The 288,358-nt window shown below is 42.3% G+C and overlaps 5 protein-coding genes and 1 long non-coding RNA gene across 17 annotated transcripts; 4 read left to right on the top strand and 2 right to left on the bottom strand.

The window, feature by feature from the left end:
* Positions 1–5,572: 5,572 nt before the first annotated feature.
* On the top strand, positions 5,573–62,071 carry PKN2 (protein kinase N2). 2 transcript variants are annotated; one of them, XM_084851985.1, is made up of 22 exons: positions 5,573–6,007; positions 30,838–31,138; positions 37,912–38,063; positions 39,526–39,643; positions 42,265–42,410; positions 42,500–42,713; positions 44,392–44,577; positions 45,663–45,772; positions 48,406–48,549; positions 48,648–48,723; positions 49,005–49,179; positions 49,369–49,498; positions 51,300–51,430; positions 51,524–51,599; positions 51,975–52,066; positions 53,173–53,349; positions 54,363–54,425; positions 54,603–54,679; positions 58,710–58,852; positions 59,073–59,180; positions 60,132–60,212; positions 60,290–62,071. In XM_084851985.1, exons 1-22 carry the CDS (start codon positions 5,957–5,959, stop codon positions 60,491–60,493), a joined length of 2,955 nt encoding a protein of 984 aa, XP_084708111.1. In that variant the 5' UTR covers positions 5,573–5,956; the 3' UTR covers positions 60,494–62,071. The 2 variants fall into 2 exon arrangements, with proteins under 2 accessions (XP_084708111.1, XP_084708110.1); XM_084851984.1 differs by having other exon boundaries at positions 51,273–51,430.
* Positions 62,072–67,829: 5,758 nt separating this feature from the next.
* GTF2B (general transcription factor IIB) lies at positions 67,830–96,948 on the bottom strand. Of its 4 annotated transcripts, XM_084851998.1 has the most exons (10): positions 96,765–96,809; positions 89,917–90,023; positions 84,291–84,453; positions 81,754–81,859; positions 74,269–74,465; positions 73,650–73,783; positions 72,562–72,708; positions 72,296–72,425; positions 70,584–70,865; positions 67,830–68,050 (listed from the first exon to the last, which is right to left on the bottom strand). In XM_084851998.1, the coding sequence occupies exons 5-10, from the start codon at positions 74,432–74,434 to the stop codon at positions 67,917–67,919; spliced, it is 993 nt and encodes a 330-aa protein (XP_084708124.1). In that variant the 5' UTR covers positions 74,435–74,465; positions 81,754–81,859; positions 84,291–84,453; positions 89,917–90,023; positions 96,765–96,809; the 3' UTR covers positions 67,830–67,916. The 4 variants fall into 4 exon arrangements, with proteins under 4 accessions (XP_084708124.1, XP_084708125.1, XP_084708122.1 ...); XM_084851999.1 differs by lacking the exon at positions 84,291–84,453; XM_084851996.1 differs by lacking the exons at positions 81,754–81,859; positions 84,291–84,453 and having other exon boundaries at positions 96,765–96,948.
* Positions 96,949–99,841: 2,893 nt separating this feature from the next.
* On the bottom strand, positions 99,842–133,753 carry KYAT3 (kynurenine aminotransferase 3). 7 transcript variants are annotated; one of them, XM_084851994.1, is made up of 15 exons: positions 133,614–133,753; positions 127,859–127,959; positions 125,984–126,094; positions 124,700–124,758; positions 120,526–120,670; positions 118,431–118,580; positions 117,192–117,278; positions 116,077–116,202; positions 115,858–115,978; positions 111,773–111,849; positions 108,785–108,874; positions 107,663–107,849; positions 107,071–107,144; positions 106,310–106,396; positions 99,941–101,603 (listed from the first exon to the last, which is right to left on the bottom strand). In XM_084851994.1, the coding sequence occupies exons 4-15, from the start codon at positions 124,753–124,755 to the stop codon at positions 101,547–101,549; spliced, it is 1,257 nt and encodes a 418-aa protein (XP_084708120.1). In that variant the 5' UTR covers positions 124,756–124,758; positions 125,984–126,094; positions 127,859–127,959; positions 133,614–133,753; the 3' UTR covers positions 99,941–101,546. The 7 variants fall into 7 exon arrangements, with proteins under 7 accessions (XP_084708114.1, XP_084708116.1, XP_084708115.1 ...); XM_084851991.1 differs by lacking the exon at positions 133,614–133,753 and adding an exon at positions 133,497–133,555; XM_084851988.1 differs by lacking the exons at positions 125,984–126,094; positions 133,614–133,753 and adding an exon at positions 133,497–133,555 and having other exon boundaries at positions 99,842–101,603.
* Positions 126,184–127,813, top strand: LOC146347960 (uncharacterized). The gene is made up of 2 exons (XR_014790485.1): positions 126,184–126,251; positions 126,742–127,813. It is a non-coding gene; the product is annotated as an uncharacterized LOC146347960 (long non-coding RNA).
* On the top strand, positions 133,714–192,884 carry LRRC8B (leucine rich repeat containing 8 VRAC subunit B). 2 transcript variants are annotated; one of them, XM_084851986.1, is made up of 5 exons: positions 133,714–133,758; positions 172,175–172,221; positions 180,922–181,024; positions 182,150–184,309; positions 188,670–192,884. In XM_084851986.1, the coding sequence occupies exons 4-5, from the start codon at positions 182,174–182,176 to the stop codon at positions 188,940–188,942; spliced, it is 2,409 nt and encodes an 802-aa protein (XP_084708112.1). In that variant the 5' UTR covers positions 133,714–133,758; positions 172,175–172,221; positions 180,922–181,024; positions 182,150–182,173; the 3' UTR covers positions 188,943–192,884. The 2 variants fall into 2 exon arrangements, with proteins under 2 accessions (XP_084708112.1, XP_084708113.1); XM_084851987.1 differs by lacking the exon at positions 133,714–133,758 and adding an exon at positions 147,352–147,569.
* Positions 192,885–206,585: 13,701 nt separating this feature from the next.
* LRRC8C (leucine rich repeat containing 8 VRAC subunit C) lies at positions 206,586–254,135 on the top strand. The gene is made up of 3 exons (XM_084851983.1): positions 206,586–206,836; positions 236,930–237,071; positions 245,706–254,135. The coding sequence occupies exons 2-3, from the start codon at positions 236,934–236,936 to the stop codon at positions 247,974–247,976; spliced, it is 2,409 nt and encodes an 802-aa protein (XP_084708109.1). The 5' UTR covers positions 206,586–206,836; positions 236,930–236,933; the 3' UTR covers positions 247,977–254,135.
* Positions 254,136–288,358: the final 34,223 nt, after the last annotated feature.

Raw genomic sequence — 288,358 nt, 5'->3', positions numbered from 1 at the left:
ACAGAATAGCTCTCTTGATTCTGAAGGAGCTTCCTACATAGCTCAAGACATTGATTCCTGATTTCAAATCCCTCCTCTCAGTCCACTTCTTCAGAAATATCTAAAACAGGAATAGAATTAGATCATTCTTCTCTTTTTTACACAACAGGACCTAAATTTTATTATACCATTTAACTGTACCGTTTCAGTGTTTCTCCCTAAATAGAATTGCCTTTAAAGTGCATTCAAAACAGTCTTAATACCACATCACTTGTGGAAAATTAGTGAATACTGAGAACTTAAGAGAAAATAGCCTCCTTTTAAAATATTTCCACATCGACATTTGCCTCAGACTCTCCTTAAACTAAGTTAAATTAAGAAGGGGGAAAAAGCTGAGGAAAAAAATATGGTGCTGAGTCAACATTCTCCACCCTGTTTTCCACCCCTAGTGAGCATGCTCCAACTGACTGGTTTTAAACTCAGGCTCTATAACACGGTCAGCTCCTAAGGAAGACCATGGGAGTAAAGGCTGCGGAGGGGAACCTTTTGAATCAAAGGACCTCAAGAAGGAATAAACACTTAATTTATCTAAATGTAAAGGTAAATGTTCTTCTTCACTAGATAAAGTGTTAGTAGTTGTTGCTTTTCCTTTTAAAAATCCTGCTATCGAAGTAATTCTTTTTTTCTGAATCAGTTATTTCATCAACATTTAAGAAATCACCAAAATTGTGAAGGGGGTGGTGGTGGTGGTGCTTTTCTGGAATGATCAAGAATAGTTAGGCTTTCTAACATTTAGCCCCCTCTTACCTATTCCCCTCAAAAGAGAACATGCTGTAACTTTGGACTGGCTGGCACATCCAGGAAAAGAATCTGCAGTCCACAGGGCCAAGAGGAATCCACCAAAACTAACAGAAACAGTGTGTTATAAAAACTCCTAAGGCCTTAGTAAGCCAAATTTATACCTGAACATAATGGGACAGTCTTGTTTATATTTCTAGGGAGAATCCAACATAAAACTCAAGATCACCCTTCCCATTCAAATATCTGTATATTCCTATAATGAAACATACAAAGTTAGTCAATACAGAAGATGAAATTTTCCTTTCACGTTATATCTATTCAGGCATAGCGCATCCTGGTTATCTGTTTGCATATTTTAAAACATTAAACTTGAGTATATGTATTCTGAAACAAGATGCATCCCACCATTACCACCAAAATATAACCTGAGACAAATTTTAGTAGCTGTGCCCACTCAGATTAAACACCTCCAGCTCCTGGCACATAACACCTATTTTGTAACAGCTGCAATGGCTTCCAATTAGTTTCCAGTTACAATTCAAGGTGCTGGTCATTATCTTTAAAGCCTTAAGGACTTTTTTCCCTGTCTAAACATGCCTGGGATTGTGCCTTAAATAGCTTGGGCACAGGATACCTAAAAGACCATGGTGTTCCATATGAATCTGCCTGTTCCTTAAGAATGGCAGGGGAAATTCTTTTCCATGCCCCAAATGTAGGAGGCACTACTGGTTGGGATGTGGGAGCAGGCCTTCTCTGTGGCCAAATCTAGGTCATGGAATTTCCTTTGTTGGGAGGCCCTAGCTTTCTGATATGTAAACACATTTTTATTATGACAGGCCTGCTAGGTTGAGGAACTGTAATGGACTAATCCCTTTGTTTTAAGCACTCTTCTTATTTGCTGTGCCTGTCTTCAGTTTTATTGTGGTGGTTTAGTACTTTTGTGGATGGGTTTGTGGTTGTTTTTAACCTGTTGTAAGCTACTTTGAGCACTGTGTTTACACTGGGAGGGTGATATAAATCCTCTTAAATACAGTGTCTTGGAAGTATTGGCCTACAACAGTATGGAAATGTTTTGCTCTATCAGATCATGCACAAAACTTTACTCAATAAGCCTGACTCATTGGACTTAATAAATCTGACTCATTGGGGATGGATCTATGGACTGAAACACAAGAGTTACAATTTAGCCCTGCTTCTTAACTGCTGGGTTGGACTGAGAGGAAGAGAGCTGAAAATGGTATTCAAATAATAACTTGACCTGAAGACTGGATACAATCTTCAGATGGGCTGAGCCAGTGGCCCCATCTTTCACAGGAGTAGTGTGCTTCAGTAGGACTAATGAACAAAAGATGGGTAGGAGGCCTAGACAGGACACTCACCATCGACATCACTGACTGATTTAAGCCCTTCTAAGATCCTAAGAAAAAATAAAATAAAAACCTTGGTCAAAATCATCTTGTTAATGAATGATGGATAGGTGCCAAATAGTTATGGCCATACTGTTTGTATGCACCAGCCTTTCCCAACCTGGGAAGCTGGGGGATTATGGGAGTTGTAGTCCAACGCATCAGGAAGGCACCAGGTTGGGAAAGGCTGGTGTACATCAAATGCCATGTTGTGATGTTTTTTGACCAGCCAACAGTTTAAACAAAAGGTAACAGTGATTCTTAAGGGTTGTTTTCAGTAGACTTTGCAGCAGTGCGCACAATACCAATTCTAAGTTTATCTTTTATCTTATGAAAATGTTGTTCCAAGTATGAAAGCCTACTTTTGACTTTCCTCCCCAAATATGTATAACATTACTGAAAGCATTAAAAAGCATATTAAGGCTGCAATCCTATACACAGTTACCTGGGAGTAAGTCTAATTGAATTCAGTAGGACTTCTGAGTAGTCATGCATAGGACTGCACAGTAAGAGAAATGGTTATAAAAACACTTGAAGTTAAAAAAAAATCCAAAGAGCAAAATTTGCTTTATATTTTCTTATATTTTAAAGTAAAAAAAACCTAGTTTGGATGGGCCAAGGAAACGTGTTGCATTCATGTGCTCTCCTCTCTCGTGCTGCAGTGCAAAGCATCTGCAGTTTGTTAAATCATAGTTTTCCATTGCACCCAAACTGGGAAACTGACTAAGGGTAGAATCCTATGCAGGTTTAGACAGAAAAAAGTGCTACAACTCCCAGCATTCCCCAGCCAGTCAAGTTGTAGGACTTTTTTCCTGTCTAAACATGCATAGGATTGTGCCCTTAGATAAATTTCAGTCTAAATGGCAACCATTTATCAGTTACAGGATTCTTTATTTCTCAGCATTGTAATATTTTCGTAGGGTTAAACTTAAGTAACAAAATTTTCCAGCAATTAATATTCATGTTCTGTACCAGAAAACAGGGTATATTAGTACTAATATACCCTGTTTTCTGGTACTGAAAACTGCAGTATTGTTTTTCCCTCTATGTAAAAATAAAATGTTACATATTATAGCCAACTGCAATGACCAAATTACACTACTTTATCACTGTTTTGCTACCCACCCTTGCATTTTAATTTGAGATTTAAATTAATGATCTAGTAGTTGATGTGCTTTATAAATAATAAATATTAAAATAACAAAGTTGTACCTGCATAATTAGTATAAAACCTTTGGTTGCAGTAACTAATAAGTTAGATTTAGGGTGCAATCGTATGGGGATAGGTGGCTGCCTCCAAACTCGGAGGCAACCGCCTATCCAATTCAGGGCAGAAGAAGCACGGAGGGGATCATTCCCTCTATGCTTCTCCTGACCTGCATTTGCAAAGCAAGGGGCCGAAGAGGGGGGAAGGTCAGTTCCTGGAAACCCACATATCCTATGGCCATCTAGCCACTGATTAGTGGCCATAGGATTACTTGCTTAAAGACGTTCTTTCTGACCCTACCATCTAAAAGCCCCAAACTAGTCAGTTTAATTAGAATGGCCCTTTCCCACATGTATGTTTTTTATCTGTTGTATTTATATCCCTCCCCGTTTTCCTCCAAGAAGCCCAAGACAGTGTACATGATCCTCCTCCTCTCCATTTTATCCTCACAGCAACCCTGTGAGGTTGGTTAGGCTGAGAGTGAGTGACTGGCCCAAAGTCACCCAGTGAGCTTTATGGCTGAGTGGGGACTAGAACCTGGATCTCCCCAGTCCTAGTCCAACACTCTAACTGCTACACCACACCAGCTCTATTCAATGCAATCATTCTTCACTAGTACTTCGTAAATGAAATGTCCTGCATTCTGTGTAACCATTCCTTCTGTGTAACCATTCCTCCTTGATCTCTTCCAGTATGAAATAGCCTGTGCTTAGGTCTGGTTTTTCTCCCATAGCTCCACACATATGCAAAAGGATTGTCCCTATCTTTGTCCTTTGGACTAGGCTAGGAACCAGAACCAGCCCCAGGTCTGAGTGGGCCCTGGGTAAAGTGCCCTCCGGTGAGCCCCCTCCTCCATTTGTAGCCCTGGTGGGCTTCCCTGGTGGTGGTGGTGCCAGACAATAGTGATCAGCAGCTCATGCTTATCTGGCGATTATCAATTAAGGGAGCACTCCTATGGCTGCTAGTCAGCGGCTAAATGGCCAAAGGATATCTGGTTTTCTGGGAACCGACCTTGGAGCCCACATTCCGAGGTCAGTTCCTGGAGAACTGACCTTCCCCCGCTTCTGCGCTGTCTTGCAGGCAGCGTGGAACAGCCCCATGCTCCATGCTCAGAAGAGGAGCACAGAGCGGCCAAAACGGGGTATTCCAGGATGGGGAAGGCGGAAATGCCAGTACGACATGTCCTACGTGTCGTCCAGCAACCTCCTCCCCTGCTCCGCCTTCCCGCGGCTAGACAGCCAAAATTGGCTAACTAGCTGCAAATGCAGGGCAGGAAAAGCACAGAGGGAACGATCCCCTCCATGCTTCTCCTGCCCTGCATTGGATAGGCAGTCACCTCCGAGTTCGGAGCCTATCCCCATAGGATTGTGCCCTAAATGGTATAAAGCATGTTCTGCATGCAGAAACTCCCATACTGAATCCTCTGCATCTCCAGTGAGCTCTGGGAAAGACTTCTGGCAGAAACCCTGAAAAGCTGCCGCTGCCAGAGCAGGCTTCCTCAACCTGGTGTCCACCAGACATGTTGGACTACAAATCCAATGGCTGTAGGGATATTGGGACTTGTAGTCCAACACATCTGAGATTGGGGAAGGCTTCCCCAGGTTGGAGAAGGCTGGTTTAGACAATACCATGGCAGGGCAATAGTACACCTACCTTAAGATCCAAGTCAGCTTCCTAAAGCAGTTTGGGTGCCACGTTTGATTGTTTTTCTGACTATGGATGTTTAGCCAGAAAAAAATCCTGCAACTCCCATGCTCGCGGGCGTGTGCTGGGAATGTTAGGGCTTTCCCCCCGTGTCTAAATATGCATAGGATTGTGCCCTTAAGGTGCCACAAGCCCCTTTTTTGAATTAGGCTCCATTCACGTTGACTACCAGGGCTGTTAGCAACGGATCTGGAAACGCTGCTGTGGGACAACTCCATCCTCCACTCTCCAGTGTCGGGGCGAGGGAGGAAGGGTGTGTGTGTGTGTGTGAGGGAGAGAAAGTCGAACTTTCCTCTCTCCTCCAAGCGCGTATGCCTTTGTAAGCAATCTTATGACCCTGGGCTGGGCTTCCCCTCCCCGACCCTCCTGCCTCCAGGTGCTGCCCAGGGAAGCGCCTCTTCCAAGCTCTCCCTCAGCACCCGCTCCGCCTCCTCCCTGCCTAGTCACATGCTCCGAAAAGCCGCAAAGCAGCCCTGCTTTTGCGACAGGGTGACAGCCAAAGGGAGCGACAAGGAGCGGCGGCGGCGGAGGAGGAGGTGCCCGAGCGGAGAAGGCGGAGGAGGCGGAACCGCGCAGGGTGGCGGGCTGGGTGGGAAAAACGGGAGGCAGGCAGGCGCGCGCGCGCGCGCGGGCGGTGGGCGGGAGCGAGCGCGACGCCCGTCCGTGCCGACGCGAAGCCCCCTCCCTCATGTGAATGCGAGAAGAGGGGGTTCACTCCCCCCTCGCTTTCTCTCCGCCTCTTTCTCATCCTCCTCCCGCCGCCGCCGCCGCCTGAGCGGTGAGAGCGAGAGCCCCCTCGGCCCAGACCCGCCTTCCCACCGGCGGCGGCGCCCAGGTGCGGAGTCCAGACCCGGCAGCAATGGCGTCCAACGCGGCGGAGAGAGAGATTTTCCTCACAGACCTGCAGCAGGTAAAAAAGAAAACATTGGGGGAAAAATTGGTGGCCGCTTCCTTCCCATCCTCCCCCCCCCCAATCCCCACGGCCAGGAGAGCCCCTTCCTTCCTTCCTTCCCTCCCCATCCCGCCGCCACCCTTCCTTCCCATCCCCTTCAGCCTCTGGCCTCCTTGCTGCGGAGGTGGAGCCGCCCCCCTCCAGGCCCCCTTCCTCGCCTGGCTGGCGCACACTCTGCCCTCGAGTTTAATCTCCTTTGCTGGAGCTGCTTCTCTCTCTCTGGATTAAGCTGCCGGAGGTGGGTGGACCCCAGGAGTTTTCCTTTCCGCCTTCCTTTTCCCGGTTCTTTAGCTGAAAGTAAAATTTAGCTTATAAAAGACAGCCCCCACCCCGTTTCCGAGCTTGGCTGTGGCTGGAAGGAACCTCTCGATGGGAGTTGTGAAAAATCTGCCCCCGAATTAACTTTGCATGGAGGAATGGCTCTTCTTGCAGGTGCCCACAAATCTGTTTCTTTCTCATCCTGACTATTTTTTTTTCTTTTTTCTTTTAAAAAGCCTGTTGCACATAGACCAAGTTGTACTCACTGCGTGGAGAAAGAAACAAATGTCTAATACCTGGGCAGTGGAGAGGATGTGTGAGGAAAGCGGTTTCCTTCCTCATGCGCCTTTTGGATCTCAGCTTTCAGCCTGATTCTGTGCAGAGTTAAAAGTTGAAATCGGTGGGCTTAGCCATGCCTGACTGTGTGTAGTACTAGGTTTAGTCAGAGAGAATCTCCTATCCTTCGTTATCCATAAAGTTAGGAACAGAGGAACTTGCCTTATCCTGAGTGAGACTACTGGTCTGTCAAGCCCGTATTGTCGATGCTGCCTGGCAGCCGCTCTCCAGGGTTTCAGGCAGGAATTTTTCCATCCCTACCTGGACATGCCAGGGATCAAACCTTGGAGTTTCTACATACAAAGTATGTGCTCTAACACTGAGCTGTGGTCCTTCTGAAGTGGCAGAAGTTAATTTCTGCCAATCACTTCGTGACACCCCCCCACCCCCCCATATAAGGCCTTAAGATACATAATCCCTACAGGGACATGTAACAACAGAAACTTCTGTATTGGAATGATAACTGCCACCAAGTTCCATAAACCAACAGCATGTACTCGGAACTTGTGAAGTGCCCAGAGAGCTTCTGCTATTGGGTTAGGTGAATAAGTTTTCTGTTCAAAGCAAAATTCTGACTTGGGAAGCTTATTTTTTAATCAGATTGTAAGGGTAGACAGTATTACATACTTTGTCCTAACACTTTTGAACTACTCTTCAAATTCAACAGTAGGACACTATGTATCACAATAAAGATAAACATTTTAAAATCCTATGGCCCACATGTAAATGAAATGAAAAGAAATTTCAATAAGTAAAAATGGTATCACCATCTTAAGTATTTATATAAAACACTGTAACTTAATTGCTGTGGTTGTAAATGTATCCCTATTTTTACCACTAACTGTCAACTTGGGTATATAATGGTGGATGTGAAGTGTTCCTCCATTCTTAAACATATTGTATAATGGGAAAGTGACCGCTGGGCAAAGCCTAGCCTGAAAACTTGTGTAATCACTGCCATAGGCTGTGAAGAAACATTATGTGTTCTTTGTAAACTGTCAACCAATTTTAAACCAGTGTAGGATGTTGTTATATAGTTATAGTACTTGTGGTTAAATGGTGTTAGTAATATTACATTCTTCCATTGGGGTGTAATTGGCAGTTTATTCCAAGATATAAAGTACATATCCACATCTTATGACAGATAATAACCTTTTATTTGTATCTAGTTGGTATTGCTTTCATAGTTTTGTCTGTTTTGTTTTTGTCCTGTTGAAAACGTCAAAATATTTGGTGTGAAATTCTTGTGCCAATTTTCTTGATACCACATGGTGTTGCAAAATGAAGCATACTGTGTATTTTTCATATATTCTTTCCAGAATTTGATAGTGCACAGAAAGTAGAAAGGGAAGCAACAAAACCCTGCATGCATATGGTTACCCAGGCTCCCAGGATTCTGAAATAGCTTTCCAGCACTGACCAAGAGAGAAAGAGAGCAGTACTTCTGTAATTATCCTTAATTTTAAAAAAGGGAATTAAATGCTCTCAGAAAATTTAGCACTGATCATTAAGATAATAAAAGTTATATAAATTTCACAGAAGATAAAAAGTACAGTAAGGGTCAACACTATTCATGCCAGCTGAGGGCTGGTAGAGGAGAAAAGGGATCCATTATGCCCTTACAGAACTCGCTTTCCATACACAGTAGATGTGTGTATCTTTCACCTTAGTAGTAAAACAGAAATCCCATGCAATATATATTGGAGGAATAGTGAGTGATACTACGTCTGAATAGATGTCCGGTCAATTGTTCTGTTAACATTCGGCAAACTAATTACATAACGTTATGGTATACCCCTTCTAGCAGTTCCTGAATTGGTGGTTACATGTTTTGTTTTTTTGTTTGATGTCAGATTTTGGTTAAATCAAAACATGTTATCTTTTCAAAGTTGGTATTATTTTTAAAGCGTATTAACAATGGTGAGAATATATATTGGACGCAGCATATCTCAAGCCACTTAGGTGACGCAGCAGATGTAACATAGGCTTATCCCCTAACTGTATTTTGGAGACAGGGAGAACCCTATGGGCATATGCATTACTCTTTTACCCCTTACCCTCTGTGCAGTCAATCTTCTTCCAGTTTTGGAACTAACTAAATGTACATATTGGGAGAGTTTGCATGTAACACTAAACCATCGTTTAGCATTACAAGGACGAGTTGCAGCGAGCCTGAGACTCACGCACTCCTCCTCTGGTGAGGCTGCAAGGAGATCAGAAGCTTCTGCTTCAGTTTTACATTAATCACTGCTTGTGCAAACCCTAAACTGTGGTTAATTTTAACTATGGTTAGTGGAAATAAGCCAGCTTAGTAAACCATGGGTTGAAGTTGGCTTGTTTCCACTGACTATAATTAAGATTAACCACAGTTTGTTGGGTAAGATTCTAAACTGTTAGAATCACATGACTAGCCATACTTAATAAAAAATGGAAGTGAAAGCTTCTAGACTTCTCATGACCGTGCTGGAGGGGGAGTGTTTGAGCCCATGGCTTACTCATCTTCACAACACTAAGCTAGGTTTAGTATTACGTGCAAACCAGTCCAATGTGTATTTCCAGGATTAGTTATGGATGTATTATGTAAAGATTGTAGAGGAGCTTTCTGAAATCAAGCCCATATAATGCTATGAAAAAGTTATATTTCACATACTTGATAAATAGAGCTTATGGAAAAACTACAGAGAAATGAAATAGAACCTACTTGGTTTCTGAATGGGCACTATAAATTATCTGTATCTCAGGGCAATAGAGTTCAGCTGTAAGTAGAGTGTTGCCTTCAGTGTAGCTCTAGGAAACTCCCTGAAGAATTGGGTTACTGCTGGGGCAGTAATTGCCTGAGGGGGAGTTGCTAGGTAGATTAACTTAACTATATTACATACCCATAATTTTAACTCTTGGATGGGGTAGGTTGTTCTTCATAGCTCTACTTATACTGTCCCATGTAGTGTAATTAAGTGCTCCAAAAGGAAGGGGAGGTGTTTTCATTGGCAATGGTACTGACTCCAAAACATGGACATTTGAGATAATTTTCCTATTTTAAATAGGCCAAGCTGTATAGGGTTGCACAGTTCTGATTTTAACATGTAGGTACTAGATGGCCTGATTTAGGTGTTTGCCTCTCAGTAACAGCTACATTTGATGGTGTTTATAGTTCATCTGAAGTTTTTGCTTTTGTTCCTCATTTTGAAAAGGACAGTCACTGAAAATTGCACACACAGCCATATGCACAGATGCACACATCTCATATGACTATTTATTTAAAGATTGTTAAGTCGCCATTCAGAGCCATGCACTCACATTGCACTCCCAACATATAAAACACAATACATCATCAAAATCAAAATGCCATAAAATAGTAAAGTCCGACAAGAAAATTATCAGTAACAATAGCATGCAAGCATAATCACATTTAAAATAGTTCAAAACTGTGTAAAAACCAGTTTAAGGTCTCAGTGCCCATATCTGTCTAAGTGTCACTTGAAACAAAAGGATCTTTAAAGCCAGTTTGAAGGCCTGAATTGATGGGGCCAAATGTATCTCAGTTAGTATAGACTTCCACAAACATGGGGCCACAGCTGAAAAGGCCCTGACCCCCTCTAGGTGTGAAAGCAGGCAGTATACAATCCCAACGCCCACTATGCTACATGTAGGGTGTTAAACCAATGTAGTAGATAGATAAATTTATTATGATCATAGATCAGCACATAAAATGTGCAATACTTAGATAATTATACAGAGACACAAAAAGACTAACATGACCTTGGAGTGTTAGCTAGTTGAAACAGTACCATTTTATTAAAAGTTTAAGGTAAGCACTAGCAGCTGCACAAAACCTGGCCACCTTGCCTGTAATCTGGGGATCCTGATCAGAAAGAAGAACAGAAAGATAAAATTGATTTGATCTGCCTGGCATTTTTGTAAATTAGGTATAAAAGCACAGCAAATGTCTCGATAAAAAGAACAATATAATAGAACATGCCCAACAGTTTCCACTTCATTTCCATCACAGAGGCATGTACATTCATGGTATAGAACTTTTTGATAGCTTCCTTCTAAAAGCATTGATGGTAAAACATTAAATCGAGCTAATGTAAAGTCTTTTCTAAATTTGAAGATTGTTTTAAATTAGTCATATCATTTGTAAGCTCAAAGTACCTTATTTCCTTGTTTGTTCAGTCGTTAAGTCGCGTCCGACTCTTCGTGACCCCATGGACCATAGCACACCAGGCCTTCCTGTCCTCCGCTCTCTCCCAGAGTGTGCTCACGTTCATATTCATTGCATTGGTGATGCTATCTAGCCATCTCATCCTCTGCCGTCCCCTTCTCCTTTTGCCTTCAATCGTTCCCAGCATCAGGGTCTTTTTCAGTGACTTTTCTCTTCGCATTAGGTGGCCAAAATATTTGAGCTTCAGCTTCAGGATCTGTCCTTCCAATGAGCACTCAGGGTTGATTTCCTTTAGGATTGACTGATTTGACTTCCTTGCAGTCCAGGGGACTCGTAAGAGTCTTCTCCAGCACCACAGTTCAAAAGCATCAATTCTTTGGCGCTCAGCCTTCCTTATAGTCCAGCTCTCACAGCCATATGTTGCTACTGGGAAAACCATAGCTTTGATTATACAGACCTTTGTCAGCAAGGTGATGTCTCTGCTTCTTACTATGCTGTCTAGGTTTGCCATAGCTTTCCTCCCAAGGAGGAAGCGTCTTTTAATTTCATGGCTACAGTCACTGTCTGTGGTGATCTTGGAGCCCAAGAAAATAAAATCTGTCACTGCTTCCATTTCTTCCCCTTCTATATGCCAGGAAGTGATGGGGCCAGATGACATGATCTTCGTTTTTTTAATGTTGAGTTTCAAACCAGCTTTTGCACTTTCCACTTTCATGCTCAACAAGAGGCTCTTTAGATCCTCTTCGCTTTCTGCCATTAGGGTGGTATCGTCTGCGTATCTGAGGTTGTTGATAATTCTCCCAGCAATCTTAATTCCGACCTGTGATTCATCCAACCCGGCGTTTCTCATGATGTACTCTGCATATAAGTTAAATAAGCAGGGTGACAATATGCAGCCTTGTCGTACTCCTTTTCCAATTTTGAACCAATCGGTTGTTCCATGTCCGGTTCTTACTGTTGCTTCTTGACCCTCATACAGGTTTCTCAGGAGACAGGTAAGGTGGTCTGGTACTCCCATCTCTTCAAGAATTTGCCACAGTTTGTTGTGATCCACACAATCAAAGGCTTTAGTGTAGTCAATGAAGCAGAAATAGACATTTTTCTGGAATTCTCTTGCTTTCTCCATGATCCAGTGAATGCTGGCGATTTGATCTCTAGTTCCTCTGCCTCTTTGAAACCCAGCTTGTACTTCCGGTAGTTCTTGGTTCACATACTGCTGAAGCCTAGCTTGTAGGATTTTGAGCATCACCTTGCTGGCATGTGAAATGAGCGCAATTGTACGGTAGTCTGAACACTCTTTGGCATTGCCCTTCTTTGGAATTGGAATGTAAACTGACCTTTTCCAGTCTTGTGGCCACTGTTGAATGTTCCAAATTTGTTGGCATATTGAGTGCAGCACTTTAACAGCATCATCTTTTAGGATTTTAAATAGCTCAGCTGGAATACTGTCATCTCCGCTAGCTTTGTTGTTAGTAATGCTTCCTAAGGCCCACTTGACTTCACTCTCTAGGATGTCTGTCAAGTTCAGTGACCGCACTGTCATGGCTATCAGGGACATACAGATCTTTCCTGTATAGTTCTTCTGTGTATTCTTTCCACCTCTTCTTAGTCTCATCTGCTTCTGTTAGGTCCCTGCCTTCTTTGTTCTTTATCATGCCTGTCTTTGCACAAAATGTTCCCTTGAGATCTCCGATTTTCTTGAAGAGATCTCTAGTCTTTCCCATTCTGTTGTTTTCCTCGATTTCTTTGCATTGTTCATTTAAGAAGGCCTTCTTGACTCTCCTTGCTGTTCTCTGAAACTCTGCATTCAGTTGGATATATCTTCCCCTTTCTCCCTTGCTTTTCGCTTCCCTTCTTTCCTCAGCTACTTGTAAAGCCTCATCAGACATCCACTTGGCTTTCTTGCATTTCTTTTTCTTTGGGATGGATTTCGTTGCTTCCTCCTGAACAACGTTACGGACCTCCGTCCATCGTTCCTCAGGCACTCTGTCTATCAGGTCTAATCCCTGAAATCTATTCCTCACCTCCACTGTATATTCATAAGGGATATGATTTAGGTCATACCTGAATGGTGTAGTGGTTTTCCCTACGTTCTTCAATTTACGCCGAAATTTTGCAACAAGAAACTCATGATCTGAGCCACAGTCAGCTCCAGGTCTTGTTTTTACTGACTGTATAGAGCTTCTCCATCTTTGGCTGCAAAGGACATAATCAATCTGATTTCGATATTGGCCATCTGGTGATGTCCATGTGTAGAGTCGCCTCTTGTGCTGTTGGAAAAGAGTGTTTGCTATGAGCAGCATGTTCTCTTGGCAAAACTCTATTAGCCTTTGTCCTGCTTCATTTTGTACACCAAGGCCATGCTTGCCTGTTATCCCGGTGATTTCTTGACTTCCTACTTTAGCATTCCAATCGCCTATGATGAAGAGGACGTCTTTTTTTGGTGTTAGTTCTAGAAGGTGTTGTAGGTCTTCATAGAACCGATCAACCTCAGCTTCTTCGGCCTCAGTGGTTGGGGCATAGACTTGAATTACTGTGATGTTGAATGGTTTGCCTTGGATTCGTACTGAGATCATTCTATCGTTTTTGAGATTGTACCCCAGTACTGCTTTTGCCATCCTTTTATTGGCTATGAGTGCTACTCCATTTCTTCTCAGGGATTCTTGCCCACAGTAGTAGATATGATGGTCACCTGAATTAAATTCGCCCATGCCTGTCCATCTTAGTTCACTGATTCCCAAGATGTCGATGTTCAATCTTTCCATCTCATGTTTGACCACCTCCAGCTTACCTTGATTCATTGATCTTACATTCCAGGTTCCTAAACAATATTGTTCTTTACAGCATCGGACTTTCTTTTCACCACCAGACACATCCACAGCTGAGAGTCCTTTCGGCTTTGGCCCAGCCACTTCACTCTTTCTGGTGCTACTTGGAAATTCCCTCTGCTTCAGGACACCTTCCAACCTGAGGGGCTCATCTTCCGGCGTCATCTCTTTTAGCCTTGTGATACATTCCATGGGGTTTTCTTGGCAAGAATACTGAAGTGGGTTGCCATTTCCTTCTCCAGTGGACCACGTTTTGTCAGAACTCTCCGTCGTGACCTGTCTGTCTTGAGTGGCCCTGCACGGCATAGCTTATGGCTTCACTGAGTTACGCAAGCCCCTTCACCACAACAAGGCAGTGATCCATGAAGGGTACCTTATTTCCAGGGAAGGGCTATTTTGTGACTGTACTTAAATAGTTCTGTAGCTTTGTGTTCCATATTCGTTGTTTAATAGTTTCACTTTAAAATATCCAAGGATTATTAAACTGCCAATTGTAAACCTGTAAGTCAGTGGTTTCTCTTGTCACCAGGTTGATTGAAAAGCATTTATTAGGGTCAGTGGGGCCAATCCTGTAGGGAAAAAGGCAAGTTTGAGCCAAAAGTTTATCAAACAAATATGTGCACAGGAACCAATATCTGAACTGGTCTTTTTTGTGTCTTTTGGGGCAAAATCTCTAGCCACCAGTCAGTGGCTAGACGGCAATAGGATAGGTCGGTTCTCTGAGAACTGACCTCCACCACCTCCCACACTGCCTCGTAGGCAGCGCGGATCGGCCCCGTGCTCTGCACTTGGAAGAGGAACTTGGAGTGGTGAAAATGGGGCGTTCCTGGGGGCGGGGAGGGCGGATGTGCTGTTCCCATGCTTCCTATGTGTCGTCCGACGTCCACCCCCCCCACCTGCTCTGACTTCCCATGTCTAGACAGCTGGAATCAACTGTCTGGCTGCAAATGCAGGGCAGCTGAAGTGCAGAGGGGATGATCCCCTCCACGCTGCTCCTGCCGTGCATTGGATAGGCAGTTGCCTCTGAGTTCGGAGGCAGCCGCCTATCTTGATAGGATTGCGCCCTTAAGCACTTGCAAGTTTTACTTGGTGGATGAGGATGAATTCCAGGCAGGCGGACTGATGGAAAAGAACTGGTTAGGCAGTGATGTTTTTTTCTCACTGTTGTGAATGCCGCTGCCACTGTCTGGCAAGCATGGTGAGCAACCAGCCTTCCTTTAAATCTTGGAACTGCAGAAGTGGTCAGGGATCATCCTAGCAGTTGCATGGTGATCCCAGTTTCTTCCCTAGTTCCAAGGCTGAGAAGAAGGCTGCAGGTTGTTAGTCTCTGTGATTGATTCAGCTCCACAAAATCTGAATTCCTGTCCAGCTCCAAGCTGGAGAGGGGATGCAAAGGCATGTCATGGCTCTACACCGGCCTGATAATTCTCTCCCATCTCCACCCCAAAACAGAAGGGATGGCTTGCCTTGGTATTGTGTGGGATTTCCCACACCCTCTGCAGCTCCCAGATGGATGGTCATTTTCTAGCCTCTTAAAGGACAGCATCAAAAATTTTGAGACTGAGAGTACAGTAAAAAATTTAGAACTTTGGACAAGATTTGTATATTGAAACCTACAGTTATACACCTGTGTACCACGTGCTTCTGCTTTATCTAACACTTTTGCATTCTTCTTCCAAAAGCAGTTCCCTGTGCTGCATTTGGGGGTGCGGGGGCTGTGGCTCAGTGGTAGAACACCTGCTTTGTACGCAGAAAGCCCTGAGTTTAATCCCCAGCATCTCCAGGTGGGGTTACAAAAACTTCTGCTTGAAACCCTGGAGAACCACTGCCAGTCAGTCTAAACAATCTGGGATGGAAGGACCAGTGGTCTGACTCAGTATAAGGCAGCTCCCTATGTTCTTGTTCAGTCTCATTTCTTTTTTTCTTTTTCTTTTTAAATACTTTTTCTTTTATTTTGTTTGTTCAGTCTCATTTCTGAAACCCCCCTATGTTTGGGTGGTTGGCTTGTTGAGTGTTGTGGTGGGCTGCTTTGGGAAGGATATGATTCAGAGGTCCTACATGTATAAAGTTTGCCTCGTGTCTCTTCGAATTAGGACCTTCGGTATTCAGTGCAAGAGTGAAATATTAATCTAGAACAGGGGTGGGCAACTTGTGCCCTCCAGATGTTTTGGCCTAAAACTTCCATCATCCTTTACCATTGGCTATGTGGCATAGGCTGATGGGAGTTGTAGGCCAAAATATCTAGAGGGCCACAAGCAGGCCACCCCTCCTCTAGAGTGTATTACAGCATTGAGAAAATATGCACTTGCTCTTCAGCAATAGCAGCAGCTGACCAATAAACTGGGAAGTTAGCTGACTTCAGGTAGAGTAGAGAACAGGACGTGGATCCCTCATGTCTGGAATCCTTCCCACATTGAGATTAGTCATAGTTCTGTCCCCTGCACTGAGGGCATCACATTTTAGCATAGGTACTATCTCTCTCTCTGTCTTTTTGTTGCTTAGGGGTTTTATTTTTAAAGAGAATGGAATGTGAAATAGAGGAAAATAGAGACTAACAGGTATATACAGTAAAACATTAATTAACATAAGGCACATTATAGAAGGGCTGGAGAGGTAGAGAACAATTCATACACATATAATTTAGGCAGTTTTGTAACTAATTTTAATTCATGACAAGTTCTTCTAGAATTAACTGGTATTTTAAAACTTGCATTGGCTTTTGATATGTTCTAAAGTTAGCAGCAGTACTGGAAAAGTAAGAGTAGTGTAAATCAGACATGCCTAACTACTGCTGTAGCATTCTTGAACTGTTGCCCATGTAGAGCTCTGTAATCTCCTTTAATGGAGACATGTTTTTTTTGATAGCGAAGTTTGTTTGTTTGATAGGCTGAATTTTAGCCCCAAGATGGCAATTGTCTCTTCTAATTTTGTGATTTGAAAATTACCAACCTTGAGAAAAAAATGTATCAGTTGTACTTCTCATTTACTGTTCTTAATAGTAGGATTTCATATACTTTAATTCATTTATTATACTGAATATTTTAAATCAAGAAGTGCTGCTGAGCTATTTTAAGCACACAGATTGTGAATGAGCATTAATAGGAACAGCTTCCCAGGACACATTTACTGTAAATTCTTGAAGGCCTCATTGGAGAAGTCTGTAAATGTAATCCTATGGCTTGGATCCTAATTAATACTCCATTGGCTGAAAACATCCCTTCAGTGGAGTTCTGTTCATGGAATGCTTTTGCTAGCAACAGAGGAGGGAGGCAGTTTTTATCTGTATCCTTTTCCCCCTGCTGACCCTTGCATCCACAAAAATCTGCTTCAGGGGTTTGGAGGACCATATGGAATAGTGGGTGGGTGGTTCAGGGAGCTGCAGCAAAGAGAGAAATTGGCAAAAATTGTCTCCTATCCCTCTTCCAGCAGAAGCTTCAACTGGATTGAATTCCCTCCTGTGAACAGAAGGAGATCTTTGGTCTGCAGAAGAGATCCAACCCTGTGATTGGTCATTACTGTCTAGCAGGTGGTATCAGTCCTGAATAAGCCAAAAAAGATTGCCACCTTTTAATAGCTCACATTAATTGGATCTCTGAATTAAAAAGCACTCTAAGCCCTAATTGTGATGGAACTTTAAATTTGTCACATTCCACTCTTCAAATAATGCTTTTACAAATGGTAGAGGTACTAGTAAAAATGAATTTTAGTGGTATTTCACTAAACTAGCTGGATATTTGAAATAAGCTTTCCTATCTTTCAATCTTTAGTGGCTGTGGCTTACTATCGTAAATACTGTTAAGCCAAACGGATGCTTTTCTGCCAATTAAGAAAGTATATAAAGTGGCTAAAGTTAACTAACTACTCAGAATTAACTGTTGGAATTTTCACTTTCTTTTGTGTGTGTGTATGCTATTATTGCATAGTTTCTTCTGTCAAAAGAGAAATGTTCCTCCCTGAATGGGTGAGATCCAAAGATCGAGGAGTAGGTTTTCCTGGCAGTACAGCCCCTCCCCCCAAAGCTGCTTCTGAGGGTTGAGAGACTCTGGAATGGCACATGATGGGGGCACAGGAGGCTGTACCCGGACAGAAAGATAGAATTAGGTGGGACTGCCTTGCACAAATGGAAATGCCTTTCTGCTTGTGCAAGATATTTCTGAATCCAAGCCATTGTCTTTATTTTTATTATTCTATTATTGGATATCATTAGAGTAAGTATTTGTATGCATACAGGTGCCTGAATTGGCAGTGAGTAAGAGATGATTATCCATACCAAATCTATGTCATTTTATACATCAATAAATATATTCCCAAGTGGATGATCAGTTATATACTTCAGACTCCATTTTTGTTTAGTCTGTGGAAAAGTGTTTAAAGGGACAATCAAGAAGCCAAAACTTGCCATGATTTTCTCAGTCATGAAGCTTTTGAGGCTGAGGGTAGTCAAGGTAACCTCCCTCATACATAAGGATAAATATAGGATAATTAATTATAACCCACTTTGGAACAAACTAGGAAAGAAATCTGAATGAAATAACTTTCTTGTCTCTGTGAGAATACCTAAAGGTATATTCTCTTTGTAGATTTCTTGAACATTCCCTGGGTATGTTGAAATGTTGAATTTACATTCAACATAGATCAAATGTTTTCTTGTATCCTTTCCCCCTAAACCTGAGTGAGGTGAAACACTTCACTAAACCGACTTCTATGGACATATTACTGACAACTTGTCATGAATCAGGAACCATAAGAATTCCTGTTGTGGTGAGGTTGCAAGTGTGCTAGCATTAGAGCCCATTAATGAGCTGCATGGAGCATATTTTACAGTGATAAGGAGCATATGAGGAAGTAATTTCATGCATAACCAACTGGCTATGTGCCCATCTGTCACTGCAAGAGACTTGTGTATGATAAGGTGGCCAGAAGAGGTGGAGTAACGGATGTAACTCCTTCTTGCTGTGGCTAAAAAAATTGAGAAGAAGCAGTAGGGATGAATTCTGTGATGAATTTTGAAGGAGGATTAGGTCTATGCCAGACAGTTTGCCCTAAGGTAATCTTGACTGTCTTCCAACCTACTGACATATCTGAAGATGTGGGGACTTAAGAGTATGACATTTGTGGCTATTACTCTAGGCACCCCAATCTTCCTGCACCATAGTAAACTTCTTCTCCTGATCTATAAGTATGGCATTGGAATAGTCTGCCTTGAATTTCATTGATGCAGGAGTTACTTGAATTACAAGACCTTTTTACTTGTTTCCTGGTTCCGTAGGACATGGTGGTGCATTTAGTTCATAAACATGCTTTATTTTGCCTCCTGTGAAAATAACAAATTGCACTGTTTGTGCACTTAAACAAGTACAATGGGGAAAACGGATTCTTGTCCAGCCGGTTTGGACATCTATTCTTTTTGACCACAGTGACCAGAGACAGAGAGATCACTTAAAATGTATCCAGTTTGTTAAATAATTCTGAAGCAGAGCTGAAAATATCCCAGCTGACCACACCTAAATGCTTGGTGCTGGCATATAGAAATTGGAACTGTTTTTTTCCTGTCCTGGTTTGAAGCATTCAAAAATGCTTTAAAATAAAAATAAGTAGTATTCAAAAGAATTCATGGCTATTTCTTCTTATTTCTGTGGTGGTAAGGGGAAGTTAAAATCTAAAACTATTACATTAATTTATTGAAATCAATCAGTCATTAGTCCCTTTTACCCAATTTTAAATAAGAATCTCATTCTTCAACACTGGTTTATATGGAATCTATGGAGAAAACAAAACATCTCCACTTTCCCACTCTGTCTCACCAGATTGCTTAAATGTGATACAAGATAATATTTTATGACATTATGAAGTATTTCTTTGGAAATGATTTTTTTTCTGATGAGATTGTCTTGTGTTTTCACTTCCTTCCAATATTTGGCAGAATTCAATGAATGGATGGATCAATTTTGTGTTGGGGGGTTATTTTGTTTCAACTAGGCCTATAGCAGGGGTAGGTAACTTTGGAAGGACTGGGGGCCAATGTCTGACCCCTGGAACCCATCAGGGGCTGCATACATGCACACACACCCTGCTGCTCCTGGATTTCCACTGAATTTTGCTGGCACTTCAGCAGTAGGGGGGAAAGCTGCATCTTTGCTCCCCGCACACCTTGTTTTAAAGTGAAAATGTAACTTTTCTGTTGCTGCCATGCACAACTGATCTAGGGGCATCAGTCTGTAAAAATGTATGGGGGGTGCATGTGGCCTATAGACTGCATTTTGCACACTCCTGGCTTATGGGCACCTTTTAAATATTTTTTTCTGGTTATCACATGTATATTTTGGATGATGTATGCTTATCTGCTTGGAGGGTACGTATATAGACATGGAGATTCAGAAGGGGGAGATGAGCTAGAATTCTTGTTAGGCTTCTCAAGCTTTCTCCCCATCTGTCACTTAATATTCTAACCCAGGTGGTATCGGCTTCACCTCTTTTCCTGTCCCACATCCCTTATATATGGCCTAAGCTGAAGAAGCATTTGGTGAGAACTTCTTTTACTTTCATGGAAGTTTTCTTTTATTTGTAATATTTTATTTTAGCAGTTTTTTTATCCTATCATTCCAACTTGTTGTTCAACTCATGCCTAAGTTGGCTAACAATTCAAATTAAAAGAACAATTACAAAATCAAAGCCACTTTGATTTTTTTTTTATCATTAAAAAAGAATTAAACGGGATGGCAGATAATTTTTTTCTAAAGGACAAAACTATCCAAATGTTTTTGTTTTCCTTCTGTCTTCCTATGTAAATCTTGGTGTGTGAAGGTGCTTGATTTGGAAGACCTACAAACAGTAATGTTATGCCTGTCACTATTCTTTAAAATATATTCTTAATTTTTCTTTGGCTTACACAAACATGTATGTATGCCTGATACGGTATATTAACTCTGCCACATGTTGCTTGCCATCTTTGTCATTTCTTCCATTAAGGTATCTATACTGCTGAAGTCTTATTTCTATATTTTCTGTGGTACTTGTAGTGGCGTAAATATCAGTCTGAGTCATGCATACTTCCATTGAAACTTGCTTAACCAGCTGTACCACTATTTTAAATAATACTTCCTCCATATATGCTTTTGCTGGTTCTCTTGTGCACTATAATTTTTCTTCTAAAGACTTCTACATAAGATGTACAAAGTAAGAAAAGGTCTGCACCAGACATTGACCTTTACTTCAGAATACTTTGACTCTCCCCAGTTTGAGAAGGTCCCATTGATCAGCACTCTTTGAGTCCAATTCTGTAGCCAACTGTGGATCCACCGGATCGTTGTTTCATCTAGCCCACTTTGAGCTAGTTTGCTCATCAGGATATCATGGGGCACTTTGTCGAAAGCTTTGCTGAAGTTGAGGAATATGATGTCTACAGCATTCCCACGGTCTACAAGGGAGGTTACTTGATCAAAAAATGAGATCAGATTTGTCTGGCAGGACTTGTTTTTGACAAATCCATGTTGGCTTCGAGTAATCACTGCATTGTTGTCAAGGAGCTTCCAGATGGATCCCTTTATAATCTGCTCCAGAATTTTCCCAGGGACTGATGTCAGACTGACTGGTCTGTAGTTCCCAGGTTCCTCCTTCTTACCCTTTTTGAAGATAGGGACAACGTTAGCCCTCCTCCAGTCATCTGGCACTTCCCCTGTCCTCCCTGATTTCTCAAAGAGAATAGACAGCGGTTCTGAGAGTTCTTCTGCCAGTTCCTTTATGACTCTAGGATGCAGTTCATCTGGCCCTGGAGATATGAACCCATTCAAAGTAATTAGGTGTTCCTTGACCATATGCCTGTCGATCTCAAGCTGCAATCCTGCCCCTTCAGCCTGTACTTCGCCTTTGCCAGGGGGGTCATAGACCCTCTTTTGGGGAGAAGACTGAGCCAAAGTAGGAATTAAGCACCTCTGCCTTTTCTTTGCCATCTGTTATCGTTTTGCCATCCTTATTTAATACCTGAACCATCATTTCTTTCCTTTGCCTTTTACTATGCACGTAGCTGAAGAAAGCCTTTTTGTTGTTTTTAGCATCCCTTGCTAACCTCAGCTCATTCTCAGTTTTAGCCTTCCTGACGCCATCCCTGCAATTCTGTGCTATCTGCCTGTGCTCTTCCTTTGTTACTTGGCCTTCTTTCCACTTCCTATATGTGTCCTTTTTTGTTTTCAGGTCATCCCTAAGCTTTTTGTGAAGCCACATTGGCTTCTTCTGTTGTCTTCCACCTTTTCTTCTTGTTGGAATTGTTTGTGATTGTGCCTTGAGAATTTCCTTTTTTAAAAGCTCCCACCCATCTTGGACTCCTTTTCTCGTTAGCGTCGCTTGCCATGGGACCTTACTGATCATTGTTCTGAGTTTATGAATATCAGCTTTCCTAAAATCCAGGGTACGCGTTTGACTACACTCAGCTTTTGCTTCCCGTAGAACCAAGAACTCAAGTACAACATGGTCGCTTTCCCCCAGAGTTCGTGTAACTTCTACTTTATCCACTAAGTCATCTCTGTTGGTTAGGATCAAGTCAAGGATAGCCGATCCTCTAGTTCCTTCCTCTACTTTCTGTAGGAGGAAGTTATCCGCCACACAAGTCAGGAATTTCCTGGAGGGGCCATGTTTTGCAGAATTTGTCTCCCAACAAATATCGGGGAAATTGAAGTCCCCCATTACTACTGTATCATGCTTCCTTAAAACATTGGCTATTTGCTTTTCAAAAGTTTCATCCTTGTCTTCTCCTTGATTGGGTGGCCGGTAGTAGACTCTGACCACCAGGTTCCTTTTATTCTTTGCTCCATTTATTTCAACCCAGATGCTCTCGATAGGGCTACCAAGCTCCTCCTCCTGTATTTCTGTGCAGAGATATGTATTTTTCACATACAGTGCAACCCCACCTCCCTTTCTGTTCCTCCTGTTCTTTTTGAACAAGTTATATCCTTCAATTGCTGTATTCCAGTCATGAGAGTCATCCCACCAAGTGTCAGTTATGCCTATCAGGTCATAATTTCCCTCCTGTATTAAGAGTTCAAGTTTGTTCTGTTTGTTTCCCATACTCTGGGCATTAGTATATAGACATCGAAGACCACGTGCTTCATAGTCTGGCTTTCTTCCTACATGTGTCTGAAGACTATTATTGGGCGCTATCAGAGCTGTTCTCTCCATTGCAGTGCATGGGCCTACGTCCATTGTTACCCCCAACATTACATCTCCCTTCCCCGTAGGATTCAGTTTAAAGCCCTCCTGATGAAGTTCTTCATGCTGTGGCCAAACACATTCTTCCCATCCTTTGTGAGGTGCAACCCATCCCTAGCCAACAGCCCATCTTCCAGGAAGTATAGCCCGTGGTCCCAGAATCCAAATCTCTCTTGTCGGCACCACCTTTGTAGCCAGTCATTCACCCAGAGTATTTTTCGTTCCCTTTCTATCCCGCTTCTAACTACTGGAAGGATGGATGAGAAAACTATCTGGGCCCCAAAGTTCTTGAGTTTCCTTCCCAAAGCTTCAAAGTCTGATGTGATCTCTTCGTAGCTCCGCTTGGCAGTATCATTTGTTCCCACATGGATGAGAAGAAAGGGATACCTGTCAGTGGGCTTTATGAGTGCAGGCAACCTTTCAGTCATGTCTCTAATCTGTCCTCCCGGTAGACAACATACCTGGCGAGTCCACCGGTCTTCGCGACATACTTGGGTCTCGATCCCACGCAGCAAGGAGTCTCCCACTACTACCACTCTTCTCTTTTTCTTCTTGTAGGCCTGGGTTTCATCGCCTCTGTTTGACTGACCTTCAGCCTCTTGCTCACTCTCATGCAGGTTCCCCTGTGATTCTTCCTTTGCAGGCTGTCCTCCAGTCTCATCCGCAAGTACCTGGAATCGGTTCCACAGCTCCACTGGTGTAGAGTGGCGTCTAGTTCTTCTTCTCCTAACTGTCACCCTTTTCCAAGGAGTATCCTCTACTGCATTTTTCTTCACCTCAGCATTTCCCACTGCCTCATCTTGCTGTTGCTCTTCAAGCTTCTGGTCTTCCCTTTGCTGCTGTAGTTCCCCCATTCTGTCCAAAAACTGTTCGTGTTCTCTTATTCTCCGGAGTTTCGACAGTCGCTGCTCCAGTCCACTTACTTTTTCTTCCAGCGGCGAGATCAACTTGCACTTGTTGCAGGTGTAGGCCATGTTGTTCTCAGGCAAGAAAACAAACATTGCACACACCTTGCAGGTCACCACCACTGGAGAGGCTTGTCCTTCCATAGCCTCTTTTCCCTTTTTGTGTCTAGCTTTGTGATTGTTCTAGACTAGCCTGTGCCTGCTCCTCTACTCAGTAGAGGTTAAAAGCAGAGTCCCACTGGTGTGAAAGTGTGTGTTACAAGACAAATAAATGGGAAAAAGTTAGTTAAAAATAAAAATTATGTTAGGGGCCTCCCCCTTGACCTCTCCTGCCGAACTCCCCTGGCCAACTCCTGTTTGCTCCCCCTGCCCGCTCGCTCTCTGGGAGCTTGCCTGCTTCTGTAGTCCCTGGACCAGCTGGAGCAGCTTGCTCTGCTCTGCTCAGCTGGGAGGTGGGAAACAGACTGAAGCTTCCCGCCCAGTCAGCTGCTGGGAGTACTCAGGCCACACCCCTCCAATTCGGTTGGAGCTCTCAGAAGCACCTGGTGAGCTCACAGCCAATCAGAAGGATAAAGGGCAAGCCCCCTGGGCTTCCTGCAGCCCACTTACCTCTTAGCCTCTGTCTCCTTTGTCTTTTCAACCACTGCAACTCCCCTGGCCAACTCCTGTTTGCTCCCCCTGTTCGCTCGCTCTCTGGGAGCTTGCCTGCTTCTGTAGTCCCTGGAGCAGCTTGCTCTGCTCTGCTCAACTGGGAGGCGGGAAACAATGGCAGACTGCAGTTAGTTTTGTTAACAGTTTTTATTCAGGGAAATAGATATTTCCAAAACTAGGAATAGTCCATTCTGTTGCTTTAATACTTGTTGCTGTGGGATTAGTAGAATTGTTCCTGAATTTCTAACAGCTTTTATAGCACGGGCGGCGATCCATTTGTTTCTGCATAATCTGCGGGGCCACATATCAAAGGTGGGTGTGGCGAAAGTGGATGTGGACAAAGTAACATGTTCTCTTTGTCCTTCTCTTTCTTTCCTTGTGTCTATTCTCCATTCTCTCTCTCTCTCTCTCTCTCTCCCCCCCCCCTTCCCTCCTCCCTTGGTTTTCCTCTCTGTGGATGAAAAAAGGGACTACCCTTTTCTCCACATACAGAGAGACATGCAGGCATTCTGGTCATGGGGAAAGAAATCTTGTCTTTCCCTCCATGGCCAGATTGCTCAGTTTTTCTCTTGGTACATAAAGAGGCAACAGGTGATGTGGCCAGGGAGATGGCAGGATGGTGGGCCAGATGGGGAGTCCTGGAGGCCAGTTGTCAGGGATGATGGGATTTGTGGTCTAACACCATCTGAAGAGTCATAGGTTCCTCATCCCTACTTTAGACCCTTGTTGTTCAATGTTGAGTGGATTTCTCTCCCTTCCCCTGCCAGCACTCCCACAGTCCTTTAAAGTACACTTAGGATATTTTTGTAAACATCCACTGACTGTGGAGCAAGTGATGATGAATATTTTTGATAGCCTATTAAATTCTAAATCATTAGCTGGTTCAAGTTGTCTCTCTCCCCTTCCTCTGTAGTAATCAAGACTTTTTCTTAAGATTAGGATAGCATTCAAAGTCTTTGTGGTATCTTACACTATGAGGTAGAAAATATATTTCTATTTTTGTAGCCTTACTTGCAGATTTCAAAGAGATCCTTTAAAATACAAGATTTTCTTTTGAGGGATATTTTCAAACAGAAGAGCAATGCTGTTTCTTAAACTTACCAGGATTCACTCAATGATTAAGATTAAAATTCTTTTTGGATGCTGTGAGAATCCAATCTAAGTTAATAGAAGCTGTTGGTTTCAACTACTATTAAAGCTTTTTTTTCCTTTTTTTTTTTTTAGTAATTGCCTCCCCATTGAGTATTTTTAAGGAGGCAGGTGCTCTTGATTGGTAGTCAGGCTGGTGGTTTGCTTGGTAGTCTTGAAAAATGTGTTAACTTTCTTTTGAGATCTTCTCTTCATGCCTTCCATGTTTTGTGGCCAGAAATTATATATGTCTGCTGTTAATTTTATAATGTATTTGTATTTTATAGGTGTTTATTATACTATAATGTTTTGATGTATGTCACCCAGAGAACCCTGAGAACTACTATAAATAAATATTTAGGGAATATGAGGTTGGTGACCTCTTATGTTTGGTTCCATATATACTACTGTTCCTGCGATTTTTCAAAATTATTTTGACCAAATAAAAGTTAACAGTGTCTCCTTGAAGTACTATCAGAATGAATGTGGTAAAAAGAGCAATTAAAGAGACTCCACCTAAAGTAATGTGACCACCATCCAGAGAGATACTTGAGGCACTTCAACTTTATTACCTGTGCTTAGTGGGAATTTTTACTTGGTTTTTCAGCACGAGACCTTCACCCCCCTCCCCTTTGTATCCATGAGTTTTGAAGGTAGTTTTCAATGTGATGGGAGAAAAAAGGGCTCCTCTTCAAGAAATTCCAACCCAAAGCCCTGCTTAATGTATGGAGCTAGTCATGCAGTGCTCCTCTTTCTCAAATTTCTTGGTTCTGTAGCAAGGGCATTGCTTATGCAGACAGAAATCTGCAAATGTAAGTATATTTGGATAGCTTTCTTAATAGAATATTCATCTGAATTTGAAGTTTTCATTATTCCCATTTTTCACAGTAGATACCATAAAACATAAAGTTTCTCTGCTAGGTTGTTCCTTGTGATGAATAAATTAGATAAACAGGTCAGATAAAATAGTGATCTAAGCAGTCACTCTGCTGCATTCTCTAGGATCAATCTCGGACTGCAGGTTTTGCATAGTCTTGCTAGCAGGTGGAAATTTGAGACTCTTATTTTAAATGGAGATTGGTTCAGTTTAGTGCTGCAGTTTTGGAATGCTTTCAACTCTGTGGTAATCTTTCTCCAGCAGGGGAGGTACCACAAATTTTGACCCCACCTACCCCCAGTCATTTTACACTGCATATTAGCAGTTGGTGGATGATCTCTTTATGCGGTTCAGAAAAAACTGACAGAGGAGCATGAGTTTGCAGATATTTTCAACACTGTCTTTGTATAGGCAGTATCAGATATTTGGAAGAGCTACAGAATGCTAGATTTCTAGCAAGTTGCCAAGTGTTCAATTTTACTTCCTGAGTATATGAATCACAGTTCATTCTGAACTTGACAGTGGTTTTGGACAGTAGCATAGACTTCACCATAAAACCAGGCGCTACGGTGCCAGGTGCCAAGAATTGATCAGATTATTGGTTGACAAATATGACTTAAGGACAAACCTGGTACCTTACTGTAAATGAAAGCTGTTTTGTGAGCCAGGACTTCAGCCAGCACTGACATTTGGATGATTATATCTCAGATTAATAAGCTGAGATACGAATGAGCCTCATGGCCCCATATTCAGCCATGAGGCTCGTGCGCTCGGAAAAAGGCCGGAAGGCAGTTCATATATCATGGGAAGTCAGATATGCTGAGAAGTCCAGCTTACTGTGAAAAAGGAAGCATGCTGGTGCATGCTGCTCAGTCACTCCTGGTCAGGTGGGAGTGGCTAAACAAACCAGGGAATCTCTGTCTTTGGTTTGTTTAGTATTACGTCCGAACCAGGATCTCTGGCTTTTTGCTCTCCTTTCAAGCCACAATCATAAGTCAAGAACAAACCCTCAGAATTCTCAGCAATTCTGGTTTACCGTGATGTGTGAACCGGCCCAGAACTTCTTCAAGTAACTTTAGTATCCTGTTAAAGTCTGAACTGGAAAAAATGGTTAATGGCTTGTGTACAAGCCTGAATATTAAGCCAACTTTAAACTATGGCTTAATACCCTGGCTTGTTGAGAAGCTGTTAACCATAGCTTCCTGGTTCGGACATAACAGGAAATTCTAGTTTAACTAAGACGTCCTGGCTTATTCACTCACTTGCGTGCAGGCAGGAGTAAAGCAGCTGTGTTCAGGCCATGAAGCCCATTCATATCTCATCTTATTAAGCTTGCCTTCCCCAATGTAGCCCCTCTAGATGTTTTGGACTACAACCCCCACCATTTCTGACCATTGGCAAAGTTGGCTGTGACTGGGAACTGAAGTAAAAAATATCTGGAAGGCACCCAGTTGGGGAAGACTGCATTAAGCTTGAGATTAATACACAGACTGTGTATTGCTATTATGGTAATTGCCTTCACTTTTTAGTCTGAATTTCGGACTCCCCCTAGAAGCTTGGATTGCCTGCCTGGTTGTTATTAACCTGCCCGTTCAAATCTGCTCGTTCAAATCTGTACGACAGGCCCTCTTGAGGACACCATTACCCACAGAGACTCATTTGCCAGGATGTGTGAAAATGCTTTCTTCTGTGTTGCTCTCAAACAAGAAGAAGTATTTGAGTCGCTGGGCTCGTTCAGACGATCAGCGGGGGCGACAACACAGCGTCAGTTGTTTTCCCCCCACCCACGCACATGCCGGTTGCAGGACTGGGATTACCCTAATTACCCGCACTGCATCGTCCAAACCCGGTGTGTGGCATGAGAGTAATACATTTTCACCCACCCTACAACCTGTAGCTTGCCGAATGGGTTGTACCGTGAGTGAAAACGCACTACGCCCACACTGCACGCCAGGTTCGAACAACATGGCAACCCGCGGCGTTGCGCCTGTAATTAGGATAACCGCAGTCACACAACTGGCATGGGCAGGGGAAACAACTGATGCTGTGTTTCCCCCCGCCCCGCTCATCATCAGAAACTCGACGCTGTCTGCCAAATTGTTAAACTAAGATACCACTTCTAAGTTATTTAATTAATAATAATCAGACTGTATAGGAGTTGGGAAAACTAGTGTTCAAAACAGTGCATAGCAAATTTATTTTACACTCAGGATAACTGAGCAAGAGAGAGTTGTGGGTAAGCATTTGGTTGATGTTTGATATGTAAATGCTTCTCAGTTGCTTTGACTCATTTGGGAAAATTCTTGGAATTTTGGAAGAGGGGAAAGGGAAAATTCAATTGTCAAGATGATGATTGAAGATCAGTATTCACAGGGGTAAGATCTGTGTTTGCATTAGTAAATGCACTTTTGATGTGAGTGCTTTATGAGGAACAAAAGTTAACTAAGTGTAATGGCTCAATTCAAGCATCACACTGAACCATGGACACCTACAAGTAAAATTGCCTGTGTATCAGGCGGCTCAGTTTTTACAGAGCATATACAATTTTCTCAAAGTTACATTTAAAGATACAAATTTAATGTAAGTACGTTTTCACCAACTTTGAATCAAAGGCATTTGAAATAATAATTCTGAATGCACTTTTGTTCTTGGCAATGCTATGCTAAGTTAACTTTTGTTTTTCATTTTTTTGTGATTGCTATGCAAACTATATATCACTTACTTAGAAGGATTACATTTACCTTTCCTTGACATCTTCAGGGTTTCCCCCCCCACACTATGTTCATCCATTGATATTAAGAAAATATCTTCATATTAGCAATCGAGTTATTATTGCAATTTATCAACAAAACATTTGGCATAAAAAACCTGATATTATCAATCTTACTTGCATATTAGGAACAGAAAAAAATTTCATGTGCCTTATTGACTGGGCACCAAAACATTTTACCTCCCCCTAAATTATTGCAATATCCAAGCCTTCTCTCTACTTGTCTTATCAGGATAAAAACTGTTTTGCTAATTCATAATAGCCAGCATACAGAATGTGACAAACCAACAAAAAGTGGTTTCGTTATACCCTTCCATATGGATTTTGATATTTTTCTTAAGGCCAACATGGCTACCTGTGCTTTTTGTGTTACGTTTTCCTAGTAATCAAAGCAGTAATTGGTTTGTAGGCCCTACAGTGTAAGACCTAGAATAGTACAAGATTACATAAGTTATTTTTACTTAATCAGACTTTCTCACTCAGTAGTAGCCATGTTATGCTTTTATTTATTTTTTATTCAAGTTGGATTTGGACTGTTGCTTTTAGCTTAATACCTGATTGTGTATATGAAGTGTTTTGAGCATTAAGGGGAAAACACTATTAAGTGGATAGCATCTATAAATATCACATCTGTAAAGATGGCAGCATTCATCTATGGACACAATGGTAATACTGGACTATCACCTCCTCAACACTCTACAAATTTCATTTGTGTGTGTGTTCAGTTGAAATAAGTTGAAAGAGAGAAGGAATCTCTGGAAAAATGGCTGGGGGATTTCTGTCATCCTAGTGATGTATAGCAGGGATATCATTTCTAATATACATAAGTGGTGAGGGACTGAAGTTGTCTGCAAAAACAGGTAATGGCTGAACATAACAAGATAGTGAGTGTATATGATATCTTATGGTATGGTGACTGAAACACTTCGGGATTCAGCAGACCTTGCTGGTTCAAGTACCTTGGAAATCAGCAATACCTGCTTGTTCAAGACAATAACCTGAGTTGAAAAATTGGACACACCCAACTGTGTACTCTAAGCCTAAATCTGTGAAAATGAAGCTTTCTTATCTTTCAGTGTGTTGAAGTTTCATCCTCGTAAACATCTGCTAAATGTGCAGAACATCACTGCTTGCTGAATTACATAATTTCATCTGCCCAGAGCACTGCTTATTGGATGGATTAAATATATAATAAATAAATCATAATAGATCAGATTCTCTTTCCAATAAGTGTAAACAACAAATGTGGATTCAACATGCACTCCTATACACACTTAACTGGGAGTTAGAGCGCAATCCGTTTTTTCTGTCGAAGCGTGTGTAGCATTGTACCCTTAGTCTCACCGAACTCAGTGGGAAATTGCTTCTGATAGGACTGCTCTATTAGGCTATTAGATCTCAGGCATATCAGTGCAGAGCCTCATGTGTTGAAAATCCAATGGAGCTTAAATCTCTTGCTTTTAAAAATAGTCACAGCAAAGGCGTTACTAAACTTAAACCTGTTACTTGTAAGCGTTGTCAGTCAGCCTATGATGTTCTGTATCTCATTGCTGGCACAGAAAGTCTGCATGTAAATGGTCAGTGGAAGGTCTTTCCAAATGTTTTAGTTTTATAGACTATTATGGACAAAATCATCTATTAACCATTGTGCTTTTCCTCCTCTCTCTAGGGAGATGTGCGAAATATCATAGTCTCTGAGAATGTGAGCATTGGACAAAAATTGGACTATTCGGACACGATGGTACAGCAGAAGTTGGATGAAGTAAAAGACCAAATTAAACGGGAAATAAGGAAGGAACTTAAAATTAAAGAAGGAGCGGAAAACCTCAGGAAGGTCACTACAGATAAAAAAAACTTAGCTTATGTAGACAATATTTTGAAAAAATCAAACAAGAAACTAGAAGAATTGCACCATAAATTACAGGAATTAAATGCTCATATTGTTGTAGCAGAAACTGAAGATGTTACAGGTATGTGATATTTATTATTATCTTTAAATAAGGGTACTTAAAAACTTCCCAAACAATTACCTGATAAGCAGCTGCAGTGTTTTAATTTTTGAAAGAATAATTCACATGTTTTTAATAACAGGATGTTATATCAGAATTCACAAACTTCTACCTGCAGACATTCATGTGTATAAAGAGCAACCATCTTCACTTTTGTTTGCTAACGTGGAAAAGAACACATGTGGTCTGTTCATTCATAATTATATTGCCTGTGCAGCTTATGCTACATTGTACAATAATGTGGAAATCAAGTAAACTATAGCCACTGATCATAGAAAATATGCTTAGCTGTGACATTGCACAGTTGAAAATATTAGGTGAAGAAAGAAAAAATTCCTGTTATGTTGTATGAATTGCAATTTTCTTCTACACCTTATTATCAAATATAAGCTGTGCAAGTTAATGGCTCGAATGGCGTGTGGAGAGTTCCATCCTCATTCCAACCCAGGTTCTCCTTGTTATGTGACATGATGACATCCCACAGTAGTAGCTCTTCCTCCTATGGGAAAGGAGAAAAAGGGATGCCTGGATTAGACTTACCTTTCAGAGCTTACCTTTCACTCTCTAGTGATTTTCCAGAGAGAGGAAATCTTAGTCCTACAGGAGCAGCCCTTTGGCTGAGCGAAAGGAAATGGAATTTCCTGCTTAATGGGCTGGAAGATGGGAAGGTTAGAAAAAGTTTATTTCTGCTAGATTGTAATGCAGACAGCATGCTGCTACTTAATTGCTCTGAGGAAATATAATTCATACTCCCTTTAGCCTCTGGTTAGCTAGTGTCTTGGGGAAAATCAAGCAAAGATGAACTATGGGTATATGCAGAGAGTAGTTCAGGGACATGGAGCTTCAGCAAGGAACAAACATGGTCTTTCATAGACTGAAAGCTCAGATTTGCAGCATTCCTATTTTGTGGAGATGCAACATCTTTTGCCACCCTGATAAGATAGGCCAGTTTACTGGGGCAGGAGATCCTGTGGCAGTTTTTTTTTCTACTTCCCTGTGGCCTTGGGTGGTGATGGTGGTGGTGGTGGGGCCCTTACCACCTACCATCATTGTCTCATCCTTTATCCTTCCTGCCTCTCTTTCCTGCTAGAACAGAGCAGCAGGGGATTTTTCCTTGGCTTTCTAGGCTTAAATGGTCTGGAATTAGGAGTGAGCAGGGAAGTGGCCAAATTTGCAGATGACACCAAATTGTTTAGGGTGGTTAAAACAAAACTGGATTGTGAGGAACTCCAGAAGGATTTCTTCAAACTGGGAGAATGGGCATCCAAATGGCAAGTGCGGTTCAATGTAAACAAGTCTAAAATTATGCATGTTGGGGCAAAACAACCCAACATCAAGTATAGCCTGATGGGATCTGATCTAGCGGTGACCAACCATGAAAGGGATCTTGGGGTTAGGGTGGACAGCTTGCTGAAAAGGTCAACCCAGTGTGGGGCCACTGTCAAAAAGGCAAACTCCATGTTAGGCGTAATTAGAAAAGGAATTGAGAATAAAACTGCCAATATCATACTGCCTTTGTACCAATCTATGGTGAGACCATGTTTAGAATACTGTGTACAATTCTGATCACCACACCTAAAAAAACATACTGTAGAGCTGGAAAAAGTGCAGAAAAGGGCAACTAAAATGATCAAGGGACGGGAGCATCTCCCCTATGAGGGAAGGTTTACCACAGCTGGGATTGTTCAGCTTGGAAAAAAGGAGGGTAAGGGGAGACAGGATAGAGGTGTACAAAATTATGCATGGTGTTGGACAATGTGGATAGGGAGGCATTTTTCTCCCTCTCTCATAATAGAACCCAGTGTCATCCCATGAAGCTGATTGGTGGACAGATAAAAGGAAGTACTTCTTCACACAGCGCATAGTTAAATTATGGAATTCACTACCGCATGTTGTAGTGATGGCCACCAACTTGGATGGCTTTAAAAGGGGGTTAGGCAAATTCCTAGAGGAGAAGTCTATCAATTACTACTAGTCTTGATAGCTATCTGCAACCTCCAGTACCAGAGGCAGTGAGCCAGTTGCTCAGAAACATGGAAGGGAGGGCGCTGTTGCACTTGTGTCCTGCTTGTGGGTTCCTGGTAGACAGCTGGTTGGCCACTGTATGAACAAAATGCTAGACTAGATGGACCCTAGGTCTGATCCAGCATGGTGTTTCTTATGTTCTTATGTTTTATAAGCAATCTCTGGGCCTCAGTTCTGTCCTAGGCCCTCTGAGAAGACTTGCCCTTTTGGGAGCCCAAGAAGGATGCCTGGTGTTTCCTCAATCCCAACAGCTGCATTACGAGTTGGGTGTGCATTGCCCTGGACATGGACCCATTGTACACCTCTGTGTGTCAGAGGTGAGAGGATGGCTGTCAGTTTCCTAAGCAACCATATCACGCTCACCTCACTCTAATGCTGTTCCCCTTGTATCAGAGCCAGTTCCCTACCTACGTTATAGGACTCTGAGAAAGGTTCTGCCTATTATTGACAAGGCAAGAACGCTGTTGTTTTCCCCGTGAGGAGAGACTGCATTAGCAGCCAGTATTGTGATTTTTTGTTTAGTTTGTGAAATTCACAAGCACCAGTTTGTGGGGTCTTTGGTTATTTGGGGGTATATTGTCCTGATTCTGAACTTTAAAATGTCATGATTTTCTTGGCTGGGAATCCCTTGAAGTCTGCTGCTGAATAGTAATAAGCACCATACACCTTATGGGGAGAACAAACTTTGGCAAGTCAGTAGTTTATTGGCTAGGGTTGTCCACCTTTAAGGTGAATGTTAAGGTAATGGACTAGTAAGATGTTGTGATCCTCCTACTGGCTAAGACAACTCATGGCTTCTGTGCTTTACACCAGTTCAGCTTGTTTCATAACACAGTAGCTACATCTGTGTCCTATATTATATTCTGTGATGAGGAAAGCAAGGACTACGTCCCCAAACCTACCCAACATCTGCGTGTCCAGAACACCTGTAGACGATGCTAACATTTGTTAACAGTACAACTCTGTACTGTTGTCTGAGCCATACAGACTGCTAGAAAAACAATATTGATACTGGTAATGACTGAAGTGCATTGGTAATGATGTAGGGAAACGCACAATTTTAGAGAGTGCCTAGAAGTTGAAGAAATCTAAAAACTTGTTACCTTATTCTGGTCTTTCACCTGTACCAATATCAGTTTGAGAAATCCTATTTTGTAATGTGATAAATTTATCCCTTCCTGATTTGCTAGTGTTGTGGATCATAGGGTCAGGCTTCCAGCTCTTCAGAACACCCAGATCAGAAAGTTATAGAGAATGTAATATTTGCCAGCACCTAATGAAGTATTTTACTTTCATTGCAATTTTGTCCTAATATCATAGGAAACTATTTCAGCAGCTATTTCAAGAGGAAAATTAGATGAGGGATTGGCATTAAAGTCTCAGTCATGAGGTAGTTTGGCCAAAAGTGGCAATGCTGAATTGTCCATTAGGTTCAAGAATTTTCTGTGGAGATTGAAATTCAACAACATGAAATAAGCTTATTTTCCATTATAGGATTGCCCATGATTTTAGATTAGTATTTAGAACTCAGATTTTTTTTTTACCCAGCTCTCTATGTAAGATTCAGTTGGACAAATAAAGTGTATTTTGTAAATGGTACATGAACATTTTTTAAAAGGAAAATTATATTGACAGAAAATAGAAGGGTTGTAACAGGATTTCTGGCCACTATAATGTCTGGCCCTTATTAGTTAAAATATATGTTGTTTTTTCATTTTTCATTTTATGTTGTATGTTTAATATCATTCCTCAAGTACATGTAGCCATGCTTCCTAAGAGAGATTTATATTTGTATTGGGCTTCTGTTGATCAGTGAAGCAAAAGAGCAATAGTATGCATTCGAAGAAAAATAATTTGCTTCATACCTTGTCACCTAATCGACATTTTGTATTACTTTTATCTGTCTGTGTATTTCTATGATACACACACACACGCACATAAACTGGTAAAATTCTGATGAAAAGAAAAATGGAAGAAAGGTTGAAAGGTGTCACCACAAAATAAGGTCTAACGTTAAGAAAATGAGTTTTTAGTGAAAAAGAGAGTAAAGTGACAAAGCATGGGGGAAAGTGAACCAAGACAATAATTTTAAAACATTTTTCTTGCATATTAGAAGAACTATGCTATTTTAAAGAAGGAAAATGCAAGAAATTTTGTTTTTAAGGACAGCATTGGCAAAATCTGAGCTAGCTTTCTGATGCCTACATTTTGTTAGCTGTTACTAGTAGGTTTGAGTGTCTGAGGTAATAGGCTTTGTAAAATGACTTTGGCATCTGCGCACTACTCAGAATTTAGAAAAAGTAAACTGGTATTTAGATTTAAGGGCAGAAGCGTTTGGGAAAACACAAACATATGTGCGTGCGTGCCTGCACCCCCCCCCCCCCAAGACTTGCATATATAGTCCATTCTTCTTGAACATATTTTTTCAGGATGTGACAACATTTTCTGTAATAAAGGCCTTAAGGAGAAATTTTTGAAGAAGCTTAAAGTATGTTTTCCAGGAGCTTCTGTTGGGCATAACATGCAGGCAGCTAAATACGGTTAAATAATTATAAATAAGATTCAAATTAACTAATTAGCAAAGGGTGCCTGCTGCTAATTGAAAAGCTTTGTATCATGCTGTCCTTCCATCTGTGAACCAAAATTCAGAAACTAACCTGAGTGTTCCCAACTTTTCTTTACCCTATTGAAAAAGTAAAACTCTCGGCTTCGACCTAAAGACGTATGTAGGCCAGTGACCACTATTCTGAGGGAGAATTGTCAGCAATTGAGAGTGTCCACAGATGACTTTGTGAACTATTCCCTTGAGGCCTCAAAATGAGACAATATTGAGATGGTTATGAGTTATATCCAATAATTTTGTTGCATTTGTTCTGCTAACAGAACTGGTGGAATGATTCCCCCCCCCCCATTCCTGCATACTCTTGAAATTTGGTTTGGAAGGCCGGGAAATCGTCTGGACAGCACAGAGAGGGGGAGGGGAGGGGAGGGGGCGGGGCAGAGAGGGAGAAAGTCCCATCACGCTAGCTGATAGGGATGCATTTAACCCTGTCACTTCTGGCCCTTGGGCAGAAATTTAGTACCTTGCAGACTTAGGAAAAGAATATCTTTACCGCACAGAGGGAGCAAAGTTGTTTATGTTATTCACTTGAAGTGTGTGGGGTGCTATTCCTGTGGACAGGCAACTATGGTGATACCTGCCTACTGCCCTGCACCAGGTGTTCTGGAAGCAGCTTTACAACACTTTCAGATGTGGATGGGGTGAAGTGAAATGCTTGAGTGGATATCTGGAAGGTATGCCTGAAAGTTCATCAATATCTTAATTACTTTACCCCATTCAAAGAACAGTACATTCTCAAACAGATTGTTTTTATGTAGCGGTAGAAACACATCAAGTTTCATTATCTTTGAGAGAAGCATTCCACTACATATTGATAGTATCTCTAGGTGTGTGGCAACTTTTAAGGTGTTCTTTGTAGTGGGTGTAATGATAAAAAGTTAATGGGTTTTTTCTTTTTCTTTTTTCTTTTTTTTGCTGGAATGGAAACTAGTTAATGACCAGTGCATAACTAAACATTATAAAATGAAGCAAATTTATCCCTGACACCAATATCTTTGTGAAGATAGGAGACAGGCCATTGACATGCCCATGGATGGTATTATATTTTAGTTTGCAAAAGCCACAGCTAGTTCTGCTATTGATTGCTCAAAAGTAGCAAGGTCTCTAAGTTAGTTATTTTTGCTAACCAACAAGAACAAGGTTGTTGTTTTTAAAAATCAGTGTGTGTATAGCTTTTCCTTAATAGTTACTTAAAAGTAAAACCAGTACTTTCTTCCTATCCTACCTCTAATGTTCCTGGCATATATGAATGACTTTAGCATTAGACTTGTGATCTACAGCAAATAATTACTAGTGCTTACCCATAGTATGTGTGCAGAACACAAAAGAAGTACACTGAATTAACGTTCTGTAGAGAGAGAAGCTTGTGCTTCCAGAAGTGGAAGGGCTCCTAATCATGTAAGGGTCTTGGATCCAGAAGATGCTACCATTGCTCAAATGGGGAAATGGCAACATCCTCCTCCCTGCAGCTCCCAGAGCCATCTCTGACACTGTTCCAGAGGTTCCCCCAGCCCCCCAGAGCAGTTTTTCAGGAGGCTGCAAGGGGAAGTGAGGAAATCAGTGATGATCAAGTTTCCACCAGCAGGAGCAGTCTGCGAGCAAAACTCCACTCACAGCTTTCTGGGTCCAAGTCATTATTTACTGCAGTTTAGCTTATTGAAAGCTTTTATCTGCAATAGCTTGTCTGTATATTATATTTGTTAAGAGCTTTTAGGGCTATTATTAGTGAATGCTTTAGCTGTCCATAGATTGTCAGTTTTAGGTCACCAAAAAATATGTTGATTCGCATACTATCTTTGAGGTGACAAAGCACCGCCTCATTTTTACATGGATACCAGTTTGTGCAAAATAGTTGCATTTGAAAAATGGGAAGTTAACTACATCAGATGGTAGAAATCAAGTGTGATCTTGGACAAAGTGTTAAAGATTTCTTAAACTATTATTGCATGCTTAGCAATCATTGGCTAATGAAAGGAATTTATATTGGTCTTAATACTTTGGCTTTTTGTGATGTTATTAAAGAATAGATATATTTAGAAAATTGGTTGTTGACTTGTCATCACGTAGTTGATCTGCTTGTAATTTACAGATTGTCCCAGAACCCCCGATACACCAAACAGTGATCCTCGTTTTCCAACTAACAACAGGTTGATGGCCTTAAAAAAACAGTTGGATATAGAATTGAAAGTAAAACAAGGAGCAGAGAATATGATTCATATGTATTCTAATGGTTCATCAAAGGTAAGACTTTATGAGGCCAATTAAATGTTCCATCTTTGCAGCTTGCATACAGATGACAAGTTTTTCAGTTAAGGAATTAAAACATCTTTAGCATGATGGACAGTGTACAATATAGACACACACCTCTGCAAAGAATAGCATCTCACTTAATGTGGTCATTAAGAGTAATTCATGTTTGATCCCAATAGGATGTCATATCATGTTAAAATAAATCAACTGAGAGTCTGTGTGTTACGTTTTGAATACCTGCTATTATAAGATGGTGATCTGGATAATGTGGCAAAGAGCCTTGTATGAATATAGTATGAGAATTGATGATATACTACATTAAAACATTTCTGGGTGTTCATGGACATTTTGTTGCCAAACAAGGCACGGGAGTACCTATTTATTTTGATGGGCTGTGCCAGCTGAAGTTCATCTAAGGTTATAGTGTAATCTTTTTTAAACGCTCTTCTCCCATCCCAACACTGCCCTCTAAAAGTCATACTGTGGAATCTCTTTGGATTCCTAGCCCAGGGATAATGCTTATCAGCAACCATAACTTGGAACCTTCATGTTGGCATGTGGAGAAAGAACTAAAGGAATGCAGATTGCTACAAGAGAACTGAATGGATTGCAGAGACTTGAGAGCTGGCAGTTCGAATTGCTTCCTGATGGCTCACTGACCTTTTTGAAACTCAATTTGTAGTTTTCCAGGCACTGTTTCAGTTTATACACGTTAAATTACACTGTTAATCTTACTATAGCACTTCTAACATGGAAGGAAGCTGTTTCCTCTAAGCTCCTTTCTATTACCTTCAAATATTAAAAGGACATCTTTTCCCTATAAACTGTGCTGATACGTGCGTGAATCGTTTTTCAGTATGTTTTGCTTATAAAAACATCTTCAATGTTCTTCATTGCGAACAAACACAAATGACATACTGGTGCAAATCCTGTTGTGACTTATTTCTGGAATCATTGAATGCCTATAACAATTTACAGGAATTGTAATCATGAGTTTATATGTTCCACATGTCATCAAAATCAGCACAATAGTGTAACATTTTAGTTTTGCTTTTGGTATGGACTTTGATATTATTTTTTGCAACACAGCATCTTGAGAGCTTACACTATGAGTATTAGATTGTTGGGTTGTGCTTTTCCCTTACATATATAAATGCTCCTCTATCTTCTGGAAATGTTCTTGATAGGTTAAAATACAAATTAAAAATTAAAGGTTAAAGAAGCAGAAATGTATTCGATACAGAGTTCTGAAAATGGGATAAAAACCTACATTGAGGGGGAAATAAAGTGGAGGGAGGAAACATCAGCATGTACTGCATGGTAGTTACAAAATTATTCTGATTTCTGAAGCCCCTTGACTTTGTCAAAAGTCATGTTCAAAAAGGTGGTACTAACTGCTGCTACTAGGATGTCACTTGGGAATTTAAGAACTCCTCACTCTTCTCTTTTTCAGGATAGAAAGCTACTTGCAACAGCTCAACAGATGCTTCAAGACAGCAAGACAAAAATTGAAGTGATCAGAATGCAGATTCTTCAGGCAGTCCAAACTAACGAATTGGCTTTTGATAATGGTGAAGCATTAGAAAGAAGAACTACCTCTAAACTGCTGCTTGAGTCTTGCATGTTTTCCAACTCAAACATCCATCGAGCTTTAAAGAAAGACATTAGGTCCTGGGCCCCTGCCACAAAGCCAGATCATATGCTCTGGCAGCCCCCATCCCTTTCTCTGGGTACCCTATTTATTTGTACTACAATGTGGCATAAACAACGAGATATTCTTAAAAGGCTGATTATCCAGGTTCCTGTACTCTTCTCCTATAATAGGCCTATATGCACACAAGCCGCTTGTGGTCCCCCCCCCCCTTACTATTTTTACTCTCTGTGAGTAATACTAAATCAACAAAGCTGGCAGCCCAGTGCCACTTTGTGAGAATGACTCTGGCCTGCCCACGACCATCAAATGTGGACATGGGAGAATGCCTGCTTCGTTAAATCTGCATTGAGAAAAGCTTGATTGATACAGGACACATGTCACAGGGAAAGCCCCTTCCAGTGTAAGCTTTGCCCATGTCCTAGTCACAATTTCAGATGCTGTAACCACTTGTGCTGGCCCATTCATCAGTATTGTTAGAATGCTGGCAATCACCTGTCTGGCTGTACTGTTAGCATCTATTGTTTCATGCAGATGGGTTAATGTATGTGGTAAGTGCATTTAAAATGTTACCAGACATGCATGAAAAGATTACACTGGGCTTTCTGCATGGCCTGTGTCCTTTTTCTAAAAGGTACATGGTGGTATTAGCACCAGTACATGGTGGTATTAGCACCAGATTTCCCATCTATTGCAGCCAGCTGCTTGGTCCACTGAGTTCAAGACTCTCTCAGTGTGTAATTTGCTGGGGGACTGGACACTAGGCCATGGAAGCTCACTGGGTGACTTTGGGCCAGTCACAGACTCTCAGCCCAACCTACCTCACAGGACTGTTGTTTTGAGGATAAAATGAAGGAGGAGGAGGGGGGGGATTATGAATGCCGCCTTGGGTTCCTTAAGGAGGAAAAAAGGCAGGATATAAATGTAATAAATTAAAAAATAAAACTCTGTGAGGAAGTGTAAATAAAGCTCAGAATAGAAACCACACAATAAAAGGAGGGAGGAGGAGCAAACAAATATAGAGGGAGAAAGGGAATGGAATGGTAGAAGAAACCTGTGCTGGACTAGAGAGAGAGAAGAATGCTGTGGGGTGCAGAGAGAAAATGTAGAGGGTAGTTAAGTGTTGGGGAGCAAAACAGAAAAGAAGGGGAGTGGGTAACTTTTGGTGTGGGTATGCAAACCTGTGGTGGTTCAGACTTTGCACATTATGGGGTACAGAGTGGTTCAGAGGGACTTCTGGTAGTGCAGAAAGTATGCAATAGGACACAGAAGCCACTACAGAAAAATAGAGAGTAATGGAATGGTTGAAAAACAAATACTGGTTTAAGATTTTAACAAAAATGCTTTTTTTCAGTTAATATTGCAATGTGGCCCACTTGAGTTATAAAAATGTAAAAGGCCACAAGAGTGATTTGAGTTGTGCACTCCTGTTCAGTGTGCACTAGTATAATTGTCCCAACACTCTAACGTTTTGTTGGGTGAATTGTGAGCATGAGGAGAAGTGAACAAGAGAAGAAAGTAAAATATAAGAACTCCTTGGAGACTATGTCCAGGTTGAGACTATCAGCGGGGGAAGCAATGCGGCATCAGTTGTTTCCCATGTATGCTGATCACATGACTAGCAGTGCCCGAATTACCCGTGCCGTGGGTTGCTATGTCATACAAACCTGGCGCATGGCATGGGCACAGTGCATTTTCACCCACCCTACAACCCATAGTTTGCAGTATGGTTGTAGGGTGGGTGAAAATGCAGTGCAGCCACCCCATGGACCTGGTTCGGACAACATGGCGCGGGCAATCAAAGTAATCCCGGCCACATGACTGGCAAGTACAGGGGTGGGGGGGAAACAACCAATGCTGCGTTGTTACCCCTTCTGATCGTTTGAACAACTTCCATGTGGGAGGAAGTTAAAGTGTTATCAGTTGAACAGCACTTTAGTAAGATCTCTCAGCACTTAATGAAAATGTAGCTCTAGTCATTGAAGAGAACAACAGTTGTTATAAGAAAATGGATTATGATCTGTGGGCTTCCCTTCTGTAGTGCCATACACTTCTGAAGAGAACTGTGCTGACAGACCTCCTTTCACAGCTCTGGCAACTCAGGCACCCACAAGGTTCAGAGATTGCCCATGGCAATCCACAACCCTCCATTGAGGGACTGGAGTCCTGTGTCACCATTTCCAGCCAAGAATTGCAACTACCCTAATCATTTGCAACTGTGCTAACAATTGTTGCCTGGCAAAGGACCACTAGATTTCAGGACCCCAGGGATGCCTAAAGGTTGCTAGACCTTGGCTACCTGCACTATCATGATACTGAGAATCACACCCACATAATGAGCTTTTGTAGATTGGACCCTGAGAGCTTAACACTTCACTTCAGCTTCTTTAACAAACTGGGTTTGTTTATCAGTTTATTTATTATTCATCTACTACTTTCTCATTCTTGTTCTCATCTGTTTAACATCTCTGAATATTACAAGAATCAAGCTAAATGCATTTGAATGTATACTAAATAATTTTTCTGTGTTTTAATCTGTAGCAAAGCCTGTGATAAGCCCACTTGAGCTTCGCATGGAGGAATTGCGACATCATTTTAGGATAGAATACGCAGTAGCAGAAGGAGCAAAAAACGTTATGAAGTTGCTTGGATCTGGAAAAGTTACTGACAGAAAAGCACTCTCAGAGGTATTTGTAACATAGTAAATAAAATTTGAATTCAGGAAATTTTATATTTTTAGGCATTAACTGTTTGCTTTTCTCTTTTTTTGATCAAGGCTCAAGCAAGATTTAATGAATCAAGCCAGAAGCTTGACCTCTTAAAGTATTCATTAGAACAAAGACTGAATGAACTCCCCAAAAACCATCCCAAAAGCAGTATTATCATAGAAGAACTTTCACTTGTTTCATCACCAACACTAAGTCCACGGCAAAGCATGATATCTACACAGAATCAGTACAGTACACTATCCAAGCCAGCAGCTTTAACAGGTTTGTTGTAATAATATCCATGTCTTTGTTGTTCTTTGGCTTTGCACATTGACATTTTTTTTGCACATTAAAAACATATGGAAATAGTTCAGTCTCTATATGTAGAATATCTTTAGAACATAAAAGACATAAAATCAATACCTCCTGAAATAAATATTATTTCCTTAAAGAGGGCAATCAGTGTTTTTCCTGGAAAAGTTGTTTGTTTTTGTTTGCATTAATTGCATCATTGTAAACATCTCAATTGCTCACTAACCACAAACCTCTAAATGTTGCTTCTACGTAAATTAAGGAGTTTTTTTTTTTCATGGTAGAAGTTCTTAAGAGGAAAGGCTTACTGTTCTAACACAGCACCCCCAAAATATTTTCTTAATGGGATTCAGCAAACAAATCAATATTGGGGACCTCTTGTCCCAACTTCTGATGAGCTAAAGAATTCTATCTATCTTCCCTTGTGCCAAATGCCAGGATGTTCCAGGGCCTCCTATCCACTGGTAGAATCTGTTCCAATATTTTTGGAATAATTGATGTAATAGTTCTAATTTCCAAAATGTTTTGAAAACATTTGCACCTTCATTCCTTACCTTACAGTTCTAGATTAAGTGCATGAGGTTGTGAGCTCTGCCTGGTCAACTGTTGGACAAGTTAATAAAAACAAAGTGTGGTCATAAACCCATGCCACTGAGTTGTGATGAAAATTACGTTTTTCCAAAAGGGAGATCTACAAAACATTAAGACTTTCCTAATTACATGAGTGGAGAATTTCAGATAGCAGCAGTGCATAAAAATGCATCTCCCATTTACTTGTGCTAATGCGTTTTCTAGATTAAAGTAATTAAACATAAGAAATTAAGAGTTGGTATTCCTCAAGAATAAATGTCTGCACAGGGGTTATGAAAGTTGAAGTTGTATAGTCCAGCAGTTCCTCTTGACAGTCTGTGTGTGTGTCTGTAATTGCAGCACTCCATAAAGAAAATAAATTCCAAGATATCTCATATGCTTAATGAAGATCTTAAATATATCCCTGCAGATTTTACTTACTAACTTGAAACAGGTGTTGAATAAAAACTCCATTCCTAATACGTTGTTTACTAAATTATTTAATAAACAACCAAATTAGAAGCACTAGCACAGCTGTTAGCTTGTGTTTCCCAAAATGACTTTAGTTTTTAAACTGAACTTATAACAGAATGAGAGTGTGTGTGTGTGTGTGTGTGTGTGTGTGTGTGTGTATAGAGGATATATAGGATCACATACTGCCATTATTGCAATGTTTGTAGACCTAGAATATGTAAAGTAAGAATGATATAAGTTGATTTCCTTTCATTTTACTGTATGTGTTGAAAACTTAATGTGTAAAAGAAACAAATGTATAATTTGAAAGGCATGAATAGCGTTGTAAAATGTGTGTATGTATGCCAGGGACCACACTTGGTCAGGGTTTCCTACCAGTTCTGTAAGTATCTTTTTAAAATACTCTTTTTAAATAGTATTTAAAGCAGATATCTATAGACTTTGTCTCTAGTTAAAAAAAAGATAAGGCTTGTAAAGGTAAGAGCTTTTATACTATCTCAAGTTCATGAGCTATTGGTGCTGTTACCATTCGTGAGCTATTTGTATTTGCTGAAGTTGATGCTTTGCTAAGAACATGAGTCGAGGCAATCTGATCTCATTTTAGGTACTTTGGAAGTTAGACTCATGGGTTGCCAAGACATTCTGGAGAATGTCCCTGGTCGATCAAAAGCCACATCCATTACATTACCTGGATGGAGTCCAAGTGAAGCCAGATCATCTTTCATGAGCAGAACAAGCAAAAGTAAAAGTGGGAGTAGCCGAAACCTCCTGAAAACAGATGATTTGTCCAGTTTAGTATCTTTTACTTTTTAAAAAAAATCTTCAGACTCTTATGCAACCTCTTAGTACAAATAAATATTGAAAATTTGTTTAATAGTAGTGCCTTTTTATCATGGGTATACTCGAGCACATGAGATCATTCGGGCTGAGAACTTGAGCAAGTCACTTTTTCCAGTATAGAGCTATGAATTTTGCAGTTATTAATCTGTTTGAAAAGTATTTCAAATAATCAGCAACAGTAGTAAGAGGTGTAAAGGGAGTTGGAAATTAGTGTTTGGGATATTGCAATTAATGGTGCACTTGATTAAAAGTGAATTTTTAAAAATAACAAACCAAAAAATGAATTGTATTATTTCCAAGCTGATTCCAGAGTTTGTGCCATGTCAAACTCTCAATGACTGACATAATTAGAAGTGCAAAAGATCTGAGTGGCTCTCCCTCAAGCCCACTACTGCCCCCATCCCTTTCTTGTCCAAACTATCTGGTTGTGGCAAGAGGGGGACGGTGGTTCTAGTGATAAGGAATGCTGGCACTTGAGTCCTAGAATACAGCATTGCCTCAGGACCTGGGAAACTGTATCGCAGGGTCCTAGCACTTATAACACTGCTGCAACAACATTATAGGGCATAATGGAGGCCCCGTGTCAGCCTTCCATCATCTCTGCCAGGTACGTTTGAGAGGAAAGGGGTGGGGGAGGAGGCTGAAGCTGCAGCAGGGAGGGATGATGCCAGTGCTGCAGTGCAGTCCATTATGAGCAGGACCCAGACCTGGGAGGGGGAGCTGGGCTGTGCTCAACATGGGTTTGAAAATTTCTAACTGGGGGACCTAGATTTTTTTGTGGGGAGGGGGAACCATTCCAAAGCTTACCACCACTACTAATTGCTATTAAACAAGGACAAGGTGAACGAAGATGTTAATCAACAGTTTTTAAATAACCATCAAATTAACAGTGGCCATCGATTCTTGTAGCTCATACTGTGTGGACTGGGGTGTCACTACATTCATGTAATCTGCCCTCGCCAGGGCTTTTTGTTGTTGTTATTCCTGGAAAATCCTCTTAAAGTTTTAAGCTGAGTTTGTGTGATTTACTTACAGATGAAATCTGTGCTGTTTTGAAGTTGGACAATACCGTGGTTGATCAAACTAGCTGGAAGCCTATTTCCAATCAGTCATGGGATCAGAAATTTACACTGGAGCTAGACAGAGTAAGGACCACCTTATTGTGTTAACAGTGTTTGCCAACTTGATAACTTGCTTTTACATGACTATATACAAAGAGAGATCCTGGCTTGGATCCTATCTTCGTTTCCTGAATGGAATGATTTCTGTTCACATAATAAAGCTTTCTTGCCTTTGCTTTCTTTCTGCATCCCCCTGTGCCCCCTGAAAATCTGCTCCAAAGGATTGAGGGTTCCTCTGAAATGGGATGGCATGTGTTGCTGGGGGAATAAGTGAGAAAGGGGGGTGGGCACTTGCATGAATAGAAGTGCATTCCACTCTCACAAAAAACACCTTTTAGGATCCTAAGTCAGTGCGGTCTTTTTTTTTTTTGTAATGAAATCCCCTCTGTCGGTGGTTTATTGCCCTTTATCAGTATCAATTTTTGTGACCTTATGTTAAAAATGAATGTAGGCCTCATGGGAAAGAAGTTTCACCTCTCACTGTATAACATAGGCTGCAATTCTGTCTACGCTTATCTGGAAGTAAGTTCCATTGAACACAGTGGAAGTTACTTCTGAGTAAACATGCATAGGATTGAGGTGACGCTCTAGTTAAAACTAGAATACTACAAATTTTGAAAAATTAAGCAAGTGGATAACGTTAAGGCCGTTCTTGGACTGAAGTGGAAGTGTTGCAAAATGCAGATCATATGTTTGGCAGAATTTCACCAAAAAACTTTGCAATGTGTCTACACTGAGTTAATGAATGGAGTGTGCTCAAATACATGGCAATAGAAAACATTTCCTTCTGTTAGATAAATGGATGAAACAGGCCTTCTGAAATCGAGACTGAAAGATCTAGCTCTAAGAGCTAGAAAATAAAGTTTCATATCTTGTCAAGCAAATATTCTTAAAACAAACAACCTCCCTAATTTGCTATTTCCATAGTCTTCCTGTTGGTTTGTATGAGACAGTGAAATGAATGATACTTGACCAATGCACAAGAATTCTTGCAAAGTTAAATATATACCTTATTATTCCAGAAAATTATAATCTGAAATAGGGCTTGTTAATAAATTTGATTTATTTTGTAACAGTGTGAAGTGATTCAAGGTTAATATTCCCACTAATACTTTTATCTCAAAGGAGATTGAAACTAAAATCTCTACTCCAAGAGCATGCATGTGGTGTTCAGTTCAGGGCAAGAGAAATAGACTTAATTTCCTTTGAAATTATTGGAATTTAAACACTGAAGTCCCATTGATTTAGGGAGCAATCCAGTGGGGATAGGCAGGCACCTCCGAACTTGGAGGCGACCACCTATCCAATGCAGGGTGGGCGGTGCATGGAGGGGATCAGTGCTTTGGGGTGGGGGGCCAGCTGGCTGGCCGGCACATAGGAAGCATCGTAATGACACTTCCACTGTCCTCTCCCTGCCCTGGGACTGCACCTTTTCCCCCTGCTCTGCGCTGCTTTTATGAGCGCGGAGCCTGGGATGATCTGCGCCTCTTATGAGGTGGCAGGGGCAGGGAGGTGGGTTTTCTGGGAGCTGACTTTGGAGCACAGGCTCTGGGGTTGGTTCTCGAAAACTGAAAAATCCCATGGCTGTCTAGCTGCTGTCTAGTGACCGTAGGATTGCGCCCTTAATTTTTTAACTTTCTCTGGAATGCATACCTTGTATGGAGAAGGTCTTTCAGCCAGTTCACATGTGCAGGTCAGCTCCCTCCACACACAGAAACAGTGTGAATTAGATTGTCGTCCATCTCCACTTACAATGTGATCATGGGAAATAGCTGTGGGCCCTACACAATGTGACCTAGTGATGGGATGGGAAACTATGGAGGGGAAAATGGAAAGCTGGTTTGTATTTGTGATTTGAAATGGAAGTGTTGCCTGTCTATGTGTCTCTTTGATATAAAAATATATCTTTTTAAAATAAAATATATATTTTATCATTTTATTTGTGTTATAAGATAAACTGTTGAGATTCACACATACTAGTTTACTTCTATCTACCATTAAAACTGCAGATAATAAATTGCTCCGTCCTTCAAGGATTAAACTTTTTGTGGTGTTTGTTCTACCTGTAGGGAGGCTGCTGCAGGTGGTTCTGTAAAGCAGTAGTTTACCTTGTAAAACCATGTACTTTTATGACTCATCTTTAATAAAAATGGGTTGCTTTAAAGTAAATGTTACTGAATCTGTATGTGTGTGTGTGGTTTTTATAGCAGCTGTTTTAAATAGCCAAGGAACATAATCTTTGTACTTGCAAAAGGCCCTGTAAAAACCTCTGTAGATTAGAGTTTTCTGAGCATAAAGTGAATAAAGCCTTTTTCATCTTAACTATGAATAATGAGCTAAATGGAAAGAAAGAGGATCCAGATCAGTTCGTACATTACCGGCAGCTTCCAAGCCAATCCAGTAATGTATGAAATAAGTTAATCATGTGGACTTGATTTCTAGAGCAACCCTTGAAATGAGCCAAAATGCTCATTTCTGGAATGGGACAGGGTTGGGAAATGAGCATTTCAGTTCATTGCCAGTTGTTTTAGGAAGTACTAGCCAGTAGTGGTGGGTTCAGCTGGTGCACAGCAGCTTTGGATACTACCCATTTCCAATTGAGTCTTTAGGAATGTAGCAACTACCCACTTTTAATATTTGCTTATTTCTTCCTTCAGTCACGTGAATTAGAAATTTCTGTTTATTGGCGTGATTGGAGATCTCTGTGTGCAGTGAAATTTTTGAGGCTAGAAGACTTCTTAGATAACCAGCGACATGGAATGTGTCTCTATCTTGAACCCCAGGGTACTCTATTTGCAGAGGTAAGTGCAAATAATTTTTAGAACATTATTAACAGGGTGTGAATAATTTCCAAAATTCACTGTTTTGAAACTTAATGTATCTCTTGTCTGAATTCCAGGTTACATTTTTTAATCCTGTTATTGAAAGAAGACCAAAACTTCAAAGACAAAAGAAAATTTTCTCCAAGCAACAAGGTAACAGGATTTTATGGATTCAGCATTGTGTTATAAAATAACTGAACAGCAAGTTAATGCTAAATGTCAAAATTTCATATACAATTTTTGTTTAGTGTTTGTAGATAGGGCTCTAAACAGTGAAATCTTTTTTTAAAAAAGAATAGTTATGAAAATATGAGATATGACATGTTCAGTTTGTTCATCACAAATAATAAAGTAATTAATATGAATTATCATTTAATTATAGCTTTTGGTGATAAGTAAAAAGATTACTTGTGATCTGTTTTCTTTATCCACAGGCAAAACATTTCTCAGAGCTCCTCAAATGAATATTAATATAGCCACTTGGGGAAGGCTAGTGAGAAGAGCTATTCCTACAGTAAATCATACTGGTACCTTCAGCCCTCAAGCTTCTGTGCCTGCTACAGTGCCAGTTGTTGATAGTCACATTCCTGAATTAGGGTCACCAACTAGGTAAATGGCTGAGATGTATAAGCAAAGTTTGCACATTACCAGAGTTTCACCATAACATTAATGTAAAAGGAGACACACACTTATTTAATCCTTGCTAAACTGAAATTTGTAAACTAGCGTTAAGGATATTTTTATGTTCTCCAAAATTGTCACCATGCTCACCAAGTGAATTGCTTTCTTTCTTTCAAGTGACTCCCCTGTAGCCAAATTGGTATTTGAACTTGAACATGAATCCCCACATACTCCACCACGTGCATCCTCTCTTGGAGAAATAAGCGAACCGTCACCTGACCTGAAGCCTCCATCTATACCCACCCAGGCAAGAGTTCTAATACAGATTTAAAACAATTTCACAACTTACTGTGTCTTAGGCTTTTGAAAAATGTTGCCTCTAAATAGCGTATGTTCTTAAAGATTGTATCTTCGATGCGTTGTTATACAAAGCACTCTGTTGATGAGATTTTCTATGTGTAATTTTCTCAACCAAGGGATGTAATAATTATAGTGTTTGTGGAATCTGGTCATGAAATACAGTTTTTCCTTTAACTGACTGCAGAACTGACCATTTCACACCATGCTTTAAAAAGAAAAGAATAGCATTTGATGTGATCCATTCAAAAAACTCCTTGAGGTTTGAATTTAACTAGGGAAGTTTTTGATTTCTTGTCTTTTGACCAGTAGATCCCCTCCCTCCATGAGATATCATGAAGAGTACTTTTGCAACTTCTCCCAATTTCAAAAGTCTTTTGTGATGTGGCATGGGGGAAGGCTGCTGTTAAGAAACACAAGTCCAAAACATTCTGGGTTGCATAGAACTAATTGAATGGATTTTGGGATCCTAACCTTAATGTTTCAGAGTATTTTCACTCAACCTAGTCAGCACTAAAGCATCAACTGAGTTTTAACCATAACTTATTTAGCTGTTTAAAGAGATGAATATTGCCTTATATACCTTATAAAATATAACTATAATTCGCATCGTGGTAAAACAGTTTAAAAACAACCAGACAGTTAAAAAAGACACCAGCAGCAAGTGTAATTATCAATAATCTTATAGGTTCTGAAAAGCCTGCCAAAGACTTTGTGAAGGTTTCTGAAAACAAGTAGGGATGGACACTGGAACAACATTCCAAAGCATTTGGGCCAGCACTGAGAAGGCTCAGACCCGCTGATTTCCTCCCTTAAAGAGTGGATTCTGAAAAGAGTCCCCAGAGGTCTTGGCATGTGACGTGGGGTAGTTGTGTAGATATTGCGAAAGGCAATCTAGTCTCCTAATAACAATTTTATAGCCCTCCTAAAGCACCTGAAGATGTGTGTGGTCTTAAAACGGGCTGGTAAAGAGCCACATACCAGCTAGCCAATGGCTAGTAAGAATTGCCTCCAGATGGCCAAACAAGGAAACATTCATACATGGGAAAAGAATTCACACTTTTTGTTCCATTTTATTGATGTGACTATCATATGGATATATGTAAAGTTGCGTGCTGGATAATAACTTACATAGACTGCCTTAAACTACAGTTGAGCACATACCTAGACACATGGCTATCTTTCTTTGTTTTTTTAGATGCCTTAAACTAGCTTCTGGATCAGGTTCTTGTATATTAATTTTGTATGTCTTATCACAAGCCATGCAAGAAGTGCAGCCAAAAAATTTTTTTATAGAAAACTCTTAAGCTCAGGCTCTTCTACAAGGTATTTTATTCAACCTGAGATTCTAAATTCCACGATCCTAGGGCATTATCCAATGCTGCACATGTAGCGGGATGCTTTGCTAGTACAGTGGAAAACTAGACTTTATAAAGCAACTGGAAAGAGCAGAAACACTTGTTTCCGGAATGGGGCAGGTCAGTGGAGCAGGCAGAAGGGAGCTCCATTAAGCTGTCCCATTCTGGAGACAAGCACTTCTGCGGTTGCTCTCAGGAGCACTAATTCCTGTTGGTAGGTCCCATGGCTAGCGATGAACTAGCGGAGGTGCCCTGGCAGTATTGGATAGTTCCTCAGAGTTTGAAGATCTCCTATTGTAGCATTATTCTTCTAGATGGAGTGCACTTCTCCAGTTTCTAGCAACTTTCATTTTTTTAAATCTTCAGATTTTTTTTCTTCTACACATTTCACAGGATACAGAAACATTTGATTTTGAAAATGACAGAAATAATTTTGTCCCCAAACTTCAGCCGGAAATTATTTCTGAGACTCAGATTTCAAACTCTGATATAGAGTATACAATACGGGAGCCTGAAGATAGAAGGTAAGCCCTCTTTAATGTTAAAATGGTATATCACCTTAACTCAGTACTGACTAGAAATTTCACATTCTCATTTCTCAATTTGCTGTATTTCAGAATACAACAGAGATTTCAGTTTAGTTTACAAGACTTCCGATGTTGTGCTGTACTAGGTAGAGGACACTTTGGAAAGGTATGTTTGACAGCTAATATTATAGTTTTGTCTCTTTCAACATATTTTTCTTCCTTCCCATTAGCCCACTTCCTTTTGCAACAGTATGCTGCATTGGAGGACTCAGGTTTTTCTTATATGCTCAGTTACTTGTCAATCTGTAGCAGCTTTAAAACATTTTTAAAGTAGTCACAAAACAGTAAGGGCTGTATCCAGATTTAGTCACATTTAGAATAGACCCATTGAACTCAATGAGACTTACTCCAATCATGACCAGTGTAAGTCCCATTGATTTCAGTGGGCCTACTCTAAATATGACTACATTTGGATCCAGTCCTGCGTTTTGATGTAAATACAATGAAAAACATACTAATTGAATTATGCCTTGTGTTTCAGGTCCTGTTGGCAGAGTATAAAAATACAAATGAAATGTTTGCTATTAAAGCCTTAAAGAAAGGAGACATTGTTGCTCGTGATGAGGTGGACAGGTCAGTATGAAGGACAGAAGTAATTAAATCTGAATGTGCCTAAAACTAAACAGCAAAGGTGCAAAGTAATACTTTGGGTGGGGCCAAGGGCTTCTGTTTACCAAGTAGGCTTTTTTAACTTTTTCTTCCTTCAGAAAACAGACTACCATAACACATTGCAAGCTTGCTTTTAAAACTCCCCGTGGTTTCAAAAGTAGTTTTCTATGTGTTGTGTATTGGACATGGGTGCTGCGTGCTGCTATTCACCTCCTTTGCATGTGAAAGTAATTGTGGTTCTTTGTATCTTGCTCATGGGTTGCTGTGAATGTCAGAACTTGAAACCCTGACCCTTAAGCAAACATACATACTTGGAAGCATATGTAATAGAACTGAGTTACAAGTAAATGTAGGATGACAGTGTAGAGTATGCTGCCCTTGTGTCAACAGGAAATGATGCCTAGTCTGTCATTGAGTTATGACTGTTTACCTGTTTTTCTCTGTATTTATGTATGCAAATATGTGCACATATGTATGTTAAAAGTTGTTTGCAGTTCATTGTTAAGCTGGTGTATCTTTTTTAAAGACATTATATAATATTTGTATCTCACCCTTCCAAGACCTCAGGATAGCTTCGTTGTAGTTACAACATATTACCAAGGAAGTCCTGACTGCCCTCTTTAAAAGGCAGCTAATTAGCTGTTTGGGACAGGGAACTAGCTGCTGGATTTAGATCCACCCCTGACTCCGCCTTCTTGCCAAATGACTTACAGGAACAATTACTGCTTTTTTGAAAGAGCCTCCGCATGCTCAACCACAGCTGCTATGTGCACACACACACGGATCGGGGCCAATGTTTTAAATTAGTTGAATTTATATTATTTCGATTTTTAGGTTTTTTGTATTTAATTATGTAAACCACCTGGGAATTTTTGTCGAAGGGTGTTAAAAGAATAATTATAATTTGTTTCTGGGGTGGTTCAAAACCATGTATAGACCTACTGTAGTTCAAAATTGATTTGAAACATTATTGCTGGGCTCTTTTTTTCTTGGAGCTGTTGCTCTAGTGTACTGAAGATAAAGTAGTTTAGGCCACATTATAATTTCTTCTAAAACATTTCTGCTTTCAGCCTCATGTGTGAAAAGCGAATTTTTGAAACTGTGAACAGCGTAAGGCATCCCTTTCTGGTGAACCTCTTTGCCTGTTTTCAAACCAAAGATCATGTGTGCTTTGTAATGGAGTATGCTGCTGGCGGGGATCTCATGATGCATATACACACTGATGTCTTTTCTGAACCAAGAGCAGTGTAAGTATCGAACACTGATATGAACTAAATGGATACTTACCAGCTGCAATGTAAATGGATTGATTTTGATGCGCACTTTATGAGAGAACACTCTGTAAGGGCCAGTGATGACAAAACACTGGTTTCCTACTAACTGCAGTTAGATTGGGAGAAATCTCATCTTTCATAACTTGGCTTTAGGGAAACTGTAGTTAGCCCTAACTTGGATTACTATAAGACACTCTTTAACTGCATGGGAGGAGGGAATTTCCTTCTGTATAGCTGCACCAACATGATGTTTAAGCTTGTGGCATTGGCCAGGCACCACCAACCAGCTTATAATTTGTCAAAGTCTGTGCTACATAGAATGCAGCAGCTGCACACAGTTGCCTAATGCTGGTGGAGTTTGTGTAGAGGCAGAGAAAGCCAGGAAAACCTTAGAATGGATCATTGTCTGACTGAAACAGTTAGTCACTGGCTGTAACTGTCACTGCGTTTCAACTGACAGGCGGCATCCTAACACACACACCAGCCTCATTATGAAAGCTGCTGTAGATGTATCGGTACATGCTGTTTTTGTGCATGTATAGCAACCAGGTAGACACGTGGGATAGGGATGCCAGTATCCTAGTTTTGGAGAACATAAGATGCTACCTTCTAGCTGGTCAGACTATTTGGCCATCTAGCCCAGTATTATCTACTCTGCCAGCAGGGCCTGTCCAGTGTGACAGGCAGAAAATGTTGTTCCCACTTCCTGTTTCCTGGTCCTTGTAACTGGACATATAAAGATTGAACTGGGGATCTTCTGCATGCAAAGCATGTGCTCTGCTGATGAGCTGTGGTTTCTTTCTTTTCTTTGTTTTACTTCAAAGCGACACATTCATATTCAAAAGGAAGTAACAGGAAGAGAGACTTTTCTGGTACTATTATAACTTTTATCTGAGGTTATTCCATTCAGCAGTTCTCCTTTGCAGAAGTATAAAGAAAAAATTGAAACAGATTAGAAGTGACACATTGCATTTCTCTCTAAACAGATTTTATGCTGCATGTGTAGTTCTTGGACTGCAGTATTTACATGAGCACAAGATAGTTTATAGGTAAGTATTCGTAAGATTTGGTTTTCTGTTTTGTTTCACATTCTGTTACCTACATTTGATTGGCTTATGTACTATGGTTGTTCAGATTAATATAAAATGTTTACTTTTTCTTTGCTAGCAGGAAAAGCTTGGCTCAAACTGCAACCATAACGAGTTATTTTTAATTTCTTTTTGTAGAGATTTAAAGCTAGACAATTTGTTGCTGGATACAGAAGGTTTTGTGAAAATAGCTGACTTTGGTCTCTGCAAGGAGGGTAAGCTTTTTCAAAAGTAGTTCTCCATGGCTTATAATAGTAGTCTTTTATGGAAATGGTAGACATCTGCAGTTTACCCTTATCAATTACTGCCTCAGATAAGCAGTAGCCCTCTCCACTCCCACCCCCTTTCCACCTGCCCTTCCCACCAGACTGACTCTGGGAGTGTTGCACAGTGATTGTAGATTACAGCCTCTTCCTTCTGTTCTGTATGTTGCTGTGTGAGGGAAGGTGGTGAGGGTTAGGCATTTTCATAAAGCAACTCCGTGCCAAGCCTCAGGATTCCCAGTGAATGCTGAAGAGCTGAAGGGGAAGCTCTAGCCATGAAATCTCTGGTCACTGATTTTGTCCCATGTGAGAGAGAAGGAATGGTCTCGACTTTGTAGCCAGCCCGTTTTTTCCTACTAGCCAGCAAAATTGGTATCAGTTTTGTCACACTGAAGTTACTTACTAAAGCTATATTTAAGAACACATGAAACAATATTTTACTAGTTCTCCTTTGTGGTCTCTGTGCAATCCCATGTACGGGTTATGTGCCTGCTCAGAGCAACATTCAGAGCCTTCTAGAGTTATGTGCTGAAACATTTCTGAACCTTGCTCTATATAGACTCAGAACCCATATGTGGGGCTGCACAGATGACCACTTGAACTGGAGTTATAGGTAAGCAATCTGTCTTTTTTTCCTTTCTAATTTTTAAGGCTGATCTCCCTCCATATTTTTTTTATTAGTAAAAGCTCAAATATTAAAGTGTGTTTATATTTTCTGGTACAAAATCCAGAATGTGATCGAAGTGTGGATTGTGGCCAGTAAAGGGCCTATTTTAATATCCTGTTGAAAAAGGTTTTATTGCAAAAGTAAGAAAAAATTACAAGTCTTTTAAGAAGTCTGAGTCCTTTGGCACCTTAAAGACTTAGGGCACAATACTATGCATGTTTAGACAGGAAAAAAAATCCTACAACATGACTGGCTGGGGCATGCTGGGGGTTGTAGGACTTTTTCTGTCTAAACATGCATAGGATTGCACCCTGAAACTTTGTGGCATGAGTTTTCATAGGCTAGCTAGAGTCTACTCAGATGCAGTTTTTGAGCTAGATCGTTGAAATTTTCTGTCAAAAGGATTTGGAAAAGCTATACTGTGAGGTTTATTTCTTATTCAAGTCTAATAACAAACCAGAGTTTTGGCATGCGAGGTTCATTTAGGACTCTCAGAATGGCTCAAAAAGGTTTTAATTTTTTTTAAAAAATGAGTAAAGGGGGGAATTTTTGTGTTAAAAAAAGCGGTGAAGACCTCTGTAGTTCAATTATAACTTCCTAACTTCCATCTGTGCTACGAAGACTGTAATCCTATGAATGTTTACAGAGGATTAAGTTCCTTTGAATTCAGTGGGAGTAACACCTACGCCTACATAGGATGCAAAATACATTGATCTGGTTCACTCATAACACCAATTCATGGTGTTTAACCCATGAATTGATGAGGCAGGAGTGAGCGAGCGAGCGCATGACCGCAACCCCCAGCATGACTCCGCTTTGCATCCGGTTTCATTGACAATCTCGTAACACCCCATTCCTGAGTTGTTTGATGCGACATGCGAACCCATAACTCTGGATTGTTGAGGGACAAACAACCTAGAGTTTTTACTCAACAACAAACCATGGATTCAAACTCTGGGTTGTTTTTCCCTCAACAGCCCAGAGTTCCAGGTTTTCAAGTCACATCAGACGACCCAAGAATGGGGAGTGTCTGAGCTGTTCAAGAAAGCTGTGCAAAGCAGAAGTGGCAAGTGGGCAGAAGACAGCATTCTCCTTCACAGGCCCGACAACCCATGGTTTAAACAACCCATAGGTTGCCCTTATGTGTGAACTGGGCCATTGAGTATGCTTAAGAAAGGCTTTCCTGCCAGCTGTAGTGCCTTTGCATTTCTAATGATGGCCTAAATGATTTTAAAAAGCACTGTTCCCATTTCAAAATGCTTGCTTTTTATCTGCTAATGCTTTTACACTGATGGTTTGTGCTAGGAACCCCCTGAAAGGAGATGAGAGAAATATCCAGCCCTGCCCTGCATGATTGTATTTTGTCATATAAATAAAACATCTCTGAGAACAATCCTGTGCCCCCTAGACAACAACTGGGGTGCCATAGGATAGTTCGGATTCCTGGATCTGAGTCGGAGGCAGCGCAACCTCAGACCCAGGAGTCCAAGCTGTTTTTATATATAGTTTTAATTATAACTTTGTTATCTGTATTATTATTAGCTACCTTGAGCACTAATTTGAGTGGAAAGGTGGGATATAAATTTAATGAATAAATAATGAACACACATGCACGTTGGATACATGTTACATCTCCATACTTTAGAATTTTTGGTAATTACTCAACAAACTTTAAAGCATGCCTGAGCCTCATCTTATCAGCTTATTCATTTGAGTGAGAGAGGAGAGAAGGGACAATCACCAGAGCAGGAAGGAGTAGTTGCTATGGCACCCTTGGCGAGTGCTTTTATGGATTTCTGGAGAGAAGGGAAATGATGGCTTCTTGAGTGGTTTCAGCTAAGTGTACCACACAATGGCTTGGATTTATACATACACACACACACACACACCGCTCCCCTCTACCTTACAGTTCTACTTCCTGTGCAGGAGTGGTAGCATTCCCTTAGATCCTGGCCTTTGTGTTTGTAATGTTTCATTGTATCAAAGAATGGCTATGTTTTATCCCTGGGTAGGGATGACAGAGTACATAATGCACAGCCCATCATGTGGAAAGTTGGAGGCACATCCTGTATTTTTAAAATACTTGTAAGCAGAGACTGAGGAGGGATTGGGGCCACATTTCCAAATAATTTAGAGTGATATACGACAAATGTTACATACAAACATTCTTCACACTTGATAGTGTATACATTTTAAGTGTAAATACCAGAGTACAAAATGGTTCCCGATGTCCACAAAGAAAATCAAAGTTGTAGAACTCAGTACAACTTTGCCTGCTGTATTTTTTCACCACTTTTAAAATCATATTCTTCCTACTTCCAACCAAAATAAATTATTTTAGAAATGAGAACTACTACAAATCTCTGTGTAGAAGGCAAAGTTCCTGTGTGCCTCTTGTGCACAATTGGAATACTTTCATACTCACAATCAAGATATTCTTGAATACCTGCTTGTTCTTACCCTTTTGTACAATTTGGCACAGAATGCACATCGCACCCTTATCTGAATAAGGGAGCAATCCTATGGCCACTAGACACTGTCTAGAGGGCCATAGGCTTGTTTGGTTTCTGGGAACCATGCTTTACACAGCTTCCTATCGGGTCTCCAGGCGCCTTCCCTCCCTGAAGCCATGCTGCAGCCACCTTGCATGGGATAGTTGGCAGCCACCAATTTTGGAGGATGGCAACTCTCCAGATAGAATTGTACCCCAAGTTCTGCTAGCAAAAAAATCTGTCTAGCATATGTAAATAGCATTAAACTGTTAGCTTTTTTAGGGGTATTGTATGTATATCTCAATTGCATTGTACTTGAGAACGAAACCTGTTTAAAAAAAATCTGGAAAGTTGTATTTCTTAATTTGGGTCATTTTAGAGGCAAAACTTAATGTCTATTGTTTTCTCATATGACAGTGTTGAATAAGTCCATACTCATCTCGGTAAAGGCGTTACTAATTTCAAATTTCTCATCTTTCTACAAGTTCAGGTTAAAAATAAACACATGATAACTGTGGTAAATAACCAGCTGAGCACCACATATGATGTTGGAAATCATGGCCTAGTCAAGAAAAAAAAAAGTTGTCCAGCCTAATTCAACTTAGGAAATTTTGATGGGGTTGATGAAATGGGAGTTCATAGATATACAGTGTCACATTGTGTTTTGTATTTAAAGTCATAACATCATTAATTGTTCATGTTATTCTAGTTTTAAATAGTCACCTTACAGTGTTAAGAATCTCCAACAAAATCAGCTGTTTACTAGAACATGGAGGTGAAAGAGAGTCATGTTTAGTTTTTAGAATTTGTGTAATTATTGCAGGAATGGGATTTGGAGACAGAACAAGTACATTCTGTGGCACTCCAGAATTCCTTGCTCCAGAAGTGTTGACAGAAACATCCTATACAAGAGCTGTAGACTGGTGGGGTCTTGGTGTGCTCATCTATGAAATGCTGGTTGGTGAGGTAAGCTTTACAAAATGTAAAACTATTTCCTTTATCCATCTATGAAGGGTAAAGAAAAGATCTACATTTGGACAATGCTGCTGGATGCAGGACCCTTCTAAGTTAGTGCCTCACTATATTTTGGCTTCTTATTTCTTTAATTTGAAAAAGTCTTCCAATAAAATATATTAACATTTTAATTTATGTAAATTATTCATAGTTGTGATTCCCCCCCCCCCAGTCTCCCTTCCCAGGAGATGATGAAGAAGAGGTTTTTGACAGTATTGTAAATGATGAAGTAAGATATCCTCGGTTTCTTTCTACAGAAGCTATCTCAATAATGCGAAGGGTAAGACTATATTTATAATGTGCATATTTTACTAGTACTTTAAAGTTTAAAAAACTGTTTATTTCACTTGTACCCCGCCTTTCTACCAAATAATGGCACTCAAGGTGGCTGAGTGCCATTTGATTAAGTATCAAATGAAAGTACGGCTTTTACTCAATAGTAGGACTAGTACCACTTGTGAGCCAGGGGGATTTTTTTTTTTAAATTGGTGCACCAGGGAAAGTTACCACCACTATATAGGGAGCAAGTGCAGCCAGAGCCAGTGACAAAAGGCCAGCGACATGCTACTGACAAAAGGTAATGGCCAAAGATGTCCTTGGGGGGAAACAAAGATAGCGAGGAGTTTCATTTTGTAGTGGAACAGCAGCAGAGATCATGGTACTTTAAATAGACTGGAAAGAAAGATTACTTTTTGGTTCATAGAAGACATATAACTCAAGTTCTTTTCTCCCCTTTGATAAAATGAGACAGTTGGGAGTAACTGTATTTTTTTGTATTGGCTCAGTAAGAGTGGGGGTTGTTTGGGAGATAATATAAGTGGTCCACTGTTGTGCGATTGCGGTTGGACTGTTAGCAATCTCTTGTAGGGTAGATCGAGAGCACTGTGTAATTCTGTGCCTTTTCTGATATTTTGGTTGCTTTGTGTTTTTGGATTTTGGCTGGATTACGTCTGAATATTTTAATTATTGTTTTGATATACTTTTCTGATATACACACCCTCTGATCATGTTTACTTTATAAGTCCTTATTAACTAATTTAAAGTAACCATTTTGTTTTCTAAGTAGGAATCTGATCTGGTTCATCCTTCATATTTATATAGTGCTTTCCCCAAGTTCTCACTGATGTTCAGCTGTTATACTGAATAGCATTAAAGTACTGATGCAGGAAATCATTACAGGGACTTTATTCTCACATATGCTAATTGTCTAAGTTCTTGATACTGTTTTCAGCTTCTGAGGAGAAATCCAGAGCGACGCCTCGGTGCTGGTGAGAAAGATGCTGAAGATGTCAAAAAGCATCACTTTTTCCGGGTGAGTGTCAACCAGAATGTGGGTGCAATCTAGTAACAGCCAAAAGAAGGAAACTTAACTGGTGCTCTCTTTTACAGCTGATTGATTGGAACGCGTTGCTTGCCAAGAAAGTGAAGCCTCCTTTTGTACCGACCATAAGAGGAAGAGAAGATGTCAGCAATTTTGATGATGAATTTACCTCAGAAGCACCTATTCTCACTCCACCTCGGGAGCCTAAGATACTTTCAGAAGATCAACAGGAAATGTTCAGAGACTTTGACTACATTGCTGATTGGTGTTAATCCTAACTTAGACACTGTGAAATCCTAGCAGACTGTGGCTCCTGAGAACAGCATTCTCCCACATCCTCCCTGAGAAGAATACCAGCCTTTGGATTGGTCTCTGTGCTGCCTGTAGCTTCTGATTTTTAAATCATATGAAGATTTTTTTAAAGTACTGTTTTTAATACACTTAAGGTGTGGCCTCCTTTGTATATCTTTTTTTTTAAAAAAAAAATCTTGAGCACTGGAAAGCAATTTTTTGCAGCTCTTTAAGCTGAATTGATGGGTACAGGCTATGTCTCTTATGGGCACACTTGTACTTGTACTGTATCTTTACTCTTCTACAGCAGAAAACGTTGCAAAATACCTGTCTTATGAAGCGGGACAACAACCATATTGAGCTAGACTGATAACCATCTACCCAGGTTTTAATGGAAGAAGGCAAAAGAGAAATTATAATAATCTCCAAAAAATATGTAGACCTAAAGACTGTTAAGCACACTGTTAACTTGAGTTTTAAAAATAATGAGGATTAAGAACTGAATGCCTTGTTTTGTAAACTTTCTATGATATTTATTAGAGGGGAAATGTTTAAAAGCCTTACTCATGTGAAAACAGTATAAGTGCTTCCATTTAAAAAAAAAAAGAGGGAAGGAAGGAGAGAGGACCGGTCCTGAAAAGTTTACCAAAGTCACTTGCCAAACAATGATTGCCTTCTAACTTCTTTAAACACTGTTCATAAATAACCAGCAGATATGAAGAATGTAATGAATAAGAATGTCTCTTCAGTCTTAACCAGGAATACTTCTAGTGTATGCATTTCCCCTAAATGCAATCACTGTTCTGTACTCTTGAAGTCGTATCTTTTCTACACTTAACTCCATGGCCAGAAATTTTTTAGCAAAGAAGTGTATTTAGCTATTGCATACATCTTACATTCGCTGATTTGGTGTTACCATATCATCTTTAAAGTATGAGGATTTTTAGCATATACACACGGTGTACATGTTTATTTGGAAATTATAGTATATTTTTGTTTCAAGCATATAAACTGTACCACTTTCTTTAGATTTTGTCCAGTGGCTATGTGAATGTATTGTTAAATCTGATTTAATGGGGAAAAACATACTTGTATACATTTGAAGGCCACTGAATTCCAGAATCTTCATTGGCAATTACTGAGAATAAGGGTAAAAGCAATATGTTTTAAGAGAATGTATAAATATTTTTGATAAAACTTGTATATTTTAAGCCTCTTCACACTATGCTGTACCTCAAAAGTTAATGTCTTTGACCAGATACTGTGTGTGCTCCTTACAGACTTCTATATAGATCTCCAAATATTCTGTAAAAATATTTTAAGTCTGTTTGTGGAAAATGACATTCCATTTTCCTTAGCATATTAGAATTAGCTTCTGTGATCAGCCTCATATACCCAACTAGTACAAGATCAGTAATTTGTTGTATGAGGTTTAAAGTCATTCAGACTTACTTCTCTTTCCGGAATCTTGTTCCATAAATGATAAATAGCAATCATATAACCATGTTGAATTTGAGTGGAGACAGTGCAACACCAAGGTGCTGCTTTTACAACATGAGCCCCCCCCCCCCCCCCGCTACTATCATTTGGCCTAAATATCTATTAAGACTCTATTGATATTTTTTTTAGAGACCTGCAAAAATACGAGGTGTAATGGGATCACTAGAATAATGTACATGTAAGCTTGTCCATGAGGGGACAGTGGGTAAGATAGTCTAAAAAAAAAAAAATCATGAATATGTCTAGCCTGTAATTCTTTTTAAAATGTGCTATTTTAGCATGTTTTCAGGATGCGAGTTTTGCTATTTTCCACTTCAAATAACTATATCCTAATTAAACACTACACACCTGAGGTACAGTCTGCTAGCCCTTTTTACTTCAAAACTAGAGCTACAGACAGCTGGGTCCCAAATGGGTGCTTCAAATTTAAATCCTAAAGGAATAACTTTTTTGTAAGTACATCTTGTACAGAAATGTTTGTAATCTAAGAATCTCTAAAAAAAACATTAGAGGCAGGGTATGTATGTTCACACAGTTACGCGGAAAGAAAGCACTAATTTCTAAAATATTTAGGCAAATTAAGATTTTAAACTTTAGATTGTAAATATATTTTGCTATACTTGTATGTGGCTGCTGAAGCACTTTGTAAAGAAATTAGGATATTTTAGAATGGTACACTATGCATTAAAATGAAATGTGCCTTTAACAATGTAATACTACAAGCTGTCTTGCAGTTAATTATCACATTAAAGTTTAAATAGTGAAATTTGTATATGAAAACATGATTTACTGATTTGAATCTTATAATCTTGTGGTGTTTGATCTTTCTCTAGATAAAAATGAAGTCTTTGGAACTTTGTTTGAATTAGTTTCTTTCAGGGTGGGTAAAAGTCTACTTTTTAAATCTGTCCATAACTCTTCGTAGTAGTTGCTCAAGTGCCATAGTACATAGAATTGGTAATCATTTAGTAGTTACCTTTGAGGATGGATTTTAGGTTATTTGCTTGAACCTCCTGTGTGGCATACAGAGGTTACATCAGAAGTAGAAATAAACTAAGTTGACATGTTCTGGCACAGTCAACACAGATGATGTGGCCTACCTGGGTGGGGTGTGTGTGACACACACACACACACACACACACACACCATGCTTATCTGCATAGTTCCTAATCCAGTGTGTGGATGGAAGCCTGCTTGCCATGAAATAGGCCATTGGGAGCCCAATGTACTCTTCAATATAGCCCTAAGGGAGTATCCCTCCTTCATCCTACATAACCATCACGCCCAGGGCAAAGGGCTCCTTAGTATCTCTTCTCCCCAGTGTAAAAAGCAACCAAGGTTCTCTAAGAGTTCTCCCCTTATGCACCTCAGCTGCTTGTTTGTGTGCAAGACAAGCAAGTGAAAAAGTGAGCGGCTGACACATACAGAGAGCTTCACCAGACCATATGGTGCTGTCTACAGAGTGGGAAGAACACGCTTGCATGTCAGTGGGCAGAGCTAATCCTCCTGCCCCTCCTCTGTTCAAAATACAGCTCCTTAGAACCCTGCTGGGAAAGTGATATTTAAGTGATAAAGCAAGGTATAATTGATATGGTGGAGGGAGAGCTTGCTGGAGGATCTGTCACCTATGAATAAGGATGTACAAAAGTCATTTACCTTTTCGAAGGGTGACAGTCGCAGTGGGGGGGAGGCACTCCATCCCCCCCCCCCAATTCTCTCCGGCCAGCTCTGCGGAGATTCCACGGAGCCGCTGGCTGGGGCCAGCCACAGCCGGACATCCAGCCACTAGTCAGCCTGCAGGGATGTAAATGGCGGCTGCTGTAGCTGCCGCCATTTGCGTCCCCTTTTGCCGTTTTAGCCTACGTAAATATTTACGTAGGCTAGTACTGCAAAAAGAAAAAAGGGAACGCAAATGGCGACCACTACACCATTTGTGTCCCCTTTTTTCTTTTTGCAGTACTAGCCTACGTAAATATTTACGTAGGTTAAATCGGCAAAAAAAAGAGGACGCAAATGGCGGCCGCCGTAGCCGCCGCCATTTGCGTAGCCTATCACGGCTATAATGAGGAAGCGAATGGCGGCTGCAAATGCGGCCGCCATTCGCACATCAGCTCAGATGGCAGCAGGTAAGTGCTCCATTTCGTGTGCCTTTTGGGAGGGCAGGGGGCTTTGTTCCGCCACGGATTTCGGGGGGCCTAATGCACTGACATTCGGCCTCACCGAGATCCGTGGTGGAATGCTCTGACATCCCTATCTACGAATAACCCATGATAGCACAGGAACATTGCAAAAATGGCCTTAAATGCTTAGGAACATATTTCTGACAACATGCGATACCATAGTGGAATAGGTCATTTTTCATTTGCCACAGGGACACACCATCTGAGCACTGGTTGTTGTGGGTTGAACTTCTCCACCTCTGTTCTACAGCATAGGCTGCTGCTACCAGAGGTAGGGAAAGCCATCTGACAACCCTGATCAGGGAATGAGCACTTGGGCATTATAGCACTAAGAGAGAGGATTTACTATAGAGATGCCATTTTTGGCAACATCCCTGTAGCAAACAATGCAGAATTTGGCTCTGAATCTAGCTAAGGCTGTAAACCAGCCTTCTCATGGTGGATGAAGATTCCAGAAGAATACAGCTGATGTGTTAACATTTAATAAGTTACTGATTTTTTTTAATGTACACTTGTCAGGCTTTATGCTAACCAGATCCAAGATCTAAATAAACTTGAACTTCTTTATAATCGGCTCCTCCCTCATACTATTATGGCTTAAGAATGCTGCTGGAGCAATGAAGGAACAAAAATAGCACCAGACTAAGTTAAGCAGACTGCAAAATTGGGCCGATAGTTCCTAGGGGGAAGGAGGTCCTATTTTTAATTCACATTGGTCAGAAATGTTTTGTAATTCTTAAAAGTGCTGTAGTTTTTATTCTGCATGTTATAGTTCTCTACTTTCCAATAATCTGGAGAGATCAGTTCTGCACTTCTCACGCGCATTTAATAGCCATGTTAATTATAACCTTTTATTGGGCGTTATTGCATATTAAGCCACAGAATCAGTACAGTTAGGAGTGACTTTCTCTACACTTAAATGGTTAGCATTTCAGTAGAAATAAGCATTCCTGGGTTTACTCACAGTACTTGGCAGGAGACAAGTGGTAATGGCAAGTTTTACAACTTTGATGCTTGCCTTTTGAGGCAAGATGCATTAGTATCTTTAAACGCACTATTCAGTTACTACTACTAGCCGTTAAATGCCCCACAAAAATCCATACTAGAAGTGTACTATTTTGCATGATTTAAAATTTTCCTTGTCATCCTCTAAATTGCTGAAAAGCTAGATCCTTCAATCTTAATCGCAGCTCTTAAAGGTAAAATCCTATGCATGTTCAGACAGATAAAAGGTCTACAACTCTCAGCATTGCCCAACCAGCATGGTTGGCTGGAGAATGCTGTGAGTTGTTTAGACAGAAAAAAGGCCTACATGCATAGGATTTGCACCCTAAGAGATTTACATACGTGACTACTGTTCTCAGGGAACGCATCTGAAAACTAGCCGAAGTAGAAGCAACCAAAGGATGTTTTAGAACTCATTCACAAACTAATTATTAACAAGTCATTGGATATAGACCTCATTCATTCAAGAGTTCTTAATATGAAATTTTAAAAAATTTCCAAGATGGTGCTATATAATTTGAATGAGCTCTAGTTTGGAAGAAGGAAAGCCTTCTGGTAGACTTAACTATCCCACATTCTCAGGCATGTCAACATGAAAAAATGCTACCAGAAAGTATTTAGCCCACTTTTTGCAGCTAGCAGGTTGAGAACATCAAAGTTTTCCATCACTCATAGCCAGGTGCTTTCATATGATACCATCTCTTGACTGTGCCTTAGCCTTCTGCCCTTGTTTACAGGGCAGGGGGTAAGAAATCAGATGTGTGAACCAGCATCGTGAGTGGTAAGAAAATTCCTTCTGGCATGGCTCTCTGCCCCAGAAAGAAGGGTACCCTCAGACCTCCCTGTGTTTTCCTTGTAGGGATTTGTTTTGGCAACTGTCAGACCTACACATGCCAGAGGTGAGTATCAAAAGCAGAGAAATCTTTCTGCATGTTCTACATGGACAGAGTAATATTTAAGCTAGATATATCTTACTACATGTCCAAGGAGAATACCCAGTTTCCCCAGCCTTGTCTCCATCCAGTTTACTCTGATCCTCCAGCTTTCCAAGAAAAGAGCTTGATCTAAACTTGATCTGTAAGAGCACTTCAGACGTACTTCTGTAAGACTTCATATTCCCAGTACCTGTTTGTCACATTTGGACTGGAGACTACAGAAGCAGCGAAACCTCTCTAGATCAAGTCACTCACTGTGAAAGCAAAGAAGCACAGATGGGGTGAGTGTGCATGCTTTCATATAACCGACAAGTCAAATCTAGAGCTTTTAACTAGATGGTCTTCATATGAGCTGGGTGGAAAGTGGGGAGGGGGTCTCTCTGTTGTGCCCTGCTTATAGAATTCCCAAGGATGCTCACTCGGCATCAACATGATTGTTGTATTTCCTATTGTTAATTTTTATCTTAAGAAGGCTTACAAACTGAAACAAATCAATTCCTTGATACCTTTACATGGCATTACAGGATTAATGCCATTGCATATGCAGAGGGAGGCACTTCAGAATGGGCAGAGTAGCTTCATGTATCCAGTATAAGTAGTTCTGACTGTCCTTCTGCCTGTGTTCTTTGGTAGTGCAGTAGTGCTATATATAATCCTAAGTCTGGGGTACTGCCAAGGGAATAAGTAGGACAACAATACTGGATTCACTTGCCTACTTAATTGATCTCTACTTGTTTGGCTCTCTTTTGAAGTGTCTTGTTGGTAGGTTTGATAGACTAGTTCTGTTTAAATGGACAATAGTACTCACTCAGTTATTGTTAGGACAAAGTTCCTGGGTTGGGGAAGGGAAGAGATGGTGGTTTTCCTTGTCTTATCCAAGACGAGCCTTCACAAAAACCTGCCTCCTGTGGACCAGTGACCATGAGCATCCAGAGTCTGGACTACCTCAAGTCAAGGTAGGAACAGGAGAGTAAGAGTACATTCCCACTGATGAATGTGTAAAAAGAAAGCTGCTTAATTAGGAAGAATTAAGGCATATCCTTGGAACGGCCATCCATTTGGATGACCAGAAAACAAACAAGCTACGAACTACAAACACTTGAGCTATGTATTGACTATGATGGCCTTACTCAACCTTGTGCCTTCCAGATGTTTTGGACTTCATCCCAGCCAGCATGGCCAATGGTCAGAAATGCTGGGAGTTAAGAGTTTGAAACTTTTGGAGGGCACCAGGTTGGGGAAGGCTGGACTATGTTTTTTCTGGGTTAAAACTTCTCATATATTTTGTTTAATCAAAATAATATTTGTAAGGAAACAATATCAAAATCCTTGGACAGTATCCAGTTAAATAGAAAACTGAACAATTTGAAAAAAAAATATACTCTCCAAATTTATATTTATTTAGAACAAGGTCACACATAGTGAAACTTGCAGGACAGTAAATGTTTTTGGAAAACAGTTTATTCAGGAATTAGAATTTGAAAGTTTTCCAAAATACATTTTACTAGATCTCTACAAAAGAAATCTAAGTACATACAATAGGAAATTAAGCTTGTTGCAATGGTTGTTAAATAGTTACTTTCACTAATATATACATAAAAAATGCCACAAAATTATCTTGTTTACACCTGGAATGCGTGCTCTGATTCCTCAGATAGGCTTTTTCACATCCTTTAACCAGTACTGCAACTTGAAGGCTCAGCAGTACTGCTTTTATTCACCTGTCTTGTAAGTCAACAATCTTGTTTTTTTTTTTGTAGGATCTAGAAGGAGCCTTAGAAATTTCACAGCTGTGGCAGTTTGTCCACTGGGGTGTCAAATTTGAAATCTGCTGGGAAAAGATCTGGAGCCCGTGGATAAATCAGCCTATATGACTGTCTGATTGTAACATCAGCTACACCAGCAATGTCTCCAATTTCTAAAACAAAAGCCAAGACAGACAAGTTAACACATTTGTTTGCAGGAGGTCTTATCCTTAAACTGACAAATATATTTACAACTATGAAATTATTCAAAAACATACCTTAGAATTTACAATATATAGTTTCCCCAGCTCTCTTTTCCTGATGCTCAGCTTCTCACACTGGAGGTGTTCGGACGATCGCAAGGGGGAAAGAAGTCATTGCAGCTTCTCCCCCCGTTGTTTACGTAATTGCCCACACTGTAGTGCGGGTTGGCATGTCATGTGAACCCAGTGCATGGTGCGGCTGACTCCCTCCCCACCCTACAATCCCTCTGGCACACCGTTGGTTGCAGGGTGGCACAAAGCCACCCCTGCCCTGCCCCACGCTGGGTTAGCACGACAAGCCAACCTGCACTGCAGAGCAGGGAATTATGCAAACAATGGGCAGGCGCACAGCACGGGTGTGTGTGTGTGTGTGTGTGTGTGTGTGTGTGAGAGAGAGATGATGGCTTCGTTTCCCCCTCATGATTGTCCAAACTCAGACTCTGTTAAAATTGCTTTATATGACTGGCTACTTTCATGAAATCTCAAATCAGTCCAGGAGCAATGTGGTGCCACAGGAGAGTGACAAGAGGATTTTGTTGGGCTGGCCAATGTGAGCATGCACATGGCACCTGTGCTCAGACATTTGTATTTGTTTCCAATTCCTTCTGGACCCAGTCCAACGTGCTGGCATTAACCTTTAATGCCTTAAACAATCTGGATCCTGGATACTTGAAGGAGCATCTCCCCGCACCATCAATGTCCCTCACTGGGCTTGGAGTTCATCAAATGAGGTTCACACAGCACAGAGTTAAACTTTGCAATTTACTCCTACAGTATATAGTGATGGCCACCAATCTGGATGGCTTTAATGGCGGATTAGACAAGTTCATGGAGGATAAGGCTATCAATGGCTACTAGTCATGATGGCTATATGCTATCTCTAGTATCAGCAGCAATATGGCTATGGACACCACTTGCTGGGGAACATGAGCAGGAGGGTGCTGTTGCACTCCTGTCCTGCTTGTGGGTTTCCCACAGGCAGCTTGTTGGCCACTGTGTGAATACGATGATGGACTAGATAGTCCGATCCAGCATAGCTCTTATGTAGTTGAGGTTCTACTCTAGGTTCCACTGCCTTCAGTGGTAAAATGTCTGGTGGAGCCCTCTACGTGAACTGCTAGCTTTCCTAAAGGGGTTCATGAGGCCACCTTGGAACAGGCATATTTAGGAAGCAGGTCAAAACATGACTGCTCAGGAAAGTTTTTGGTTGACTGACTGAATTGCTCCTCCACTTGTTATTTGTGATCTTATCTTACTGTCTTAATGTCAGTTTTAAAATTGTCTTACTGATTTTTTTTAATGCACTTCAATTATTGCTAGCCGCTGAGAGAGCCTTTGGCTGATTGACGGGGCAGAAATATTTCTTTCAGCCTTTTTCAATACCCAGCTGAGAGGGACCTTCACTCCCCTCAATCTGTGGACAACTTTGGCCTTTCACATGGCTAGATGTGGATCAATCCATAAGGGTATTTCTATCCTTACTACCTAGGAACAGTTCACCATGGGCAACCTTGCTACATGGATCCTGACCCCTTAGTCATGAAGGCAATTCTGGCCAATACCAGACATAATTTTACGGTGAACTTGGAGCACTTAATAAGGTATATTCCGAACATGGCATGGCAATATGTATGTTATGAACACTTTAGGGAAAACTCATTAAGTGTGCATAGCTACTTAAATACATTTATATCCTACCTTTCCTCCAAAAAGTCCAAGGCAACATACATAGCAGTCCCAACCCCCATTTTATCCTCACAACTATCGTGTGAGGTAGATTAGGCTGAGGGATAACTGGCCCAATGGCACCCAGTGAGTTTTATGGCTGAATGGGATCTGAAGCTGCACCTCCACAGTCCTAGTCCAACACTCTTAACTGCTACACCACCCTGAATCTCAAGCCTGGTAAATGCTCAATCTGACATAGTTCTGGCAGCCCAAGGACCTTATCCAGAAGGAAAACAAAAGGAAAAGCAGAAGCTACCCCCAGGCAATGTGTACATTTCAGAGCAAGACAAGAGCTGGATCATTATAGAGTTTCCCTCATCAATGCTGATTCCTTAGCTGTCTTCATCAGGCGATCCCCCTCCCGTGTTGAATGAACGTGTGAGCCAAGGACTGCTCCAGCCCTGCCCTTCTCTATCATCACTTCTGTTGCCCTGTACACACAGAGGGAGACAGTCTGAACAGGGCAGCCTTCTGTATCCGTGGAGGCTCTCCACATGACTAAGAACCCTGGAAAAATCAGAGTTCTACATCTCCTCAGACTGTCACTCTACATGTGTAAAGACAGATGTGATGGGGGGAGCTGAAGTGCTCCTTGCCTCACACGTTCATTCAATATGTGAGGGAAGAATGCCTGAATAGGGCTCTTGTCTTCCCAAAGCAATTACTACTCAAGGCATGAATAAAACTAGACATAATGGAGAGGTGAAAAGGTTACCTTTCTGGGTCCTCTTCTCTGCTGAGGCTTGTGAAGCCATGTAAATGGCTGCAGCTGCAACTGAGATGGGACTCCGCCCAGGTACCAAGTCCAATTCCACAGCTTTACGTGCAATGTGTGTTGCTGCCATCTGGACTTGCTTAGGAAGACCCAGGTTTGAACAAAATCTGGACATAAAATCTCCAGTCGTGATCAAATCCACACTCGTTTCCAAAGCTTTCAAGATGAGCTTAAAACACCGGCCTATTTCTTTTTTGGAAATTCTGGAGACAGCACATATTTCTAAAAGAACAAAAACACCAACCCAAAATATTAAACAAGATCACCATGAATTAAGACTAACTTTCTCAGTTCCCCCCTACTACTCAATTCTTTAATATTCCATGGTCAGTGCTTTACATTTTCACAGCATAAATGTGTATTTCAGTCTATGTAACCAATGAGGTGGTTTCCATTTTAAGAGAAAAATTCCATACAAAGACATTGATGAATTACACTCCAAGTAGCGAGTATCAGTCCAAGAGCAACTGACTCAGCTGTTGGTCTCATGCAGAGCATAGGTTTTAATTTAATAGGGCCTAAACACAATGACGGAAAGTAGAAATAAGCAATATTTTAACAAGCCACGTTTAGTTCTTAGTCATGGGGCGGGGGTGGCAAAAGCAAAGTTTGCCAATGGTTCCCCGACACAGAGGGAATACCTGCAAGTTTTGAACAGCATGGAAGTAAAACTCTCAGTCCTTCCTCATGAATCTTAACTCCCATTCCCTTTACCATCAGTGTCACCCTAGTACTACTATTCCAGCAGGAACAAAAAATATAGAGGCTCCAGAATAATATGCACAATAAAATCACTGTGTTGTTTTGCTTCATGTGTCTAATTATTTCAACCACATGATTTCAGGTTTATTAGGGTGCTGTGCTAGTCAAATTCTACATCACCCTCTTCAACCTTAAACTGCCCACAAGCTTAAAGTGAGAAAAACAAGCACAGCCCATCTTTGATTAATAGAGTTGGGAACCACTTAATAGCAACATAATGCATGGCAGCTGTTAACTGCCTGGAGCAGCGGGCCCCCAAGCACACGGGGAAGAGTAACAGTGGGCTTCCATGCAGCACCAACCGTACACTCAGTTGCTTCTCCATGCAGTTCCAGCTACCGTATAGTCACTCTTTCAACAGTTATGAGGTTCTTGGTTGTTCTTTTCGAGCCACAGACACTCTTTGGAATGGGCTCCATGATGAAGCAGGAAAAGAAGAAGCCCTATTCCTATACTTCACCCCACCTGACCCCCGAAGCCAAATACTCAAAATATTATGCAGAGGGCCCTACTATCAGCAGGGCTGGTGCCAGAATGTGTTGATCACAGTTCATTCTATAAATCCTTTTACATTTTCCCCTGGCTGTAGAATGTTGTATCTTGTAACGAAAATCTCCGATATGGCACAATCACCTCAGCTTCATGCACACCACACAGCAACTTTTTGACACAAACAATGATCATCCAAATGTCACCCTCCCAAGCAATTTACGTCTGATCATTTTAAGATACCCAGAAAAGAATCCACATCAGAAAAAAGGTAAATCAAATACAAAACAAGAGGCCCATTTCAGGAATTAGAAGCTTTGCTTCATTGTTCTTGGAGATTGAAGAACAAGGGGGTAGTTTGCGCTAGTAACAGCAGTTGAAGCACATCACTGAATGCTTACCTTTAAATGTTCTAGGAACACCCTCTTGTCTGCAGGCAATGTAGAGACAAGCAGAGGCAATGGCATCGTTACTTCTTCCCTTCAGGCTCTTCTGCTCATATACTTGCTTGAATAAATTATTTGTTCGATCCTTCAAAGCAAGCAGACAAAATTTAATTAACTCCAGGCCATTTAATTAGCAATAATATCAAAAATTCATGTGCTCATTATATTATGCTAACTAAGTAAACACCAGAACAATTTAAGAAAAAGAGGCATGAACTTACAACTATATTTCGGGGGAGGTTGATTCTGTCTGCCATGCTAGCAATTTCTTTAAATGCATTCATAATTGCACGGTCAGAGCTGCTCATAGTCCTGCGGTTTTGATACTTTGAATTTCCAAATTCATCAAAACTGGCTGCACCTGTGCCCTGCAGAAGAAGGGTTTACAATCCATCAGACATCACTTAGATCCATACTAAATATACATATTTAGAGCCAGTGTAGTGTAGTGGTGAGAGTGACGGACTGGGAGCCGGGAGATCCGGGTTCTAGTCCCCACTTGGCCATGGAAGCTCACTGGGTGACTTTGGGCCAGTCACAGACTCTCAGCCCAACCCACCTCACAGGGTTGTTGTTGTGAGGATACAATGGTGAGGAGGAGGATAATGTAAGCCGCCTTGAGTTCCTTGCGAGAGGGAGAAAGGCGGGGTATAAATGCAATAAATAAATAAATAAATAAATTAAGTACACCTTGGTGAGGGTGTGTGTGTGTGGGGGGGGGAGACAATTCAGTCAGCAATAAGAAGCACCCTTTACACCTTCTTAGTAATGAAGTGATTAAAAACAGATCGCTGTGCACCACTCTTCTGGTAGTTCTTACTGTTTTACCTATTTCCATGTGGACTACAGATTACGGTAATGTTCAAAAACGAACAGGAGGAGAGAGTAGAATATGTCCATACTCTATGTTAACTGAGCATTTTCCCATCTTCCTATATTTCTGTGTGTGTGTGTGTGTGTGTGTGTGTGTGAGAGAGAGAGAGAGAGAGAGAGAGAGAGAGATTGATTGAGATTTTCTTCAATCCTATACCACACAATTTGTTGATTTGGAAATAGGAACACTTCCCCATTACACATCCACAATCCTAACAAGGAAGTTTACTCCATTATATTATCTAGATCTGAAACCACACTGAAACAGAGAATATGATTAACACAAAACAACTGTTATGCACAACTTGTTTCCACCCCACACTGCATTGCCATTTTTAAGGCTAGGTAATTTATGTTTTTGCAGGATCTTCTGTTACTCCAGATATATTTTTGTGTACTAAAACATTAACACATTCTATGATTAAATATATATTACCTTTCCAATCATTGTAGTCAAATCTCCATCACTTAGGAGAGGATTCTGGGTGTCTCCAACTCGGGATGGGTCTTTGGTTGCTTTGTCATTGCTGAACGTCCGCCATTCTGACCCTACATCTATGACTCTATCACCTGAATATGCAAAAACCTTATATTATAGTTTCTTCCTTTGGGAAAAACTCAAGACATTTAGAAATATTATGCATTCGTAATCTTCTCATTGGCAACTGTGGCAAAAATTTAACAATATATATAAAAATTTGGCAAGTATGGGGGAGAGTGCATGAAAAGAACTCCAGTGGGAGAATATGCTAGCAACCCTGATGGCACTTTGACAGCCAGTGTGGTGTAGTGGTTGGACTGCTGCACAGGGACTGGGGAGACCCAGGTTCAAGTCCCCACTCAGCCATGAAGCTCACTGGGTGACTTTGGGCCGGTCGCCAACTCTCAGCCTAACCTCCCTCACAAGACTGCTGTGAGCATAAAATGGAGAGGAAGAGGAGGCTCATGTACACCACCTTGGAGAAGGTTGGATATAAATGTAACAAATACATGACAAATAGGTAGCAAAATCGATAAAAACACTTCCAAGAGTACCCAGTAGCACCAGCTCTCACCCAGGAATGCTATCAGGAAGTGATCAGATCTGACTGGCTTCAGCCTGGGCAACCAACCACAAGCTGCACATACAAAGTTTTGTGTCACTTCAAGACAAGGGAGTGAGCGTCTGTGGGCCCTGCTACGGCATGGAGTCAGACCTACACTCTTGTCTTCTTCTACCATGCTGCACTTCTTTGTTCTTGGGTTCAGTAGACTGGAAGAAACACAAAGGATGGGGAAAGATGTGTGATGGAGAAAAAGGCTGGGGGTAGGTATGTGTGCGCACACACACACACAAAACGCCAGTGTATTATAGGTCTCGTGCCAGCTATGGCAACTTCATCCATGCATGACACCCACATCAATCATAATTTGCAAATTGAAGTTGATATGCAATTCCTACTTTCCAGCACCAACGTGGAACACCATATTTAGCAACTTATCAGTGGTAAGCAAGTTAATTCAGAATTCGGAGACACCTCAGAAATGACCAGTAACACTATAGCTGATTTTTATATTTGAGTTGCATAGAAAGATAAAGTTGGAATACTGTTTCACAAACCTAGCAGGTGCCTAATTACATGTGATGAACTAACTGCTCCGCATTGTAACAATATTCTTACTCTGAAACTGGTACTCCCAAATTGAAGAACTTGAAATCAAAACATTTTACACAGTTGTTCAAAATGAGCACCTGGAAAAACCAATGAATTTGCACTTCAGTTGTTCGATTATATGTCTCTTCTGCCTTCACATCTTTAACCTTTCCTCTGTATTCACAAAAATGATCTTAGAAAGAGAAATATTGGATTCTAAAGATAGTGTGCCGGAAATGTAGGGCCCAGCTGACCCTTTCAACTGTAGCCCATGAGTCCTTCAGGGGGGACAAAGGATTTATGTGCAAGCCTTCAAGGTTATATCATAAAGGCTGCAAACCTAACTCTGCTTCATTGGTGGAACACCTAAAGCCATCTAGATAACTTTGTTGAAGAGCTGGATATTTATTTATTATATTTATAAGATGCCTATAAAACAACTATGAATTAATTTGTGCAGGCCAGTTTTAATTCATAGGACTGAGTTAAGATGGCACTATTTTTTTGAGGATATTTGGGTCATAATGCGAAAAAAATAATACATTCTTCTATCAATTTGCGGTAGCTTTGTTTATTAAATTGTTAGCCTGTGCATCCTTCAATATTTCAAAAATACACTGTAGGATTTTAATAACATGTGAACACATCTAAAACAAACTAAATCTTCCTGCTTACAAATTGCTAACTAACATTCTTGAATCTGTTTATAGTTTTTGTAAGAATATGAAATTCATATTAAAAAATTCAGAATCTGAAGAACTTCCTCTAAGCAAAGATCATTTGGTAAGACTACATTTATAACAACTTTGTTTTAAAAAGTGAACCTTAAGAAGACTTCAAATCAAGCTTAGTTTCAAGGAAATTCTATAACAATACCCTTTCTAAAAGTATTTTAAGCTGTGAAGCTGTGTATGCAAGTGGAGAGAATGCTCTGGCTACACAACAAATTCCCAGTATTAAAAAAATCTACTTAGCATAAACTGTGAAGGCTGATTTGCTGCTAATGAAGTGTACTCAGATATTCAGCTGCTGGCTCATTATCAAGACTGTAGCAAAAGGAAATAATCAGTCATTAGAAAAGAATCCAGATATAGTCATGATTTCATAAGCCACAAATGTGCCAAAGCAACTGGCATTCTTATGTAGCAGCTATTTTCCAAATTATGACTCAGAAAAGGCTTCCCCTAGAAGATGAGACAAGATACTTTGGAAGAACAGCAGCTAGAATAGATCATGCTGGGTGCTATAGTGTCCTTAGGGGCATGGAATATGCGTTGCTTTACAATCTCTGTTCAAGTGAGACTTTTATGTTGTAACCACACTGAACATTATGAAGTGAGCAAGGAGTTCCACTCTTTAATGGTCTTAGACAGCAATTCTTATGCACGTACCCACCCCTGATGGAAGCCATCCATTAAATCTATACAAATGAGAATATTTTTAGGCAAACAGCATGTACAGAATGGTATTAAACTTTTCTCTCAATTGTATAACGTTTAGTTCAGAGGTGCTCAACATAATAGCTACATTTTCAGCTGTAACATTCAGAATGAGTAATGGCCACAAGCACAGCGACAAATACAGGATTGTACCCAATGCCACACTCGTGGGAAAAGTGCAAGAGGCTTTTCACTAGTGGTTGCACAAGTGCTAGCAGAACTAACACGGCTAGTGCAAGCAACACCTAACCTAATGAAGTTGTAATGAGCTGTGCAATGGCTTGCACAAGAACTTGTACTAGCAGAATTGAAGTACCAGGTTTGACACATACGCAGGGATTAAAACGGGCTTTCCACAAGTGATAGAAGCTTTGCGCTAGCAGAACAATAACTGGATAAAACCCATAAACAGCTGTAAAAGGGGATTAAAGGAATGGTTTCTAGGAACTAGGTGGGGGATATCACAACTGTTGATACTTGAGGTGTTCTTTGCTTTTTATTTCTGTGGTTGAATAAAATATATATTTTTAAGAAGCATCAATCAAGAAGAAGATTATCTTTTTAAAGACAGACTATAGTGTGTATGAGCAAGGAGGACAGAGAGCCATTCTTTCCACTGTCCTTGCAAATGTTTATTAAGCGACAGCATGCTCCTCTTCTGGCTCCTGGTCTCCATGTAAATATTTGATTAAGCTTTGTTCCTTCTAAGGTCTAGCAGTGACTTTACTTTGAGACAAACTCGTTACTGTTTACTGCATCTAAAAAAAGCAAAATGTACTTGAAATTCTGGTGTCATATAAATAGCACACTGAGCACAGTAATGATGTAATATTTTTTCCACACCAGTGGGAATGACCTATATGACTCACAAGAGGGAACTGCCCGCTTGTGAATTGTGCACCATTCCTGCTCTAATGACAAGTGTAATTCCATCACTGCCAATTTTGGTTAAAAAAAAAAAAAAAAAAAGTATCCATGAGATGCCAACAGAACAAGTTAAGTAACAAATCTATTCAGTATAATAAACCAAATATACTTAGCCAGCACACCATTTGTTCCATTTTTTATTATCATGCTAATTGAAAATGTTCTGCACAATTCTAAAACATTAAATGCAACAAAAGTATGTGTTCCATCTAAACAAGGGTATTGCCTACAAAATTAACTAAGAGATTACAACTGGTTAATGCCAGAAGTTGTGTTCAGTGAGGGTTCATCAGTTTATTGGGTAAAATGTCCTATTATAAGAAGATAATTATAAAGCTTCCTTCAAACATACACACCAGAAACCTAATTCTTCAAGAATGCAGCAGACTAAAGAAACACAAATAATTAGTTTCTCATAGCCCTTAAAACATAGCAGCTTATGTCATTCCATTTGCTTTTATCATCAGCTGATCCTCCAGCTTTAGATGCAAAAGCCACCAGCTACAAAACTCTCCTTTACTTTGCTAACTTCAGGAAGTATATTTTTGGTTTGAGGATGCACACTATTAAAGTTTGAAAATCGTTTTACTACAATATTAAAGGAAGGTTAAAAGAAAGCACAGTGGGTTGTATCCAATGTCAGTCTAACTTAAGTCCCATTCATTTCAATGGGTCTACTCTAAGTAAGACTCACATTAGATACAACCCAGAGAATTATAATGTAGATGTTTTGACCAACGTGTAAATGAAAATCAAGAAACCAAAGTTTGACTCTAAAGCTAAGCCAAGTACTACTTTAAAACCACATGACTGCACCACCATTTAAGCCTGGATTTTATTTCTCAAGAAAGAACACATAGGCCGAATGTTTTTTGCTCGGCATATCTAAGATTTATAGTTGTAAACTTTAAACAGGTTTATCTAAGATAAAATAGAAGTAGAAGATAAATCTGTTAATTATTTTGAGATTGTGAAAATTTCAAGTGACGGGCCTAGCCGCTCACAAACTTGATGGTGTGTAGAAATGTAAAGTATTTATTCAGAACACAAAAATACAAAGGAGAAGGTTCTCAAAACACAGTCCTTACAGAAAATAAAGAAATCAGTATCTAAACATGTGATGCTGGTTCCTGGAGATCGGAAATACGACAGTGAGAACCTATTCCTTTCCATCACCACCCTTCCTTCCCCTCACAAGGACAGGCAGAATTTGGAGAAAGCTTTCTCCAAGCCCCATCCCTCTTTTTCCATGATCACTTCAATAGCCAAGGGAAGGGAAACTACCTTTGGAAGAAAGGAATTAGGCTGCACAGAGATAGCACAGACAGACTTTATGTGGTGGTGAAGGGAAGGCTCAGCCACTGTCATCCCCCTGCTAATCTGCTGCCTTTTCAGGGGGAAGCTGTGGGTTTGAATCCCCAGCTACTTGTCTGCAAAGGTTGGTGAAGACCACTTCCTAGCCTGCCCTCCCCTTCAATTTGGAACAGTCAAAGCCCTCAAATAAAACATCTGCTTTGCAAATAATTTCCAGAACTACTCAGATCTAGGATGGTATCTTTTTTGAGTGTCATGCTTATTACTTTTTATTTATACTTCAATCTTAATGTTTAAATAAATCAGAAATAAAATAATTCAAGTTGAAACACTGCAGTCGAAATTCACAGTGCTCTAGAAATGAGCTCCTTGGAGTAGGCTTACAATGTAAAACTAGATAAGAGAGGAAAACAACAAGAATTCAATAAAATTGAAAAGACAATTTTAAAAGAAGGACTACATATAAAGACTGGGAGCTAGAGCAGAGCTGCATATTTACCTAAGATGCAATATTACAGAGTAAAGACTGGAGGAAAACAGTAAAGGCAAAGATAAACAACCTATTCTGAATGTTGAGACCACAACAGAAGAAATGTGACCTGGTGGTGGCGGCTATTTCACAATATATTAGTAGCACGTGCTTCAAATGCAATTAGGCTTTCCATGGACATAGTAGATTCTAAAATACAGTTGGCAGACATGTTCAAAACATAATGTGAATTGGGGTTTTTAACTGTTTCTCCAAGGGTAGTATCCTATGCTACTTGTGTGCCAGCGGGAACCACCACCAGTGCAACAGGGACCTTGCAGTTCCCAAAGCAACTGGAAACTATCAGAAATGCTTGTTTCTGGAATAGACAGGTCAGCAAAGCTTGCAGAAGGAAGCTCCACTAACCTGTCCCAATCCAGAAATGAGCATTCCCACTAGTTTCTGGGGTTACTTTAGGAAGCATTAACTCCCCATTGGACTAATGGTGGTTCCTGCTTATGCAACAGAATCAGCAGAAGCACAGCAGCAGTACTGAATATTTCCTCAAATCTAGAATGCAGTTAACTATTAGTTAACTATTAACATATATGAATGTATGGAATCAAACAGCTGGAGACCAATATTTTTGAGGTTACATGTTTACTTTTGTTTCTGATCCTTTTGTCATCAAATTAAGGCATCGCTAGAATATTGTTATTATTGATGGAATTTCTTTTGAAAGGCCTGGAAAAATGGGATTCAAGACCCCAAAGGCTACACAGATTCCTGACAAACTACATACTACCCACAAGCAGTATGATGTCCATCAAAGGAGCATTTTATACCAGTAGTTTTAAGGGAAAGTTTTGAGAGATGAGAGGAAAATGGCTATTTGTTTTAAGTCTAAAGCCTGGATATAGTGAGATAAAACAGAAAAGCAAAGCTAATGAAGAGGTGAGATGGGTGGAAAAGGTTGCATGGGGTTCAAAGGAAAACAAAACTCACTGGAGAGAGCTAATGGCAGTGTCAGACTGTTGTGCAGCAGGCAAGGCAGTAGCCTTGGACAGGAGTAGTTCTGGGCGGGGTGAGGAAATCAAACTGTGATAAAGGAGGCTAGAAAATCGGAAGCAACAATAGTCAAGGCTGAAGAAGAAAACATGAAACAGTGCAATAGATATAAAGGTTGAAAGGACAGATGTTGGCAATTCTGTTAAGTGAGAGGAGTCGCAGTTTGGTAATAAATAAATTCTGCAGGGGAAAAATGCAAAGCTAAGTGCCTGGGCAAGAAATAGGAAAGTATTGATAAGGACGGAGAACTACGTTGTGGAAGATAGCCAAGACATTGCATTTTGAGTATTCTGAATTTGAAATGCCAAGAGTAATCCAAGTGTGAAGTGTCAAGCAGTTTTAAATCATGTTTTTGATTCATTTTGTAAGAGAGTCTTCAAGAATAAAGTTCAACTTTCACAGAGGGGATTTCACCTACAGTTGACCTTTTATTCAACTCCTTATGGTGCCCAAGAACTGAAATCAATTAGGATCAAATACAAATACAGTGACTGTAACTGTGTCTTCAATACACACATATAACTTACCGAACGGTCAATGTTGGTGAAGCATGCCAAAGTACAGCAACACAGGTAATTGTGGCTGGGCGTTATAGCATTCTGTGGTTACTCCTTCTTTAGCCCTAGTTACTGGCTTCTGTTGCTATGGAGTGAAAACCTATCACTCCATGCATTGCTGTAGGGCTCTCTCACTACTTCATGATTCTTTGTTTAGGGAAATAGATGGTTAATCTGTTCTCACCTCTTAAAACTCTATTTAAACTGGTAAGTGATTCAAATAAGTTAAAAAAAAATCTTTCCTTCTCTTTGGAATTTTCTCTCTGAAAAAAAAAATTCTGGCTTTTAAAAAAGATTGCATTGCTTTAAAACCCGACATCTATTGTATATGGTTTTTCATGTTAAAATCAGTATCTCATACACACACACACACGTACACACATACGTATAGCCAACCTCAGAGATACTACTAAAGTTGCTCACTTTAAAAATTCCAAACATGTTGTAAAATGGGGTTAAGTTTAAAACCTATTATTATGAGGAACAAGGCTCCACCTATGAAGGTGAAGGCCTGGAAAAACAACAACCCAAAATTGGAAAAAAATGTTCTCCCCCCACTCTAGACTTTTCCATTTTTCCAATGGAAAAATTGGAAACATAGGGGAAACTGGAAAAACCTATGGAATATTTACTCTTTTCAAATGAGTAAATGGTTTTTAAAGACTCACTCAAAGAATGAACATTTTTTCTGTAAGACAATCTACAGCATTAGAGAATTGCAATTCCTGTACATCCTGTGGAGCTCAATAGAGTCAAAAGTTGGTATTAATTTTGGTATCCAAAGTCTGCTTGCTAGTTCTTACTCTATGAGTAAGAATACAATTTGTGTTTGTATACAAAATGTGTGGTTTTATTTTTCCTACTTTTCAGATGGCAGTAACTAAGATACAATTGATTAGGCAGCATAAGGTGCAGCATTTTGTACTTTTTCCTCTCTCTCTCTCTTTCTCTCTCAGTCTAGTATTGGGTATATTCACAATTTTGTTCGTCCAAAACTAAGGCTGCAATTCTACACCCACTGATCTGGGGGTAAGCCCCACTGAACTCAATGTATTTACTTCTGAGGAGACATGTATAAAATTGCATTGGAAGGCATTTATACTTTGGAGGCTGCAGTCCTAGTAATGCTTACCTGGGAATAAGCTCCACTAAACAGAGTGGGTCTTACTTCTTAGTAAACATGCAAAGATTTCTTTTATGTAAGCCAACTTGGGTGAGGGTTTTCCCTAAAAGGCATCCTAGAAAAATATTGAAATAAAATTGTTCTGTAAAATTTCATAAATGCCGAATATCACAATTTTATATGTAATGTTACAAATGATAAATTTTATGTTGTTAAAGCAATATAGTTTAGGTTTGATAAATTACTGCATATATTTCAAATTTTTCCTAAATTGCCTTTTTTTCCTGGGAGAAGTTTTCCACGGCTTCAAAATTTCCAGAAAACTTACATCTGTGGGCAGAATCCAACACTGCTTAGCCACTGGCAGGGCTGGCTGTCAATTCTAGTCCGCACACGGCTGGCCTCTACCGCTTGCAGAACCGCGATTTAGTGCTTCACATGGCAAGCCCCCAAATGAGCCAAAGCTGCAAATCTTTAAACTTTTCAAAATATATTAGTACTTGGAATAAAAATCAGGAACCTTAAATTTTAAACCTGGAAACCATGGAGAAAAAGCAGGGAAGACAAATTGTTCCATAGAAGATAACTCTTGCTGTGGGACTTGGCTCCTCCCCACTTGGTCAATTGCTGTATATTATTAATACAGGCAACCAACTTACCAAGTAGCACATACGGGGAAGTTTCACCACTTAGATAAAGCCTCCAAATCTTTACCACACTTAAGAATGGATTAGAATGCATGGCAAAGAAAAAAATCACAGGGCTGTGTTTTCATGTATACAAACAACTAGGCAAAAACATGGTGGAAAACTTTACTTGCGAAGTTGGTTGTCTGTATTGTAATGGTCTTAGGGCACAATCCTATGCATGTTCAGACAGAAAAATGTCCTACAACTCCCAGCATCCCCCAGCTAGCATGGCTGGCTGAGGGATACTGGGAGTTGGAGGCCTTTTTTTCTGTCTAAATATGCATAGAATTGCAGCCTTAACATTTTATTGTACATAACAAAAAGCTGTTATTTAGCATTTAACAGAAATATTACACAGAACAGGAAACTCTGGAGAGCCAATTAGTTCTCCTGTAATTGCGCAGTTCAGTGAAACAGGTACCAAATACAATCACAACTTTAAGCTAGCAGGTTAGCATCCTATATTATGGACCTCTGTGTTGGTGTTTGCTTTACTCTTTATATAAGCACCGCAATAAATTGTAGGAACATTAAATAGAAGCACATAATCCCATGAAATTTGCTCAAAATGTTAATCAGGGAAAATGCTGCCATCTAGTGACTGGTGAAGCAACCAGCCCTCCTCTTTAAAACTAAAAACTGTAAAACGCCAACTTTAAAGAAATTAAAAATAACCAACATATTTAATCAATACAGTTAGTAAAGCACCCCCACCAAAAGACACCACAAGAAAAGGGACTGAAAGTTCTAAAAATAGAATCGCACCAAGATCTCTGACAAGTGAAAGACTAGAGACATGTGGAACTACAAAAACCGTGTTTCCTTATATGGCAATGCAATTTAGGGAAGCTAAATTTGAAGCTACCCCATACCAACTAAGGCCATATGAATATCTAGCACAGAACTATCTAATACAGACTTCCCCAATCAGGTGCCCTCTAGATGCTGTGGACTTCAACTCTCATCAGCCCAAGCCAGCATGGCCAATGATCAGGAATGCCGGAATGGTACTCCAAAGCATCTAGAGGGCACCAAGTTGGAGAATTCTGGTTTAATACAAGTGGACATGGTTCTGCAAGGTCAGGGAGAGATCTTTCCAAGCCCTGCTAATTGAGATCCACTTAACTGGAGATATCAGGGAATGAACCCAAGACCTTCTACACATCAAGCATGTGTTTGACAATGTGCTCTACAGTGTTTCACACTGTACACAAGGCCTATTCTCTATGTTATTTGCTAGGACACCAGTTCTGTAGTAGAGTTTAAGCAACTGCATTCCAGAAACACACACTTACACAAAAATAATACATTTGCCTCTGGTGGCTCAGTTTAGCATCCGTATCCAAGCAAGACCCCAAGAGAAGATCAGCCTGGCCCCAAACTTGATATGAATGCCTGTTTACAACTCACCACTTTTTTTCCTAGTACTGTCAAACTGATCTCCCTTCCTCTACCTCTTCCCTCCACTCCCCTTCCCTTGTATCTCTGGTCTTTGGGAAACAAAATGTGTCTGAAAAGCAGGATAAAAATACAACACAATAAAAATTATTAAGTTTCAAATAAGGAATGGATAAAACCTGTATGTTTCATCAGTCTTTCATTTTGTGCCAGGATTACAAGGGGAAGTATTATTTGGCAGTATCAGTTTTCTCATTTTGATAATAAACTGAACAGATGTTGAACATGGAAGTGACATTTAAATATGAGAACCATGAGCTAGTCCTCAAAAAACTGACAACTTGTACAAGCAGATAACTGCTATTAGGTTTAAAGGAAGGCCCTACCAAAGATTGCTTGGATAGATACTTCACAATAAGTGAAAGACAGAAATTTCGAAAGCTGGCAAAATATACATACCATCTACTTTGTTTTCTACTACAACACCAAGATCCGCCAATCACACCCAAGTTCAAAACAAGGGCTCAAAGGGGTGGCCATAGGATTGGTTCCAGATTTGCCCTTTTGAATATGTAAGGGCTATTTCCATATGTGGAAGGAACAGGTCCAGCAGAAGTTCATACTATAGGAAGGGGATAGAGATGATTTTAGCTATTCCCCTGCAGGCCCCAACGCTACCGCCCCATGATGTTCCAAAGTGTATTCCAATCCTTCTGTAGCAGCCTATCAGTGGCATGGGGAAATGAAGAAACTAAAAAAATTGCATTCTCCCCTTCCTCTAGCAAGAGCAGAACAAAAAAAACAAAAATTCTGTTTGTCTGCAGAATTCTACTCACAGAAACTGTAGATCCAACCCAGATACTTTGAATTAAGGAACAGGGTGCATCTGAGCATGTATCTAACCTGGGAACTTGCTTTCAAAACCTGAACTAAGTTCATAGTCCTTTCACACAACAGTCACTAGCGGGTGTGGGTGTCCACACACAAAAATACTTTCTTCATTAGGGCAGCCTAATTTGGGGAGTAGGGGAAGCTTTTAGTTGTTGCTGTTAAACAATGGTGAGTCACAAATCTTTTTTCATCTACTGAATGATCTATCAACAGACTCCTGTTGATGCTGGTTTTACTGTCAGCTTTTATCACTATTTTATTGTGCTTATGTTTTTATCGCTTTTAATGTTTTAACTGTTTTTATGTATTTTACTGCTGTTCGTCGCCTTGGGAGGGCATCTGCCCTGAAAGGTGGCCAAGACATTTTTTAAATAAAAAAACAGATTCTAGTATACATTTTTCTTGCTCTTAGAGTGTTCAAAGAACTTCATATACATTCCTAGTAATCCTTTAAAAAGCCATGTATAGTAAACCAGTATTATCTCCTTATCACAGATGGGATTGAGGCAGAGAGAACAGCGGCTGAGTTCACAGGGGACATGAGATTTGAACTAGGACTTTGCCGAATCATAAAACTGTTCCACTTGTATTTACACTGGTGATCTGTTAAATGTGACAACCAGGCAGACATCTAGCACAGCAACCCAAGCTACCACATCAGTATAAGGTCTTTCACATCAATTTAGTGCTTATACCAGTGTACGCAATTGCAGCATGAGGCTGCATCAGCCAATGGAGATGGCCTGCATTACCATTTTATAGCACTGTAGGGTAGGCAGAGTCACAGCCAAGTAAATGTGGTGTAGCCATGCCAAACTTTTTGTTTGCTACACTACAATTACATTTGGAATTGCCTAAAAATACCTTACTGTTTGCAAATCCCAGGTACCTTGAGGTGTATTTGTCTACAACTGTTGTATGTATACCTATCAAAACACCAAATCTGGTACTTGGCACTATATGAGAGATCCTGACAATGTAAATGCTCATTTTATAAAGGTTTTCTGCTTGAAATGGAAATCTTGAAGAGCCAATGATGGTGTCTAGTGAAGTGCTCACATTAAGGGGTTAGAGAAGCTTTTCAGCAGTTACAGATCCCTGTTTGTTGCACTCTGTTGATTTCATGATGGCTCAAGTCTTTAGCCGCTGAGACATTATCATTTGATCGTGTCCAAATTATTCACTGAAACCCTGGTTTCAGCATCATCTAGAGCAGGGGTGGGGAAAACCTTTTTCTGCTGAGGACCACATTCCCTTTGGGGGTAATCTAGAGGGGCTGCATGCTAACAGTGGACAGAGCCATCCGTTCATTTTTCGCCACCCATTTTCTCTCTCTCCTCCCTTCTGGCACCACCTTTTCCCTCCCTCTTTCTGTCACCCCTTTCCCAGAGAGGTAACCTCTTCCAGCCTCCCTCCTTTCCCTGTTACAGAAAAAAGTTGATCCATGTCCTTCTCAGCATCTCATCCTTATCCAACCTACTGTTCAGAACTCCAGCAGTTCTCCCTCTTGCAGTGTAATAATGATTCAGCTAAGGTCAGTTTCCCCATCAACAGTTATCTTACCTGATTAAAGCCATTGCTTTCATGCTGCACCCTCTCTGGGATGGACTTTAATGTCTATGAGGGCCCCAAGCTAAGCCAGCAAGCTAGAAGCCCCCAGGCAGCCACACACACACCATCTCTAACCTAAGCTGCTACACAGCTGTTGCTGTTTCAGGCTCCTTCCTTCCCCAGGAAATCCCACCCACAGGGTCAGTCTCCGAAACTGCCTGAATAGACCAAAAACAGGCTTGTTTTTCATTCACAGTAGTTCTACGCCACCCCATAACCAAAGTTCTCTGGGAAGTGTAAAACAATATAAACAGTAAAAATACAATCACAATATAACACACACATAGCAGAGATAAAATGAAATGAAAAATGAGTCTTAAGATGTTAAAAATTCAAAACCACAGAGTCCATAAAAGCCTCAGCAGACTCCTAAAAAGTTTGGAAAGATTTCTGAAAAATCTTCACCTGGTGCCAGAAAGAGTTCAGGGTAGGTGTCAGACAAGCCTTTTTGGGGGAGGGAATTCCACAACTAGGGTGCTATCACTGAGAAGGTCCTCTTCTTAGTAATCACCTGTCAGATTTCACTTGGTGGGGGCACCCAGAGGACCTCAAAGTCTAAGTATATAAAGGAAGAAGGGATACTGCAGATAACCTGACCCCAAGCTGTTTAGGTTATAACCAGCACTTTGAACTGGACCTGAAATTTGACTGGAGGGCAGTGCTAGTGAAAAAGTACTGGTGCGATATGTTTGAATAGTCCAGTCCCAGTCAGCAACCTTGCAGTCTATTTTGGACTAATTGATGTTTCTGAACCATTTTCAAAGGCAGCTACAATGCCACTGCCTACATGCATGCTGTAGAATTATTTTGTCTTCTGAACAGCTTGGAGCAGGTAAACAGCTACAAACTGCAAAATGAGCTTTGCTGTCCTATAGGAAAAAGACCTAAACTGGAGGCACAAAGTAGAACAGCTAAAAAAAAAGAAAAGAAAAAGGTAATGAGGAGGTTTGCATTGAAGGCAAGGCTTACAGCAGGAGTCCCCAACCTTTTTGGACCCATGTGCACATTTGGAAAATTGAAAAACCGCTGTGAGCACCACCACAAAATGGCTCCCACTGAGGATGTAGCTAATCACATAATGGCTGCTGTCGGGGCCTGGCTAGTCAAAAGGGGGCTAAAGAGGTTGTGGGGACAGAAATAGTGAGGCTAGAGGATGGGAGGGGCAAAGACAAAGGGGGAGTGAAAAACTACGGCTAGAAGGGGGAGAAACAGTGAGCTAAAGAGGTGTGGCGAGAAATAGCAAGGGGAGAGATTGGGACGGAGGGGAAAATAGCAAGGCAAAGGGGTAGAGAGGAAAGATCAAGCCTAGAGGCTAGAAATAGATTGAAAGAAGAAGAAATAAGAGTTTTCCAAAGTATTTATTTAAAAAAATATTTTAAGGAGGCAGGAAACGAAAAGCTTCATGGGCATCACTGAAGTTCCCTGCGGGTGCCATGGCACCCACAGGCACTGCATTGGGGACCCCTGGCTTAGAGCGTGTGTGTGATTGGTGCCTTACTAATTTAAGCCCCTGGGGGCTGTTAATGACAGGAAAGAAGCAGAGCTTCTGGAGCAGCTGCTACAAGGTGCTCAGGGTGCCTTAAGGCTGTGGCTCCTGAAGGAACATGTTCCCCTTGCCCTTCTACCAAGAAAGGTGTGTGTGTGTCTGGATGTTGCCACTTTAAAAGTATGAAAAGCGGCTCCCGACAAAGCACATTTCCTTCACACTTGTCCTTCCTTCAGGAAAGGTACAGGTTTGGGAGCTGCCATTTCAAGGCGCCCTGAGACACCTCCTGATGGAGCATACTTCCCTTGCCTCTGACCCTTCCTGATCAAGTGAGGGGCATCAGAAGCCACAAGACAGGTGGGAGGAGCAGTAGAACAGCCCAGTGGGACTAAGAGGAGCTGTGGGCTGGATGGGCATGTGCCATAGTTCCCCATCCTTGATGTAGAGGATGTACATTTTGATAGGTTGACTTTCATTTAAAGCACATCTTTCTTCTGTCAGCCAGCATCAGGGCTCACTAACTGCCCCCAAGGTCTTAAAAAATGAACTGGCAAACTGTTTTAAGTGAAGGAAGGATGAAGGTTCATCTTCTTTCCTCCTGAGCCCACTCAGGACACCATCAACACTGTCCAAAAACTTCCCCAAGTGCTGATGAAATATTTCTTACAAGTAAAAAGTTATCCACATCCACACAGTCAGCTTCCCAAAGCTCCATAAACATGACCCATCAGGCACCTACCACCACAAATACACTCACACAGCACAATTTAGAAATCAGTAGGATTTGACTGATTTCCGTACTAGGCAGAGCCTGAGATTTTTCTCATAGTAAGACAGGCTAGCAAATTTTGTCGCTAGCCTATTTTTGGACTAATGTACAAGAGATGGTCCATTAGGAGAAGAACCATAGCTCAGTAGTACGGCACATGCTTTGCATACAGAAAGTCCCAGGTTCTAACTCCAGCACCTCCAGAAAGGTGGGAAAGACCTGTGCCTGAATCCCTGGAGACTGCTGCAAGCCAGTGTAGACAATACTGACATAGATGGATTAATAGTCTGACACAGTATAAGGCAGTTTCCTACATTCCTAGTAGAGTATGGTGAAGCTCAGAGTATCTGCCATCTTTCTGATAAACAAGAGAAAATTCAACAGCACAGTTATCTAGTCCGTCTAAGGCTGCAATCCTATCTGGATAGTCTTCAGCCTCCAAAATCAGATGCTCAGGGCAGCTGGAGCACAGAGGGAAGCCTCTCCTCTGTGCTCCAGCTGCCCTGCACGTTGGCTAGATGGGCAATTTCGCCCATCTAATCACAACTTCAGGGAGGGAAGGAGCCTGGAGACCGAATACGAAGCTGCGTAAAGCCGCTTCTGTGGACTCCTCCCTTCCCTGGCCCTGGGACCGACCTCCTTCCCCCACCTCAACACTCCGTTCCTGAACATAGAGTCGTAGCTGGCACGGAGAGAACCATGTCAGCTACGAGGAGGTGGGGAGCGTGGTTTCTGGGTTCCCAGCTCCCAAACAATCCTATGTGTCCGTCTGTCCCCAGACGCTGTCTAGGGGCATAAGACAGCTCTCTTTAACACAAAGCACCTGTATCAACATCTGTAGGCTATTAACTTACTGGCTACTAAATGTCACAGGCTACTCAAAGACATTTTACAGTAGTAAAAGTACAGTGATGAATAAAGCCTGTAAATGGTTTATGTGACGAATAAAGGCTGTAAATTTGAGAAAAAGCCCAAATGTTAATATTTATTCTACTTCTATACTGCCTTTCTGAGGCCAACTAAGGCAGTTTACAAAAAATTCAAAACATAACTCATCTTCACATAAAAACATAGTAAACCATTAAAATGATAACCATTTTAAAAGCCAAGTTAAAAAGTAGTGTCTTGAACACTTCTTGAATGCAGAGAGAATGGGGAACAACTGCACCTCCAGAGGGAGTGCATTCCAGAGTTCAGGAGCAACACAGGAGAAAGCCCTTTCCTGAAAGCATGACATATGGGCCTCTGCACGTGAAGGTGTGTTTAAAAGGGCCTCTCCTAAAATATGAAAAAGTTTAGACTCAAATATGTTCTATGAAATTACTCACCTACTACTAGTCCACATTCTGGGCAGATCATGTCGCCAGCTCTGTAATCTTCCACCAAAATGGAATCTGGATGGTTTGGACATGTCACTCTTGGCAGCACATCCAAGCTTAAAAACAAATTATGTATTTTAGTTTTGTATGTTAATTTACATTAAATACAAGTCTTGTCATGTCTTTCTAGATAAGAGAATTTCATTCAAAGTATATGGGAGAAACACATCCAACCAGGGGCAGTGACATGAGTCTTTTATTTAAAATACTGTATGCACGTAGTTCATATCAATAGAAATGCTATTCAACAGAAATAGGTGTGGAACAACCTTACCGTTACATTTTATGAAATTCAGAAAGTCAGACAGACATAGGCCAGAACACCCCAAAAGGAAGTCAGACATTATTAATAAATATCTTAGATTCCATTTCAACAAATCTGGAGAATTACAGAATCATTGGTCAGTTTTATTTATTCAAACAGAAAATATCCTAATTCATCTATTTTGTTGGAAATGTTGTAAGATTTATTATTCATTTCTAGTGCTCTTGTAGAAAGGGTAGCACTTTCAGAGAGTTCATTGTAAACAAAATTCAAGATTGACACAACAGGATATATAATCTGCTATATAAACAATTACTTCCTTGGTTATTTGAAAGCTACTGAAAAACATGATATGAAACAGCTGATGAATTTGTTTGCCTCAGAGACAGAAATAGCCTTAAAATAAAAGTCCCAATAATACATAGCTGAATACAACGTATGTCATATAGCTGAACTCATCAAGTTACCCAATCTATTATGAACTCACCTACTTGCAACAAAAACATTCCGAAGCCTTTAAAAAAAACCTATTTGTAATGGTAGCACCATCAAAAATGCTAGCTTAACATACTGGACAACAAATCCAGAGTGTTACAACATGCCCAGGGGAATTTCTAACCCCCCTTCCTCTTTGAACAGGAGCTCCTCTATACAGCATAACAACCTGTTTTTGAAATTCCTAAGTTTCAAAAATGGTTCACTGCAATACAGGAAGTAGGAGCGGAACTATTCTTTAAAAGAAGCATGTTAAATATACCTCCACTGACCATGTGTCACAAAGGAATCGACATACATTTGCCAAAACATGGTAATTTGTCTATATATCCAATCCTCTGCATTTATGTACTTAAAAGCACAGGGGCAAGATTAGACTGGTTCACTAACAGCTATTTAACCTAAGTGCATGCCTGCTGTGGTGCTGGCTTTTGTTGCTGTTTTAAGTTGAATGAACTGAAGGGATAACTGGACATTCTTGTCATGCCTTTGATTAGCTGTAATGTTGCATTTTTGTGTTGTTTTTTTACAATGGCCTATGGCTAAACAACAGAAATATTGGCCATGTTTGCACGCAACAATAACCTGGTTTATCGTTCACGAGCAGCATGCTCATGCACACTGCTCAATTGCCCCCACTTGGCTCCACTCACCAGCAGAGTGGCTACAGCAAGCAGAAATTAACCAGGAATTGAAAAGTTAGTGTTATACCCACATTGGGACTCTTGGCTTATCACTCCCAAACAAGCCAGGAATCGGAAGCCATCTATAAACTCCGACTTCAGAATCTGGCTTGTTTGGGGAGCAAGAAGCCAGGAGTCCCAGTTCAGACACAAGACTAAGCATTCAATTTCCTGTTAGTTTCTGCTTACTTTGGCTGCTCCCACTGGCAGGAGGGGACAAGTGGAACAATCAGGCAGCATGCACCAGCACAATGCTTGTGAATGATAAGCCAGATTTGCCGGAATTCTGGTGTATCATTATGTGTGAATGCAGCCACTGTACCATAACTAAAGGGATGTCAGTGGAGGGTAGTGCTAGTTGTTGCAATATAATTTTCTTCTAGAAATAGATTCCAGCTCAGGGGTTTTTATCTTCGACACGGCTTAAAAATGGGCATTTCAGACAACCTATAACACTTTCATCCTGGATGGATTTTTTCTAGCTCTTGTTGCCACAAAGAGCTAAGGGTAATGCAATATTCATGCCACAGAGTGCCAATTTAGGAAAACTTTCCTTTAAAACTCTTAAACAGTAGACTATATCCCTCAAGGTCAGAGTATCTCAAACTTACAACTATCATCTAAATTGTCTAACTACAGACTTTAACTTCCTTTGCAATCATTCAAAAATGTGTCTAACAAGACAATCTTTAGTGAGAATTTGAATAAGGGGAGGGGAGAGGCAGGAGCCGTGAGTCATTACAGAAAACACTACACTTGATCTTAGCCAAAAAGCCAGGATGCCTTTTTGTTACCAAAAACCAATATAACAGAGTGGTACTGTACAAAAAAGACTTGTAGTAATTAGTTCATTAAAAGTAGAAAATATAAACCTCCACTCTAAAAGCACTTCAGACTAAGAATCTTATACCATCATTTTTTGCCTGAGAAGATTTCAACCTTACCAATCCATCCCCACAGCAAATGCAAGGTCTTTATGTAAATATATTTTGGACTTTTAAAAATATAAAATACTCAGAAGTTGAGAAAATGCCTTTCCTGCTCTTGTATAAATTACAAGTGGTTAAAAGTTGCATCATCCCTTGTTGATGAGGCAGCATGGACGCTGACTAACATAAGGCTAGATGTTCTGGATGCTCAAGCTCTGGATTTCCTGTGAAGAGCTGGGGATCAAATTAGATGGCCTACAAAGTCTTCTCCATCTCTATGCTTCAATGAAATATAGATTTTAGACAAAGTACAATACCAGTAGCATTGGCTAAATCTAGATTAGATTGATTCAATCTAGTGATTTAAATCTGCCAGGAAAAAAGGCTATTTAATTCAAATTTATTAGTATCTTCAATGGTTGCATTTTAACTACGGAGTTTTCTTAATGAAACTGATTATTTGAATCCATTCTAGTATGGCTTTAGGCCTTGTTTTGGAAATAAATTGTCTTGGTTGTCCTGGATGTCCCAGAAGCTTTCAAAACCACTGAGTTAAGTTTCTGGGCCATCTTTCTGGGATGAGTTCCATTCCTATCTGGAAGGTAGTGCTTTGATCTGTGGGGTATTCACAAGGCTTGAACTTGTTCCACATGCTTTTCAAATTCTACGCAAAGCCATTGGGTAACAATATCTGGAGGATGGGCAGAGATGCAGACACAGCTCTACCTCTCTTTCCTGTCATTTAATACCAAGGAAGCAGTGGAAGTGATAATCTGGAGTTCACTCAGAAGTAGATGGGGGTAACTGAAATTTAATCCAGATAGGACTAATGTTCTATTACTCAAGAATAGATGGCCTAGACAAAGAGGCTCAACCTGTTCTGGATGCACTCCCCCGAAAAAGGAGGTACATAGCTAGGAGGAACTCCTTAATCTATCACTTTGCCCAGATAGCAGAGAATGCCAGGAGTGCTTTTTATCAGCTTGGCTTCAGTGATCAGTTGCCTTCAGACTGGATTAATGTAATGATCCTATGTGGGGCTACCTTTGAAGACAGTGCAGAAGCTGTCAGTTGGTCCACAATGTGTTAGTCACTGGAATATACTGCTCAGCATTGTCTACTGTCGCTGAAAGTGGCCCTGTGGGGTTTCAGACCACAGGCCGTGCCAGCTCTACGTGGAGATGCCAGGGACTGAACTTCAGGCTTTTTGACTGCAAAGCTTTTGCTCTATTACTGAGCAATGGCCCTCTCTTACATTTAGTTGAAGCACAGGATATTCATATTAATAATATACTATGAGTATTATTTTATTTCCTAAACAATTATGCACATATAGCTTATCTAAATACATACACTACGTAAGAGGATATACATCTTTCTAGTACTGCTGCTTTGTTTCAGTGCTGCTCTTCCTATGTTGCATAACTGTCGTGCCTTGCCCCAGAAACACAAAGTAGCTAACAATCCAAAACCTTTGCTTATTGCAACCCATATTTCTTTACACACGGGTTTGTTTTAGAGATAGCTAAGGACCTAGAATTGTCCAGAACAAAGAAAAGGCTGGTATTTAGTTATGCCCCTACTTCATAACAGCAAGTAAATATTCATAATTTGCAGATTAAGCAAGTTGCAGAGTTCAGGTAATTAAGGGCCATAAAAGCTGGAGTATAAAATAATCTCCACTATGCACAGTGAATTATCCTCCAAGCGATATAAGGAAGCCATATCCTAGAGCCAGAAGATAGATGTCAGTGTTTGTGATGGCTTGCCAGTCCCCATTATCAAGCTCATAAAAGGAAAAAGGAAAGGTTCCTCCTGTGCAAGCACTGGGTCATTATACCCTATTTATTGTGTCATGCTTATAATGCTTGACCACAAAAAGGTAGTTTTGCCATGGCTCCATATTTACATACAAAAGCAGCCTTAAACTCATTGCAACTGATAAAGGGTTACTGATTGTTAACAGATTAGAGCTATATTAAGATTTTGACCAACCTGTTTTGAAGAAAAACTTGCAATATTGTTTTAATTAAAATCTTTTTTAAATCCTAGATTTTTATCCACCCTGGTAAAGCCATACCATAGAAAGGTTGTCATCCTGTGCTTTTTCTTAACTTTGTGAATATCAGAACACATCTATTTTCCTTTGCAATTATCCATGACTTAGCGTCATCCACAGTGCTTTGGAATTCGCCAGTAAAATCACATTTATAGGCTTTGCAAGTACAAGTTACAGATGCTGCAGACAAACAGCACACCAGTCACAGAAAGAGAAGTACTTTTCACTCTACCGCCCTTGTCAGCATCCTGGAAGCAGTTCAGAAGAACCAACTCCAATCTCCTGGAGGGCGAAAAAAGAGCTTGGCCACATCATTTGCCCACTGGCTTTCGCAGATAATGTCAACATGAGTAAATTAAGAATTGAATACAACATACAAAATGGTATGTTTCATATTACTAATCTAGGCCAATTACACAAACTACCAGCTATGTGGTCATGATAATAAGGAAAGTCAGACCAGCAGGAATGTTGCCCAACAGTGAATTTTTATGGGTGTGGAATTTAAGAGTTCTTTGTTTTCACAGGACAAGATTGAAAGCAGCCACATAGGTCCTTCTAAATATATTTGATGGGCCTGGCAATGTTCTAAGAATGACTTCACTGAAAAAGTTTGAAGATATACCACACAATGTTCATTCAACAAGTATACTTTTAATTCATTCATCCCTCACAAAACTGAGAACTAACATGCAAGTTCTGCTTATACTGTTTAACTTTCTCTATGTTACTTCAGACACATGTGTTCTGCTTTTATATTTTTCTGTACCAACTTCAATTCTGAACACACTGAATTTAAGAGTCAGCCTAATCGAGTTAACAAAGTGGCCTTGAGTTTCCCTCACATCCCAAAATCTTATCCAGCTAGAAGACAAAAAAATCCAGATACAAACATGATTATAATATGTATAAACATATCTTCTAATACGGCATTTGAAATTATAATCAGCAGGAAATTACAAGAATTTGTAATACAGACAGGAGTCAAAACAGTTTTAAATATATTACACGAACCAGTTTGGATCCTATTTGTATGCCAGACTTTTACAGAAATAAATTCCCAGCTCTGCGAAAGAATTCATTATCACTAAAACTAGTGCATTCCCCAACACAGAGCCTGCAGATAAGGCTGGTCTATGGGTGCAGTTATCCAAGACAAAGCTCTAGAATGTGTGCATGCATATCGGTAGCACTACCAGGGATTGAAAGATGGATTCCGGATTGTCATCTTTTCAACCAGCCAGTGCAGCTGTGCTCTGAGCTCCAACTTGATATTCAAACATAAGCAGATTTTCCTCCATCTTGTGAAAAGCCCCCTCTCTTTGATTTCTGTGGATCAAGCTGCTGTTTGAAGCACAACAAGCCAGGGAAGGTTTTTTTTTCCAATCAGCTGGCAACTTTAGGCACTCTCTACTTCAGCCTTCCTCAACCATAGGCCCTCCCAGCATCCCCCAGATCCAAGCTGAGGGATGCTGGGAGTTGTAGTCCAACACATCTGGCAGGCACCCAGTTGGGGATGACTGTTTTCAATATTTTTTCTGCAACTGTTGTGTTTTGTTGTATTTTAATGTATGGTTTCATTGCTTTAATCAATTTTAATTGCCTCTGTAAGATACCTCAAATGCCATAATTTGGTAGAAAGGTGGGGCACAACTAAAATAGATGCACTTCCCAACACACACATACTCCTTCCCAGGACTGCCGACCTCTTTCCATGTCGTAGTCGGCCAAGCAGCTTTAGGGAACAGTTCCCAATACTAGCAAAGAACATCGACTGTTTGAAATGCGACATGCTAACTATTCACAGGCGAGTGTGTGCGGGGTGGGGCGCGGGAGAGGAGACACAACTAAGACAGACGATTTGAGAATGGGGTCGGGAAGGAAGCAGGTAGCAGGAAGCAAGAATGCCCCAGAATCGCCTGGCCATGGCCCGATGAGAAGATCAGATTGCGGGTGGGCCCGTGAGTTGATAGAAAACGGGGAACGTACTCTAGATCAGCCGGCGAAGGCTACAGGGCTAGGGGAGGCAAGAAGAAAGCGAGCGAGCGAGCGAGGGGCGGGGAGTGAAACGCAAGGCCGTTCAGAGGAAACCCCTGAAATCGGGGGGGCAGTTGCTGAGGGGAAGGGGCGGCGGGTGCCAGGCGCAGCCGAGGCGCTCCCGGAAGATGGAGCGCCAGGGCAGGGCAAGGCAAGGGGCGAGCCGGGCCTGGAGCCCCAACAGGAGCCTCAAGCAGCGGCCACGACGCGTGGCGGCTTCCCCGCCTTTCCTCGCTCGCCCGCCCGCCCGCAGCCGTCCCGCTCAAGCCCTGCCTCGGGGCGGCCAGGGCAAACACACACATAAACGCTCGGCCGCCTCTCCCACTGACCGGCTCGTCGACGCCATCTTCCTCCCTCTTCGCGGCAGCGTCTGCGCAGGGCTGGGCGTGCCAGGCGGCTGACTCCCCTTTAAGCTTTACGCTCCGATGGGCGGAACTTGCCATGGCCTCCGCTACGGGGTAGCGTACGGGACAAAAAGGGGAGGAATCGAACGATTATTGCCTCTTCCCTCTTTCGGCGAGCAGCGGGAGGCCGCGAAACACCCCTCCGGCTTAAGCCCGTACGAGCGCATGCGGTTACTAGCGTGCAAAGGCCAAGAGGCTTGGAGGTCGCGCAGCTCCAGTAGCTAGGCATTTGGGGCGCCTTCCCCTCCAGGGCAACTGAAGGTAGCCTTGGGCGTGGTCTGTAGACGCAGCACAATGAGGCGGTGGGATGGACTGTGCCACTTCCTACTGCAGATGTTGGACCGCCCCCGCACATTACAAAAAACACACACAAATAAAAACAAGAAAAAAGTGTGGCCCACACTGCTCCCTGCTTCTTTCTACTTGCATATTCTTTTTACAACAGAACCTTTCAAAAAGGGGATCCGCACCCGCAGCCTTAAGTGGCACAAAGCATTCTGTCACCTCAGGACTTCAGCATCTGCTGCACATATAGACCAGGGTTCATTTAACCCTCAACACACTTTTAACTATTCTTTCACACCCTGGGTGTTTAAAAATCAGCCTAAGGCTGGATTTCACCTCCCCTGCCCTATCTCCACACAAACACATGCACGTGTAGTGGAACAGGAAAAGCTACTGTGGCGATAGGGCCACCGTTTGCAGTTTGGATTACTTTCTTCAGCAGTCCATCAACACTCCTTCAGAACATCATGTGAATTTCAGCAGTGGCTACTATGAAGAAAACGCCACCTAATCTGGAAAAGGAGTCTGAATTGCTAGAAGTAAACAATACTTGAATAACAGCAGTTCCTAAGCTTAAGCATCAAATCTTCAGGTGCACAGCTGGCTGGCCATGCACCTGGGATTTTTCCATCGCTGCCAAGTCCCCTGCTAACAAGAATTGCCGTAAACAACCCCTCATTGCCCTTTCCACTCATCAGCTGAAGTTATAGCCTGTTATTGTTTGTGTACTGTACTGGTAGGAACAAAAACATAATCATAACATTATTTCACCAAGTGCTAATCACGCTTTCGGTAAACCTGCAAACAATATTCAGTTTATATTATCAGGAACAATGGTTTCCACGGGTTACAGGGCTAGGAGGGCCCTCTTGTTAAATAATACCTCATTTTGTATTTTTATTTACGGTATTTATTAGCTGCCTTCTAACAAATATTCTGTAATGCCACCCAAAGAACAGCAGCATAACAAGTTAGAAATCATTAAAATAAGAAAAAGGAACAATACAAAATATGGAGGATAAAATCAAACTTACAAAAAAAAAATCAAAACCATTTCAGTTTGTTCTGGTAATTCAGCATGTTAAAAAATTAAGCTCACCAATTCTGAAACAAAGGATGACTGGCAAGCCTGGTTACAATCTTACAACCTGGCAGCAAGGCTCAATGAACACAATGGCCCTGTTCTGACATCATACTAAGTCATGGTGTTTGGGGAATTTACAGTAACTGCAGTGGCTTAGCATGTCAAGTGACTTCTGCATCGTTACTAAGCCACCCTGGGTAACCACCCCCTGCAAAAGGGCTAAGGGACCCCAGGAGGCTTACCATGTCGTCTGCCAGCCTCCCAGGTGGTTAAAATGGGCTCCAGAGGACTTCCAGGCCGCAATCATGGAGTCCGCTAACTAGAATGTCTGCTACTGCAGGTGATGCTCTAGCTGCCGCAGACTTTCTCTATGGTCACATGGCCATTCCAGACAATGGAATGGCCACAAGGAGCCCGTTTGCACCACAGAGAACTTCGGGATGCACCCCAACCACTCAGATAAGCTTGCCTGGTAACCGGGGGGGGGGGGGGTAGTGGAACCATGTAGTGCCATGTGGTTCCCAGTCGTCTTGACAGGCCTGCATGTAGTGGTTTCAATACCCCCCCCCAATAGTTCCCCTAACTACCCTCCTCCTGTGCGCATGTGAATAGGCCCAATGAAACTCACAGCCTGACCCTTCTTTATTCAGAAGTCTTACTAATTTTGATGGAGTTTGCTGTCTGGTGCTGTTCATAGTGCTTTTAGTACACTTGCACAAGACATATGTTTATCTTCTCCACACATTGGCCTGGTTCACATGTAATGACAACCCAAAGTACAGGTTGAGTATGGATTGTCGTCGAATCGTGAGTTGTTGTTTCATCATGGCTTGTCATGACATGTGAACCTTGCACTATAGTTTAACTATGGGTTGTTAACCACAAGCACCCCAGAGTTCACAACCCAACAAACCATGGGTTCTCTTCCTGGGTTGTTCATGGTGAACAACCCATAGGTAAACCATAATTCAGGGTTCACACATGACGACATCCCATGATTCAACAACCATACTCAACCCATACTCAGGGTTGTCATGACATGGGAACCAGGCCATTCAGTGCTTCCATGCAAGGCTTTTATTGTGTCATCACCCTACCCAAATCATGGAATTTTAAGATGGGTCTAGACTATGACTTCTTCCACTGGTAACCCTCCCATGTTTTCCCACTGCTTCTTCTGCCCTTTCTCTTGCAGTAGAAAATCCATTAAGGAGAAAAAGACAGAATAGCTGCACAATGCCTTCTAATTGGTAGCACTAAGAGCCCTCTGTCTGGAAGCACATTTAGGACACTAAGGCTGCAATCCTATGCATACTTCTATTGAATTCAATGGGACTCATACCAGAGTATAGGGACTTGAGTATAGGATTGCACTGTGATGGTGCAATCCAATGCACCTAGGAGTCAGCTGCAATGAATACAGCGGGACTTACTTCTGAGAAACAAGCATATGATTGCTCTGTAAAATCTGCAATCCTACACACAATTTCTGTGAACTAAGATCCAAAATAGGACTGACTTCTGAGTAAAGATGCATAGGCTCAAGTTACAAACCTGATTTAAGGTTAGTCTTATGAAGTCATTAATTACCAAATTTTCTTGATGGTTCTTATGAAGCTGAGCAAGACAGGAAAATGGCAGAAACCACTTCCATAATCTTTATTTCCCTGCTATGTTTAAGGAACACATTATTCTACATGTTCATAACATGAATGAAAACAACTAGTCAGGTAAGATTTATGGCAACTTTTCACTTTTAATGATTTGTTAAATCAAATAAACATTTCATTCCATAAAATTAACAGACAATATTTAGAAGATCCTCAAGGATCATTATTGTACGATAAAATTGTAAAATTTGAGAGGACAAAAATCATGTCCAGTATGGCAGTTTATGTAAGAAGCTCACTTGCTCAGTTGAAAAAGCAAATGACTTACCTAATCTATACTCCAAAGCAGTCTGACCTCCATAGCCATTCCCCTATACACTCACTGAAATTCACGCAGATACTGTGCATGATATCTCCTCTATTCATTCCAGTTACAAGACTTTTTGCATTACTAGTTTTTGTGCACTAAAAGTGCATTTCTGTATTTATTTGACATAGTAATGAGCAATACAACTGCATTAGTTACTCAAAATATGCTGTGTCGTTTCCTGAACTTTAATAAAAGTTTTTTTTTAAACTGTTTGAAGGTTGTAGTATACCATTCTACTGCAGAACTCTTATGCAAGAAACTGGGAGTCCACACACCCCATTACATAAACATGATTTACTATATTTTAAAGATGTATTTTAGATATTTTAATATTGCATATTTCTTTTCAGTTCTTTGGGTGAATTCATATAGCTACATGTTTTACATATACTTGCTTTAATTGTTGAAAAGAAGGCAGACGACTTGTTTCAAACTGTTATTATCATCTTACCATGTGTGCAGATCTACAGAAAAGTATCTGTGAAAACCAACTATGCCTCATAGTTTTTAAGAAGCAGGAGTCTAGATTAAAAATGACTCTGGCACCAAAAGGAATTGACAAAGGGCAATCTACAACAAGATTGCCTTGATCCAGGCTCAAGGTTCATGTCCATGCCCATCCAGGCCACCTTTTCTCTGCCGCCATGCCATTCCCTTGCTTAGTGCAGCAAGGATTCTGCCCAGGCATCCACAGCAAAGGCTCTCAGATAATAGTCTTATGCGGGTGTTCACCTGCACATGCAGGGGCTAAAACTGCAGGGGGGGCAGAGATGTGCATACAAGCCATGCCCCAAACATCCCAGGGTGCATGGGCTTTTCCTTATCAGCTTTCCCAATCGTGGGGAGGTTTGTAAGCAAGTTCAGTGAAATGTGCTTAAAACCCCACTTCAGACCTTAGTGCTAAGTGTACGAAGGTCTTTGGAAGCATTAGGGACATTGGGGCGGAGCTTGGCACCTATATGCTTTTAGTCCTCACATGAACAGGGTGAACAGTATTTTGCCTGAAATGAAAGGTGCTATTTGACCAAGAGGCCATACAGTAAATGCGGAATACCTTGCGCAAGTATAAAGGGATGCATCAAACTGGGACTCTGGTGGACACAGTCTGTGTGTGTTTTACTTCAGTGTGTTAAAAAAAAGAGGGGGAGAAAGGATTCCATCCTCCACTATAACTTGGAGGATACCAAAATCAACCCCTTAGATAACATTATTAATACTAAATATCCAGCAGGTGGCAGCACAGTGCAATTTTTTAAAAGCAGTTTCAATTTCATCATGTGAAATTCTAGGTCTGGTTTTAAAAGTACAACTACGCATACATTTTTTTTTTTAAATGACAGAAAATGTTAACTTCTGGGTCAGTGTTTCTTCCAGTTCTTCAGGATCACTTCTGCTGCATCTAATGTGCTGTCTTTCTGTTAACACAGAACACCATAAAGGTTAACAATCGGGATTCAATCATGGAAGAACACATCAAAAGACAGTGAATATGTTATTTGGTTGCACTGCAATGGATGCCTGCTAATTTCTTATAGCCACAGACTGTCTCATTTAGGGACTGGAAAAGTATCAGAGGAAGGAAGGATAGCCAGCAGCAGCCAGAGCAAAGCTGACATCTGCTTGGGCATGGTTATATGAACACTATCCCTCCTTCCCCTTTTCAGATCAGAAATTGTTATTGTCTCTGGAAACCCTTGCTTGCTGCATTGTAGTTTCTCATCTTTCCCAAAATAGATCTTGTAGAACATGCTAGCCCCTGAGGCTATCACTTGCGTTGTTAGGATTTGAGCATTATTTTATATGTAGAGGACCTTTCCCTAGAAAAGGGTTTTCCCAAAATTCCATCCCACTTCTGTGACAATGAAAAACAACCACCAATGGGGCTGTACATATGAAAAGAACAGGCTTGGCTGTGAAGCTGGGATACCAAGGCCACCAGGTTAATACCCCAGTACAACCTATAGTTTCTCCCATATAAGCAAATGGTTGTCATTCCTATAGGGAAAAGTAAAGCATTACATTTGGAAACATTCTTCTGGAGGGGGCAAATCAGTCCGACCCCTGACACTAGATGGCCTAACTTTCACTGATAGGGCTTGCCCCAGCAGACTGGGATCAGCAGTGCTGATCCCTTTAACCTGCAGAAGGCATGGCATACAAAGGAAGACTTCTGTCATTCTTCCTCCCATCTTCTTATGATCTGGCTCACCTGAGGGAGTTTGATCACCACTTCTTATACAGGTTGGGTTGGTTGGTTTATTTATTAAAACATTTTAAGCTGCCCTTCGTTCTTGCAGATACCAGGGCAATATATAAAAGTATTTCTAAAATAAAAAAAATACAAGAAAGCACACACAAAAAGTTGTTGAGAGTTCTGATTTAAATATTCTGGAATGCACTGGGGAGATTATTTTCTCTTTCAAAGTAGGGATCACCTTTGGAGCAATTTTGTAGGACAGTGTACAGTAGGTACAGAGCCCACCAACCAACACTCAATGTCTGGGGTCTTCCCAACTTCACCCACTATGTACTCCTCTTCAGACCGGTAAAATTATGCAACCATCAAGATGTTGTGAGTATTTATTGAGATAGCACGCTAACTGCATCAGTTTAGAGCACTTAAACCAAAAATTGCCTTTTTTCTCCTGGTAAAGACAGAGAGATAAAGAAACCCACACAGAGAGGCAATTTAGAAAAGAAAAGAAAAGAAAAAGAAAAGGATGAACAAATTCTAACTGCTCTACTCTGGTTCTGTATTAATGGAAATTTTGCTCAGCCTGTACATTAGACTTGGAAAGTTATTCAGCTAAGAATCAGCAGCCATATACATTGTCAGTTGGAGCCTGGATGGACAGCAATTCTCCAGGATGGGCACTTTATTTATTTCATTTATTTATTTGATTTATTAGCCACCCATCTGGCCAGCTACCTGGTCACTCTAGGTGGCGTACAATACTAATAACAAATTTACATAATCAACTGAACAAAAAAAAAACATAACAAAACAACACTGCTCTAAAAAAAAACCTAAGCCACCCCAAATGCCCCCTGAACAGCCAGGTTTTTAAAGCCCAGCAGAAGCTCATCACTTTCTGTCACTCAACGCCCCACCACCAATACCAGCACCAACATTCAGAAAAGCCCCTCTTTTTCAAAAGAGCACTTATAGAGACAGAGATTTTATTTCTGACTTTGTCCAAACAGGCCTGGGCTTACAGTTTAGTGTCATTTGCAGATTTGGAACAAGCCAGTGCAATGTTAGCTTTGAACCTGGCTCTTCTGGCTGTTTTGTTAATTATTAGAGGCAAATTACCAGGAAAGGATTACCAATCTACCAGGACAGAGTTGTTCCTTAAGTTCACCACTTAACCAGGACATCATCAGGCAGCTAGGATGTATGCTATGTTGGAAGAGACAGTGAGTATGACACAGCCCCTGGGGGCATATTTACTGTTTCCTTGAAGATGATTAATCCAAACTGCCCTCTTGGAAGTCCTTAGGGCCAGTGATACACTGTACAGCTGGTGTATTAACACGTATCCAAAAAGGAACTTTCAGTATTACAGATGCCCCAGAGTGAGAATAGGGGGGGAAATGTGTGTCTATATCAGGGCCCACAGAGATGCACTGCAGCCCCCAGGAGTCCCATAAGCCTTCAAAATCACAGGGATTTTCTCATATTTATTAGTTGACTCTCTGTCCAAAGGCACCCAAGGCAACATACAATATTAAAATCCAAAATCCAAGATACCACCACCAGAAATATCTAATCAGAACAGCCAAACCAATAATCTCTCATATCAGATAATACAACATAAATAACAAAATCCTTTCAAGTACAAACACCCGCAATCAAAATACCGCTAGAGAAACTGCAGGCAGTAAAACAGATAAATAACAATGCAATAGCAAGATGGTAAATGTAGCTTTATGACCAGTATTAGCTGACATCCAAAATGTGAAAACCTTCACTTCCTGGCTGAGCACTGTTTGGAATGTAGCAAATGGGTCCTCTTTGGTAAGAAATTCCACAGTGTGGTCGCCACAACAGAGAAGGCATCACTTCTTCTCCTTACCAATTTTATTTGGCAAATATTGGAATGCGGAGCAGAGCTTCTCCTTCCTTTCTCAGGGAATAGGGAGAAACATATGGGAACAAAAGGGCAGTATCCAATATTGCCCCTGCACTGCTGCTGGTTCTGCTGCACTTGAAGGACACACCAGTTGTTCCACAGGAACTAGCACTTCTGACAGTAATCCCAGAAATGAGCACAAATGCTCATTTGCAGAACAAAACACATCACTGGATCTGCCTTCTGCTGGCCTGCCCCATTCTGGAAATGAGCGCTTACAATCGCTGGAGGATCTTGTAGCTTCTCATTGTGCTAGCAGTGGATCCTGTAGCATGTGGACAGCACTGGATACTGCCCAGCGTACCCATTTAAACCATTTAACAACATTTAAATGTTTATTTTAAACATCTGACACGAACCCTAATATACCACCATTTGCCTCTCTCCAGACAATACACCGGCAAAAGTTACTGTTAAATTTGTTATGGCAATTTGGTAGACACTGCAAATTTACCATGCATGTCAATTAAAATCCCAGGCGAAGTTAGGTTTTGACACTGCAGCAATAAGCAGTAGCACATGGAATGGCTCAAACTTATAATTAGAATGCAAAATACTTTTAGTGGGAATTGTCTGTATTCTGTGTTTGTGGAATATCCACCTTAACCAAGCTCTGGTTCTTACATAAGCCCTGAGGTGTCACCAGCTAACTTTTGCTCACCACCCTTTTGTCCCTACTCCAGCTCCCATAACCCTCTTCCCAGGGCCAACAGCCCTGGAGTTGGTTTAAATTGCTCATCAACTGGTAGTATACGAAGCTGTACTTGAAAACCTGATCTAGTAGTAGTACTCATTCTGTTGAGACACTGTAAGTGGAATGGCTGCATGTACTGAGGAGAGATAAGGTAGCTGTGACAGAGCATGAGGGAAACTATAGGGAGGAGCAGAAGGAAACAGGCATATTGTGGGAGGGGGGATGAGTCTGAGATTTTTTTAATGTGTGCGAAAGAGAAGCAACTCTGCCAATATCTCACTGCTAGAAGTTTACAATACTATAAATTCTAGTAACCATACTTTTAAGAACCTCTTTAGGGTTGTATCCAATAGTGTCATTCCACCAGCACAAAACTACTACCACTTGTGAAAAGCCCATTTTTATCCTAGCAAAAGTTTCAAATCCAATACTTTGATTCCACTTGTGCAAGCTGTTGCACAAACCATTGCACAAGGTGTTTCACAAGCCATTGTGAAAGCTGTTACACAAGACATTTCACAAGGCATTACAACTTCATTGTAATGTTGCTTGGGCAAGTTGTGCTAGTTCTGATGGCAGTTGTGCAACTGCTGGTGGAACGATGCCACCTCTTGCAATTTTTCTGCTAGCATAACACTGGATATATCCTTTTGTTTCCTTGTGGCATATATCCACACATGATTTTGGAGGAAGGAAATCCCTGGATATGTCTATGAAGTAAGTAACATCCATAGGGTGATCCCTGTAGCATCTGGAGCTCCCCCCACCCCATATAACGCAACTACTGCTGATGAGGTTGAGATGGATATAGAGGGAAAAATGCAGGGATGAGAGCAACTGTTGAGGGACCTGGCCGACCACCCCCATGTAGGTGCAGCATCTGGCCCCCAACTGATCTAAGTGTCAACCTCTGGAGTGGGGGGGTTGTTTATTACAGCATCCTACAACTAATAAAGTGTAGTCATAGTTAAGAGCATGAGCTGCATGTTTCCTGGTTCAAAGTTCAGCTCACTCACAAACTTACCGAATAGTCTTTTGCAAGCTACTACCTGTCACCACCCCGCTATCTGTTTTTGGCCTGCCTTATTACAAAGATGACTTAGCTTTGAGCATTTAGAAAAGACATGACGTAAATACTACAAATATGATAATATTCTAGCAAATTATTAGTGGTAGTAATATTGAAAAGTTAATTGTTTAATAACAAGCAGTGAAAGAAGGATCTCTAAGTTTAAGCTAGTTACAGCATTGCTAACATGTTAAACATTATTTAAGTGCAGGTTGCAGAACTTACTTTGATGAAGCAAAACCGTATGTATTTCTCAAACTGATCTTTTGTCTCCGGGCCACAAAATGAGGTGAGAGGAATAGCTGACAGTTTCTGAAATGACAAAACACAATTACACACTCACAAAGTACATTAAAATCAGCTTAGAACTTGGAAATTTTAATAACCATATTTTTTAGAGAATTTAAAAGGTGCCTAAGATCTCAATTAAGGCGGTGTCATCACACATTACTAAATTCCTGCATGAAAGATATCCCACTGTATTATCATGTATGGAGATTCCACATGTGGGTTTTCTGTTGCATTTGCACAGTCTGGGAAGCAGTGGTCAGACTGTACATTATTTAAGTCATTGCTTCAGTCAGACAAGTGCTTTCTATGTTGGAACTTTGTAGTGTTTCTTCCTGGATTACTGCTATCCTTTTTCCTAGAAGCACACAAGAGGATCCACCTCATGGCCAAGTGTTTTCCCCCATCATCCTAGCAAAGCATTTAGAAAAGAAACCAGCTGCTTTTTAAGCTATGGCGGTGTCTAGCCCATGGAGAGTAGCACAGAGTGGCGAGTTCAGGCAAATGCACTTTGGGCTCAGAGGTATGTAAAGGGCTCATATCTTTGTTGGGATGGGGAAAGAGCTCTACAAGCCTAGCAATGCAGCCTTCCACTGTGCTCACAGTTCGATTGGATCACCCTTTTCACAATCTCATTTGAAGTATTACTATTAATATATTTATTTGAATGAAATAGGAAGAAGAAAATAAATCCTTACCTTAAATTTTATCATCCATTTCACAAATTTATAATCATATGGTTTATCTTTCTCCATGTCAGATAGATCTACATCTTTAAAAAACACCAAACAGGAAAACAGTTATTTTCCAGCAGAATAATTCTATAAAGTATGGGCACTTCCGCCCAGAAGGAAGGGAGAACAGTCTAAGGGGCCACAGTCTAAGCTGGGAAAGTGCCCTGTTGGTGTGAGGGCTACTATGGTACCTTATACTTCTCTTTCCCCAGAACTGCTCTAAGGCTGCACTCTAAAAGTAGAGATAGACCTTATAATAAACAAAGGCGTTACTGCCAAAAACAGCAGCCCTGTGTCATGTTCACCTCCCCTTCCTCTCACTCTGCGAGGGGAAATTCAACACAAGCTGTTGTTTCTGGCGGCAAACAAAAGGAACAGTTTACTGTCTAGTTCTGCAATAACTGCAACATGACACCCATTATGTTCAGAAAATACTTACAACAGAAAACAAACACAAACACACACACAGCCCCTTGCTCATACTACATTTCTGACACAGGCTTCAGTTCTGGTGAAGTTATGCCTATTCCTGCCACAGATTTAAAATGTCACTAACTTAGCGGAGATACATCAACAATCATGAAGTATCCTCCCTCTGGAACAACAGGTCTCAGCCCAACTTCCCGGAGCATCTGAGCCATTCGGTTCCGTTTGCCTTCCAGCTCTTTAGGCAGAGAGTAGAAGTAGCAGTCTGGGTCATCCATGCGTTTGAAGTCCATCAAAAAGGCTTGTGCCACTGCTTCCTGAAAATTCAAATCAGTTAAGAAAAATACTTGTTGAAACAATTAGCAAAAAGTGGCAGACACTAAACAGATTTTGTAAATATCATTTTTTTAATATTAAAATGCTATATTCAAAGCAATGCTCGGATATTTAGAATCGAATGGTCAATTTTCCAGTAAGTGTTTTGTATCTAGTAAAATAGATATTCAAGTAAGAGTTTAAAATAACACTGTCAGAAGAGGGTTTTAACAGGGAAAAAACTGGTGGGAAGTGCTTCCAAAATTGCTGAATACAGACCTATCACTAGAATGAGTATTTCTTTCAAATATGAGATTTTTTTTTTAAAGACACAGGCCTTCATTCTAAATGTCTTAATTCACTGAACCTATATCTGAATTTAACATTTTATCAATATTTATGCAAAGTAATTTCAGCATAATTGTTTTCACTATAAAATATAAAACTAAAGAAATGTATCATTCCTTATCATAACATTTCAGAAATTGGACTAAAGTTTACACATCTACTAATCTCCCTCCCTTCTTACAAAGTTAAGAAAAATCCCGAATGTTTACGGAGCTTACACCTTAATATTAAACACACTGGGCACATTACAGCCAAAGCTACATATAGTAATACAGCCAAGTGGTAAATTTCCAAAGTGTCCAGGAAACCACTATGTAATCCAGTTGTCTGTAAAGGGAATTTCACCACACAGCGGATACACGGTAGTAAAATGGTAATCTGTACCCATACCAAGTACCATCTCTTGTCTGGCTTCCCTGACACACAATAAAAGAATGTCCAAATTATTGGCATTCAAATGCTGATCCATTTTGTAATTCCCAGTAATACATTCCTTATTAACCAATTTATAATGCTGTTTAGAAAACCTCCGAGACATGTCAGACCCTTTACAAAATCTACCATTCCTTTTGTTTGTATTAGTACCTACCTGTAATGGAGTTGGGCATGTATAGATTGTATTTTGTTGAACAACCTGCAAATGCTTGATCAGATGCTGAGGACCGACAGACCAGCCAAGCTTAAACAAAAAGATATAAACTGTAATAAGTATTTTACTATTTACTTTACAAAGTATTAAATGCTGAGAGGCATGGAGATAATCACATTTTTAATCAGTGCTATGAATACTCTACAGTGTGGTGTAGTGGCGAGAGTGTTGGACTGGGAGTCGGGTGATCCAGGTTCTAGTCCCCACTCGGCCATGGAAGCTCGCTGGGTGACTTTGGGCCTGTCACAGGCTATTTATTTATTTATTTATTTATTAAATTTATTAATCACCCATCTGGCTGTTCACCCAGCCACTCTGGGCGATGTACAGCATATAATAAAACAGTTTAAAACAATAAAATTCTACAATAAAAACGTTTTCTAAAATACCCTAGCCCACCCCAAATACCTGCCTGAACAACCACGTTTTTAACACACGGCGGAAGCACATTAAAGAGGGGGCATGGTGGAGTTCCCTAGGGAGGGAGTTCCACAGAGTGGGGGCCACCACAGAAAAGGCCCTCTCCCTCATCCCCACCAGTCTAGCTGTCCTGGCTGATGGGACAGAGAGGCCATCCGAGGCTGATCTTGTTAAGCGGCCTGTCTGGTGTTGCTGGAGGCGCTCCTTAAGATAGGCTGGGCCGGAACCATATAGGGTTTTAAAGGTCAAAACCAACACCTTGAATTTGGCCCAGAAAACAACTGGTAACCAGTGCAACTCCTTCAGCACTGGAGTGATGTGATCTCGTCGGCGGCTGCCTTTAATCAAGCGAGCTGCCGCGTTCTGTACTAGATGCAGCTTCCGAACCATCTTCAAGGGTAATCCCAGGTAGAGCGCATTACAGCAGTCTAAACAAGAGGAGGCCAGGGCATGTACTACCGATGGGAGCAGATGGTCAGGGAGGAAGGGGCGCTCCATCAACAGATACAGCGCTGTCCGGCTCACAGCTGACACCTGAGCCTCCATGGACAGCTGGGAGTCCAAAATGACCCCCAGGCTGCGGACCTGGTCTTTCAAGGGTAGCCGTACCCCATTCAACACCAGGTCAACATCCCGCAGCCTTCTCTTGTCTCCCACCAAAAGTACCTCGGTCTTGTCAGGGTTCAGTTTCAGCTTATTCCTCCCCATCCAGCCACTCACCGTCTCCACACATTTGGACAGGGATTCTACAGCCAACCTTGGTGAAGATCTGAACGAGAGGTAGAGCTGCGTGTCATCCGCATATTGATGACACCACACCCCAAACCTCCTGATAGCCCCCAGCGGCTTCACGTAGATGTTAAATAGCATCGGGGAGAGGATGGAACCCTGTGGCACCCCACAAGTGAGTGGCAACAGGTCCAAAACCTCCTCACCCAGTGCTATCCTCTGATACCTGCCGGAGAGGAAGGACCGGAACCACCGCAATATGGCGTCTCCAATGCCCAACCCCTCCAGGCAGTCCAGGAGGATACCGTGGTCAACGGTATCAAAAGCCGCTGAGAGGTCGAGGAGAACAAGGAAGGAGTATTTGCCACTATCCAAAGCCCTCCTCATATCATCCACCAAGGCGACCAAGGCTGTTTCTGTCCCATGCCCAAGCCTGAAGCCCGACTGAAATGGGTCTAGATAATCAGTTTCTTCCACGTGTGCCTTCAACTGTATCGCCACCAACCGCTCAATCACCTTGCCCCCAAATGGCAGATTTGAGACTGGGTGAAAGTTGTTCAGAACTTGAGGATCCAAGGAGGGCTTCTTTAAGAGTGGTCTTATCACTGCCTCCTTGAGGGCTGATGGCATCACTCCCTCCTCAAGAGAGGCGTTCACCACCGCCCTGATCCCCTCACCCAGTCTCTCTCTGCAGCCCATAACGAGCCAAGATGGGCAAGGATCAAGTAAGCAGGTGGTCGGCCTTACAGATGAAAGCACCTTGTCCACTTCATCAGGAGGAAGAAGTTGGAACCGATCCCACAAAACCGGTTTGCCACAGGCCGCCTCTTGCTCACTAACTGTATTCACAGCATGCGGAGTAACACTCCTAATCTGATCAATTTTATCTGCAAAGTGCCTTGCCAAGGCCTCACAGGAGGCCTTAGAATGCTCCAGTGGTTCCGGAGCCACAGGACCGACCAGGCTCTGGACCACTTGGAATAGCCTCCTGGAACAGCACTCTGCAGACGCGATAGAGGCAGCATAATATTCCTTTTTTGCTGCCTTCACCGCCACGTGATAGGCTGAAGATACAGCTCTAGCCCGTGTCTGATCGTCTGTGGAGCGAGACTTCTACCACCGGCGCTCTAGCCGTCTCACCTCCTGTTTCAGAGCTCGTAACCGTGGATTGAACCATGGTGCAGTCCGAGCCCTGTTCAGGGGGAGAGGGTGTTTCAGAGCCACCTGGTCTCAGCCCAACCCACCTCACAGCATTGTTGTGAGGATAAAATGGAGAGGAGGAGGGTTACATATGCCACCTTGGGTTCCTTAAGGAGGAAAAAAAGTAAATAACCTTGCAAATAAGCTCACAGAAGTTACTAACCCACAAAAATGTCGTCTATGGGTAAGTAAACATGTCAATCATTGGTGCACTACTGAGAGGCTAAAAGAAAAAGAACTTTCTACCAGCTTACAAAAGATTCCCTGTCTGATGTACTGGAAGTGATTATTACTCATCAGAGGCAACCAGGTGAATATTTAAAAGGCTGCTCTACACTCTTTTTATCGTTTATTGTTTAAAATGTCCAAGGAATATATCACATACGTAGTATACACCACACACATGGCACTTAAAATGCTGAGTGCCTGATGGGGGTTTTTAATGTAAGCTTTGAACACTGTTGTGTATATATAATAAGCTTGCAAATGACATCCTCATCCCTTATGACAACTCTTGATATATAAAATAATAGCCAAGCACAGCTTCAACACAGTGATCTCTTAATGTGTTCACTTTACCTTCCAGCCTGTTACGCTGTATGTTTTCCCAGCACTTCCTACAGTTACTGTTCTTTCCCACATTCCAGGCAAAGTAGCTGTTAATTTAAAACACACACACACACAAACAAGAGTTAGTTTATATTTGTGGAGGTAACAAGGTAATCTCACTAACAGTAACAGTATTGTAATGTATTATACAAAGAAATGTATGTTTGATACATATGAAGCTTGCTTCGTTATGTTCCAAGTGAAATTGGTATTTATTGAGATTACGTTATCTTGTTACCCACATTCAGACATTCTCATGTTACATGAGAGTACATTTGCAACAGAGAAGTCTAGGTAATTAACTTTGTAGATCAATCAGATAAACTCTCAGTTGTGGGTACTGAACTGAAAGTAATAATCTGAAATGATAAAGTTCTCCCTAAAGCAGACTGGAGGTGCAGTAACAAAATTCCACAGGAAAATCATAATAGCACTTTCCTGCAGCGCACATTAGGGTGGAACTACATGTTAAAGGTGACAACTGGAATGTTACCAAAACTAACACCCCAATAATGAGTAGCAACACTTGCTCATGCTATGACATCAACACACCATGCGTTTTGACAGCCCCACTTCACATCATTGCGTGCCACTGACGAAAAGTGCAGAGCATAATTACTTCCTGACATGGGGGTAAGTGTTGCTATGTGCATTGAGAAGATGGGGAGATCTTGGCCTAGCGGTGCTGTATTTGGCATCCCCATGTTGTCTGTAATGTAGCTGGCATCCGCGTGCTCTCCGTAGTGGCATTCAGCACTGCCCCTAGTTTGGTGCCATGCCAAATTCCATTTAGCAAATCAAAAGCAAAACAAAATATAGGGTTGCTAGCAAATAGCCAGCAACCCCAGGTTTAGAAGGCAACAGTGGGGAGTCAGTCACAAAGTCAGGTAAATTGCATAGACAATATTTTGCCACACATTTGGGGAATTTAAGTTTGGGGACAAAGAGCAAGGATAATCCAAACAAAGAAGCAGCTCAGCGCGTGCATAAAGGATAGTCTAGCACTTTCACATTAGCAGCACATTGAAACTGAAGATGAGTTTTGCCCTATAATAGACTTATTATATTAAGCTACAATAGGATTGAATGCATTTTTATACCCAAGCAGGTGCCAAGAACAATTAGTACAGCAAAATACACATAATACCCAAATGGCCACTATCCCTGTTGAAATGCCAGAAGAATCCTCACTCACAACACGCAGTCTTTAAATCTTTCAGTGGGACTCTGATCATTAGTCATACGAAGCTCCCATTTTGCACAAGCCATATACCAGACATGATGAAGTGTTCTACACTAGAGGAAACTGCGCAGGTGACAGCACAAAGACTATGTTGATTTTATGATGTATCACTGGCAATCCCTATTAGGTAAGTGTTAGAGAACCACCACCAGATTCTGTAAATTGATGCAATATTCATTTTGTATTTTTCATGAGATGTGTCACTTCAGTTGATGGAATATGTGAAGCTTAATACAACACTGTTGCCTCTAGGGAGAGGATTTGTGTTTTCTTCCTTGCATAATCTTTATGTACAAGTTATACATGCTAGAGAAAGGAAGGTTTCTTGGGAGTACATGGTTTTGCTTAGTTTATAAAAATAACTGTCACTTGCATATAGTTTTTATGGTTTGTAGGTTTCAACAATAGATTGGGAAACTGTTTCATGGGATCTGCTTAAAAGTGCACAAGTAAATAAGCATTGTTGGTTAATAGCCATAGCTGTATTTTGAATTATTAACATTGGATTTTGTACACATTATTTCCTGGGCAATGAAAATGTATGTATATTTACTTATTTATAAATTGTATATATGTAATACTGCACTAATATATTATGTACATTATAAAACATAAACAAAAATAGAAATTAAAAAGGATGAGATAAAGATGAAATAAATATTTTTTAAAAATTATTCTATTTATTGACAGTACAAAAAACTTTTTGCTCTCACTAAAAACATATTATTATTATTAACAATATATATTTTTAGTGAGAGCAATGGGATTGAATATGCTTCGTTACTTTTGAATATCTTGGTTTAACACTTTGTGATACAACAATTCGAAGGTCTGGTTCTACGTTCAGTTTATTTCGATACTTGGTTTTAATGGCTGTCGTAGCTGACGTAGCTGTTATAGCACACGCTTCTTCTCAGCTTCATTCTGCCAAAGGAGAGTAGGAAGGGTTAATCTCCTCCCCGCTCTCCTGCAGCGGGATGGCAGCTGCTTCGGTGCCGGCTTCCTCAGCTGTGTTTGGCAGAGACTGGTGCAGTTGCTCATGGTGGCTGCAGCAGAGGCAGGATAGGACTGGAGCCGAGAGAGAAATGCCATGGAACTTCCCTCTCGGCTCCCATCCCATCCTGCTGCCTCCGCCACCACCACCATCACTGCACACAATGGCAGCTCGTCGGGGCAGTGGGAGGCAGCTCAATTATCAGGCAGCTTGTGCACTCCAATGGATCGTCTTGTGCACCCTCACTTTGGAGACCACTGCTTTAGAGCAGCGATGGGGAACCTTTTTTGCTCCAAGGGCCACATGTCCTTCTGAAGAACCTTCCAGGGGCCACATGCCGAAGGTGGGTGCCCCCTGCAAAAAGTGGATGGAATCAAAGCTAAAGTTGGCTGGGCCATCCCACACAGTCTCTCTCATGCACATAAACACACACACACACACGCACACACTCATATATACACACATTCATTCTCACACATAATATACACGTAACACAGCCATTCATTCATTTATTCATTCACACACATTCACACATAACATCCATTCATACATACAAGATTCTCCCCACCTAATCACCACTGCAATTAGGCTTGAAAAAAGCCTTCCGCTGGCACCAATGCAAAACTTTTTCTGAGCCTAAATGCTGCAAGTTTAACTCTTCTATCCCCAGCTGAAATTTCCCAAACTTTCCCCCATACACAATTCACTTCTGAAAAAAGGCTCCCATTGGTTCCAATGGAAAGCTTTTTTTCAGTGTAATTGCTGCTGGAAGGATGGGACAAGGACAGGAGGCCACAGGACAAATGGGGAGTTCCCGCAGGCCACAGATTCTCTACCCATTCTTTAGACTAGAGAATAGTATACAATAGAGTATATTGACTATCTGGGGTTACAATTATTAAATGAAACTCATCAAGGCCTAGAGGTTTTTTGAAACTTTTCAGTCCAATTCTAATGTCTGGGCAATAAACTTGGGGGGGACAACTCAGACCGCTCATCTCATCCACTGGGTGAATTTATATCCACTTAGGCGTTGTTGAACCTGACAGTGCTATTTGGTAGTGAGGTCCTGGCGATCGAATGGGAGGAGAAAGCGTGTGTGTGCGTGTGAGAGAGAGAGAGCTTGGTGGGCAGGCAATCCTGAAAGAGAGAGAAATGAGTGACTGGGGTGAGCAGATCTTGTGCACTGGGAGTGTGGGGTAAGAGGGTGATCCTGAACAAGAGAGAGGCCCACCTCTGCTATGTATTCAGGATCTTGGGCAAGTTACTTGGGAACATGGGACGCTCCTGTATACAGAGTCGGACCAGCGGTCCATCTAGCCCAGTATTGTCGATACTGACTGGAAAGGTTTCAGGCAGGGGTTTTTCCTGCCCTACCTGGATATGCCGGGGACCGAAACTGGGACCTTCTGCATGCAAAGCAGGGGCTCTGCCACTAATCTATACTTGTCTTTTAGCCTCACCAGTCTGCCTTTCTGTGAAATGGGTATTTTGTGACTGGCTGCGCCCACCACGGCAGACATTTTGTGGCAGCCGCATGACACTTGCTAAAAAATTAAAATGTGCCCACCGGCCCATCCCTGCAAAAACAAACCAACAACTAATGTATGCCAAAGTATTAGTAATTATACCAGTGCAGATACGGCCCTAACTTTAGCATATTTCCTTTTCTTAGTTCAACAGCTAAACACCCAGTACTGTTTATTATTAAAAAGCATTTAGTTTAACATGGATAGTTTAATAAACATTATCTTCAATCATATGAGAAAATGATCAATGAAATGTATATCAAGCCTTCAGTTACAAGTTATTTAGTACCTATTTTAACGTGTTTATTGCCAGTGTATACTAGCCATTCATACACCTCATCACTGATGCACAGGGTGTCATATTTAATACAAAGATCAGCAATTATCTGGAGCTCTTCTTTTGTATAGACCTAGAATAAAAGAAAAAGGAAACAGTGTACTGATCAGTATATTCAAAGCCAACATTATTATTACATTCAGGAGGCAGATTTAAAAACAGGAGTCTCACCTTTCCTATGGGATTGTGAGGGGTATTCAATATAATAGCTTTTGTCTTGGAATTAAATTTACTTGCAAGTTCAGTGGGATGCAAGACCCAGTCAGCACTAGATGCAACGTCTCCAGCTCCAGGTTTCTAGGATACAAACAAGTATGATTTAACTGAAATACACTACTCTTAAACATGTTCCACTGGTAGGTTTGTCACAAGAATCATATTATACAGAACATATTAATAAACTGCACAGAAGTCTCATCAAACTCTGATCATTAAAAAGGCCATTTATATCACTCACTGGGACTGCCCAGTGGCAAATCTCCTGAACTGACAATCTCCTTACTCACACACCATATCCACTCAACAAAATCAAATAAATGCTGAAGAACTAAATGTCATATACAGCAACAACCACATGAAAATGTTTTATAACCCTGTAGCTCCATGCAGCTTTGGCTTCCATTCCAGCTTTCCTACAGTTAAGATATAGTGAATTTTCTGACATCGAAGAAATGTCAAATATGCTTAAATCCTTCCCTTCCCTATCTATTTTATGTTGATACATGGGTCAAAAAGTGAGAGTCCTAGGGTAGGTGGAGGTAGGGAGAGGAGGATATTATAAACCCCACTATTTATACTCAGTTTTATTCCTAAAACCAAGATTCCCCCAATTTCTTAGATACCATGATGTGTAAAAACAACCTATGACTTTATAAGACTCCAAAACTAGTACTATATAATAAAAAGAGAACTTCATCATCACCATCCCCAACCACTGTCTTTTAGGAACATTTCTAATTATTACAGATCCTTGAGTATCAAGGATCATTCAAGTTGAATAAATTAACCAGCTGGCCTGGCTTCCCCGCTGTCCACCCCACTTTTGAAAGTTAATATGGTTTTCACATTTAAAAGTCTTGAGTTACATTATAAAAGTCAATTTCCTATATTGGCTTCTATAATTTAACCCAAGACTTTTAGGTGGTACTGCTTTGCAAGACAAAGCAACACAAGAGAGGAGAAAGGAAGAACGTTCATTCTGAATAAATACAAGGTGCAAATGACTCTTTTCTTTATTTCTATCTCTATTTTTTTTCTGAATGTTATAAAATTCCAAACATACTCACATATCTCAAGGGTATAAAAATAGGTTTTGCTCCTGCCATCCTCACCATGGGCTCATAACAGTCAAAGAAGGGTTCTATTATTATCACCTAAAATAAATGTAACAGCGATATATGGATGAAAAATTAAAAAGTGATATATGCCTATTTTTTTTTTAGAGACAGAACCAGCATTCGATCTGATACAGTATTAATTCTATGTATCAAGGAAAACACATTGCATTAAAAGCAGCAGCTCTTGAGTCAGCAAACATGGGCAGAATTTTAGATATCAGATATTCTCAGAGCTGTTACTATTAAACAATAGAACTGCTGCTACTTTAGAATGATAGGAAAATATTGGGTAAGGTAGAAAAGGGTGCAATACGTAAGAGAGAGACCAGAGGACAATGGCTTCATTCTGGGGATAATAGGAAAGAAGAAGAGAGAGACCAGAGGACAATGGCTTCATTCTGGGGATAACAGGAAAGAAGTTAAGATCTATAATGATGAGAGCAGAAGGGGTGAAGGAACTGAAGAGATGAGGGAAATACATAAATCAAAATCTAGAAGAAAATATCAAAAGGTAACTACTACTTACTTTACATTACTTACATTACTAGTTTTACTCCAAATGAGGTAGTTTATTTATTTTGATTTAGAGCCCAGTCTACCCTAAATACTTAATATGAGTAATGGTCTTGAGTTTACAAAGATTACATGTAAAACAAGCTTTAAAATCCCAGTTACTGACAGACTATTACAATCCCAGGCAAAAGGCTTGGGACCAAAGTTGGAAAAGTATTTCAAGTTCTAAAAGGTCAGCATCAACTTGTTTAGGCACCCAAACAACCAGACACCTATAATTTTTTCCAGCCCTATATGGGCAAGGGAGAGAATTTACAGTAGGATGAAAATTGAGTGGTAGGTGGCTGGAAAATTCACATCATTAACATGATTGATTTTTTTAACTGGCCCTTTTGTGCCCTCAACAGCAGCTTGATGCCCAGTAATTAAGCAGTTAAACCTTTTTCTACCACTGTATCCCAATGCCAAGAAATCCTTCACTTGCTCAATTAACGGTGTCAGCCTATCTTTAAAGGCACAGAAGTTGGGGCAGTAAAAATGTGGCAGCCCTAGCCCAAAGTTGATTTCTTATGCTACAAGAACTAAGAAAAATCAAGAATTTGACGGTTGGTGGTTTTAATAAAATGAAGAGAGTGTAACTGTTATTTTTATTTTGGGATATATTACAAAACTTACTTCATCTTCTACTTCAATGAGTCCCTGTATTGCACTGAACAGAGATCCATTTCCTCCTACTGTCACCAGGATGTCAGTGTAAGGGTCAATCTTTTTTTTACACAGCTTTTCATAAACTTGGGACAAGACTTTCACCAACAACGGATGTCCCTAAATACATTTTTACAAGAAAAGAAGATGCAGTTAGACTTGTGTGCCCCTTAATGACAAGCAAAACAGAAAAATAACATAGTATCATATATCAGCCACATGCACTATGGCTAATGCACAAAATATAGAGTAGCTAAATTATAAATCCTTAGAATAGTAAGCTTAAGAATAAGACTCAGATATACGTAGAGACTGTCACCACATCTGAGAGAGAAGCGAATACACTGAGTTGAACAAAAAATTATAATATAGGGCACAATTCACATGGAATCTCTTCTGTACAGGCAACATCCCACTGAATAGGAGTCTTTGTGCAAGATCACAAGCTGTGAATTGTGCCCACGGTTAGTCAGTAAGATTGAAATCTATGATAGTGCCCCTTTTAAGAAAAAAAATTAACAATCTAGAAACAAAAAGGTTCATGGGGCTTACAAGTGGTACTACATTCCAGAAACAGTTATATTGCTGTTGATGGCTCACTTAAACAGAATAAGTAGTCCAAAAGAGTAAAACCTAGGTAGCAGGAATAAATATTACCACATTTCCCCACTCTACCTTCTGCTTAGTGTCTGCATTTCCATGTAATTCCCAACACAGCTCACCACACAATGATGCCCTTCCAACTACAACAGGCTATACAAAAATATGGCTAGAGTGGGGGTATCAGGCTATGCACTGGGCACAGCAGCCTGAAAAGTCAAGGAGCTGCAGTCAAAGGTGAAACAAGAACCAGGTGTGAGCTAAGATAAGCAAGTAGATGTGATGCAAATGGGAGCAGCAACTAGCCTGAAAAGGGGTTTTTAAAAATGTGCCTAAGCTACAAGCCTTTGTTGTCCATGGAAATCCTTTGGCTATAATGGACTACCTACTAAAATCTGCACTGCCGAAGGGAAACGACCTTAAACTTATAAAATGAATCCTTATGAAAGATGCATACATTAAAGAACAACTGCAAATTGGACTGGATCACTGTTCTTCAATATCATAGCAAGTTTTTAAAAATAAGGCAAATCTACATTAAAAAATGTAACAAGTAATCCAAAGGCTTCTTTGAAATTCCAGATAGTAGCTTAGAACAAGTAGTGAGATCAGTTTCATATCAATTATTTTCCTATCTATGTAAAAGCTCTCTCTTATTAGCCATATATTTGCAGTGTATTCTGCAAAGCATTTTGCTTCTTCATCATTGTCGTCGTCATCAGGGAGTAGGGCATGGAACAGTTCTGGATTTGAACTTGATGAGACCCAAATTCACATTCCTGTTTAGCCAACAAGCTCTCTGGATGACCCTGGGCAAGTCCATACCAAATCAGATTAACCTCTTTTACTGCAACATGGCTATATTCACACGTAAGCCATCACTTACTATTATGATAAGCCACGGTAAGCCTCGAGCTCACTCAGTTTGTCCTCCTCTGGTGCAGCTGCAAGGAGAGGATTGGAATCTTCCGCTTCTGTTTTAGATTAACCACAGTTTAGCATTACATCTGAACCCAGACCGTGGTTAATCTTAATTATAGGTTCTTAATCCAGAGTTTGAAAATGACGTGTTTCAACAAACAATAGGATTAACAACAGTTTGGATGTCATGAGAAGCTGCAGTTAATCTAAAATGGAAGCAAAAGCACCTGAGCCCACGGCTCACGGTAGCTTGTCCTCCTAAGCCTAAACCATGGTGAACAAGGTCAACGCCCTGTATTCTGAAATGTGCCATAGAAATGAACAATACATCAAAAAGTTCTAATTAATTACATATTCAATTCATCTTGCCCTATGTATAGTCCTCTTTGGACCACATTTACATTGACAACTGTTTGGAGCTTTATGGTTAGAGGCTGTGTTTCTATTCAGCATGAATCCTAAGTATTAGCATGAGAAGCAGTCTACCTATGCATCTAATTTAAAGCAACCTCTCAAGAGAGTTTCTTGAATACAATGTACTCACAAAGCCCCGTGTGTACTGGTTCAGCCTATCAACAGACGATGCTTTTGCTAATTCTTCTTTTACATAGTTAGGAGGAGATATATCTGGAAGGCCTTGTCCAAGATTAACAATTGAGGGATCTGCAGCTACTTTTGTAAATTCCACCCTACAAAAGAAAAAAAAATTGTAATGATGTATCATACAAAATCACAAGGAAAAATACTCCAGATCCATGGTAAATCAGAACACAACATAGAACAAATGGTCCTGCAAGAAACCATCCAGTGAGGGGTTGATCAGATATCCCAGAGGCCTAACTGCCAAGAAGCCACCAAGAGCTCAAGATGCCAAGAACCCTATGGTGATGCTCCCAGGTTAGATTTAGGTGTGTTATGAGAGTTAGATGGTGTGACGTTACATGTACATATATTATGAAATGTAGGTATAGATGTGTAGCTTGATCTCTTAAACAAAATGGGAAAGGAAGAGGGAAATGTATACATGCTAGTGGGAGAGGTACGGGAACAGCACACAAGGCTGGTTCACACGTAAAACAATCCAAGGTATGGTTGAGTTTGGATTGTTGGTGAATCGTAGGTTGTTGAACCATGGTTTGTCATTACATGTGAACCCTGCACTAGGGTTTAACTATGGTATGTTATCCATGAACAACCCAGGAAGAGAACCCATGGTTTGTTGTTGGGTTGTGAACTCTGGGTGGTTCATGGTTAACAATCTACAGTTAAACCATAGTGTAGGGTTTACATATAACCCACGATTCCACAACAACCCATGATTCCACAACAACCCATACTCAACTCACACCCAACCCATACTCTGGGTTGTCGTTACATGAGAACCAGGTCAATGGGTAAGCTTGCATCTAATGCTAAACATGGTGTATGTTAGTATGAGTTGTTGAATCATGAGTTGATGTGCGAACCCAGAACTATGGGCTGTAAACCACAAATAATCCATGAAAAGAACTCATGGTTTGTTGTTAGGTTGTGAACTGAGTTGTTTAAACCATAGGTTGTCATTACATGCAAACCCAGAACTGTTGGTTGTTCATGGGTTGTTTCACCAAACTACAGAGGCTGTGCTCAAAAGATCCAGCCACTCTCCATGCCAGTACTACAGTGCTACAAAGGCATGTGGGATACAGGGAAAGTATGGGTGAAGGCGCAGAAACCAAACAACTCTGGAACTGAAAAAACAATCTGCTGTTTGCTCAATTCTCTGGCAGCCAAATCACGAGTTAACTCTGGATAAGGCAACAACCCTTTTTGACAGGGAGAGGGACAGGGGGAATGTGACCCTGTTGATTCTCCCGGACCTCTTAGCAGCTTTCGATACCATCGACCATGGTATCCTTCTAGATAGGTTGTCTGGGTTGGGAGTTGGAGGCACTGCACTACAGTGGTTCCACTCCTACTTGGATGGCCGATTCCAGAAGGTGGTGCTGGGGGATTATTGCTCTGTGCCATGGCAATTGTGCCATGGGGTTCCACAGGGCTCTATTTTATCCCCCATGCTGTTTAACATCTACATGAAACCGCTGGGAGAGGTTATCCGGAGGTGTGGGCTGAGATGCCATCAATATGCAGATGACACCCAGCTCTACCTCTCTTTCTCATCAAAACCAGGTGAGGCAATGGCTGTTCTGAATCAGTGCCTGGGAACGGTAATGGACTGGATGAGGGCCAATAAACTGAAACTCAATCCAGACAAGACAGAGGTACTGTTAGTGGGTGGTTCATCTCCCTGGCTAGGTGATATTCAACCTGTTCTGGAGGGGGTTGCACTCCCCCTAAAGGATCACGTTCATAGTTTGGGGGTGCTCTTGGATCCAGAACTGTCACTTGAGGCACAGGTGAACTCAGTGGCATGGAGCACGTTTTATCAGCTTAGGCTGGTATACCAACTACGGCCTTATCTGGACAGAGATAGCCTAGCTACAGTTATCCATGCTCTGATAACTTCTCATCTGGATTACTGCAATGTGTTATACGTGGGGCTGCCTTTGAAAACGGTCCGGAAACTTCACCTGGTCCAAAATAGGGCAGCAAGATTGTTAACAGGGACTGGCCTGCGAGCTCATATTACGCCAGTACTTTTCCAGCTGCACTGGCTGCCAGTCCATTTCCGGGCCCGATTCAAAGTGGTGTTAACATTCAAAGCCCTTAACGGCTTGGGGCCAGGTTACCTGAAGGATCGCCTCCTCCCATATGAGCCTGCCCGGACCTTAAGATCATCATCAGCGGCCCTTCTCCGTGAGCCCCTGCCAAAGGAAGTGAGGTGGGTGGCTACTAGGAGGAGGGCTTTTTCTGCTGTGGCACCCCGGCTCTGGAATGAGCTCCCTAGTGAGGTTCGCCTGGCACCTACATTGTATTCCTTTCAGCGCCAGGTGAAGACTTTTTTATTTTCCCAGGCATTTTAGCATTCTAAATTTTTAGCTTTGCTGTTTTAAATCTGTATTTTAAACTCCTGCACTGCTGCTAGGTTTTATTGTGGTTGTATTGTTATATTGTGGTTTTAATGTTCTATATATTTTAAATTGTTTTATTGTGTGTTGTTTGGTTTTAATTTTTGTGAACCGCCCAGAGAGCTTCAGCTATTGGGCGGTATAGAAATAAATAAATAAACAAACAAATAAACAAATAAATAAACAAACCCATGGGTTAATTAAACCATGGGTTATTGTTACGTGTGAACCATGTCATTGACTTCACAAGTAACTAAGTGCTGAACTACAGTCATCATGTTATCCAATGCAGTCAGAATAGGCATGCTTGGAGACCTGTACACACAGCAATTCACAAAGTAAAAAAGCAGCACACACAAGAACTAGCACACGCTCCCAAGCTTTTCAGGCCCTTTTATGTACAGGAGTATCTGTACCAAAGCCCCAAACTACTGTTTGAACTCATGTGTTTTTTAAAGCAACTTGAGGCTTTTGAAAAGAAAGAGTACTCCTGAAGGAGAAACTGATGGAAAATTTTGGTCTGCATGCACATTTAGCACATAGTTAATAGTTACCAGAGGTTGGTGGTAATTATATACATTTTAAAAATAAGCAATGTTATGCACTACTATCATATTTTTGCATGATTTCATAGGGCAGTATGTTTCATATTTTGTTTAGAATGTGTAAGTTTATAACAAAAATTAAACCTCTAGGGTGCAATCATATGGTCCCTGGAGAGGGAACCATAGGATTGCTCCAAGAGACCACAGGAATTTTTGGATTCCCTCTCCTGAAGTCATAGACGCTGCTATGACTTCAGGAGGGGAGTTCCCAAGATCTAATCCCTCCGCTGCCCTTGCCCCCTCATAGCTGACATGGAAAGAACCGTGCCGCATGCTTTCCGAGGTCCAAAAACAGCTTTGGATGACCTCAGAGAGGTCATTCCAGAGGGTGGGGAGGGGAGAGGCCGGGATACATAAAATCCTGTGGCTTCTCCAACCCCACCCCTGGCCCAAGCAGTGTGACTATTCTAGATGGGCTCAGAAGCCCGTTTAGAGGAAAATGGGGGGGGGGGAGTAGAGACATAAATTGTCTCGGTCACTTTTCCCGCCCTGTTGGCAGCAGCCCAGCAGGATATAGGATACTCAAAAGCCTCCAAGATTGCAGGTTTCCATCTAGCAGATGGCAAATCAATAGGGTTACACCCTAAATCAGTTTTGATGGCAACCTGTGCTGTCCCTTGGAATTGCATTTAGGATAGTCTACAGTGTCTTAGCCACATATTTGATCATGACTACCTGTACAGTGATTTCATGTCTTTCGACACCCTATTAATGATTCTGATCTCCTGGTTTTATTTTACATATATGGACAGAACTCAAAAGAAATAGACTCTCAAGCAAACTGAAGACATTTTTTCTGTAAAAGTGGGGACAAGGTGGAAAGAGGTGCTGAGATGAAAATAACGTTGTCAACTTTTCAACTGACCACTATGGCTGTGAAAACATCAGCAGGTGATGTTTATCTTGGTGCTGTGAAAACCTTCACCTACAGATTCCTGCACATCAGCATGATGTTAAAGGCACAGAAGCAGATCAGATCAGTTTCTCCCCACACATATACTTGGTCAGCTTGTAACACAGATGAAAAACATACAAATGGGTCTACAAAATGTACAGATATTTTCATTATTTATTCATTTGTTCGTTTTCATTAATTATTACTTACCACATATTGCTATCAAGCCCTTCAATTCGTTTTGCATTTTTGTGCTTGAAGGTCATGGTCTACATACAAAATTGAAAGAGAACAGAGGATTTTTGTTAAAACCACAAAGTAACATATTGTTAGACACTGTGGTAATGCCTTTATCCTTTTATATGTATATCCTTTCATATTTTCACCTAAAGCACAGCACCACTGATTAACTGACAGATGCTGTATATACAGTTCAAACTAAACCAATACCTTTGCAAAACACATTTGACAAATTCTCAATTTATGCAAGGATAACAACAATAAGAACAGCAAATTTCAGTGCCATTTTATTGAAACCATATGCAGGAAAAACAGAGCATTTGCTTGAAAACAGAGGCAGGGAAATGGGAATACCTCTTGCTGCTTTTCAAGGACAGTTGTGGATACCAAGTAACTTACAGAGCATAGGTACAAAGGCTCGGCTATATGCATAAGGGCTTGTATAGTAATAAACAACCTATAACTGGACTATGGGCTCTTCCCTCACTAGAATGAGATTGGTTCTATGCTCTGTAAGTCATATGAATAAAGAATCCAGTGGGTACAGAGCCCCACTGGTTGTGCAACCCAGCCTGCCCTGAACAAAGAACAGCTGGATAACTGTACACTTTCCCAACATAAAAATAATCAGTGTTTTCCCCTTCCTTAGTATATCCATAAAGTTTTTAGGAAAACAAAGAATTAGTGTGTGTGTGTTTTTAAAAATCAGTATTATAAAAGATGGATTTGGCCAACACACAACTCAAGCACCATCAAAATACCAATATTAATATCATGGTATTAAAATTCAAATGAATTCATTCTACCATTTCCCCAAAGAAACATCAAAGCTACTTGATCAATGGTGGTGTGAGTGTAGAGAAAGTGAATGGTCTACACTCACCAAGTGACACAACTATTGTATAGATAAAAGGGAGCACTGAATGACCTTCATTGTATAGCACTTGTTATACATGTATACTCCAGAACACTGTTTCTCAGCCTCTGGTCATACCCCAGTTCCAGATCTTGGACTGCCTCATACCAGCCCTAGAGGCAAAGATCAAATATTTTATTTTTGAAGCTTTGTTCTGGCAAGCCAACAGCACATTCTGGACCCCCCCCCCAATCCCCTGCCTAACTTCAAAATAGCCTTTTTCAAACATTTCCGGCAGCACTTCAAGCTGCGGCTGAGCTGGTGGTGAGGACAAGGGCTCAACCTGCGATTATGCATAATTTTAATGATTGCTTGCTAGTACGGAAACACACTATTACCAAACTCCAAATGGTTATATCAAGCTGCAGTGCAAGTCAGGGATTCTTAAAAACTTCTTCTTGACTATCCCCACTTTGACAGACTCCACAGAATCCTGTGTTACAGAAAAACTGAAATACAAAAGGAGGGGTATACAAAAAGAGGGGCAAAGAAGAAGCTGTTGAAGGGATACAAGTGTCTTACATTTTTTTCTTTCTTTCGATTCAGGCTGCAACCTATACACACTTAACTGGATAGTAAGTGCCAAATGGTATTTACTTCCAAGCAGTGGAGGCTGGTGGCTTCGATGTCAGTGGTGTGGTGAATCCGCTCCAGGTTTCAATCAGAACCAGTCAGAACTCTAATGGAGCAATGCAAGGTGCAATCTTGGATAGCTCCTTTAGCGTTCTGACTGAAACCTGAAGTGGTTTCACTGCTCCACTGACATCAGAGCCATCAGCCTCCACTGCTTCCAAGTAAACATGTACAGGGTCATGTCGTTAATGTCGTAACACAGCCTGATCATATGCATATTTACTTGGAATGAAGTCTCACCTAATTCAATGGAAGTTACTCCCTAGATTAGAACTGCAGTCTTACATTCCAACAAAAAAGTGGCAATTAAAAAGGCCAGTCTGATTTGTTTTAAATGATCAAATAATTTGATACATATCCAATAAAAGTAACATTATGAGGCTGTGGCAAGGACTGATTTTAGTAAAGAGGCTCCTCAAACAAGTTGAGAACCATGCTCTGTAAGATGTGATAAATCAGGCAGTGGTGAGAGCAAAGGCCCATAACATGCAGACTCCAGCATTATCAAGATTTGAACCCTGGCATTTCAAGTAGCATGATTAGCTACACTGTTGGTTTTCAGCACTCCAGACCTTTTTCTTGACTATAAAAACAAGCAAAACCTAATTAAGGCTTTTTAAAAACTGTCTTTAGGATTCAGAACTGCTCTACTGAGCAGCTTATTCTATTCTACTAATTATTCTAACATTCACTTCAGTTTGTGCTGCAGAAAATTGATCAACCAGAAAAAATTAAAGCACAAAACTGAGTGTCTAACTGCTTCTACTCCACTAAACAGAAATGTTCTTAGATTAATCCCACATATCCCATTGAAAATAATAATAAAAATGTTCAGTAATGCTGGAAAATCCAAATAAAAATCAGAAAGAATTCCTGGCCAGAAAAAGCTACCAAAGGGAAAATTCAAATGGAAAGGGAAAACCAGGGTTGATTAATTCTCCAAGGAATGTAGAGAATTATGAACTGCATACAAGCAAACTAATTAATAGATTAGTATAGGTCTATGTCAAAAGTAATTAGAATTGCATTAAAACTGTAAACTTAAATATGTCGTTATGAAATAGCATAAAGGCTGGCTTCACTAAAGACTGTGACCACACTCTTGCCAACTAAGGCAGGATTCCAGCTTAGAGGTGAGTTAGGCAGGGGTTCTGTGGCTCCTAGAGATAAACACATTTATTGTTCCATAAACATTCATGGACTAGAACCGTCTTCATCCAATACTTGAGATAACTGAATCAAGTTTTAGATTCTATCAACACTGACTTAAATGTAGTTTGGATAGCCATACTGGTCTACCACTACTATGTACATTAGTTTAACTTCTGGTCACAATCAACCATGTTCTACTGATGTTGTTATATAGCTCAATCTGGATGCTACAAGAACAGAAGTGACTACTGTATTCAGTGCAGTGCAGAAGATGAATTTTAAAGTGTTTGACAACAGTGGCAATCAAAACAAATAATGTGAACAAAACCAGATATCCAAATTCAGGATAACTGCCATTAGTGACTCCAAAATAAATTTAACAAGATGCACACATAGTAGCATAATCTATGAAGAGCTGGAATACGTACTGGACAGGTTGAAAACCTGAAGCATTTCAAAGGATAAGTTCTCTTCAGTAGTGATGTTTTAATGCCAAGGCAGCCGAAGCATTGATGAGCAAAGAAAATGCCTGCATAACAGCAAGTTTTTAAGAATATGAAATAACTACATAAAGACAATAGTGCCAAATGCCAAACAATAACTGTATAACTGTTCTTCAAAGAAACCCCAAATGGGTAATATATACACATAATTAATTTTGGATTATACATCTTGGTGATCAGTCAGAAGACAGTAAAATAAATTGGGCAATTCATATTAATATGAAGACAAAAAACTGAGGAATAGAATTCAAGAGAAGCAAACCTACTAACCATATCTGAGTCAGAAAAATCTAAGTAACCTACTTATGCAATGCAATCTGGATCAAGAAAACTAGTACATTTATTTAGCTACAGAAGACCACTAAAATCAGAGTTAAGGCCTAAGAAGCACCAGAGTGTTTATGACCACAATTTAGTGACTCTGCTCTGAAAAATTATCTTATGGATTTGTAACTGGTTAAATAGAAGCTGAAAGTAGGAATTAATGGACCATTTTCACAATGGAAGGAAATGAGCAGTGGATCTGTACTTGTACTTGTGAGGTTTATAAGTGATCTAGACTCATGGGTGGACAGTGGGGGTCTGAAATATGCAGATGATGCCAAATTCTTCAGGATGATGAAATCCCAAGGAGATGGTGAGGAGCTCAAGATCCCTCCAAACTGGGTGAATGGGCAACAAAACACACAGTGTAAATAAGAGCAAATGGGGGATATTGCAACAAAAACTCTGAACCACCTGTAAGCTTGATAAAGTCTGAGCTGATATGACTACCTAGAAATGAGACCTTCAGATCAGAGGAGCTAGTTCACTGAAACCGTCGGCTAAAAGTGCTGCAGCGGTGAACAGGGTGGATTTGAGGTGAGGAATAATTAAGGGGATTAAAAATAAAACAGCACATATCATTATTAATACCATTATATACATCAATAGTGCTGCTGCCACATTTAGAGTATTATGTACAGTTCTCTTCCATCCAGCTCTCCAAAGGGAAGGCACAGAAATGGTCAAGGGTTTGCAGCATCTTCCCTATGAGAAAAGGCTACAATGTTTGAGACTTTTGAGTTTAGAAAAAAAGATGATGGGTAGGGGACGTGACAGAGGTGTACAAGATTATGAAGGGAGTAAATGGAGAAGTTCTTGTTTTTATTTTGCTCTCTCTCATATAATGTACTAGAATCACCCAATAAAATTGACTGGGAGTAGATTCAGGACAGGGAAATGTAAGTATTCTTCACATAATAATTAACTTACGGAATTAAAAATCACAATCTGTGGTGATGAGCAGTATCTCAGATTGTTTTACACAGATTCATGAAAGATATGGCTAACAACCATGAACAGACCTGACAGGACAAAAAGGCTGCTTGATTAGAGGCAGTGTATCTCTGATTGCTGAATGTTTGAGGTAAACAATAGGGCATGGGCATTACATGATATGCTATCTATGAGTTTCCCAAGGTGTCTAGCAGAAACAAAATGCTGGACTAGATGGATCCCTCTGATTCAGCGCAGTTGTTATTATGTTCTGTATAAAGAAATTTTAATACAATGATCACAGGTAAAGCTTGAGAGAGTGCTTTCTCTGTTATCAACCAGCCCAGTCACTGAGGTCATCAGCTGGGATGCTCCTGGTAGTTCTGCATGGTCCTACGGCTTGGTTGGATTTCACCTGGAGTAGAGCCTTCAGTGCTGACTCCCTTTCTGTGGACCTCCCTGCCTCTGGAGGTACAGCAGGCACTAACACTGTGTTGTTTTCAGGGCCTGCTGAAGTAATCTTTATTTCAACAAACCTTCCTTGATTGACCAGCTACGAGTTTTAATTGGTATCGTTTTAAAACGCTTTTAATATGGTGTTTTATTCTTTTATATTTTATTGCTCACTGCTCTGGAATCTGTTTAGATGTGAAGTGGTATATAAATATTGTAAGTAAATAAATAAAGCTTCCGGAGAGACTTTAAGAGACTTTTATGGAGATTTTCAGCTTTTGATCGTTCGATAGAGAATTTGGCTGCTCTTTGTTTGGTTCAATGGATCTATAGATATGTGTGTCATATATTGCATCTGGGGTAGACAGGAATTAAGTGCTCCTTACAATTCACTTTCCCATGCAAAAGCAAGGATTACCACTACCCGTTCTCTCTCTTTGTAGTTCCTACCTCTCATGTTATACTTGACCATAAATACTTAGCCAAAACAAATTGGCATGTGTCTGCATGCTGAATTGTTTACAAAACACATTTCTAAAGAATGGTTTCTCCTTTAGTGAGGACTTTAAAGTTTAAAAAATTATAAAAACAACTTGAATTTAGTATAAATCACCTAGAAAAAGCAAACACTGATCTTATAAACTGGCATAAGAATGGCACAAGATGGGTTCTGAAATGAGCCTCAAAATCACAAGCTAGCATTATATTCATGGTCATGGCCAAAGCTTACCAATCAAAAGTGCAAGCTATACAACACACAAAAAGTGCAAACAGACACACAAACATTCAACATGTTTCACATTGTAAGATGCAATGGTTTTCAGACAAAGAACAATCAGGAATTTAATGTTTTCAGCACATTTAACAAGTTCAGTTTTTGTGTTAACTGTCAGATTTTATATTTTCAGAAATGGAGGACCTACAGTTGTCTGAGATTTTCTTCTACCTAGTGGTCCTAGGGGTACTGAAACCTGGAACCATCACATCACCTGGCAGACCCCAATTTGTCTGCAATTCCTCCTCTTCCTATTATTATCTTAAGACACTGATCATGCAAGACATCCTGCCTACATCAACAGTCCGTCCCCCTTATCCCCACCAACCTGCTTTTTGTAACATCTTGCCTGATGAAGAGCTCTGGAGATCTCAAAAGCTAGCAAATTTGTGTTGAGTTAGCCTGATAAAGATATTATGATGCCTCCAGATGTTTTGGACATCAAACTCATCAGCCCGGATCAGCCACAATGGCCAATGATCAGGAATGCTGGGAGTTGTAGGCCAAAACGTCTGGAGGGCACCAGGTTGGGGAAAGCTATATTATACTATATAGATTTTGAATGTTTTTCTTATGGGTAACACAGCTGCCTTAGTTTTCTGGTTTAAAATGAAATCTTGACTTAATGCAAACATATATTTATGTACTTATGAAAAGGTGCTTTGTGGCTGCTTTTCTTTGTAAAGAAAAAAACTGTGGGGAAAACACCTTCACCAGTGATCACACAGCTTATATGACTAGATACTGAAAGTCGAGGACTGGCAAGTCACCACATGTCATCTAATGATCCACCAGGGTGACCTTTCGCACCTATTTTAGGCCTAGTAACTATCTGATCCTTGTAACCGGCTCAAGTCAGTACTCTTAAGTATAAATCATATTTCTATGGTTATAGAAACCAATCAGTATGCACATTTATTTAGGAAGTATCTAAATAATAAATGGATTTTTAAAATGTAAATCAATTATTTAAATGAGACTTTTTTCTTGGCAATTTTAAATCAGGATTTAAATCATCTTAATTGAAATTATATTTGGTCGGCACCCAAAAGCACAAGAAATATTGCCAGCCAAGGATTTAGAAAACATGTAACAGAAAGCATAGTTTTATTAGTTTGTTATACAACTCAACATACTTCTAAAAATATATTCTAAATAAGATTCTTGATGTTTAGTTATGGTGAATTCAGGGTGTGGACTGAATTTCTGTACTCATTTTATTCCTGCACTCATTTTAAATTATTTTTGTCATGTTCTAGGATCTGGATCAGAAAGAAGTGTAATGGGCTTGGCTCCTTGCTCATAATCACTAATATAAAATAAAAGCTATGCTTTACTACTCGACAAATGATTTATAGGTCAGAAAAATCCTTCTGTTCACTGTCCCCTGCAAGTATGACAGTGCAGTTAAGGTTCAAATACATTAAGGAATAACTAAGAGCTATGTTAAACATTACAGTCATCACATGCATTCCACTAAAAATCACTTTCCCAAGAAGCGCTTCATATTACAATAGAGCTCCATGAAGTAAGTTTTAAAAGCCAGCAACGGCCCTGTTTGCACATCACAGGGTTACCATGAATGCTTGGCTCCTCCTGCCAGTGGGCGTGGCTAAACTATTGGGGGGCACTCCATCCCTGGGTTGTTTAGTGTGATGTCTGAATCCAGAATTCTGGCTTGTCCTCTCCTCTGACAACCCAGAATTAAAACCCAGGTCAGAGTTCTGGGTTTGGATGTCATGCTAAGCAACCCAAGGACAAGGCATCCCTGGGTTGTTTAGCTGCTCCCGCTAGTAGGGAACAGCTAAGAGCATGGAAGAGCCAAGCAGGAGCAATCAAGCTGCCTGAACTAGCAGACTGGCTCGTTCACGGTAACGTGTTTGTTTTTTTAAAAAAACCTGGGCTGCTGGGACATGAGAACCTGTCAGTGTTAGAGATCATGTACTAAACAAACTGCATGTATTCCACTGTGCCAGGTAAGTGGGGTTTAAATATTATGCCACCCCCAGGCAGTGATGAAAATATTAAAAATATGGGAGGAGGAGAGGATGCATTTTGGGAGTGAGAATATAAAGAATGCCTTTCTTTCAAGTTGCCACAGGGATCCAGCATTGGGAGGAAGCAGACAAACTACTAGTTAGGGGGGTAAGCTACTAGTTAGAAGGGGCACTCCCCCCTCCCCGCACACACACACACTCCTCTGAAACCACTTATATGAGCCGCATGGAGCCTTGAACATTTTAACTTGGCCCCCGTTTTGTGTTATGTGACCTCCTTGCAAACTTACTCTAAATAAGTATATCTGTAATATGGATGAAGGTAAAATTCACATCCCCTTTTAAACCCTGACTCCCGAGAACTGTGTGATGTGCATGTCAATCCAACCCAAAATGAAAGCCCTGGGCAAACAATCATTTCTTTTCCTCAAAGTTCGCCTGCTAATTCCTCAAATCCTTGCAGCGCTTAATAGAATTGGCAAACAGAAGACTTAAAAATGGTGGTGGCGAACAACCAGTTAATATAGGCTATCTCAGCAGCTTTGCAGCAGCTGTAATTATTTCACAAGCAGCAAGATGCACTCCACTCACGCTCAGAGCCCTTTTTTTTTTTAATATTTCAAGGTTGAGTGCTGGCACTGAAGCAAGTTCTGGGGAGGGCTCCCAAGTCACTCCCCGTGTCCAGGAAAATACGGATTACTGTTATTATTAACCCCGTTGGTCCTTCAGGTTCCCAAAACGGTGGAGGACTTCGCACACACCCCCAGCCAAAAAGTGCATGGGGCCTTCCCTATCTGCCTCTCTCGCCTCCCTCCACCTTCGGGAGACCTCGAGGCGGGGGAGAAGCGTCCGTTTCCCAAACGCCCTTCGGAGGCCATTTTCTCCCACCCTGCCTAATCACCAGCTTGTGAAGAGGCCGGAGGCCCTTTTAGCCGGCGAAGGCGAGGGGAAGCGGGGGGACACCAGGGCGGGCTGTGTGTCTCCGAGCCGCTGAAGGCGCCGCTCAAAGCGGTGGGCACAGAGGTCTGGGAAGAACCGTTTCCTTCTCTCAGCCCCAAACCCAGCAACTCGTCGGCCTTACCTCGCTTGTGTCCCCCCCTTTCCCCGGGTATGGCGTGTCCTTTCCACCCGGGAGACGGCGAAAACCGAGCAGCGGGGGAGTGGCTAGCCAGGCCGCGGCGGGGGTTGGCCTGCTTGCCTTGGTTCTCCTGCCTTTTTCTGGAGCCTCGCGGCGGCTTCTCCACAACGGCCGAACCAGACGTGACGGCGACCACGGGTCAGGCGCTTGCCCGCGTCCCGACGTGCTGTATCTTTTCCATCCCTACCTTCGCTGAAGCCAAGGGGTAACGCTGCTTCTGGGTTGTGGCGCTTCAGCATACGGGGTGCGCGCGCGCGTGTGTGTATGGGCTGAATCCAATATTAATCCTACTTCGAGTGGACCTATTTAAATGAATGGGATTTGGATTAGACGTCTCATTCATTTCAACGGGTCTACTCTAAGCAGGACTTACATTGGCTACAGGCCTAGGAATACGTGGCATGTTTGCATACTCCCCCATTTAAAAAATAATAATCGCTGCACGAACAAATCTAGCATGCCATCTAATCGTCTCCCTTACAAGCTTTTTTTTTTTTTTTAATGTGGAGGGAGTTTTGGCAGCGGTGAGGAAGAACTCACACATGCAATATTCTACCTGCAAGGGCTGAAGTGGCACAGTTCAGGGAAAGCTCTGCCACTTGAGTCAACTAGAGAATGTATAAACTGGTTCTTAACACCTACACCAGAGATGGGAAACCTGATGCCCTCCAGATGTTTTGGACTACAACGCCCATAATTCCTGATCATTGGCCATGCTGGCTGGGGCAGATGGGAGTTGAAATCAAAACATCTGGAGGATGCCTAGGAGTGGACCTATCCACTTCAGTTTCCCGCAAGAGGTGCCACCTCTCCCAAGGAGTGGCAAAGAGGGAACGTAGCCTGGAAGCCAATATTTGAACGAGACTAAAACCCTATGCATGCTACTCCTTGAAACTAAATGCCATTGGACTCTGTGGGACTTCTGAGTAAAAGCATAGACAAGCTTGAGCAGCAACACTCTTCTTTGGCTTTTTCAAAGATTCAGTTTGTCCTGGAAGAACAAAGTAAAGTGCCCTGTGCCAGATATTGTGTGGAGGGGAAATTGGACTTTGGGCTATTCCTTAGCTAGTAATTGAACTGAATGGCCACCATGAGAACACTGAACCATCATCTTCATAAATTACAAATAAAAGGCACATTACCTCTTGCACAGTATGTGTAATGCGGGTTTTCTATGCTATTCATAGATATTTTCACTTTCCAACATGAAAAAATAAAAATATTGCGACTGCAACCTGTTCAAGAATGTGCTCTAGTTATCCCCCCCCCCGATTCACAGAGACAGAGACAAGAAAATGGCACCTCTTCAAGAACCTGCTGCTCAGCTTCACCCTTTGTTCATGGTAAACCTGGCCCTAATTTCCCACCTGCCTTTAGAATCCCTGGCAAATGAACTAGCCCGTGGAAATGGTCCATGCATCATCAGAAAGCTCACCTAATCAAAATTAGCAGAGTCTTGTGGCACCTTAAAGACTAAAGAAAATGCTTATGGCATAAACATCCATGGATTAGAATCCATTTCATCAAATGCGTAAAAGTGTTAGTTGGCAGGTATATACAGATGAGTGGAGAGACAGAAATGTAAATAGTGAGATCAGATGGAAATAAAATGCAAAAGATACAATCTGTGACAATTATGTTACAGCTTAAATGTATGCAAAATAAGCACAGTGACTGATCATTCACAACATTAGTAATTGATAACACGGTTAGCCTAGCACTGCTAAGTTAATTAACACCCACAGCAAACCATGGGATAACAAACCATTATCACAATTCAAGCTCTAGGTGATAGAACTAAACCCCACCCTCTCTACTTTTAAAAATGTGTCAATGCACATTTATTTATTACATTTCTACACCGCACAATAGCCGAAGCTCTAATTTTAACTACGTCTTTACAATTGTTTTTGCTTCTGTTGTTCATTATGGTTTACTATGGTTTTTGTTTTTATGATGTTATTGTTCATATTGTTTTGATCTGTTGTACACAGCCTTAGTGGTTTTTACAGAAAGGCACTATAAAAACTAATACACACATAAATAAATGAAAACAAATAAAACTGTAATTCAACAGTTTCAGGCTAGGATCTTCAAGAATAGCCACTTTAGGGTCAGTGACAGAGTGTCACTGGGAGGTTGAAAAGTTTGCTCACTGTTAGCCCATTTCTGATGTCAGATTTGTGTCCATTTATTCTGTTTACCCTATGCAAAATGCAGAAGGGCATTGCTGGCAGCCAATGGCATTTTTCCTGTGTTGCTCTCAAACTCTAGAATGCACTTTGGAGTTGTGAATGGTCCTCACTCTCTCTGTGTTCAGAAAGGGGGTCAAGACACATCTTTTTAACTTGGCTTTTTAAATTGTTTTGGGTATTATGGCTAATGTTTTATTGCCTGGTCTTATGGCTATTTAATGTTTTATTGCCTGAGTAGATATGGGAACAAAGTTGGCATCTATTTTTCTTGCAGGGTCTGGTCCCTATGTCCATATCTCTGCTGGGTGGCCTGTTGCTGTTGAGTAGCTGTTTTAGATTAGGGCCCTGTTTGTAAACAAGGACAGGGCCACCATTCAGTGTCTGTGAGAGGGAAGTATCATTGATGGGCTGTAGTTCACTGGTGGTGCATTAGAATGGCTGTAAGCTGGGAACTAATTAAATTGTTCTAGATGAAAATTAATGTGTTTAAAAAACCCACATGGAAATGCATCAAAATACTAAATACAATTAATACGATGTATAGTACTAATGTTTCCAGTTGCGGAGGGGGGCTATAGTTCAGTGGAGAAGGCCAGTAGTTCAGTGGTAATGCACATACTTTGCATTTAGAGGTTCAGTCCCTGGCATCTCCAATTAAAGAGGAGTCTTGGGTAGCAGAACTGGAGAAGACTCCCATCTGAAAGCCTACAGAGCCACTGTAAGTCATGACAGTACTGAGCAAGGTGGACCAGTGGTCAGACTCAGTCTAAAGTAGGTTCATATGTTGACCTATCAAAGCTTGAGCACGGAGAAAAAAGTATTTAAGTCTTCAAGTCACCTATCTAAACTGTCCAGTAGACAGCAGCATTTCATAAAGAAGCTTTAGTAAAGATCTGGACTTTTAGAGGAAAATGCATTAAAACAACAAATATGTTCTTGCTTATTTATGCCCATTGATACTAAAATCTCCTGCATTTTGATTAAATGCTGCCTCTGGAACTTCTTACCACTTTGGGAAGTGGGGAACATGCAACACTTAGGATGCTTAGAAGCCAAACAGATTCTGAGCGTAAGAGTCTGCAATAACATACATCTGGGCATCCGCACTTTATCACTGGGTACAATAACCAATGCCCACTCTGGGTTTGGAAGGACCCTTGGACATGACAACTTGAGTGGTCCCCCTCCCTCAGTGAGTCTACCTCCTCACTGTCATTGACACCAGCTGTTGTTCCTCCTCCAATTCTTCCTCATCCTTGCTTGACAAGCAGAGAGCCAATGACCAAGAGGCACCTACTGCTCCTCCTTCTTTTGCAAACATCACCATTGGCTGGGCCAGAGTGAGAAGAGGGTGACCCAGCAGGTTGCAATCGTGAAGAGGTCCAGGGAGCTCTTGTCAATCGGCCCCCTGCTGGGGTATGTTGTTATTGTTGTTCAGTCGTTACGTCGTGTCCGACTCTTCGTGACCCCATGGACCATAGTACGCCAGGCATTCCTGTCCTGCGCTCCCTCCCGCAGTGTGCTCAAGTTCATATTCATTGCATCGGTGATGCTATCTAGACATCTCATCCTCTGCCGTTCCCTTCTCCTTTTGCCTTCAATCTTTCCCAGCATCAGGGTCTTTTCCAGGGAGTTTTCTCTTCGCATTTGGCGGCCAACATATTTGAGCTTCAGCTTCAGGATCTGTCCTTCCAATGAGCACTCAGGGTTGATTTCCTTTAGGACTGACTGATTTGACCTCCTTGCAGTCCAGGGGACTCGTAAGAGTCTTCTCCAGCACCACAGTTCGAAAGCATCAATTCTTCGGCGCTCAGCCTTCCTTATAGTCCAACTCCCACAGCCATACGTTGCTACTGGGAAAACCATAGCTTTGATTATACGAATCTTTGTCAGCAAGGTGATGTCTTTGCTTCTTACTATGCTGTCTAGGTTTGCCATAGCTTTCCTCCCAAGGAGCAGGCGTCTTTTAATTTCATGGCTACGGTCACCGTCTGCGGTGATCTTGGAGCCCAAGAAAGTAAAATCTGTCACTGCTTCCATTTCTTCCCCTTCTATATGCCAGGAAGGGATGGGGCCAGATGCCATGATCTTCGTTTTTTTAATGTTGAGTTTCAAACCAGCTTTTGCACTGTCCACTTTCACCCTCAACAAGAGGCTCTTTAGATCCTCTTCGCTTTCTGCCATTAGGGTGGTATCATCTGCGTACCTGAGGTTGTTGATAATTCTCCCGGCAATCTCAATTCCGACCTGTGATTCATCCAACCCGGTGTTTCTCATGATGTACTCTGCATATAAGTTAAATAAGCAGGGCGACAATATACAACCTTGTCGTACTCCTTTCCCAATTTTGAACCAATCGGTTGTTCCATGTCTGGTTCTTACTGTTGCTTCTTGACCCTCGTACAGGTTTCTCAGGAGACAGGTAAGGTGGTCTGGTACTCCCATCTCTTTAAGAATTTGCCACAGTTTGTTGTGATCCACACAATCAAAGGCTTTAGCGTAGTCAATGAAGCAGAAATAGACGTTTTTCCGGAATTCACTTGCTTTCTCCATGATCCAGCGAACGTTGGCAATTTGATCTCTAGTTCCTCTGCCTCTTCGAAACCCAGCTTGTACTTCTGGTAGTTCTCGGTTCGCATACTGCTGAAGTCTAGCTTGTAGGATTTGGAGCATCACCTTGCTGGCATGTGAAATGAGCGCAATTGTGCGGTAGTTTGAACACTCTTTGGCGTTGCCCTTCTTTGGGATTGGAATGTAAACTGACCATTTCCAGTCTTGCGGCCACTGTTGAGTGTTCCAAATTTGTTGGCATATTGAGTGCAGCACTTTAACAGCATCATCTTTGAGGATTTTAAATAGCTCAGCTGGAATACTGTCATCTCCGCTAGCTTTGTTGTTACTAATGCTTCCTAAGGCCCACTTGACTTCACTCTCTAGGATGTCCGGCTCAAAGTTCAGTGACGGCACTATCATGGCTATCAGGAACATTCAGATCTTTCCTGTATATTTGTTCTGTGTATTCTTTCCACCTCTTCTTAATCTCATCTGCTTCTGTTAGGTCCCTGCCTTCTTTGTCCTTTATCTTGCCTGTCTTTGCACAAAACGTTCCCTTGAGATCTCTGATTTTCTTGAAGAGATCTCTAGTCTTTCCCATTCTATTGTTTTCCTCGATTTTTTGCATTGTTCATTTAAGAAGGCCTTCTTGTCTCTCCTTGCTATTCTCTGGAAATCTGCATTCAGTTGGGTATATCTTCCCCTTTCTCCTTTACTTTTCGCTTCCCTTCTTTCGTCAGCTACTTGTAAAGCCTCATCAGACAGCCGCTTGGCTTTCTTGCATTTCTTTTTCTTTGGGATGGATTTCGTTGCTGCCTCCTGAACAATGTTACGGACCTCCGGCCATAGTTCCTCAGGCACTCTGTCTATCAGGTCTAATCCCTGAAATCTATTCCTCACCTCCACTGTATACTCATAAGGGATATGATTTAGGTCATACCTGAATGGTTTAGTGGTTTTTCCTACGTTCTTCAATTTAAGCCAAAATTTTGCAACAAGAAGCTCATGATCTGAGCCACAGTCAGCTCCAGGTCTTGTTTTGACTGACTGTATAGAGCTTCTCCATCTTTGGCTGCAAAGGACATAATCAATCTGATTTCGATATTGACCATCTGGTGATGTCCATGTGTACAGTCACCTCTTGTGCTGTTGGAAAAGAGTGTTTGCTATGATCAGCGTGTTCTCTTGGCAAAACTCTATTAGCCTTTGTCCTGCTTCATTTTGTACACCAAAGCCATGCTTGCCTGTTATCCCGGTGATTTCTTGACTTCCTACTTTAGCATTCCAATCCCCTATGATGAAGAGGACATCTTTTTTTGGTGTTAGCTCTAGAAGGTGTTGTAGGTCTTCATAGAACCGATCAACCTCAGCTTCTTCGGTCTCAGTGGTTGGGGCATAGACTTGAATTACTGTGATGTTGAATGGTTTGCCTTGGATTCGTACTGAGATCATTCTATCATTTTTGAGATTGTACCCCAGTACTGCTTTTCTGGAGGTGACGGACTCGACCTTGGGGGAGCTGGGGGTGGTGACGGCCGACAGGAAGCTCTGGCGTGGGCTGATCCATGACGTCACAAAGAGCTAGAAGCGACTGACCGAATAAACAACTGCTTTTCCCACCCTTTTGTTGACTATGAGTGCTACTCCATTTCTTCTAAGGGATTCTTGCCCACAGTAGTAGATATGATGGTCACCTGAATTAAATTCGCCCATGCTTGTCCATTTGAGTTCGCTGATTCCCAATATGTTGATGTTCAATCTTGCCATCTCATGTTTGACCACCGCCAGCTTACCTTGATTCATTGATCTTACATTCCAGGTTCCTAAACAATATTGTTCTTTACAGCATCGTACTTTCTTTTCACCACCAGACACATCCACAGCTGAGTGTCCTTTCGGCTTTGGCCCAGCCGCTTCATTCTTTCTGGCGCTACTTGGAAATTCCCTCTGCTCTTCCGCAGTAGTATACTGGACACCTTCCGACCTGAGGGGCTCATCTTCCGGCGTCATCTCTTTTAGCCTTGTGATATGTTCCATGGGGTTTTCTTGGCAAGAATACTGGAGTGGGTTGCCATTTCCTTCTCCAGTGGACCATATTTTGTTAGAACTCTCCACCATGACCTGTCCGTCTTGGGTGGCCCTGCATAGCATAGCTTATGGCTTCACTGAGTTACACAAGCCCCTTCGCCACAACAAGGCAGTGATCCATGAAGGGGGCTGGGGTATGAGCCCTCAGCAATTGCCCAACCATGCCAGCCCTGACAATAACCAGTGTTTTCCACATTGATGGAGGGACTGTTACTGAATTTAGAGAAAGGATATTTGAGAATGACGTGCTTCTCTTTCTACCCCCAACACTATCAGGCTTGAAATGCATTCCAGTTTAGAACAGGAGCTACTTTCTTCATCTTTACAGTAGTACTAAATACAATTTTGCAATTCGATCCTATGCCTATTTACCTGGTAAAATCCAATAGGAGATAAATGTGGCTTACTCTCACAGCTAGTCCACACGGAGCTTTTATCCTGCTATTGAGATTGGTTACTCACAGAAGTTTGCGGGTCCTTTAGATAATGTCCTCAACTTCCAGGGTGTCTCCCACACTAAATGACCCTCATTCCATTTTTTAAGAGATCGGAGATAATGACTTATCAAATTACAGTGCTTGAGTTCCACTTGAGTTCCCTTGTGAAAAGAGAAAAGCCCACAAGAAGAGGAGCTAGACCACAGCGCCATCTAGCAGCTGTATAATGAAACATATCGAAGACTCAAATAAAGGGGGAAAGGGGGGGAAGGAAGTGCAGGTAAAGGGATTCCGTCATGATCCTGCATTTAAAATGGAAGCAGAAAGCTCCATTTTAAATGTGGGATTTTAGGCTGGTATAGAAATGCTCTCAGTCTCAGTGAAATGTACTGGTTTTTATATTTTCAAAAGGAGAGTGGCCATTGTCCCAACACTGTGCTGTGATCAATAGCCATTGATAGTCAAATTAATGGAGGATAACTCCCTTTTAAAGCCATCCAAATTAGTTGTCATCACTACATCTTATGGTGGCGCATTCTACAGTTTGTACTGAGTGAAGAAGTACTTCCTTTTATCTGTCTGAATCTCCCACCAATCACCTTCATGGGATGACATCCTCATCCTATTCACTACTGACAGCAAGCATGTATTTAAATTTTTTTAAAGACATGACTGCCTCACTTGGATTTGATGAAAAGGAGGTGGAAAGGTATCATATGGGTAACTATGTTTTGCTCTGTAAGGCAAATAACAATGGTAGTGACGAGGGGATGTTTCCACTGGACCATGTGGATGGTACTCAGTGGGTTGTATCTAATGTTAGTCTAACTTAAGTCTCATTCATTTCGATGGGTCTACTCAAAGTAGGACTGAGATTGGCTGCAACCATGTATTACCTACCCAAGATCTTTTTGTAAGCTCCTACATTTGACAAACTTAAAAAAAAGTACTTGTCCCATATGGCCCACAGTTTCATTTTAAACTTAAGTCCCATCCTTAATATACTTTGGAATAATCAATGGAAAGCTGGAGTGTGGCTTTATGTAGTTGCAGGATGCAAGTTCAGACATACCAGGGCCCAATCTACATGGGTGATTTAGTGCAGAGCGCGAACACATCAGGGTCGTTCATGACACATGACAGTGTCGCCATTCTGCAGCAACCCTGCAGCTTTCCCCTGAAAACGGTGTATTTCCAGAACGTTATTTTACTGTGTCTTTTTTCCTTAAATGTGGCTCCTACACAGTTCTGCTGTGGTGTGCCCCATTCCACAGAATTAAATCTGGCATGCTGGACATGCCTAGGGGTATGTCTGTGACCTGGTAAAGGGGTGGGGCCATCCCTTTTTTCCACTAATCCTTTTTTCCCACCATTGGCAGTAGCGCACTTTTTGGACACAGGCCTAGGGTTCTTTTCCCACCAGTTATCACTAATTCGCAGTAGCACTATTTTGCAACAACACTGTTTCACTCATTCACCACTGGTGTTTCCCTTTCCTTCTCCTCTGTTTTTGTAGTTTGCACTGTACTGCAGTAGCACTATTTCACAATTGTGCTGTTTCACTCTCACAACTCCGCAGTGGTGTGCTTTGAATATAGGGCGCGTGGCACTTTTTCCTGCAGCTCCCTTCTCGGCTGTTTATTTTTACTCTGTGCTACTTCACATTAGCACTGTTTCGCAATAGTGCTGTTTCACTCTCTCACTGCTTTGCAGTGGTATGCTTTTGATATAGGGCACTTCTCCGCCATTTATTTTTACTTTGCACTATGTAGCACGTACCTCCCCATCAGTGTAACCACTCAAGAATGCAATGGGAGAGGTGTGGGGTCAATTACAGGGACATAATTCATCTCTTCCATTAAACTTCTCGGAGCAGGGACAGGGGTAGTGAACGAGCCTCTCCCATTTGCTGAGCAGCATCTATGTGGATGATGATGTTCAGTTCTACTAAGCCCACCCAACCCTAAATTATGACAGTTTCAAGTGCAGCTTGATCTGTGAAAGCAGGTTTTTAGGTAGTGTATACTCCGCTTTTCTTGCTTCGTGTGCCACCGACACGCCAAAGCGATTTCATGAAAAACCAGATATAACCAGAAAGTGCTTCTCATATTGTTTCCATGTAGGTTGGGCCCAGGTCTTGTTTCTTATTGACAAATGCCAGCTTGATTTTTTAATATTTATAATCATAGAAAGAAAAGAAATTTATAGTTGTTTTACTTATTTAGTTAGATAGGTGTATGTGTGTGTTGATTTTGTTACACTATTCATAAGAGTATAGGAGAGAATATAGGAGTATATAGAGAGTAAAGGATCTCCATCTCCAATGGAGATGTAGCCAGCTCATGCCAGGGAAAGCTGTAGCTTGAATGTCTGCCTTTTGTGCAACTCTGCCTGAAAGCTGTAGCCCCCTCACCACCTGTTTTCTCTTTTAATGGGAGAAACAGGAACTGGAGGCAGAAGACAGCATCCTGCTAGGACAGTCAACAGCAGGATGTGAGCTTTGCCACCCTCTTCCAACTATCTCTCCTTCTGAGAAAAGATAGACACAGGAAAAAGGCCATCCTGCTGAGTTCTTAATAGAATGAAAGCTCAGAACCCTTTCCTACCTGTCCCCCTATGGGGAAGACCTGAGAAAATAAATTTTAAAGAAGGCTCCCTAGCTTAGTGGAAATTTCAACCCGTCCTCGTCCTCTCTCCAACTACAAGAGTAACCGTGTCAGGGAGAAGAGAAGCAGGATCATGTTGCAAAGGATCCAGCCACTTATTCAGTTGCTCCACGTTCTGGCTACATATGGCGATGATTTAGAGCACATGGAAAAACAGCTAGAAAATAATGGACCATGATAAAAATGATATGAAAAATATACATCAATTTAATCTTCATATCAAAGGCTCCAGTGATTCTACAACACTTCTTGAAAACAGATGGAGGGCTTCTAGAACTACAAATGAGATGGTAATGTGCAACAAGTCCATCTTTTTGTCCTTACCAGATTTTCTGCAGTAAGAAAAAAGACAGAAGAAACAGGACGGTTGCAAGTGGAAGATGACGTCTGGACCCTCTATAAAATTCTGTGAATGAGGCAGGGCAATGGCACTATAAAAGCCTCGTCTGGAAGTACCCTAACTCAGTAAAACTGAAGCCATTTGGCTGCTTCCTGTGATTCAATTGAGAAAAATTAATTGCTACAATAAATAGTACATGAAAATTATGTGTGCCAAATTAAGACCTGTTGAACTAGAAGTTCAATAAATAAATAACTTGAATCTGTATGTGAATGCATGAATGTCTGTTTGGTATTGTTTTGATGATATATCATCATATCTGTAAATGTATGCTATGATTTCATGTAGTTTTTCAGGTTTATATTTATATTGATCAATTCTTTTTATGGTATCACAGAGCATACAGTCAGTTGGATCTAAGTACTCTTACCACCTGAGCTTATGCATATTTACTCAGAAGTAAATCTTACTGAGTTCTATTGGATTTGCTCCTGGGTAAGTGTGCATAGGACTACAGCCTAAATACCTGTATCCTGTTTTGGGGTTCAACGGCCAGATACTATTTTGAGGTATTTACCAAGCACATTTTCCTTTGACTGAAAGTTCATGGGTTTGCAGAAAATGTTCACTATGCAGCTGTATTCAATAAATATCTCTCCCCAACCTTCACATTCCAACCATTGGGTTGGATCCAGAGTTAAACTGGATCAGTTGTGCTGGTAGAAGTAGACTTCTTTGCTCCCTCCTTCCCCACAGCAGTCCCTCCAGCCCCCCTGAAAATGCAACACAGAGACCCCATTGAATGAGGTGAACTGTGGTATGTGTGGGGTCACCAACATTCAAGTATAGGGACCTTCTGTGAGAGAGCCTTTCCTCTCATGGAAGGGAAATCTTGGATCCAACCCATTGACCTAGTTCGCATGACACAACAGCCTACCATGGGTTAATTTACCCACAGGGGCTTTTGCGTCATGCCAGATGCCAGTTAGTAAATTAAGCCATGGTGGACTGTCATGTGGTTTAAGTCAGGTCATTAGGTCTCTACAGTGTATCTACAGCTTCATTTGTAAACTCCAGCCTGCAATTACCCAAAACATGATAGAGCTGGGTAGAGCACATTAGTTTCCCATTTATTTATTTTTTACATGCACACATGCTAATAGTGCAACAGAAGTCCTACTAAATACAATGGGACTTACTCCCAAGTAAGTGAGTATAAACTGCAGCCAAAGGTTGCTTCCATGCTAGCCGTTTCCTCTGGGATATTTATCCTGCGTTCACTCAGTTTTATGGAGCATTCAGTCACTGTCTGATTTGTGGCAAAAAGAAAAGTAGTAAGACACAATTGCAGCATCAAAATGCCGAACCACATATTTGCCCGCATAAAAGTAGATCAAAATACTAATTTCACTGGAGCAAACCCAGTGATGCTCAGAAGAAAACACTCACAGGAACACACACTTCACAAAAACTCCAAACCCCACAAAATACATAGCCAACAAAAAAAACTAAAACACCCCCACAATAAGTACCCCCCAACACACAGCCAAAACAAATACCTTACATGCACACACTTCATCCCCCCCAAAAGCCCTTAAATGTCCTACAGTCCCCTACCCACAAAGAAACAGACCTCCACAAGCATACATGCAAGCCCACCCACCCACCCCCACACACAAAAACACCCCATGCATACATCCCAGAAAAAAACCCCTCACAACTACATACACTCCATGAAACCCCCACAAAGACGCAAGCCAAACACACCATACCGTTAGCCCCCACACATATCCCCCAAACCACCCCATAAATACACACAAAAACCCAGTAACCTCCCCACACCCAGAGACCCCACAATCCCCACAAACACCCCACAATAAACCACAAACAAATATGCAAAATAATTCTTTACTTCTGCTAGGGTATTTATCACACCAGCAGAATAATGGCTGAATAGTACAAAGAGAAAACATACCAGGAATTGGCCAAACAGGCTGGGATTACTTTGCTCATCCGCAAAACTTGTTCTGGGTAGTTCAACAAATCATGATTAAAACAACTCTTGGCTTAGTTTTATGTATGAACTCACTCAACATATGTTCCTTTATACAGCAGAAATCTGAAACTTTCATAGCACCAATTTGAGCCTAATCTAATTAAGAATGCAATCTGTGAGACTCTCTGGCTCTCCTGCCCCCACCCCTTAAAAACTTTTTCTCCCCAAGGTGGCTAGGTGTGCTGCAAAGTGCAGTGGGAGCTGAGGTGCCAGCTGCCCACCTTCTTAATTTCCCCAGAGTATCTCTGCATGGGGGAGGGGCAAGGAAATGAACCCCTCCCCATTGCGTTAAAAGCCAGCATGATTAAGAGTGCTGAAGAACCTGAAACTTGCTCATTCTATCATGACATTTGGGTTGGTCCTAATAAAGGCCTGAAAGTGTATTTTGGAGTGTTTCTTATAGACCAATACGGGTTCTTCGTTTTTGTTTTGCTTTATTGTATGATCCTTTAGACCAGCCTTCAACTCTCAGCATCCCCCAGGCAGGGATGCAGGCTAGCTGGGGGAGACTGGGAGTTGTAGCCCAACACATCTGGAGGGCCCCAGGCTGGGGGAAGGCTGCTCTAGACAGCCTTTGCCTAATCCTAGATGTGATTTCTCATGGTGAGGGAAATTCATTCTGCACCGACTCAGAGGCCCTCTCACCTTTGTTCATATAACTTGGGGTAGGCAACATATGGCCCTCCAGATGTTTGGGCTTAATTCCCATCATCCCTCACCATTAGTTGTGCTGGCTAGGGCTGCCAGGAATTGTAGGTTAAAGCAACAGGAGGGTCACAAGTTGCCCACAGCTGTTACACCTTGGCCCTCAAACCAGGAATTATGTTCGAGGCCGTTTGACTCCAGTAAGACCCTGGAGTGCATACTCAAGATCAGTGTAAATAGCATTATTATCTAACCACCTCTTCCTGCCTACAGTCAAGATGGCAAGCGGGTATTTCCCCACCATTCCCACGCGCCCTGGAGGTGCGTGAGAATTACCAGCCACCAAGGAGCGGCCGTTCTTCCGGATTAATCAAGCAAGGGCCTGTGTGGTGTGAAAGAGAAGCGGCGAGATAGCAAGGCGTCTCCAGCTCTCGGCGCCACCCTCAGCGACGCGTGTTTTTGGGGCTGCAATCCCCCCGCACACTTTCTTGGGAGAAAGCCCCACCGAGCAGCTCCGTGGGGAGAAAATATGCCTCAAATGGAGGTGTGAGGTGTTCAGCGGGGTCGTCTAAGGATACCCCATGTGCACCCATCCTCCACATTTATGTTCTGAGACGAAAATGAGGCGGGCCAAACAGCGTCCCCCGTCGGGCTGGAAAGGGGAGGAAAGGTGGTGGGGGGCAAAGAAAGCTGCTTTTGTCCCCCCCCGTCACCCCACTTCCTACCCCTTTAATCCCCCCCCCTTGCGCTGCCTTCCTCGCCTAGTCAGCGGTTCTGCCAGCTCGGCCCCCATTGGCAGACGGGGCCGCTGACGCGCCAAAGGAGCCAGGCGGAGCCTCACCCGGAGAAGCGCTGGTTGAAGCCGGTGCCTGAGCCGCCCCCTTTTTATTTATTTTCTCTCGGCGAGCGGTTCTCTTTCCTTTCCCCCGCCCGCCGCCGCGGCGGAGGTGTGCTGTGGAGGACCCGGCGGCCGAGCGTGCTCACCAGCGGGCGGGCGGGCGGGCAAGCTGGGTCACGAGGCAGGTGGCTGGATCAGGTAAGCGGGGTTGGTCGTCGACGAGAGCGAGAGAGATGGCGGGAGGGAGAGCACCAGGCAAGGCTCACCTGGGAGGTGGCGGTGGGCACTATGTTCCCGCCCGGTTCCTCAGGTAAGGGGATTGGTGAAGGGCTCCCCTCACCTGGTGTCAATGACCTGCCCTGTCTGTGGGTGGAGAGAAGCATGGAATGGAGGAAAATGCTTACCTTTTCGCTCCAGCCTCCTTCTTGACCCCCCGCTCTGGTTATCGGGTTCTTGTTTGTCTTTCCACTCCTAACAATACTCTCCGATCTGTTTTCTGTGCCAGCGCTCGTTCCTGGCATCTGAAAATTAAGAAGAAAGGACCACCTCTGGGCATGTGCCGAGTGCCTTCCCTTCACCACTGAGTGCGGGGTAGTTTTGCAGCAACCCCCCCCCACACACACACACACCAATCTTGTGCTTTAAAGGCTGATATATCTATGGCATAGCTGTATGCTACAGTCTGCTTCAGTTCTGATAGAAGTGGACTTTAGACTGCAAAATGTAATAAACGTGTTAGTCTTTCAGGTGTCACAAAACTCTTGCTGCTTCTGCTTTACTACTGAGTGATCCCTACCAGCCACCACTCATCTGAAATCACAGGGAAGGAGGGAAGATTGTGTGGGTATTTAGGTCGGCATAACCATCATCGCTTTTAGGGAAGAAAGACATTCTAATGATGCAGACCAGCATATGCCTACACAGAAGTTAGTGCCATGGAGTTCAGTGGTAAATGTTTGCTGCCTATGTGTGGTGGAAGTGTTTTACCTGCCTAAAAACAAGTCTTTCTGAATGTAGGGAATATGTTGAAACCACAACACTATAATATTGTACTGCCTGCCTTCACTTTAGCTTTATTGCCCTCCAGGTTCGTCCTCCATTTCCTTATACACAGTGGAGTGGTTTATTTTTAATAGGTTAGGAATTTGCAGTTCATCTCCTACTTCCCCAGCTGGTTTACTGTGACCGAGGTCTCTGCAATGTCCAATGACGTTCTTTGAGCCAGATACGTTCTTTGTTGCTCTCAGAACATTGTGTTTGGGTACCTGTATGGGATTGAGGTCAGGGACATTATTAAGATATTTTACAGCTTTCCTGGAATTATCCTAAGAAATAATTAGGATAGTTTATTATGTGTTTCCTGCTGTAAAAATATGCCTTTAGGCTGTGCCTGTGCATGTAAGTTTATGTGGGATAGTAGTGCATGTGCTCTGAAGTATAACGGCTCTTGAAATCTTTGGGCTGGAGCAGACTGTTGGTTGTACCCCCAGAGCCTGCATGCCAGTAGGCACAGTGTGGGCACTGGCTAGTCCCATAACACCCTATCTGGTTTCAAGGTATGAAGCCATACTTATGCTTCTTACTGTGTTGAAGTGGTAGGGACAAAAAAAGAAGTGGTAGGATAGTGGTTAGTTGCTAGCACTCACAGTAGAAGGCATATCAGCCAAATTTAAACAACAGTTTGTATAGTTGAGATACAATCCTGGACAGAGGCCTTTTTCTAAATTCTGAATCTTGAGATACAATCCTGGACAGAGGCCTTTTTCTAAATTCTGAATCTTACCATGTGGGTATTCTTTAGAATCCACAAAATATTCAAATGAAATTGATCTTGGGTTATGCTTGTCTCCCCAAATGAAACCAGAAATTCTGAGTTCTTGTTTTGATTCTTCTCTAATGAATCCAGGATGCATCTAAAATTCCTAAACTACACATGCATGAACTTAAGAGGAATGTGAATACAAGGCCAAATCTGTGTTTGACCTGATATTCAAACGGAACTGACCCCGTATCTAATGTGTAAATGCCTCTTGACAGCTGGAAACCAGAGGCTGATAGAGTTGAGGAACTCGGGTTTTCCTGCAATGTGTTTTGTTTATTTAAAATTTTTTTATCCCACCTAAAAACATGCTCAAGGCAACTTACAGGTAAACCATTTGTTGACATTTTGTTGATTTGTAGGCCAGTGAAAATAATGCCTACAAATCAACCAAAGCAACAACAACCTAGCAGCAGTAACAAAAAGCTATGATGTCATTACCCCAAAGCTCAAGAAATTAAAACAATCTTTTACTCACGAGAATTAGGCTGCAATACTGAACACACTCAATGGGGAGTCAATATTATTGAAAACAATGGGACTTATTTTTGAGTAAAGAAGTATAAGATTGCACTGTTGGAGTGCAATCTTACAGCCCATCAGCTGGCCTCAGGTATGCTGTAGGATGTTGTGGAAGTGCCACTCTGCTGGCAGGACAGCACTTATGCCTCAAGTATGTCTGCAGAAAGTTATGTGGGTGTAGATGCACTGTTAGCGGTGTGCTGACAGAAGGGCCCAAAACAGGATACTCAGTAGATGTATCAAGGGCACTACTGCATCCAAAGCCACCTGGTTCATCCAGGGTCAAGAGCTATGCCAGCCCTGGAGCTCATGTGGTTAATTTCTCTTCCATTGGTATCGATGTTAGAGGGGCAGGGGGAACCCACATGGGGAATTGAAAGAGGCCATGTGAGCTGGCAGGGCATAGGAAGTAGTATTAGCCTTCCCACAAATTCTCAACACAGTACACACACATGCACACCAGGATTCCTTTACCTATGTCTTTTTAGTCTCAGATTAATGCACTGAGAGTAAATGAAAGACACTGCTGTTTTATTCCCAGCCCTGATGATGAAATACTAGAGTGTATATATCACAGTTGTAGAATAAAACGCTTCGTCCACTTCCACCTTTATGGTGTGAAACGGATCAGATTTCCTAAATCAAACTAGTTGACTTGTGAATTTTACAAATTCACAAGTCAACTAGTTACTTGTTTACATAGTATAGTGTTTATCTCAAGTCATGGGCTAGACTTCTTTAATGTGGCATTAATTGGTAATTTGGAAAGATCAGCTTTCGAAGTTAAGAGCTACAGGGTGATTAGAGTGCAGTTCTTACACAGTAAAAACCCTTATCCTGTCTCAATGAATGTCTTTCCTATCTGATTCAATTACAGGGTAAATATATCTGCTTTTCAAAACAAAAACAAAAAACCAACTGGGTTTTTGTGCTTTTTACTATGCTTGATATGCATTCACAAACCAAAGTCCAGCTGATATTCCTAATCTTAGACATCTCTTTCAAAGTCTCTGTTCAGATGTGTCAGAACATAAAAAGGAGTAAAACTGACTATATTATCCTGTACTTAAGTAGAAGGCTTGGGCCATGTTGAATAAGATTATATTTATTTATTTACTTACTTACATACTTACTTACTGTACTTTTAAACCGCTCAGTAACTGAATTCTCTGGGCATTGTACAATACATTAAAAACGTAGAGCACAAACATTAAAACAAAAAATAAAAACAGCATAGAATACAACCAAGATAAAACAAGCAGCAAAGAATAAAACCATTATAATATCATAAAACCAAATGAAAACTAGCAGCCAAATAGAGTACTAAAAGCACAAAAATAGTTCTTAATATGACTGGGAGAATAAAAAGGTCTTCATCTGGCACCGGAAAGGTTGGTGCCAGGCAAGCCTCTCTGGGGAAAGCATTCTGCAAATAGGGTGCCACCATTGAAAAGCCCCTCTCTTTTGTAGCACCCCTCTCACCTCATTTGGTGGGGGCAACAGGAGGAAGGCCTCAGACTTTAGAATCCAGGTACATAAATATGGGAGGACATCCTTCCATCTATTCATATTCTATATATGTTGAGAGGGATTTCATGAGAATTACAGGCGAACTGTTGAGTTGGTTAAGCATGGATCCTTCTTTCCCTTTATCTGTATCTGAGACTTTTAAGTGTCTGCCATGGATAGACCACTGCTTTGGCTGTGTGGTTAATAAGTGTAAAACATTGACGAATTAATAATAATAATGGGTACAATCCTAGACAGCATATAATAATAATAATAATAATAATAATAATAATAATAATAATAATAATAATGGGTACAATCCAAGACCAATCTTGCAGCACTGGCTCTGAGCTCAGTTCCCAGAAGATGAAAAATCCTATGGGTGCTAGATGGCATCTAGATGGCCATAGGATTTTTCATCTTCTGCGAACCGAGCTCAGAGCCAGTGCTGCAAGGTTGGTTCCCAGAAAACTGACTCCTTGCCCCCTCCCCTAGGAGGGGGGCTCCCCATAGGCGGCATGGTTCATTCCTGGCTCCATGCTCGTAAGAGCAGTGTGGGACGCCCGAATGGAGGAGAAGATCCCCTCTGCGCTCAGCCTACCCTTCATTGGATAGTTGGTTGCCTCTGAGTTAGGAGGTACCCGACTATGCCTATAAGATTGCGCCCTAATAATATCACCATCCTGCTTTTCTACTAAATGTACCTGAAGGAGCATACATCATGACCATGAAACCATACAATATAATCATAAAAATACAACTAACAGTTCCTTAAAACAATTGAATAAAACATAATACAGCCAGCACTAAAACAATAATAGTAACAAGGCGGAAAGATGTTACCCATTAGAACTGATCTCAATAAAACAAGGTATTGCACATCAAGAGAGCATTTCAGACTTGTGGTATCACTGCAGGGAAGGCCCTGTGTCAGTCAATAAATGTTCTGAGGTGGTACTGAGGGCAAGGCATCTGACATTGGTCTTAATTTAACTACATCTTGTTGGTTGTTGGAAACCATGTTACTATACTTTGAACTTCTTGCTGAGCAGTATTGTTGGGGAAATCATGGTCCAAAAGACTGGAGGTCACACACGTTCAGAGGATTGGGTAAAGCACTTTATTCATGCATAAGATTGCTCTCCTGATAGAAGAACATCTCCAAAATGGTGGCACACATATATATACATATAAGAGGTGGCCTTCGGGCGGGGCAGTTCTGCCTTCAAGGCAGCCTCCATGCAAGGGTTACACAGCCAATAGCAACATTTGGCAGCAAATTACAACCAATCATATTAAGATAACACAGCAAAGGTTCTGCACATGCTCATTTATAACTCACTCACGTGGGCATGATGATCTCATCATGACTATTGGCACATATGCAATGGTATCTGTTATCAGTGACCTGAGTACTTCAAGGCACTTCCTTGCTTGAACACAATAGAATTGCGAATTTGCTTTGACCATCTCCAGGTATTGGTGATAGTCTCTTACTGTTCGCCCACAGGGGCTTGTTTGCTTGTGTGAAGTATTTTTATCCTGTCCCTCAGCCAAAAAGGTTTTCAGAGTGGTTTACGTATAAATCAGTAAAACAAGATAGTCCCTGCCCACAGGCTGACAATCTAATCTATTCTAATCTTTTGCTAACATGATCTGGAGAAATCAAGGTGAAGCTTTCCAGGGCATAAGCATTACCACTTACTGAAAACTATAGATCAACAAGCTGCTTTTAAGGGCACAGGTAGGGATGTTAGAGAAATCCGCCACAGATTCAAATGAGACCGGATTCCAAAGAATCCGGCCTCAGGAATCCGCGGTGGATCGGCACCACTTACCTTCGCTCCAGGAGGATTGGAGGCGGAACAGCACTTGGCTGCTTCTTCCACCGGAGCTGTTCACCTCCTCCGCGCCAATCACCATTTATTTTTTAAAAAACAAAATGGCGATCGGCAGGATGTGCCCATAGACTTATACGCAGAATAGAGCCATGAATCTTGCGTATAAGTCTATGGACGTATAGACATATACACATGATTCACAGCTCTACTTGCGTATAAGTCTATGGGCACATCCTGCGGATTGCCTTTTTTAAAAAAAAAGAAATGGCGATCGGCGCGGAGGAGGAGAACGGGTCTGGCCAGCAAGGTAAGCGGCCCTATAGCCGGTGCGGCTCCACGGAAACCTCGCTGAGCGGAGCTACTCCAAAGGATTTGGGGGGGGAACGGATCGCTTCCCCCACCCCACGGATTCCCCACCAGAATGGATAGTGGGGAATCCATAAATGAGTTTATTAAAATCAGGCACAGGAGCCAGTTGAGAAATTGTCAACCCCTGATTTTCTAGGCCTTCTAGTCTTTTACTGCTTCCCCCTCAGTATCTCAGTACAGAAAGTAGAGGAAGGAACTAGAGGATTGGCTATCCTAACCAACAGAGATGACTTAGTGGTTAAAGTAGCAGTTACAGGAACTCTGGGGGAAAGCGACCATGTTGTACTTGAGTTCTTGGTTCTAAGGGAAGCAAAAGCCGAGTGTAGTCAAACGTGTACCCTGGATTTTAGGAAAGCTGATTTTAATAAACTCAGAAAAATAATAAGTAAGATCCCATGGCAAGCGACTCTAACGAGAAAAGGAGTCCAAGATGGGTGGGAGCTTTTAAAAAAGGAAATTCTCAAGGCACAATCACAAACAATTCCAACAAGAAAAAAGGTGGAAGACAACAGAAGAAGCCAATGTGGCTTCACAAACAGCTTAGGGATGATCTGAAAACAAAAAAGGATACACATAGGAATATATATACACATATAGGAAGTGGAGAGAAGGCCAAGCAACAAAGGAAGAGTACAGGCAGGTAGCGCAGAATTGCAGGGATGGTGTCAGGAAGGCTAAAGCTGAGAACGAGCTGAGGTTAGCGAGGGATGCTAGAAGCAACAAAAAGGCTTTCTTCAGCTACGTGCATAGTAAAAGACAGAGGAAAGAAATGGTGGTTCAACTATTAAATGAGGATGGCAAAATAATAACAGATGACAAAGAAAAGACAGAAGTGCTGAATTCCTACTTTGGCTCAGTCTTCTCCCAAAAGAAGGTCTATGACCCCCCTGGCAAAGGTGAAGTACAGGCTAAAGGGGCAGGATTGCAGCTTGAGATCAATAGGCATATGGTCAAGGAACACCTAATTACTTTGAATGAGTTCATATCTCCAGGGCCAGATGAACTGCATCCTAGGGTAATAAAGGAACTGGCAGAAGAACTCTCAGAACCACTGTCTGTTCTCTTTGAGAAATCATGGAGGACGGGTGAAGTGCCAGATGACTGGAGGAGGGCTACTGTTGTCCCTATCTTCAAAAAGGGCAAAAAGGAGGAACCTGGGAACTACAGACCTGTCAGTCTGACATCAATCCCTGGGAAAATTCTGGAGCAGGTTATAAAGCAATCCATCTGTAAGCACCTTGAAAACAATGCAGTGATTACTCGAAGCCAACATGGAGTTCTCAAGAACAAATCCTGCCAGACAAATCTGATCTCATTTTTTGATCAAGTATCCTCCCTTGTGGACTGTGGGAATGCTGTGGATGTAATATACCTCGACTTCAGCAAAGCTTTCGACAAAGTGCCCCATAATATCCTGATGAGCAAACTAGCTCAAAGTGGGCTAGATGAAACAACGATCCGGTGGATCCACAGTTGGCTACAGAATCAGACTCAAAGAGTGCTTATCAATGGGACCTTCTCAAACTGGGGAGAGGTAACAAGAGGGGTACCACAGGGCTCAGGCCTGGGCCCAGTGCTCTTCAACGTTTTTATTAATGACTTGGAGGAGGAGGTGCAGGGAATGCTGATCAAATTTGCAGTTGACACAAAATTGGGCAGGATAGCTAATATTTTGGACAACAGAAACGAAATGCGAAGTGATCTTGATAGACTGGAGTGCTGGGCAGAAAACAGCAGCATGAAATTTAATAGGGATAAATGCCAAGTTCTGCACCTAGGAAAAAGAAACCAAATGCACAGTTACAAGATGGGGGATACGTGGCTCAACAACACTACACGCGAGAAGGATCTTGGACTTGTTGTCGATCACAAACTGAATATGAGCCAACAATGGGATGTGGCTGCAAAAAAGGCAAATGCTATTTTGGGCTGCATTCATAGATGCATAGCTTCCAAATCCCGGGAAGTACTAGTTCCCCTCTACTCAGCACTGGTTAGGCCTCATCTGCAGTACTGTGTCCAGTTCTGGGCACCGCACTTTAAGAAGGATGCAGACAAGCTGGAGAGGGTTCAGAGGTGGGTAACAAAGATGATCAGGGGAATGGAAACAAAGCCCTATGAAGAGAGATTTGAAAGAACTGGGCCTGTTTAGCCTTGAGAAGAGAAGACTGAGGGGAGATATGATAGCGCTCTTCAAGTACTGGAAAGGTTGTCACAGAGAGGAAGGCCAGGATCTCTTCTCGATTATCCCAGAGTGCAAGACACAGAATCATGGGCTCAAGTTACAGGAAGCCAGATTCCGGCTGAACAACAGGAAAAACTTCCTGACTGTTAAGAGCAATACGACAATGGAACCAATTCCCTAGGGAGGTGGTGGGCTCTCCCACACTGGAGATGTTCAAGACGAGGCTGGACAGCCACCTGTCAGGGATGCTCTGACTTGGATTCCTGCATTGGGCAGGGAGTTGGACTCGATGGCCTTGTAGGCCCCTTCCAACCCTACTATTCTATGATTCTATGATCTCAGTGATATTTTCCATATTTGTATAAATGCATTTGCCACAGGAAAAGCTTTGGTGCTTTACCAGGGCAAGTGAAACGCTATGATCCCAGGGTGGGCATCTCAGGAAATACAAGATTCAAGAGACCTCCCACATCATAGGTAGAAGGGGAGTTCTGGAGAAGGAGGTCCACTGCTGAGGCCCTCGCGTGACTAGTGGTGGGAAGCTCCAACACTGAGTTTGCTATTTCAGCAGCGTTTTGTGGACAGTAGGGGCAAAGGGGGACATTCCAAAGTAGATCAGGTGAAACGTTTGATCCACTGGATCTAAACCTTCCTTATTCCCAGACATGCTGCCAGAAGGGGGGGGGAGGGGGGAACTATGCCAGCCCTGGCATAGCAAAACCAGAAAGAAAAAAGGAAGGTAAAAAGTCCCAAAGCCACTTTGTGCCCTGGCTGGTGTGACTCTGGCAAGGCTTAGGAAGTTGTGGTTCTTCTGCCAAGGGCTCTGCTCCCCCATCGCGATAGGATTGCTGTGCCAGTTATATATTTCAAGGGGCTAATTTTAACCTCACCAACTTATGTCTGAGCAAACATGAGCAAGATTGTGTTGCATGTCTTAGTTTAGGTTAGTTTTGTCTTTTTAAAAAAAGTTATACCCACCTTTTAACCTATAAATATGTGCTCAAGACTACTTACACATTTTAAAAACTAATAAAACAAGTGATTAAAACATATAAAAATAGCATGTTAATTCTGAAAGTAATGTGTTTTCTTCTAAGATACTGGTCAATTTAAGTGGAATTGAATGCCTTGTAAATATGTTGCTGGATATGCTAGAACATGACAGTAAATCATAGTCAATGTTTTAAGTTGTGTAATGCCTTTAGGGTAGTTTTCTCTGACCCTGTGCCCCCCAGATGTTTGGGAATCTGAGCACAAGCCAGCATGGCCAATAGTCAGGAATGCTGGGAGTTGTAGTCCAGTGCATCTGGAGGACACCAGGTTGAGGAAGTCTGCTTTAGAGTATTGCATAGGCAACTGAACACTTCCCTTCTCAGCATATCCCCATTTTGTTCATCAGAAAAGTTTTGCACAGTAATGCTGTCTGCTGATCACATTCCTTCTGTCATGGCAGTGCAGTGTCTCAGGTCTGCATGTGGTGCGAGCAAATACATTTTTCTGACATTATGCCAGTCCAATTTATTGTTGTGTGAAATTCTAAACATTTATTTGGTTGACGTTGTTGTTGTTCAGTCGTTAAGTCATGTCCGACTCTTCGTGACCCCACGGACCATAGCACGCCAGGCCTTCCTGTCCTCCGCTCCCTCCTGGAGTGTGCTCAAGTTCATATTCATTGCATCGGTGATGCTATCTAGCCATCTCATCCTCTGCCTTCTCCTTTTGCCTTCAATCTTTCCCAGCATCAGGGTCTTTTCCAGGGAGTTTTCTCTTCGCATTAGGTGGCCAAAATATTTGAGCTTCAGCTTCAGTATCTGTCCTTCCAGTGAGCACTCAGGGTTGATTTCCTTTACGATTGGCTGATTTGACCTCCTTGCAGTCCAGGGGACTTGTAAGAGTTCTCCAGCACCACAGTTCAAAAGCATCAATTCTTCGGCGCTCAGCCTTCCTTATAGTCCAGCTCTCATAGCCATACATTACTACTGGGAAAACCATAGCTTTGATTATACGAACGTTTGTTGGCAAGGTGATGTCTCTGCTTCTTACTATGCTGTCTAGGTTTGCCATAGCTTTCCTCCCAAGGAGCAAGCGTATTTTAATTTCATGGCTACAGTCACTGTCTGCGGTGAACTAAAATCTGTCACTGCTTCCATTTCTTCCCCTTCTATATGCCAGGAAGTGATGGGGCCAGATGCCATGATCTTTGCTTTTTTAATCAAACCAGCTTTTGCACTCTCCACTTTCACCCTCAACAAGAAGCTCTTTAGATCCTCTTGGCTTTCTGCCATTAGGGTGGTATCGTCTGCGTACCTGAGGTTATTGATAATTCTCCCAGCAACCTTAATTCCGACCTGTGATTCATCCAACCTGGAGTTTCTCATGATGTACTCTGCATATAAGTTAAATAAGCAGGGTGACAATATACAGCCTTGTCATACTCCTTTCCCAATTTTGAACCAATTGGTTGTTCCATGTCTGGTTCTTACTGTTGCTTCTTGACCCTCGTACAGGTTTCTCAGGAGACAGGTAAGGTGGTCTGTACTCCTATCTCTTTAAGAATTTGCCAGAGTTTGTTGTGATCCACACAATCAAAGGCTTTAGCATAGTCAATGAAGCAGGAATAGACGTTTTTCTGGAATTCTCTTGCTTTCTCCATGATCCAGCGAATGTTGGCGATTTGATCTCTAGTTCCTCTGCCTCTTCAAAACCCAGCTTGTACTTCCAGTAGTTCTTGGTTTGCGTGCTGCTGAAGCCTAGCTTGTAGGATTTTGAACATCACCTTGCTGGCATGTGAAATGAGTGCAATTGTACGGTAGTTCAAACACTCTTTGGCATTGCCCTTCTTTGGAATTGGAATGTAAACTGACCTTTTCCAACCTTGTGGCCACTGTTGAGTGTTCAAAATTTGTTGGCATATTGAGTGCAGCACTTTAACAGCATCATCTTTTAGGATTTTAAATAGCTCAGCTGGAATACTGTCATCTCCGCTAGCTTTGTTGTTACTAATGCTTCCTAAGGCCCACGACTTCACTCTCTAGGATGTCCGGCTCAAATTCAGTGACCGCACTGTCATGCTATCAGGGACATTCAGATCTTTCCTGTATAGTTCTTCTGTGTATTCTTGCCACCTCTTCTTAATCTCATCTGCTTCTGTTAGGTCCCTGCCTTCTTTGTCCTTTATCATTCTCGTCTTTGCCCAAAACGTTCCCTTGAGATCTCCAATTTTCTTGAAAAGATCTGTAGTCTTTCCCATTCTATTGTTTTCCTCGGTTTCTTTGAATTGTTCATTTAAGAAGGCCTTCTTGTCTCTCCTTGCTATTCTCTGGAAATCTGCATTCAGTTGGGTATATCTTCCCCTTTCTCCCTTGCTTTTCGCTTCCCTTCTTGGCATAGCAGGTTCCAAATTAACATTTCTGTCTTGTGTATATACACACAAAAAGGATCCAGAACATGTATTTCATAATTTATTTTGAGGTTGAAAATTACTATGGATGACCGAGCAAAGTCTAAATTAAATGGACATGTTTGGGAATCTTTGTCTAGAGGCTATATTGATAGAAAGAGTGGCAGTTGAATTAAGTGACAGAGAGTAACTGATATTCATGGTGCAGAGTAAAAATTAAGTGTCTTGTTTAAATATTAGTTACTGTGACCTTGACCCTAGTTCAGTGAAACTCTTAAGAATGTGCCTGAGGAATTCTAAAAGCTTCAAGTCGGTTAAGGTAGCAATAGAAAAATGGAATTTTCACAGTTGTGGTTGCTGGGACAAAATAACTTTAGCGTTTGGACTGTTATAGTAATGTCTGTGTTTCAAAAGGTAGACTATTGTTAACTCTCCCCTCCCACATTATGGGCTCATGAAATAACTGTGCTGGGGTTTTTATTGGGAACACTAAGTTGTTACAGTAGTCTTCAGTATTTTGGATAAACGGTTCTGTAAATTGTTTTATGAAGGTTTTAATGTAGAGCACTCTATAATGTTTAACTTCCACTCAAAGGGATGCTTAATAAAATGTCCAGGGGAGTAGCCATGTTAATCTGTTGCAGCAAAAAGAACAGAGTTTTGTGGAACCTCGAAGACTATCAAATTTATTACAGCATGAGTTTCTGTGGCCTATAGTCCACTTCATCAAATACAGGAAGTGTTATCCTGAGTTGCAGGTATATAAATACACATGTTTGGCAGGGGGAGGGTTTATAAACTGTGAAGTCAGAGGGCAATGAACTGCAGAAAGTACAAACACTGACAAATCATGCACAGCTATGATGAGTGATGTTTTGTACTTGCTGCCATTATACATTTTAGTAAGGGTACATGTGAATATGGGCTCTCCAAATATTGGCTTGGCTTACTAGCCAGACCTCTATTTGTTTTCTGTACCAACCCTTTCCACTCCTTCAAGTTCTCCAGCATGGGGGTGGGGGGGGGGAGGTTCTCTCATTTGTGCCAGGTTCTGGAGAAATTATGAAAAGGCTCAAGAGAGTTTACATGCAGGGTATAAATATGTTACAAGTTTTCCACAGGTAAGTACTGAGTGAAATTGATTTCAACCAGTACTGCAGATCATCATCCACTGAACAAATTTGGTAATAATGTAGGGACAAGCCTGCCCGTTCAATAGAAGGCTTATCATTAATACTTATGTAGAAGGACAGAGCTCCTCTAATGGAGGTTGCCCTGAAATACATTGTGCTGGAAGTTGTATTTGCTTAGGATTTTCCAGCAGTATGATAGAAGGATTTCATTACCTTGGATAGCTCCTCCAGTAAAGATAGTGAAAAATAGATGCAAACTTTAGAATAATTGCAAAAGGTATTATTTTTTAAGAATAATTTAAGAAACAACATACTAAAAGTTGCAATGTCTAGCTCGATGCAAAATGGTTTGTTTTCATCACCAGCTGTTTGGCTAGCATTATTATAGGGCAGTTAGGTCTATATCGATGCCCCTATCTAGTTCAGCATTTTGTTTCCCCAGTGACCAACCAGATGCTTATGGGAAGCCCATAAGCAGGACATGGGTGCAATAGCAGACACCCATTCATATTTCCCAGCAACTGGCATTCAGAGGCATACTTCTCAGGCATTCTCCAAACAAATAGGAAGTGACCCATTGACAGTGCAAGGCACTGTTTGTCATGTTACCCCTATGCCAAGAATAACAAGTATATATAGAAATGAATAAGAAACTGGGAGTGTACACTTCAAACTGAGCTTTGGGTCACCCCAAATCATGCACCTTCACCTCCAGAAGGGTATCCTCTGTGATATGGCATATAATTGCATCCAGTCCATCATTTGCTTTGGGCACAAGACATTTCAAGCATTTAGGCAGCCCAAGGTTTATGCTGGTGTTCACACCACAGGTCTTTATTCATTTTTACCCACATTGATTATTGGCATAGGAAATTATGCTTGATTTCATATTGTGCCAAACAAAGTGCTGGGACAGATGCTACCCTATGCCAGAGGATAATGACAGTGACTGAACATCAGCACATCTTAATGCTGTTACAGCAAAGAGAATTTGCAACATCCATTTTAGAGTATCCAGGGTTGTTGTTTTTTTCATGATTAAGAGAGATACACAATCCTAATACGTATTTGAATGTTTAAATCAAGCTTCCCCAACCTGGTTCCTTCCAGATGTTTTGGGCTACTTCTCCCAGAATTCCTGACCATTGACCATGCTGGCTGGGGCTGATGGGAGTGGATAACCACCTGTAGGCTTGAATGACTTCACTGCAATTGGAGTCAGGAAGATCTGGAGTTCCTATACTGGAACTCTGTTCACAGGATGCTCATACTGGAGGAAAGAGCACGGAGTCGACTTTCTCTCATTCCTCCTTACCCCTGTGCTCCTCTGCTCTGGAGAGTTAGGGGTCCCTATAGAACAGTGTGGGAAGCAGTGTGAGGGGCTGGGCACAAGATTTTAAATTGCCTCTTCCTCTAGTAGGACCCTCGACTGCAAGGGCAACTTTGGATCCGACATGATGGGTTTTATTTAAACCAGTTAGACAGTGAGTGGTGGCAGAAGTAGTATAGTTTGTTAAGGGCACAGTCCTATGGACTGAACCCTCACTGCTCAGAAGCCCCCAAACTCAGAGGTTTCCAAGATTCTTACACCCTGCTGGGCTGAGGCGAGCAGGGCAGGAGGAACAGTGGAGGTTATCTTTGCCTCCCCATCCTCCAGTCTTGGATTTTTTTCATTGGACAGGCTTTAGCCTGTCTAGCAAGGGTGCTTCGGAGGGGGTGGAAAGGAGGCTGGAGGGGGCTGAGGATAAATTGTATTCTGGTCTCCTTCCCTCCCCACCCATCGGAATGCCCCTTTTCCCCCCTCCGAGGTCAATTTTCTAACTTCAGAGAGGCAGCTGGTATGGTTCTCTCCATCCCAGCTGTGAGGGGTGGGGTTGGGGGGCAGATATCTCACTCCCCCTTCCAAGGTTTGAGTGTTGTCTCCAATCTTGGAAGGGGTTTTCCAAGCCATTCTATGGTCCCCGAGAGACAGGAACCATAGGATTGTGCTCTGCCAAAGTGCACCACCAGTATATTTTTATCTGTGGCATTTACAAGGTTCTTGATTCTTACAGCTTACTGTTTCAGTCTTGGTCTTTAAAAAGTATTATTTAAAACTAAAATAGAACACAAGTTCAGTTTATCAAATTGTCTTAAGTTTTTTCGGAGTTCTGCAAATGTATGTAACAGATGCCCAAAGTGTAAACCACTGAATAGCTTCTAAATAAATTATAACGGTCATTCAGCATCCAGCCTGATCCATATGTATTTCAATTTGCTGAGAACTGACTTCACAAATACTCTACAACTGTGTATCTAGTGCTTGGTTTGATTTGGGTGAGAGAGTTTTTTTGGAGGGTATATTTTGACCATGTAATCACATTTGAATTTGTTGTTGTTGGCAGCTTCTCTTTCTATAGGGCAGTACTTGCCCTTAACCACTGTTGTATGAACTGAAAATCATAAGTGGCCTTTGGTCTTCAATACTTTTTGGTAAACATATGCTTCTTTGAAATTGCCAAAACAGCTTGAACTCTTTATTCTGTACAAAGAAAGGAGATTATTCTTTGTCATGGCTAAAATAGCAAGCAAAGTGTTTATGGATGGGGCGTGGGGTGGGGAAGAGACTTCAACTTGTTATATCATCTCCATTCAGAAGTGCAGTTTTTAAATGAGGACTAACAGCTGTGTTGCGTGATTCTAGCAGAATGCATAACTGCAAAGGTGAAACATGACTATAGGTTGGATCCTGCCTAACCTGCCTAAGTTAGTTGCCCTTGGTTGTGTTTGAAATGAACAGGACATAAGTCATGACTCACTCTTTCCATTGATTTTAATGGACCGAAGTTCAATTAACTTGTCAGGATCCAACCCTGTCTTACATTAAATTATGAATTTAAGTTTTATTTGTAGCTTCAACCACAGTATATCCAGCTCAGTAGTAACGTGTGAGCTTTACATGAATGATGTTTGAAGTTGAAACCAGTTTTCCAGGGCTAAGCAGAACCCCTGATCTGACAATGGAAATAGCCAAGAGTCCCATTCTCAGAGAATTCAGTTCAGCCCTGGAAACCTAGGTTCAACAACTCAACACCAGTGGATGACTACTGGTCTGGTTATTGATGTGACTTTGTACAAGGCTATTCTCTTGGCACAAGGCTGCACCTGTCTTTGGGGAAGGGGGTTTACTCTGCTTTGGGTATTTTTTTTTAATAGTGAAGCAGTTTAAAAGTGTAATTTTCCTAGGCTAAGGAAGTGACAAGGATTCAGAGCAACTGTGCTCTTCCTGCTAACAGAATGATGGAGATTAATGCCTGCAGTGCCAACAACATACAAATAATAACAGTGGAAGTCAATCTATAAAAGCAAAAATAAAGAAGTGCTCATTCCCCATTGCTAAATGTCTGCACAGATTAAGCCCTTCATATCTGGAGAAAATCTTCACATGCTTTCCAACGTAGCTTGTAACTTTAGTACAGAGCTAAGTGTTACGTAAAGGGGTAAAGGGATTGTTATGAAATATGCTTTAATATACATGGACATGCATATCACATACATGTAAACCAAATACACGCATGAGGGATTGCTTGGCATTGAATTCTGGGTGCTTAGGAAAACCTGATTCCCCCACCCCCAAGTTGAGAGAGTCAGAGTCCACAACGTAATCTTTGAAAGCAATTCTTTGTTTTATTAAGAAGAACTTAAAATTAATTAAAATCACACATCAGGAGAATTAGAATCATACATTAACACTAATAAGGTTAAAGATAATCAAGCATTTAAAGTCAATAGTGAAGCTGGTGCACTGGAATGCATAGAAAATTGTGTGTTCAAAAGAGAAGAGTTTTAATTTCTGGTAAGGTGGGGGGTGCAAAAGAGGTTTGACGTAAGTGCAGCACCTCAAAGAATAGTTTCAACTCCTAGCAAGGGGTGTGTGTGTAGGTGATCATGGAGGAAGGTGGGAGAAAGTGGGGGGAAGAAAGAAGATTCTGCTTTGGATAATTTGAAGAGGGGGAGGAACAGGCTCTTTTGAGGGATTGTTTGGAGGAAGGGGTTAGAGCAAATGCAGGGTTTTTGGACGGAAATAGATGGAGAGGCATAAAAGAACAACAGGGAGCTCTCAAAGCCAAAGGCTTTTGGAGTTTGGAATGGGATGGAATATTAAGAAAAAGGGAGGAAAAGAGAATAATTGGAGTATGGACCACTTAGAAGGAAAACAGAAGGTAATGCAAAGATTAGGAATCAAAATAAAACAAAACAAGTCTTTCTCCTGAAATTGCTTATGGATGTTAGAAAATGGGTTTTTAGGTGGCAGACATTAAAGGGAAGAAAGAAGACAGTGGGTTCCTCTTTCTTTTCTGATTTAAGGAAAGGATGGGAGTTGATGGGTACATATCTCTGGCTATCATAGCTTTAGGTGAGCAAGATAGCCAGGGGATTTTGATTATTGTCTTAAACAAAGATGACAAAAGAGTCATGTAGGCATGCCCACTTACACAATATTGGGTTTTCAGGGTAAAATACATTGAATTCTTTATTTTTCCTTCTATTAAAACAAGATTAGAAATCAGTGTAAAATATTTCATGGTGCAGGCTTCTGTGGTTGTTGTCTTGAGGCAAGATCTGAAATTTGCAAGTGTTGACACAGAGGAATTAAGGCAATCAGAGCACAGTGGCTGGCCAGAAAGTTGTATGCAAGAAATCTGTAGCTCTACGTGAGATGTGTAAGCCTACAATTTCCTATAGAATTTGCTTTCTCCTCTTATCCAAAACCAAAAACACCCAGTCCTCTTCCAGATGCAGGCCCTACCTTCCCCAAACAGCAGAATTTGAGGGTGCTTCTTAACAGGATATTTAGGGTAGTTCAATTTAATTTAAACTGTGCAATGTGTTAGAAGGAAATTATGTCCTTCAGTAAATGTTTTGAATGTAATAACTTCCACTTGAAATCAAGTTTGCGATTTGTTGGATTCTATATTAGAGATAGGCTGACCAGTCCTGCATCATCTATTTTTTTAAATCTGATCTACTGATGTATAAATATAGGAAGTTAAAATGCATATTCAGGATTTCTTAATGCATAACTAATTTGTCGTAAGCAGTTCACCAGGAAGAAGTGAGTAGTCTGCCTGTGGACTGCATTCTACTACCTCGTAATCCATACTGCTAAATTATGTTGAAAAGCTGGATTGTGGAGCAAAGATAGCACTTTCCTCACTCTACCTAATTTCAGTATTAGCTAATATATGAAGATTATGGAAGCTGTTGCACTTGCTATTTTTTTACTATAGAAAACAGATTCCAGGTTTAGAAAATTTTGGGCAGAATTCAATGCTGCCCTTGCACATGTGGCCAGCCCTGCCACTTCCAGTGGCGCCCCTACTGCTTGCAGAACAGCAATTTAGCGCTTCCAGAGGCAAGCTGAAATGAGTAGAAATGCTTGTTTCTGGAAGGAAACAGGTCGGCAGAGCTTGCACAAAGAAGCTGTGCCAACCTGCCCCCTTCCAGAAATGAGCATTTCCACTCATTTGGGGGCTTGCCTCTGGAAGTGCTAAATTGTCATTCCACAAGCTGTAGGGGCTGCTTGCGGACTGGCAGTGCTGGGGCTGGCTGTGTGCACACCAGAATCTGTGGCCAACTCCACTAACGGATGGGCAGCATTGGATTTTGCCCTTTGTTAATGTGCAGTTTTTTTAGCCTTTGAGCAGATTCTGGGAGGAAAACTAGCTAATACTGTGGATAAGAAGCCCCTAGTATGTATCAATAAGATATGGAAGATCTAGAAGGCATCTATTTTTGATCGGATTATATAGTAACTCATTCCTATATTTTTCCTACCTAAATACTTCCATAAGGTTCACCTCCAAGTCTGAAGATAAGCTAATGGCATAACAACATTTGAATAGTAAAGTGCTTCTAATACTGGAGGCATGTATGTGTTTCTTTCGTTTCCCACAGGAAATGGGCAGTTCTAAGGCAGAGCACACATTCAGAGGCTAGGGCTGGCTTATTTTGTTGCTCGATGCTATAAAAATCTGGGTGTAATGTAGATATAGCTGTTATCAAGTTCTTAATGGCTGTAGCGGACATGGCATCCTGGGTTAGTTAAGCTGAATACAAGTGAAATGTTTTTGGTACTGTCATCTATAGCAAGTCATCACCAGTTTTTGTCTGATGGATATAAGCAAGCTCCATTATATAAGGATTTGTTGTGTCAGGCACTTTAAAATAACTAGTCTTTATCCTCCTGATACAGTGCTGCAATATGTCTTAGGCATGGTCACAGGTACTATGCAAGTTTGGGACTGTGTTTGAGAATATGGAACTGTGCCCTAATACTTGTGTGTATGTTTATGGGTGTATTTGAAAACAACAACACTCCCGTGTGCCAGAGTCTTGGAGCTTTTACAGCATTGGTAGATTCACATGATTATCATACAGTGGCTATACTAGAATACCTGTAACAATTTAGGGGCAGGGCATATATCTGTAGCCTCCAACCATGTGTTTAAATTCCCGATTACTGTCCCTTTGCAGTCACTTGGAAATGAAGAGAGGGATAGTAAAGCTGTGTTTAACAACATGTCTGGAACTAGTAGATGATCACTGCACAATAACCTCAGGGGTAGACAGAAGGTTGTTGTTGTTGTTGTTCAGTCATTCAGTCGTGTCCGACTCTTCGTGACCCCATGGACCATAGCACGCCAGGCCTTCCTGTCCTGCGCTCTCTCCCGGAGCGTGCTCAAGTTCATATTCATTGCATTGGTGATGCTGTCTAGCCATCTCATCCCATGCCATCCCCTTCTCCTTTTGCCTTCAGTCTTTCCCAGCATCAGGGTCTTTTCCAGAGAGTTTTCTCTTCGCATTACCTGGCCAAAATATTTGAGCTTCAGCTTCAGTATCTGCCATTCCAATGAGCAGTCAGGGTTGATTTCCTTTAGGATGGATTGATTTGACCTCCTTGCAGTCCAGGGGACTCGTAAAAGTCTTCTCCAGCACCACAGTTCGAAAGCATCGATTCTTCGGCGCTCAGCCTTCCTTATAGTCCTTATATGCGGTGATCTTGGAGCCCAAAAAAATAAAATCTGTCACAGCTTCCATTTCTTCCCCTTCTATATGCCAGGAAGTGATGGGGCCAGATGCCATGATCTTCGTTTTTTTAATGTTGAGTTTCAAACCAGCTTTTGCACTCTCCTCTTTCACCCTCAACAAGAGGCTCTTTAGATCCTCTTCACTTTCTACCATTAGGGTGGTATCGTCTGCATATCGGAGGTTGTTGATAATTCTCCCGGCAATCTTAATTCCGACCTCTGATTCATCCAACCCGGTGTTTCACATGATGTACTCTGCATATAAGTTAAATAAGCAGGGTGACAGTATACAGCCTTGTCGTACTCCTTTCCCAATTTTGAACCAATCGGTTGTTCCATGTCTGGTTCTTATTGTTGCTTCTTGACCCTCGTACAGGTTTCTCAGGAGACAGGTAAGGTGGTCTGGTACTCCCATCTCTTTAAGAATTTGCCACAGTTTGTTGTGATCCACACAATCAAAGGCTTTAGCATAGTCAATGAAGCAGAAATAGACTTTTTCCGGAATTCTCTTGCTTTCTCCATGATCCAGCGAATGTTGGCGATTTGATCTCTAGTTCCTCTGCCTCTTTGAAACCCAGCTTGTACTTCCAGTAGTTCTCGGTTCGCATACTGCTGAAGTCTAGCTTGTAGGATTTTGAGCATCACCTTGCTGGCATGTGAAATGAGCGCAATTGTGCGGTAGTTTGAACACTCTTTTGCGTTGTCCTTCTTTGGAATTGGAATGTAAACTGACCTTTTCCAGTCTTGCGGCCACTGTTGAGTGTTCCAAATTTGTTGGCATATTGAGTGCAGCACTTTAACAGCATCATCTTTTAGGATTTTAAATAGCTCAGCTGGAATACTGCCATCTCCGCTAGCTTTGTTGTTACTAATGCTTCCTAAGGCCCACTTGACTTCACTCTTGAGGATGTCCGGCTCAAGTTCACTGATATCATGGCTATCAGGGACATTCAGATCTTTCCTGTATAGTTGTTCTGTGTATTCTTTTCACCTCTTCTTAATCTCATCTGCTTCTGTTAGGTCCCTGCCTTCTTTGTCCTTTATCATGCCCGTCTTTGCACAAAACATTCCCTTGAGATCTCTGATTTTCTTGAAGAGATCTCTAGTCTTTCCCATCCTGTTGTTTTCCTCGATTTCTTTGCATTGTTCATTTAAGAAGGCCTTCTTGTCTCTCCTTGCTATTCTCTGGAAATCTGCATTCAGTTGGATATATCTTCCCCTTTCTCCCTTGCTTTTCGCTTCCCTTCTTTCGTCAGCTACTTGTAAGCCTCATTAGACAGCCACTTGGCTTTCTTGCATTTCTTTTTCTTTGGGACGGATTTCGTTGCTGCCTCCTGAACAATGTTACAGACCTCCGTCCATAGTTTCTCAGGCACTCTGTCTATCAGGTCTAATCCCTTAAATCTATTCCTCACCTCCACTGTATATTCATAAGGGATATGATTTAGGTCATACCTGAATGGTTTAGTGGTTTTCCCTACATTCTTCAATTTAAGCCAAAATTTTGCAACAAGAAGCTCATAATCTGAGCCACAGTCAGCTCCAGGTCTTGTTTTGACTGTATAGAGCTTCTCCATTTTTGGCTGCAAAGGACATAATCAATCTGATTTCGATATTGACCATATGGTGATGTCCATGTGTAGAGTCGTCTCTTGCGCTGTTGGAAAAGCGTGTTTGCTATGATCAGCGTGTTCTCTTGGCAAAACTCTATTAGCTTTTGTCCTGCTTCATTTTGTACACCAAGGCCATGCTTGCCTGTTATCCCGGTGATTTCTTGACTTCCTACTTTAGCATTCCAGTCCCCGAAGATGAAGAGGACATCTTTTTTTGGTGTTAGTTATTATTATTATTAGTATTATTATTGCATTTATATCCCACCTTTATTCCTCTTGCAAGGAACCCAAGGCGGCTTACATTATCCTCCTCCTCTCCATTTTATCCTCACAACAATAACCCTGTGAAGTAGGTTGGGCTGAGAGTGTGTGACTGGCCCAAAGTCACCCAGTGAGCTTCCATGGCCGAGTGGGGACTAGAACCCGGATCTCCCAGCTTCCAGTCCAACGCTCTTGTTGTAGGTCTTCATAGAACCCATCAACCTCAGCTTCTTCGGCATCAGTGGTTGGGGCATAGACTTGAATTACTGTGATGTTGAATGGTTTGCCTTGGATTCGTACTGAGATCATTCTATCGTTTTTAAGATTGTACCCCAGTACTGCTTTTCCCACCCTTTTGTTGACTATGAGTGCTACTCCATTTCTTCTAAGGGATTCTTGCCCACAGTAGTAGATATGATGGTCACCTGAATTAAATTCGCCCATGCCTGTCCATTTGAGTTCGCTGATTCCCAAGATGTCGATGTTCAGTCTTGCCATCTCATGTTTGACCACCTCCAGCTTACCTTGATTCATTGATCTGACATTCCAGGTTCCTAAACAATATTGTTCTTTACAGCATCGGACTTTCTTTTCACCACCAGACACATCCACAGCTGAGTGTCCTTTCGGCTTTGGCCCAGCCGCTTCATTCTTTCTGGCGCTACTTGGAAATACCCTCTGCTCTTCCCCAGTAGTATATTGGACACCTTCCGACCTGAGGGGCTCATCTCTTTTAGCCTTGTGATACATTCCATGGGGTTTTCTTGGCAAGAATACTGGAGTGGGTTGCCATTTCCTTCTCCAGTGGACCACATTTTGTCACAGCTGTCTGCCATGACCTGTCCATCTTGGGTGGCCTTGCACGGCATAGCTTATGGCTTCACTGAGTTACGCAAGCCCCTTCGCCACAACAAGGCAGTGATCCATGAAGGGGAGACAGAAGGTAGATAGAAGGTAGACCGAAGGTAGATAGGATCTATTGGTAGGTATCTAGGTGACTTGCATTTCATAGGCAATAAATTCCTAATAGGTTAACAGCGAATAAAACTGCAAGTATATGGCTTTCTCATATGTGAGCCATATTGTTCTTCACTTGTAAAATATGAATATTGTTTGCCTTTGACCAGATCTTTGTGCAGATTTGCTGGCCAGTTTTAAAGTTTTACATTAGAATCTCTGATATGAAGTAACTGTGGGTACTTCCACAGTTTTATGGCAACATAACCCTGCCTCATTCACAGAAATTTGCAGGGATCCACACAACAGACCAGTTTGCATGTCATGCCAAGCCACCCTGTGAATAAGCCATGGTGGGTTCATTGTTCGCAGAATAGCCCACAGTACACCTGACAGATGATTGGGCTTGCTGTGGCTTGTTCTCCCCCTCATTCCCTCTCAGTCCTCCAGCCGGCTCCGGCACATATTCCAGGGAACCTCAGCAAAATCCATCCCATAGCTGCCCCTGGTGGGTTGTCAGGTCGTGCAAACCCAATAATTGGATTCACACGGTCAGGGGAGGTAAATAAGCTACCCTGTTTTCTACCCCATGCGGTAGTGCATGGCATAATTACCATCATTTCCATCTCCTGGTGCAGTTTGTTGTGTTGTCCGAACCCAGTGAGGCGGAACCTGGCCAACATCTTCAAATTGTAACCCTCCTGTGTTTTTCTACTACTACTTCTGTCCTTTCTCTTATCTGATATCATCCATTAAAAAGAAAAGACTGAATAGCTGCAAAGTCCCTTCAGAGAGGTAGTGCTCGGAGCCCTCTGTCTGGAAGCACCTTCAGATGTAGATTTGTACCTGTACATGTACATTATCCTGTTCATCTCACGGGGTTCAGTGAGTAATTGGCTGTGCCCCTGAGCCCCATGTGGCATCTCTGCACCTGACTTTCGCTGGTGAACCTCAAGGTTCTAGTAAAAAAACCAGAATAGATGCTACAGACCTGACGTCTGCCCAGGTCTATCTGAATCCACCCTTTATTTTGCATTATACCCATTGGGTTAGGGCAGTTAACTGTATGACCATAGTGATATCACTCTCCTCCTTCAGCATACCCTTGCCCATATAATTCTTTATATTTGCTAAAATAACTAGAGGCTTAAAATTCTTATTCTCATACTTATTCTGACATCAGATTTCCCCTACTTTGTCACTACAGTATGTGATCTATAACAGTGTTAGGCTGCTACAACAAATAATGAATTTGCTCGTAAATGGGGCAAACTTTTGCAGTAGCCATAACTCGCACTGCATTTTGTACCAATTCAAGAAAGCAGTTTAAAAAACAATAACTGCACAAGCATTTTACTTTGGAGACTAATAAAGTATTGTGGATGTCGGTTAGGAAATACCTTTTGTTTTGAAGTATATTTTATTTGCCTATAATTGTTTATAAAACAATTTAAAATAATGTGTTTATTTAGTAAAACAAAAAATTAAAGTAAACCTTTATAAGATTGTATTGAACCAGTAGAGAGAACACGTACTGTAATACATCCTAATACTTCGATGTTCCATGTACGGTATACTCCGTAAGAGCTGCAGCGCATTTTCTGTCAAGTATATTTAGTAGCCAAGTACAAGAAATGGATTAGGCTCTGTCAATAAAGAAAGCTGGATGAGACTGGCAGTCAGCACTCAATGTACAGATCATTTCAGATGGGCCGAAGATTTGCCCTGAAAGTCACCATTAATTGCACTTCTTTCTGTGAATAGTGATTTATGTTTTGTTAACTTAATGCATAACAGAAACGTATATAGTTCTTAACTTTCCAATACTGTGAAATCTGACCATATTTCTAGTATTTTAAAGTTTAACTTTCTTGTAGCTTAGTAAAGAAATAGTAGGTTACCAAAAATGGGATGATCCCTTCACTTTGGAAACAAGTGTTGTGCATAAAGCATGCCACTAGGCGGTGCCTCAGGTTTAATTATTTTTCAGAAATGTCAGAGTTGATACTTGAGGAATCTTATTAATTATAATAAGAAACTTCCAATTAGGTAGCTATTACAAGCATATTTTCTGTAACTTTGTATTGCGAATCTTTAGTAAGTAGTTCTGTAATGTCTCTGCAGGCACTGGCAAGGTCCAGAAGAGATTACAACTGACTGCCCTTTAACAGGTAAAAGCATGTTTGTGTGTTTTTTAAAAAACTTCTTCCATCTTAGCAGAATGTAAAGTTTCTCTTTGCCATTTGTTAAGATCAAGAGTTAATAATTGTATTTTATACATACAAAGTAGCACAGGTCATATAGTTAAAGTAAACATTTTGTAGTCTGCACTGACAGAGACAATATTTTTAGATATGATGAATTACTATGACTTAGAAGAGTTAGGGTGCAGTCCTATGGAGATAGGTGTCAGCCCCCAAGCTCAGAGGCTGACAACTATCCAGTGCAGGGTGGCCAGAGAATGGAGGTGATCCTTGCCTCCATGCTCCAGCTGCCCTGCATTTTTGGCTAGACAGGCAATATTGCCTGTCTAGCTAGCTGGGGAGCTTCAGAGCAGGCATGGGGGAAGCCACACAGTGCATAGGAAGCTGTGTAATGTGGCTTCCGCGGTCTTCTCCCCTCCCCTAGGACTGCCCCCTTTTTGCTGTCTCCGCACTCTGTTTCCAAGGTGTGAGAGAACCATGCCAGCTACAAGGGGGAGGGGGCAGGGAGCGTGATTTCTGGGAACAAGGTTGGACCCCTGGCTCCAACCTCAGTTCCCAGGAAGGAAAAAATCCTATGGCCCTCTAGACCAGTATTAAATCAAAGCCTTGATTTAATACTGAGCAGTGCCTAGGTTATGGCTAGAAATTTTATTGAACTACCTAGGAACAGACTGCAATAACACATTTTCATTTAATTTCAGTAGAGATTAACTCTCAAAAATAAGGGGTTACTTAAAAGGAAATTGGAGGGGACAGTCAAGAGGGTCAAAAGCCCTCAGGAAGTTCTGAGGTTGTTTAAAATCATTATAATAGGGACTCAGATAAAATTATACCACATAATAGAAAGGACATGAGCATGGATATGAAGATACCAGAATGATTAAATAAACATCAAGGAGTCCTGAAAGACAAGGTGGCTTCCTTTAAAAAAAAATGCAAGACTTACCAAATGAAGAAAATAAAAGAGCAAATACTTTGGCTAAGGCAAGCAAAGAACAAATCTGAGGAGCAAGTAAATATAAAACACTACTAATGTAGGAATAGGAAGAAATTAGAGAGATGGTATGGCTTTAGATGACTGTGCTATTAAAGGAGTACTGAAAGAAGACTGGAGACTGTAGGAAAGAAAAAATGTTTTTTTATCAGGCTTTTCTGTGGATGCTTGTTGAAGATATACCTTCATCCAAACCTTAATTTTCAAGAAAGGCATCTGAGGAGCTGTGTCAAATAGAAGTATCAAAGCTCGTTGACAACAGTCTCGCTTATATCATGTCTCTATATCTGGATATCTTCTTGTCTGTGTGCTAAAACTATATCAAAATTAAAGTCTCATGCAGAGTAAGGAATATTGGTACAAACACTGAGATTAAAACATGTCCATGCATTGTATAACTATTTTAATTTTCACCAGGATTTAAGAGATGCTGTTTTAGCTACTAAAATTTAGTAGATGAAGGAATGCTAAATACCATTCTGGCTCATTGATTATCCATAGCTCTGTTGCATTCCCCACAAAAAGGAGCAGAATTAATATGTAAACGAGGAAGATAATTTACTTTGACTAACTTGTATTCAAAGGGTTTTTTAAGTTTGTAACAAGCAATCTGATTTTTATGGCAAACTTCCTAAAGATCTTGAAAAGAATATTAGGCTGAAAATTCTGTACTGTGTGGCTGAAACAATTCACTTTCCAGATAACTTTTAATGTTCTGGTGTTGGGAACCACATGTTTACTGTAACATGTAAATCCAAGTTTACTGTGTGTGTCATCAAAAACAGATGTACTTATGCAACACTGCTAATTTCTGTAATAATAGGCATAAAATACATCCAAGATGTTCTAGCTTTATGGAATGTGTTGTTGATGGAGATTCAGTCATGGATCAGCTAATGCTTGCCAAAGCCTTTCATATAAGGCTGGCTGAGGTGACGGCTGCTTTCTAAAATAGTGAAGCTGTTAAGAACACTGAAGGATGAACAAGATATCTAAGCTGAAGAATTTCAAGTTCAGAAAGTCTTGGAAAGTAAGATCTTGATTATGTTGTTTAGGAACACAAATATTTCCAGGAGTATAATTGCTCCTTTTACTTGCCTTAAGGACTTCAAGAGACTGGAATATCCTCTAACTGCACCCTTTATGGTTATTTTACTAACAGAATGTAACTTTATGTTATAACTGCTTTACCTTCTCTGCAACCCTTTGTGCTAGTTTAGGGTATGGTTTAATCATCTGGCCATGTAATGCGGTTACAAAAGAGAGCTTTGACCTCAAATTCAGTCAGGATCCTAAGCATTAAATTACTTCTCTGTAGAAAGGTTTTGGGGTTGTTGGGGTGGCTTTTTTTTTTAGAGGATAACGCTGTAATTAAATTTGTTTCTCTGTAGTTCCTTAATACTTTCCCCCGCTATTGGGCCTGTGACATACGTAAAATAGGCTCATCAACTGAAGGTCTAAATTGTTCAAATTTAAACCCTACCTCATCTCAAGGTATATTATGTAATACGAAGAACCTGTAAGCTCATAATCTACATCATACACATTTAATAACCCTTGTGGTTGTCTATCGTCAAATAAGGCTTTGGCACTGAGATACAATCCACAGATATTTGGGGCAATGTGTACAATGTTCCCTCTCTACTATTCTCCATATTCTCCCATATGCAGGCAGATTGAAGCTCCAAACGTGTGTACGTCTGTCCTAAGGCTTAGTTACTGGCAGTAAGGGCTTTAAGCTAAAATGTGCTGGTATTTTTGGCTCACTCCTTATGCCCAACTCCCTTTTGCCTTTGGTCCTACCCACCACTGGAATGCAGCCCCTGAGAACTTCTCCAAAATGGAATTCAACCCTTGGGCTGAAAGAGGTTCTGCTTCCCTGCTATATATAGATGACCAAACTTTATGTAGCTTTGATAGCATATTTCAGTGATCTACGAACAATGCCACTCAGCCCTAAGCAAGAGCTGCCAACAACTTTGTGGTATGAAGAGGCCTGTCATCACGTACTCTACTCCTCATGTATGCAATGAATTATTATTGAAGAGAACAATGTCCTGTCCTGATAGTGTTCTTTGTTTTCTGGAACTTCGATTACAAATGCACTTTATATAAGATTTCCTCTTGAATTAACTGTTGTGAGGATATGTACAATGCCTTCATTTAATGAATGACAAGTAGGAATGTTAACCTCGTTACTGGCCTGACTGCAAAGCCTGTTACTCAGATTCTAGAACGTGACTTGGGAACATGTCATGACTTTGTACTTCGACTGGCTACTATGCAAAAACCAACAAAGCTACCTTTTACTGTGCCTGGCTTCCCTAGTATTTCCTTTTATTTGGGATTTTTGTTTTTAAATTTTATCATAGGTTGTGCATTTTCCCAGTGTGCATACTTGGAAGAATATATTCTCTCTACAAACTCTTTCCCATTGAATGGCAGCCTCTTAGAACCTTTATCTGGGGGCAGGATATTGATGTGTTAAATGAATATTGCTAAAGATAAATCTTTACCGAGGGTGGGAGCTAAACCAGAAGGCTTCTTGAATATGTGTAAACACCTGTTTTCTGTTAAATTTGTCATGTCTTACCACTTCAGGAAATTTGCTTCAGGAAATTTAGACATCCAGGAGACTTTAAATAAATAAGAAAACCTAAACTTGTCAACCATACTTCTGATTTCATTTAAATTGGTCATTGATTATATATTGATTATATATACAGTTCTTTCTTGTTGCTTAGCTCCTCAACCTCTAACAAAAAATAGACTAATGACAATCCAAGGCTTCTGCTCATGAAACGCATATGCCTTGTCTCCACTTTGTTTTTAGAGACACAGGATGAGGCAGCTGAGAAATTAATAGGTTTCTGTTTTATTTAACTGCCTAGATACTAACCAAAGTGGCAGAACAAAATAGTACATTTTAAATAGAGAAAAGTGTTAAGACTGAGTGTAACTAGATTCTTACTGGTGTTTCCAAAAGTCACAGATTTTATTTCTTAAACTTCTATGTTTTTCCACATTTAGCACCCAATGTGGCTTCCAAAAATATAAAAAACCCCAAAGTAATAACAGTTAAATAAAAATATTAAAAATACATAATAAAATAGCAGATAAAACAATCCAATAAAATAGAACAATAAAACATAGCAAAGCAGCCAGTTAAAAGTTCCACGAGGCAAGAAAAAAAGAGCCCTCAATTCATAGGCCAAAGGCTACTTAAATAAACAGGTATTTGGTTTTTGGTGGAATGTCATCAGCAAAGGGGCTAGACTCTCTTCCCTCGGAAGAGAATTCTAGAGACTAGAGAACAGAGCCTCTGAGCAGGCCTCTCTCAAGTCCCCACAAGACAAGCCTCAGATGCTGGTGGGACAGAGAGAAGGGCCTCCCCAGAAGATATTAAAGGTGATCTCTCAGGTACCTTGGTCCTAAGCCTTTTAGGGCTTTATTGGTCATAACTAGCATTTCTTTTTCCTTCCTGCAAACAACATGGGTATAGGATTGCACCTTAAGGATCACCAAAATACCCAGTATAACTAGATTGGGATCAATTTAGGTTCTCCAAAGCCTAAATTTAGCTCATCTTGGCAATTGGATTAGAATACTTTGAAAAGCCTTTATGGCTTTCATGAGCTGAAAGCTATTTGGAAGCAGTTCTGAACTATCAAATGCACTGCATGTTAAATTGCATTAAAGCTGATTATTCAGTGAGTTTTATATAAATCTCTAGAGCTGAACAAAATCAGAAGGTTAACATTTCTTGAACCAAAGTGTTCAAGAGGGTATTCTCTTTTAACATTATTTCGTTTCTCTTAATGCTGATCTTGAAGCAAGATCTGGATCCAGTCAACAGTACCATGTGACTAGCTCTTTGTGGCCAGCGAGGCTTTCGATTTGCCTTTTTCATACAGCGCTCTACTGTTCTGCATGCAAACTGCTTTTGAAGATAATTTGTTTCTAAGCACTTCGTGATACAGCATTGGCGGGATTGGGGAGTAGGAGGTGGGTTGCTTTTCTTGTCTTCAAATGAGCAAGAGATTCTAAAATGTACATAAATAAAATCCCAATGGCCTTTTTTCAGTTTGGAGGCCACAATTTTAGAAGTCTGTTCTCTGGGCTGTTATTGCTCCCATTTCACCAGGCCACTATCAGCTTCCTGAAAGCTTGCTGAGGCTGAAAATCCTCTCTCTCTGTGGAAGAGTGAACAAATGAGCATTATCCAGCCACATCCCTAAATTCTGTCCCACACTGTGTCAAGATAATGCAAAACCTGTTGGAAATAGCATGGTGGTACAGCTAGGTATCAGTTTGCACCTCCAATCTCCCTCCACACTTAACATTTTGCAGAGAATCTTCTTGCTGACTGGGACTCTTCCTCTGCTAGCCTTCAGATGGCAGCAGTGGGATGAGGGAGAGGATGGAAGATGACAGTATCCTAGGTATTCATAAACATAACAAGCTATGCACTCTCTGATTGCCAAGTGGAGTCAAGGGTCCTCGATGGCACCTTTCCGCCATGACTGCTGTTGTAGTTTTCCTATTAATCATGTTTGTTAAAACATGAAACTTACTAGAAAAAATAAATACAATCTTTTGTGCCAGTACTAAAGCTTTTCATAATAACCCGATGAATAATATTCCTGTTTTAGAACATACAGAGTGGCCCAAAAGTAGGTAAACAGTATAGTTTATTTGCATTTTATTACATTGTTTATTACATTTACATTTGTTTAACACTGTTTAATCTCATAAGTGCTCGAAATGTATTCCATCAACGTTGCAACATTCCTCGAACCTGTCCAGAACACTGTGACACACAGTATGACACAAATTCCGGTTCAATGTCCATAAATGCTTCCAAGATGAACTCTTTTAATTCATCCACTGTCCAGGGATTCCTCTCAAAAACCTTATTTTTTACTTTGTTGTTGTTTATTCGTTCAGTCGCTTCCGACTCTTCGTGACTTCATGGACCAGCCCACACCAGAGCTTCCTGTGGTGCTCCCCCAAGGTCGAGTCCGTCACCTCCAGAATATCATCCATCCATCTTGCCCTTGGTCGGCCCCTGTTCCTTTTGCCTTCCACTTTCCCTAGCATCAGCATCTTCTCCAAGGTATCCTGTCTTCTCATGATGTGGCCAAAGTACTTCAGTTTTGCCTTTAATATCGTTCCCTCAAGCGAGCAGTCTGGCTTTATTTCCTGGAGTATGGACTGCTTTGATCTTCTTGCAGTCCTAGGCACTCTCAGAATTTTCCTCCAGCACCACAGTTCAAAAGCATCTATCTTCCTTCGCTCAGCCTTCCTTATGGTCCAGCTCTCGCAGCCATAGGTTACTACAGGGAATACCATTGCTTTAACTATGCGGACCTTTGTTGTCAGTGTGATGTCTCTGCTCTTAACTATTTTATCAAGATTTGTCATTGCTGTCCTCCCAAGAAGTAAACGTTTTCTGATTCCCTGGCTACCCCCAAAAAGAAGTCCATTGGTGTTAAGGGTGAACGTGGCGGCCATTCAATGCTGCCACGTCGTTCAATCCAATGCTGTGGGAAGGTGTTGTCAAGATAGTCCCTTACTGCAAAAGCATAATGAGGAGGTGCCCCATCTTGTTGGAAGAGCAGTTCGGCGAAGTTAGCCCTGGTTCTGAATTGTGGCACATACCACTCTGTATGTTTAGGTAATTCTTACTATCCACAGTTGTATCGAAGAAAACCGGTACTACAACACTTCGCTGGACAGTGCACCTCACCCTCTGACACCTGGCTGGTTCAGTTGAGATGTGATAGTCAAATGAGGATTTTCATCTGCCCAATACACACAGTTATGCCTGTTCACATGGCCTGACAACTTGAAAGAAGCCTCATCTGACCAGATCTTATCAAGAAGGTCTGGTTCGTTAGAGATTTGGTTACGCATCATCTCACAGAATTGCAACCAACAGTCTGGGTCGTCCTCCAGAAGACCATGTAACAGTCTTGGACGGTACGGCTTCAATTTCAATTTACGCATTACGCGTTGCAGGGACGTTCTAGGTACGGATAGCTGCTTAGACGCACGTCATGTGGACTTTTTCGGACTGTTCACAAATGTCAGAGCAACTCTCATCTCATTTTCCTCTGTCATAGACGTCCTAGGATGTCCAGATTTTGGTGTATTAGCCACTGTACCTGTTGCTTCAATTTATCTCTAAGATGATAAATTCTCAGATGTGTTGGTGGAGGAGTGTCGGATGCTTCTGTGCGCACCCGCTTGGCATTTTCAGTCTTCCAGTACTGCTCTAGAATCCACTTCCCTTGTTCTTGACTCAAGTGTGCTGCCATCATTCACAATATCAGTAAAAAAAATAACTAAACGACTAAACAACCGTATACCTACTTAAGGGCCTCACTCCCCTCACTCTCTACACTTAACTGATTTAACTGTCACTCTCTGTCACTCACTCTTCCCAACTGTCCTTCTGACTCCACCCACACATCTTGTACTCACACATTCTCTCCCCCTCCCATCAACATTCTAAACAACTGTATACCTACTTTGGGCCACCTGGTATTTGGCCTGAGTTGAGAATTCTATATTATCCTGAGCTAAAAGCAAACCTTGTTCTTCAGTGTTTAAGCCTGTTTTATGGAGTATGACCCAACACATGGCATTGACTAGTACAGTAGAGTCCCTGTAGAACTAGTTTACTGAAAATTGCCTCAAGTGGAATGTTTGCGATACACTTTTACCAGAAGTTAAAGTCAGGGATTATGCTTGAGTGTTTAAAAAAAACAAAGCAAGACAACTCTTAAGGCAAAATCTCTGGCTTTATCTCTGTTTTGAGCTGAGATTATCCAGGACTGACAAAGATATTCAGTTCTTAAACGATTAAGCCAACCTAATATAATACAACCAAAATTACAAGTAAGTTTAAAAAGGGCAGGGCAGAGGATTGCTTGAAGAGTTCTCTAGAACTCTTAATACTTTTAAGTGGTGACCTATTTCTGAATCAAATAAATTGGAGCTTGCTAATAATTAGTTTTAGACTCTGTGAAAGCAGTTGCTTTTGACCTGTGGTTATACCCTCTGAACTCAAGTTGGGGCAGTGTTTCTTACAGAGAGCTGTACAGACAATAAATGTACCTAATTAAACCATATGGAAATTGGTTCATGTTGTTCATTTCTTCCTGTGATAGTAAATTGCTTATGAAAATGAACATCTATCGATTCTGGCTAAACATCTGAATATGTTTTACATCAAACTTTATTTGTATAACGGCAGACTAAATAGAATGAGATTAAAGTCAGTAATATGGTGTTCCAGAAATTTTGAACTGAAAATTTTTCTGACGCTCTAAATTACAATCTGATTCAATGTGTTTGGATTATGTGTACTTCTGGTTTTTAGTTCTTCCCCCTCACCCCACTCTACAAATAAATTGGCCCAAGGGTTGTATGAGTGTAATGTTTATATTTATATGCTTCTTAAGGATAGTTGCTGTAATTCACTTTTTTCAACTTTGAAACTGCTCAATTTGTCTGGTATTATATCCATTCATTATGTTACTAATTGATTTTGTGTAACAATGCATTTTTATTAATGGAAGGCTATCTACCCTGCATCACTGAAATTCTAACATTAGCGTTGCTACTTGCAATATATGCAAACTCAATTTGAATCTTTTGTGTTTCAGGATGAAGACAATTGTGAAGATGGCATGCCTAAGGAATTTTAAAAGGTGTAGACCACCTGATTGAAGATGGTGGTTCTGCGTTTTATCCCATTTGATTAGTACAGTAAGTGAAAATGATTATCTACAGTATTTAAGATGCATTTCTATAGCAGGGGTCTGTTAATAAATTTTGAATTTAGGGGATTCAGAAATAATTGTAAGCACATATATCTATACTAACAGCCTAATTCTCTATTCCATATATAACTGAAGTTCAGTTAATATAAGCATCTCTTCGATATGCAGCACCAACATTTCCACCGGGAAGGGGACTATCCAGAGAGCCACTTCTAGGCCCATGTGTAGGTTTATACAGTAGTGCTTCTCACTTTGTTTTTGTGATAACAGCTTCATTTCTGCAATGGAAATAACTTTTGAAGCTCCCTCCAAGTCAGAAGTGCACGGCCTTTTTGGCCCCAAGGGCCTCATCAGGTGTCTGCTGGGATGGTAGGGGTCAGATGTACACATGCACATGCTTGCATGCACAGCTCACCCTTGTGCTGTGGCTTGCTCTCACTCACCCCAGCAGAAACAAATGTTGCTCTTGCAGCAACAGCATTTGTTCCATGTCACAACTTCAAGGTGTTGGAGCCCCTTCCCACCCACTTCAACCCACTTGCCAAAAAGATAGGGGAAAATGCTCTAGGAACAGGCTCTATGGTTCCTGTAGTAGAAGTCAGGGATACTCTAGGAATAAGGTTTCTATGGTAGGAACCATAAAGCCTGTTCCTAGACCTGTTCCCACCCTTTTTTTTGGGGGGTGGCAAATGCTAGGGGGCCACGGGCCACACTTTTTGTACCCCTGCTTAAAGTGAAGAAACATGGAAGTACTGTTCAAAATAGAGAATGCCAGTTCCCTTTCCATGCAGTTTAGAAGAAATAATACAATGCAGGGGGGAAAGGGATAGCGATGGATTCAGATTGTTTAAAACAAACATGCTTCATCCTATTTCCTCATCTGTTGTTCAAACTCTGATTATGCATTCAGTTTATTTCATAACCTTAAGTAATGCCTATCACATTGGTATATTGTGGAATGTATGCATAGCAAGACTCACTGTGAAGATGAATAGTGGATGTAACAATAGTATGTCAAAGATTTCTGTTATGTCTGAAGCCTTAACAAAGTTATCATTTAATGGAATAGAAATTCTACCTCTGATCAGCTGATATGTTGTTTTTTTTCCAGTTGCCACTGTTCCATAAGCAAGTCATGATTACATTAACTGAACTCAGATGTTTAGCAGATGCCCAGTCATCATATCACATCTTGAAACCATGGTGGGATGTCTTCTGCTATTACCTCACCATGATAATGCTGCTTGTTGCTGTTCTTGCTGGGGCTCTCCAGCTCACTCAGACTAGATTGTTATGTTGTCTTCCTTGCAAGCTTGAGTTTGACAATCATTGTGCGGTGCCTTGGGATCTAGTTAAAAGCAACATTAATGTATCCTTCAACTCGGCAACACCAATAATTCGCCCTCTTAGAATCCAGAATTACCTACATCGACAGCAGTATTCTTACATTGATGCTGTATGTTATGAGAGAGAACTTCACTGGTTTGCCAAGTTTTTTCCATACTTAGTGCTTCTCCATACTTTCATTTTTGCAGCTTGCAGTAATTTTTGGCTTTACTACCCCAGCACAAGTTCAAGGTTGGAGCATTTTGTAGCCATACTTCACAAATGTTTTGATTCTCCCTGGACAACACGTGCCCTATCAGAAACAGTTGCTGAACAGTCTGTGAGGACTCTGCCACTCTTCAAATCTAAAACATTTCTTTCCTCCCCAAGCAACTTAACAGAATTGGAGAGCAAACAGCAATCCATGTCCTATTCACAGACTGGACTAGAAACTGCTGGAAGGGAGAGCTCTTCAAACGTTCTAGACAGAAAAGAAGGGGAACAAGCAAAATCAATATTTGAAAAAGTAAAAAGATTCAGGGTGCATGTTGAACAGAAGGACGTCATTTATCGAGTATACCTAAAACAGATTGTGGCCAAGGTCATTGTATTTATATTAATAATGATTTATGTTCCCTATTATTTATCCTTTATTACACTAGAAATTGACTGTATAGTTGATATTCAAGTCTTTACTGGGTACAAGAGATACCAGTGTGTCTATTCATTGGCAGAAATTTTTAAAGTGCTAGCTTCATTTTATGTTATCCTGGTGAGTTTGTATGGCTTGACGTGCACTTACAGTTTGCTATGGATGCTGAGAAGTTCACTCAAACAATATTCTTTTGAGAAGTTGAGGGAGCAAAGTAATTACAGTGATATCCCTGATGTAAAAAATGACTTTGCCTTTATTCTTCACCTAGCAGACCAGTATGATCCTCTGTATTCAAAGAGGTTCTCAATATTCCTCTCTGAGGTGAGTGAAAATAAATTGAAGCAGATCAGTCTAAATAACGAATGGTCTTTAGAGAGACTGAAAAGCAAGCTGGTTCGAAATTCCCAGGAGAAGATGGAACTTCATCTTTTTATGCTTAGTGGTCTTCCAGATGATGTCTTTGAACTCACAGAGATAGAAGTTCTAACCCTAGAACTTATTCCTGAGGTTAAGCTTCCTTCATCTGTAAACCAGCTACCCAATCTCAAGGAGCTGAACATTTATTATTCATCATTAACTGTAGAATTTCCAGCACTGCACTTTCTAGAAGAGAATCTAAAAATCCTGCGTCTAAAATCAGCTGACCTGGGAAAGATTCCACGCTGGGTCTTCTGTCTAAGAAATCTACAGGAATTGTATTTGAATGGATGCTATGTGCAAGAACCCCTAAATGGCCTATACAATGAGGGCTTTCAGGATCTTGTGAATCTGAAAACAATTCACTTAAAGAATAGCCTTTCCCGCATACCTCAGGTGGTTACAGACCAGTTGCCTTCACTACAAAAGTTATCTATTGACAATGAGGGGAAAAAACTGCTAGTGTTGACGAATTTGAAGAAACTGCTAAACCTGAGAACTTTGGAATTGATCAGCTGTGACTTGGAACGCATTCCACATTCTATCTTCAGCCTGAACTATTTGCGTGAAATAGACTTGAAAGAAAATAATCTTCGGACAGTAGAAGAAATCATTAGTTTTCAACACCTTGAGAACCTTTCTAGCCTGAAATTGTGGCACAACAACATCTCATACATCCCAGTGCAGATTGGAACCTTAGCAAACTTGGAGCAGCTCTACTTAAATCACAACAACATTAAAAAAGTCCCGCCACAGCTCTTTCTTTGCAAACAGCTACATTATTTGGACCTTAGTTATAACAAACTAACCTCTATTCCTGATGAGATCCAGTATTTAACAAATCTGCAGTACCTTGCTTTGACAAAGAACCATGTAAGTAGAAGCAGAATATTGGTTTAAAATGAACTTCAGAAAGCTACTCTCCACACCCTTGTCTACTCTTCTTTCCCCTTCTGTGTTTCCACCTGTTCTGATTATATTACTGCAAACAAAACTCAGCTGAGAAGACTAAATGGAGATCTGAACACTTAATTCAGTCTTATTGATTTGTTTGTCTAATGAGTTGTTTTGCTCATTGGCTTGTATCCAATGTTAGTCCAACTTAGAGCAGACTCATTGAAATGAATTGGTCTTAAGTTAGACTAATATTGGATACAACCCATTGAATTAAGGGGCATAGTGTGCACAAGCAATAATGTCAATGCAAACCGAAACGTTATTGATGGTACATAAGTCATCAAAAGTTTTGTGCCAAGGATTGGCATTTGCTCAGCATCAGTTCCAACAGCTTTCCCCAACCTGGTGCCCTCCAAATGTTTTGGGCTAACATTCCCATCAATCCCAGCCAGCATCACAAACGGTTACAGGTGATCAGAGTTGTAGCCCAAAACATCTGGAGGGCACCAGGTTGGGGAAGGCTGGAGTTTGACTATAAGCTTGTTGCCAGTCACCAGAATTTGTTTCTAGTTGCTTACATGAGAATAATATTAACACTGCTGCCAACTGATGTGAAAGCCAAAGTACTGTATAGCAGCGGTCCCCAACTGTTTTGGGACCAGGGACCAGTCTGTGGAAGACAATTTTTCCACAGACCGGGGGTGGGGTGGGGTGGGACCGGGCCGCAGTAGGGGTGTGGGAACCCCCCTTACCTTGGGTCCGTGGGCGGGGTGATCCATCCATCCCCCTCCTGGAATCCTTGCCAGCCCTGGACTCGCCGCGAGGCTGCTAGCCGTCTCCAGCCGGGGGCAAACTTCCGGCCGCTGGGACACAAATGGCGTCCGCATAGTAGACGCCATTTACGTCCTTGTTCTTTGCAGAAGTAGGCTATTACTGTAAAGAACAGGCTCTGGCCAGGGGCCGACTTATGGCCGCAGGGACACAAATGGCGTCTGCATAGCGGACGCCATTTACGTCCCTGTTCTTGGCAGTAATAGGCTATTACTGCAAAGAACAGACTCCGCTACGCGGACGCCATTTGCATCCCAGCGGCCGGACCTCTGCCCCCAGCCGGAGTCTGTTCTTTGCAGTAATAGCCGGCCAGCAGCTCCGCAGACTTGCTGCGGAGCGGAGCTGGCAAGGATTCGGGGGGGGGGGGACGGATCACCTCCCCCCCTCCCCGTGGACCCAAGGTAAGGGGGGGGTTCCCACACCCCTACTGCGGCCCAGTCCCTAACAGCCACGGACCAGTACTGGTCCGCGGCCCAGGGGTTGAGGACCCCTGCTGTATAGGATTTCATACTTGCTTTTATTATTTATTAAATGTATATCCTGCCTTTCCACTAACCGGTGTCTAACAGTAAGATACAGATAAAATAATTTATTTACTTATTTCATTTCTGTACTGCCCAATAGCCGAAGCTCTCTGGGCAGTTTATAAAAATACATCAATAAGAGAAATATCAGCACCCACTGAACTGAAAATACATCAATAAGAGGCTATTACTACTTCAGCAGCAAGCCCGTTTAGACACCAAAATCCTGCCTGAATAAAACAGTGTTAGCTGGCTTGAGCACTATGTTTAATGGAAATGTGGGATATAAATGTTTTATGGACCAGAAAGGTGGATTGATTTTCCATACTGGTGGACCCCTTCTTTACAAGGGTTCCCCAAAAAAGAATTACTGATAGGCTGCCAGCAGTCAAGATGAACCTCCCAACACACCCTAGTCTGTCCAGCTGCTTAGGGACTTTCTGAACCTTCCTTATTCATTCATTCATTCATTCATTCATTATTTCATTTCATTTTTATACTTCCCAATAGCCATAGCTCTCTGAGCAGTTCACAAAATTAAAACCACAAAAATACAACAGAAAATACAAAATGAAATATATTAGACCCCTCCTTTCAATCCAGCCCAGGGGAAAAAAATTAAAGGAAAGTCCTTTGGATTTTCTTGCCCAAAGCCCATAACTCAGTGAAACCTTGTGAAAATCCCAAGAACACAAACTGTAGTTTTGTAACCATGCAGTCCTTCACATAGGGAAGAGTTTGGTGAGAATTTCCTTTTAAAGCAATGCAGCCAAATGTCCAAATATAAAAAGGGGTTTATTTGTGGGGGAAAGGAAAAATGGGGGAAAAAATGGAAGCCAACAATCTCTCTTTCACTCACTCACGCACATGCACGCACGCACACACTTTTTGTGTGAGTGAATCTAATTTACCTAGTTACATGTTACCTACTTGAGTAGAGTCTTGGGCTCCAGAATATATACCAAGTTTATTGTCGAGAGGATGGTTTGAGAGAGAGCATCTTGGCCTTAGATTAGATGTTATATGGAATGCTCTCCAGAAGTGAACACTTTTGGGGAATCGGAGTTCAATAAAAGCCAGTCCCTTAGCAGAGTTTGATTGTTGTTTTGTCCTGTCATGCGATAGCCTCCATTTCTGGTGTCAGTGGTCTGGACAGCAAATCAGAAAATTAATTAGCAACTGAACCCATCTTCCCAATACCTCGAAACTTGCATTTCAAAAGACACAGCCTGTTTGAAACACTTAGCCTATTCTAAAAAAAAGATGTTTTTGGATGTATACGGGATAAGAAAGAGATGGGAAGCATATTCAGGCGTTCCAACACAGTGCAAACAGACCAGATGCTCTAAGGGGCATTGTTAAGCGACATCAGAATATAGGGGTTTGTCACAAAAGTAATAAATGAATTAAAATAATAATAAATACAGATAAAATACAAAAGTATAATTAAAAATAAAAAATCAAATGTACCAGGAAAAAAATAAATGGTGCAACCAGTTTTATTTATTTTATTTATTTCATTTCTATACCACCCAATAGCCGAAGCTCTCAACCAGTTAAAACCTACTGTGAAAATAGTAGTGATTTCAAGTGATGAAATATGCTTATTAAGTATTTTTCTGTTATCATAACCTATCAAACAATAAGCTGTTCTGTTTCCCACCGTAAGTCGTAGAAGCAACATAGTACAGTAAACAAAATAAAAATGCCAGCCTCTATATTGGTCTGTTAGCCTCTATACAAACAAAAGTGTCATACTATTCTTTATTCAGTTAGAGCCAGATTAAAATAATAAAACAGGTGGTTTTTAAATTTCACAGAACTTTTCCTCAGGCTTGATGTTAAACAAAAAAGAAAAGCAAAAAAAATGATCATGCTTCAAGGCTGGATAGAAGCCCTGTCCTGCAATATATTAGTTTTACGATGATGAATCAGTATGTTCTTCGCAGACTAATTTTGTTTGCACCCGGTGCAAAAGATCACAGGTTGTACCAAGATACTAGGACAAACAAGCAATGGCACTTTTTCTTTGAAAATATAAAAGAGCATTATTAAACTATTAAAATATGACTCGAACTTGCATTGGAATGCATTTGTTGCTGATATGGGAAGAAAAACGTGGTAGTGCTGTACAATGTTCTCTGCTCTTGCTCTGGTAAGGGAGACCCATTTTCAGTATTTGGGTGGGGAATAACTTATCATTTTCACTGATTCAGTGAAAATTTATTTTATAGCCTTTATAAGAAATCCTATATAGTCAAAACCCAGCTGTTCCAACTTCAGCTAGAACAGCAGCAGCCACCACTCAAAAAGCTTACTTTAGTAGAATAGTAGACTATTCTACTAAAGTCTACTAAAGTAAGCTTTTGAGTGGTGGCTGCTGCTGTTCTAGCTGAAGTTGGAACAGCTGGGTTTTGACTATATAGGATTTCTTATAAAGGCTATAAAATAAATATAAAATACTTTCTTCCATCTAAATATATAAATATATTATATAAACTATAAAATACTTTCTTCCATCTCTTCACACAAGTCATTATTTTCAAGCCTAGTCAACTTTTTCTTTCAATTAACCTGCTTCAAATTTGCATGGTGAAGAGAAAGATCATTGAGTACTGATGCACACCCATGACAGATTGTTTCATTAGGCTTGTAGCAAACTGCTCAGGTGATTGGTTCATTGCATGTCATTCTTTTGTTTGGAAATAAGCCCTAAAATGGGTCATGTGACTCGCCCACTAGCTGTTAGAACTATTTAGATAACATGGATTTTCTGTGATACTATATGAAATACACATTTTCTCAGTTACATACGGAATGAGTGAAAGCACCCTAATCGATTATTATTACTATTATTTTGTATATTCTTGGCACATCAGCATGATTTAGGAACTTTTTGTTAAGGAAAACATGAAAGTTTTTCTGATTGTAAATACACTAATGATGTTCCAATTTAATGTATTTTTTCTGTCTCTTTTTAGATTGAGGGTCTGCCAGATGAATTATTTCAGTGCAAAAAGCTGCAGCATCTCCTTCTAGGATACAACAGCCTGATGCATTTGTCCCCTCAAGTTGGTGAACTCTCAAACCTTGTTCAGCTGGAGCTAAAAGGAAACTACCTAGAGTCACTTCCTGCTGAGCTAGAGGAATGTAATTCGCTGAAACGGAGTTGTCTAATTGTAGAAGAACGTTTATTAGAAACGCTTCCCCTTCGAGTGACAGAGCACATGCAACTGTGCTTGGACAAAGTCTGAGTTTGAGAGAGAGGCCCTGTGCATACAAACAAAATCCTCTTGAGTGGTTTAAGTCATAACTCTAAAGAAAAATATAGGTGGAAAGGAGGGAAATGGAGGTCTGAAGTTATACACATTTTGCTTCAGACCTACAGCTTCATGTGTGGACTCAATTTTTTTGTGATAAGAAATTCACATTTAAGTCTTAAAATACAGACTTGCATGCATCTCATGAAAAATTTGACATTTAAATTAATGAGTGGAAAGTTAAGTGGACAGTGTGTTAATTTTTTCAGTGGCTGGGACAGAAGGTATTTTAGTCTAGTGAGGGTTATTTCTCCATGACATTTTTCTTGAACGGTATTTCTTAAATACTTTCCTGTAAAGGCCAACAAATATAGCTTATCATATGTGTTCACTATTGGCACTTTGCTGGCTGGGGTAGGAAGGTGTTAGTGATGGCTATCCTATATAAAACACCACTCTTTATTGCGCTGGAAAATTATTTCAGAGTTAAGTATTCATTTCTGTTTATAAATAGCATGGAAGAATTAGGAGTTTTTTCTACACAAGCATATTGAAATTCCACTGAGAAGCTCCCAAACTGTATCAAAATATCCCACTAAACTTCATGCCATCTGCACTCAATTGATTTTAGTTTGCTTTAAAATAATGATAATGGAATTAACTTATCTACAAAGCGGACTACAACTGGGTTGATTTAAAGTTGAAATCAAGTCTTGGAAGAACTATGCAAGTTGTTAAATTCAACATAACAGGTGTTGCCTATTTTGTTCTACTTATTATGCATGGATGTGCTCACCTACACAAATACAACTTTCTAGTGCTTGCCTCTAATCCTGAAGCAACAGTGGAACATTAATATGTGGTCCTTTCAGTACCTGGCTTTTTTTGTTTTCCTGCCTCTCCCCAGTACCACTAAGGAAAGATTTCAAAGGTGTACATCAAGTTATAAGTAAATAAGGGGAAATTGCAGTTTAGGCACTGACAGACTGACCTGAAGTAGTATCCAGTAGGGGCCTTGTGCACATGCTCCAGCCCCGCTGATCCGGGGTGCACCCCAAGCCTTACCATGTGCGTCCATGATTCGGGGGCAACCCCCAAAGGGGTTGTGCACCTTCTAGAAATTGGCATTTTCATTTGTTGCGGGGCTTGCCCCCAGAAGCGCAACATCACAGCTACACGTAGGGCCCATATGTGCAGCGGGGCCAGCGCACACTCACCAGGGCTGGCAGGGCTGGGGCACACGCTTAAGGCCCCTATTGGATATTGCCCCTGGTTTGCATGTCTTGGTGCCAAATCGTGGGTTAATTAACCCATGATTTGTGAGGAGGCACAGAGCATGTCAGCCATTTCAATATTCAACCTATGAATGCACACTAACAACCTACAAACGGGGGATTTGTAGGTTGCTCATTGAAACTGCAAAAGGCTCACATATTCTATGCATCCCTGCAAATTATGGGTTAATTAACCCACAATTTGCAGCTGTGACATGCAAACAGGCTAATTGTTTAGAGTCTTTTTCTTTTATTAAAAAAGAACAAAATATAATACTGTGAGCTTGAGTTATGCGTGCCCATTATTCATTGGCAGATGTGCTTTGACAACTGTCCTAAGCTGAGGACTGTTTATATTCTATCATTCTGAAATGTCACTAAAGCAGATGAAAGATTATGTGGATAGATCGGATTGGATCATAACTAATGCTCTGAGAGCATCTCCTGAGCAGAGTTCAACTCAGAGGATGCTTCTGCCAGTGGAAGGTAAGGCAATTTCTGGTGATTTCCCCCTTCCCCTGCAGTCCTTTGCATCCCTGGAAATGTGGTCCAGAGAACTGGGGGGACCCTCTAGAACAGTGTGGGAAATGCTACAGAGGAGAAGGAAAATTGGTGAAAATTGCCTCCCAACCCCTCATCCTCCAGCAGAAGCCTCTGCTGGTTTGGAGCCTCTTCTGTTCACAGAATAAAATTTGAGATCCAAACCATAGTATGTATTTGTGTTTTTTACCTACTTTAATGCTGCTCTGAGATGTCATCTTTGTTGTGCTCTTTGCCTCCTGATACAAAAGTGTAGTAACTTGCTAGCATGCATTCAGAGAAAGTGTACCTTATATTTCTGTGTGATATATTCAGGTGTTCCGCTAACTTCATTTTATGTCTATTTTGTGAGATTGGGTTGACTGATACATTAGAAAGGTGTGCTTTTCATGATTTTATATTGATTTTTTAAACTTTGTTTCTTTAAAAATAACTCACTTATTTCAATAATGTCACAAAACTAAGTTGCTTAAGAAAAAATCACCATGTTAACCTTTGTCCATCACAGTAATTACATTCCAAAGAGCTTTTTAAATAGCACTCAGGGAACAGAAACTGTTGTGTTTTCATGGATCTGATGCAGGTCTAATTTTCCAGGTTTATTTTTTAAAAGGTACCATGTATTATGTTGGGGTATAGTTCACATCTACACACCAAGCAATATCCTAGATTGTGTTTGGTTTCTAATTATTCAAATCAAGTTAAGTTTTGTTATAACAATGTGTACTTTAGTGTGTAGGACTACAATGGGAAAGGGCAGTCTGCATGTTTCAGAACATACTGCAGATAAGCACACTGAGAGAACCCTAAGGCTGCTTTTTGCCATGGAAAAGCTGCTGAAACGATACGTAAATCAAGAGTGTGGTTGCTCTTGATGTGTCTTGACTAGGACAAGGTCCCTGTCAATATCAGGTTCTTGGCCTCCATATTGCCACTTTTGTTCATCGCAAAATCAGCTGCAGTGTCCTCAATTTTGCCTCTCCTTCTCTTCCTTTTTTTTTTACTTTCTAACTTTACTCAGCTTCTGACTTGAGCCTGTAACAGTCATCTCACAAATGGATGGCATTTATCTTGGTGTAAAGTGGCAACAGACAGAACAGTTTACAGTTACTGTGGTCAGAATTGCACCAATAGTTATAACATACTGACACACCAAGTTGTCAAGACCTCTGGAGTTTTAACCTGCCTTGTGCTTCAGAAATTGATGGACACCTTGATTAAAAAACAAAATATTTTCTTGTATTTAAAAGTAGGTGTTAAAATGAAACAAGTGTTGTGACTCCTGAACACTCTCATAGAAGTTACTATGAATCTGACACTCCATTAAAAAAAAAAAAAACTTTATCGCAGCGTGTTGATCAACTTTTTTAGTTGTGCATTGACTACCTAGGAGTAGCTTAGATTTCTTGAACACTCCATCCATCCAGATTTTTATCCTCTTTTTAAAATGCATAGTAGCAACAAAAAAGGCTTCTGTGCTGCATTCCTAAATGATCTATGGGTATAAGAAACTCCTTTTAAAGAAACAGGAATAAACTTTACTTGTGAAAATGATCTCTTTAAAAGGCTATGGCCATAATACACAGGCAGGAGTGCATGATAATTTGCTTGATTATGGACTAACTCTGAATCTGATAACTTTTAAGATGGGATATTTATCACAATAACACTTTAATGTAAATTTGTTGCAAAATAATCCTCATAAAAATCAACAAGTGTAAAGGCTAGCATGTCTGGCCTTAATGCATACCATAGTGTGCCTTTTTTGGTTTCCTTTCTGTATCCTGACCTCATCCTTCAGCGGGTGGAGCTGAACTATATTTTGAAAACTGTTGTTTCATTTACCATCTTCTCACATAATCTTTTGTATTGGAATGAAGAGAATTTCAGTGAGTCAGTTGCTAAAAACACACCTTCACAGTTGTAGGACAAGTTATGGTAAACTTCAAACAATATTTGTATATATCACTTATTTTTTACGCAATGGCTTTTCAGTTTGTTTCAGTACTGTAATGCTACTGGGTTTGGGGGAAGGGCGTTTTAAATATGGTCTTGCATATATTGGTAACTTCTGTTTAAAATATTTGAATAAAATTCTATTAACTTGTCAATGTTCCATCCTACTTGTCTGTCAACTGCATTTTTTTGTTAATAATAGGGCAGGGTTTGGTCCTTTTATAAGACCAAACCCAGGTTAACATTTAAAAACTATGACTACCACCTAGCTGGAGTAGGTGGTCCCATAATTTTAATGGGAGAAAGTTAAGTAGTTAACACTTCCGTATTAAAATAATAGACTTAAAAGTGCTTAATTAGCTAAGTTGTGCACTTAGCTCTATATCTGAAGCCTCTTTGCTTGCAGTTTAGGAAAATATTCAATAATATTTTAAAAAACAGATATTGAGAGGCATAACATGGCTAACAACCATTGATGGCAGGTTGAGCAGACACCTTTGAGCACATACGTATTAAACTGTTTCGTGATCCTATCCTATAGCAACACACACCATTATTGCTTTCTTAATTTCTTTTAAGTACTTGGAGAGGCACTTCAACTTTAGAGTAGGGAAAAATCTGCACAACAGCTGGGAAACCACAAAACTGGTGTTTGAGGGAAATGGAGTGGGGCCAAGTAAAGGACTGTGCCATCTGGGGGCTGCTGGTGGGCTGGACTGGGACCCCAAAGCCTGAGCTTCTGCGCCCCCGAATTAGAGTGTTACTGTGCCCCCTGAAGTCCCTTAATAATGGTCTTTAATATCGTACTAACTTCTTACACAACCCCAGAAGTCAAGCCCTAATCAGGGGCAGGCCTTGGGATGAGTTGTGGATTACACCATCAATTTATATATTCAGGGTAGCCAGGTAAGAAATCATTGGTGCAGTCATACATCAATATTCTTTTCCCTTCTCAAGGTTAGCTAGATTCTCTGCAGAAGCGTTAACAACCCTTTTCTGATCAGCCTTGGTTTGGGTTGCTGGAATGGAAGCTGAACTGGAAAGGAAGCTTTAGTGGAGTATTAAATTTTAAAATATGCCTCTCCCAAGCTGTTTTCCTGGGTAAAACCTAACTAGATGATCTCCATGCTGTTAGAGTGCTCAAGCAGGATGTATACTAACCTTTTTCTGAGGAAAGCTTGCAATGCTTAAAGAAAAAGAAAAAAACACCACCTTGCTGTAGTAAGAGAGTAGTAGTGCTTGTAAGTAAGGCTTTTATCGTGCAATTGCCCTCCTTCAGACACAGAATTGTATGTGTTTTCCCGCTGCCGCTTCTGTCTTTCCCCAAAAAAACCTGTTAAAAGAGAAAAAGACGGAATAGGTGCACAGTGCCTTTTGATTTGTAGTGCTGAGAATCTTCCCTCTGAAGCACCTAAAGTCCCCTATTCTGTAATTTAGTCATATTTGCACTTATGCAACTTCCCACCACCCTAAAGTCTGATTTCCCACACCCCATACATCATCCTGAAGTACATCCAGTACTCTAGGAATCCTTAGCATTTCTCAAAGACTTCGCAGGAGTAAGAGCACACACATTGTATGTGGATAACTTTAGCTGTGTGCAATTCATCAGAAAGGGTACATTTAAGTTTCCTCTCTGGATCCCTGCATTTCTGAAACCTCACTACCTTCATGAAGGTTTTGTCAGAAAAAGGCTTGTTTTAAAGTTGGAAAGGAAGAGGTATTAACCCTCCCTTTGAAACAGGGAGAGCATGAAAACAAATTACCAACCTTACTCATGACCCATTCCTAATGCTTGTTTCATGTTATAGTTAATTATTTCAGGAATTGGGCAAAAATCTGTTGCTCTCTGATTCCATCTGTTGAAACAAAATATGGGAGGTATCATTTTCACAAATTCTGTTGTTGCATCAGCAGATGGAACCAGAGAGCAACACAGAGCAACCTGAAATAAGGTTGCCTGTGGCAAAAGACAAAATGGTGCTCCTCTTTCCCATCCCATATTCCAAAGCCAATCAGACTGGCAGCTGAACCTTACAAAATCCTTATGACAGGCTACATCTCCTCACCTCTTAAGCATCCACTGCCTAAGGCAGCCTGCCCACCTAATGGTAGGGCAACCTTCAGGGTGAAGGAGGCACTGTGGCGAGAGGACAAATTAAGGCTGGAGCTGCTGTCTGGTGCAGCAAGACATTTTTAATGTTGGCCTTAACAGCAGTGATGCCATTTGGCCTCTACTTCAGACAGCAAAATGTTTTGGGCCAATCCTGACACTGTCTAAAGTGTGCAGTTATTGCAAGTTTTGAAATATTCCCCTATATGGCTGTGAGACCTGGACCATAAGGAAGGCTGAGCGAAGGAAGATAGATGCTTTTGAACTGTGGTGCTGGAGGAAAATTCTGAGAGTGCCTTGGACTGCAAGAAGATCAAACCAGTCCATACTCCAGGAAATAAAGCCAGACTGCTCACTTGAGGGAAGGATATTAAAGGCAAAACTGAAGTACTTTGGCCACATAATGAGAAGACAGGATACCCTGAAGAAGATGCTGATGCTAGGGAAAGTGGAAGGCAAAGGAAGAGGGGCTGACCAAGGGCAAGATGGATGGATGGATGATATTCTGGAGGTGACGGACTTGACCTTGGGGGAGCTGGGGGTGGCGACGGCCGACAGGAAGGTCTGGCGTGGGCTGGTCCATGAAGTCACGAAGAGTCGGAGGCAACTGAACGAATAAACAACGACATGGAAGTTATTATATCAGACCAATCTTGTTTCAGGCAATAACTTTGTTGCAAGCACAGAGCAAAATATGATGTGCAGTTCACCTTCCCTCAAGTCCCTTTTGTCCTTGCTGCCTTTTTTCTAGCCCCACTTACCTCCATACCGCTCCAGGTTTATGTGGCATCACAGCAAGTATGCTAGAGAATGGGGCTTTCAGCCAGCCTGTGTTTATTAAAGTGCATAACACAGGAGTGGGGAACAGGGAGAGAGAATTCAAGCCTTAAGCTACTGTAGAGGAACTAGAGTAGGAATATGCACAAAGCAGCCCAGATTGACAAAGAAATATTCAGTCCCTCCTGGTTATACCCGGATTCCATACTATAGGGACAGTGACTGGATTTAGAAATTTTGTTGATGGATTGGGTTCAAGTGCTTTGGTGTAACTTTTCTGTAAATATGTGAACTCTGACCCTGAAACTTCTATTGGAGTATCCTTATAGGTGGAAGTATCAGATTTGTCTGTTGGTCCATCACCGTTTTTATGTGTATCTTTTCCTTAATTTTGGCTTCCTCAAATACAACACTTGATGCAGTAAAACAAACAGCAGCGAAACAATTCAGCCATGTATTCACCATCCCACGAACAAGCCTCACAGCCTCTTGAGAGCAGTCCTTCATGGCCCAAGGCTGACCAACCTTGCTTCCAGCAGCCTTGAAAAGATTCAGCACTTTCCCACATCTGTTTGACTGCTCACTGCAGCTTTCCTGGCAACAGCTGTGTTTGTAATCCTCCAATGGCATTCCAAACATGGCTGTTCTACCTCACACTCAGCCATTTTGTGAATAGAAGACTGTACTGAGAGCTTCAGCTATTGGGTGGTATAGAAATGAAATAAATAAAATGATAAATAAAATAAATACACACTGCGGCCACAAGATGGTTTTTACAATTGCTTGCAGTCTCCAGGCCTTGCTCCAAAGAGATTCTGCATAGACAGTTTGAGAATCTTCTAGAACCAATATTAGGAATGGTCTGAGGCTGCTGTTTTGATATTTGTAGTGGTGTACAGTACTGTGGTGTATAGAGAGTCAGTGTGGTGTAAGGCTTAGAACGCTGGACTGGGGACATCCAGGTTTTAGTCCCAAAGCTGCCATGAAGCTCACTGGGTGACAGCACCAATCACTCACTCTCAGCCTAACCTACTTTACAGGGTTGTTATGAGGATGACATGGAGAGGAGTATGCCACCTTGGGGTCCTTGGACAAAAGTCAGGCTATAAATGTAAAAAAATAAATAAAAATAGAACATTAGAGTGGGGAGCTTGGGGTTCAAGTAAGTCCCTCTCAGCCATGAAGTCTACTGGCCCTGTACCACCTGCTTCAGCCTAGTTACTTCAGGCTGGTTACCTCACAATGTTGTAAGGCCAACATCAGAGATCCATGTATGCTACTATGAGCTCCTTTGAAAAGGGGTGGGATACAAATGTGAATAATATGCTTTTGGGAAGTAATAAGCTATAAATAAATGTATAGTGATATCTTTTTATATTTGTAAACTATTAAGTAGAACAGTGTAGCTATGAATCTAATATTGCGATCTCCATCCATTTTCAGCTTTTACATAATATATATTATGAAATGTAGCCTTCTCCTGAAAATTCCTTACATTTAATGCAGTTTAAAGTAAGAATTAGGTCATGCTTCTAAATTTAAACCACCAGCAGTCCTTGTTTTCATGCTGCACATCTGTTTCAATTTGGTATTTGTGGTTTTGATTTTCTCAGGAACTTCACTGCGATAGGCTAAGTCAAGCTGTATGTAAACTATGCTATCACTCCACTCAGAAAACCCCCCCAGAAAATAAATGATTTGTCTATACTATAGCTCAGATTTCAAAAATTTGCGAAAACAATACCAGTTCCTATTAAAATTTCTGCAGTCTAAGTACAAGATCACATGCTTTCCTTTTTTTCCTCACCCCACAACAACAAAATAGCAGCAGTAGCCACACACAGCCCACTTTCAAATATGCGTGCAAGCTACTAACAGTGGGTATACATTGTTAAAAAGCACGTAGGACAGTCTATTTCGGCTGTACACCATTCTAGAATGCATGTGGTGATGGGGAAATTACACTACTGGATTCTAGCCCCCATCAAAAGCTTTCCCCCCATGGGCCTTTCCTTTTCCCCTGACATGCTACCTTTCTAGTATTCCTGCGTGTACACTGCCAGGTAGGGTGGTCACTTATGCATCACTAAAAAAAGGATGCATATTTGCATATGCTAATTTAGACATATATGCAAATTTGGAAATTATTATAATTTACATAGGGATACAGAATCTCACTAGAGTGGGGAAGACTGTGACCAGGTGGCCTACTCCCTCTGCTGTTTGGGTACTCACTGGTGATGAGCAACTTCAAGGCCTTTGTTTGGTCCCCCCTTTTGGTTCTTCAACCAGATTTCAAGCAAAGGACTTGTCCAGTAATAGCCCTTCAAAGTGAGGGCTGCCCTATAAAGTAGGACACATGCCTCCTCTACTGCCAGGCATACTGCTGGAGCTTTAGAAGTCACATACACAATCTCAAAACCATTTCTTGTTTTAAAAGCCTACTTCATTTCCCTGGATAACCATTCCGCCAGATGTCTAGTTAACCGTTGCTCCCTTATATGTAAGCAAGCTAAAAAAAACACCTCTCCATGATTTGCAAACATTCAGTCATCTTTAGGTGAAATCCAACTGGTTTCAAATGGCCTAAAAATGGGGGTGGGGGGATGAATAATGTTTCCAAAAATTACTTGAAGTGTAGTTAAATGAACAATAATAAAATCGACAAGTTCCTGAATTATTGCAGGATTACTGGCACTGTATGTTTTTGTCAGGGTTGGATCAGAGCCCAGAGAGCCCCAAAGCAGTTCTGATTCTGAGGAAGACACAGAAACGGCGGGAGAGGAACCCACGCGCTGTTCAGAGGAGCAGCCAGAGGGAGAGCCCCTCCCAGTACACATTACTGAGAGTGATAGTAACCCTGGCAGGGAGAGGTGCAACAGCAGTTTCTGGATGCTGGGCACCAGCGCGTCAAGCGGGAGATGGCGGATGCTGAGAGGCGGCGCTTAGCCTGCTTGGCGCAACGGCAACAGCGGCACCCTGATGCCCCATGGGAAAAGGGTGGACTCTCTCCTCCTAGCCCATAAGTACAGAGGTTTCCCGCCTTCCCCTCCAAACGGAGATCAACTGATTACTAAGGTTAGTGTCAGGGTGGAAACTGAGCCGATAGAACCCCAGAGCAGTTCTGATTCTGAGGAGGATCAGCAATCCGTGGGAGAGGAGCCAGCTCATCCCTCACAGGCACAGCAGCTGGCAGAGATTCCTCCTGCCGGCATTCCTGAGATAGTGATCCTAGCAGTGAGAAAGTGCGGGAGGAGAGCTTGCTAGACGCTCGATGCAGGGAGCGATGAGCGATGGAGGGCGCGGAAAGGAGGCGTAGCGCCCGTTTGGCACGCAAGCAACGGCCGCCTCCGGTGGACCCAAGGGAAAGAGAGAGGATCTCTCCCTAGCCCATAAGTTCAGGGTCTTCAAGTGATTCTCCCTCAAACGGGGATCAACTGCCTACTCGGAGCATAGGCCACTCTGCTGTTCATTGCTTAGCCGCTGGTGATTAGCATCAGAAAGAGTTAAGTTGTAAAAGGATTAAAGCCTTGAAAAGAATCCTTTTGTCTGTGTCTTGAGTTGGCTATTGGAGTGGACTGAAAGAGGCCGCTAGGGCGCTCCTGACAGCTAGAACCCCAGAGTAGGCAGCTCTCTTAAGTATCACTTGTAGGATCAAGCAATTAGCATCTGTGAGAGTCATTAGGTTGAATGGGAATAAAGCCTTGGAAAAGAGCCCTATTGTCTGCGTGTTGATTCTGGCTACCTGAGGATTTCAGAAGGCGGCAGGGGTGACCTCCCAACAGTTTTGAAGAGTGCTTTGAGGATAGAGAAATCAGAGCATGGGGGGGTGGGGTTGTGTTAATATTTATTAAACAGTTTATATTCCTGCCCCATTCTACAATTATGTTTAAGGAAGCTTATATACAGTGACTGGGTTTGTACGACATGCTGTGGCTCGTCATGGCTTGCTTAAGCCAGCACAGCCGCCATCCTGAATACTCAACCCCTGACCATGGGTTGTTGCATCCGGCAGGAGTTACACAAGGGTTAAACAACCCTCGCATAACCCCCACCAGCAGGGTTCGCACGACATAACCTACATCCGGGGGTTGAATATTTAGGATGGGCATCTGGGCTTAAACAAGCCATGTCAAGCTACAGCGTGTCGTTTGAACGGCCCACGCTTCTGCCATTTCAGGACTGGTTCCTGGCAATGTAAGTTATTTCCATGCATGGTTTATGAGAACTAGAAAGGCAGTGTTCTTACAACACACATTTGGAGAGGACAAGCGAATAGGCAGAGCCAAAGTGGGAGAGGAACAGCCAGACAGCTGACGACAGACTGCCCTACTACAGCGTGGGCCTTAGCAAGTTCCCAGCGAAGCCAAGTCCTGACACCAGCCCTATCTACTGTAGCTCCGGTGAAACAGTGCAGCTTCGTAAAAGCAAAAATATGGGCCAGTGGCATATGTGTGGAGTAGCAGCAGATAGCAGTCTTTAAATGCTCTGTCCAAAAGGCTCCGAACATCAAAGATTAGAAAAGAAAAAGTTCCCATTTCCCTGACCTTTGACTGAACTGGTTTTCTTGTGTTCCTTTTTAGGTACCATAAGTTCTTCACTTCATCCTGAGAATTGTATATGTGTATTTTTGTTCTAGTTTTAACTGAGCAGCCAAGTAAACGCTGTGTTTTTGATTTTACAATCTAAGGACAGCTAGAGTGATCAAAGGAGTCTCTGTAGGAACACAGTTGAAAGGAAGGGGAAACATGTCATGAGGCTACTTAGGATAGCCATGCAGCATTGAGCATGCTTCTCACAGAAAGGCAGGGTACGTGTAAATAAGCTGCCTTTTAAAAACACACAAACTATGTCAAGAGAGCCAATCACAGATCTTGTATGCCACATCTAGTTCAGCCCCGATTTTTCAAATGTTCACAAAATTTGTCCAATCTGGGACGATCAACACTGATGTCTATATCTTGGCATTCCTAAATTTTGGACATTCATTACGTTATATATATCTAGAGAAAGTTAGTTGTGCTTAAGTCCCATTGAAATATATGATGCAAGTTAGTCAAGACTATTCCCATTCGTTTTAACGAGCATTACTCATTCTCTTCTGGGACAACTATGTTCTGAGAATATTGCGAAAGAGATCTAATAATATAATGGACTGTTATAATGCTAATTTTGGTTTGTTAGTATTATCTTATTAAATTATTTTCTGTATCGTATGTATTTATCTTATGTATTTTGTACATCATTTTTATTTTTCCTCTTGCAAGGATCTCCCAGCTCCCAGTCCAACACTCTCACCACTACACTGCACTGGCTTTTTATGACCAATAGTCTCAATAACTTTGACTTATTGAACAATAATGCTGATTACATTTTTAATACTTGTATGTGTTCAATAAGGGTGCACTTTTATTTATATATTCATTATTACATTTATATCCCACTTTTTTTCCTCTTGCAAGGAACCCAAGGCTTACATAGTCCTCTCTATTTTATCCTCACAACAACCCTATGAGGGAGGTTAGGCTGAGAGTCAGTGACTGGCCCAAAGTCACCCAGTTGGTTTCATGGCTGATTGGGGATTGAACCTGGGTCTCTCCAGTCCAGCACTCTAACCACTACACCACACTGGCTCAGGATGTCCCAGGGGCCATGGGATTTTGGAGATTTCCTCCGCCGGCAGAGAGTGAGTTCCACTGGCAGAGGCAATTCACCCTCAGAAACCTCCTTCATGTGGTGGACCTGTCATTTCTTCTCCGCACAGCAGTGAGAGAAAACATTCTGGTGGCATTCCAGGGGAGCCTTTGGATACTGTGTAGCCAAAGCCTTCCCATCCCCCTGGAAAGCCCTTGGACTGCACACATGGGGGGGGGGGGGTTGCTACACCAGACCTAGATCTGGAATAGTTTATTTTCCTCCCATTGAGAGCAAAGGACAGGAAGAGTTTTTTGTTCAAGCTCAAAAGGCCAACAAGCAAACAAACCACTGCCCTCCCACAACTTCCACCCTGTCAATGTAAACCCAGCAAGGTTTGGGATTTGGCAATTCCTCTGCCACGTCTTCTCCATTTATGGACCAGGCAGTATTGTTGTCTGACAATGACTAATTGTAGAGGAAAACTAATTGAACAAAGACTGCAAGTGGGGGTGCCGGGGAAACATTAAAAATCCCTTGACCTAGGAGTCCAAATCACTGAATGTGTGAGGTTTTCTCTAGTGTAGCACTAATCTGCAGCATGCAGGATATGCATAATACAAAGGGGAACAAAAGAAGATTGATAATTTTGATCATGATTGAGAATCACTCAATCATGGTGATGATGACCAAAAATGGTGACCATACATAGAGCTTTAAAGAAAAGATGTACTAATGGAATATTTACATGTGACTTTGAAATATGGGATTTGTTCTCTAAAAGGAGATTACTTCTTTCCAAGCTTAAGATCTGTTTAAGATTACGAGGATTAACCTTTTCAACTGTTTAGTGCGTAATTTCCCTGTTTATCAAACACCATCTTTGGGCTGAAGAATTACAGAAGCTGAAATGGGAACTATAAAAGAAAGGCTTGCACATATTATGATTTTGTTTCAGAAGACTGACATGAGAACATTTCAATCTCCCAGGGTACTCTACAGCTGACATAAAAGCTGCCACTCTCCCTACAGAGGAATTTCAAAGGGAGATTCCAGTATGAAACTGGATTCATCAAGAGATTTTACTCCATGACTTGAGCCATGAATAAGGACTGTGTTGGGGGCCCCTGAACTGGATCAAGAGCATATTTCAGATCAGGGGCCAACCACAGCTGCTTTTTCTCCAGGATTTGACCTCACTGTGTATGCTTTCCCTCCTCTCTACACCCATATGTATATACCCACTAACTAAGGGTAATGCTTCATGCATTTGATGAAGTAGACTCTGATCCACAAAAGCTTATGAGATAATATAGTTGCCCGTCTTTAAGGTGTTACGGGAAGCTTTGTTTTTGCTGAAAAAACTAACACAGCTACACTTCTGGATATTAAAAAAAAGAAAAGAAATGGGAGTGACTTCTTTATCATCATCATCATAGGAGGGAGCAATCCTATGGCCCTTAGACAGGTCTGAGGGTGCCATAGGATATTTCGGATTCCCAGCTCTGAGGTCACAGACAGCATACCAACCTCGGAGCTGAGAATCAGAGATCCGATGCGCCCCCCCCCCCCCCCCCGCAGACAGTGCAGAAAGAACTACACCAGCTGCCTCTCCGAAGTCGGGACAACCTTGGGGAGGGGGAGAAGGGGGCATTTCAGTGGGCAGGGAGGGAAAGAGTCTGGAGAGGCCAGGATATGAGCTATCCTGAGATCTCTCCAGGCTTCTTCCGTCCCCCTCCAAGACACTTTCCCTGGATGGGCAAAAAAAGCCCATCCAGTGAAAATGCAGGGCAGGGAGGCAGAGATCGCCTCTGCCGCTCCTCCCACCCTGCATCAGATGCTCGTAAGCCTCTGAGTTCCTAAAACTTTCCTAAAAGTTTATTCCTAAAACTTTCTAAGTGCTGTACAGAGATTAAAAGATAACACAGTCCCTGCCCACCTGTGACTGTTGCACTAAGGGTACAATCCTATGCATGTTTAGATGGTATTCTAATATATTCACATCTTTATTGCAGTAGTGTTCATTGTACCTTTGATGGGGGGAGCCAGGGAGGTTTTGTAATTCAGAGGTGTTCAAAGTGTTATAAAAACCCTGAGAACTTCTTTGCCAGTGACCAGACTGCAATAAAAATAAGTATGACATGCAACAACAAGGCAAGATCATTTTTGTATCTCTGAGAATCTGTCCTAGCTCTCATTTTCCCAGAGGTGATAGCTTGTTCTCAAGTCCTACAAATCTAAGACAGAACAGCCTCTAGAACTACATCCTCAATCTACTGTCAAACCCATTGACTTTAACCGACTTCCCGTGGTCGAGAAAAACATAGAACAAGCTCATTATTTAGTACAATAGGGAAGATGCTATTTTTGTCACTGGGTCTCTTTATGTTATAAAATAACCTGCTGGTTGAAATGCGCCTGATCTCTTTGAAGGTTTTTTAAGCAGGAATTAAAGACTTTATTATTCTGGCAGGCCTTCCCTTTTTAGAATTCTTGTTCCTTCTTGCTGTCTTTTGTATACTCTTTTTAAGCTGTATTTTTATTGTTGGATTTTTTGTTAAACTGTTTTAACTTTGTACGCCGCCTAGAGTATTTGTATATAGGCGGGATATAAACTGAATAAATAATAATAAAATGAGTAAACACTGATGTTTATGATGACTGATCGAAGTTCTATAGGTCACAATTGTTCCACTATAGCAGAAGCTGATGATTTCCATGATTTCACTTCTTCCAGTTGGATCCAGATTTAATCATAGTTAGAGTAGACCCACTGAAATAAATCAGACTTAAATTAGTCATGAATAACTTAAATCCGATTGATTTTATTGGGTCTACTCTAGTTATGACTAAATCTGGATCCAACCTCATTGCTTATGTTGCTGAAACAGCACCATCTGCACACAAAAGGGAAGTAGCAGCAGGCTTGAGCGGAAACCCGAAGGTCTGCAAAAATATAAAACAATCTTTAGGGGGGGAAAAACCCTCTAAAGGGCACTCCCAAAAACAGTCCAATGAGGACTGAGCATGTTCAGTGGCCAAGTAATGCTGGCCTATTGTTACAGAGGAAAAATGGAAAACCAGGAATGAGGAAGAATAGGGCATCCTGGAGCTTTCTCCACTGCAACTTTTTGTTGCAGGTCCTACTTGTGATTTTATATTAGTTGTCTCTTTTGGCAAAAATAAAGTGGTCATTTCTCAAAGCATATACTTTCACGTGTAAGTTTGCAGTTGGAGTCAAATTAATCCAAATTACTCTTGTTGTCGGAAATGGGGAAGTAGAGTGGGAGGATGCCAAACACCATAGCTAATAAAAAGATTTTTTTGTTATCAAGGGAAGGGTGGTGAACCTGCAGTCCTCCAGATGTTGTTGGGACTCCAACTTCCATCAGACCCAGCCATCATGGCCAATGATTGGGGATGATGGTAGTTTGAGTCCAGCACCTGGAAGGCCACAGGTTCCCCACCCTTGACTGATATGAACTGAAATTAATTCAAAGACGTCTAGACATTCTGTACAGTCTCAACCAGAGCCCACCTCCTTGTTAGCATATGGGCCAGTTTCCCCACTTGTTCCTATGGGAGACTGGGATTTGCTTCCACAACAGGGAGCCAGAACCCCATCTTGGAGGTCAGAGTGGAGTTGGCCCTGAACCCCATCCTTCCTTGGCAAGCCACTTAGAGATGTACAGCAGGCTTGGAGCTTCTTTGGCCCTCATAGTATATTGCCCAGGCTTCCTGTCTGGCATAAGGAAGGCCGAGGCCAAATTCTCCGACAGTGAGTTGATCTCTTATTTTGGAGGAGTGGGACGGGCCCTGCCCCTCTCCCTCTTTGCCAAGCCACATAAGGATGCATCCCTAATTCCTGGGAAAACACATAGTACAAAGTTAAACACCATATTACAAAATGATGACATGTAAATGGTAGAAGCGGGGTGCCACAAGTAAATACAAGTAATCAGTGAAAAAGGCCTGGTTAGAAGAGGACAATGTAAATGGTCTAAGAGTTAATTCAAGGTTCATTCATACCCCCTGAAATTCAAATTCAACAAAAAGTTGGTCTTAGCTATGGCTTTACACAGGAATTAATTTTGCTCAACTCCCAAATCAGTGGACATCGCTGATACTAAATTACCTTATTATTGTTTGCTATTTATTTGACATATACCCTGCCTTTCCACCAAGGAAATGGTGCTCAAGGCAGCTAAGAATAAGTATGAACATTTTAAAGAAATGGTTAAAACTATCATAAAACAAATACATTAAAAACACAATTTTTAAAAATGGAAAGAACATATATGCAAGTCATTTGAAATAGGAACTTGTCTGTCCAGTAGGAATCTTCACTCCTCCAGGGGTTGGAAGCACCTCCTCATTACAATCCAATTTACAAGTGACTGCAATCTAATAAACCCTTACCTAGGAGTAAGCCCTACTGAATACAGTGGAATTTAATTCAGAACAAACATGCAGGGTTAGCAAACATGCAGCAAACATGCTGGTGTATGCAGCATGCCTCAGAGTTCACTTCCAACTTATTAAAATTGCTCACACCATTTGAGTGTACAAGGTGTATACATAGTCGGGCGTTTCCATCCTCCATCCTTTCTTCTTCTCCCTTTCCTTCACTTTAACTTTACTTAACATTGAGACTGAAGAAGGGATCCAGAGAACTCCAATACTTGCTCACTACGTTGCAATGTTTCAGTCCTACAAAAAGAGCTACACTACTATGGGTTTGATTTATTACACTTGTGTACCCCATGAGTCCTTCAACAAGCTCAGGGTAGAATACATGGTTCTCCCTCACCATTTTATCTTCATAATAATCCTGTGTAGTATATTCGGCTGAGAAAGTGTCATTGGCCCCGGCCCAAGCTCACCCAGTGACAGGGTGTGAATTTGAACCTGCGTCTCACCGGTCCTATCCTCCAACACTAACCACCACCTACACCATACCGGGGTTGGGCGCGGGGGGATTAAGTCATCAATAAACAAAGGCCACACTCCTATGACCACTAACATGGGGATAATCCCCACTGAACTCAATGGGGCTTCCTTCCAAGTACGCCATGCCTGGTTTGGACTGTTAGGCTGCAACTTCACGCACACTTACTTGAGAGTACGTCCCACTGAACTCAATGGGGCCTCCTTCCAAGTAAGCGTGCACAGGCTTGCACTGCTCCCACGAGCATTTGAGGCGCGGCGCCCCCCGTTTCTCCCCGGGGGAGGGCGAAGTTGGACGACCCGCCCCCTCTTCTTCTCCATCAGTCGCCGGCCCGGCCAGGGCAAAGGGCACCGACAGCGGAAACCTCCCGCCGGCCTCCGTGCGCAGCGGCAGCCGGGGGAAGCCACGTGCGCGTCAGCGTCGAAGCAGGGAGTGGCCCGGAGGTGGCGGCCGCGGCGGCAGGAGGAGGGGAGAGAGGCTGCGGGAGGAGGGACCGGGGACCGGGCCTCGGCACTCTCGGCGCGGATCCTGGCGGGCAGCGTCCGCCATCGTGCACTGCTATGGAAGACGCCGGCGCCAGCTTCAGCTTCGCGCCCCGCCGCTGCCCGTGATTCCCGCCACTGCGCGCCGCTCTCTTTCCAGCGAGGTGAGCGCGCCGGTCGGGGAGGATGGAGGAGCAGCAGCCCCTCGCCTGGGCGCCCCTTTCGGTGCCGGCAACGCGGCGAGGCTGGAGCCTTGCCCGCGCCCCCTTTCTCCTCCAGCAGCGAGATGGGGAGCGGGAGAGAGACCCGCCAAGCGCTTGCGGGGTGGCGGGAGAGACCAAATCGCGGAGAGCGGGGGGAGACCCTCCAAGCGCTCACCGGGCGGCGGGGGGAGAAAGGAAGGATCGGGGTTCAGCCCCACTCTGGGATGGGGTCCCTGTGCCTCCGGTGCCCAGTCTTTCTGTCCTTCCTCCAGGCAGCCCGATAGAGGGCTGGGCATCCGTCCCCTCTTCTGCCATAGGGCTCCGGTTCCTACAGCGGGGAGGGAGGCGAAGTAGAGCGGGCTCCTTCGAGTTGCTCCTGCCCAGGCTTGCTCTGCTCTCCGCCCCGCGGAGTTGCTGTGGACGCGGGCCGGCGCTTAGCTCGGAGCAGTTGGCGGTGCCGTGCGTTTGGCCGCTTCCGTGGCGGCAGAGCGCAATTAGCGAACCGTTAGTTGTGCCTTCCCCGCTGTGTTTGGCTGCCCTGTCCCGGCTGGCTTCCTGGGGCGCCGCCTGTATCTCTCTTGAGAAGGTCCACACACACACACACTTTATCTGGGCCGTTTGGTGGCTGCGTGTGAGGAAAAGGGAGGTTTCCTCGAGGAGGTGCCGTGCAAACCCTTTGCTGAGAAGTTGGGAAGATGCCGAGACGGGTCGCTGCCCTGGCTTTGGAGTCGCAAACCGGCCGCCTCTCTCGCACGGCCTCTTCGCAGGATCACGCAGGCAGCCTTTGAGAGGGGGCGGCGGCGGCAGAGCCAAAGGAAAACAAGCAGTTTTAGGACCGGCCTTCAGCCTCCCCTGCCAAAGAATTTCAATGGACGGCTTAGAACCCCGGTGGGAAATGGCCAAAGATCCGGCCAATGAGTTCAGCTTTGTGTTCTGATAAATAAAGATCTGCTGAACTTGGAAGACCATTGAGGTTTTCAGAGCCGAGCCAGGAACGGCGCACGCTCCTCCTTGCTCTTCTGAGGCCCAAGTGGCATGTTGGGTGAAGGCACGGGGGTGCCGACACCGACCCACATTGGCTGGGGAATGTGGTGAAGATGAGGGGTGGAGGGGAACCCCGATGTGGCATCAACATGGTTGTTCAGGCAGGCATTTGGGGAGGGTTAGGATATTTTTAGAAATACTATGTTTTTAATGTATTGTTTTATTGTTTTAAATTGTTCTTTTGTTGTACATCGCCCAGAGTGGCTGGGTGACCAGCCAGATGGGCGATTAATAAATGTGATTAATTAATTAATAATTTAATTAACGTTCAGCTGCTCCCACAAAGAGTAGACACTGAAATGGAGTGAGGGTAAGGAAACATGAAGGCAGGGTTGGGGAACCTGTGGATGCCTAGATGTTGTTGGTGATGTTCCCTTAGTCCAAGCCAGCCTGGCCAATGGTAAGATATGTCGCGAATTGTAGTCCAATATGTTCTGGAAGGGCACAGGTTCCCCACCTGTGCACTAATGCAATGATGTCACAGCATGCTTCTCTTCCCCTCCCCCACTACACCTGTGCATCCCTGTATACTCTGTGGATTAATAGTTAGAAGAGCCTTCTCACATCCTGATGTCCTCCAGATGTTTTGGGCTGCAACTCCCAGCATTCCTGACCACTGACCATGCTGCCTAGGACTGGTGGGAGTTGAAGTCCAAAACATCAGGAGGGCACCAGGTTGGGGGCATCTGGGTTAGAGTGATAGATAAGGGCCAAGGAGACCCAGGTTCAAATCCCCACTCTGGCATGCAGTTGAGTGGGTGACCTTGGGTCAGCCTCTCAGCCTCACCTATTACGTCCTGGGGTTGATGTGGGGATAAAATGGAGTGTGGATGGCAAAGAACCATGTATGCTGCCCTGAGTATTGTGGAGGAAGGATGGGATCTAAATGCAACAAATACTAGAGGCAAATACATTCCTTCTAGATGACCAGGTAAAGGAGCTTTTGTAAACTGGAAAAGTGGTGTGTGTATGTGTGTTTCCTTTGGGGCCATTGGTGTTCCTCAGATGTCTAACACAGGTTAAGTGTAGACAGGAGAGCCACCAACTCTAGAAATGGTTTTGTGGCCAGTAAGTGGGCAAATTGTGGGCTCTCCAGATGTTTTGTCCTACACCTCCCATAATCCCTCACTATTGACTGTGCTGCTAAACTGATGAGAATTATAGGCCAAAAACATCTGGAGGTCCAGAAGCTGCCCACCCCTTTGTTATAGACATATCTGCAAGGCTGTTTTTGAGAGTCACACCCTGGTGGCTTCATTCCAAATGCTGGTGCTCAGAGCGTTATAGTTTGGTGCCATGGCATTTACATTGTGGGGGTCCTACAGGGTTCCCTTGTGCTTTCTAACATCTTCTTGAAACTGCTGGATGAGATTTTCCAGATATTTTGAGTGAGATGTTGATGACACCAGCTCTCTTTCTTATTTATATTTGATTCAGGAGAGATCTTAAAGGTGCCTGGAAAGGAAAATGGGTTGGATTAGGGCTAATAAACTTAATGTAGATAAGATGGCAGTACTGTTTGGTTGGTGGTTCTGTGGCTTTGGAATGTGGCATTTTCCAGTTATAGATGGGGTTGCACTTCTCCAAAGGACCAGATTTGCAGCTTGGGGTGTCCTTTTAGATCCAACCCTCTCTTTGGATACTCAAGTGACATCCATGGCACAAAGTGCCTTTCCCCAGATTAGGCTGGTGTATTAGCTGCAGCCCTTCCTAGAGAGAGGCAGCTTTACTACTGTGATTCACACTCTTGTAACATCCAGGTTAGACTATTGGAATGCATTATATGTAGGGCTGTCCTTGAAGACAGAAACAACTGGTTCAGAACACAGCAGCCAGACTTTTGAGTGGAAGGTGTTGTTCTGGCCATAGAAGACCAATCCTGAAATGCCTCCAGAGCATTTCTGGACTCAATTCAATGTACTGGTTTTACCCAGTATGAATTAAGATTGGAAGGGTACTTGAAGGTCTGCATTCTCCTGTATGAACCTGCCCAGAGTTAAGGTCTGCATCTCTGGGTGCCTCTGTCAGGTGAACATCACCCTGAAAGCACCAAATCCCATCTGACCTAGACTTATGTAGAGCAAGGGAGGGTAGAAGGTAGATTTCCAGATGTTTTTGGACTTCAACTCCCAGAAGCCCCTGCCAGCATGGCCAGTGATCAGGAATACTGGGAGCTGAAGGGCAAAACATCTGGAGATCTATGTTCTGTTCAATCCTGATGTAGAGGATTGAGCTCCTTCTACAGAAGCCTAAATCTGGAGCAACTAATTTCCCCCTCTCCCCATCGGGGGGGGGGGAGAGAATGGAATAAAAACAAAACTTTGTGGCAGAAACGAAGTCTACTGCCGCCATCTGCCATGGCTGAGCCAGAACAGTTTTTGAAGTGATGGAGGATGCACAGCTTCACTCCTCTGCCAACTGCTCTTAGGATAGCTCTTCCTGGCTGGAGTTCTGGGAGTAGGGCCCATTAAACTCAATGGATCTTATGCTTGAGTAGACATGCCTAGGATTGCACTGTCAACAGATTTCATTTGCAGTCCTAAAACTCTTGATTTTAGAAGTCTTGATTACATACTGAAATATATTTCTTGCAAGAGATTGTTTTGTTTATGCGGTTTTCCAATTCAAGAGAAAATACAGCCATAATGAATAGGGGAATATGACTGAGGGGATCAAAGTCCTTGAAGCACATAGCTCTGATTTTTACCCTTTTACTTACCAAAATGCTTCTCTTTTTAAAAAGAGGTTTGTTGTGCTGTCTAATGGATTTTTTTTTCATTCTTGGTAATATGAGAAGGTCTACTCTGCCAGCTTCTGTTTATCACATATAATTTCATTAAGAAAGAAACTCAGAATACTTTACAATCTCTCACATAAATGATAACGTTTTGGCCTTGGAGGGCAAAATTACTGCCTGTACTACGAGCCGGACGTCTGAGAATAGTAAAGATAAAAGAACAGCCCTGCACATTTTTTGGAGATTTACCTATGGGCCTAATAATTTGGTTGTGCCCAGTGGAGGCTGGTGGCTCTGATGTTAGTGGGACAGTGAATCTGTTCTGGGTTTCAGTCAGAACTCTAAAGGAGGTATCCAAGGTGTGGAGCACCTTGAATAGCTCCTTTAGAGTTCTGACTGGTTCTGACTAAAACCTGGAGCGGATTCACCATCCCACTGACATTGAAACCAACAGCCTCCACTGGTTTGTGCCTTTTATAATGACATAACAACTGACATAAAATATAACAGGATAGATTGCTACGGATGGAGTAATACTAGATGTGACCTGCCCATGGCTGTTCTGCTGCCCATCGTGGTTTTGTAGCATGCTTCCTTGGGGTTACATTGACAGTCAGCAGTGTCTATAGTTGTCTGCTGTGTGCAGCTAGCCCCACCTATCCAACGCTGCGATGCCATTGTGTCATGAAATGTGGGAGGGACTTATTGTGGAAAAGGTCTATGAAGATGACAGTGGGCATTCCATTCTTCTTGACCACTGGGAAGCAGCAAGGGTGAGGATGGACTAAATCCTAGAATTGGCATGTTCATTCATGGAGTATATACTATCCATCACAATTTATAGTACACAAAATGTGCTTGCATGGACACATCCAGTTCTGACGGAAAACGCTGTGCTTGGTGCCAAGACCAACTTGCTGGCTTATATGGAATTGGGAAAATGACTAAATTTTCCCATTGAAATGAGACACATAAAGACTCTCTTCTGAGCACCTGTGGCTTGTGAATCATTTCCTCTTGTTTCTGTTGTTTTTAATCCGATGCAGCACGCTACTATTTCTGCACAGTACTTCCTGCCTGTCTATCCATTTCCAGCCAGCTCATTGCTCGCTTTTGTGCAGTTCTGGGTTTCACTTTGTGTGTTTTTTTCCTAATCAAGGTAGAAGAAGGAAAGCTGCCATATACCATTGGTCCTTCTAGCTCAGTATTACCTACAGTGGTAGCCCATATTTTCAGGAAGGGGCTATTCCCATGTGTACTTGGAGACACCAAGAATTGAAGCTGAAATTAGTTGCATGCAAAGTATATGCTTTGCTCTGAGATACAACCCTTCCGGGATATGTGAGAAATCTGCTCTGACTTTTAATTTAAAAAAAAAATTCTCCAAGCTGCATCACCTCGAAAAAGAAAATGCATACAATTTCAGAATTGTGCACAAAAATGTGCATTAACACCCCCCCCCCCAAAAAAAAAATCCACATGGAACCAGCATGGAATGGACTAGGAGGTGGGAAATTGAGTAAGTCCATAGAAATGGACCTTGCAGATCTGCCCATCCCTAGCAGTTCCCTACAGCTGCCTATAGTTGCAAAAAGGGGCAGTCAAAATGGTAGAGGTGTACAAAATTATGCAGAGTGTGGAGAAAGTCGATAGGGAGACATTTTTCTCCCTCATAATACTAGAACTCAGGTCATCCCATGAAGCTGATTGGTGGGAGATTCAGGACAGACGAAAGGGAGTACTTCTTCACATGGCGCGTAGTTAAACAATGGAATTCACTTCCACAAGATGTAGTGATGGCTACCAATTTGGAAGGCCTTAGTTGGACAAATTCCTGGAGGAGATTGCTTCGATTGCTTCTATCGATCGCTTCTAGTTGAAGGCTATCGATTGCTTCTAGTCCTGATGGCTATATGCTGCCTTCAGTATCAGAGGCAGTGAGCCTATGTACACCAGTTGCTAGGAACATGGGTGGGAGAGTGCTGTTACGCTTATGCCCTGCTTGCGGGTTCCCGGTTGACAGCTAGTTGGCCACTGTGTGAACAGAATGCTGGACTGGATGGACCCTTGGTCTGATCCAGCCGGGCTCTTCTTATGTTCTTACTATTAGTATATATTGTGTATATTTTAAGTGTATGCTGTCTTCAGAGTCATTTCAGTTCTCTAAAAAATGTTTTTGGTGCTTATCCACAGAAAGACACCAAAAAATACTCCTATGAATTTCTGCAAGTTGCTCCTTTTTATTCTTGGACAGTCAGAAAAGTAGCAGTGACAAACAGGTTTGAGTGTAGTATAACTCCTACCTATTGCAGAATTACCATTTCATGTAGTCTGTGCATGCGTATTTCTGGGAAAGCTAGACTGGATTGGGTTAGCTCCTTAATATTTCTGGAGACTATCATATGAGCAGGATCTTACTTCCTAGAAAGGTATTGGGACCCTGTTCCAGTGTTCCATTCATGGGAAAGAGTGTGAATGAGTGTTACGTTGAAATGCCCCTTTGATTGATTGGCAGTTTTTTGCAGGTGGTGTAGGCTTGTATTAAAGGCTCTTTTTCTTGGAATAATAATACTTAGCAGTTGTCTAACACTTTCAGATATTCAAAGCATTTCACAGGCATTATCTAGCTGTAATTCTTACAACAATCCTGTAAGGTAAGTCAGTATTTCAGTAAGGTAAGTCAGTAAGTCAGAATGCAAACCATTCAACATCACAGTAATTCAAGTCTATGCCCCAACTACTGATGCCGAAGAAGCTGAGGTTGATCGGTTCTGTGAAGACCTACAGCACCTTCTAGAACTAACACCCAAAAAAGATGTCCTCTTCATCATAGGGGATTGGAATGCTCAAGTAGGAAGTCAAGAAATCACCGGGATAACAGGCAGGCATGGCCTTGGTGTACAAAATGAAGCAGGACAAAGGCTAATAGAGTTTTGCCAAGAGAACACGCTGATCATAGCAAACACTCTTTTCCAACAGCACGAGAGACGACTCTACACATGGACATCACCAGATGGTCAATATCGAAATCAGATTGATTATGTCCTTTGCAGCCAAAGATAGAGAAGCTCTATACAGTCAGTAAAAACAAGACCTGGAGCTGACTGTGGCTCAGATCATGAGCTTCTTGTTGCAAAATTTCAGCTTAAATTGAAGAACGTAGGGAAAACCACTAAACCATTCAGGTATGACCTCAATCATATCCCTTATGAATATACAGTGGAGGTGAGGAATAGATTTCAGGGATTAGACCTGATAGACAGAGTGCCTGAGGAACTATGGACGGAGGTCCGTAACATTGTTCAGGAGGCAGCAACGAAATCCATCCCAAAGAAAAAGAAGTGCAAGAAAGCCAAGTGGCTGTCTGATGAGGCTTTACAAGTAGCTGAGGAAAGAAGGGAAGTGAAAAGCAAGGGAGAAAGGGGAAGATATATCCAACTGAATGCAGATTTCCAGAGAATAGCAAGGAGAGACAAGAAGGCCTTCTTAAATGAACAATGCAAAGAAATCGAGGAAAACAACAGAATGGGAAAAACTAGAGATCTCTTCAAGAAAATCAGAGACCTCAAGGGAACGTTTTGTGCAAAGATGGGCGTGATAAAGGACAAAGAAGGCAGGGACCTCACAGAAGCAGATGAGATTAAGAAGAGGTGGAAAGAATACACAGAAGAACTATACAGGAAAGATCTAGAATGTCATTTAATAGGGATAAATGCCAAGTTCTGCACCTAGGAAAAAGAAACCAAATGCACAGTTACAAGATGGGGGATACGTGGCTCAACCACACTACAAGCGAGAAAGATCTTGGAATTGTTGTCGATCACAAGCTGAATATGAGCCAACAATGTGATGTGGCTGCAAAAAAGGCAAATGCTCTTTTGGGCTGCATTAATAGACGCATAGCTTCCAAATCCCAGGAAGTACTAGTTCCCCTCTACTCAGCACTGGTTAGGCCTCATCTGGAGTACTGTGTCCAGTTCTGGGCACCACACTTTAAGAAGGATGCAGACAAACTGGAGAGGGTTCAGAGGAGGGCAACCAAGATGATCAGGGGACTGGAAACAAAGCCCTATGAAGAGAGGCTGAAAGAACTGGGCATGTTTAGCCTTGAGAAGAGAAGACTGAGGGGAGATATGATAGCATTCTTCAAGTACTTGAAAGGTTGTCACAGAGAAGAAGGCCAGGATCTCTTCTCGATCATCCCAGAGTGCAGGACACGGAATCATGGGCTCAAGTTACAGGAAGCCAGATTCCAGCTGAACATCAGGAAAAACTTCCTGACTGTAAGAGCAATACGACAATGGAACCAATGACCTGGGGAGGTGGTGGGCTCTCCCACACTGGAGGCCTTCAAGACAAGGCTGGACAGCCATTTGTCAGGGATGCTCTGACTTGGATTCCTGCATTGAGCAGGGGGTTGGACTCGATGGCCTTGTAGGCCCCTTCCAACCCTACTATTCTATGATTCTATGATCTTAATGTCCCTGATAGCCACGATAGTGCGGTCACTGAACTTGAGCCGGACATCCTAGAGAGTGAAGGCAAGTGGGCCTTAGGAAGCATTAGTAACAACAAAGCTAACGGAGATGACAGTTTCCAGCTGACCTATTTAAAATCCTAAAAGATGATGCTGTTAAAGTGCTGCACTCAATATGCCAACAAATTTGGAACACTCAACAGTGGTCGCAAGACTGGAAAAGGTCAGTTTACATTCCAATTCTAAAGAAGGGCAGCGCCAAAGAGTGTGCAAACTACCGCACAATTGCGCTCATTTCACATTCCAGCAAGGTGATGCTCAAAATCCTACAAGCTAGGCTTCAGCAGTATGCGAACTGAGAACTACCGGAAGTACAAGCTGGGTTTCGAAGAGGCAGAGGAACTAGAGATCAAATCGCCAACATTCGCTGGATCATGGAGAAAGCAAGAGAATTCCAGAAAAACGTCTATTTCTGCTTCATTGACTACGCTAAAGCCAACAAACTGTGGCAAATTCTTAAAGAGATGGGAGTACCAGACCACCTTACCTGTCTCCTGAGAAACCTGTACAAGGGTCAAGAAGCAACAGTAAGAACCAGACATGGAACAACCGATTGGTTCAAAATTGGGAAAGGAGTACGACAAGGCTGCATATTGTCACCCTGCTTATTTAACGCCTCGCCTCGCCCGGCCGCGAAATAAAAAGTTAAAAAAAAACAAAACGCCCCCGTGATAGGCTACGTGACGATTAACGTAGCCTATCACGGCTGACTTTGCAGATCTAGCCGTGATAGGCTACGTTAATCGTCACGTAGCCTATCACGGGGGCGTTTTTTTTTTTTAACTTTTTATTTCGCGGCCGGGCAAGGCGAGGCGCCTCCTCCCCGGCCTGAATTTCGGCCGGGCGAGGCGGGAAGCCTCCCCCCCGGCCTGAACTTCGGGGGGAGCAGCGAAGCGCCTCCCCCCACCGCGAACAAGCTGCGAGACCAGGTAAGTGGCTTTTGTGCACTCCTACTGAAGGCAAAAGGAGAAGGGGACGGCAGAGGATGAGATGGCTAGATAGCATCACCGTTGCAATGAATATGAATTTGAGCACGCTGCGGGAGAGAGCGCAGGACAGGAAGGCCTGGCGTGCTGTGGTCCATGGGGTCACGAAGAGTCGGACACGACTGAACGACTGAACAACAACAAAGTCAGTATTATTATGCCACATATTGCAGATGGGAGGACTGAGGCTGAGAGAGTGTGGCTTGCCTCAGTGAGTTCATGGTGGAGCAAGATTTGAACACGGGACTTCCAGATTTATAGTTTAGCTTTGTAGCTGCTACACTACACCAGCTCTCATAAGTATACATATGTTATTTGAGAGACTGAGAGCTGTTTCATATGGTCCAAAGCATTTCTGTGCAGTGCATCACAACTGGTTTTGGGGATACGATCAAAATCTAAGACATAATACATCCCTGAATACAGCCACAGCTTCCCAGTGGAAATTCCTGCAAATACAGTGGCTTTGACAACTACTGCTGCAATCGCTGAAACTGTCCCAGGGAAGCTGGTTCTGTAACACGCAGGCAGTAACACACTGACCTGGTTTGCATAACATGATAGCCCACCATTGCTTGATTTACCCATGGGGGTTGTTGTGTTGTGCAGGGCGTCTATGGGTGCCCAGCTTGCCGTGGCTTGTTGTATCGTACAAACCCATGGCTATTAACACCTCATGAGTAAATTAAGCCATGGTGGGCTGTCATGACATGAGAAAAGCCCACTGGATCACTTTCGGGCTTTCTCTGCAGTGGCATCCTGGTTATGAAATGCTCTCCCCATAGAGGTTTGCTGGTACTAACAGTTCTATCATTTAGGCACCCAGCAAAACATTTGTATTTATTGAGACATTGCAATAGATTTTTAGTGATTTAGGGCTCAATCCTATGCATGTTTAGGCAGAGGAAAAGGCCTACAGCTCTCAGTATTAATCAGCCAGCCTTGCTGGCTAGGGAATGCTGGGAGCTGTAGGCCTTTTCTTTGTTTAAACATGCATAGGATTGTGCCCTTAACTGAGCAAGTTTTAGTCTGCCTTTTATTTTTTTCTGTTGTGTGTGTGTTTTGTAGTTCTGCGCTGTGAAGTGGGTTTCCCAGACAATTTTGTATTGGAAAATTTTCCAGTGCAAATTAAGTTAATTTCCATGGAAAATTTTCCAGTTTGCATCTGAAAATGGTCTGATGCCCTAGAGCAGGGGAGGGCAACGTCTGGCCTGCCAGATGTTTTGTCCTACAAGTGCCGTTATCCTTCACCATTGGCTATGCTAGCTAGAGCTGATGGAAGCCATAGGCCAAAACATCTGGAGGGCCACCAATTGCCCATACGTGCCCTAGAGAGATCTAATTTTACTTGTATTTAGTAAACAACAAAGCTTTAAAAAAAAAGTGTCCCGCGTTATTTTTTTTGTCCCAGTACACCACAGGTATTTGACCTGAAATATTGGGGGGGGGGGGTTGCGGGATTAAAGCAAGCTCAATGTTATTTAAATGTTATATTATGGAGAAATGTTTATTGGAATACTTATTTAAAAATTAAACAAAACATCCTGCACTTTGCTTATGTTGTTTAAATTTCAGAAAAAAGCAAAGGTACTGAAACCTGTTGACACACCAATTAATTTTAGTAACCCAAAGAAATGTGCATGATATGCTGACAACCGCTCATCTGTTTCAACAGAGTTCCGCTCTCTTCCCCCATGGTTTGGAAGATCAAGAACTGTTATGTTTGAACCAGCACCCTTATTGCAGGAATGTAGTCACTGAAAGCCAGCTCTGTTGGTCAGTCAACAGGGTATGGAGGTACTTGGGACCACATGATCAGCCCTGAGTAGTTAGCACTTGAAAGTGTTCCACTTGCATAGCAAGCATGAAGCCTACTATTGCGGGTGTTTTGCTGAGCAGTCAGGGAATCAAATTTGCTCTCAACAAATCAGTACAAACTGTCTTCTTCCATGCAAAGTGATATACTGAGGGCTTCTCTCTCCAGCTTATCTTTAGTGTTTGTGCTGTGCTTTAATGTAATGTAATATTGTGGAAGGGCATTGATTGTCACTGCTTTTGTGGGTTTGGTGGGGCCGCAGTCCTGCACATCTCCAGCAGCTTAAATCTCATTGAGGCCAGTCATTGAAGTCAAGTCATTTCAGCAGCTTAACTGGATGCAGGATTTCAGCCAGAGTATGGGGCAGGGGGAGAGGAGAAGAGAGAGAAGACTTTCGTTGTTAGCAACAACTCAGGTCCATCGAAACAGTACATTCATTCCAGGATGGAGAATCGGGGACTATTCTTTTGTTATGGAGGGGTGGAAAAGAAGACATTTTTTTAAAGAATGTAATCTTTAAATTCTGCCAGGCTTACATCCCTGATCCTAACCACATTATTTGAAGTAAGTTCCATAAGAAGGCCAGAAAATTAAGGTTTCTATCATATGCACACTTACCTGGGAGTAAAACCCATAGAACACTATGGGACTTATTTTTGAGTCAAGATGCATAGGATTGCACTGTCAGGCTGCACCCCTCTGTACACTGGGAGTAAGCCTCATTGAGCACAGCATGTATAGGACTGTGCAGCTCTTAAGAGCACCTAACTAATCAACAGGATGTGCTTCTGAGTAAACAGATTTAAGAGTGTGGTACAAAGGAATTTGGATTCTTGCACTACAATCTTGCATATATTGGGGACACCCACACATACACACATGTTTTATTTTATTTCTGAGCTGCCATTTCAACTAATCATCATTAAAAACATTTTAACCAGCACAGAGAATAAATCTTGACTGTCTGATCAGAAGGGCAGATCAACTTAATTAAATTGTTTTTCCAGTAATGTTTTCATCTTCCTCCTACAAGCGGAAGCAATCTTGCTTGTGTGTCTGATTTTGTGGTTGTTGTTTGAATTAGATCCTAAGTGATGCATGGAATGAGGACATGCTTCAGTTGACAAAGAGAGGTCACAGAAGGCATTTAACAATACAATCCTATGATGTATCTACTCAGACATAAGCCCTGCTGAGTTCAGTGGGACTTACTCCAAGTCAAAGATGCTCAGGATTGCAACCTAAACTACCCAAAGAGGGTGCCATCACTACCTTTTAACCCTTTGGGTGTGCTGTAGCAGCTACAGATGCCATTTTGTTCATGAAAAGAAAAAAAAAGATAATTGGGTGGGGGGTGCACTCAGTAAACATGGACAGACCCTAACAGCACAATGCTGTCTTATTCAGAAGTAAATCCAGCTATGTTGAATGGAGCTGACTCCCAGCTGAGTTTGCATAGGTGTGCACTGTAAGTGATATTTTCAGGAAGTTCTGCTGATTTGCTGTATTAACTAAATCAGATATTTCACATTGCTTTAAATCTGCCTTCCTCAACCTGGTACCTTCCAGATATTTTGGACTGCTGGTTGGGTGTGATGGGAGTTGTAGTCCAAAACATCTGGAGGCCACATGGGTGGGGAAGGCTGATTTAAATAGTATGCTAAACTTCAATCTCCTTTGTTTTCCACTTATAAAAAAAATATCTTTCCCTCTTCTTTCTCTGTTTCTCTTTCTATTCATTTTCTTCTATGCTTCGTCTTCCCCTTTCTTGTAATGTTCAAAACAAAACAAAAACCATGGTGGCTATTTGGAATACCACCATTATGTTTTGAGCCATCTTTAACTTCATGAGATACTACATGCTGGATTTTAGTTAAATAGTAAGAAATATTTAAGGCTTTAACAGATCAAAGACTGTTTAGAGCCAGGTTCTAAGTATGTGTGTTGGTGCATCCACTTGTTGTGTTTTTCTAATATCCTAGACCACAATTCAGAGAAATGTGTGTCTGGCCTTGTGTATCCAGCAGAGTTTGGGAGCTGTGGTTCTCAAACAGCAGCCCACTACTCTGCACAAGAAATTTAATTTGATATAAAATTAGGCTAGATGGACCTTTGGACTGATCCAACAACGCTGTGAAGAGGAGCAGGGAAGGCAAGGAAGAAGAGAAACATAATACTTAGGCCTAGATTTAAAACAACATCTAGATTAATTTCATGGGGGATAAAGCTATCATTGGCTACTAATTGTGTTGTTTGGGAAACACAAGCAGGAGGGGGCTAAAGTGTGCTCATGTCCTGCTTGTGGGCTGCCTGTAGGCATCTAGTTGGCCACTGTGGAAACAGGATGCTCAACTAGGGAGGGACCACAGCTCAGTGGTAGAGCCCCTGCTTTGCGTGCCGAAGGTCCCAGGTTCAGTCCCCGGCATCTCCAGGTAAGGCTGGAAAAAACCCTGCCTGGAATCCTGGAGACCCACTCGCCGGTCAGTGTTGACTATGCTGGGCTAGATGGTCCAATGGTCTGACTCGCTGTAAGGCAGCTTCCTGTGTCCCTAACTAGATAGGGCTTTAGTATGGTTCAGCAGGGCTCTTATGTTAACAAGGAAGTTTTATTTCTTCATGCCCCCATTAGAGGGTAGTACTGTAGGGTGACAGATCAAGAGATTTGGGCAACCCCATGTGATAACTGCATTTGTGATACTATAAGTAATGGGTTTATACACACACACACACACACTGTAGATTTAGGCTGCAAGCCTGTGGATAGGATTGTACTATTATTTTGCCATCTGTCAAACAATCTCTGGACTCTGAAGGCTTTAAGAAAGTCAGTGCCTGAGATGTGTTTTGGGCCAAAAGTACCGTTCTCCTCATCCAGATGTGTTAAGGTTGCTGTTTGCTAAGAAATGCTGCAAGTTGTAAAAAGCTTCCTTGTTTGGCATACAGGAGCAAGGTAGAATAAACCCTTTATATAAAGAAGCCACAAATCACGCAAACAGCCTCTGCTCTGACTGACTTTGGCTGCACCATGGTGTGATCTCAAACTAACGTTACTGATGAGGGGCATGGTCTGACACTCAGAATGGACCCTTTTATAGGTACGGTATTTTATATTTGCCCAAAATGTTGAGTTGCACCAGTACTTGAGAGCGTCTGTAGAAAGCAGTCGCATGTGCCGTTTGCTCGATTTCCTGTTTGGAGAAAGTCAACAATCGCACTAGACTTAAGGTGTCAATTAATGAGCCAGTGTGGTGTAGTGTTTGGACTAGACTGAAAATTCATATCTCTTGTCAGCCACAAAGCTTACTAAGTGACCTTGGGCCATTCACTGGCTCTCAGCCAACCCACTTCGCAGGGTTGTTGTGTGGATAAAAGGAGAAATATTGTGTATGCCATCCTGAGCCCTCTGGAGGAAGGTTATTTGGAGGTAGAAATTAGATGATGGTGATTTTTTTGTCCATTCATTCATCCGCTGATTGGTTTTTTGCAAAGTGTATTTGATATGCTTTAACATTTGTGTGTTGCAAATTTTGACGTTGACAGAAGGGCTGTGGTGCTTCCCTGTCCCCTCCAGTTTGTGAGAAGGACATCAGGTTGGCAGTATGCATGCAAGGGGAAGCCAATGAACACAAAGTATTACAACTCCAACTGTGATCAAGCATTACAAGTCCCTACTGGAGGCTTAGGCAAGTATCTGGCGCTGTCCAGCAGAACAGGGCAGAGCTAAACTGGTCATGAAGCCCACCCACATTACACAGCCCTGACCTCGATTCTTGCTACCCTCACTCTAGGAAACCTTTTGCTACCCTTCTGCCTCCCTTAGGAGTGGGAGTGGCTTCTCACTTGCAGCCACACCCAGGTGCACAGGTATGGTGGTTGCACTGCCACTGTAATGTTCAGAACGGAATGAATGCAGCTGCATAAGCCCGTTCAGCATGCTAAGCTTCCCAGCCCAGGTTCCTTTTTTGCACTGGAGCAACAACCAGATGTGCGTAGCTGGGGCCTGTCCAGAAGGCTGTGTGTGCTGTAGTGTCTGAAGCCACTGATGCGTCTAGCCCAACATGGGAGGTGTTTTCCCACAGTCTGGCACTATGCCACTCAGTCATGTCTATACAGAGCAGGGATAGGCAACTGCTTTGGACCATGGGCACGTTTGGCAATTTGAGAAACTGTTCTGGGTGCCACCACAAAATGGCTGCCGTGGGAGGCATGGCAAAAGGCAAGTAACCTGCCCAAGAGATGGAGTACAAAATAGAGGTGGGATCTTCTTTGAACCCACAACCCAAGAGTTTTCAGCATCAACAGAAACCTATTTCACAGCAATCCCAGCTGCCAGCAAGAAAAGTTGTATTTGTTTTTAGTGTAGGAAGAGCAGGGCATTTTGGTGGGCACCAAGAAAGGTGTCCCAGAGCACATTGGTGCTCATGTGCACAACATTGCCTAGCCTTGATATGGAGGGACCATATGTGCAGAGTGCACGGAAGGGACCATGTCATTTGTTCTGCCCTTGTAGTTCTTCCATGCAGATTTTGTTCATCTAATGCATTTTTATAAGCCATTTAGAGCACAATCTTATTCATGTTTAGACAGAAAAAAGTCCTGGAACTCCTTGCTGGCTGGGGCACGCTGGGAATGGCAGGATTTTTTTCTGTCTAAACATGAATAGGATTGCACCCTTAGAGCTTTTCTACATGAGGCTGTTAATCTGCTGTTTCTACTTTCAGTTTTGTGGCAGAATTGAGATCCGAGCACTACATGAGTGTTTCCTTTCCTGCTTTTCTGCTACATTACCACTAGGTAGCACTGTGGTCTAGGGTAATAGTGCAAATACACAAGAGGAAATTCTGCTTTCTTTCATTTTCACAATAAATGCCGTATTTTCCCTTCTCTAAAAAAAACTTGCTAAAAGTGCTGGTTAGACACAGAAGCGAGTCTGGAGAGTCACAACATTGTCTAAAGAACCTGTAAACAACCATGAGTAGGGAATGACTAACACATGACAAATGTCTCGTGTGGAAAAGCCCTTAGCATATCACAAAGTAGTTTCCAAAGCTTTCGCTCCATTCTTCTCTCCCTTGCTCCTTCTCCAAATCCTTTTCTAGTGCTTGCTTCTCCTGCATAAGTTTCTTGACCCATCACAGACTCACTATTTTTGCGTCTTAATCTTGGGCTACCTCAGCTTTGTTACTCCTTTGTCAAGCCCTCCCTTTTCTGCCTTGGTCCTGGTCATTTAATTTAGGATGGAGACAAATTACTTCCCCCTCCCCCCAAGAGTTGGAAGCAGTTTGTAAGAGGGCTCAAGGCATGCATACTTGTCTCTATTCTCTCTGATAAACAGGCTTTGTAGGTTTTTCAGTATTGTTTCCAAAAACCTTGAATACCTGTTTGATGAGAGGTGACAGTGGAGAAAAGAAATATGCATATTCACTGTGGGGAAACTGAAATCTCCCTTGAGGTGTGATGTTGTGGACGTTTGCAATTAGCTGGTCTGAAATATGACTTTGCCAGGATCATAATGTGTGACTGCACTACAAAACCAAACGTCATTTCCCTGAGAAGTTCTTCCAGAGCTTAAAATGTAAAAGGAGATTCTGCACATTCACAAATGTGTCTTCAGTTTGCTAATGATACGGCAATATGATAAGGTGCAAGCACCATTACTAGTCAATTTAGAACTCACTTTCTCACACATGCAAAATCAAGCCCCCCCCCCCCCCAAGAGAGGTCTCTGTAGTGCTTGGAATTGCTGCTTCAGTTTTGAATGGAGCTGAAGGCAGTCTGTGCATCACTACCCTTAAGCCACTATTGTCTCACTCTGGCTTTGAGAGTTAAGCCCTGCTGGCTGAGAATCTGCCATTTGCAAGATTCCTTCCCAGCACATTATTGTCGCTTCTCACCCCACGCCACCCCACGCGCATGCATGCACAAACGCATTCATGGCATTTTCCCTCCCTAACAACAGGAAAGGGAGGGAGTGTTTGGAATCTCCAGTCCCCAAAGAAAGCCAATTAGGCATCCTTCCAGGACTTAAGAGGGAAGCAATGATTTGATTTTTCCAGCATTGGAATAATTAGTTCTTGTAAGCCACCATGCAGTCACCAGCCATTTGAGAGGTGCATGGGGTGGGGGCATTAACTCCTGACAGATCATCTAGGTCTCTATCCCCCATTAGGGGAAGGAGGACAATAAGTTTTCCTACTCTCAGTCTTTGGGAGAAACTGCACCTCCCCACTTCCTAGCCAAAAGGAAGTAGAATTAAATCTCTACCCATACAAGAGGTAAATCAGCATGGTGAGCACTCCAACCCTCTTGCCCACAAGCGCAAGCCAACAACAGTCAGTTTAATTTAAATCCCACCAGCAGAATTTATATTTACGTGTTGAGAAGCATTCCCATACAGATTTTTGCTGTTCTCTCCCTCCACCCCCATCCCCCAATTATAGTTTTCCCACCAGGAAGCGTAAGGTGCATATGAATGTTAAATCCTACCCTCCAACAGCATCCGTATGTCTTTATGAGGTTTGTCCAGCTGAATTCTCTGTCATATCATAAGAGCTACAGCCAACATCGGTGGGTTTCTTTTGCTTTCTCACTTCTTTGTTCAGCACAGTTATTCTTTAGTCTGGCGTCCTTCTTTCCTAGCCCCACTCTGTCTATATCCCAATAATGAAATAGCTGGAGAAAAGCAGCACAGAAAGCAAGTGAGACGGTGTAACTGCTATAATAGACCATCTCACTTGCTTTCTGTGCTGCTTTTCTCCAGCTATTTCATGGCTCTCGGTTATCTAAAATGATTACTTGTAACCACCCACATTATGCATGGTTTGGCAAGTGGTCACCCAACCAATCCAACATTGGACATTAGCCAATGCTTAACTGTTTCTGTCCATTTAAGTGAATTTTCACTCAGGATTACAGATTATTGTGGGGTGTAATTCAATGTTTCATGTATGGAAGGAAACACCCTAATTGGCAAACTACTATGATATGGTGATGATCAGATTAAAAGAATGCTCAGTGTGAAAACAACATGTGCTGTTACAGGAACACCTTAGAGCAGCCTTCTCCAAGCTGGTGCCCTCCAGATGTTTGGACTTTAACTCCTATCAGGCCTACCCAGCATGGCTCATTATTCAAAACATCTGGAGGGCACCAAGTTTAGCTTGGAGAAAAGGCGAGTAAGGGGAGACATGATAGAAGTATACAAAATTATGCATGGTGTGGAGAATGTGGATAGGGAGACATTTTTCTCCCTCATAATACTGGAACTCAGGGCCATCCCATGAAGCTGATTGGTGGGAGGACAGATCAAAGACAGTCCTTCACACAGCACAGAGTTAAACTATGGAATTTGTCACCACAAGCCATAATGATGGTCACCAATTTGGATGGCTTTAAAAGGGGGTTAGACAAATTCCTGGAGGAAAAGACTATCAGTGGCTACTAGTCCTGATGGCTATATGGTATCTCCAGTATCAGAGGCAGTATGACTGTGCACACCAGTTGCTGGGGAACATGGGCAGGAGGGTACTGTTGCACTCATGTCTTGCTTTTGGGTTTCCTCTGTGTAGCTAGTTAGCCATTGTGTGAACAGAATGCTGGATTAGATGGACCTTTGGTCTGATTCAGCATGGCCCTTATGTTTTTAAGTTGGGGAAGGCTGTCCTGAAGAGCTTTGATAGTACTTTGCTGTGTAGGCAAAGTGGGATGGTGTCATAAGTTGTTGCAGTATCCTGATGCTAGAATGGGATTAGGAATGGTGCTTTTTGGTTGTCTACAACAGGGGCCGGCATGGGAGTGGGGAAGCATGGTGGCTTTAAAGAATTGGAATATTGAGCTGGTCTTTAAACACATTTTTGAGGAGTTTCCAGTTCTTTCCAACCAGTTTCTATGATTTCAGAGTTTAGATTCCATATCCCTTAATGTTGATATTTTTAAAACTGTGAAATGTTTGTTATGATCAACAAAAGGAAGGGTTGCTCACCAAAGATGCGACAAGTCAGTGAAAAGTGCAGGAGTTTTTAAGGGAAGATGCATTTGTCAGCGTTCCCCATTCCACTCCAAACAGAACATGCTTACAAAACTTAACAAAGGGTGCTTCATTCTTCCTGTATCCATCTCTCTGTGCAGGAACTCAAAAAGTTCTCCAGTCATATTAGTAGAAAGTGTTATTCATTGCTACTGTAGAAGGAACCAGCCAATTTTAGATATAATTCTTGTATTATACAGGATAAGCTGTAAAGAATATTTTGGCATGAAGGATTTTGCCAGACAAGTTTTGTTCAAATTGACTGAACAAGTTTGGGTATCTGATGGATAAAGGCAAGTGGATTCATTTCTTAATAGATGGTTTTGTTTTGTAAATGTATAAGCAGTAAGTCTTCAGTACAGCACTTATCACGTCGACACAGATATTTTTGGAAGAACTTGAGTACTTTATGAATTTTGTATGATAACTCTTCGCAGAAATAACAATCTTAATTAATGACAATGTTTGTTTATATGTGTACTGTATTTTTGGTTGTCTTTGGATTTATGTTTTTATTTTGTTCAGTTTAACTCTATTATTTCTTTGGGGAAAAGCATCTATTTATGTAAAAAAAGGATTTTGCTAGAATACAGGCTAGACTGTTTGATCTTTTGGCCAAACTTCCAGTTCTAGGAATGTATGCACTGGATAATCTGAAGTCTGGGTAACCAAAAATGAGCTCTTACAATTTTATCACTGCCATGGAGTCTCACAGGGGTCAAACAGAGAATTCTAATAAGTTGGGAGTGCTGGATCATCAAGCATTGATGATAGAGATTTCACTTGTGTAACAGTATAAGTACTTGTTTAGAAAATCTCTTGGGATCTTTAAGTGTAGTCCAACATGGTGATTGAAAACCTTTCAAGGAAAGGAAAGGGAAAAGAGGAGCATTCATCCAGCATGCAGGGCCAAGTTGTATGAGAACAGGCACTTTCCTTGAGGAATCCTTGCTAATATTTCATGGTATGATATAATACAAGGGACGTCAGCATCAGCCTGCTTCTCTGTGCAGGTCCTGAAAGTGGAGAATTGGTGAAAATAATTGAATTCACAGAGCCAAGAGCTGCTACAGACCAGTCGTGATGCAATTATGGACCGCTCTTGAGGCAATTATGGATGTTTTCTGCAGTGATTGAAAAATAGCATGTCACCCATCTACATTCTGGCATCAGTGCGGTCAGTGAAGATACAAATTACTGAACAGAGGATCTGGAATTATATTAATAGGTGACAGACCAGTCTGTGGGCTTGATTTTCGCTAAATTTGTAGGAAGGATAGGGTATATAGGCTGAGGCTGCAATCCTAAACGCACCTACTTGGGTGAAAGTCCCATTGAAATTAATGGGACTTGCTTCCAAGTAGATAAGTTTAGATGCTAATTCCTAGCATGTCAGGACTGTACCACATGTTGTTAGTAAGTGACCCTGTTGCGGGTATGCCTGAATGCACTTTCAGACATGCAACCTTGACACTTGAAGGGATCTTTTAACATTGAGCGTCCCAAATATTAGTACCTTAAGGGGTTACAGGGATTTAGAAATTGAAGACATGGTTGCTTAACCTAGGAGTAATTTATTGAAAAGGATTAAAAGCATACATTCAAGGAGATGAGATCGTGGCAATAGGCATTTTATAGGATTACTGTTCATTGTACAGAATACCAGTTCTAATTATTAAGACACAGAAAGCACAGAAAGCTTGGCATAATTGACTAGCAGATGGGGGCGGGGGGGGGGGAATCCTGGCACTGGAGAGATAGAGAAGGAGATGGATGCAGGGACTGACAGAGGAAGAGGCTGATAGCAGAGCTTGTGAGCAAAGAGATGCAGCTAGCAAGTTGCCAATCTCTGAAGACACACAAGCCTGAGGACAGTTCTCCAGCAAAGTGGGGCTAATGACAAAAGAGAAGAGAGGGAGATCTGGCAAGCTAGTAGACTTGTTGGGAAGAAGTTAGTAAGGGGTTTGTTACCTTTCCATATCTATGCAGTCTGGGGTGCGATTAAGTTGGAGGCAGTGGGGTGCTCCTACAGCAACAAAGAAAGAGGGGCAGAGGGAGGACGAAGGGGGAGTTTCATAAGATTCCTCTTGTGAGAGAGGCTTCTTTGGGGTCAAAGAGTCCTACCTATTGGGCTATCCAGGAGCTGGTTATATGCCCCAAAACTTGAGTTTAATAATTAACACTCAAAATAGTGTCCAGAATCCTGCTCTGCTGGCTCATCAAAACGAAGATGCACATTAAATGGGAATCAAACTGACCATCTTTCTTTCCTCTGAGCTCAAACAGGTAAACATTAACACCTGAGGAATAGATTTTCCTGGCGACTTCCCCTAGCTGACATTTTGGAGCCTTAATGTAAACTGAAAATAGGATCAGAGGAGGGTAAGAGGTCAAGGGATCAAGTCTGAAGAATCATGGTCATGCCAGGGGGAAGTGATGGCTTTGTATCACATACATATTTCTGCTTCTAGTGTCAGGCCTGGCTTTTAGAATGGCGGACCTCTCCTGGGCTTTCCCAAGCCAGACTGAAACCTTCCTTTCTATGTCAAACATAGCAGAATATTGGCATGTCTAGCCAGTTCACACTTCCTCTGTTTCTCTTCAGTTTACCCCAGCGTATGTTAGGTGAAAGTGTCTCCCTTAATTATTATCCTACTACAACATTGCTTAGAAACTGCTGCAACCTCATGAGCGTCCAGTGCAATGATTTATGTCAAAGATGGGAAAATTATGGCCCTCTAGATGTTGCTGGACCACAACTCCTATCATCCCTAACCATTGTTCAACATCTGGAGGGCCACAGGTTCATAAACCCTGATGTATGTGAAGTCTTCTTAACGATCTACTGCTGAACATTGAATAGAAGCAATTTAAATGCACTTGGGACACTTAAATCCTCAGCTATCGCACATCAGGTTTACTTTAGGTCAAGTCTGAAAATTAAGAATGCATGATTTCCAGTTCTTTAATTAAGATGAATGCTCTTTGAGATTAATATGGAAACCTACTCTTGAGTGCTGCTCTTGGTGAAGTTTCAAGATGACACTATAAATTATAAATCAACATACACCGCGTGTGTTTAAGACTGCAGAAAGAACTGCTTTTGCATTGATCATAAAAGAGTTAGGAGTACTGTGAAGTAACTAGGTGATATCATTGGCTGGATCTCTGTGGAGTTACCTGGTTGGTTGCAGATGGCTTTGTAACAGATTTCATAACTGGCTGGGCAGTGTTACTTGCAACAAACCAAAATGTTGGGTGTAATGTAGCATTTCTACATCCTCCGAGAAATGGACCATAGGTTGAGAGAAAGACAGTTGTGGATATGAACCGTGAGTAGTTTCCTAGCTTCATTGTTGAGTGATTCTTCCCTGTGTTAGAAATAAGCCTGACAAAAGATACATAAATTGGGAGTAAGAAATAAACCTGTATCACAAGAAGAGATCTAGGTCTTCAAACTTCATAATTCAGCCATATTGCTTTTGCTAACTGACTCTGCAACACGTTTCTAAGGTAATTTGTTTCTGGGCCCAATTCAAGGTGCTGGTTTTAACCTTTAAAGCCCTAAATGGCTTGGGACCTGGGTATCTTAAGGACTGCCTTCCTGCATACATTCCTCCCCCACTTGCTTCATTCATCCTCTAAGGCTATGCTCCAGGTTTGTCAGATCTCTGAGACCTGGCAGCAACAAGTTGGAGGTCCCTTTTGGTGGTGCCACCTACCCAGTGGAATGCCCTTATGCTTGAGATCTGCAAAGCCCTGATGCTTTACCATTTTAGGCATTTGGCCAAAACCTGTTTGTTTAAGAAGGCCTTCTCCTGAAGCAGGGAAGGACTGCAGACTAAGGTGAACTTCTCCTGACATATACCACAATGGTCATAGAATCATAGAATTGTAGGGTTGGAAGGGGCCTACAAGACCATCGAGTCCAGACCCCTGCTCAGTGCAGGAATCCAAATCAGATGCAGGAATCCAAGTCAGGTTTGGTCAGAATTGTTCAACTAGTATATAGGACAGCAGTAAAGGGGGAAGTCAGTACCAGCTCTAATACATATTGTAAAAGCAGAAAGGTCAGCTTTCTGCTTTGGATTGTGGAACAGCTCTAATTTTTGTGCATTGTTGGAGGTGCTTACTTGCAGTTTTTGAATGTAAAAAGAAAAGAATGTGCACATCAACATTTGTTACAATTCTCTCTGAAGTATTTGGCAGCCAGTTATCAGCTGGCTTTCAAAAGCACAGATTAATCTTTTGCGCAGTTCTCCCAAATAGCAGACGAGCTGGTAAACCTGTGTCTGGACTGTACCACTGCAGGTGGGGGCTCGTGTGATTGAATTTTCCCCCCATTACACACAAGAGAGAGAGAGAGAGAGAGAAAGTGACAAAAGGAAGCATTCTAGCCTAGCCTTCTTTCTCACATTCCAATTTTCTGCGTGAATATTTATTATGGAGGAGGATTCAAGCCCCTACCCCTTTCAGTTTGAAGTGGTACAGTCTAGACCAGCTTTCCCTCCCAAGCTGGTGCTCTTCAGATGTTTCGACTTCAACTCCTAGCAGGCCCAGCCAGCACGTTCAATGATCTGGAATGCTGGGAGTTGTCGCCTAAAACATCAGAAGGGCACCAGCTTGATTTGGAAGGCTAGTCTAGACACAGGGCACCATCTCATCTTCTGCTCATAAGAACTAGGCCTGAATTGTGCCTCACTCCTGCCACAATGGATCGAATCATAACTTTGGTAGCGCTTGATCCTCTGCCCATCCAGTTCCAGACCAAAAATTTCCAGTTCATTGAGTCAGGATCTGTTCCCAAACAGCAATCCTAAAGTCATTTCAGGCTTCGGGCCAAACCCTTAAGAGGTGATGGTTTTGCAAATCATTAAGAATAGCTTGCAACTATGTGAGTGCTGCACCACAGGAGGAGAGGGAGGAACAGTAGATCTTGTGGCTGCTTTTTAAAACAAACTGAATGTCTGTAAGCTTTTATCCCGAGCACAGTTCTATTCCCAGCATTTTATTTTGAAGCAGCTACCATCCTTATCCCTTATCTGTTTCCTTCCCAGAACAATTCTGACCTACTTTGAGGGGAGGTTGGCTTTTGCAACTGCAGCCAAACCTGTTATTGTCCTGAAGCCTCACCCTAGTATAATTCCCATGGGTTGCCACTGGGCAGTAGATTAACGAATTCATTTCCCTCATATCCTGGAATGCAGGCCATCTGGGCCTCCTGAAGTAGGCTTTAATCTCCCTGGGATGGGGGTGGGGGATCTTTAATACTTCCTTGCTGTCCATAATGCTTTTCTTTATTTTTGCTGATGAAGGCCAGTTAGAAGAACACAGAATTCAGAGAGGAGGCCATTTAGGAATCAGAATTTGAATTAATTTTATTCTTATCCATCCAAGTCGCCTATCCATTATCTTATTTCCCCTTAATTTGTTTAGGAAACATTAAGTTTGCCTGCTCTTCTCTTTGATCATTGGGGGAACGATGCTCTCTTGGTGCAAATTCAGCAGCAGGGAGGGGGCCATTTGCACTGCAGAAGAAAACTGCCGTTATTCATTGTGGCCTGTCCAGAAGACAAAAATGGTGAGACTTACAAATGGACGATTCACTGGTTCATTTGATATTCAGCTCGACCAATCCCAAAGTTTTAGAAAGGTAGCTTTCTAAACAGCAGCTCATGATGCCATGGGAGAAAACTGATAGAAGCTGTGCTGGGAAGAGCAGGAGGGCTGTTGTTACTTGCATGTAGCATGTCTTTTATTTTCATTCATGTGTCTCCTCTATGCATTCCTTTGGATAGTAAACTATAGGTTTTGCAGTCCTTCCCATACAGCTGAAAGCATTTTGTTGTGCACGGAGCATGGCATCCAAGATAGGCGTGGTTGGGCACTTCCCAAGGCCCCCCCCCCCAACAGGGGCCCACTGGCTGACAAGAGCCCCCTTCAGCTTTCCAGCTTGCTTGCTCACCTGCCTCTTGCTCTGGCCTAGACAACGGTGGGGATAAGGAGGGGCAGTAGAGCCAGGAAGAATGTTCTTACTGCCTCTCTGCCTGGCAAGCAAGCTTGTTGTTGTTCAGTCGTTCAGTCATGTCCGACTCTTCGTGACCCCGTGGACCATAGGACGCCAGGCATTCCTGTCCTGCGCTCTCTCCTGGAGCGTGCTCAAGTCCATATTCATTGCATCAGTGATGCTATCTAGCAATATTGACAATGAGGAGAGAAGGAGCAATAGCAACTTGTGACAATGGCAGCGAGAAGGCAGACTCACTGTGGGAAGAACTCATTGAGGGTGTCTTGCCCAAGGGCATTCAAAAAGCCAGAGCCAGTACTGGTTGTGGACTAGGGATGGACAGACTCACCCACGCCCGGCGGGGCTTCGCTGAGTTGCCACTGCCGCCTGCCCCTGCTCACCGGGCTGCGTGAGCCCCGCAGCGGCCCACTCCTCAATGCGAGCTGCCATTTTTACACAAGATGGCGGCTCCATAATGTCTGTATTTTGGATGTTGCACAACATGGCAGCCATGCAGGGCCCTCTCCGCAACATTAGTGGGTGTTCCCTGTTTTGTCCTCTCCTTCATATATTGTTGGTGTTATTGGATGGGAATAGGTTGGTCTGTGAATACTGGGTAGTATCCAGTGTCAATCCTAAGTAGAGTAGATCCATTGAAATGAATGGGATTTAAGGTAGTCATGACCAACTTAAATCCCATTCATTTTAATGGGTCTAGTTTACATAGGACTAACATTGGATACTGTCCACTGAATTAAATTGTCTGCAGTGCTTCTGCTATATTGCATTTGGGAATCTGGGACTGTGTTGGCTGCAGAGACAGGATATTGTGGCAGAGGCCCTCAAGCAGAGCCCATGTGAGCTGTGGGTGGGCTTCAGTCTGCTTGATGTATACACAGCTGTGGACTATGCCACTGGTTTAAAAATATTAATAACCTCTTTAAACCAGGGGTGCTGAACCTGTTTCAGCCTGAGGGTTCCATGCAGTTTTGGAGAAGCCCCAGAGGGGACACATTCCAGTGGAAGGTGGGGCTGAAGGCAAAAGGATGTGGCCAAAGGCAAAAGGGGCAGGGCAAAATACTAAAAATAGCAGGATATTGTAGCTTAAAGCTCTTACTGCCCGTCACTAAGCCTTAGGAGAGGCATTTCGACCCTTTAAAGTGGAGAAAAACTGCAAAAGCCAGAAGACCACCAAACAATCAGGAAAGGGGGGAGGCCAGGGGAAAGGGCATGACCATTTGGGGAATGCCCAAGGGCTGGATTTTGCCCCCCGCCTCCAGGCAGGCTGGATTTGCCCCGTGGGGTTGAGGTTCAGCACCCCTGCTTTAATCTAGTAAATATGTTGGGGAGGTTGAATCGAACTGGCTCTTCTTCTTTGACATTTTGTTGGAAAGGGTCATAGCAAGAAGGTGCTGCACATAGAGTGTCTTATGCAGGCGAAAAAAATGAAGAAACAAAAATGAACGTGCTGTTTCTTTGCCATCCACTCCAGGAATTCTGCAGTAGTTGGTTAGTAATAAAACGTTCTGGCTCTGTTGTGACTAAGAATGCTACTGATGTAGATAAATTAAAGGGTAGAGGGGAAACAGAAACATTAGCAGTGGGAGCACAAAAGTGATGAGGTGACTACAGAGTTTGTAAGCACCCATTTCTGTTGTTTAGCATTCCTTCATGACATTTATTTTATTTAGCTTTTTTAAGGCAGCGTTTAAGCGTGGAACCCTCCCAACTTCGTTTTTCTGGATCAAAATGCAAGAGCGAGAGAGACCAAGGGGCTGGGGTGTTTGAGAACAGGGAGCATCCATCCCATTCTACAGAATAAAAGACAAGTCATCTTATCATAGTGTTTGGCAGACCCCTGAATGAACGCTGCTTTGCATTTAGAAAGAGAAAATATCGGGCTGCTTTGACAGATTGACACCATGCCTGCTATTCCGATCTTCATCTTGTACTTCCTGCAGACAAACAGGGTCAGGGGATAGTCCCACCACCAAGGGTGCCAGCCAGCCTTTCTCTTATTGATCTGGTCAGTAAAACTGCATCCTGGCAGGTGAACAGTATCAGGGTCTGAAAAGTCAGCATTGCATGCTCTCTGTTTCCCTGAACTGTGAGAAGTTCCAAGAGCAGCGCCACGCCCCACCCAAAGGTTTCTGGTGTCTTTTGGAGAAGAGAGCATTGGAGGCTTATGGCGTTTTGGTAACATGTATTTTATTTACAAATATACAAGTTGCTTCCACCCAGCAATAGATCTCCAGTGAGAGCCCCCACTCCCAGATATGTCCAGTTTTCCGCTTACAGCACTCTCTCTTTCCTGATGTCTCTGTTCATCCCCCAAACTCCTTTGTTTGTTCTTTTATACCAAGGATGGGGAATGCATGGCCCTCCAGATGATGCTGGACTACAATTCCTATCATCCCTGACCACTGACTGGGACTGATGGGACTTGGAGTCAAACAATATCTGGAGGGCCACAGATTTCCACTCCTGCTTTTAACACACACACACACACGGCCAACCAGCAGGCATAACACTCTTACCTCCCTATTACTTTTTCCTTGTGTGTTGTGCCTTTTAAATTGTAAGCCTGTGAGCCAGAACTGTTTTCTTTTATTGATTATTTGTAAGCTATTCTGGGAGCCTTTGGGGGTGAGGAGAAGTCCTACCCCTCCCAGCAACCATGGTGGCTGGGGAATGCTGGGAATTGTAAGACTTTTTTCTGTCTAATCATAGAATTGCACCTTAAATCAATAAAATAAATAAAAACACCAAGTTAAATCCTAGCTCAAATTCTGCAGATGTACAGAACATACAGTCCTGGAAACACTGAAGGTGGCTTCTGCTCTCTATACCACAACAAAATGCTAGATCCTGAACTGAAAAGCCAAACTAAGTACTGAAAATTAAATTATGCAAATAACTGGCTTAATATGGTTTCTGCAGTAATTGCAAAAATGTGCTTCATCCATTTTAGTTTGCTTGATTTGCACAATAGTGTGACATTGCTTTTCAGTATTTGGGTGCAAAATATTTCAGTGCTGGGAGAACCTGGCCAGGAGAAAGTATGACTTAAACAGGTGTTATTAGGGGTGCATACTGAGATTTTGATGAGGCCATGAGGGAGAAGCAGGTAAATCTGCATTACTGAGAAACACTATTTTTAAAGAGACATTTAAATATCCCATTTGTCAAATACCTTTCTAGCTACAAAGGGGTAAAATCCTTTTGGTTTTAAATGAAAGCAAATAGGGATTTTCAGAAATCCAGATTGGGCATCATGGAATCATAGAGTTGGCACAGATCAGAAAACTGAGTCCTGGACCATTTCTCCCAAAACTTCCTGCCCCGCTGACAGTTACACAACCCAGACAACAGTTCAGAGAGCAGCAAGGTGCTTGAATTCCAAGAGAACAAAGGCAGAACTGTAGAAAACAAGGAGCTCTGTGTAGCTTATACTTGCTGTATCCACTAATGTATTAATTCTCTTTTCCCAGCGAACAGGAGCTGTTTCAGCAAAGCTGTTTCTTGCTTACCTGTGTCTGTAGGTAGTTTTTCCTAAATAATCCTTCATAAAGGAAACCAACATCCCTCCACATTTTCTACACACTTCATGATCTCTTAAAAGATTACGTGGGATAAGAACAGTATCCTTTGAAAAAGGCTATGTGTCTTGTTCTGTTGTGTTTTGCAGAGTTTTCCTTTCGGAAATAGCCTCCTTTGGAATTTTAATGCAGGTGGACGGTATGTTCTGACTTTTCCGATGAAGCTTTTTGCTTTTGTGTCACTCAGCACAGATTTTTGTACATGATAATAGAAGCAGGCATATCTGCACTGTCGAATAATGTTCTTGACTGGCTAATGGTGTCTGGAGCCTAGATTTCATCATTAGCCCTGGAATCGTCGGGGGTTTCAAAGAAGTTTAAATTGGGAACATGAATGTTCCAGAGGTATTCTTTGTTTGAATTCCACAAGCAAATGAATGTAATGCTGGAGCTTAAAAAAGTTCTATATACAAGCCAAGGACAAATGTCAGAAAGCGACACTGGAGATTTTATTATCATCCTGGTTGGACTATCGATTATATGCTGCCCTCAGAGGTATCTGAAATACCACTGCAGGCACGGTCTTCACCGCCAGCAAACTAGAGCTAATTTAGGTGTTATATCAGAGCGATGTGGTTACCACTTCCCTGTGGGTACTGGTTTTGAACACTGCCAGAATGGTATGAGAAACCATGGGGAAGCTGCAAATGCCTTCCCATGTTGCTCTTGTTACAAAACTTGACCTTAAGATGGTGTTAGAGCTGACACAAAAAGAAGTCTGGGTCAAGTTGATGGGGTTCATAACCTGTCAATGTTAGAATGAAGCAAGTCCCATTCTAAGCAGGATGGTCAAGTGAAAACTGTGTTTGAATTCTAAGGAGCAGGCAAGGAACAGACGAGGCTGATAGTAGGAGAAGACCAGACAGACAGCTCGGAACATGGAAAGGCTAGGTAGCTCTCCCTGTTGTGTTCTGCAGTTAGTTTTTCTTTAGAAAATAGCCTCCTCTGGAATTTTAATGCTGACTGTAGGTCAGGGACAGAATGTCCAGGGTTGGAGGAGCACCTGACTCACCCCTTAAAAGGCTCCCAGCAAATCAGAATGCCAGTCTGGGAGCCAGTCACTACCTTGAGAGATTGTGTAACCACAAAGAAATATGGGAAGTATTAATACTATCGAGGTCCTTCAAACTTGATGACTAGCATCTGCTTCTGGACTACCTTGATCATATGAGATCATTTGCTATGATCTCATAGAATAGAAGAGGAAGATTTTTTTCCACATTCAGTTTCACTGAATGAAATAGGTGGAAAACCCTAACCATTTTTCACATGCACACACCCTTCCCCTTCCCTGTCTTTCAGAACAATGATTCCAATCACCGAGTTCCGCCAGTTCTCTGAGCAGCAGCCAGCCTTCCGGGTGTTGAAGCCATGGTGGGATGTATTTACAGACTATCTTTCCGTTGCCATGCTGATGATTGGCGTGTTTGGTTGCACGTTACAGGTAAGGAAACAGGAATGCAATCAAAAACACGCGCTGTCAAGGCAGGGGTGGGAAATAACGTCCTATTTCGAAGTGCCAGCAGAAATGTTTTGGGAGGCAGATGAGATCCGAATTTCCCCCTCCCCCCAGCCCTGCTTAAGTAGCTGAACTTCCGTAGCACAACACTTTAAACCAGTGGTGGCCAACCTTTTTGGCAGCGTGCAGCAAGTCGTATCCCAAAGTATGATGTAGTGCCACTTTAATGCTCAGTATGCATGCAGTGCCTTCCTCCTCTATTGGCAGTGGGTTCAGACGTCTCTACCCGTAGGTTTTGAAAGAACATGTTGGGGTATGTGGAGGGAACTAGCTCCACCACCTGCTGCCAACAGGCGAGAGTCCCCTGCCCCTCCTCCCGCCATTCATACATTTGGAGCAGATCAGAAGAGCTCTGTGTACTCTTGTGTTCCGATGAAAGTGTCCCCCCACTTGCATGGCAGAACTGCGCATGATGGTATGCACGAAGAGACTCTTTTAACATGCTCTGGTCAGGGGAGGAGCAAGGCAGCTGGAGGCATTGGTGGAGTGGAGTGGGGCTAGTCCCTATGGCCCCCTTCATGCATCCTTTCAATGCATGGCAGAGTTGTCCGAGTTCCCCAGCATGTGGGCTTGATGCGGCTTTGCCTCTAATCGACTGAGGAGGGGAGCGGGGAGCAGACTAGCACTCGAAAGACAGGCAGGCTGCAGGGCTGCCTCTCTGCCACAGCCAGGCCTCCAAGCCCTCCTGCTTTAGGACTGCCTCAAAAACCACTTGGCAAAAACCGTGCTGCGGATTAGCCACCCATGCTTTGGATCCTGTTTATTATACAAACACTGCTCCACCAAATGGTGTGTTTCTGTCCATTATCAAATATTACAGTCCAACCCCTTAGCGCTTCTGTAGCTTGATAAAGCTCAGTCTTCTTTCAATTTTATTTTAAGGTCTCGGAGGCAGAAAGGGTTGCTAACATTATAAAATAAATACGTAGGTATGTCGGAAACAGATAAAAGATTAACAATGCTTCTTTAAAAAAAGAAAAGAATTGCGCCCACAGGTGTCTTGGCCCCAATCACTTCACTTAGAAGATCTTATAGCACTTCTGAAAATTGCGTAACCTCGGGATTTTAACTTCCCTGTCAAGTCAGAGGGGAAAGGGGGAATGATTAATACATTCAGATCATCGCTTTAAGGCTGATGCATTTTCTCGCTTGGTAAGTTTTGACAAAGCCAAGTTAAGGCTAAGTTTTAGTATTTTATACTTTCATAAACAGCTTGGATTATTTCCGGGGGAAACACTTAGGACCCACATGGCAGCGGGATCCACCACAGCTAGTGGTTGATATAGGAACCTGTAATGAATGGAAACACTCGTTTTTGGAACGGGGCAGGTCAGCAGAGCTCGCAGAAGGGAACTCTGCTGACCTGCCGTGATCCAGAGCCTAGCATTTCCAGTCATGTCCAGGGTTCCTTTAGGAGGCACTAACTCCCCGTTGCATAAGTGGTGGGTCCTGCTGATAAAACACAGTAAGTGGGAGTGCAGCGGCCCCATTGTATACTGCCCTATGTCTGCTTTTTCCCATTTTGCAATCTCAGGTATTATTTTTCTCCCTCTGTTTTCTCCCTCTGAGAAAGAATGAAAGTGTTTTATTTAATGCCCCCGTTATTAATTAATGGGCCTCAAAGGCCAAAAAAGGCACAATTTTCAAAGTGCTTGCTAACTAATAATTCATATTAATTCCCCAAGGGTTAAGACAGGTTGCCAAGACTTGTTTAGGATGGGCAATACAAAAATGTCTATGAAGTTTTTATAGGGGGAACTCAAGGAACATCCTGAGCTAGAACTAGAACTCTGAGAAAGCCCCTTTTGAAAGAGGAGAGGTTGTAACTGTGCGACACCTGACGGAGAAATTCTGTGTAAATGTGTTGCACATTGCAGAACTAGCAGGTACTGCATTGGTGCATTAGCCAAAGTCTTGCATATAGAAGAATGTATATTCGCTATCTAAAACGTTACATAAATGCGCATTTCCAGCATGAAGAAATAATTTTTTAAAAGATGCTGGGAGCCTAGCACAGGGAAGGTGGGCTACAGTGCGGACATCACCGCACCATATCCCACTGCATTCCTACCTCCCCAGTGGGATCACTGCGGTTGCTTTGCTTTGGACAGCTGGCAGTTGTTAAAAGTGAAATGGCTTCAGCAATCCCTATGGGGAGGTGGAAAGGTGCCCACTTCACGTTGAAGAAGCAGGGAGGCTGGCATGGGGAGGCGTGGGATAGAATGCAGACACCCTCTCCCCTGTATCCTGCCCCTCCTGAAGCTGGCTTCCCTGCTCCTTCAAAAGAAACTGGGTGCTTTTGCCCTTCCCATAAATACCATTCTCCTGGCTTTGCTTCTAAAAGCTGTCAAAAAAGAAACCCCAAAAAACAAAGCTGCAAGAACGATCTTTTTCCCAAACCGGGGACGACCATGTTGTTGTATAGAAAGGAGGGGGGTGCTGGGGGGAGAGTCGGGGGGCCCCCCACCATGGCATGACTGGGAAACCTGCAGCTAAGTGGATCATTTTAAGCTTTTTTCCCCCCACCCCACCGGGGGCGGGCGGGTTTAAAATCACCCACTTACTTATCTGGCTTTCCCAGTCATGCCATAGTGGTGTTGCCCATTGGGGTGGTCCCCCACTGCTGCCCCACTCCCTAAGGTGGGGGGGAGGGTTAAAATCAGCCACTTACCTGTAGGTTTCTGGGCACAAATGGGGCTGTGACAATTTTTTTTAATGTGCCCTGTCCCAGAAATTGGATAGGTAGGGGAATCCAGCCCCTTTGCCATGAGTCCTGTTGACCCAAGGGCCACAAGGGCACTTTAAAAAATGTTTCCCAGCCTCCTTCATGTGCAAAACAGGTTGGGGAATTTTTTTTAAAGGGCTCTGACCGCAATCAAGATCACAATCGGAGCTGGGAAGGAGGGATCGGCGGGGCTGGAGCTGGGGGTGACAGCCCCTCCAACATGCCATTTGGGCACCATTGGAGGGGCTGTCACTAGCATGGGCAGCAGCTTTGCCCTGCAAATGGCAGTTGCAGCCCTGCTCAGCAAGAGCAGCAGGGATTTCTCCTGCTCTTGCCAAGCGGCTTGCTGCCTGATGCTCTTTACCCACAATGGGTTGGCATGTCTGGATTGCATGACATGCCAACCCATTGTGGACAAAACAACCCCTACTGCAGCTCGTTGGTTCCCAGGGTGGGTTGTTTGGGAAAAACAACCCAGCCTGATAAGAACGGTCCAGGTTCACACGACATGCTAACGCATCATGGGCAGTCACCCATGATGGGTTAGCATGTCATGTAAACCCAGTCATAGAAAGCACAAATGGTACAGACCATGCATGTTGTTGCATCTGGTTATTGCTTGAGTATGCAAATGTGTACACATAGAGGTACAAGAGTCTATACACCCTTGAGTATGTATGCTCATAGAAGGCACAGTAGTATAGAGTCTGGAGTATATCTGCCCATAACAGTCTAAAGAGTAAAGTCTATAGTTTGATTTTTTCGCTGACTGCAGTTGATGGCTTTCCCTTATGCTGAGTTTTCCACATGTTCAGGAGCACCGCCCCCTCTCCTCTTGCAAACATTGGCTTCTGTGGGATAAAAATGGGAAAGCAGAAAAATCTGGGACATAACAAATTATTTTTAATTTGTATTCTATAAATGGTACCCAATTGCTATATATGGCACTAAACTGTCTTTATTCTCCCCCTCCCTCCCTACACAAACACACACACACACACACACACACACACACACAAACTGCATTCTGAGGACCCATCTGTCTTCCCGCTGAACTGGCAGTCAGCAAGCCTGAAATTCTTGTCCTTAGAAGCCCATATTCTTGGCCATGGGCCTGCTGCTTGTGTTTCCACCTAGCTAACATTTGTACTTTACTCTCATCCCAGTCAATTTGTGCGCTTACCGTGATGGTTTCCACCTTGCATACTGTTTATCAGATGTGTTTGAGCTTTCATTTGTGAAGGGGGGCGGGGAAGGTTGGAGGAAAATACTAGCGTGAGTTTAAGGAGGTTTGGGAAGAATCTGAAGTTCTGTTTGAGTGGAAACCCCACCATGGAAATTCAGGTATGCACTCGCCATATTGTGTAAGGTACTGGCGCCAGTGAACCTTGGACTAGGGACTCTGGTTGTGGGACTCAGGTGTCTGACTCTGTGTTCTGCCATGGTAGTTTGCCAGAGGTGGAATTTGCTTGCCTTCTTCCTTCTGTGCTTTAGCATCCCCAGTGAGGATGGCCTGGCAGTGGTCCTGCAACTATAATTTCAGGTGACCCAAAGGTAGAGATGTAAAATTTCTGGAAATTTTGAAGCCATGGCAAAAAAAGTGGGTTTTTTTTTCAGAAAAATTGGAAATTTTGGGGGGAAATTAAAATAAGCAATACTTACGATTTTAGCACTAGATCTAAAGTCACTTTATTGCTTTAAGACAGGCTTCCCCAACCTGATATCCTCCAGATATTTTGGACTTCAGCTCCCATCAGCCTCAGGCAGCATGGCCAGTCAGAAATGTGTGGTGTAGTGGCAAGAGAGTTGGATTGGGAGTCGGGAGACCCGGGTTCTAGTCCCCACTTGGCCATGGAAGCTCACTGGGTGACCTTGGGCCAGTCACACACTCTCAGCCCAACCTACCTCACAGGGTTGTTGTTGTGAGGATAAAATGGAGAGGAGGAGGATAATGTAAGCCGTCTTGGGTTCCTTGCAAGAGGAATAAAGGCGGGATATAAATGCAATAATAATAATAATAATAATAATAATAATAATAATAATAATAATAAAAAATGCTGGGCATTGTAGTCCAAAGCATCTGGAGGGCGCCAGGTTGCAGAGGGCTACTTTAGGAGCATAAAGCAGCCTTTTTGTTCCTAAAGTTATTTTATGTATAATGTTCATAAAATTATCATTATATTTTAAAACTTTTAAAAGTAAACTCAGTTAGTAAATTTGTAATTATTGTCTGAATAGATCAGAACTATGTTAAATGATTGCTAGAGCATCAGAAACACAGGACTCTATAGAACAAAACCCAAACTGTCAAGAATACATATTTACTGTCAGGCACAGTGGTGACTCTGCTCACATGTTGGGAAAGTGTGCATAAATGTCTATCAGTAAAATATAGTTTAGATCAATAATTTTTAATAAGGAATGAAAAAACTAACTATACTGGAAATCTTACAAAGAGGATAAAAAAAAAACATTTTCCCCCGTGGCTTCATTATTTCCAGACATATTACATTTCTAGTCTTTCTATAAAAGTGTTCTTATTACATAGTTTAAGAAATCATTTTGGGGGAGTAAAGGCTGGGTAACAATATATAAATACTTCGTCTTAAATTCTAAAATAAAATATTTCATAATCCAGAGGTGTTCAATTTTTCAGAAATAACAAAAACCGCTTGGGAAAAAAATGGGGAAAACTATTTTTCCTGAATTTTTCCATTTTGTTTTCTGGGCCTTCACCTCTACAGAAAGGGCCAGTAGAGTTCCACCCGGTTCTATAAAGCTGCTGATTCCAGCTTGGCTCCTCAGTCTGAGGAATTTGTATTGCAGGCACAGACTGGGCTCCTGTCAAAGTGGCCATTTTGGGCTTGAGCAACCTGCCCGTTTCCTGGCTCAGTTACAGGCTCGCCTTCGGATGCCATCTCTGACAGTTCCCTCTTCTCCAACTGCGAAATTGTGTTGGTAGTACAGATTCAGCATCCCTTTTAATATCTATTATATACTGAATTTATTGTATGGATATACTGAAACATTATCTTATTGATGGCTATAAACCATCAGCCAGTTCTTTTTGCTGCAGCAAGCCACCCTTAGGAGCAAGTGAGCGAAGCTCAGGGAAATGGCATGTGAGAATGCAACTCTCATTCCTGCCCATTGCTAATTTATAGATGGCAGCCTGTGCCATCCACTGAAGCAAATTGAAATTGTTCTGCTGACGTTAATCTGTGATCGCTCGAGTAATGCCAGTAGCTGAGACCAATGCATCATCTGCAGTGTCATTGTTATTGATAATAGCGCTAAATATTTAATTTAGAGGGAGGAATCCTGCACAGTCTTTGGTTCTGTGTCAGATATGAGATTTGAAAGCACTCAGATAGCCTCAAGCACTCTGCCATTGTACATTATAGGTACATTTGGCGTTTAAAACTGCTCAGAAACACCACTGATTATTGTAGAGACTGACATCTTTCTTTTCCATAGAACTGGTGAAATATAAGCATTGACACGGAGAGCTTCTTCATGATGTATCTCCATTGTGTTTTGATGAGAAGTAGCTTCTCATCATGGTGTATGTAATTTTTTTCCTTGGCAAGGTTGTCCCTTTTGCCTTGGACATATTAGCCTGCAAACAGCACTGAACAGTCATTTTGTGTGGCCCTTACAGAATTTTCACCACCATCAGTCGCATGATAGTTGAGGATGATGGTGGTTCATAATTGTTTGTTTAAAACAATTGTATCCCACCCTATATCATTAGTTGTCAGTATGGCAGGGAGGATTGTCCGGAAGGGAGGCAGTGCAGTTCTATTGCCGAAGTTAAGCGGGTCCGGTCCCTTAAGCTGCTTGGATTAGAGACTTCCTGGGAACCCTACATAAGCCGTTCTGAGCTTCCCTTGAAGGAAGAACAGGATATAAGTGTAATAAATACATTCAAATAAATTCATGCCATTACTTATGGCTGGGTGGACACCTATAAGCATCGGTGCTACAGCAGCCATCTGGCTGTTTTGGCTGGCAAGAAGAAGGCTGTGCTGTGATTGCATCCTAGTTGCTAAACAACTACAGGACATGCTCTGCCTACTTGTTCTCCCAGCCGCCCAGAACACCCAGGTGAAGGATGCAGCATAACTGCAACAAGTGGCTGGAAGGGGGGGCGTGCAGCTAGAAAGGGGGCAGAGCTGAAAGGGCTCGTTTTAAGTCTTTTAGGGCACAATCCTAAGCATGTTTAGACAGAGAAAAGGCCTACAACTCCCAGCATTCCCCAGCCAGCAAGACTGGCTGGGCAATGCTGGGAGTTGTAGGCCTTTTCTCTGTCTAAACATGCGTAGGACTGTGCCCTTAGCTATCTATGCGCAATTCTTCCCCTGTGAGTGGAGCTCAGGTGCCATTTACAATGCTAGCTTTCATGAAGGCACCTTTAGCAATTGGAGGACTACATATCTAACACGTGCGCCATTCAAACTTTACAAGAACACAGTCTTGACTTACGTTTGTCCTATATGAATATGGTTTAGTGCTAAAAAAAAAAAATGAATACCTATCTTTTGGGAAAACCAGTGAATTTCTTTCTCTCATAGAAGATTCAACCAGTAACTGGGCTAACCAGAGTCAGAGAGGATGATTAGGTTAGTGATAGGGCCTGGCAAATGGATGGAAGATGATGTAGCCAAGAGCATGAGCTGTGCAGTCCTCAGTCCCAGTAATGCATCAGCCACCATAGCATCATAGAATAGCAGGGTTGGAAGGGGCCTATTAGACCATCAAGTCCAACCCCCTGCTCAATGCAGGTATCCAAGTCAAACTCACTAGTTCCTCATAAGCATGCAACATTCTCTCTCACTCATATACTGACTCACACACGCGCACACACCAGCTGAAACATGTTGGTAAAGCATAACTGGCCTAGAGTGGAGGACAGGAAGGCCTGGCGTGCTATGGTCCATGGGGTTACGAAGAGTTGTACACAACTTAATGACAGAACAACAACAAAGGATTACTGACATTATGTATGTATAGTGTTTTGAATACCCTTAAGTGCTGTATAAATCCCTAATTGTTTGGGTTGTTTTTTTTTTTTAGTTTTTTATCAGGTCCCAGTAGATTTATTGTTAATTGTTTTTACCTGTTTTACATTTTTGAATGTTAAAGTTTTTATATTATGTTTTATCATGTTGTGAACCTGCAGAGAGCTTTGGCTGTTGGGTGGTACAGAAATGTAATGAATGAATGGCTCCAATCTACTGTAACCAGCCAGCCCTCCCAAGTTTATTCCCATTTTAGAAAATGTCAGAAAATCGTTCTCAGAACATTCACCATACTGCCAAATTCTCCTTGGGTAGGAAGCAAGCCTCATCCTGCTTTCCCACCTAATTCCATCAGAATGGAGCATTTGTGCCTCCTATCTGAAAACTCAAATCCATGATTCGCTGGTGGATCCCACTGAATAATGTCACTGAAATCACTGTATATGTGCCTCTTCTCCCACACAGCTTGTGGGGAAGCAAAGCCATGTCGAACATACTCAACCTGTTTTTCTGGATTTGGATGCTGATAACCTGCAAAAAGGGGGGAAATCATTTGTTCAGGCTGACAAATACAGTAATAATGCAGTTAAAAATAAAAATACTGTGTGTTTCTCTGTCCATCCCCATGGTTATTTGGTTTCAAATCAAAACAATATGGTAGCACTGAAGGTGACATGATAATTATGCTGAAGCTAAAGGCAGAGATATTTCTTGGACATCAGGCACATCACATACTTTTCCTCCACTGAACTATTTTTTTCTACACAGAATATACTTTAAACTATGATCTTTGTTTGTTTGTATGCTTTTCAGGTTATGCAAGATAAGATCATATGCCTTCCAAAAAGAGTACAGCCTTCACAGAGCAATGCTCACCTTTCGAATGTGTCAAGTTCAGACTCCGATGCAACCCCACTTCTTCCACCGAAGCCATCCACACCTCCTGCTACGGTTGAAATGAAAGGGCTAAAGACCGACTTAGACCTCCAGCAGTATAGCTTTATCAATCAAATGTGCTATGAGCGTGCCCTGCACTGGTATGCAAAGTACTTCCCTTACCTTGTTCTTATACACACTCTGATCTTCATGCTGTGTAGCAACTTCTGGTTCAAATTCCCTGGATCGAGCTCAAAAATTGAACACTTTATCTCCATTCTGGGGAAGTGCTTTGACTCTCCTTGGACAACAAGGGCTTTATCTGAGGTTTCTGGAGAAGACTCTGAAGAGAAGGACAACAGGAAGAACAACACTAACAGGTCGAACACTGTCCAGCCTAGTGCGGAAGGGACTTTGGTTAAGACTCAGTCATTGAGGTCCATACCTGAGAAGTTCATTGTGGATAAGGGGACGCCTGGGGCACTAGATAAAAAAGAAGGGGAGCAGGCCAAAGCATTGTTTGAGAAGGTGAAGAAGTTCCGGCTCCATGTTGAGGAAGGTGACCTCCTGTATGCTATGTATGTCCGCCAAACAGTGCTGAAGGTGATTAAGTTTCTTATCATTATTGCGTATAACGGTGCGCTTGTTTCAAAAGTCCAGTTTACAGTAGACTGCAATGTTGACATACAAGACATGACAGGATATAAGCACTTTTCTTGCAATCACACTATGGCACATCTGTTCTCTAAACTTTCCTTCTGCTATTTATGTTTTGTAAGTATCTATGGGTTTACATGCCTTTACACTCTGTATTGGTTGTTTTACCGCTCACTAAAAGAATACTCTTTTGAGTATGTTCGGCAAGAGACTGGAATTGATGACATCCCAGATGTCAGAAATGACTTTGCTTTTATGCTCCACATGATAGACCAGTATGACCCTCTTTATTCCAAAAGATTTGCTGTGTTTCTTTCAGAGGTCAGTGAAAACAAACTGAAACAGCTTAATCTAAACAATGAGTGGACTGCGGATAAATTGAGGCAAAGACTGCAGACCAATGCCCAAAACCGTTTGGAGCTGCAGCTGTTTATGCTGTCTGGACTTCCCGATACGGTTTTCGAAATTACGGAGCTTCAGTCATTGAAACTCGAAATCATTAATAACGTCATGATTCCAGCTACCATAGTTCAACTGGATAATCTCCAGGAGCTCTCATTGTACCAGTGCTCTGCAAAGATCCACAGTGCAGCCTTGGCATTTCTGAAAGACAACCTGAAAGTCTTAAACGTCAAATTTGATGACTTCAGAGAACTGCCTCCTTGGATGTATGGACTCAGAAATTTGGAAGAGCTGAGCCTGATTGGTTCTCTGTGCCATGACATTTCTAAAAACATAACTTTGGAGTCTTTTCGAGAACTCAAGAGTCTTAAAGTTCTGTACATTAAAAGCAACCTGTCCAAAGTCCCACAGTCTGTGGTTGATGTTTCAAGTCACCTTCAAAAAATGTGCATCCACAATGATGGCACAAAACTTGTGATGCTCAACAACCTGAAGAAAATGGTCAATTTGACGGAATTAGAATTGGTCCACTGTGACTTGGAGCGCATTCCCCATGCTGTTTTCAGCCTTGTCAGCCTCCAAGAATTAGACTTGAAAGAAAACAATCTCAAATCAATAGAGGAAATTGTTAGCTTTCAACACCTTAGAAAACTTACCATCCTAAAGCTATGGCACAACAGTATAACCTACATCCCCGAGCACATAAAGAAGCTCACCAGCTTGGAACGGCTTTCTTTTAGTCACAACAAGATAGAGGTTCTCCCCTCCCACCTCTTCCTATGCAACAAAATTAGATACTTAGACTTGTCTTACAATGACATCCGATTCATCCCCCCTGAAATTGGGGTTCTACAAAGCTTGCAGTATTTTTCGATCACGTGCAACAAAGTGGAGAGCGTGCCAGATGAGCTGTACTTTTGCAAAAAACTCAAGACACTGAAGATTGGGAAAAACAACTTGTCCATTCTCTCACCTAAAATTGGAAATCTGGTGTTGCTCTCCTACTTAGACATTAAAGGAAACCATCTGGAATTTCTCCCCCATGAACTTGGTGAATGCAGAGCTCTGAACAAGGCTGGCCTGGTGGTGGAAGACACCTTGTTTGAAACTCTGCCTTTGGATGTCAGGGAACAGATGAAGGCAGAATAACTTCCCGTTTGCAGTTCTTTTACAAAACACGTCTCTGCCAAATGCCTTGTACATAACAAGCTAGCCTGAATATGCCTTTAAAGTCTATTTTTTATTTTCTTGGTCCCTTTGACAAGAGTTTTCCGTATGGACACTTCTGGACTAAGTGTATATACATATTTTTGTATCAATGTTATTGTTTTGGTCCCTCCCCACCTCACCCCTGTGTTTGTAGTTTTAATTTTTGCCTTGAAATTGTGGGCCTCTGGTGGTAAAATCAAATTGTTTACATCTGCCTTAAAAAAAATTGGGCTAGGTCAAAATAGGATCAGCATATTTCAGTATATATAATGCAGGTAACACATATTTAAGGAGATGAATGCACGGTTGCTATAGCAACTGTAATCCATTCCGTTCTGCTTTGTAAACCATCTTAATGCTTTAAAGTGGTAAGTCCTCTCTCATATTTTTATCCTAGATGCGGGTAATTGTAGCCTTGTCAGGTCAGACTGTCCTGTTCTTGAGGCTTCATTTTGGCAGTCCAGGAAGGCAGCCACTCATGGATAAGAGGTGCATCCTCACTGCTGGTTATGGGTCGAGAAAGAGCCTTCTCTGCTTACAGGAACTTCAGCAGCCATTGCTGGCAATAGAGGCCTTGTTCTCTTGAAGACTCCAAATTGAAATCATGCTTTTGGCTAGGATTCAGCTTCTGTTAGCGAAATGTCTTTGAGTCACTGTCTCTGTCTTTGGGATTCTCGGCCATGATCAGAGACTCTGTTCTGACAAAAGGCCATACCATGTGATACTCATCTCTCCCCACCCATTGTATTGGTGCTCCCACGTGTACATCAGCAGAGCTTTGCTGGTTGCAACCACGCTGCCACATCTACAGATGAAGCTACAGAATGGAGTTTGTGATCTTCCTATCACGAATGCACTTTCGGATTCTCGGAAGGTTGGGGATATAGAGAATACTGTTCTGGATTCCCGTGGCTTCTCTCCAAAAACTGACCATACCCTAGATTTCCTGTGGAGAGGGGGAATCATGTTGTTGTGAACCACTTCGGGCATGTTTGCCATGGAAAGGTGGCATACAAATAAATCGACTATGAGATGACCTGTCAAACCATAAGGCAAAGTCCTGCTAGAAATCACAGTCAGAAAAGTTCTAAACTCTCCAGACAAAGAGCAGTATCCATTATCGCTGCTGCTTGCTGCACCAGCAGGAGGACCCACTGCCAATGTGAAAGGAAGCTAGCGCCTCCTAGAGCAGCCCAGAAATGAGCTGAAATGTGCCTTTCCTGAATGGGACAGGTCAGCGAAGCTCCCTTCTGGTAGCTCCGCTGACATGCTACATTTTGAAAATTAGCATTTTGGCATGTTTGGGTTGATTTAGGAAACACTCTTTTCCTGTTGCACCAGTGGTGGGTACTGCTGGCGCATGAGCAGCATTGCATTCTGCCCTAAGGCTATAATCTTGTTCATTCTTGCTGGTTTGATCTCAGCAGGCTTTACTTCCACCCTACCATGTGTCATGTTACAAAGAAAATAGAATATCTGTGCTTAAATTTTACCAGCATTATAAACAATGTTACACACAATACTGAATGTGTTTTCATGTTGAAGTTATTATTATTTTTTAATTATCCATAATACATAGTCACTCCATCCAGCAAGGTTATCTGCAAATGCAAGAAGTCTTCCCTGCATGTAGCTGTTGTAGGTGCAGATGAGGATTTGAATGTATACCCTTATCCAGGCTCTATTAAAATGGCCAGATGCATTTTCCCCTAGGTAGATGGAGATACATATCCCCATCTGAGGCCACAGAGTGTCCATGACTAGTTGCCTGTGGCTGTGTTCAGACATCACAATAAACCACGGGTTATTGTGATGGGAATGAGCCTTGTATGCTTCCCCCCTTTCCTTTTCCGTTGCAGCCATAAGGAGTTTGGAAGCTTTTGCTTCCATTTTTCATTCGCCACAGTTTGTCGTTTTGTCCAAGTCTAACAAACTGTGTTTAATCTTAACTATGGTTTATTTGAAGGACCCAAACTTCAAACCACTGGCTTATTTCAACAAATATAGTTAACAAGTGTAACACTAAACTGCTGTTAATCAAAGATGGGCAAAAGCTTCTAATCTCCCAGCAACCCCATAGGAGGAGAGGGGAGAGCCCATGAGCCCAAGGGTTGCCCTAGGCTCATTCCCACGTGCAGTCTGTGACTATGTCCGGATCAGAACCTGACACATATATCTATTAGATTATTTTGTAGACAGTCCTGCTATTGGCTTCCTGGTAGACTGCTAGATATCTATCCTTGCGCTTACAGTGCCACCCAAGCATGTTTGCTTTGAAGTAAGTCATGCTGAACTCACTGGAGCTTACTCCCTAGTAAGTGTGTTTTGCAGTGCAAGTCTAGGTATGTCTATTCAGAAGAAACTCCCATTGAGTTTAATGGGGCTTACGTCCGGGTTTGCAACATTGATGTACCAGGCTCTGGAGCAATTGTCACTGCTACATCATAGCTCATTTTTGAGGAGGATACTTAATAATCCCCTTCATGGATCACTGCCTTGTTGTGGCGAAGGGGCTTGCGTAACTCAGTGAAGCCATAAGCTACGCCGTGCAGGGCCACCCAAGACGGACAGGTCATGGCAGAGAGTTCTGACAAAATGTGAAAGATTGAAGGCAAAAGGAGAAGGGGACGGCAGAGGATGAGATGGCTAAATAGCATCACCGATGCAATGAATATGAACTTGAGCACGCTCCGGGAGAGAGCGCAGGACAGGAGGGCCTGGCATGCTATGGTCCATGGGGTCACGAAGAGTCGGACACGACTGAACATCAATACTTAATAATAAACTTAGAATAAACGTATAAAAATGCCACTGGTTGCAAACATTCCCTGGCCCCTCCCTCAAGGCAGCATAAGTTGCTTTTGCTGGGGGAAGGGGGCAAGCTGTGAGGAAACTGCAGTGATAGTGATCACTGCATCCATCTCGTGATAACCTCTAGCCAAAATGTGCAAGTCAAAGCTTGTTATATCTGCGCATGTAATTCTTTCAGCTGCTCATGCTACTACATCCTGGCATGATATGTAGCCACACCATGCATTATGGAGGAGATTTCCACCAAAGGTGGGCAGCATATATGACTTATAACGTAACGGCCTTGGCCAACAGTGCATGACATGATTGTGTTCTGCATTATTTGACAACGACAACAGGGCTTGCTATGGAGTGGCCTTGGCTAGGCTGTCTTCTTCACATCTCCCCGAGCACTACTGCACCCCCAAAACCAGATTTCTTCTCCCAGTGTTTGAGACACCCACACAGAATTAACAGGGAGGTGCTATTTTAATCTTGATAACTGGCATTTAACAACGGCTGGGTGATTCGCTAAGTGTTGACTTTTGTCTTCTGGGCCAGCTTTCTTGAACAGGAAGCATCTGGTGGTGTATTACAAAATTCACATTTAATTTGCACATTAATAGAACATTTCTAGCTGTTCAATGAGTAGAAAAGAAAAGCCATGTTATAAGTGTGAATTATGAGCTGCATGAAGGAATCAAAATGTGGTTTCAGATAATGGTTCTGTAATTAAGAGCAATAGCTTCTATATACATGTAGCTATTGCATATCCTCTTTTTTATTTCATAAGGGAATCCCAAAGGTCCATCTCCTCCAGCCTTCTCTTTCCTACGGTGATCACCAGATGCTTTCAGGAAACCTAGTATCAGGGCATGAAGGCAAAAGCCCTCTGACATGGTTTATGTTAACCATGGTTTGTTGCTTTAGCCATGAATTGTCTTGCAGTTGAACAAAGAAACTGTGGCTTGTTTTCCTAATTTCTGGTGTGTTTTTCTCCCACCCATTTGCCAGCCTTCAGAGTGGCTTCATTTTCAGGCTGCTGTTTTTGGGCACCTCTGTTTCAGGGCAGACAACAGCACAAATAAGGGATAAGCCAAGGTTCTGGGTTCAAGACATCATGAGACACTGTGGTTCAAACAAGCCAGACATTGTAAGCCAACAATATACCATGGTTTGTTTGTTGGGATGGGTTCATACCAACAAGCCAGATAACAAACTACACCATGGTTTAGAGTTCTGTGTGTACTACATCATTGCCTCTGAAGCTGGGGGCTGCAAATAACTATCATGATTAATAGCCTTTGACAGATCTATCCTCCACAAATTTCTCTAATCCCCATTAAAGGCACTTAAGCCTTTGATGGCTTGTGTCCATCAAAGTATCTTGTGGCAGTGAATTCCATAAATCATTGACAGAATAAACATATATTTACTTGCTAGATATGAAAGATACATTTTAAGGATTTGTTGCACAACTAGGCCCGTTGAATTCAGTGAGGCTTCCTTCTGAGTAGACCTGCTTAGGATTGCACTGTTAGTTTCAGAAGTTATCTCAGCATTGTTGTTCTGATATAATAACCTCCACCTATGCAAGCAAAGAATTCCAGGATGTTTCAGCACTGCTCTGTTCTAAAGTGTCTTGCTTCATTCAGGGTTTGCTGTGGGCATATCTGTATTCCAAACAATTCTTCATTCCATCCTGGTTTAACAGTCATGGCTTTCCCAAAGAATCCTGGGAATTATTTTTGGTAGGGGTGCTGAGAATGCTTTGTTCAAGATTCTTAACTCCATTTTTCTGGTGTTTTTGTATGAAACTGTGAATCCCAAGCAGCATTGCTATTTAAATGATAAAACTGGAGGCCTCTAGTTTTAAACCATCACTCTCTTACCAGAGAACAATTCTGCTATTGTTTAGGCGACCACTTATGCTAGGATGAGACATGTAGCAAGAGCCCCAAATCCTGCCAACTCTTTCTGTCTTTCTTTGATTCTCTTTCAACTCACTTCATCCTCAGCTTAAATGTGTAAACAAGTCAGAGGTTGAAGTGAAACATCCCAAGCTAAAATATGCACATAAGCAGGCCATTTTATACGCTTCTGAGGTTTAGCGGGATGTGAGGAAGAGAGACGTTCTCCTTTTTAAAGTCTAAATCTAATCATATAAACCAAAGTGCTGTTGTTGCTAATGAATGTAAACTGTTCAACATGTCTGTACAGTCAGTGATTTTCTGTGTAGTTATCCGTCATAGATTAGAAATTGGAGGTTATATTATGGAGGAGGCAATGCAGACTAAAATGTGGATTCTCTACAAATACTTATGGAAGATGGCTGCTTATTCCAAATGAAATCTGCTAGAAATGGTAATGCTGAAGGGTGCTGTTTATATGATCTGTGTCTTAACCAGAACAAAAGAAGTTTGCACCAGTATGTCTGGTGTAGCTCATGTGCACTGTATCTCCATGTGACTAAGGGCCAGTTCACACAATCGTCAGAAACTCCATATATGGAGGGACATCAGGGCTGTGTGCGCTTTCCCTCCACGGCATGCACCTGTATGTGCACATAAGCACAATTTCTGCAATGCTTCCATTTGCTCTTTGGAGAAGGAAGGGTCGTAAGACTTGGGCATGTGTGCTGGGTCACATGTCATGCTCCACACATGCTGGGGGGGGGCAGTAAATGTGTGTGTCCACTGCTTCATTGTGCATACAGAATTTTTTGTCTTGCAGTCATGTGAACTTCACCTACTGCAGTTAGTTAAAGAGTTCAACACAGGCTACCGTTATTCTAGCCCCTTACTTTGGAGAAGTCCCATTATCCTCTCTGGAACTTCTTTCTTCAAAACAAGTGGATTAACGAGTGCAAGCTTTCTTTAAAATGCCTGTTGTCCACGTATGTGTATCAAAAGCATTATTATGACTAACGTTGTATTGCATGTGTTTTGTGGCACATTCTTTTTGTAAACAAATTACAGATACCCTTTAAGGTTTGGTTTTTAATGTTTTATACTTGTCTAAATTATAGTTTTAAAATATTGTTGCATAAGGTCATGAAACAAGCTCAGGTAAATGGACTGTTGGACTTCCTTTTTATTTATATTTACTCCTGTTGATATGTGTGCAAAATCATATTATCAGGATATATTTGAAAAGCTCTTGCTGAGAAAGGATAGTTTTCCGAATTCTGTTCAAGGTCTAGAAATCATGTCAGTGAAGAAGTGCCATATGTATTCAGCCATTTTGCTTAATATACTGCAAACCTATATCTGCCTATAGTTGACCATATAAAACATTACTGCATATCATACTCACCTAGTCTGAATCCATTTTTATCCATAGTAGTGTAGGCATAGTAATGGGTATTTTATTCTTGGATTGGGGAATATAACAGTTGTAAAAATTGGTGCAATGTGATGCAAATTAGATTATAGCTAATCTTAATGTCCAGTCTGGAATTTGACCTTGATCATAGGGATGCTGTTTGCAAAAGTTCTCTCCTCTTCTTCGAGTTCTCTCCTCTTCTTCCTGTAATGTGTAGTTAAATGTATCTGCACTTGCCTATGGGATAACTATGAGACCTGGGTTAGAAACAGAGGAAACTGCCTTATCCTGAGTCAGGCCATTGGTCCATCTAGCCCAGTATTGTCAACACTGACTGGCAGCAGCTCTCCAGGGTTTCAGGCAGGAGCTTTTCCTGCCCTATCTGGAGATGCCATAGATCCTGGGACATTCTGCATCCAAAGCAGGTACTTTACTACTAAGCTACGCCCCCTCCCCAGGTTATTCAAAACTGTAGTGGGGCAAATGGGAGAGGAACAATGCCACCAGCCCCATGTTTTCTGAATGGACATAGGGCAGCCTTCTTCATCTGGTACCCTCCAGATGTTTTGGACTACAACTCCCCTTCTAACAGACTGATGGGAGCTGTAGCCCAAAATATCTTGAGGGCACTAGGATGCCTGCCGGTATTATACCTACAGTCAGGGCCAGAAATATTGGAACAAGGATAACTGTTTTGGCAGTTGGCCTCTGTACACCACCACATTGAAGTTGAAAGGAAACACACCCAGATGGGAGTGAAGTCAGGACTTTCAGCTGTAATTCAAGGGGTTTGACAAAAGTGGAGCACTAACCATTCAGGAAGTACAGCCAGTGGCATACACACACACACACACAGTTGTTGGTTCATAATGGAACGAATAGCTGACAAGCAGCTGCATGGCCAGGTTTGGCCTGTTTGCTGGGTACCCCATGACCAATCAAGCAGATAAAACGCCTGGAGGTGGTTCTGAGTGTTACATTTGCATTTGGTAGCTGTTCCCTGGAACTCCCAACATGAGATCCAAAGAGGTGTCCATGCAAGTGAAGGAGGCCATCATTAGGCTGAGGAAACAAACCCATCAGAGAGATAGCAAAAACAGTGGGATTGACCAATACAACAGTTTGGAACATCCTAAAAAAGAAGGAATTAACTGGCAAGCTCAGCAACAGCAAAAGGCCTGGAAGACCACGGAAGACAACTAAAGTGGATGACCACAGAATTCTGCTCATGGTGAAGAAGAACCCTTTCACAACATCTAGCCAGGTCAAGAACGTTCTTGCGGAGGTAGGCATGTCATTGTCAACATCTACAGTCAAGAGCCGGCTTTATGAATATAAATACAGAGGTTTCACAACAAGGCACAAACCACTGGTAATGCTCAAGAATCGAAAGGCCAGATTAGCCTTTGCCAGCAAACACCTAAAAAAGCCTGCCCTGTTCTGGAATAAGATTCTTTGGACTGATGAAACCAAGATTAACTTGTACCAGAATGATGGGAAGAGAAAAGTATGGAGAAGGAAAGGAACAGCTCATGATCCAAAGCATACCACATCATCTGTCAAACATGGTGGAGGCAGTGTTATGGCATGGGCATGTATGGCTGCCAATGGAACTGGGTCACTGGTGTTTATTGATGACCTGGCTGCTGATAAAAGCAGCAGGATGAATTCTGAAGTGTATAGGGCTATACTTTCTGCTCAGATTCAGCTGAATGCTGCCAAACTGATAGGACGCTGCTTCATATTTCAGATGGATAATGACCCCAAACATACAGCAAAAGCTACCCAAGAGTTTCTCAAGGCAAAGAAGTGGGATGTTCTTCAATGGCCAAGTAAGTCACCTGATCTCAACCCAGTAGGTTGATCGAAGCTGAGGTTGATCGGTTCGATGAAGACCTACAACACCTTCTAGAACTAACACCAAAAAAACATGTCCTCTTCATCATAGCGGATTGGAATGCTAAAGTAGGAAGTCAAGAAATCACCGGGATAACAGGCAAGCATGGCCTTGGTGTACAAAATGAAGCAGGACAAAAGCTAATAGAGTTTTGCCAAGAGAACATGCTGATCATAGCAAACTCTCTTTTCCAACAGCACAAGAGGCGACTCTACACATGGACATCACCAGATGGTCAATATCGAAATCAGATTGATTATGTCCTTTGCAGCCAAAGATGGAGAAGCTCCATACAGTCAGTAAAAACAAGACCTGGAGCTGACTGTGGCTCAGATCATGAGCTGCTTCTTGCAAAATTTCGGCTGAAATTGAAGAACGTCGGGAAAACCACTAAACCGTTCAGGTATGACCTAAATCATATCCCTGATGAATATACAGTGGAGGTGAGGAATAGATTTCAGGGATTAGACCTGATAGACAGAGTGCCTGAGGAACTATGGACGGAGGTCCGTAACATTGTTCAGGAGGCAGCAATGAAATCCATCCCAAAGAAAAAGAAATGCAAGAAAGCCAAGTGGCTGTCTGATGAGGCTTTACAAGTAGCTGAAGAAAGAAGGCAAGCGAAAAGCAAGGGAGAAAGGGGAAGATATACCCAACTGAATGCAGAGTTCCAGAGAATAGCAAGGAGAGACAAGAAGGCCTTCTTAAATGAACAATGCAAAGAAATCGAGGAAAACAACAGAATGGGAAAGACGAGAGATCTCTTCAAGAAAATTGGAGATCTCAAGGGAACGTTTTGTGCAAAGACGGGCATGATAAAGGACAAAGAAGGCAGGGACCTAACAGAAGCAGATGAGATTAAGAAGAGGTGGCAAGAATACACAGAAGAACTATACAGGAAAGATCTGAATGTCCCTGATAGCCATGATAGTGCGGTCACTGAACTTGAGCCGGACATCCTCGAGAGTGAAGTCAAGTGGGCCTTAGGAAGCATTAGTAACAACAAAGCTAGCGGAGATGACAGTATTCCAGCCGCCTTATTTAAAATCCTAACAGATGATGCTGTTAAAGTGCTGCATTCAATATGCCAACAAATCTGGAACACTCAACAGTGGCCACAAGACTGGAAAAGGTCAGTTTACATTCCAATTCCAAAGAAGGGCAACGCCCAAGAGTGTTCAAACTACCGCACAATTGCGCTCATTTCACATGCCAGCAAGGTGATACTCAAAATCCTACAAGCTAGGCTTCAGCAGTATGCGAACCGAGAACTACCGGAAGTACAAGCTGGGTTTAGAAGAGGCAGAGGAACTAGAGATCAAATCGCCAACATTCGCTGCATCATGGAGAAAGCAAGAGAATTCCAGAAAAACGTCTATTTCTGCTTCATTGACTACGCTAAAGCCTTTGATTGTGTGGATCACAACAAACTCTGGCAAATTCTTAAAGTGATGGGAGTACCAGACCACCTTACCTGTCTCCTGAGAAACCTGTACGAGGGTCAAGAAGCAACAGTAAGAACCAGACATGGAACAACCGATTGGTTCAAAATTGGGAAAGGAGTACGACAAGGCTGTATATTGTCACCCTGCTTATTTAACTTATATGCAGAGTACATCATGAGAAATGCCGGGTTGGATGAATCAGAGGTCGGAATTAAGATTGCTGGGAGAATTATCAACAACCTCCGATATGCAGACGATACCACCCTAATGGCAGAAAGCGAAGAGGATCTCAAGAGCCTCTTGTTGAGGGTGAAAGAGGAGAGTGCAAAAGCTGGTTTGAAACTCAACATTAAAAAAACTAAGATCATGGCATCTGGCCCCATCACTTCCTGGCATATAGAAGGGGAAGAAATGGAAGCAGTGACAGATTTTACTTTCTTGGGCTCCAAGATCACCGCAGACGGTGACTGTAGCCATGAAATTAAAAGACGCTTGCTCCTTGGGAGGAAAGCTATGGCCAACCTAGACAGCATAGTAAGAAGCAGAGACATCACCTTGCCGACAAAGGTCCGTCTAATCAAAGCTATGGTTTTCCCAGTAGTAATGTATGGCTGTGAGAGCTGGACTATAAGGAAGGCTGAGCGCCGAAGAATTGATGCTTTCGAACTGTGGTGCTGGAGAAGACTTTTACGAGTCCCCTGGACTGCAAGGAGGTCAAATCAGTCCATCCTAAAGGAAATCAACCCTGAGTGCTCATTGGAAGGACAGATAATGAAGCTGAAGCTCCAATATTTTGGCCACCTAATGCGAAGAGAAAACTCACTGGAAAAGACCCTGATGCTGGGAAAGACTGAAGGCAAAAGGAGAAGGGGACGGCAGAGGATGAGATGGCTAGATAGCATCACGGATGCAATGAATATGAACTTGAGCACGCTCCGGGAGAGAGCGCAGGACAGGAAGGCCTGGCGTGCTATGGTCCATGGGGTCACGAAGAGTCGGACACGACTGAACAACAACAACAATGAGTTCCAGATTTCAGGCAGTCATTGACTGCAAAGGATTTTCATCCAGGTATTAAAGGCAATCCTTACGTTTGAAATGATGTTGGTTTGTTCCATTACTTATGAGCCACCAATGATGGGTGTGTGTGTATGCCACTGGCTGTACTTCCTGGATGGTTAGTGCCCCACTTTTGTCTAATCCCTTGAATTACAGCTGAAAGTCCTGACTTCGCTCCCATCTGGGTGTGTTTCCTTTCAACTTCAGTGTGGTGGTGTACAGAGGCCAACTGCCAAAACAGTTAATCCTTGTTCCAGTATTTCTGGCCCTGACTGTATTTGGTCTGAACTCCCATGGAAAGCTATGGAACAAACTAGTCAAAACTAACTTAAGTCCCATTACTTGTAGTGGGACCTGAGTGAGTTGCACTGTGTGTGTGTGTGTGCGTGCGCGCGTGTGCGCGCGCATTTTAGAATTTAAAATATATTTGCAGGCACTCTGTAAATAGGAGTGGAACAATCCCCAAATGCCCTTCCACATCTTCCCTAACCTACACATTTACAAATATTCCCACTGAACATCTCTAACATGGAAGATGATGCGCACAATAAGCAGAGGACAAAAAACCTTTGTTAAAAGACATATCCCTTCTCCCAAAGAAGGCGAAATTTCTTTTAATGTGTTATATTTCTATACCGCCCAATAGCCAAAGCTCTCTGGCAGTTTACAAAGATTACAGACAGCACACCCAGAGACACACATACAGAGTGGCCCAAAAGTAGGTGTACAGTATAGTTTATTTGCATTTTATTACATTGTTTATTACTTTTATATCTAAAACAATTTTAAACGATCACCAATAAGAAAAATAGAAAAAGAGGGAGGAAAGAGGAGTAGCTGTGGGAAGGGGGAATGAGTTTGGAGGATCATCTACAAGAACTTCACTCATTGACTGCAAGGGGCAAATGTTATTGAAGATAATGCTGTTCTCTAGACAGGTTTATGTTTCACTCCTCTGACCTTCTAAACAAGGCTGTACAATTCCTGCATCCGGTTGACAGTGCATTGTAATAAAACAATGTTCTGACTGTGCTTACATCACGGTGACACTTCCAGGTCAACTTTGTTGTTGTTCTGCTAAGAATAGCACTATGCATTTAGCCAGGTTTCCTGGATACCTTGCATGCTCATGCATTCTGGTTCCACACTGGTCTAAAAAAAGGTCTATGGTGAAAAGCTTTTGGAATTTTGTAGAAATTCCCTCTTAATCAGCGTGTTAAATGTGCTCCAAAGAGATAGATGGCCTTTTTCTCCGTTTATGGCTTCCTTTCTTAACACTAAATCAGGAGTGACTGCAGTTCCTAAGGGCACAATCCTATGGATGTTTAGTCAGAAAAAAAGTCCTACAACTCCCAGTGTTCCCCAGCCAGGACTTTTTTTCTGCCTAAACATGTATAGGATTGTGCCCTAAGTCTAAGCTCTAGTTCCTATGTTTACCTCTTAATGAGGCAGCATGATAAAGAAGCCTCTCTGTGACTGTTGTGGCAACAATTATCCAAAGCAGTTGCAGTCAGCTGTGCCTTGCAGCCTTATGTCTCATGCAAAGAAACAGTCCCTGCCACTCAGCTCACTGTGTGTTGGCTAGAGAAATTGACCGAGGACAGCAAGTTCTTTGTACCCTCTAACAAAAAACAACAACTTGGTTGTTCCTCTTAGCAAAAAAAAGACAAAGACCCAAGCTCATTGCACTGCTCTGAGGATGCATGAAATGTAGAGCAAGGAAAGAGACAGAAAGGGGATCAGGCATGACTGTCTGAAAGCATTCTGGAGACTGGCAGCCATTACAACTGCTCAGAGACGCCTTTCCATGTAGTAACTGCTTTGGGGTTGTGAGGCCCACTCTGGTCAGCATAGGATGGTTGTATGATTAACTATTAACAACAATGGTCAGCTATGATTGAGAGCTATGTCTTCCCACACTACTACTTCCTCCTACTCTCTCCCTCCTTCACCCACATTGTGCTCCCACTGCCACATTTCTCCCATTGAGCTTTTCTACATAAGGCATTTGTTGTGCGCTCATCATTCCCTACTCACAGTTGTTTACGGGTTCTTTAGATGAAATTGTGACCCTCTAGTTTTGCTTCTGCTTGTAAATAGCACTTTCCATGAGGTTTTTTTAGAGCAAGGAAAATGGGGTATTTCTGCTGGCAAAAGAAAGCACAATTTCCTCTTGCATATTTGTGCTATTCTGCTACACTACAATGCCACCTAGAGGTGATGTGGTGGAAAAGCAGGAAAGGAAATGTTCCTTGTGTGGTGCTCGGATCTCAGTTCTGGGATGAAACTGAAAGTAGATGCAGCAGATTAATAGCCTTGTGCAGAAAAGCCCACTGGTTACTTAAGTCCCCCGACCCCCATTCTTACTTCTTCTAAGAAGCATCCCAGCCCATAAACAGCTTGCTGTTCTTCTTTCTACCTCTGTAGGGCCCTGTAGATTATGTTACTTCTGTTACTACCACTACTCTTGAGTTCCCTCAGTCTCAAACTGTAGGTGGAAGAAGAGAGAGACCTATTGTGGACCCACTGAAATCAATGGGGCAAGCTAGTCACGACTAACTTAAGTTCCATTAATTTCAATGGGTCTATTCTAAGCATGACCAAGCCTGGGTTCAAACCCAATATCTGTATTATTTTTTCATTATGAAGCCAGCATTCAATTCTGATGCATTCTTCTGAGCTAAGTTCTTTATATATTCCACCCAAGTTCTTAATAAATTCTGTCCTCTGGTGCCTTCCATATAACTTTCACATGATGAAGCTGTTTCTGTGCAACATCTGACAGAATAACTTTGGCAACATGTAATACTTGCCCTGCCTAGTTACAGTATTATTGGGTGTTGTTTAGTCACTAAAAGGTCCATTGAGATTATGCCTGATACAGAATTCTTGATATGCCAACTCCTAACATTTGCCAAACACATTTTTATAGACAATTCAGAATTCCAAGTAACTCCGGCAAGATGTTATCTGATAAATCAAGTTACATGTTAGAGGCCCGATAGAACTTATTGTAGTAGAATTTAGACTATTTGCTGTGATAGTACAGCTTTGATGGCTTTCCAGTGAAAGTAGGAGATTAATTTGCAGTGTGATCCACATCTCTGCTGTGGCACTCCAGTTGTGGAATGCCCTCCCATTGGAGGCCCGATTGGCGCAGACATTGGTCTCGTTTCAGCGCCAAGTAAAAACATGGCTTTTTACCAAAGCCTTTGGGGTCTAAATGCATTCCCTAGCACACTTTTATTCTATTAGATTTTAACTGGTATTAGCTTGTTTAATAGTTTAATATGTTTTTAGGTGTTTATTTATTGTTTTATACTGTTTAAATTAATTTTATCTGTACGCTGCCCTGAGATCTTAATGATATAGGGTGGGATAGAAATGTAGTAGTAGTAGTGGTGGTGGTGGTAGTAGTAGTAATAATAATAATAAATGTATTATAGCATTGTTAAACTTATTTTGAGGAACCTGACAGTAGCCGGCTTAATTAATTAGTTAATTAATTTGGGGCATCTATTAGCTGTTAGAGCACTCAGAGCAGCTTACAAAGAATAATACAATACAATACAATGTGAAACGGTAAAACACATTGAAAACAAAACAGCAGTACTATTCCAGCATAATATAAAATGAATAAAGTTAAAATCGTTGGGTAATTTTTTTAAAGTTATCTGATGCCAAATGAAAACAAAGATGGCACCTGGTGAACCTTCCTGGGGAGGGAATTAATATTTTATTATAATTTCAAAGGCTTGTATCCCACTTTTTTCCACTAGGTGGACTCAAAGCAGCTTATGAAATAAAGATCTTAAAAACAAGATCCTCAACAATGTCCCCATTTTTTTAAAAAAAAGAAACTATGTAAAATAAACATTAAAACAGCATAATAAGTATAAGACAACTGTATAAGGAAACAGCGTTAAATGCATATCAGACTAAAACTTTCAGCCAAAGTCCTTTGTTAACATCCATGTTTTAATCACGTGTCTGAAGGAATACAATGTTGGGACATGACAGATCCCCCTTGGAAGGGTGTTCCACAGAGTGGGGACCACTCTCAAAGAAAGGACCTGCTCTTAGTAGCCACCCACCTTGCCCACAATGGCCAAGAAACCTGGAGCAAGGCATCAGATGTTGACAAACATGCGGGGCGGACATTACAAAAGAAGGCAGTTGTTAGGGTATCGAGGTCCCGGAGGGGGAATCCCACAGAAATGCACCATGACTTTAAAAGCTCCGTCTCCAGTCACCACTTACCTTACTTCAGATGGCAAGGTGTCTCCGAAGCTGATCATAGCGGCGAGGCAGGTTCATGTCACAGTTACCCTGGTTGTTGTATCTCAGTCCAGATCTCATCAGGTTGCACTCCTTTGGCAGAATATTGCATTCAGAATATTGCAAACAAGTTGCCCCACCTTCCTACAGCCTGGCCGCTTTTGAAAAAAAAAACCTTTTTTTTTCAGGAGAAGTTGCTTGTCAGGAATCAGAAGGTTTGTGAGCACACCGAGGGCCAGGCCACGGGCGATGCAGTCTTGACTTGCTGTGATGTACCACTTTCGCTTGGTGTTCAGAGAGACCTACATCTCGCAAGGATACAAGCAATGTGAGAGGCCTGTGCTGTATGCAAGGCTCAGTGCAAAAGGCAGAGGGAGAGCCGGAATAGGAACTCCAGTCCAGACCTATGATGGCACTGTATTCTTCTGATGAGGATTGGGGTGAGCATCCTCTCCCCTCAGAGCTGAACCTCGAGGAAAGGAACAAGGAGCCCAATCATGTTCATTATACTTATTGCTGCTGTTCTTTTAAGATTGTGCGCTCCTTCTCTAGTGCTACAGCTCACCTATATGCAGGTGTTTTGTTGTTGTGTTATGCCCCATGGGTACTATCCTACTCATTACATGTGAATTAGACATTGAGTTAAATCCAATGTTGTGCTCGCCACAGGGGTCCCCAACCTTTCTGGGTGATGGGCACATTTGGAATTTTGAGGAAGTGTCATGGGCGATCTCAGAAAATGGCTGCCATGGTGGGCAGGGTTGGTCACATAACTCTCATTTCCCTGAAGGCAAACTGTTGAGACTGAGAGCATTTCTCCCCAAGCTTTGATTGCATGCTTGCAATTGGTCACTCATAGAAGTTTGTGGATTCTTTACATGATGTCATCAACCTCCAGGGCATCTCCTGCACTTTCTGACCTTTATCCCGGTTTCAAAAAGATTGGAAATAATGCAGTAATAAATGTTATTCCACTTTAATGACCATGTGAAATTGTGCAGTTCCACTATATTGCAGTGTCATCTAGTGGCTGTATAATGAAATATGTAGAACTTGCAGACAATGGAAGCCCTGGAAAAAGAAGCTCATGTTAGCCTGTGTAAGGAGCCGATCTTGATTCAGCAAAGAATCCAGAAGCAGAAGCCCTGTTAAGTTCCAGGATAAAAAGCCTGGTGTGGAGAAATCCTGAAAGAAAAGTAACCTGCACAAGAAGCTAAGTACAAAGCAGAAGTGGGGGGCTGAGCTCCAAACTACAAAGCCATTCTTTTGAATCAAATAAAGATGATACCACCTCCCAATTAAAAAAAAAAACCTTTTAAAATCTTTAAAAATATAAAAATCAGGAGAGGCAGGGAGCCTGGCAGGTGTCTGCAGGCACATTGGTGCCTATGGGTGTCACAGAGACCCCAGCACTAGTTGAAGTCTGCTAGCATGGCAGGACTTTCTCCCTCTCTCCTCCTCCCCGATGCCCTCTGCACCACCAAAAATCAGCTCCGGAGAGTTTCTCAGCCCTGCGCAGGGGAAAGGGGGAATTGCCCCCCTCCCGGTTCCACTGATAGTACTGCTTCCATCAACAGAATGATAATATTAGTTACAGGCAGCCCGTTGTGCCATTACATTGGAAGATTTGCAGAGCTATTGCACCAAGACGAAACTGCCATTGTAGCATGTTGTCAGGATCAAGTCCCCAGACTGGACTTTGCTGGTCCTATTCATTCCAGCCTAGTGCATCAACCCCACCTGTTGCTTGTCATGGACAGAACCTGGCAGGAAGAGCAGATGTTTTGCACACGGAAGGTCAATTCCTGGCGGGGCCTCCAGCTAAAAGGAACAGGTTATGGGAAATATCCCTTCCTGGGACCCTGTCGAGCTGCCAGTCAGAGTAGATAACTGGGCTTGCTGGACCAGCAGTCAGACTCAGGCTAAGGCAGTGTCATCTGTTCAACCAGCTGTAGCCTGACTGGCTGCTGGAACAATTTATCAAGCCTCCTGAGAAATCCAGGGAGGCATTTCAGCAGAATTCGAAGCCTTTCTGATGGTGGGGGTTGCTTTCGGTCTCCTGGCTAGTCTCTGTCTGAACTAGTGACTGGTTGACCCATCCCAGCTGCTTTTCTGTCTTGGCTCTTCTGAAGAGCAAGAACCACGGCCAACAGCTTGTCTATGTTTGCAGTCTTGGGTTGCTTTGCCTGGTGTCTAGGGCAATATTTTGCAAAGGACACTCAGATGTGCCTTGGGACTCCAGGTCAGGAATCTCTTTGTTCCTGGGATCAGCTCTGGCTGGTGTAGGCCTGGGCTGAGCCCTTCCAGCCAATCTGTGACACATGCACTAGGGGAAATTTGGACATCCCTCCTGCCCTGTTGTCCTTGCTTTGTTGTTGTTACAATTTTTGTCTAAGCACCCTTGACAAAGAGCTTCCATGCCCCTTTGGTTCATGTTCTTGTTCTTAGGTCTAAGAAGGGTCAGACTGAAACATGCAAGGAGCTTCAGGAGAAAGAATGAAAGAGTTTATTCTTTTTTAAAGGCATGAGATAAAGTGAAATAGGAAGCGTTTAAGCTAAACAATCCAATAAGATAGGCGTCTGACTAATGGTGAAATCACAGCAGTAATGGAAATTGATTTCAAAGGAAAAGAAGGGGGTGGAAAAGGAGAAAAACAACACTAAGGCCAGAGAGGAAGTTATGTTGCCGTCAATGATCTGGACTCAGACTTGGAGCTTTTCTACACAGGGCTGTTAATTCGCTGTATCTACTTTTGGTTTCGTTGCAGAATTTAGATCCAAGCTCTACACAAAAAGCTTTTCCTTTCCAGCTTTTCCACTACATGACCTCCAGGTGGTGCTGTGCTATAGTGGAATAATGCAACTAGATAAGTAGGAAAATGTGTTTTCTTTTGCTTTCAGAATTAATTAGCTTTTCTTCACGAGGCATTTATTGTGCACTCATCATTCCCTATTCACAATTGTTTATGGGTTCAATATGACCCTCCAGTTTTGTTGTCATGACCCAGGAGTCCAGAAGTGACATGGACTATAAGGCCAAAGAACCAGTGGTGCCAAAAGAAGAAACTCCAGGTCCAAGCACCACTACAGAGCTGCCAGAGACACCTGAGCTGCCAGAGACCCCCAAACCTAGCTCCAGCACCAGACCAGACCAGTACCCCCTTCTACAAGAGCTCCATATTCCATGGAGCCAGTGCACCAATTCTTGCAGCATGCCAGGCATGAGCTCTTGGAGAGACAGAGGAGTGCTAGGTTATGAACCAGTTTCCTGTCCTTTTAAGGCTTCCATTTTGTAGGAAAGGGTGGAGTCTGGGACTGTAATGAAAACGCTTCAGTTTGATCTCAGACTGCATCAGACCAACTTGCTCACTAGGAGCTCTCCTGGGTGCTGCAACTTCCAATCTGCTTTGCCTTGTCTCCTTGCTGCCTGGTCGCTTTGCTGCCTGGTACTGAGCCCCATGGGCTTCTGCTTGTTTCAGAACAGGACATCTGCTTCTGTTTTTTAAAAAGCACTTTTGACGAGTTTTTTTAGAGCAGGGAAAATGCAGTATTATTTATGAAAGTGAAATAAAATACTTTTTCCACTCTTGTAATTGCACTATTCTGCTATACCACAGTGCCACCTAGAGGTTATGTAGCATAAAAGCAGGAAAGGAAGAGCTCTTTGTGTAGTGCTCGGATCTTAATTCTGTGATGAAACCAAAAGTAGACACAACAGATTAACAGCTTCATGTCGAAAAGCTCAATACTCCATTTTCCCTGCTTTTAAAAAACAGAAGTGAAACTGGAGGGTCACGACGTCATCATCTAAAGAACTCATAAAGAACCGTGAGTAAGGAATGACAAACACACAATAAAAGATGAAAGAACAAACTCAATTTTAAAGTGATTTATTTGTAACAGAGAAAGTTGCAGTATCTCTGAATAAAACTAGCAAGCAGTCATCCAATCTAGTGTAAATGCTTGGTGTGTTCATATGATTTCAGTTTTATTCCTGACAAATGTAGAATACAGGACATACCCTGGTTGTATTTTTTACAGCAACAAACGTGGATTTGAACCAACATTTCGCTCATTAAGCACTGCCAGCAGAAAGGAGGCAATTCTTCTAGGCGGAGGCTGTTGCGGACGGAACCATTGTGCAGGGGACCACACTGCGGCAGCAGAACACGTACTTATGTGTATAAAATATCCCAGGTTCACTCCTTGGCACTTCCAGCAAATATGGGCCAGCCCTCCGCAACCAGGGCCCCACCAAGTCCCCTCATCCCCAGCCAGCATGACCAATGATGGGCTTTGCAGTCCAACACACCTGGAGGGTGCCAGGTCCAGGAAGGCTACTGTGCTTGTGTGCACTCAGTTTCCAGGGCTTGCCCACTTTCTCCCCCATGTAAAAGGGACCAACCATAGGCAGGATTGGATTATGGAGGGTCTACTTGGGGAAGTGCACAACAGTTTAAGGCAGGGGTGACAGCCCATTTTGGAGGGGCAGGCCGCCTCCCTGGAGCCTGTGCAGGCCAGGTGACACTGGGAGCAGGGCACCGCCCCTGAGGTCACTGAATCCTCAGCTGAGGTGCCAGCTGGAGCTCCTCCAACCAGCACAGCAGTCGGGGAGCCTCCCTCCCTTTGTGTGGGCTGTGGCCAGCTGCAGAAAACCTGCTCAGGTTGGAGCCAGTGACTGGATTGAGGTGCTGGCCGGAGGAGCATCCCCTTTGCCTGTACCTCAGTTGGGGCATGAGCATTGCTCCACTCAGGCTTTCCCCAGCCAAATGGTGGCCTGCGGGCTGGAGGTTCCTCATTCTGATTAAAGGCATAGCGCAGTCCATCAGCAATAAACACAGGCGCCACCAGGGATATGATGCCAGCACATGATCTCTTCTCGATCATGCCATAGTGCAGGACACAGAATCATGGCCTCAAGTTACAGGAAGCCAGATTCCGGCTGAAAAACTTCCTGACTGTTAGAGCAATACGACAATGGAACCAATTACGTAGGGAGGTGGTGGGCTCCCCCACACTGGAGGCGTTCAAGACGAGGCTGGACAGTCATCTGCCAGGGATGCTCTGACTTGGATTCCTGCATTGAGCAGGGGGTTGGACTCGATGGCCTTGTAGGCCCCTTCCAACCCTACTATTCTATGATTCTGTGACACCAAGGGCGGGTGGGCGCAACCGTGCCGTGAGCAGCCCCCTTCAACCAACGCAGCATGGGATCTATTGCACAGAGCTGTCACAAGGCATGGAGGTTTGTGGGGATGAAATGAGTGGGGGTTTGCCTGTGCACCGTTCCGAAAGGCACAGCAGCTACCCCGAGGCAATGCTCATTCGCATCGGTCCGTGTTCGCCTTTCCTGCTGGAGAGCGGAGTGGGGTTGTTGCAGCTCCATTAATCTTATGTGAAAGCTGCTGAGCGCATGTGTATGGCCAGGATGTCTGAGCACTTCCCCCAGTGCTGCCTCTGCCCACCCGCTTCTTCCATTTCTGTCCTGCTCCCTTTACATGAATATCATGCTTCAGGAAATGCTACACACCCTGGCAGGAACGGTCAGCTATTTTTAGACTTCCCTTATTCAGACTTCTCTTTGGCGTCTCCATCCACACCTAGTAGCTGTATGCTACTCAAGAGTTTCAGGATGGGTATGACTCAGTGGGGTAAACCTTCACCTCATGGGTCTGGGGTCAAATGCTTCTAAGGGAAAACTTGCAGCAGGGAGACTCATCTGCACGTAGAGTCGAATCTCATGCTTGATTTTATCCAAAAAGCTCTCCGTCTACCCAGGGAGCTGTGAGTTTTGCCCAAGGCAAGAGACAGATCTGCGTTACACCCGGCCTTTACATTTTCAGAAATGGGAGTCCGCCATTTCTTCTTTGTCCCAGAATGCTAGTTGCTCTCTGATACCTGCTGCACCTAGCAGTGACTCATTCAGTCTGTCAGTAATCTCCATTCTGTGACTGGCTCTAAACTGTAGGCCGCATCTGATCCAATTCTGGGGGTTTTCTGTTTGTTCCCCCACCCCCTGCTTTATTTGTACCACCTAGCCTGAGGAAGAGTTCTGGAGAACCTGAAAGCTCATGCAGTCTTTTGTGTCATTTTTGGTTGGTACTAATGTAGGTATAGTCCAATGGTGGAGTTTGGATCTTTTCCCCACTCATAGACCAGCGTGACCATCTTTGTTTTTTATGAGCTTTTCTACATCAGGCTGTTAACTGCTGTATCTACTTTCGATTTTGTCACAGAATTGAGATCTGATCTCTACACAAGGAGCTTTTCCTTTCCTGCTTTTCCATCATATAACCTCTAGGTGGAGCTGTGCTATAGTGGAATAGCGCAAATATACAAGTAGAAGCACTGCATGCAGAAATAATACCCCATTTTCCCCATTCTAAAAACAAACCTGGAATGTGCTCTGAAAAAGCAGAAGAGAAACTGAAGGATCACATCATTGTCTACAGAACCTGTAAAGAACCGTGGGTAAGGGAATCATGAGCAAACAATAAATGCCTTGTGTAGAAAAGCTGTAAGTGACTTGGGAATTTTTGGAAGTAGTAATGGGGGAAGAGGGGAGAGCAGACATGGTAGTGGCAGATCTCTGTGTCAGAAGTGAGTCTGCTGCCAAGTTCCTATGAATCAGGAGGGTCACTGTGTTAAAGTACGTGTCAGGGTGGAAACTGAGCCAATAGAGCCCCAGAGCAGTTCTGATTCTGAGGAGGAACAGCAATCTGTGGGAGAGGAGCTCGCTCATCTCTCAGAAGCACAGCAGCTGGCAGAGATTCCTCCTGCCAGCATTCCTGGGATAGATAGTGACCCTGGCAGTGAGAGAGTGCTGGAGGGGGGCTTGCTGGATGCTTGGTGCAGACGCAGGGAGTGACGACAGACAGAGGGCGCCGAAAGGAGGCGTAGCGCTCGTTTGGCGCTCAAACGACAGTCGCGTCCCGAGGACCCAAGGGAAAGAGGGAGGCTCTCTCCCTAGCCCATAAGTTCAGGGTCTTCCCGTGATTCTCCTTCAAATGGGGACCAACTGCCTTACCTGGAGCTTAGGCTACTCAGCTATCTTTCCCCAGTGCTGTTCCTTGCTTTGATGCTAGCGACTAGTGTTCTGAAAGAGTCATAAAGTAATAAAGGAATAAAGTCTTGGAAAGAATTCCTGGTCGTCTGTGTCCTGAGCTGGCTATTGGTGGGGACTGCAAGAGGCAGCTAGGGCGCTCCTGACAATACGTCAGGAGGGAGATTGCTGAACTCTTCCCTCACTTGCACTTTCTCCTTGAAACTGCTTTACTTTAGTTATCTGGAGGTTAGTTCCAGTCTCAGAAGCTCATTGGGAGTAGCTTGGTGATGGAACATACGCCTTGCATGCAGAAGGTCCCAGGTTCAATCCCCGGCATCTCCAGGTAGGGTTGGAAAAAACTCTGAAATCCTGGAGAGCCATGGCCAGTCATGGGTGCAGAACTTCAGGCTCGGGGCCCAAGTCTGGTCCACCTGGAGTCTCAATCTGGCCCTCTGGAGATCCCCAGATGGCCATGCCCTTTTTCACTGCCCCCACCCCTCTCGCCCAACCATCATTCATTTGCTGGTTTCCTGTCTTTTGTGCAATTTCTTCCCCAGTCTAAAAGGTTGAACTGCCTCTCCTAAGGCTCAGTTACTGGTAGTACAAGCTTTGAGCTAATATATGCTGATGTTTCAGCCCCACCCTTTTTCCTTTCAGCCCCGCCCAACACTGGAATATGGCCCCCAAGAGCTTCTCTGAAAGGCAATTTGGCCCTTGGACTGAAAGAGGTTCTGCACCCCTGACATAGACATTCCTGAGCTAGATGGATGAATGCCCTGGCTCCATATAAGGCAGATTCCTAAAATGGCTTTAAAAAAATCAGTCTGGGGAGGAATCATGGGCAACAAAGGGGTTCAGCACCACCACCACCCAGCCTATCTCTAATGCACTTTAAGTTGGTCCCTCCTCAGCTTTATAGGGATTCAGTGGCAGACACGATTCTGACACGTCCATCTCCTACCATCACCTTTACTTTGGGAATCATTGGTTCAGAACTGTGGTCCTGAGGCAGTGAACCTTAGAATTCCAGCGCACGAATAGGCTACTTCAGATGTAACCTTTTCCCTAGATGAAAGTATCCTTGTAAAAAGGGAAATGCAGATAGTTGCATGGTAGGGAAAAGCCACAGGTGGGCACTGGCTCCCCACACAAAATGTGCATAAGACAGCCTTCCCCAACCTGGTGCCCTTCATATGCATCATCCTCAGCCAGCACGGTCTGTTGGCCCTGTTGAGTGTCCCACCTCCTAGAGAGGCGAGACTAGTGAGAAACAGGGCCTTCTGTGTAGCAGCACCCTCAGTTGTGGAACTCCCTTCTTAGGGCTGGTTAGGTTGGCTTTCACATCTTTGGCCTTTAAAAGGCTGGTAAAAACCAAAACCCACTGCTCCGCTGAGATTTTAGTGATTAACGCCTCTCTTTGATTTTATGAGTTTCCCCTGGTTTATTGCAGTATATCTGTTTTATCAGTTTTATTTTAGCTTCTGTTTCTTTTGGAATTGTTGCATTTTATTGTTTTTTGTGACTTTGTCATAAATCTCCTCGAGAACTCCTGGAGCGGAGGGGTGATTTGGAAATATGTTAAATGAACTAAATGCGCGGTCTAGCACTCTGTTGCCAACAGCTCACATGCCCGTGCACCCACATGCCCTTGGGCATAAAGGGTGCATGACGTTGATGCCCCTGTTGTTTTCCCCAAGCATCTGGTATTCAGAAGTATACTGGCCCTGAACATGAAGGTTCAACCATTACGGCCTTTTCACATTTTTACTTTTACCAACCATATCTGTTTTCCACAGCCAGTGACCTTTAATACTTCCCATGCAGTGAGCAAGAGAGTGGCCAAATGCAGCTCACTGGGCTCCTGAGAGTTAATAATGCCCAATATATGTGCAAGGATCAAACCAGTCCATACTCCAGGAAATAAAGCCAGACTGCTCACTTGAGGGGATGATATTAAAGGCAAAACTGAAGTCCTTTGGCCACATAGTGAGAAGACAGGCTACCCTGGAGAAGATGCTGATGCTAGGGAAAGTGGAAGGCAAAAGGAAGAGGGGCCAACCAAGGGCAAGATGGATGGATGATATTCTGGATGTGACGGACTTGACCTTAGGGGAGCTGGGGGTGGTGACGGCCGACAGGAAGCTCTGGCGTGGGCTGGTCCATCAAGTCACGCAGAGTCAGAAGTGACTGACCGAATAAACAACAACAAGCTGGGCTCCAAGAAAAGTGGGGAACTGGCTCATTGCACTGAAAGCAAATGCAAACATTCTCTCTATAATTTCCTGAAAGCCTCCCCTTTTTCAAAAAGCCAAGCAAGTGCCTTAATTAGTCAAGAGGCTAAGGCAAGAGCAGATAATAGAATTCAGTTGTATCACTTTGGGCTAGAAGGTGCCTCCAAGACTGCTCACTGAAAGCCTTAGAATAGACCCCAATCACCCAAATGCATGTAATATAATACACTCCTAACTGCCTGCACTGAGGATAATCAAAAGGTAACAACATGATGAAGTTCAAACAGTCATTCTCTCCATTTCTAATGCTCAAACTGGAGGGCCAGTGCTTATGTCCCTGTGTTTCTCTCCCTGCTCCTTCTCTCTCTTTCTCTACCCCCACCACCACCCTGCACGTATGCATGTTTTTGTTTTTGTTTTGTTTTTTATCCCAGTCATTTTTAAAATAATTTTTCATACTCCTGCAAACCTCTTGGTTCCTCTGAGCATGCTGATGCCTCCCTCTTATGTGTGGGTGGTGCCATTTTTGCTACATAAGCATTGGCCCTCCAGCCTGAACATCAGAAATAGAGAGAATGTTGGAAAAAGGGGAGGAAATTCAGGAAATTATCCTGCTCCCAGAAGCCTTGCTACCTGAAAAGGGGGAGCTTTGAAGGCATGGATCAGGCTAGCTGCTAGCTTGCCCCATCCACACTCTCACAGGCTTCTGGATGTCCCTCCTCAGGTAAGGAAAGGAGAGCTTTGAAGGCTCCCCACAACACATACACAAGCGACATTTTGTTTCAGGGTGGGTGGAAGAGAGCACCTGTTGACACAGCTAACCTACAGTTCAGAAACAGCATGTAGTATGGCCTTTCCGGGATTATATGACTTCACAACACAGCTGGGGAATTACACGTTTGAGGGCTTCAAAATATTTAATAATAATACTTCTTGCAGATAGAAATTAACACGTCAAGGAGAAGGCTGGGCTAGAAACCCCCTATTTGACATGCTAGCATTCTACAGGCTGGGAGATTTGATGTGGGAAAGCATTCAATAGTGTGGTTCCCCATCTACTTTCTGAAATGGTATGGAGACAGAAGAACTGTACCATTGCTTTTCTCGAGTGGCCCCTGCTTATGGCTGCCATCTGCTGAAAAGTTTTTCTCCTCTTGGATCATCTCTGCCAAGGGCTTTTTCCCACTGAGTCTGTCTGTCTATCTATCATTAATCATCTGTCATCATCAATCATCTATCACTATCTATCCATACACAGACACACAGACACACTTCTAGCATCGGGCAGTTTAGCTAATGCAGCCTTCCCCAGCCTGGTGCCCTCCAAATGTTTGGGACTTCACCTCCCATCAGCCCCAGCCAGCAGAGTTAATGGTCAGGGGTGATGGCAGCTGCAGTCAAAAGCATCTGCAGGGCACCAGTTTTTTGCAAGGGGGCGGAGCAGGCTGAGCTAATGTCTCATATTTTCAAAGGCTTGTTTTCTTTCCCCCTCTTGGAACTTCTCTGTAAGTAAACATTTTGCTTCCTTTCCCTTCCCAGTGGGACCAAGCAATAGCCCAAGGGGGAAGGAGATGTTGTTGTTTTTTCAAAAAGTTTCCTTTTTCTAAGATGGAAAGCAAAGATTTTTGTAAAGGCCGCAGGACATGACTCACAGAAGACACTGACCTCTGATGAGGCTCAGGATGATTCAAAACTCCATGAGATTAGGAGGACACATATCTCTGGAAGTCATTCTATTGGCATTTCCAGAAAGTAATTCTTCTTTTCTTTTTTGCCTTTCTCTTGATGGGTAGAGAGAGTGATCAACCAATGGTCTGGATTATAATTTCCTATGCACTCGAATTACTCAACAGGGATTAGAGTTGCCAACTCTTGAAATTAAAACAACAACAACTCTTATACTCCAGCAACAGGAGGCACAGATGGGACAATGCCCAGGGTGAAGCTAACTTGCCTAGGGACAGAGTCAACAAAAATGCTGTTTTCTGTAAAGAGTATAATGGCTGTGTGTACTTACATGCCCGCTGCCTCTGCGCAATGGCATCCACTCACAACATCCAGCCTCCATGGATCATCACAGCACAATCCAGAGTAGCCCTGTGCCACATTCAGAAAATAGAAAATCACCTATGTTAACTAAGACTGCAATCCTATGGTGTGTGGGGGGGGAGAATCCCAGGGGACGTAGGACAGACCAGATGTCCCTCTCCGAGGTTGGGGAGGGAGGTCTGCCCACTCAAGCCTCTCCATTGTAAGCATGGAAACCTCCTTGCCTCTCCAACATCGGTGGTCCCAACATCTGAGAAGGTAAAAAGGGTGTGTGCTGAGGATGGATCCAGGGAAGGCTTGGATCCCCAGCATGTTCCCCCAGCACGCAAAACTACACCAGCTCTGGAGCTGGTGAAGTTAATTTATCTCCTGTTGGGACCAATGGAAGTGGGAGGTGGGAAGGAGGCCCCACATGGAAGCTGAAAGGGGGGGAAGGTAAAAGGCCTCTTCCCCCTCCTGCCTGCAAAGCCTGGCAGGGCATAGGAAAAGACAGGTTGTCCACCTCAGATATTCCCTCCCTCCTACCATAGGATTGGTCTGTAAGTAAGTCAACAAAGTGAGCCAAGCCCACACTACGGATAACATGTTATTGAGAGATTAATATTATTTGAGAGATATTATTGAGAGATTCAGTTCATAGAGGCTGATATGGGTAGGGAGAATATTTACTCATTTTAGGGATGGAGAACACCAATCCCTGAGAGATAACAAAACAATACACACAACTCTCTCTCTCTCTCAATTCCCCTCCCTCCATCTCTGATGCACACATAGTCAAACAGCCACTCATAATAGGAACACACAACCCCCCTCCCTCTCACACAGAGACAAAACACATACAAACTTATATCTGATCACCGCCGCCAGTTTTGATTCTGACTGTTTGGTTTCTGTAGTTATAATTAAATGTTTTATATTTGTTGTGCTTTGTTTTGGATGTTATTGTATTATTTCATGTTGGAAGCCGCTTGGGATGCTACCTTTGTGGCAGAAAGGCAGCATCCAAATATTGCTCTAAATAAACAAATACATCTTGGGACGCTTCACCAGCCTTCCCCCAACCTGGTTCCCTGCCAGATGTGTTGGACTGGAACTTCCAACATCGCCAACCAGAATGGAATGCAGTCCATACAGTCCAACACATCTGGAGGGCCCCAGGTTGGGAAAGGCTGCTGTACACAAGCCTTCCAGCGGACAGACAACCACTGCTGTCCCACCACCAGCTTTCCACAGTAGGCAGCCACCTTGGACCAGATCTACAGCTGCTTTTTCCGGTTGCCCATTGCCTGTGACAACAATCTACCAGTGGAGGCGGGTGGCTCCGATGTCAGTGGGGCTGTGAATCCTCTCTGGGTTTCAGTCAGAGCCAGTCAGACCTCTAGAGGAGCTGTCCAAGGTACTGAGCCCATTTGAGGGATAGGGGTCAGCACCTTGGACAGCTCCTTTAGAATTCTGACTGGTTCTGATTGAAGCCCAGAGAGGATTCACAGCCCCACTGACATCGGAGGCACCTGCCTCCACGAGAAGGGATTCCTCATTGCCTGCACTGTCTGTCCATCTGACTAGGTTGGGATGAATCTATCTACTGTCACCGAAGAACAAGAGAGAGCCTTCTTTCTTTCTTTCTTTTATTTTATTTAAAACATTTATATCCTGCCCTATACCATTAAGATCTCAGGGTGGCGTACAGATGCAGTCAATTTAAACAGTGTAAAACAATAAATAATTTAAATAGCTAAAAACGTATTAAACATTAAAAAAGCTAAGACCAATTTAAATCTAAAACAATAAAACAGTTAAAAAGGTGTGCTGCTTTAGGGAATGCATTTGGCCCTCAAAGGCTTTGTTAAAAGCCATGTTTTTACTTGGTGCTGAAATGAAACCAATGGCTGTGCCAATCAGGCCTCCAAGGGCATTTCACAACCAGGGTGCCACTGCAGAGAAGCTCTTCTCCCACATCCCACCATAGTGCGGAGGCCAGGCAGGTGGCTATTTGAAACTTCGCATGCCTCCATTATTTCTTCTTCACCCTTTCCTGCCTCTCCCTGCCCACTTGTGCTGCAGACACAAGTGCAAATTAAAAAAAGAAAAAAAGAAATGATAAACATTGGGTTGGATCTAATAGTGTCATTCCACCGGCAGTAGAGAGTTGCTAGTGGAACAGATTTCCTTCTCCCCTTACAGCCCCCCAGACAACTCCTCTATCTCCTCTAGGGGGTTGGGGGCCCCTCCAGAGTAGATTTGGGGTGTGGGGGCCTGCAGGGGGGAGCAGAGGATGGGGAAGTCCTGTCGTAGGCATGGACGTCCCATTGCATGAGTCGACTTCCGCACATGTGAGGGCTGGATCCAGTCCCATCTGTTCAACAATTCTTCCCCACCTCCTCCACGGTTTTGCTTCCACCTTTCTGGCAAAAGACCAGAAGAGGAAAACAAACCTGGCCAGACTGCTGGTTTTGTTTTCTTTGTCTTTGACAACTGGCTGGCAACCCTAACAGGCGCTGGTGTGAAAGGGATATAAACAAGGCAGAATTGTGTATTGTTCTTTCGCCATGTTCTCTTCTGTTTAACTCATCACTCAAAGTGGGCAGCAATGTTATGTTCCATCCACTGAGAAATTATTGCAAGATGGCCCAGGAACAGTTTTTTCACATGCTGTTTATGTAAACACTTCCTAAATGGCCGTCTGTGTGCCCTTGCATAGCTTTTCTCCCCAGGCTCAAGTAGGGAAAATAATAAAACAAAACTCCATATCTTAGCACTGCATTCCTTGTCTAACTTAAGATGCCTTCGAATGCAGAGTCTACCAGACAGCCTTTGAGATAACTGCTATCTCATGTTGGATGTACTTAGTTATTTATGAACTTACTTCTGTTTGGCATATGCAAAAGAGTTTGAGTTCAACATACTACTAAATTCCCCTGCCCTATCCTAAGGGTGTTGCAATACATTCTTATTTTATCCTAGCAATAACTGCCAAAAAGATAAGGCAACATGATTTGACCAAGGCCACTTAACTGAGCCACCAGGCTGATAGTGACATCACAAATCTTTCCTTTTAAAAAAATCCCTCCAAACACATATAATACACACACATCTTATAATGCATACAAGCAGAGAGGTTAAAGACTGGTGTGATCAAGTCCAAATAATCCAGGATTTTAATTTAGTCTGTTTAGCTTTGCATCCATGTGTTCAGCTGTTGACTGAGAAAAACAGAGAGAACTTGGGTTAACCATTAGGCAATCCATCTGTTTGTTTCTAATATTGTATGCAAATCTGTCTCTATTTTTTTATGATGCACTTTCTCTTTTTGGGGGGGGTGTCAATTCATAGGTGGCTACCCTAGCTGGCAATGGGACAGCATCTTTCACCACACTTGAGGGCAGCGGGCTAGTTTAGGGGGCTGGAGGGCAAGTGGTGTGGCACACACAGTTCTGTCTTCCTGAGGGACTGCCATAGCCCTCCACACACCTGGCATCTGCCACCTGAGGCAGTTGCCTCACTCTGCCTAATGGATGGGCTGGCCCTGAGGGAGAGCTGTACGTCTGCTGCTGCTTTTCTTTGTTCTTTCCACTGTTCATACACGTGGGGAGATGGTTGAACAGGCAGCAACAGCAGGGAGGAAGAATAGGACCAGGCAACTCTGGGGGTTCAGTAGTGGGCCCTCTGCTGAGGTGAAACTTAGCACTGTGGTGCCCAACAATATGACATCAGATGCCAGGCAAACTAGATGTTGCAAAGGCAAACATGCACGTTGAACCCCATGAGGAGGGGAATACCATTTAGGAGGTAATTGGGAGTGAGGGGAAACAGGGGGTGGGAAAACCATTAAGCACTTTCTCCAATTCCCTCTCACCCTGTTGTGTTCCCCCCTCATCTTTAAAAAGAGCTCTAGCAGTAACACACACGTATGACGTCAAGTCTGGCCAGCTCACCTCAGTGAACTCTACAGGCCACCTTTGGGACCCACTCTGCTGGAGTGTTCTATGGCCTGAGTTGCCTGGGCTGATCAGCAGGAACAGTGAAGTGGTCTTTTGGTCCATGATTCTGTTGGACAGTCCTCAGAGAGCTTAGCATATCCAGGGTGAGAAAATTTTTCATATGATTCCATAAGGATATAGTCTTCAAAACAATGTAAATCTTGCCAGGGTTTTAAATACATATATAACAATAAGCTTGTATTTGCCTTTTTTCACTAGCAGCAAGGAGAAACGATCTGTTCTGTGTCAGTTTTTATCTGCCTCTTTCTAAATTCCACACTGTATTACATATGCTCTGTAATTCAATTTACATTTGAAAAAGAAATATATGAGAAATTAATTGGCATGGCGGCGGCATCATGCTCTATTGCGAGGACTCTGAGGGAAAAGGTTTTGAGCAGGCTGATGGAGTCATTGGCAAGGCAAGAAAACAGGCACTCTTTCCATTACCTCAGCATATGTGCATCTTTGGAGTCAGTGAGCAGGGCCAAAGGTCATTGTGGGAGACTGATATATTTCATTGCAGAGAGGCAGATTCTATTCTTTATTTGTAGGTCTAAACACTTGTGTTGTACCTCACAGAACATATAGCAAAATAGTCTCCACACATGCAATAAACTCACAGCCACATTAACCATTATACTAAAGATGCTACTGAGTAGGAATTGAGCCAAAGTGGGAATTATGTAAAATTATCTGGGAGTTGGCAGCATAACATGTTACCCCTTGCTTGAGATCTCTGAAAGTCCTTGCAACATGGTGCCCATTTTTCTATTACAAGAGAAGAAGACAGCAGCCATATCCTTAGCTAGAGCAAAAACAGACTGCAGCAGAGTTGCCAAGGGGCAGTTGGTGTGCAAGATAGTTTTGCCTGCGTGGTTGAGCTGGTGCATTTTCCTTTCTATGTAAATCTTGGCTCAGGAAAAAGCACCGTTCATGGACAGAGATATGTGGGACCCCAGAATGTTGCTGAGTATACGATTTACCTCTTCTTTTAATTCAGCCCGAAACTAACTATAATGAGAGACACTGACTGTAGAAGAAACCTAATGATTTGTGCTGAAGATACTATGTTATGCTAACTTGAAAAAAGAAAAGCTCTGTGACTCTAATTGCCTAAAAGAGGTGGGAGTAATTCCTTTAATAATTTTGCAGCAATTTGGGAAGAAGCAGAATAGTACACAGGTAGTGGTGTGTTAATAAGGCGAGGCCTGCATTGAAAGGCAGTTACTGAGGCCAAGAACTCCTATGAACTGCTCTGCCCACACAGACGTCCATAGACCAGCCTTTCCCAACCTGGTGCCCTCCAGATGTTTTGGACTTCATCTCCCATTAGCCCTAGCCAGGATGGCCAAGGGTTAGGGTGCTAGGAGATGTAGTCAGGAGGGCAGCAGTTAATGAAAGGCTGCTATCAGCAAAGTATGTGGCAGCCTATATTTGTAAGTTTTCCTGTTCTGTGCATGCCCATCTGAGGTGGTGTAGCAGTTACTTGGGAACTGTTGCATGTTCAGTTGTCAGTTTGCAGTCTGGAGCTTTGCTCTTTACTTCTCAATGAAGCAGCTGTGGTTTTGCCTCCTGGTCCGTTCCACCCCCCCCCCCCCCGGTTCCTTTTGTCTTCCTAATCCTTTTCTTGTGGAGCTCCTCTTCCTCACTATAGCAGACTGATGATTCCTCCTCAGTACAGGAATTGGTTGAAAGAACCAGTGGCGGAAAAAAATGGGATAAGCTATGAGGCTGCATTATCATTATGTCATTGGGACATTTAGGGCTTTCTACATGAGGCTTTTAACTCGCCACTTTATCAAGGCTTCTGCTTCCAGATTCTTTGTGAGATTAAGATAGGCTCCTTTACACGTGTTTTTTTCTGGGGGTTTTCTTTCTCTGCCTTTCCATTATAAAACCACTAGGTGGCAGTGTGGCATAGCAGAATTGTGCAGCTACACCACGGTTTCATGCTGCCATTCAAGGAAATACCAGCCCTTCCTTGTTAGGAAAAAAGAAACCTGCTATGATGGTTGCAAAGCCCAGGAAAGGTCCTGAAGGATGACTCCATTGTGTAAAGCACCAGCAAGCTACCATAAGTGAGGAATCACGAGTGTACAATAAATGCCTTGTGTAAAAAGACCCTTAAAGATAGGAATGAATGTACAAGTTGCAACCTGGAAGCCTGAATATGTAGTTTGTTTACTTTTTCATTTCCCAGTTGTATACACACACACACAATATTCTGGGGGGGAAATCCCATGTCAAGGGCTCCTTTGAGGCCTCTCTCAGTCTAATCCAGTAGCCAAGTCCAGACACAGACAAAGGGATTCCTTTTAAAGCTTTATTCTTCTTTTATAACTTAACAACTCTACAGGTAGCAACTAGATCTGAGCAGCAGAGTACCTATGCCCTAAGTTGAACAGTTGGTCCCCGTTTGAAAGGGAATTACTGGCAGACCCCTGAACTTAAGGACTAGGGAGAGTCCCTCCCCTTTTCCCTTGGATCCTCTGGGCGCAGCCGTTGTTTGCGCGCCAACCGGGCACTGCGCCTCCTTTCCGCGCCCTCCATCTGGCGCCGCTGTCTGCGTCTGCGTCGTGCATCCACCAAGTCTGCTATCTCTGCTCGGTCACTCCCTGGACTGCTTTCTAATCTAGGAATGCTGGTGGGAGGAATCTCCGTCAGCTGTGGGCCCTGGGAAAGAGGAGCGTGCTCCTCTCCCAGGAGTGACTGCTCTTCCTCAGAATCAGAACTACTCTGGGACTCCATGGGCTCAGTGTCCACCCTGACATCTCATTATGTTTTCGTGCTGATGGAACTATTTATGTCAGTGTAATTGGGGGGAGCAATTCCCCTTGCAGCCCCCTCAAATACCCTCAGAATCTTGCTGGGGGTATCAGGGGGCCCACTGGAGAAATTTTTGTGGGGTGGGGGTTACAATGGTGGAGGAAAGGAGGAGAACATCCAATTGCACAAGCAGAAGTGTGGTCCCACAACATTGGATTCTGCCCCTACTCCAGAAACATTTCAAGAGCTGTAGGTGGTTAGATGGGATATCTCAGAGAACAAAATCCTTGGAACATTTTGTATAAAGAGGCAATGTGAATGCCATTATTACAAGGTCAACTGTAATACCTTTTTTAGTTTCAGTAACACTCGATTTCCACACTTTCTGTAGACATGAAATTGCTTCTTTAACCTCAGATAGCTATTTATTTATGTATTTTGATGCATGCACCTTCCCAGAAAAAGTAAGCTACAGTAGGAGTGCCACATCATTTGATCCAGCCAAATAAGACTTTGGTTTCTCCATGGAAACGAACTGTTACAAATCCTATCAGATGCACAGCAAATGGAGCAGGCATTTTAACACCTGAACATTTGCAATTTTTTTCCCAGTGCCCATTTAGGCTTGGATTTGACACAAGTGAAACAAATGATATTGCCACACTAATGAAACATAATTCTGCTTCAGCCTGAGGAGAAGCAAAATAAACATGCACTAATTGTTTCCCAAAGGTGTGTGGACTCAAACTCAAGGGAATATGAAGGATATACAGATGATGTTGCCAAGGAACATCAGTAACCATTGAAACCTCAGGGTCCAGAAGGGAACATCATTGATGGGAAATCCTTATTAACTAGAAAAATGTCAAGTCAGGGTGATGGTGCAAGTAATGATGGGACAGCAGAAAGGTCGGGGGTGAAGTAAGGATAGATCAAGGGTGTTGAACCTCTTTCAATCTGAGAGCCACTCCAATTCTATTTTGGAGAAGGTCTCCACGCTTGCATTCCAGTGGAGGGCGGTGCCAAAGGTAAAATACAAAAAATAGCAGCATATTTGAGCCTATGAAAGGCATTTTAGCCTTTTGGAATGGAGAAAAAATGCACAAAAGACAGGAAACCACACACCGATTGGTGCTTAGGTAAAGGGGTGGGCCCAGGAGAGGAGTGTGGCCATCTGGGGAACACTGGAGGGGTGGATTTGATCTCTGGGCCTGAGGTTTTCCATCCAGGGATAGACCACATATTCATCCACTGAGATGCTTTTTACACTTTCCTGCACCTGGGTGGGAGCTGCTCATCCATGCGTGGCTCATATTCAGCTGGGAGGAGTTTTAAATTACCCAACCACATGGAGGGAAAGGCTGTTTCCATTGATCTCTTTGCACAGAATTGACGCCCCTTCCCAGAAGGGTGCTGATCCCGCTGGAAAGACCCATGTGATTGGGTTCACTCATGTAGTTTGCTCATCTAAGGTGCAATCCTATGCACATCTAGACAGAAAAAAAGTCCTACAATTCCCAGCCTTCCCCAGCAACAGATAAGAGGCATCAACACAGTTAGGATAACAAATATGATACAGCCTTCTCCAGCCTGGTGCTGTCCCAATGTGTTGGACTACAACTCTCATCATCCCAAGCCAGCACGCACCAGGTTGGGGAATTCTGACGTATGATATAGGGTTTTTCTAAAACCTTCAGCCTTAGAAAGGCAGCACAGAAATAAATAACTAAATAACATAAAACAGCAGGGACTTCAATGCATGTGTGATATTTCATTGTATTCTGTTGTGCATCTTCCCTTTCCCTCATGAAAACGAGTGTGGGAATCAAACTAGTGTGGTGGGGGGGAACCCTTTCAAATAGAATGCCAAATGGTGGAACCAAAGGACTCACTTTGCTTGGCTAATACAGTGAACTAATACGTGAGTCAAATGAATGAACTCAGTAAGAGACCGAGCCTATGACCTCTAGGCAGCGTCTGAGGGGCCATAGGATAGTTTGGATTTCCAGAGCTGGCAATCGGAGCTCTGGCCCCCTCTCCCTCCCCCTTGCGGCTAGTGCAGAAAGAACCATGCTAGCTGCCTCACTGAGGTTGGGAACGCGACCTCAGAGAGGGGGAAAAGGGGGTGCTTTGGTGGGCGGGGAGAGGAGGAGATTGGAGAGGCCAGGATACGAGCTATCCTTGGGCCTTTCCAGCCTCCTTCCCTCCCCCTCTGAAACACTTTCGCTAGACGGGATAAAAAGCCCATTTAGTGAAAATGCAAGGCAGGAGGACGGGGAAATAAAGATCACCTACGCTGCTTCTCCTGTCCTGCATAGGATGACCATACGCCTCTGACTTTGGAGGCTTATGATCATTGCAATAGGACTGCTCCTTAAATGACTAAACTAAATCACTTTAAGTGAGTAGCTTGCTGCCTGGACCCATGCTAGATGGAATAGCATCTCTATGGCTAGATCATTCTATGGCTGTCATCCTCCCTGAGCTCCCTGCCCTTAACTTCCCTGCCTCCCAGAAGCTCTTCTGACTCAGTCTACCTGCTATTTCTCCCAACTGTAGAGCCAGTGTGATGTGTTACTTTCTGCCAAAGTGGCCTTTCACTTCCCACTGAGGAGACTGCCTGTGAACGTTGTGTGTTGCCTGCAGAAATCCCCCCACCCCCAGTTCCTAAAACAAGCCTGATTCAAGTTTGGCAACGCAATTCTCCTGGCCCAACGTTCTATCTTATGTCCTGTTTTGTCGGCTTGCTGTATGCTGTATTGGCCCCAGGAGCGTAGCCAAGTCATTTACAGTGTTAGAGGGGCCTAGAGATCCATAATGCTTGCTTAAGTTCATTACTGGTGCAATTCCCATGCTAGTAAGCCTCTGAGCATGTGCGGATGAGTCAAAAGGCCGATAACAGCCTTCTTGGTGCATTCCTTGCTAATGGGGAGAGTCTTTATCTCTGATGTGCCTGGGAAGCAAAGTCTGTTTACAGGTGGCTGTGCCTGAGAACCAAACACTGCTAGCCTGTGCTGAGAATGAACGCGAGGGGTGTGTGCTGCTGAAATGCTGCTTACTGCTAACCTGTAGAGTTTAAGACCCATCGTGCCCAATGGCTCGTGGTTCAGAGAAGCTGTCTGCTCCAACGCCCACGGCCGGGGTGACACATGTGCCAAAGAGCACAGTCCAGCTCTTTATTATGCATTAAATGTCAGGTCTGCTGCTTCTTTGTCAAGTAGGGCTGTACATGGACCCCCCAATCTGACTCGCAGCCCTCTTCAGGGTTTCCGAGGCGGGCCCGATTGGGCTCTGGCTGATTCGAGGCCCCCCTGACTCACTTTGCCCCTTGAAGCTGAAGTGGGGTTTGGACATCTGAATCCCACTTCGCCCCCCCAACATGCCGCCCAGCCCCCAACTCCTTACCTTGGCCCTTGTTCTGTGGGGGGAGGCCCGCCGCCACTGGGGGAACCGCTGCTGCCGGGGGACCAACTGCCACTGCTGCTGCTGCCACCAGAAGAGCCGCTGCTGGGGAAACTGCCGCTGCCACCGCCAGCTCCGAGGCCCTCTGGACGCGCACCAGCAGCCGTCTTGTTGTTCTGGGGGGGGGGGGAGCCATTTTTAAAATGGCAGCTCCCTGTATTTCTGGAAATACAGGGAGTCACCATTTTAAAAATGGCTCCCCCCCCCCAGAACAATAGCATGGCTGCTGGCGTGAGTCCAGAGGACCCAGGTAAGGAGCTGGGGGCTGGGTGTCGGCAGTGGTGGCAGTGTGGTGGCTGGGCTTCCAGATCGCTCTGAAGCACACTGAAGCGCATCAGAGCGACCCACTTTGCTTTGGCCTGCTTTGGGCCCCCTCTGCTTTGCCTCGGAGATGTCCCAAAGCACTCCGCTTCAACTCAGAGCTCAGGCTTCAGGCCAAAGCAGCCCTATTGTCAAGAGCTGCTGGACCTGAGTGCAGCTTCCCAGTGTGGTAAGCCACTGAACTGCAGGCAGCAGCTTCTTAGTGAAGAACCTTCTGGATTGGCTGCACCCACCCAGGCTGTCCATGGCATCCTTCTGAGCAGGAAGGAGTATAAAGGGCTTCCTGTGCCAGCTGAGACTTGATTGAACAAGAAGGTCTTCCTGAGCTCTGTTGTGTTCATATATCTTTGCTCAATCTTTGGACTTAACTTCTGGCCTGCTCCTTGACCTGCCTGCTCACTTCCCCTTCAGTCCTGACTTGCTCTTCAGTCCAGACTATGGGCTTGTCCCATGGCTTCTTACTCAACTCCGTCTGTGGTTCATGACCCAGCCCTGATGCCCATTTCTAGAAATCAGTCAAATTTCAGCTTTCTAGTTGAGATACATTAACTATTTTGATGTACACTTCATCCGCCATTTTGAGGGAGAGCAGTTCCCCCCCCTTATGTCCTATTTTGTTAAAAAGTGTTTTTGTATATGTTGTCTTCTTCTGCCTTCTTAAGTTGCTGATGATAACTCATGGTATCTTAACTAGGTGGAGACAGACTAATAAAAATGGAGGGGAGGAGAATGTACAGACTTGCTAGAAATTAAAATCCCAACCTTGTTTCTTGTTAATTAGAAAATATTTTATTTCAGTTCTGTTATTACATGAGGATCCTGCTGAGATAAAAGAATTAATCAGCTGAGGTGCCATTTCTCATTCCTTCATCTTCCATTTACCAAGGCCACATATGCTTCTGAATAGTCTGTTCTTGCTTCTGCAGCCTATAGCATATTCTGCCATATTCCAGTTAGAATTTATTTTCCATGACATCCTTGTCATCAAAATTAATAGAGAATAAAAGGGTAGGGTCACCAGTAGTCTCTTTGCTAATGTGCTTATCATCTGTATACAAACCAGACAGAATTCTAAGAACAATTTGATTTCTCCTTAGGCTTCTGCTTTCCATCAACAGGAAATGCAATAAAAGGATATGCTCTGTTCCTATGTTGTGACCCATTGGTTTGTTTTGAACTTTTAAAGCAGGCCCATTTTTTTAAAAATGTGTCACTAGCTGTGGTTTATAATTGAGACATGGCTGAGATTAAGTTGGAGTTGCATGTAAAGGCTGCCAAGCTTAATGACTGGTGTGCTCATACCATTTAGGTGCTTGTGATTTTTCAAGGCAGGTTGCTCATGCCAAACAACAATATACTTCTGATACATTTCTTAGATGATAACTAAGGTTCCAGTCCTCACACGAATGTCCATCTTCATCACAGTTCAAATTGGGTTTAAGGATCCTAGATCCAACACAACACCACAACCGGTAGCATTGTGGGGGAAGGACTACACAGCAGCTCCGTGATAGAGCAAATGGAAGGTCCCAGGTTCAATCCCTGGAATCTCTAAATAGGGCTGGAAAAGACCCCTGTCTGGGATACTGAATAGCTGCTGCCAGTCAGTGTAGGCCAGAGGCAATATACCTTTGTATACCAGTTGCTGGGGAATGTACGTATGTGGGAGGGTGCTATCGTACGCATGTCCTGCTTGTGGGCTTCCTATAGGCATCTGGTTGGCCACTGTGTGAACAGAAAGCTGGACTAGATAGGCCTTTGGTCTGATCCAGCAAGGCTATGTTTCCCAACCTGGTGCCATGCTGGCTGGGGATGATGGGAGTTGCCTGCATAGAGCCATTGCATGTCACCCCAGAAGGTGTGGCATACATAAGAGGAACATCACAAAGTCCTTGTTAAAAATGATATCCACTGAAGCCCAGATTGTGGCCCCAAAAGAGGGGTTGACAGCCCACATGAACAATCTATATCTAGAAGTCAAAAGAGCAGAGCGTGCAGTACCTCCGTCTGGCTTTCGGTGTTGATACACTGTAGATACAAGCTCTTCTGAATGAGCTTGAGGATATTTTGAGAGCTGGGGAATGCCACTTTGCAATGGTTCTGAGTTTGGCAGTTCATAGAGGGTAGCATAAGCGACTAATACCGGGGTTTCAACACAGCGTAGTAGTTGTGTGGAAGAGGCCATTTTAGCTGGTGCCGCTTTTCTCAGCCTCTGATGGCAAACTGTACTTACTGAAATCCTGACTTCAGTGCAACTATTTGTATGGCAGGTGGTGCTTTGCTGCTGCTGCAGCATCATTTGTAGCGTGGCAGAGACGGTACCACTGCTCGCTAGCCCAGCTGAACCAGGTGATCTGAGGAGCCGCTAGGGACCTTTCTAGCTCTATACAGCTGTCACTTCAGGCAGCAGTGCAATCAGGACTGGATCTTGGGGTCAAGGTTCAGGCCCCTGCGTCCCTGGGGCTCCCTGAGTGACCACCCAGAGAGCAGCAGGTGACCAGGGCAGCCAAAGCAAACTCCATTTTATTCCTTTAGTCATGATGGTCTCACTCACATGATTTAGGTGAGTTTAAAATGCAAAGCTGTACATGCGTAAGGGAGATATTTACAAGTCAGGGGCAGAGAACAGTTTAGTTCCTGTTCTAAGCTGTCAGGAATGTAGAAGCAATTGTAAAGCATGGAATGGAGGTGGGGTGAGGAGAGGAAAGTAGTTGTGTGCTTCATAATGGAAGTAATACACATGGCCATCTAAAGGGGAGTCCCATAATACCATTGAACCCAGGGTCTACAATCACCTAGCTGTGCCACTGGCTTGGTTTCCTACAGACCACTTTGTCTTGCATCCTTGTCTGCCTAGACTGGAGCCCGACCCTCTGCCTAACTTAGGCCAAGTTATCTGCCTGTGGCTGTTCCAATCCTTGTCTGCCTGCTTCAGAAACTAACCCCTGGCCTATCTCTGACCACATTCCTCTCGCCTGACCTTCGGACACTTGGTTGCTGCTTTCAGACTTCACTTGTATCTGCTCTGGAGCAAGCCAATTTGCCTCTGATCCCACTAGGCCCTGACACTATGAAATACAGAAGAGCAGTCCTATTCTCTTTTATATTTTGTTCCCCTACCTGAAAGTGTTCTGCACCTGCCCATGATCTGGATTAAAGATTGCCCGAGAACCCTGTGCACTCTCTTCTGAGGCCCCTAGAGAAAGGGAAGAATCCACAGATAAAGTGAGCAACAACAAAATTAAAGCAGTTTACTGTGCAGAGAACAATATCACCAAGGGGGGAGATCTGGATTGGGACCGTGGTGTAGGAGGTAGGGGGCTTTAACCCTTTGCCTCCACACTGTGGTCCCAATCCAGACTGGATCCCCACTCTGGACTGGGCCCTCCCTGCCTGCTATTTACATTGGAAGTAAAGCACCCATTCACACAAATAGAAGCTTTTTCTCCAGTGCAGACCACAGGTAGAAGAGAGGGCATGCCACCGCTATGCCAGGGTCCCACTATAGATGCCACTTTGAGCCTGCTGTTTACTTTTTTAAAGCCAAACACCCTGAATTGCATCTTGTCTAGTTTGGCCATTAGGCTAGACTTCTAAGCACACTGATTGAGATTAAGTCTAATTTAAAATTATTTTTAATGATTACATATAATTGGACTTACTTCTGTGTAA

The sequence above is a fragment of the Heloderma suspectum genome, chromosome 4 (genome assembly GCF_057233095.1).
Source record: "Heloderma suspectum isolate Gila_16-S chromosome 4, 16-S_ref, whole genome shotgun sequence".
NCBI lineage: Eukaryota > Metazoa > Chordata > Lepidosauria > Squamata > Helodermatidae > Heloderma > Heloderma suspectum.
This window is presented reverse-complemented; position numbering and strand designations above follow the sequence as displayed.

Coding starts and splice junctions, on each gene's coding strand:
- GTF2B (XM_084851996.1), bottom strand. CDS start 96,878: ATGGCAAGTTCCGCCCATCGGAGCGTAAAGCTTAAAGGGGAGTCAGCC. Junction 72,709..73,649: donor TGACTACAATGATTGGAAAG/GTAATATATATT, acceptor CTTCTTCTGCAG/GGCACAGGTGCAGCCAGTTT. Junction 70,866..72,295: donor TGTTCCTAGAACATTTAAAG/GTAAGCATTCAG, acceptor TTGTTCTTTTAG/AAATATGTGCTGTCTCCAGA.
- LRRC8B (XM_084851986.1), top strand. CDS start 182,174: ATGATTACATTAACTGAACTCAGATGTTTAGCAGATGCCCAGTCATCA. Junction 184,310..188,669: donor TTGCTTTGACAAAGAACCAT/GTAAGTAGAAGC, acceptor GTCTCTTTTTAG/ATTGAGGGTCTGCCAGATGA.
- KYAT3 (XM_084851990.1), bottom strand. CDS start 124,755: ATGACCTTCAAGCACAAAAATGCAAAACGAATTGAAGGGCTTGATAGC. Junction 120,671..124,699: donor GGGCTTGATAGCAATATGTG/GTAAGTAATAAT, acceptor TTTCTTTTGTAG/GGTGGAATTTACAAAAGTAG. Junction 117,279..118,430: donor TCATTGAAGTAGAAGATGAA/GTAAGTTTTGTA, acceptor CATTTATTTTAG/GTGATAATAATAGAACCCTT.
- PKN2 (XM_084851984.1), top strand. CDS start 5,957: ATGGCGTCCAACGCGGCGGAGAGAGAGATTTTCCTCACAGACCTGCAG. Junction 53,350..54,362: donor TTTTCTGAACCAAGAGCAGT/GTAAGTATCGAA, acceptor CTCTCTAAACAG/ATTTTATGCTGCATGTGTAG. Junction 54,680..58,709: donor CTTTGGTCTCTGCAAGGAGG/GTAAGCTTTTTC, acceptor TAATTATTGCAG/GAATGGGATTTGGAGACAGA.
- LRRC8C (XM_084851983.1), top strand. CDS start 236,934: ATGATTCCAATCACCGAGTTCCGCCAGTTCTCTGAGCAGCAGCCAGCC. Junction 237,072..245,705: donor TGTTTGGTTGCACGTTACAG/GTAAGGAAACAG, acceptor TATGCTTTTCAG/GTTATGCAAGATAAGATCAT.